The sequence below is a fragment of the Microcebus murinus genome, chromosome 8, assembly GCF_040939455.1.
Source record: "Microcebus murinus isolate Inina chromosome 8, M.murinus_Inina_mat1.0, whole genome shotgun sequence".
Taxonomy (NCBI): Eukaryota; Metazoa; Chordata; class Mammalia; order Primates; family Cheirogaleidae; genus Microcebus; species Microcebus murinus.
The window spans coordinates 33008883-33222709 of NC_134111.1; the positions used below are offsets into that span (position 1 = coordinate 33008883).

Genomic DNA, 213827 nt, shown 5'->3' on the forward strand with positions numbered 1-213827 from the left:
GAGAGGGAATGACTGTCTCGTCACTGAGGCTCTTTGCAGCCTTACAGTTCTGAGTCTGTGGGGGTGGAGATACTTACAAAACTTACCCAGTACCATTGTGCTGACAAAAATGCAGGCACAAGCAGATAGCTGGAAAAATTAGATGAACAGGAAAATTTGAACACTAGATTTTGATGGCCAGTTTTTGAGTTAATTTTGTTGTGATCAACATTTTGAGATGCACACTAAAATGTGATTAATAGAATTCACTTTTAAGTTAATGAGAGTATTTGTGGGATGGAGAGGAAACAAGATTAACCATGAGTTGATAATTTTTGAGGTGGTGGAAGATTCTAGACTTTAGTGTGTGCAGTCGTCCCTTGGTATTGGTGGGAGATTGGTTCCAGGACCCCACTGCCAACCTCGTGGATAGCAAAATTCACAGATGTTCAAGTCTCTAATAAAATGTCTTAGTATTTGTATATGACCTGTGTACATCGTCTTGTACAATTTAAATCGTCTGTGGATTGCTTATAATATCTAATACAATGTAAATGCTATGTAAATATTGTAGCTGTTATACTGTATTTTTTTTTTTTATTTTTTATTCTTCCCAGGAAAAGGCAGTGAGATGTTATACTGTATTGTTTAGGGAATAACAAGAAAAACATCTATTCAGTACAGACACAACTGTCCATTTTTTTTTAATGAATATTTTTGAGATGCACTTGGTTAAATCCATGGACATGGAACGCAAGGATTCAAAGTGACAAATGTATGTTTAAAATTTTCCAAACTTTAAAGAGAAATCTAGGATTAAGAGAAAAAAGTTGTATCTTTTTGTTTTATTTGTAATAGCAACTGCATAGTGTGCTTGGCAGACCCTCAAAGTAAATAGGAAATTAAAAACTAAGCTAGTCCGTTGTAGCTGAGACGGCACATGGTTTTAAGTGTTCCAAAAGTTGGGAGGTGGGGATGGAAGGGAATCCACTGAGCCACGCAGAAGTGGGGAACCTGCCACCTTCTGATTTCAAGATAGTTCTTTTTTAAGCACCAAAGGAGGCAAGAAAAGCTTTATCTTTCTTGCTGCACCTCTTTTAATAAAAGGATTTATTCTGTAAAATTTGGCTTCAGTGGCTTGTCCAACGGTAGTGAGTTATCTCACTTGATTGTTCACAGTTACAAATTTAACTCCTTGTTCTACTACTTCCCCCCTTCTCACTACTGCACTTAACTAGTCTAAAAAAATAAAATTTGGATTCAGTCAAAAGGCCACATGTGGCCTTAAGGCTGCAGGTTTCCCACCCCTGCTGGAGTGAGTGGCAGTCTCTCCCACTATCAGTGCTTAAGCATGGTCTGCGTTTTCTTGGGACTCAAAGACTCCCTAAGGACACCAACTGTCTCTTGTTCATCACTAGAACCCCAGCATCTAGCACAGTGCCTGGCAGACAGGTGCAGCCCTGATTATTCACAAGTATGTGCACTCTCTTCACTAGAGCACTCCCTGTGAGTTTCAGAGACACATTAAAAAGCTTGAGACGGTAGCACTGCTATAGCTCTAAAGTTTACAGGGATGGATCTTGTGCTTTTGGGGAAGTATCCTGTAAACTTTAGCATTAAGCCATTATCGGTGTCTCTCCACCCTTTGCCACATACTGCCAGCCCACCAAATGCAGATGGAAAAGATCTCCCGATCCCATTGCTGTTCCTAAAGCTATAAGGGAAGCCTGCTGAATGCAAGTATGGATAGAGTTTTGAGAATGTCTTCTCTTGTGGATTTTTAACAGGACATTTAAAAAAATTTTAGACACTTTTTATAGTGTTTGTAAAGGATTTGCTTTAATGAATGTTTTTATTGGTTTTTATTGGTTATCTTAAAACCACTAAAAATAAATAATGCTCATTCCATCAGCAGGGTATGTTGCAGAATTATAGATTTTATTAGTTACCAGTTTATCACCAGTTTATATTGACTATCAGCTTTATAATTTCAAAACTGAATTAGAAATTCAAGCATTAGCAATCAGTAAGCAAGGAAAAGGTGAATATCTCTGCCATTTTTCCTTTTATGTGTTTGGCATGTTCAGAATCTCTGTTTTAGTAGAGAAATAATGTTAACCATTTTTATGACAGAGAAAGACTCTGGGTTGATACAGCAATAATATAACATTGTAGAATCTTTTTAAATGTCTATTCCAAAATTAAACTTATTTTAACACCTAAAGGAAGAAGGATGGTACTACCATAAATCATATTGACACCTAATAACCAGAGGCAGCTTGGGAACACGTGCAAGAGTGCAGAGTCTAAACTGAAATATCAATTTCAGGATCTGTAGGTCCTGCACACAGGTGTGATGCTCCAAAATGCCTAAATAGCTTCAACGTAGTTGGCTGGGAGCATGCCGGTCCTGCCAGTCCTCTGCACGGTGCCGTACATCCAGCCTTCGTCAATAGCCTGGACGTTTATGATAGCATCTCCATCTTTGAAGGACACCTCATCGGCATCTGCAGCCATATAGTCGTACATGGCACGGAAGATTTTCTATTCATGAGGATGGAAAAGGGGGAAAAACATATATTGGATTTGCAACAATTAACTCAAAAACACTCAATTGCAAGATCCCTCCTCATGACTTACTCCACAAACCTAAGTTGCACAAAAGAGAATATATAACTATCACCAAGAAAGTAAAAAGAACCCACAAAATAGGAGAAACTATTTGTAAATCATATATATGATAAGGAATTAATAACTGGAATATATAAAGAACTCCTACAACTCAACACCCCCCAAAAAAGGCAACGGATGAATAGATAGTTCTTCAAAGAAGATATACAAATAGCCACCCAATAAGCACATGAAAAGATACTCAACATCTTTAGTCGTGAGGAAAATGCAAATCAAAACCACAATGAGGTCCATTTTGCACATGCCAGAATGGTGGTAAACAAATACAGACAATAACAGGTGTTAGAAAGGATGTGGAAAAATTAGATCTGCCATCAACTGCTGGTAGGAATGTAAAATGGTGCAGCCACTTTGGGCTCAAGTGGTCCTCTTGCCTCACCCTCCCAATTAGCTGGGACTACAGGCGCACACCATGATGCCCAGCTAGTTTTTCTATTTTTAGCTGAGACAGGGTATCACTATTGCTCAGGTTGGTCTTGAACTCCTGACCTCATGCAATCCTCCTGCCTTGGCCTCCCAAAGTGCTAGGATTATGGGTGTGAGCCACCAAGTAGCCTCATGAGTTGTGAACATGATTTGGCTTCCTTTTTCAATATATATTAATAGGGGAGATCTAAGATATGGCATGTGTATGTGTGCGCACTTTCTTTTTTTTTCTTTTTTCCTTTTTTTCTTCAGAGACAGGGTCTCACTCTGTTGCCCAGGCGGGAGTGCAGTGGCACAAACATAACTCACTGCACCCTTGAACTCCTGGGCTCAAGTGATCTTCCTGCCTCAGCCTCCTGATAGTTGGGCCACTATGCCTACCTAATTTTTAAATTGTTTTGTACAGACAGGATCTTGCTATGGTGCCCAGGCTGGGCTCAATCAATTCTCCCACCTCAGCCTTCCAAAGTACTGGAATTACAGGTATGAGCCACTACACCTGGCCTGTATTTACATTTTTTTTTCTTTTTTTGCTATATATATTCTCTTTATTTGAAGGATTACTCAATGAATTTTAATTACATAAAATTTACCAATTTTACATGTACATGTTTTAAAATACATGTCTACTGATTTACATAAAACTACAACCCACATCAAGATATGGCATATTTATTTTACATATGAATGCCATGTTATTTATCACATAAAGGCTCTTGAATGTTACATCCTGTATTGTATGTTTTATACAAAACATTATGTGATATGCTTAGATTCTGTCCAAGAAAAAATGTTGCTCTCTATTTCCATTTCTATGACCTATAGTTTCTATTATCTTTAAATCCTTTTATCCTTTGTTTTATACAAATGTGGTTATCCCAAGTTACCTACTTTTTTACCCAATTTCAATTTTTTAACAGGAATATTTAACCAGTTTATGAATATAATTCATCTGTACATTTTTCAATCTATTATATGCTAATTTTGATGCTTCCTTACTGTTTTCTTTTGCTATTTTCTTGTTTTCTTACCATTTCCTTTGTAATCCAAAAAATTGAAATATATATATATATATATGCTATTTTTGTCCCTAACACTTATTTTAATGTCAAATTTACTTACGTGAACTACTATATGATGCAGTAACTATTGTTTTTCCCCATGCAACATGTACATACTACAAGGTTTTATCTACACTGCCCCCAACTAATATTAACATTATGGAAAACTTGCTACTTTTCCCCCCCTTATAATTAAAAACAAGGGGGAAAAGCCTGTACTGTTTTCCAATTACATTTTTTTTTTTTTTTTTATTTTTTTTTATTTTTTTTTTTTTTTGAGACAGAGTCTCACTTTGTTGCCCAGGCTAGAGTGAGTGCCGTGGCGTCAGCCTGGCTCACAGCAACCTCAATCTCCGGGGCTCAGCGATCCTACTGCCTCAGCCTCCCGAGTAGCTGGGACTACAGGCATGCGCCACCATGCCCGGCTAATTTTTTGTATATATATTTTTAGTTGGCCAATTAATTTATTTCTATTTTTGGTAGAGACGGGGTCTCGCTCAGGCTGGTTTCGAACTCCTGACCTTGAGCAATCCGCCCGCCTCGGCCTCCCAAAGTGCTAGGATTACAGGCGTGAGCCACCGCGCCCGGCCTCCAATTACATTTTGACAGATTACAGTTAGAATGCTTTTATTCTATCTGTCCAGTCTACAGGGACAAAACCCTTTCATTTTACTTACATTTAGCTCAAGAACATGCATATCTTTATCTACAATACTACATGCTAAAAATAAAACAGTATTTACTTGTCCAATATACCAATATATTGAACATCTGGCATGCCTTTTCACAGTTTAAATCTATGTAAACTAAAATTTTAGACCCAGGTTACATTTCTATTTTGTTTTTGTTGTTTTTGAGCCAGATTCTCACGTGGTTGCCCTGGCTAGCGTGCTGTGGCGTTAGCCTTGCTCACAGCAACCTCAAATTCCTGGGCTCAAGCGATCCTTCTGCCTCAGCCTCCCGAGTAGCTGGGACTACAGGCATGTGCCACCATGCCTGGCTAATTTTTTCTATATATTTTTACATGGCAAATTAATTTCTTATTTTTAGTAGAGATAGGGTCTCGCTCTTGCTCAGGCTGGTTTTGAACTCCTGACCTTGAGCGATCTGCCTGCCTTGGCCTCCCAGAGTACTAGGATTACAGGTGTGAGGCACTGTGACTGGCCAACATTTCTATTTTTGTATTTAGTTTTAATACTCTACATATAACAATTTAAACTTAATGTTCCTTAACTAGTTTTAGTGTTTACCATTAATTCTTCCAAACAACTGGCTCCCTACTTGAGTTATTTTAATTCTGGCTCTTTCTTGGCTGCAGTAAATCATAAAGCAAAATTCTCAAGGAAGGTTCTTGGTTGATACACTTTTTTAACCCCTGCATATCTGAGAACGTCTTCCAGTTGTCTTCGTACAGAAATGATAATTTGGCAGGGTATATAAAACTTGGCTGAAAATTATTTTCCCTTAAAACTCTGTAGATATTGTTCCATTGTCTTCTGGTATTTAGAGTTGCAAGAACAAAATCTGAGGTCAGCCTGACTTTTGTCCCTTTATAGGTAACCTGCTTTCTCTGTCTGGATGTTTGCAAAATTTTATCTTTACCCTTGTAATTTAAAAATGTCATCAGGATATGTCTAGGTGTTGCTTTCTTTTCATTACATTTTAAAAAGGTACCCTGTGAGCCGTTTCTACTTGTAGATCTAGTTCATTCTTCAATGCTGGAAAATTTTCTTCAATTAGTTCCTTAATTATTGTTTCAGTTCCATTTGCTTTGTCCTCTGTTTCGGGTAGTCCTATTATGCGTAGATTGTATCTTCTGGACCGGCCCTCTAGATCTCTCGTTTTCTCCTCTCTACTCATCTTAATTTCTTTTCCCCTTTTCTCTGAGTTCTGTGAGACTTCGTCTTGTTTTGCATTTACTTCAGTAATTTGATTTTGTGGCCAATCCAGCCTGCACGTTTCTGTTAACCCTCTCAACTCCCTGATACTTACCAGGCGCTCTGACATTACCCTCTTTATCATCGTGCGTAGGTCTTTAAGAGTCTGTATTATACGAGTCTCGACCCTTTCTACCTCTTCCGTTTGCACCACTACGTCTGTGTCAAGAGGAGGCATTTCTCTATTACTTAGCGGTTCTTTCTTCAGAACTGTAGTGTTACGACCTTTTCAGTACCTCTTCTTATCAATAGGGCCCCAAATCGAAGATTAAAGGAAGACTCCGGAAGCACGGAACGAAATAACTGTCCAGATGCTTCCGGTTACGTCATCTCTGTGCGCCTCACGTCAGGGCGCGTAGCCTTATTGCGGAAGTGGCTCTAGTGCCCGTGTATCCGTTCTTAAAGAATGATTTCAGTGGCACATGTTTAGTTTAAGATCGTGTGAGACCAATGAGCCAAAACCAATGTTTTGCTCTAGTTTTTTTTTTTTAAATCATTGAATAATGGGTTTTTATTGTTTTAGATTTGGTAATGAATGTTTTGTGATTAACGTTAATATGAGATGTATAGTAAAAGAGCATTATATAAAATAGAAGAGTTGGTTAAAAAAAAAGACCAGAATAGCTGTAATTGTTTTTGCACATATCAAAAAATAAGAACGATTTGAGTGAGTTTTTTATTATTTACTTACTCCAGCAGTAGATGGATGAGATGGGATAGAGGATACCGTTGTCTGTTGGGTAGCAACTGAAGATGATCGTTGCTGTGGGAGTTCTGTAGTTTTTGCATGTTTATAAGCTGAAAAGAAAGAGGAAATGGTTTAGAAGAAGAAATCATGGCTAGATATCATTTAGCTGTGTTTAGCAGCTGAGCAGTGTTTTCTTTTTCCCCAACTTAGAAAGAATGATTTGCAAGAAGGGAGGATCTAATAAAATTAATGCAAATGAAGCATCTAACTTTATGTGACCCTCCACAATTCTAGTCTTTTTCTCTTTAAAAGAAAGAATCCAAAAAAAATTGAATTTTTTTTACTCAAAGCATCTGTTTTAACTAACTGTCAGTAAGCTAGCTGGCCGTGACTGCCAAAGTCAGTGCCATCTGCTTGTACCTGATGAGGTTGCAGAGAAGAAGATGCCTCCGTCGCTATAGGTGGAGAGGTGGTGGTCCGAATGCTCAGACTTCTCTTCACCCCCACTGATGCTCAGAGCGCTGGCAGATCGTGACTGGTCTCGGCCCTTTCGCTGAGCTTGGACTGGAAGAGATGTGATTGGGAGAGATGTAGCAGAGGTGAAATTTCTATGGCAGTAATGCCTAACAGTAATGGAATCTCTGTGATTGTTATTTTTCCCCAAGCATAGTTTTAAGTAGTTTTCTGTGAATTAGACCCTCACACCTCTCCTCTTGTATGGTTGTCATCCTGACATTACAGAAGAGAGCCTAAATAAGTAACAGTTAAGTGGCACAGCCAGGTTTCAAATCCAAGAGTCTGGCCGTAACTACCACTCCTTTCCTTTATCCTGCCCATTTTCCTAGCTCACCAAAATGAATAGATAGTAATATTCACATTCAAACTCTATCTCCAAGTTTTCCAGAAAGTCCTCCCTAATTTCCAAATTAATTTAGATACTCTTTCTCTGTATTCCCACAATACTGTGAGCAGACCTTTAAAATTGCGTGGGATTTACTTGTCTCTCTTCATCTGTACACTAGAGTGTAAATCCTTTAAGGTCTGACATTACATATTATTCTACTTTTTACATGCATAGAAGGCATAAAGACATGCAGACTATTTTATTGAATGAATGATTATCCTTGATGCAAGAGAACTCAGAAAGTTCCTAAAGGTCGAATTCATCTTCTTCTCTTTGCCTATGTATTTTATTTTCATTATTGCTCCGATAGAAAGATTTACTAGCTTTTTTTCTTTAGGGGGAAAAAAAAGAAATGACAATAACAGGGCCTGAAGGAGACATACACAGAGGCAATGAAACAAACTCTTTTCCTAACTTGAACTTGTCTAGAAAATGAGTTTGGCCTACTAGTTGAGTTTTTTTTTTTTTTTCCCATGCTGAATGGACAACTCAGAAAATTGAACATCCTGGAGGGAAAGAACTTTGGAGCCTAAAAGTCATTGACTCTAGCCCACTAAATAGTGATGTGTATGCGGTAAGCCTTTTGCAGCATAACACACCATTAATCTTGTGTAAGCTTCGGGATTGAATGTTGTCTTCTGCTGGATCATAGTCAAAAACTGAACCAGGATTAGTACGCCAGACACGTAAACCTGAAAGGGAAACCAATGATCAGAACAGGCATTCTTGGATTTTTCCAATAAATTGAAAATCAAGGCATCAATTTAAACAACCACAGAGGATCAAATCACTCTTATTCAGCTTTGGGTTATGTCTTCTGCTCAGAGGAGAACAAAGATAAGGTGAAAGAAATGTCAGTTTTGCAAGCTATGAGATAAATAGAGGCTTTCTCGCACACTTATTGAAAACAGATTGAGGTCCTTTATGCTTGGAGTTGATGTAGATAATGTCACTTTTGTTCTACTCTCCTCAAAGTTGATTCCCCCCAACCTACTCATGTACCCGGGCTCAATTTACCTGTGATAATTTCCTGATCCTGGTCATTCCGTTTTTGTTCCATTTCTACCACTTTCCTTTGAATACCTCGGTAGTTAATGTCACTGAAGTCCTGCGTGTTCTTCTTTACTCTTTCAGTGATAGGATCCGTCACCACTGGTGTGAAGCACCCCTTGTGTTTCTCAAAGTCCTCATGATACTTTACCTGAAATGTAATGAATTTAATTTATGAAAATATGATGATGTGACCAATTCCCTTTGTACCTGTTCCAGTGGGCTGGTCAACCAATTCTAGAAAATTTCCCGACTCACCGTTGAGATGTGCCGTTGAGTCTCCCTCACTCGTCTCATCTCGGGGGTATCCAACACATAGGCAGCTTTGCCTTGTATTTGTTTCCGGAAGCTATCAGAATAAAGAACCTGATCGAGGAGAGACCGTGAATGAGTACTGGTTATGGTGCTGTCCTAATTCTGAAGCCTCAAAGCCTTTCCAACAGGTGGAGGTTGAAGGAGCTGGAGAGTGAGGCTTGGGCCAGCTGAAAGACCCAGAGAGACACATGGCCAACAGTAGGACAGGCCTGAGGACCAGGAGGGCTCAAAGCAGAAAAGACTCATTTTGACTTTGAAAATGAAACTTTCATTTTCAAAGGCTACTTGAAAACGTTCATTTTCAAAAGATAAAGGGCATCATATAATTTTGAGAGGAAAAGAAAGAAAATGGCCTCTTGGATCTGCTAGAAATTATAACACCAGCACCAGCATATTTGATGGGATTTGGCACCAAATTTGATACTGAAGGGAATTTGAAAGGACCATCTTTTAAAACAAGTGATCGTTTTCTTAGGTTAAGTCCAGATTTCATAAGCCAGTATGCTAACATAGAAATCAAAGTCCTCCAGACATTAAAAACCCAAAACATCAAAGCCAAAGAAGACATCTATTTCAGAGTATTACCAGTTTCATAAAATATCGTAAAGAACAAAAGATTGAGGATGTTAGGAAGTAAATTTGTTATAGTTGGTTATATAAAACTACCTCGAGTAAAGTAAAAGGGGAGAGAAAACATGGGCAATTAACTTGTTATGTTTAGTATGATCATTTGGAATTTAAAAGCATAGTTATGTCAATTTTAGTGTAAATTTTCAGTTGAATAAGAAAATGCATATTTTTATGGTGTTAAAATGTTATTTTCCAAGATATTGCATTTCTCTTTTTAAATTTTAGTGTGTTTTTCAGTTGAATAAGAAAGGCATGTTTTTATGATGTTAAAATGTTATTTTCCAAGATGTTACACTACTCCTTTTTAATCCTAGAAGATACCGAGCTAATGTTTTCCTGGTTGCGCTTAGCTCTCTCCATCTCTGGAGTAACAGGTGTCGGAGTTGCTTTTCTCATATTCTCTTTGTACAATACCTAGGGGAGCCAAAAGAGCATCCAGGCATAAGAGAGCAGAAAATCAGTTCAGTAAAATCATCATTTAGCTGGTGTTATGGCTCAATTATATCACACTCTATAAGGAACACCTCAGGAAGAGAAAGCCATTAAAATGTTACGGTACAAAGCACAAGATTAAGAAAGAAGTAAAAATCAGTGTGAGTTGGTGGGGTTGGGTTGTTGTTTTTAAGTGGACAAGGAAGAATTTTAAAAGAGACACAAAAGTTTTGGAAATATTGTGAGATAAATTAGTGGTATAACCATGTTTGCCAGTCTCGTTACAATTTTAACGATTTATTTTTCCTCTCTGAAATACCGAGCTAAAGTTTTCTTGATTGCGTTTGACTCTTTCCATCTCAGGAGTAAGGGGTGTGGGGGTTGCTTTCCCCAGGTTCTCTTTGTATAACACCTGTGAGATACAAAGTGGTACCCGAAAGTCACTAGGAAGCAATATATACCATTATATATAATGCAATTTGGGGGGAAAAGGCTAGGTTTAATCTATTACTATTATTAGTGAGATCAGCTCTCAAGAAGAAAGCTTAAAAAGTAGCTAATGGCAAAAGTACACGTAGTATGATATTTAGATGCAAATGTAACTGGCATTTTGTTTGTTTTTAGCCTGGGATGGGGTTAGGAGCAGGCCAAACTGCAGGGGTTACTTTGCAAAATGAAAAGCACTTTTGTTTCTCAAGACAATACCGAGCTAATGTTTTCTTGATTGCGTTTGACTCTCTGCATCTCTGGAGTAACAGGGGTGGGGGTGGCTTTCCCCACATTTTCCTTGTACAAAACCTATGCGAGTCCAACGGGTCCAAAAAGCCAAAAAGAAGAAGAAGAAGAAGAAGAAAAAAAGAGTTACAGTTACCAAAAGAGGAAATGGAACGACAGAAAACTTTGGATGACGTTCAGGGTACCCAACCATTTGGGCGATAAGGTTAGATGGAAAGCAGTATGTTTCCAAAGGGAGTTGAGCATAGTTAGAGCAAGACACACATTTGCAGGCTAGGACCCTGCCCTGAAACCCTGGCAGACTGCAAGAGAGAACTGCGGTGTTCCCCAAAGGATGAGAGACCACCATCATTTTATTGCTAGTCTATGAATGTCAAGCCCCTGACAGATAACTGAACAGGCGTTACAGGCACGGGCTTGAATCACACTGAGAAGGCTGAGGCTGCTCCCAACGTAGCAGCTGGTGACAGGACCTTTTTGTAGCACTTAAGCTCTCATAGACATACCGGTAAAATTGTAGGCACTCAGACAAGGCAGAGGGTTTCCCTACTCCTTTTTGCTTATCGTCCTCTGTGCTCTGCCTCTTGCATTAGTTTAGTACAACGTCAAGCTTTATCAGTCAGGAAAAATGTTTTTGGCACGTGTATCACCATTGTGGTAAATCAGTAGGAAACAGGAACAGGAAATAGCATGATAAATCCTCAACCCCCATGTCTCCCCTCAGTGTCATTCTTGGAAACACAGGACATTTAGGAAAGGGCATTCAAAAGGAAGAATTGTTAAGGCGGTGGTTCTCAAACTGGGGTCCCTGGGACAGCAAGGTCATCTGAGAACTTGTTAGCAATGCAAATTCTCTGGCCCTGTACCAGACCTACAGAATAAGAAACTATGGGGGCAGGACAAAGCAATCCCTCTGCCCAAACTTTTCCAGGTGATTGTGATGCTAATGTTCTAGAAGCACTGCGCTCAAGTGTTGGATAAACCTGCAGACAGTGTAAAGGTGGAGGGCCACAAGGCTGTTCACTACTGAAAGCTGAAGTCCCCACACAAACCTCAATCCCCAGGAACGTATAAACATATATAATGTCATAGAGCACAAACTTACTGGAAATGGTTTACTATTTACTATAGTTAGCAGTTAAAGACCATGGTAAAACAAAAGAAAAACAATCATTAAAAAAAAAAATACTGGGAAAACCAAAAACCTGTTCTGGTGACACTTTCTTTTTTAAGTAAATTGACAATCAATTGCCCAAACCACCACTGGATCATAATGTAAATCACTATCCTTGAAGGAGAGGATCAGGGATTATTTTTCCCAAGGTCTCTTTGTCCAAATCTGACAGAGTAAATTAGAACCTGAAGTCATCAACATGAAAACACAACAGGCCAGGTATGGTGGCTTATGCCTGTAATCCTAGCACTCCAGGAGGTGAGCTCAGGTGTTTGAGACCAGCCTGAGCAAGAACCAGACCTCTGTGTCTACTAAAAATAGAAAAAATTAGCCAGTTATGGTGGCGTGTGCCTGTAGCTCCAGCTACGGAGGAGGCTGAAGCAGGATGATCGCTTGAGCCTAGGGGTTTGAGGGCACAGTGAGGTGTGATGACGCCACTGCACTGTAGCCGGGGCGACAAAGCAAGACTCTGCCTCCAAAAAGAAAACACAACAAAATCACTCTTCCAATATTCAAGAAAAAGTACCTCCCCACCCATCCCCACCCAAATTTCAAGAGTACCTAAAACAAAGAGACCTTGGGGGTAGTGGACACAGAGTAAGTTTGGGGACAGTTAAGCAAAAGGATGTTTTATAGGAAAATCTGTTACTTCTGGATATTAGAAGTTTAAATTATGGATTAAAGCAATATCGTTATCATGGGGTTAGGCTCGGAGTAGCCCAAAGGAAAGACGGATCAATGTGGTAAAGAAATTCACAAAATTTAAGTTGTCTCTTAAAAGTAGGATTAATATGTATTATTTTAAATCATGAAAGTAGTTTTTTTGAAATCATTAAAGAAGTAGTTTTTATTTCTTTTCTTGCCAAAGTACCGAGCTAATATTTTCTTGATTGTGTTTGACTCTCTCCATCTCTGGAGTGACAGGTAAAGGGGTTCCCTTGCCCATGTTTTCCTTGTATAACACCTGTGTGACGAGAAAGGATCCAGAAAAAAAAAAAACAACCGTAAGGAACATTCCATTTGTAGGGAGGTTTTTAAGGGTGAGGTCAACTTCCTTGTTACAGAATAACAGTAGTCCAAGGAGACAGAAGTTACAGCTGACAAGATGCCACATACTGTGTGTAACACTTTAATAGAAGCCGTTATTGGGATGGGGACGCTGTCCCCAAGGGAAGCAAGGACCTCAGCTGCCGGGGAAGGGCGGTCAGAGTCACCATGTTAATTTTTTCATTTCTATGAGCACGGTGCCTCCTACACGATCACGTGGGGATTTGAGATTGTTAGAACTCGGTTTGCTGTTATCCACACAAATTAAAGACTCACTACCCTTCTTAAATGTTTATATTAATAAATATCAGATGAAGTGAAAAATCAAAATTAACTATTATAGAAATTAGAAAGTGTATTTCTTTGCTAATATACATTACAAGCAAAGGAAGGGAAGTGGGTAAAAAAAAGAATAAATGTTAAGGATCAGTTTAAGCCTAAGGTCAGGCGGCATCTTTTTTTTTTTTTTCCCCCAAAATACCGAGCTAAGGTTTTCTTGATTGTGTTTGACTCTCTGCATCTCAGGAGTGATGGGGATTGGAATTCCTGTCCCCAGGTTTTCTTTGTATAGTACCTGTGTGATAAGAAAGCATCCAGAACAAAGAAAGAGAACAATCAATGGCTTTTCCTCTGCCTTGGTGCAGTTGGGAGTAGGAGGAGAGGGAAGAAGAGAATGAGTTAGAAGAAGGGAAGCACCAAAGGTTTTAGACTCAACCTGTGTGAGCCTAAAGACATCTTCAAAAACAAAGGAATGCAGGAAAGAGCAGCTAAAACTAAGAAATATGAAAAGAAAGTGTTGTTATCTTTGTTGCTCCTACTCATCTCTGCAGCACTGAGCAATGAAGGGAAAGTTAGTCTTCCCCAGCTTGTTACGAGGAGGGAAAAATATAGAAACAGACAAGAGACAGAAACAAAACGAAGGAAGTTATTTTTGATTTGAAAATGCTATTAATGCATCACGTAAGGATATCTGGGTTTTACAAACACTTTATATATAAAGATACATACATACAAATCTTCTTTTGTTCACTTTCAAAAGAAGTCGAAGTATTTAATTTTTAGCTTGGGTGAACATATTGGGAAGAATTATGTTTAAGGCAAATGGAGAGCAATGACAAGATGCTAAAAAAGGAGAAACTTCAAAATATCTATACAAATTCCAGTAGAGACAGAGAAGGTTAAAATAGGAAATGAGGCCAACAATAGGATCTTTGCACAATAAATTTTTTAAGCTCTAGGTTCAGATCAAATTCGCCAAAGCAGGATAATGTAGATGCTTAGACACTGGGAATGTTATGTTTTTAAAAGCTGGAATATAATATTGGGACACTTTTTAAAATTAAGTCAGATGATTATATTAATATTTAACCAAAACAGGGAAACCAATTCATAGAAAATGGCAGCATTAAGTTGGGAACAACACGAGTCAAATTTTTTTATGGGGTAAGTTGATTAGATTTTTAAAAACCTAGCCATTAATCTTTTTAAGACATTTTTAAAATAAAGGGAAATTTTTTGTAAATACCGAACTAAAGTTTTCTTGATTGTGTTTGACTCTCTCCATCTCTGGAGTGATGGGGATTGGAATCCCTTTTCCAACGTTTTCTTTATACAACACCTGTATGACACAAGAAAGCATCCAGAAAAAACAAGAGCAGTCAAAACAGCCCTTTCATTTATCTTGTAGGGAACCTAGCATGAGACTATAGACATCAAACAGGAAAGACAAATTCACCAGGTCAACCTTTCCATGCAGGTACAGATCTGGATGAGAATATGTTTTATATTTCTTTAGCTGATGTGTCAGTATATTTGATGTTCATCTTTTTCCTCTAAAATTAAATATAAGTGTTTATTTCCTATGTTAGGATTTAAGGGAAAAAATATAAATTATTTACCAGCACTAAAATGTTCAGTGTACTATAGAAAAAAATTATTTTTTAAATTAGATTAGCAAATATTTATTTTCCTTACACAGAATGTTTGTCTTACAGTATAACAGATGTTTAAAACCTCAGACCAAATCTATACAATATAGCAAAATTGGGGTTTTTTTTAATAAGTTCAAGTTGTTAGAGATAGTCAAGTCTAAAAGTTGATATTTTAATACATGGCATTTTTTTTTTTTTTTTTTTTAGACAGAGTCTCGCTTTGTTGTCCAGGCTAGAGTGAGTGCCATGGCGTCAGCCTAGCTCACAGCAACCTCAAACTCCTGGGCTCGAGTGATCCTTCTGCCTCAGCCTCCCGGGTAGCTGGGACTACAGGCATGCGCCACCATGCCCGGCTAATTTTTTTTTTTATATATATATATCAGTTGGCCAATTAATTTCTTTCTATTTATAGTAGAGACGGGGTCTCGCTCTTGCTCAGAGCTGGTTTTGAACTCCTGACCTTGAGCAATCCGCCCGCCTCGGCCTCCCAAGAGCTAGGATTACAGGCGTGAGCCACCGCGCCCGGCCTAATACATGGCATTTTTTTATGTTTATTTTCCACTGTATCTAAAGGGTCTTTGCACCACTGGACAATTTTGCCTAAATGCAACCTACATAAACATGAACATAAATGGTTACTTCAAAAAAACTAGAAGTTGTCCAAGACCATGAAGATCATTAAGGTTTCAAGTAGATACAAACAATAATATACTTATTCTAATATATAAGAAAATAATTTAAAATATTGATGGAAGCCTTTCAATAAAAGGAATAATAAGAATAATAATCCCACAAGGAAAGCAATGAATATAACATTCCAAAAGACATATTAACTTACATTGAAAATATAACAAAATTGAAGGATTGTTAGTGAATAGTAATTAAAAACAAACGAAACAAAAAGACAGTGGGACCAAAGAAAGTTACTGATCTAATTATGTGAAAGAATCAAACGTTTAGAAAATATTTAAACTGACAATTAAAAGTATTTTGGATTAATTCTGTCCCCACCCTCCAAAAAATCCAGCTAAAATTTTCTAATGACATTTGATTCTCCATCTCAGGCATAAATGAACCTAAGATCCTTACATACAAGTTTCACAGACTATTTGTGTATTATAGAGTTTTTCAGCAACAATATTGTTTTTTTTCTTTTTTTAAGAGAGAGTCTCACTTTGTTTGTTGCCCAGGCTAGAGTGCCGTGGCGTTAGCCTAGCTCACAGCAACTTCAAACTCCTGGGCTCAAGCAATCCTACTGCCTAGCTTGCTGAGTAGCTGGAACTATAGGCACGTGCCACCATGCCTGGCTAATTTCATATATATATATATATATATGTATATATATATATTAATTGGCCAATTAATTTCTTTCTGTTTATAGTAGAGACGGGGTCTCACTCTTGCTCAGGCTGGTTTTGAACTCCTGACCTCGAGCAATCCACCTGCCGTGGCCTCCCAGAGTGTTAGGATTACAGGCATGAGCCACCGCGCCTAGCCTCAGCAACAATATTAATAAAAGAGAAAATAACATTAAATATAAACTCATGATCTGATACACGTATTTTAAAAAAGTCAGAAGTCTTCGATTTCTATTCATGAAATAGCTTATTTACAAGTATTAAAATAAGATTGCTTTGGTCCCAATGTTGAGCAATGTTCTTTCTCCATGCTCCTGTTTACTTGAATACAATCTGTGTTTAAGGTAACCCCTGCTACCAAGCAAGAGCCACTGTTTCTACATGTGGCTTGGAATTCAGTATTTTTTCTTAGAACAGCTAACCCAGAAAGATCAAAGTGCTCCAAGTAAATAAGAGCTTCGGTGTTCAGTTTTTCTTTTTTGGAAATCAGTTAACTTCAAAAGACCCAGCAGTAGCATTAAGGTGAAAAGAAAAGGAAAGAAACCAATTAAAAATTTCATGGGACTGTTACAGAAAGTATAAAACATTAGAATCACATGGTGAGTAGGAGATCTGAAAATTAGAAGGATCCAGTTGGTAAGATTAAAAAAAAAGATTTTGTTAAATTGATTATTGTAAAGGGACTAATAGTGCAAAATTTCATTTGAGAGAAATTATTATTTTTTAATATGGAATTAAAGCAGCTTTCTCCCAAATACCGAGCTAAAGTTCTCTTGATTGCGTTTGACTCGCTCGATCTCAGGAGTGACAGGTACGGGAGTCCCCGTGCTCAAGTTCTCTTTGTACAATATCTGTGTGCACAAAACCAATAATCAAATAAGCATGGACCCATCTTTTAAGTAGACTTAACCTTAAAAAGCCTCTAAAAGCACTTTTAGATGTTGTTTTTACGGATGAAGTAAAATAGACCTAAATAACTTTAAAAAATAGAGCAACTGTGTAGGTCACCTTTAGTAACACACAGCATGATGTCTGGTATCTAAGTAGCATCAATATATACACAGCTGTCAGGCCTTCTCTCAAAGACAGAAGGATTAGGCCTTATGAAATGGCATTTAAGTTAATTGAAATTAATATCCATAATGAGTTGTTGGTAACACTAAATTAGAAAACCCAAAGAAAGAAAAAAAAGAGACAGAGAGGGAGAGGTTTGGGGAAATAAAATAAATATTAATAAACATTGAAAGCAGAATATATATCAGCTTTCAATAATCCTGAAAATGTCTCAAAGGAAAGCTACTGGACATTTTGCATGGTATACAAAAAAGTTGCAGAGACAAGTAAGTTTGTATTTGTGAGTTACTCTGAATTGCTGTGTTGTCTTTGAAAGAAAATGTTTAAGAACCACATTCTTTTAAAAAGAGCTGCAAACACGAAGAATACATCAATCAGAACCATAATAAATACATAGTAATAATAAATATAATAAATAATAAATACAAGTAACATTCAAATAAACATTGTCCTTTGGAAGGGGTGTTAGATTTTACTTTTGCCTTGTGCCACACCAGTTAGAAACACCTGCTGTTATTAAAGGAGGATTGGAGGAAGGAAACACCATTATAGGTTTTTAAGGAAAGTGATAAATATCTATGTTTTAGAGAAAACACTGTCAAAATTTCACACCAGAACTAAAGTAAATACTAACTAGGTTTGGGTTGAAAATGAGGTAATATTTGATATCATTATTTTCATTATATGAATTTAGCAATTTTACATTTGTAATGTATTATTATTTTAAATAAAACATAAGGGATTTTTTTTTTGCCCCCTAAGAAATACCAAGCTAAAGTTCTCTTGATTGCCTTTGACTTGCTCGATCTCAAGAGTGACGGGTACGGGGGTCCCCGTGCTCAAGTTCTCTTTGTACAATATCTGTGTGCACAAAACCAATAATCAAATCAGCCTGGACCCATCTTTTAGGCAGACTTAGCCTTTAAAAGGCTCTAGAAGTATTTTGTTGTTGTTGTTTTTATGATGAAGTCAAATCAATATTAATAAATATTGAAAGCTAAATTAGCATTCAATAATCCTGAAAATGTCCCAAAGGCAAGCTAGTGGACATCTTGCATGGTATACAAAAATGTTGCAGAGACAAGTAAGTTGGTATTTGTGAGTTACCCTGAATTGCTGTGTTGTCTTTGAAAGAAAATGTTTAAGAATCACATTCTTTTAAGAAAAGCTACAAACACAAAGAATGCATCAAACAGAACCACAATAAACACAAATAAACATTCAAATTAACACTGTCCTTTGGAAGGGGTGTTAGATTTTACTTTTGCCTTGTGCCACACCAGTTAGAAACACCTGTTGTTATTAAAGGAGGATTGGAGGAAGGAAACACCATTATAGGTTTTTAAGGAAAGTGATAAATATCTATGTTTTAGAGAAAACACTGTCAAAATTTCACACCGGAACTAAAGTAAATACTAATTAGGTTTGGGTTGAAAAGTGAGGTAATATTTGGTATCATTATTTTCATTATATGAATTTAGTAATTTTACATTTGTATGTGTTATTATTTTTAATAAGAATTAAAGGAGTTTTTTTGCCCCCTAAGAAATACCGAGCTAAAGTTCTCTTGATTGCGTTTGACTCGCTCGATCTCAGGAGTGACGGGTACGGGGGTCCCCGTGCTCAAGTTCTCTTTGTACAATATCTGTGTGCACAAAACCAATAATCAAATCAGCCTGGACACATCTTTTAGGTAGACTTAGCCTTAAAAAGGCTCTAAAAGTAATATTTTGTTGTTTTTACGATGAAGTAAAATAGATCCAAGTAACTTTAAGAAATAGAGCAACTGTGTAGATCATCTTTAGTCATAGTGTGATGATGTCTGGTCTCTAGGTAGCATCAATATATACACAGCTATCAGGACTTCTCTCAAAGACAGAAGGATTAGGCCTTACAAAATAGTATTCAATTTAATTGAAATTACTAATAAAATCCATAATAAGTTGTTGTTAACATTAAATTAGAGAACCCAAAGAAAGAAAAAGAGAGAGAGGTTTGGGGGAATAAAATCAATATTAAAAGCGGAATATATATTAGCTTTCAATAATCCTGAAAATGTCTCAAAGGAAAGCTTATTGACATCTTGCATGATATACAAAAAGTTGCTGAGATAAGTAAGTTTGTATTTCTGAGTTACTCTGAATTGCTGTGTTGTCTTTGAAAGAAAATGTTTAAGAACCACATTCTTTTAAGAAGAGCTGCAAACACAAAGAATACATCAAACAGAACCACAATAAATACAAATAACATTCAAATAAACATTGTCCTTTGGAAGGGGTGTTAGATTTTACTTTTGCCTTGTGCCACACCAGTTAGAAACACCTGCTGTTATTAAAAGAGGATTGGAGGAAGGAAACACCATTATAGGTTTTTAAGGAAAGTGATAAATATCTATGTTTTAGAGAAAACATAGTTAAAATTTCACACCGGAACTAAAGTAAATACTAAGTTAGATTTGGGTTGAAAATGAGGTAATATTTGGTATCATTATTTTCATTATATGAATTTAGTAATTTTATATTTGTAATGCGTTATTATTTTGAATAAGAATTAAGGGATTTCCCCCCCTGAGAAATACCGAGCTAAAGTTCTCTTGATTGCGTTTGACTCGCTCCATCTCAGGAGTGACGGGTACGGGGGTCCCCGTGCTCAAGTTCTCTTTGTACAGTATCTGTGTGCACAAAACCAACAATCAAATCAGCCTGGGCCCATCTTTTAGGTAGACTTAGCCTTAAAAAGGCTCTAAAAGTAATTTGTTGTGGTGGTGGTTTTTACAATGAAGTAAAATAAACATAAGGAACTTTAAGAAATGGAGCAACTATAGATCACCTTTAGTCACACACGGTGTGATGTCTGTATCTGAGTAGCATCAATATACATATGGCTGTCAGGGTGCAAGCAGGAATGGCTTGACTTACACAGGCCTTCTCTCAAAGACAGGATTAGGCCTTTTCAGATGGAATTCAATTTAATTGAAATTGAAATCCATAATGAGTTATTGGCAACAATAAATTAGCGAACCCAAAGAAAGAAAAAAGAAAGAGAGACACACAGAGAGAAGTTTGGGGGAAATGAAATAAATGCTAATAGATATTGAAAGCTAAATAAATGTTAGCTTTCAATAATCCTGAAAATGTCTCAAAGGAAAGCTTATTGACATCTTGCATGATATACAAAACAGTTGCTGAGACAAGTAAATTTGTATTTCTGAGTTACTCTGAATTGCTGTGTTGTCTTTGAAAGAAAATGTTTAAGAACCACATTCTTTTAAGAAGAGCTGTAAACACGAAGAATACATCAAACAGAACCACAATAAATACAAATAACATTCAAATAAACATTGTCCTTTTGAAGGGGTGTTAGATTTTACTTTTGCCTTGTGCCACACCAGTTAGAAACACCTGTCGTTATTAAAGGAGGATTGGAGGAAGGAAACACCATTATAGGTTTTTAAGGAAAGTGATAAATATCTATGCTTTAGAGAAAACACAGTTAAAATTTCACACCGGAACTAAAGTAAATACTAAGTTAGATTTGGGTTGAAAATGAGGTAATATTTGGTATCATTATTTTCATTATATGAATTTAGTAATTTTACATTTGTAATGTGTTATTATTTTAAATAAAACATAAGGGATTTTTTTTTTTTTTGCCCCCTAAGAAATACCGAGCTAAAGTTCTCTTGATTGCGTTTGACTCGCTCCATCTCTGGAGTGATAGGTGTTGGGGTTCCTTTCCCCAAATTTTCTTTGTACAAAACCTGTGAGATAGAAGAGAGTACCCAGAAGACATTCAAAACAAGCACAAAGATTAAGGGAGGAAACTGGGGCAGGGGTTGTGTGTGAGGAGGAAGTTTTTTAGTAAATAATATTTAGTAAGGATAATTTTTTTACTGTTTTACTTCATGATTTTAAGGATGAACTCTACAAGGAGTGAAGAAGTACAACAAAAATCACTAAGTTGTAAGATATAATGATGAGGAATCTCGTGTTAATTCTACTTACAGTATTTCAGATCTAAGTGCTCACACTAGTCAGTCACTGAAAATGTTAAAGTATGATCGGAAATGTGAGTCATTTTGTATTAAATTGAGATAATTTTGGTCAGGTAATAATACACACACACACACAGACACACACACAGAATTGTTGTTAAGATGTTACATTTAAAAAAAAAAGGAGGATGGGTTATTGTGGTAAATTTTGTTATGAAAAATAGTTTCTTATTGGATATATTTGTAAATACCGAGCTAAAGTTCTCTTGATTGCGTTTGACTCTCTCAATCTCTGGAGTGACAGTGGTTGGAATGCCTGTTCCCAAGTTTTCTTTGTACATAACCTGTGGAAAATAATTAAAATATCCAAAATGGTAAAATGACCACGAATCCTTTAGATTGTAGCTACCTGTGGGCTATCTGGTAGAAACTCATAGATACAATCTAGCTTTCAAAGGTAAAGCTCAGGGAATAAGGAAAAGAAATTCCAGAAATGTTTAGGTTCTCTTCAAAAATTGTAATTTTACTACTTTGGAAAATCAGTATTCAATTGTGCATTTTCTATAACCAACATTTAGTGCATTCCTAAAACGTATTATATAGTGATAATAAATTTAACAATAAGAAAACTCTGTTTTGTTGCATCTAGTATTAGTGCCTTGAATATAGTAGACCTGTAGTAGATTTGTACTTAATCTTGCTTGGCTTAAATTTTCTCATCAGATGACACATTTGACAGTTGTTGAGAATTTTCTGTTTATTTTGTATTTTCTAATGAACATTCATTCCTAGCTGGCTCTTAGTTTGTAGGTACCCTTGATATAAGGAGACTTAATGAGTTTATTTTTCAGGAAGACCATCTTTTTCTGAAATTTTTGCTGATGATTGCTGGATCAAATGAACTAATGTTTTTGAATGAGGAGACGTCCATATTTTTTAGGAGTAGTATTGAAGGACTATACATTTTAATGAGAAGAGTAAGGAACCTCCACTTTTTGTGCCTCTTGCCTCCTTCCTTCTTAATGTAAAGAACTTTCAGCCTAAAGGAATGAATGAATTCTTTTTAATTCCTCTTGATAGGAGGAAGAAGCACCAGAGAGAGCCAGGGTAGCAATTGGGATGTGGTGTATCTATGGTGAATTAGTGCATAGCATGGGGAGCAATGCAGAAAATCTAGGGGTTTGTGTCACAATTCTTAAAATCACTGACAAGCTAGCAGTAATAGCTTTGTTTTGCTACGAAGCTTTTAGTAATCTTTCAAAATCTACCATTTTGGTAACAAAGTGGCATTTCTTTATCCTTTACCCAGCAAGGAAGCAGAACTGATCAGGGACAACAGGACAAAACAAAATTAGAGAAAGACGAGAAGTTACAATCCAAAGCAACAAAGGAGCCATGGGCTGGAGTATAAACAGGGAGTGAAAAGGGAATGAGATCTAAGTAACATAAGCAACCTGCAAGAGAAATGCCAAGTATCTTTTAGTGGAAATCAAGTTGAGACTCAGTCCTCCACCAACCAGGGGAATCTCTAAATCAAGGTCTTCACCTTTTATTGGCCATAAACTATTTCCCAAACTTCACATAGTATCTTGCTAGTAGCCGGCGACTGCTTAGAGCCTGCTTATGAATAGGAAAGGGGGTGGGGGGCAAAGGTAGGGCTTGCGGTGGGGGGAGCCTGTGGGAATCTGAGATTTCAGGTGTGAGGGGTGCCCTCCCCCCACCATTGTGCACAGGTGCCTGACATTCCTGTTAGAGAACAGACTTAATGTATAATATTCCCTTGTGGATAGATGACAGCCCATACCTTAAACACGTACTACATTTACAAGAGGGAGAGAGCTTAGCATACAGGTCAAGAAATCTTGAAAGTGAGGGGAGACAGCTGCAGAAACTAGGGTGTTCCTGGACATTGGGGAATTCTATCATTCATTTGTATATATAAAACAAAATTACTTTATGTTACCTTTATGTTTATATGCATATGCTCCTTGAGATCATCCCAATAACCTTATTACTACTGCCAGAATAGCTTACTTTGGAAAGTGATGGCATGATGATCAATTTAGAAGCCAAGTCTCTTCGGCTCCTTAAGTGAAGACAGAGGTTTCTTATCCACTTCTGCAACCTGCAGTGCCGCCACCCAGGACTAAGGGAGAATTGACAACATCCCCAAGGCATGGGAAGCTCTTGGTAGGAGGAAGAAGCATGAGGAAGAGCTAGGGGAGTCATTGGGAGGTGGCCAGCCACACAAACGCATGCTGAGAGTATGCGCCACTACCGAGCTAATGTGCTTCTGGGTCTCCTTGACACGTTTCACTTCAGGCAGGTCGGGGATTGGAGTTCCTTGTCCAATTGTTTCCTTATACTTCACCTGCAGATATAAAAATGGGGGGAAAACAGTATTATTACATGTTAGATAGCTATTCTTCCCAGCATCTACGTGCATTTGATGAGTAGCCCCACAATTTTTTAAATCACTGTTGACATAACACAGCTCTATACTTAGTGTGAAGGGGCCACATTTTGATACGGGGTCAGGGGAGGACCATTCCCAGGACAGGGACACTTAGTTTCTCTCTTGTCTTTTTGGGGCAGGGGTGAGGGCCCTTACTTTGACTACAGCATCTTACTTTTCCTGTATACCACAATGGTTTTATGCCCAACAATTCATGTGACTAGAACAGATTCATAAACATGGGTCCAAGGAGGTTGATTCTTTGACTCACATGTTCTAGTTTCTCTCAAGCCTCTCCATTTTTCTTATCTAACTTCTCCCTCAAGGAAGTCTCCATGACAGACACTGTACTGAATAGAGAACCGTAACCACTGGCACGAGCCACGTGGTGGTGGTACACAGGCACCTATCTCAGCAGTGTAGGCTGTTTCCAGGGACAAAGGTTTGGAAGGCAACTCAGAGGTCAAGTGTAAACTGCCCTGTTTCCTCGAAAATAAGACCTACCCATTAAATAAGCCCTAGCAGGATTTCTAAGCATTTGCACAACATAAGCCCTACCCAGAAAATAAGACCCAGTGATGGGCATGGCTACGCTGCGCATCTGCACAACCCATGCATTTTGTTGCAGTGGAGCGGTAAAGAAGACGAGCAGCCCTTCTCATCTGCCCTATGAGAGCTCTATTGCTCGACATGAGAGACTGGGGCCAATGGTTCTAAAGGAAATAGAGTCGCAAGAAATTCAGGATGGAAATCAGGGTTTGGAGAGTTATGATGATGTTCCAGAAGAAGACACGACTTAACTATATTTGAGTCAATGTAGATTGCCGCACCGTACTTAAAAAAAATAATAACACATCCCCTGAATATAAGCCCTACGGTGTCTTCTTGAGGAAAAATAAATATAAGACCCCATCTTATTTTCGGGGAAACACGGTATGAAAGGGGGACAGAAAATACTGGAAGCGAGTCCCCCGAGTCCTTACTGCGCTGATGTGGTCTTGCGTTTGCTTCACTCGCATCATCTCGGGTGTCTTTCCGATCGCCGTTCCTGGTGAGACATCTTCTTTATATAAAACCTGGGCATCCAGAAGCAGGGCAGCGTTACACAGAAGGAAGGGAAAGCCAGCAATCCCTGGAGAAAGGCTAGGGAACATGGCTTCCGTGTAAACAAAGGGCACTGGCCGGTGTTCCCAGGCGAGTGCCTGACGCCTCCCACATCGGTGTCAGAGACCCAAACCGTGTGTGGTAATAATACAGCACGGCTCACTTTCCAGAGCTTGAGATTTCTTTGAAGATTACTGTACCATATTAATACAGGATGAGAAAAACCAGGAAATGCTGATTAACAACAACAACAAAACCCTCCCGTGTGACACACAAAATCCACTGAGGAAAGGCAAAGTCAGTCAGTTATTTGGGGCAGGGATAACAAAAGGAATCAAAATGTCAAAAAGAAATCCATCTTCTCGGAGTAAGACAACACATGTTACCGCCCTGGGATTAAAAAATGTGAAAAGAAAGAAAAGTTACTTGGTTAGCAGATTTAAGTTATTTCCTGTGGTCTCTGGAGAGATGATTTGGGAGTAAAGTATGAGGAATTTTAACAACTAACTGCTAGTATTAACTGAAGAAGTTAGATGTTAATTGTCTATTTCAGTGTGAGGCTAGTATATTTTTAAAGAGGAGACTGGAATTATTAGGTTAGCATTAAATGGAAAATAAATAGTAAATATACCGAGCTGAAATTCTTTTGATTTTCTTTAACACGCAGTATTTCTGGCGTGTCTTGAACAACTGTAATTTTTCCTTTACTGTTTTTAAGGTCACACTGGTATTGGAGCTATGAAGAAAGAGTAAACAGCTTGTTAAGTTTTAAACATAATTTTATTATTCTTTTTAATTGTCCTATATTGTGTAAAGGAAGTTAAAATCCTATATTATTTAATAAAAAAGAGTCTAGCCACAACAATCATGATCCGACAGCCTAATAGAAGTCATTTGATAATAATTTTGTGGATAAACTAATTTTTAAAAACTTATATAAAACTAGTGGTTTTTAAGAAAAGTATCCGTTACATTTAGCTTTGAAAAAGACAGATGTCACAACTAATGGAAGATGGTGATAGTTCATATTCAGTAAAAGGAAACCACTGAACGAAGGGGTTTGGGACATGCTAGCCCCAAAATATGGCACCTTGGCATTTGAGAAAACAGCAGAAGCACAAAGGTTTCTCTGACCTTCTCTCACTGTTTTTCCCTGAAGCAGAAAATAAAATAACTCTCTGACCTTACTCTAAAGTAGGTCATAAGGCCCTCATTCCAGAAAGGTCCTCCTGAGACCCAAAGGAAAGGAGCCAAAGACACAGAAATGCTAAGAAGAATCTGAACAAACAGGACTTGCTAAATTCCCCCAGTTTGTTACCATTAGTTCACACGCCCTTTGTTCAACCATACTTCTGTCCATAAAAATACACAGACTTCCCCTGTTTCTTTGGGTCTTCATTTCTGAAGCCTCCTGTGTCCCATAAAACTTACATTAAATAAATTTGTGTGCTTTTCTCTTGTTAATCTTTTGTTATAGGGGTCTAAGCCATGAACCCTGCAATGGGTGAGGAAAAGAGATTACTCTTCTCCCCGACACCACCAACAAAGAAACATGTGGGTGTCTTTCATGCTGTGATTTGAGATGGAAATATAAGGTGAGCCCAGAGAAGAGTGGAGCACACATTCCCTGAGGCATGGACGGGAGTTATGGAGGCTGCTCGACCACTCCGTGGTGGAGTTAGGCTACTCAAGGATGTGCCCAGAGGCGGCATCCTTCTCGGCCTGCCCAGGTACCAGTGGGCTCTGCCTTGGATGCAGCAAACACTTACAAGGCTGAAGTTCTTTTGGTTCTCCCGGACTCTCTGCATCTCTGGGGTATCCAGAACAGTCTCATAATATGACATGGACTTCTCAGCATCTTCCTTGTACTTTTTCTGGGAATACAATCCAAGAAATAAGGAGGGTGAACGCCACAGGGGTATGAGCCATTGGGACCTAAAATAGCCCTTCTAACTCAGCAGAGGAAAAGTCCTTTGTATTTTCTTGACTGTCCAAGGAGGTTAGGGAGTTGCAAAGCAGAGCCCTCTCAGTCCATGAGCGTTAAACCTTTCCTTACCAGAACTGAGCCCGGGCATTTAGTAGGACTCAGTGTCATGGCAAAGCTGGCAGAGGGTGGCCCTTGCTGGCTGGTCCACATGAGGGAGATCACGGCCAAGGAGGCCCGGAGGGAGATGCCTCCAGTACTCAGTGCTGAGCTGGATGGAGCCACTCAGCCAGACTATTCAACTGGCAGGCGGAGGGAAGCTGGAGGGTTAGGAGCGGAGGACACGGCCTCCTGAAAGCCTTAGCTGGTGACCAGAGATGTTGACTAGAGATGTTCACTGAGCCGTGAGTAGGTACTCAGCAGGCATTTCCAGAACACAGCTCTGGTACTGCAGAAATCAGCCTGACAGGATTGGCGACTTTACTAAATGGACAGACCGTGGCCAGCTGACCAGCCAGGACTGCTCTGAGCCAGCCACCACTTTTACTCGGGCTTCCTCATCCTGCCCTAGCCTTCTGCCAGAGTGCCCACAGGGGCTGCCCTCCTCCCAGACGCCTACCCAGTCAATCCCACCACCAAACCGATCTCCTCTCCTCTCCAGAGCAGAGCACTCACTCCGCTTTAGAGCCCTGTTTTTCTCTTATCACTTATTAGTATGTCCTTTCACTTTTCTCTCCAGCTTTATGTAGCTCCGGTTTCTCCTACTTTTCAGGGAAATGTGGGTATGTAGGGATAAGGGTTGAGGAAACGGACCAGTTGCTTTTGTAATAGAGATAAAACTATCCTGTCTACCTATATCCGTCGAAATTGTATTATATTAATATATGAATTACATTCATAAGCACCGGAAATTTTAATCTTCCCAAAGACAATAAACAAAGAAGCAGTTTCAGTCAATGAGAGATTTTGGCCTAGATGTTGCCTTTCCAACCAGAAGCCAGTAAAAGCCAAGATTTCTTGAAGGAAAAGGCAGTTCACAGGGAACAAATGTTTTGTTCAGGAAAAAGTCACCTGAATGACTCTTAGCTATGCAAAATAAAGGAAAACAGTTCTCATTGTCCTAGGAAAGAACAGCATCAGCCCAAAGAATGTTGGCCTCCCTGACTCCCCCAGGGAACACAACATGGTAGTTTGGGGCCCGTATAATTTTGGTAATTTTTAAAATGTTAATTATTCTTCCCTATTCCTACCCTCCCCCAAATAAAAGGTTGATTTCTTCTATTTGTATATACCTGTTTCCTAATTAAACCACTCTATAGTGATAACTATATTTTTCATGTCCAATTTTATGATATACAACTATATGTTGCCAATAAAGAGTTTGAATCTATGATTCTCCAACCTGATTCATTATTAAGAGATCATTGATCAAAATTAACAATAAACAAAAACAGATTTCCAGAGCCTACCTCAGATTTACTAGCTTCAAAATTCCGGGGTTGGACCAGGGAATCTACACTCCCATGTGTTTATAAAGCACAGCCAGACCAGGTAAACCACTGCTTTGGAACTCATTGATCAGAAGACAAGCAAAAAATTTAATTTGGGGCCACTCAAACAAATTACAGATTCTTGATCATTATTGAAGATTATTAACACAAATGAGTGTCTATCCTGGTGTGTGAAGGACATCTCACTTTTCTTCATCTCTCTATTTGTGGGAAGATGGAGAGTTGTTCACCATGGGAGGAATCATGGTTACAGTATGTGGTTAGTGACACCATCTCAGTCTTGTTAGAGATAGATAATCCAAATGTGGGCTATCTACTTTGTTTCTTTCACATTTGCAAATTTTAGACCCACATTATGAGACTGTACATGTTAAAGCATTGATTCATTACTTATGAGTTATACCATGAAAAAGTTCTTTGGTACCTTAAAGTTCCCGCTTATAATCTCTTTTAACTGTGATACAGAAATCTTAACTCTTACTCAAACTGGCGTCATAGGTCCCTTCTTTTTTATTGTGAAAAACTGTGATTTGAAAGTAAGCCCTATTAATGGAAGGCCTTCTGTTCTTCACAGTTGGGGTCCATGAGTGATAATCTGATGAACGTGCTTACCTGGCTTGAAAGGTTCTTGACTTGTTGGGCATGAATGATCTCTGGAGTATCAACCACAGAAGTGAAATTGGCCTTTTCCATTTCTGCTGATTGCTTATACTTAATCTGTAAAAGGATATCAAATAGTTGGGTAAATGTTTTACAATGTGTAGATCTGTTGGCTTGATTTGATTAACCACTTTGGTATGAGCGTTGACTACAGTCAATGGCCACAGATGAATTCGCACAGCCCAGCGTCGACTTAGCTGACAGCCATGATGTGACTTTCTAATTTTTCATTTATCAAAATAAAATTGTGAACATTTAAAAATAACGTAATAAAAACATATATGTACATGTTACCTATTCTGATTTACATTACAAGTAAAGCTGCCTGTAAAGTAAAACAAGCTTTCAGTGCTTTAAAGGTTTCCTCATGACACAAGAGCAAAACGGATTCGTTGTCAAGGCACAGCACAAACTATCATTCAGACTATGAGTGCGGGCTGTGGGCAGGGTTTCGTGGCCAGCGAGCGCCGTACCGAAGTGGTTAAGAAGTGATCAATATTTTTTTTCCAAGAGGAACTCATTCATTTGACATTCAACAAACATTTCTTCCTATTATGTTTATAGCTTTATACTAAAGAGTGAGACTCATCAAGAAAAGTCGAGTCCTAACTGTTGACAGACTTACCTTCTAGCTGGGTCCAGGGTGAGGGATGGGTAAGAAGAGAAATAATCAACAGATAATGAGGCATGGATTGTTTACATAGGAGCTGGGAGAATGACCAGCAAGCAAAAGACCCACATCAGTTAGCATTAGATACAGTAAGATACCTAAAACTATGTTTTAAACTTAGGGCTTGATGGGAAAGAAAGAACGAACTCCCAAGTTATTCTAAGCGCGGAATTCTTGATGCCGAATGAGGAGTGGATTGACTGAGAGACAAGGCCAGGATGTCAGAGTCTGCCCCAGTTCCAAGCAGCTCCTTGGTTCTCAACTTCTGCCCTTCACTCTGAATGCCCCCAGGTGGCTACAGACTCAGAAAGGCAGATAGAAACAAGCCTGGCAAAGGGTCCCTCATCCTTTCATTGGAATGGATTCCACCAGGCAGATGTTCAAGAAGGCCACTGTATACATTTCATTGTCACTGACAGACAAATAACATGACAGGGGGACAGCATTGTGTCTTTAACATCACGATGACTATCTTGAAAGACTGAGATGGAATTGTAACACTGACCTGACTGGCAATATCAGTAGCGTTCTTGGCCCTCATGAAATCTGGAGTTTCATTGGCCATGGTAGTCAGGCCTCTTCCTTTGACTTCCAGTTCCAGATCTCGCTTATATTCTTTCTATAGTAACGTTAAATAAAAAAAAAAAAGTTACCTAACTTTCACTACTAGGTAGTAAATGTACAGAGTGACCATAAATCCACATAAATAACACGCCACCTCAGTTGTCACAGTGTCTCTTGTTAGCTAAGAAGATATTAATATGGCCAGGCATGGTGGCTCACACCTGTAATCCTAGCACTCTGGGAGGCCGAGGCGGGCAGATCGCTCAAGGTCAGGAGTTCCAGACCAGCCTGAGCAAGAGTGAGACCCCGTCTCTACTAAAAATAGAAAGAAATTAATTGGCCAACTAAAAATATATATACAAAACTTTAGCCGGGCATGGTGGCGCATGCCTGTAGTCCCAGCTACTCGGGAGGCTGAGGCAGAAGGATGGCTTGAGCTCAGGAGTTTGAGGTTCCTGTGAGCTAGGCTGATGCCACAGCACTCTAGCCAGGGCAACAGAGTGATTCTCTGTCTCAAAAAAAGAGAAGAAGATATTAATAGTTCATCCTCACTGTTCCACATGTAGGATGGAGTGGTGTGCACAGAAGCCCACTGTAGGAGTCTGTTCTACACATGTCAGTAAGTCAACAGACAGTCTCCTTTTGAATACATTTAGTATTCTCTACTTAGAAAATTAGAGTATAAATTGTAAATCTGGTTTGGCACATAACTAGTATTAAATGTAGGTGCATACCGCTCCAGTGCCGTGTTTTTATTTCAATGAGTGAGCACACCAACTATGTCAAGGTAAAATAAAATGATATTAGGCAAATAATAGGTTATGATAACCACTATAGAAACATATTGTTACAATATCCACTTATCAGAAATTGAGATATATTTTATTTAATGGTTAATAACCATCTTGGATATGGAATTTGAAAGTCAAAAACTCTTTTTGTCTCTTCTCTGTTTTTGTCTTTTTTTTTTTTTTTTGTAACTGGGCTGGGAGAGAGAAGATGCCCTTTTCATTTTGTGTGGGTGGTCGCTGTGGGCCTACCTCATTGAGGATTTGGGTGGCGTTCTTTGCTCTTAGCATGTCAGGTGTGTCTTCCATTTCAGTGAGACCCTTCCCACGGATGCTTTCCTCTAGATCTTTCCGGTATTCTTTCTATATCACAAAATAAAAGCAACCACACTGATAAGGAAGCCCAGATTGTTCCTCTTAGGTGAAGAGTCAAAAAGCCAGAAAATTAAAAAAAAAAAAACTCTTTCAATTTTTAAACAGCTCACAGTTTAGTAAGTCAAGATATGAATAAAAGCAGTGTATAAGCTTCATCAGTTAATATTAAATAACAACTAAAAAACTAGAAATTAATGGAATGCTAAGGTAAGCACATTTTATTAGGTATTCAATTAAGAAATTAGAAGAATTAACATGGGTAATTGATTAGGTGGTAGCATCAAACAGGTGAACCCAACTTGAAACCCCCAGTTAGGTGATGCTGAAAGTGGTAGAAGGAACACATTAAGGAGGGTCATTAGTGCAATTATTTGGATCAAGAAGGAAAGAAAAGACCAAGTGGGCACTACCTCGCTCGCTATTTTGGTTGCATATTTGACATGTAACAAAGCTGGCGTGACCTCCAAGCCAGTCAGGTTTCTGCCTTTAATGGACTCTTCATAATCCTTCCTATATTCTTTCTAATGTGAGTAGGAAGGAAACACAAGTTAAAAAGGAATCTTTGTTACAATTTATCTCTCAATCCTAGGAAGAAAAGAAAATTACAGTTCGGGGGGGGGAGGGGGGCATGGGCAATATAAGTAACCTCAACATTTGTACTCCCATAATATGCTAAAATAAAATAAAAAATAAAAATAAATAAAATAAATAAAAAAGAAAATTACAGTTCTTTCTACCTATGGTCTCTTTACTCAATCATAATTCTGCTAATGTTCACACATTTGAAACATGTATGATTGTTCTAGAAATACTTTGTCTAGAGCAGATGGCCCCAAGGAAGCTCAGAGGCTGAGAAACTTCGATGGGCCACCCAGTCCTCTGTCTACCTTTTCGGCTGGGGCTGGCCAAGCAGAAGAATGAATGCACCACCAAGAATGTGAATCCACTGTCATCTGTCCTGAAACTTTCCTACGTCTTTCTTAAGGTGACAGAAGATTTTATTTCAGAATTAGAAGTAAGTGACTCAGGGGGAAAAAAAAACTCCAGGAGAAAGAAAGCCTGAAGGCACTGAATGCAAAGTTGGCCTTTTTCATAATCATGACCTATTTTTTTTTAATCACTGAATAGATGAGGCAGATAATGAGACACTGAGAAATCCTGTCATTTTGTTCACACCTATGTCCCCTCCTCAAACCCTAGCCTAGGCTGTCTCACAAAGAAGCCTGGAATAGATGTTGGAATTCCACTTTTGTAATTTTTTAATTTTAATAGAATTTTGAATTTACAGAAAAGTTGCAAGAATAGCATAAGAAATTCCCATAGACCCTTTGATTGTTTGAAACAATTTTAAAGTTTTAATGACCTAGTCTTCTAGACACCAGAAAGCTCCACAAAATGCTACTTTTATTAAAAACCATTTATAGTTGGAGATATGCCCCTGGCAGGAGAGGCAACAGAAATTCCAAATAAGCCTGTTTCCCAATGAAAACTAAGATTTAGAATAAGATTCCATTCTTCTTCACTCTTGGTTAAAAATGGAAAAAAAAATTGTTTCTTAAATGCTTTTGCTTGCAATTCTAAAAATGTGGCACCTTGACTTTTGATTTTCTGGGGTCTTGAATAAATATCTTGATCACTGATGCCCTTTTGTTTGGCTTGGGACATCCTACTAAGAGTACAGCAGCCCCAAGCCAATGGTGCAGAGGGACCTTTACATTCATCAAAGAAAAATTCAAATTATATTGTTAGGAATAATTTGCTATGTTCTAATTTTATGAAAATAGTTGTTGAAATAAAACATACATGGTAAATATCTACTAAGAACATTTTTTTAAATAACTGAATCATAGGATTTATGAAATAGAGAGGATTTTTAGCAATTACATGTTAAAAAGTTCCATCATATACCACTTTTGGATAACAGAAAACTGGATGTGCTTGTGGGCAGAGCTGTGTTCATTACCTTGATGGTATTGTTGTGTGGTATGTTCTTGTAGGACTTACCCCGCTTTGCATCTGCTGAGACTCTTTGGCAGTGAGGTATGTTGGTGTTTCGAAGTCTAACATGGGCTTTCCTCGTTCCTTTTCATACTTTTCTTTGTATTTCACCTGGTGATAAAAAGCCTTGTTAGGAGAGCCCCTGGTCAATTCCTAGACAGAGACCAGTTTCAGGCTAGTGCTCATTAATTGATACATTATGTCCAATTGGGTGGCACCTCACTGCCACTCAAAACAGTTTCAAGGCTGGGCGCCTTGGTTCACACCTGTAATCCTAGCACTCTGGGAGGTTCACACCTGTAATCCAAGCACTCTGGGAGGCTGAGGTGGGAGGATCGCTTGAGCTCAAGAGTTCGAGACCGGCCTGAGCAAGAGCAAGACCCCATCTCTACTAAAAATAGAAAAATTAGCCAGGCATGGTGGCACATGCCTGTAGTCCCAGCTACTCAGGAAGCTGAGGCAGGAGGATCGGTTGAGCCCAGGAGTTTGAGTTTGCTGTGAGCTCTGTTCACACCACTGTACTCTACCCAGAGCAACAGAGCACGACTCTGTCTCAAAAAAACAAAAAACAAACAAAACCAGTTTTCTGTTGTGTTTCAGATCTACTGCCTTTTTGCTATTGTCTGGGGAAGGGCGTGGAGTGGGGGGAATATTGTCTGCAAGGCATAATTAGGATTTGGAATCAATTCAAGGAAAAAAAAAAGAACCACCGACAACAATCAGCTGAGAGAAATGCTGATGCAAGAAAAACGCATGGGAAAAATTGCCCATAGATCAAGTTGGCCACGAGTTTAACACTTTAATAATAGCATTAATCAATATTTCTGACAAAAATCTTCAGTTTTTATTTCATAAGAACTTTTATCAGAGACCTGGGGTCTTGACTGGAGAGATAACACATGCAGCTTCATTTATAAGTGAACACCTCTCTCTGGGTCATAACTGGTCATATAGTTAATGCAGCCAATATCAATTGGTATAAAAATGAAAACTAATTTACATGTTGACTGGCTAGTTTATAAATCTGACATTCTCAAAAGACCTCCAAGGCTGTTTTACAAATCGAAAGTCCTCATCCTCCTAACATGTAATGAGGAATAGGGGGGAGCCATATAAATATTCACATTTCACAGGGGAGACGAGGAAAGACAGAAAGACAAGTGCCCTTTTTCACATAGCACCTAAAGGCAACACTCAGTCTTAGCGCTCTTGGTTGTAACTAGACATTGCAATAGAAGCCTGGGAGCACTTGCTGCTTTACAGACGACATGAGGACACTTCTAGTAATTTAGCCCTCTTGGTTAATGCCCAGCAGGGGACCTAAATAATGCTGAATTTGTGATGTTGGAGGTCATGTGATAGCAAGTTCTTTCCTCTGGGAATCTTCATTTACAGTCATGGGTTGCTTAACGACTGGGATCTGTTGTGACAATGCATTGTTAGGCAATTTCATCATTGTGGGAACATCACAGAGTGCACTTACACACACCGAGGTGGTGCAACCTACTACGTGCCTAGGCTATATAACATCACCTCTAGCTCCAAGGCTGCAAACCTGTGCAGCAAGTTACTGTACTGAACACTGCAGGCAATTGTACCACGATGGTGTGTGTTTGTGTATCTAAACATATCTAAACATAGAAAAGGTATGGTAATAATACAATATAAAAGATAAAGAAACAGTATGCCTGTATAGGGCAGCCCTATTATAATCTTATGAAACCACAGTCATATATGCAGGCTGTCATTGACCAAAACATCATGTGGTGCATGACTGTATTTTACACATTCAGCCACTTCTTAAATTCCCAAAGACTCCTTCAGTGGTAGATCGGATCTTGTCACTTCTCTGCTTGAAATACTCCATATATCATCCATGGAAGTGTTTCCCAACCCAGGACACAAACTCATGGGCCACATCAGGGTTACTGTGAGGGGTTTATCTTCTTTCATAACACAATCTTTATGCTTTCAGCCCCTGTCAGTAACCTGAATTACATATATTGCATATGTATATTTCTACTATATATAGATGCTGTTATAATTTATAACATAAAAAATTGGTTAAAAATGTTTCTAAATTCAAAGTCCCTTATAGCTTTATGCATTTTCTTCAACAATGACTGTTAAGACTATAACTCCTGGCCAGGCGCAGTGGCTCACACCTGTAATCCTAGCACTCCGGGAGGCCGAGGTGGATGGATCTTCTGAGCTCAGGAGTTCGAGACCAGCCTGAGCAAGAGCAAGACCCCATCTCTACTAAAAATAGAAAGAAATAATTGGCCAACTAAAATATATATTAAAAAAAATTAGCCGGGCATGGTGGCGCATGCCTGTAGTCCCAGCTACTCAGGAGGCTGAGGCAGGATTACTTGAGCCCAGGAGTTTGAGGTTGCTGTGAGCTAGGCTGATGCCATAGCACTCTAGCTGGGGCAACAGAGTGAGACTCTGTGTCAAAAAAAAAAAAAAAAAAAGAGTATAGCTCCTATCCTGGAGGGAATCTATGAAATTTCTTTACATTGTACAGAGATGAATGTGCATCAAGGAAAAAGTTGTGCTTGATCAACTTACTATACTCTGTAACTCGGTGGCCTCTTTTAGGTGCAGCTGCTCCAAGTTATCGGGTATCGTGTGGTAGTGGCCTTTACTCTTCTCATAGTTCTTCTTGTACTGGTACTAAGGGAGAGGTGGCAAAAGGGCACATTAGTGCAAAAGCTGCTCAGCACTCCCATTTCTCCCCTTTAGATTAGACATTTGCACGGCAGCATTGTCAAGACCAAACTAAAATTAGCAAGCACTCAATTGGGGATTAAGAAAACATTTTCAAAGATGGAAGATCCAAGTTCAGTATTGTCAGTTATTACCAGATGTAAACAGGTGATGTGGCATATTCAAAGTAGGTGTTATAATTAAAAAGTTAAAGGTGAAAGAAACTATTCCAGATGGTAATTCTATGTCCTTAAAGGGAGAAAGGGGAATGGTTAATTGAAAAAAAAACATTTAGATATTCTAAAAATGTATTTTTATATTCTGAGAGGCATTGTGGTCAACAGAGAATTGGTAGATTAGTGCTGTAATTTGGAAGACTACACTCAAACAAGAGCACATCTTTGTAATAAATCTAGTGTATCAATAGCGCAGAAGAAGATACGTGTGGGCTGAGAGAAAGAATTTAGTTGCAAGATGGGTGAAACAGGCTGCTTCTACAGCAAACAATTGAGCTTACAGAACTGGCAAGTTGGCTGGTATTCAGGACATGGTTCATTATCAAAGATTCCTTCATGTCAGTCACAGGTTTGTGAAGTTTCTTCAGGTCAGCCTTATATTTAACCTACATGGTGAGGAGTGAAAAGGAAATCACATAATTAGGAAATGGAAAACAGCCTAAGGAAATCATAGTTAGATATCTCATCAGGAAACAAATGCTCATTCACAGTAGCCAAAGGTGGAACAGAAAAATGGATAAACAAAATGCAGTGAGCACATATAATGGAATATTATTGAGCCATAAAAAGGAATGAGGTTCTGATATACCCCACAACATGGATGAACCTTGAAAATATTATGCAAAGTGAAATAAGCCACACATGAAAGTACAAATATGATTCCACCCTACATGAAATCTCTAAAATAGGCAAATTCATAGAGACAAAAAGTAGAATAGAGGTTATAGGGGTTGAGGGGAGGAAGGAATAGGGAACTATTGCTTAATGGTTATAGAGTTTCTGTTGGTATGAAAAAGTTTTGGAAATAGTGATGGTAGTTGAAGAACATTGTGAATGTAATTAGTGTTATTGAATTGTACACTTTAAAATAGTTAAAATGGTAAATATCATGTTATATATTTTATTGCAATTTGAAAAACATACCTCACTTGCAAGATTATTAGCATCTTTCATGACTTTGTACAGCTGGCTTTCTTTCGGATTGTATTTTGGTGTCTTGCCCTTCTCTTTGTCGAAATTTTCACGGTATTTTACCTAACAGCAAATACAAACATCCAAATTATTCTTGGACATCAATCAGTTTGGGAACTGAGGAATGGCAGACACATAAATGCCAAAGAATATGCATTACACATAAAGTGATCACATGACTTATTATCTAAACTGGGACATTTTTAAGACTAAAAGGTGGCACTATTATAATAATGGATAATTATGTCAGGACAGCAGGCTATAAAGAATAAGACTGTGTGATACAGTACTGGCTTTGCTCACTTTCATAGTATCCAGAGGTATGAAAAATAATTACTTCTTTCTAATGCAAAACAAAAACAAGTGGAAAAAGCTTCAGATTATATTCAGACAAGCGATCAAATATACTTGTTTTGGAGCATTGCGGCCCTTGAAACTAGCAGATCCAAGAGCATTTTAGGTCTTCTGTAAGAAATTCAAAGAGGGGTTGGAAATGATCAAGAAGGTTGAAAAGTGAGGAATCTGTTAAATTAGGAGAATTTGTTGTTATTTTAAAATAGTACTTTGGCTATATCATTTAAAAGTTTTAAAACTTGGCCAAAATGGTACAACTTCTGAGTTAAAAAATTAGAGTTTGGGGGTTAATGGTCTTAAGTATAATTTCAGACTAGAAGTAAGAAAAAAGTGAGATACTTCAGAATAATAAGAAAAATAAGATTAAATATACTTTTAGACCAGGCACAGTGGCTCATGCCTATAATCCCAGTACTTTGGAAGGCCAAGGCAAGAGGATCACTTGAGTCCAAGAGTTCAAGACCAGCCTAGGCAACATTGCAAGACCTCATCTCTACAAAAACAAACAAACAAAAAATAGCCAAGTGCAAGCATATGCCTGCAGTCATAGCTACTCAGGAGACAGAAGGGAAAGGATCACTTAAGTCTAGGAGTTCAGGGCTGCAGTGAGCTCTAATTGTGCCACTGCACTCCAGCCTAGGTGACAAAGAAGACTCTGTCTCCAAAAAAACCCATATATATACTTTTAGGATACAAAAAAGTCAAAATATGAAAAGGGCTAAATAACCCTGATTTAAAAAATAAGCATAATATCTGGCACTAATAGTTGCTCAATAAATGTGATTTAATTGGACGAAAGGAAGAGATAGCCATTATGCCTAGGTCAAATATCTTAAGAAGATGATTCATTTATAGGAAAATTCAACAGAATAACTGAAAGTGACAGAAACATTTTCTTATTGAAACACAAGCTGATGCCTTTGTCAATAGTATTGTAGGATTAAGTCCAGAAGTAGAATTCCACTGATTATTCATTCTAGGAAGAATGAAAATGAGCTATTTCTAGGTGTTAGCCAATTAAAAGGGCAATCAATAGTTAACTCTCAGAGATATCTAGAGTTTCTGTTATTGATAAGATGAAAGATTCACCCATCCAAAGTTAGCACAGCAGAATCCATTTGCTGGGACATGTCACTCTGTAGACATTTAATGCCAATACCCCCTCATGCTTCCTCACTGTATTTCACTTCTCCACAACTTGGCACAACCAGCAGAACAGACATGAACTGAGACCACTCAAATGCTAAAAACAAGGAAATCTGCCACATCAGAGAAAATGCATTCATAGTGCTGAGACGCCTTCACTTTGAATAGATGCTCAGTGGAAATGCAGACAAAAAACAAGCATGCAGAGCAGATGAGCATGGTGCAGGCACACTGACACGGACACACAAAGGCAGTGCAGATAACACAACATACAGTAATAAAAAACTGAAATGTGGACAAAGGCTACAATGGCTCTTCTCTGAAAGAAATTCATGCTGAAGATAAAGAAATGGAAAGCCTGCTAAGGAAAGTCAGAGGTGGTGAGTTTGTGTCTGGACCCAAAGGCAACTTTTCCTTAGGGATAGAGGAACTCAAGACTAGTGACGCTCCCAAGAGCTATGAAACGCAGAAAAGCAAAGTGAACCAGGTGTGCAGAGCCAGAAGTGGGGAAGAAAAGAAGCAAAAGCCCATCTCAGATGAGAAGAAAATCCACTTCTTTTAGAAGTATGCTAAAAGTCCTTCTTTCTGTTAGAAAAATAACTTGTTTCTGAATAAATATTTATTTAAAGAGCAGCAATTCCATTGATTCCACTTTAGTTTCTTTTTCTTCTGTTTGTTTCAAGTTGACTTAAATTTCCAACTTTTAACTGCAAAAAAGTTATGCCTCCCCTCTCCATAAGAAGGCCCTCAGGCAAATGCGACCCAGCACAACTACTAATATGCATCTGAGTTTAGCATATTTGGCCTTCCTTTTTTAGTAGATCTTAAAACTATTGCATTTTGAAAAGAAAGGACATGTATCAGATTCAGGACTCTGGTAATTCTTAGAATGGTACTGGACAAGGCAGTAATGTAGTAAAACTACATACAGCATTATGGAATTGTGGCATTAAGGGATGGTAAAAAATTTTTTTCTTGTTAACTATGGAAGCCGAGAGGCAAGTGTGTGATGCCACGTATCAGCAAGTGGCATTGCAGGCGTTTATAATCCCAGCAGGTTCAGATACTGGGCCTATTATGGATGCAGTGTAGGAAAGCGATTTTGACTAAATTATTCTTTCCACAGTTTAATTATATTTAGGCATCAAACATCTAATTGATCAGCTCCTTTTCAGGGAATTGAGCTGTATATTGGCGCTTCTACAGACTGAATAGCAGTCCTACGAATTAGAAAAGCTATTAAAAGTTTATTGTGGGCCGGGCGTGGTGGCTCATGCTTGTAATCCTAGCACTCTGGGAAGCCGAGGAGGGCGGATTGCTCGAGGTCAGGAGTTCGAAACCAGACTGAGCAAGAGTGAGACCCCCATCTCTACTATAAAAAATAGAAAGAAATCCATTGGCCAACTAATATATATAGAAAAAAAATTAGCCGGGCATGGTGGCACATGCCTGTAGTCCCAGCTACTCGGGAGGCTGAGGCAGGAGGATTGCTTGTGCCCAGGAGTTTGAGGTTGCTGTGAGCTAGGCTGACGCCACGGCACTCACTCTAGCCTGGGCAGCAAGTGAGACTCTGTCTCTAAAAAAAAAAAAAAAAAGTTTATTGTGTTGATTCATAGTAGGCCTGAACTGAAAGACTATATTGAATATCCCTCTTAAGGTAAATAACTTCAGAAGAAGCAGAAGTTTTCTTTGTGTGGCTGGCGTGAGATTCTCAGTGCTGTTTTTCATTTCATCGTGCAAGCTGATCAGTGTCGGCAACCCACTGTACATTGGGAGGCCATGTCCACGTCCAGTCTACCTTTCCATCCCAAGTAGTATGTTCCAGAGGGAAAGTTTCATGCAGGAAAAGAGGGGTGTGTGCAAAACTACATCCTTCGACAAATTTCCACAGCATTCTACATGTTCCAACACAAAATCAACAGAAAAGAGTGCAGCTTGGTCAGTCTCCTGACCAAGGCGAAGGAGATAGAAGAGAGAATAAGAGGAAGACAGAGATGTTGCCTTGCTGGTCTCAGTCTTACATCGCTGATGAGTACATTAATTTTCTTAAGATGCCTCATCATAGGGGTGTCATAAGACGCGGCGCCGTGCCCTCTCCTTTGGCCTTTGAGGTATTCCGCCTAGAGTACGCAGCAAGACAGCAAAGTCAGAATGGGGACAGCCTACACCTGGCCTGAGCTTTCTTGGGCCAGGGGCCACACCATGAAGCTGTCAATCCCAAGGCCAGCCTTCCACAGGAAGTGAACCCAGGAAGCTGAGCTCATGCGAGGGTCTTGTTAGGTTCCGTCTCCATCCCATAGGATTCACTTAGGATTAGAAGTGGAGCCCCTCCATTTTCAAAAGCAGTGAAATGTTCAAAATATCACCATCAAAGTCATTTCTTTGTCTTTATTTTATTTTTATTTTTAATTTTTTATATTTTTGTGAGACAGAGTCTTACTTTGTTGCCCAGGCTAGAGCGAGTGCCGTGGCCTAGCTCACAGCAACCTCAATCTCCTGGGCTCAAGCAATCCTACTGCCTCAGCCTCCCGAGTAGCTGGGACTACAGCCATGCACCAACCACCATGCCCAGCTAATATTTTCTATATATATTAGTTGGCCAATTAATTTCTTTCTATTTTTAGTAGAGACGGGGTCTCACTCTTGCTCAGGCTGGTTTCGAACTCCTGAGCTCAAACGATCTGCCCGCCTTGGCCTCCCAGAGTGCTAGGATTACAGGTGTGAGCCACCGCACCCAGCCTATTTCTTTGTTTTTAACTTGATAATGGTATGACCTTGGACATTTAAAAACACATTAATGTTTTTTACATTAATAAGTTCTTGTTTCATTTCATGACTCTTAGAGATTTCTCTGTCTTTTTGTTGGTGAGCTTATATCTTGGTTGCAAATGCTTATACAATTCCACTGATTTATAATAAAAATATTGCATAGGAACTTTAAATTCAAAAATTTTTAAAAATCGTATTTGCTTGTTACCAGTCATATTTGCTTGAACCTTTTCTCTTTTCATAATTCTGACTTGTTTTATTACTTGACATTACTACTTTATATCTTCCAAAAGATTAGAATTCCATGTTTGGTATTGTTGAATATCAAGACACATACAACCCCCAAATACATCTCAAACCTATTTCTTCAAAATGATACTTGAGAGAACAAAGAAGAAGAAAGTAGGATCTCTAAATTGGGTGTGAAATAAGATATTCTTGAGTTAAAGTCTCATGGGACCAAACTTGCTCTCTGAAAGATCTGGTGGCAGATTATGGGGTCTCTGAGCTAAAGTCTGAAAACATGTCATAATTTAAGGCGATTCTAGATAATTGAGTCAACAAGGGAAATGAGGTAATGTGGTCATTGCGTTTGGGAAATACATTTCTGAGTCCATCTTCTTCTCAGTCATATGAAATCTGCTAGAATGAGGCATTCTCCCCCCAGCACCTGGTGCATACCTTCATCAAACACTTGTCACACCAAATTGTAATTATTTATCCATGGACAAGTTGTCTGAAGACATCTACTCATCCCTAGACCCTAGCCCAGGCAGTCAATATATGTAGGCTGAATTTTTTCCATCTGGTTGGGTTCTAGAAATTAGAATTTCATGACTCTTGCATGTTAACAAGTCTACCACAGACCCTCAGGTGTAATTCTTATTGCCTGGGGAGAAGGTCCAATAGGCCCTCGTGAGCTGATGTTTTTGTCACATGAAGATATTTAAGCACACAGACACCTAGACAAATACCTGTGAATTAATAACTGGAGAACAAGAAAGGCCTAGACAGGTTGGAGAAGGTCCTCAGCACACTTTCCATGACATAACTTGTCAAAGCTCTGCAGTGCTACTAGAGACCCAGTATCTCTTTTGTTGGTAACGCTGCGCTTTCATTCTGGGAATCACTTCTTCCTGCAAGGTTTTGCAAACCCCCTCACGGTGAGGCTGCTGCTGCCTGCCCATCTGCCTTACCTGGCTGCTCAGCCTGGCTGCCTTTTTGGCCATTTCGATGTCTGGGCGACCGAGCATGCTCAACCCATGGCTGCCCTCCTTTCGGTGCTTGGCTCTGTACTCCACCTGAATCAGACAAAACCAGAATGAGCAGTAGGTGATGGGTGCCTTGCACTACTTGGCAGTGGCCATTGGGGACCAGGAACATTTTAACTACAGCCTTACCTCGCTGGCCTGTTTGGCTGCCTGCGTGGCTTTCTTGATGTCTGGCCTATCGGCCACGGTGGTGTAATGCAGGTTCTCTTTGGCATCTTTTCTGTAAGCGACCTGTTTGGGGAAGAAAAGTTTACTCACTTGACAGATATGCTATCTTTCCAAGAGTCCTCATTAAGTACGAGCAACATTTTTCCTTAAAACCAAATCAATTCCCACCCCGAAATTTTTTAAACTACCAGATAAAGAAATTAGAGTTCCCAGACCCGGGAAAAATAAAAACATGCACCACTTTGGGATCCACTGCTTCAAAGGGGCCCCTGAGAACGTCAAGAGGGGAAAACTCACGTCACTCTGCTTCTTGGCCACATCCAAGGCATGTTTCACCTCTGGTGGCTCCAACATAATGGAGTAGTTGGATTTTCCTTTCTCCTTGACAAACTTCTTTTTGTAATTTGTCTAAACAGAGCCAGAATTATTTATGTGGGCAGAGGAAGTTGGGAACAGAATTAGTTTACTTGAAGAGGTCCATGACTTCCTATTTTGGCATCAGTCTGGGATATAGATCTCTGACCTATATCCTAAGTTCTCCTCGTCCTTTCTGTCCTGGAACCCAACACTAGAACCACCCGGCAATCTTGGGAGAACTGAGTGTAAGCAAATTAAATTCTTACCATTCCTACCTTTTAAAATTATATGGAACCATATGGGACTCATAAAATATAATGTTAAATGTCAGGATTACTACAGCATTATTGGTAAGGAGAGAGTGGGCACAGATTACTGAGGCACAAAGAGGTGATTTGACCTCTCTAAAATTGTTTAGTAGTTTAACGATAGCAGAGGCCACACCGAATCAGCAATGTTTCTTCCTGTTATTGACACTAGGTTAGTAACATCTTATATTGCTAGATCACCTGTCCTGTAGCAAAACTCACAACTGTCATAGTTGCCAGAATGGGAAAGCCAATAAATACTAGATCCTTTTGAAAATGAGAGTTTCAGATTCCCATAAGGGTATTGGTGGTAAGACTGAAGCCGCATGCATAAGGAAAAGGGCAGCTCGCAGTCTTCCTTGGTCATCGGATTCTACAGCAGAGTGGCATTGCTGCTGCCAAGTGTCCTGTGGCTGCGGTCACTTACGTCACTGACATGCTTGGTCACTTCCTTGACATGGACAGTGTCCCGGGTCTCCGGCAGGGTTGTGTAGGAGCCTTGGGCCAAGTGCTTCTTGACATAGTCCTTGTACTTGTTCTGGGGGATCCACAGAGAGCTGGTTAAGGCGTGTGCCCGGGGCATTAGCCCAGGACCGAAGGCAGAGCATATGCGCGCGGGGGTGGGGTGGGGGGGGTGGGTTACCTCGGACACCAGATTGCTGACAGTCTTTGCCAGCAGGATCTGAGGAGTGTCAGGCACAGCATGGCAGCTTCCCCTTTCCTTGATGTGCTTCTCTTTGTATTTCAGCTGTATGGGTAGGGGGGAAAAAGCATTTATTTGGCTCCCCTGGGCATCCTACATATTTTTATGCCCCTGAATCACTAGATTATAGCTGGGAGAACAGCATCATTGACAAAGAAGGAACGCTAAATTCAATAAAAGATCTGATGTTTGGAAATCTTGGGAAATAGTCAAAGGGTGTTTTTCCTTATCTCTTGCAAGTTGTGGTCTTAATAACAATCAAAATGGATTTCATGATGAATCTTTATACAGACTTTAATTCAAAGCCTTCTCAAATATGTCACTGATGCTCTCGTAAACCCTGGGAGGCATTATTATTCCTTCTTTACAGACGAGGAAGCTGTATGTAAAGGAAGAGTATGATCCTGCAGAGAACAAGTGATGACATTTCTGTGTAGAATCCAGTGGGGCTTTCAGAGTCCTAGTTCCCGGGGTGTGAACTACTTGTGCTGGCGGTACAGCACAAATCAAGAACTGTCACCAGGATTTACTGGTGCTTGCACTGCTGCTGTTGTTTGACCCCTGGTGTCTACGGAGGGCAAGGCCATTGTTGCAGGATGCACACCTGAGCCCCAGCAGAAGCAGCTCTCCTCTGTCCTTCCCCGGGTGTCCTTTCCAGACTGTGCCACAGAAGGGGTGACCCTGTGAGAGGTTGGGCATCGTGGGAGGAAGGGGATACTTACATCGCTTTCTATCAAGGTGTTCTTGAGGGCCAGCACCGTGTTTTTATCATCAGTGACAGAAAGCTTGCAACCCTTGAGGAACTCTCGGTCCAGCTTATATTCAAACTGTTAGGGAAGAAAGGCAGAGGAGGCGGGAGAGGGTCGTAGGCTGAGGAGAAAGCTGGGCATTTGCTTAAACCCACAAGGCGTCCTCATACGGGATAACGAGGACCTGCTGCCAGAACGAGGGTTTCTTGATCCCTCATTGCACTCTGGACGCCTCCTTCCCAGCCCAGCTGCCAGGACCTTGCCCTCCCCGTCCCAGTCACCCTCCAGGCCCTGCACAGCCTCACGCAGGACTCTGAGCCACTCGTGTCCTGGCCCAGCCGGGGGACACCAGGCTCCATGGCTGGGTTTGCTTCCCGAGCTTGCCTTTCACTTCTCCAACCCTCCTCCCCTCCTCGGGTCTCAAATGAGCTTGGGTCAACCCCGAGACAGTGGTTATCACGAGTGATCATTTTATTTCTCAGGTCTGTCCTGTCTTACGTCGCTTTGCTGCAGGGAGGACTTGGCGGCCTGGAGGAAGTCCGGTCGGTCGGGGGTCCACTTCCAGTGGGCTTTGTTGGCTTCATACTGCTTCTTGTAGTCCAGCTGTGGTCAACCAGAGAGAAAGGCGTCACTTCCTGCAGCAGGCTGAATTCACAAACACACGTGGCCCAGAGGGACCCTCGCAGGTTAGCACTCCACAAATCATGATTCTTCGTGCAAGAGCGAGCCCCAAGGCAAATTTCTGTACAATGTATGCAGCTACACAGTCGCTCAGAGGTCATCTGTTGGGAACTTTTGGTCCCATAAGAGGAGCTAAAATTGTAAAAGGCCTCCATGTGAAATGATCCTGCAGTCCTCCTCACTCTGCCGATTCAGAGGAATTACCTTCAGAATCAAGTACTGTTAATTCATAACTAAATTCAGGCTTAATTTTTAAAAATTATTAAACACACTTCAGGTATTTATTTTCTGCCAAGCACTTTTCTAAGGGCTTTACAAATTATAAAAATGAATTAAACAAATCAGAAAATTTTATAAAATTAACTTCTCTAATCTTCGTAACAATTGCAAGGAATAGCCAGCTGAGGAACTGCCTAGAGGGGTGAAGTAAGTTGCCCAAAGTGAGACAGCCAGCAAATGGTGGCGCTGGGATTCGAACCCGGGCAGACTGGCTTCAGAGGTACTTGCACGCCTTCTAGGATCTCCGGCCTGGAGAACTGGCTGCCTTGGGCCAAATCTGAGCCACAGAAGTGTGTGTAACTGAATCTGACTGTCCTTGATAGAGACCCTTACTATCAGGCACATTTTTTCCCTTATCCTTTTGCTTTCTCTCTCTCTCTCTCTCTCTCTCTCTCTTCTTATTGAGGCCTAATTTATATACAATACAATGCACATGCTTTTATGTATACTATGTGATGAGTTTTTTTCCCATGTTATTGTGAAATTTTTCAGACACACAAAAGAATTGCCAGAATATTACAGAGAATACCCAGACAACCACCACTTGGATTCTGTAATGCACACTTTGCTACATTTGCTTTATGCCATGTCTATTCTTCTTCTATCCCTTACCCATCCTCAATCCATCCACAGGATGGCTGCAAGCTACCTGGCAGCTCCTACAGGCATTTCAGTTTGCCAGCCCTATAAATATTTGTTTCCTCTGGCACAAGTGGGCACTAGTTGGATAATATTGGCTTCGTTGTACCAGCCATTTTTTATATTTTTAAAGAAGTCGGTGCTCATCTTAATGCAGAATATTTTTCTGTGGTTGGGGCTTTAAGATGCCCCACCCAAAGAAAAGAGTCAGTGCAGGGAATATATGAGTAGGAAGAAGGACTAGATTAACTCCTGAAAGTACCAAATGGCTCAGTGTTTTCTCCTTCAGAAGAAGCAGGCTCTTGAGTTGGGGGCAGGAGGAGAGCACAGGGGAAGAGGATGAGATACGCTGAGGCACCTTCCAAGATGCAACCTTCATTTCAGAATTAAATGTCCCATTTCTCAGCCACCCACCCCGAAGGCTGAGTGGGAGTAACGTGGCAAGGATGAGGCTCTTCCCCATGATTCTCTGGGAGGACCACCTGGCATCATTACTCGTGCTCCTGGGACCTGGCTCTTGCCCCAGACTCACTAGAGCCCAGTCATTTGGAGAGATGTGAAAAGAGGCCATGTGTCCCACAGAAGCTGATAAACCCCCCATCAGGCTTGGGGAAGTTTCTGGAACTTACGTTGGTGTTGACTTTGTAGGCGTCCTTGGCTGCTTTGATATGAACAGCATCTGGCTCAATGGTGCAGTTAGATTTATTTCTTTGGTAAACTTCTTTGTATTTCAGCTGTGGGAGGAAACACAGTGACAAGGTTAATTTTTTATAGCAGCATACGAAGCATTTTAAAAAATAAGAAATTATGCATGACTATAGTACACAATGCTCCTTAAGATGGACTGAAAAAAATCTGCTGTGAAGAAAGGAGGCAGCTTTGCAGGGATGCCCCTTCCTATCTCAGCTCTTCAAACCAGCTCCCCAGGGCACATTGTGGTCGCCAGTGTTGCCATATAACTTATGTCCCCGAGCATGTGTGGAGGGCCAGTTGGATAGCTATCCATGCGTGCTTTCCCCTTCCTAAATCAGAAAATCCTGAGTTCAGAACATCTTGAAAACTGCAGATGGGAGAGAAACCCTCCTCCACCAGCTCACCGGAACAGAATTAGTCTTGCTCTCTTTCTATGTTCCCACAGCTCTGGCTGTTATCATGTCATGTTGTAATTATTTGTTTATCTGCCTATTCTTTCCATTAAGTTAAACCCCTGAAGGGCAAAGATCACATGCCATTCATCGTCTCATTCCTAGTGTCAGGCACATGGAAACTCAGTAAATATTTGATGAATGAATGAACCGATGGATGTCAACACTACTGTGATTGCTGGAGACGCATCTGGCAAGTTTGGGGCTGTGCGGGTTTGGGTGGGAGGGAGAGGCACAGGAAGCCTTAGCTTCTGCAGGCCCAACAGCTGGTTTCTCCCTCCTGGGCCTTCTAGCTTTACCCACTTTCGCTCCTCTTAAATTTCAGGGTCTTGGGGCCCAGTCTGGGTCTTCTCACTGATTATTGGGGAAGGAATCCTAGGTTTTAGTGTGACTAAGGCCAATGTAAACTGTCCTAAGTACACTGGTTAGGAACCAAAGTATGGCTCTAAACTATAGTAGGGTTCACTAAACTGATCATACGAATCACAATTTTCTGGGCTTCACCATAGACTTAGTTTACTAAATTACTAATCAGTATCTGTAGGGGAAAGGCCTGGAAATTAATATTAATTTCTTATCAGTGCCCCAGGATATGTTCAAGCCATGTGGAGAGCCATCTGGGGAAATGCTCAAGGGCTGTGAAGAGGCCACATGGAGGGGTTCCTGTCTATACAGCAGCCGAGCTCCCAGCCCACAGCCACCACCAACTGCTAACCAGGGGATGAGCCACCTGAGATGTCCTGGCCCAGCTGAGCCTCAGCTGTCTGTCAACAGTACATGGAGTAGGACTACCCAGCTGTGCCCGGTCAACTCAGAATCACAGGCAAAATAGATGACTTATTTTAAGCCACTAAGTTTTAGGGTGGTTGTTACATAGGAATGGATCATTGGATTATGGTTTGTTATATCATGTTAGAAAGAGGTCAAGATGAGAGGGACTGCAAACCATCTGGGACTTACATCACTGACTTCATCTTTGACCTTGCGAACGTGCAGCAACATGGGCGTGTCGTGGATGGTGGTGTAGCCTCTGGGTTTGGCCTTGTTGTATTCCAGCTTATAAAGTATCTGCAGGAGATTAAAAAGTAGAAAGACACAACGTCATGCTTCTTAATTGACAATATAAAAATATAAATACAAAGGGTTTTTTTTTCTTTAGAGAATATATAGGAAAGAGAATTCTGTAGATTCAACAGGTGCTTTCATGCTCTCGGCTGAGGTCTCAGTGTTTGCCAGTTTGGTTGAATCAATTCTTCATTGTACTAGAAGAATCCTGTGCAGAACAGGACATTGAGCACCCTTGCCTTCCTCCCACCAACCGGCAGTGGTCTCCCAGACATTGTGACAATCCAAAATGCCCCTCCACATTTGCAAATGCCTCCCGAGTTCGAGAATCTATTCAGTGTTTCTTGTACTTACATCACTGATTTGTTTGTTGACTTTGGTAGTACGCAGGTGTTCTGGAGTGTCCACAACTGAGGTAAATTTGTCCTTTGATTTTTCATAGTTTTTCCTGTATTTGATCTAAATTGTGGAAGAGAGGAATGAGTTAACTCTAAGAAGTCAAATAGAGGGCTTTAAGGAGTCTAATTTTCCTCTTGAAATACCAAAGTGGGAGATAGTGTCATGGTAGCTTTGTCTTTAAATCCTAACTGGAAATGTTTAACATAAATTTGTACTTGATAGCAAAAGTGTAATGGAGTTTTCAGATAACAATAATGATAATTTCCAATGTGTTTTATACACATGGAAACTGAGGCCCCGAGAGGTTACGAGACTGAATCCAGAGAAGGACTAGAACCTTGATCTCTGTCTGACAATGAACTGTTTCACTCACAACATACTGCATTGAGTATGTACAGTCTCTTAAGGTATTTTTCCATATCCAAGATGAAACAGAGATGTAAAATAATGAGTATACACAGTTTGAAGTGTTTATCTTTTTTTGTGTGGGACAGGGTCTCACTCTGTTGTCAGAGCTAGAGTACAGTGGTGTCATCATAGCTCACTGCACCCTCAAACTCCTGGGTTCCAGCATTCCTCCTGCCTCAGCCTCCCGAGCAACTGGGACTATAGGCATAAGCCATCATGTCCAGCTAATTTTTCTATTTTTTTCTTTTTCTTTTCTTTTCTTTTTTTTTTTTTGTAGAGACAGTTTCTTGCTCGTGCTCAGGCTAGTCTCGAACTTCTGGCCTCAAGAAATCTTCCCACCTTGGCCTCCCAAAGTGGTGTTTATCATTTTTTTTAAAATGCATTTGTTTCTATAATTTTCAAGTCAGTTTTTTTTTCATGCACATAAGCTGTTTCAAGCAGGACAGATACAGAGAGCGCAACAAAATTTCATGCACAACTACCTGATGATCATATGAGGACAAAGGAGGAAATTCAGGCAAATGAAATGTTTACAGGGACAGCTTCTCCTCCTCATTTCATGGGTTGATTTGATGACAAACCAAAATGATAAAAACAAGTTGCTAATACAAAAGCTTGATTGAAAACTTTTTGGTCTGGGAAAATGGCATTTTATTAGCATTGCATCTGCTTGTTAACCAATTATCACTGTTTATTGCTTCTTCAAGTTTATCTTTCAGCATGCAATGGCAAGTGTGTGTGTGCTTCCGCTGGCCTTGCAGGAAGGCAATGTTATCAGTGACACTGAGAACAAGTGTGGGTGGGAACAGACAGGCTAGAAATAACCTAGCAAATCAGCATCACACTCAAGAGGCACCATGAATATTTACAACACTCAAAGAGCTGCATGGTAATCCTCATCTCCTCACTAGAGTGGCAGTGATAATTGAACAATGGAAAAATTAGATGAAAACATTAAATATGCGGACCTTTTAAATGCTGTTGAATCTACTTAATATCCTCAACCTCTAAGAAATCTTTTTCTTTCAGGCAAATACTGAAAAGTATAAATTCGTGTTACACCCGTTTGGAAATAATGTTTGTAAAAGTTAGTTCATGTTATTAGGAGTTCCCAAAGAGTCAGATGATGTGCAGATGACGGCTGTCTCATCATCACTCTTGACCACATTCCGAGTTCATGTCTAAGGAAAGAGTATTTATGAAGCCTTGTCATGTGAAACCAGCATGAGAATGGAGCAGGGAGAGGGAATCAATGAAAGCATAAAAGGGAATGCACCCAAGGCTTCTAAACCTCCTTCTTCCCATCCCATCAGACATTACCTGGCTCCACATGTATGTATTGTAGAGGGCAGTCAACATATCTGGACGCAGAATTTCATTACATCCTTGTTTCAGAAGCATCTTGGCACTAGATTTATATTTTCTCTGTCCATGCAAAGAGCAGTGAAGCACAAAAGAGACTTATGAAGACAGAAGAGAACATGGCACTATATCCCACTCACCTCGGAGTGAAGAGATGTAGGCATACACGCTTTATGTACTCATGTATATGCGTGGGTGAAGACACCAAGTACATTTCAATGCCAAGCAGAATGACTACAATACTTGCAATCGATGATGCATATTCCTTTTGAATGGGGAATGATATAGCTAGTCTTGCTTATATTACCACCAAAATTGCTTTATAGGAAAGAAGACAGCTTTAGAATAGAAAAATACAGTAAAAAGTTGTATCTTCTTTCCTTCCATCAAATTTTGTTTGCTTGTTTGTTTTTGGTTTTGCAACTCAATTTGTAGTTTACAGGTGCAACATGCAAACAGGTTCTCCCAAAGAAGAAGGGTAGGAGGACCCAGCTTTTCTTTTCATCTTCACCACAGCACAAGTGAGTACACAGAGCATGGACCGGCACACTCAAATAGCTCACGGGCTCTTTGGGTGGCTAGACAGATACTTTGAAACAGAACAGTCCAATATCATAGGCAGAACCTATGACATCCTTGCAGCAGACGGGACGACATCTCATGAGAAACCCGGAGCACATCCTGCCTGGGCCATCGGCCAGCCCATCACAGTACCTGACTGATCTGGTCGCCTGCGGTCTTAGCCAGCAGATGTCTAGGCTCATCCACTACCAGGTGGTATTTATCTTTCCGCTGCTCATAATCAGCTCTGTATTTTTTCTGCTCAAACATCATATCAAATTATAGCAAGAGTACAACTTCAAGGGTAAGAAACATATCATTTCTAGAAGTGGGCTCCCAAAGCACTCAGGGCAATAGAAACAGGGAAGCAAAGAGAGTCAGTGAAGGAAGATCACCCAGAGAAGGCTGAAACGTGGGTTAGATCTATTTTATACACTGAAATTAGAGTACCTTTTGTCTAAACATTGTCCATCTTTATAGATGATGCCATTAGCAATTTTAGCTTTTATGGCATCTAATACTGTATTTAAAATAAGGTACTGAGAAGCTAACAAGTTTGCTATCTAAGGCTTTGAGAATCCAAAAGCATATCTGATGCTGAAACATTCATGGAGAAATTGTAATAGTCTTTTGATGCTAATTTATTTGATTATAAAAGAGACCTGGAAGTCCTTTGCAAAATAGAAACAAAACATATAAAGACTGTCATCCTAGAAAGCTATTGACAGTGATTCTTCAGAGTTGTCCAGCCTGGAAATCTACTGAAAATGAAATAGATCAAATTAACACATTAACTACCATGTGAGTTGAATTTAACTCATACTAGTTTTGAGTCTGGCACCTGATGAAGCATATGTAACTCACACGTCTCTTCACCTTGGGAGCCACAAGAACTATTTTTCAAGTTGCATATGACTTATGCTCAGAAAACAATAAAAAATAACACATTTTCCATTAAATTAGAAAGGATAGTTTTGTTTTTTGAAGCTTCTATTCTATTTTCTAATAAAATACTGTAGCTCCAAGGAAAGAAATTTTTTCTAGTGTGGCAATGTATTAAAAAATTTGTTAAACAAGTTTTAAAAAGTCATACATGTAAGTAAATATACTATCAGCTACATTTCCACTTTTACATACATTTATCTAACATTTACTAATAGATTCTAATATTTTTAAACTTACATAAATCTATGGAAAATCTGAAAATAGAAAATTAAATAAAATTTTAATTATAAAACTATCCAAATATTATAAAACCATCTAAATGTAAGTAAATTCGTAGCTTGCTTATTTCAGCTATCTCGAGCTAAATTTAACTTAAATTGTTGCAAAGATGGTTACAGGAAAGACTAGGTAAGATAAAAAGAAAAATTTGGGGTACAAATGGATAGCTCTGTGCACCTAGCAATATGGAAGTAACAATGGCAACACATTTGAATGCATGAATCACACTGCCCCTTTGGGGCAAATGTTGTAACCACCGCCATTTTGGGGCCTTCATAGGGGATACTACATTAATCTTGAACTTCTGGGTCTCCCAAATCTACACAACGTTATGCATAAGGAAGTTCAGCTGACAGTCAGCAAAATCTTGTCCTTCCTTGGTCTCGACAGCCATAGGGCTGTGCTGCCCTGTGTTAGTGCAAAGGGGTACTGATGGCCACGGGACCCTCACACCACTCTTCACTTGTTTCATTCATGGTTTGGGCAGAGCCCATCAGATGGTGACATCATAGAGTCTTTCCGAATCTTTATTTTGAATGAATACTTCAAATGGATTTCCTGTCATTCTGTGTTTTGAACTTTAATCAAATAACCATATAGACTTCTTAAAGGAATCGAATAGGCTTAATTGGATCAGTTCATACGTACCTCATTCATCAATTGAGTTGCGTACTTGAAATGCCTGTTGATTGGACAATCAGCAACATACTTGAAATCTGACTTTGTCCTTTCAAATACCTCTTTATACTTATACTAGAGAAAACAGAATGTGGTTACTTGATAGCAGGCTGTAATCATCTTTCAAAATGAGACATACTATTCATCTTATCATATAACTGTGATAATTAATTCATAGAGCCAACAAGTATTTACTGTGTTTACTCTGTCTCCCAAGAATGAAGGGCACATCAGCCTAGGTGTCTTAAAAACTAGCCCAAAAATACATACTAGAAAATACTTCCATGTACTGAATGTCAAATAGATCTATTTTCCATATTAGGCAAAAATATAAATCAATTTATTCTTTGTTTTATATATTATGGTTATTATTTTACTTTGAAGGTAGTTTCACATGCACTTGAAGGCAGCTTTTAGTCCATTAATTTGGATACAGTTTTCCAGTAATTAATCAGACAACCATAATCTTTTAGAGCAGGGGTGGGCTAACTATGACCCATCTGGCCCGCCACCTGTTTTTAAATAGCCCCATGAGCTAAGAATGCTTTTTAAGGGGTTGGAACAAACAAAGAAGACTATGCACTAGAATGAATGTGGCCCACAAAGTCTGAAATATTTACTATGTGGCACTTTCAGAAAAAGTTTGCTGACTCCTATTTTAGAGCTCAAGGGAAGTGAATGGGACTGCTTTAGAAAATTCTGTAAGCAGAAAAATGAGGCCATAAAAACCAAGTGATTTGCTGTGTCACACATTGTGGATTAAAATAACCTCGCCTTATATTTGCTACCATATCAGGTCTAATAGGGTAAATCACCCAGAGACATTAATAGGGAAGAAATTCTGGAAGAGTCAGGAGGAGTTGTACTGAGATGACTTTTCATCAAATCAAATAAATGACTATAGTCAATGAAGTTAGTACTAGAGAAATTTCTAAGGAGAGGGAGCAATTCAGTATGTACTCTGACTATAAGGTCTAGAAGCCAGATAGGGATGGAAATATGTAAGGTCATTTTCTCAGTGCTAATTCTCTCTGTGTGTACAGGTATATGTTGAATGGACTGGCCATTCTTCTTGAGTACAGATACCTTGCTGTAGAGAGTCTTGTTCTTTTCAGCCAGGGTTAAGTCAGGGGTATCATAGGCATAGCAACCAATGCCTTTAAGCCAGGTCAAGTCTTCTTTATATTTTACCTGGGAGAAGAAGAACATCATTGAAGAGTTTTAAGAACCTATCTCCAAATAGCAGTAAGTTAGTATCTGTACAAGTGGAACAAATTTTAGCTCGGACCCATGATGTATATGAAATAATAAAGTACTAAAACATTTAGTTTTAAAAAGTTCACAGTAACACTGATTTCTGCTTATTTTTTGGTGTATTGTTTTATAGTATATAGAAATTTTCATTTTTTATTAATAATTCTAATGAAATCAATGCCAGTTTAATGGGCATGCTTTCCTAGAAAGTATATCGCTAGCTTAGTGGCTATATTTTCATAGAGAGAGCTGAAATTTCTTTCTAAATAAGAATTGTCATGTGTCTTAATTGCTTCATGAAGTTGTTTCTTCAACGGACCAAGGATAGGTTATTTTCTAGATGAAGTATATCACTTCCAGTCCTGTAATATGATAGCATACATTTAGAAGAAAAGTCAGGTTTATAGATTTGAATAAATTTTTCCCTCTCTCTAGTTGAAGTTCACTCATTTAGCAAATGAGTTTTATGGTTTAAAACATCCACACACAAGCTCTAAAATCTAGCCAAGTGTTTCATCAGTTTTTATGTAGCGTTCGACTTTGTAACTCATATGGGGAATGTGAATTCATGTGTGAAAATAGAAGATGTCCGCACTCACATCACTGACTGCGTCAGTGACTGCCCGGTGGTGGAAGTGCTCTGGGCGATCGGGAATGGACCTCCAGATTCCCAGCTGGCTCATGTAGTTCTCCTTGTATTTCACCTGTTAGGGAAGCACAAACACAGCGATACAGTCTTACCCAACACTGATGTCAAAGCGTCTACTTCTCTCTGGAGAATTTTAGAAAAGACAGATGGCTTAAAACAATTTTTTTTTTTTGCAGTGAGTTATAGAGCCCAACGCCAGTAGAAGTACATAGGGACGTACTTTACTGATGTCGTCTGTGACTTTGCGGTGGTAAACAATGTCCAGAGCATCCTTCACAGTGTGGTATTTCCCTTTGGTCTTCTGAAACGTCTCTTTGTAGCGGAGCTGGAAAGAGAAAAGCACGTGGGTTATGGAAACTGCCAAGGTAAATAACTGAGCTCTTCTAAGCTTGAACTTTCTTGAGTTTTCTCTCTTAGGTTTTCCCAAATACATTTAGGGAACTTTAAAAAACTTATTTCAGATCCTAAAAGAGAAAAGGGACATTAGAAAAAACTAATGAAATCCAAAATATGGAGTTTAGTTTTAATAATATCATAACGAATATAATTTAGTTATAATAATAATGTATCAATCTTGGTTCATTGGTTATGACAAATCTACAGTGATATATAGTGTTAAAAATAGGAAAATCTGGGTGTGGGACATGTGAGAACGCTGTACTATCTTTGCCACTGTTGTTCTGTAAATTTAAGACTACTTAAGAAAAAGTTTATTTACACGTAGAACATAAACCAAAAGCTCATTTGTGAGGAGAAAACCGCAAGCATAACCTTACTGAGCCCAAGACATACTAAGGCACATGGGAAGGGGATAAAGATTTAGCTTCTAACTCTTGGCATTAAAATGCTTTCTCCACACTAACCAGTCTTAAAAATTTATTTCATTATAATCTTTATCTTTGTGATATTTCAAGAGAAAACAGCTCTGATGCTAACCTAAGATTCATTTCATCTGCAGAAGATGGGTGCTTCTCTGAGCAGTTTATTTTGAGCCTTAAACAGTTCTCTTCCTTTTGTGTAGCTGAGCAAACACATAAGGAAAGATATCCTTTCTCTGACTTTGTAATTTTCTTTTGTAGGCGGATAATCTCATAAAATCGCTTAGAGCTACTTGTGTGGACAGCCCTAATGCATACACTGAATTTAATGCCAGAAACCCCCTTGTTATACGAAACTATTTGAAAGATTAGGGTTATTGGAATTGGTATTGATAAATCCCCAGGGATAGGGTTGTGCATAATGAGCCCAAGGGCCAATTTCACGGAGTGGCCACCCCTGTAACAGGCAAATTAAGCTTGGTTCAAATTAATATTCAACAGTAACCCTGAAGTGATGACGACAGGGGTGTCACAAGAAGACTAATAACCTCCTAGGGGACAGATTTTGAAGGGAGTACATGACTTTCTCAGCTCATATTTTAGGCACTAACTGGCCATTGCCTCTTTCCAATGAGTAGGCTCCCCTCAGCTCCAAATTTCAGACAAAAGTTTTGGAACTGAGACATTGTTCCAATTTGCTGTATCCTCTCACACTCCTGCTTGGGGCTCACTGCAGTTACCTTAAGATGCCTCGAGATCCTAGTGCTAAGCTGCTAAGCTGAGGGCTGACGGAGGGGGTTGAGCTTCTGGCTGAGTTTAAGTCCCAATGTGCCCTGGGTCGACTAGTTCACATCTTCATTAACAGATACTCTCATGACTGTTACAAGGCAGTCCTATCCTTGAGATCATGTTCTATGGGACATGGAAATCTGTCCCTCCTAATTCTAACTACTGTGTCATGCATCATTCTCATGATCTGTATTTAGGGAATTAAGAGAAGAAAGGGAACAAACATTTCCTGAGTGTCAACTAAGAGCCCAGTGGTGTGCCAGAAACACCACACTCGTTATCTTGTTTAGCTTTATTTAATTATCATGATTCTCATCCTCATTTTCTATATAAGAAAAGAGGCTCAGAAAAATCAGACAAATTATACAGAATCATACAGCAAGCAAGTGACAGCATCACGATTTTAATCTACATCTGGCTGACTCTAAGACCATAATTTTATGGATAAGTAAATTAGTCGTCAAGTATCCCTAGAACATGCTACCACAGAACTACAAGCAAGGGTCATATTTTTGCCCAGGAGAGAATTAAGAATAGGCTTCTGCCATCTCTAAGTTACTTTGTCTGACTGGTACTGTTTGGGCCAGTTGTTTCTTTCTTTAAAAAAAAATTTGTGTTTTTTTTCCTGATCCATGTTGTGGGCCAGGACTTCGAACCATGGATGTGACCGAGATATCTTAATTTTCTCAGGCACTTCAACCTCCGCTCTGCCTGCCACACAGAAGAGGAAAGGAAGCGTGCGTACATCGCTGGCGTTCCAGTAAGCCCTCTTGGCTCTGATGAGGATCGGCGTGTCTGGAACCGGGGTGTACTTGTCCTTCATCTTCTCATATTGAATCTTGTACTTTGTCTAAGAAATACAAAGTGACAAACTTAAGTTCAAGTGCTTCATCCCTCTCAATTCACAACCAAGTCCCAGATCTAGTGGAGGGACACAGGGTATCAGAATCTTTTTTTTTTTTTTTTTTTTTTTTTTTTTTGAGACAGAGTCTCGCTTTGTTGCCCAGGCTAGAGTGAGTGCCGTGGCGTCAGCCTAGCTCACAGCAACCTCAAACTCCTAGGCTCCAGTGATCCTTCTGCCTCAGCCTCCCGAGTAGCTGGGACTACAGGCATGCGCCACCATGCCCGGCTAATTTTTTTTTTATATATATCAGTTGGCCAATTAATTTCTTTCTATTTATAGTAGAGACGGGGTCTCGCTCTTGCTCAGGCTGGTTTTTGAACTCCTGACCTTGAGCAATCCGCCCGCCTCGGCCTCCCAAGAGCTAGGATTACAGGCGTGAGCCACAGCGCCCGGCCTGGTATCAGAATCTTAAAGAATGGCTTTGTCTTCTGTGTTTTGGATGACTCTGAGCACAAGAAGGAACTCTCAGATCAGAGGTAGCAGGCCAAAGTTTTAACAAAGTATTTTTTCTGTAACCTGGTACTTCAGCGCCTAACTCCTATCTTTTTTTTTTTTTTTTTTTTTGAGACAGAGTCTCACTTTGTTGCCCAGGCTAGAGTCAGTGCCATGGCATCAGCCTAGCTCACAGCAACCTCAAACTCCTGGGCTCAAGCAATCCTTCGGCCTCACCCTCCCAAGTAGCTGGGACTACAGGCACATGCCACCATGCCCGGCTAATTTTTTTACTATATATTTTTAGTTGGCCAATTAATTTCTTTCTATTTATAGTAGAGACAAGGTCTCGCTCTTGCTCAGGCTGGTTTTGAACTCCTGACCTTGAGTGATCCGCCTGCCTCGGCCTCCCAGAGTGCTAGGATTACAGGTGTGAGCCACTGCGCCAGGCCCTAACTCCCATCTTACCTCACTGACCATGTCCTTCACGTGTTTGGCGTGCTTCAAGGCTGTGGTCTGGTTTCCAGCGTGGTGATGAGGTCTCTCTTTGGTGGCAAGTTCAACATACAGATACTGAATAATAAGAGAATAGGGTGAGATGTTATAGAGGTAAAGCATTCAGTCTTCGGTATACAGTCCTCTTCATTCATCTCTAACCTTTAAATAAGAGGAGCATGTCTACTTGTTGTCCTGGTTTTTTGTTTGCTTGTTTGTTTTTTGTCATATGTGTTATTGTTCATTTGTTTCTCTCTGTGACTCACATTTGAAAGCACATATACATGCTCTAGTTATCTAATATTCTTACTACCGAGTGTGGTCCCGTCTAAACCCACATGATAAAGAATGTCCAAAGAAGAGTAAGGTTTCCGATAGATCCCTCAACATATTTTCTCCTTGTTTTTGCCTGAATGCATGAAATTTGGTTTCACTACTCTGTGGATGACAGATAGATGATCAAGTAATAATTTTAAATATCAAGTAATTTGAATAATTTTGAATGATCAAGTAATAATTTTCACTACTTGGAATCCACAGACCACGCATGCAATGATGAAAGTTATGTAGCACTTAGAAAAGAATACATCATCTCTTGTTTGAGTAAAACATAACTGTGATTATGACAGCCCAAAAGAAAACTTCTTTTTTCTTCTTCTTCTTTCTTTTTTTTTTTTTGTGTGTGTGTGTTTTGGAGACAAGGTCTCGCTCTGTTGCCCAGCTTGGAGTGCAGTGGTACAATCATAGCTCACTGCAGTTTTGAAATCCTAGGTTCAAGTGATCCTCCCATCTCAACCTCCCGGGTAGCTGGGACTACAGGCGTGTGCCACCACATCTGTATAATTTTTTAATTTTTTGTAGAGATGGGGTCTCACTATGTTGCCCAGGGTAGTCTCAAACTCCTAGCTTGAAGTGATCCTCCTGACTAAGCCTCCTAAAGTGCTGGGATTATAGGCGTGAGCCACTGCACCTGGCCAGAAAACTGATTTTTGAAGTGGAATGTTAATGAACCTGAGGCCACAGCAAGGACAACCAAGTGTGCAAGTCTGCTACTGGCCAGGAGAGGCCAGGCACACATAATCAGCTTGTGATGCCAGCGTGGCAGGTTTAGGCACCTGCGTTAGCAAATGAGTTTACCTGACTCTGAAGCTTTTGCCCTCGCTTGGCTCTTAAAAGATCAGGAGTATCAGGAACCGAAGTGAAGATCGACTTCTGCTTCTTGCCTGCAGCTCGGTACACCAGCTAGACACAAACCAAGTCATCATCATCATTTCTGCTTTATTGGCATATTATGTTCTATGCAGATACCTTTATTGCTTACTCATAGCCAATCTTTTATTTGCCTCCTGGGCCCTCTTTTCCTTTTTTCCCTTGTATCAAAACAAGAAACATTCTCTAGCCTGTCCAGAATTCAAGCCTCCATCTGTGTGCTTGATACCATTCTCAGCTGTCCCTTCTAGAACCCTGTTCTGGCAATTACCCCTTTCCCCTCCATCCCTTCAACCTCTTCTGTTTTTCCAGCACTCTCTCTTCATCTGCAGACAGACTCAAGTCCCTTCATTAAACCTTTTCTAACCTCTAGCTTCCTTCCTTTCTTTCCCATCCAAGCTGCCTATGTGTTTCTTCATTTCCTCTCTTTTAATTAATTTCTCAAGACCATAGTTTGGCCCCACCCAACCATGTCAATGAACTCTCTCTCTCTCATTGAGACTACTGAAAACTGTGATTGTCAAACACAAGAAGAACACTTCTCTTAAGCAAACTGAAACTACTCAGTGTTCCATTTTTTTCAAAACTCCCTTCTCTGGCTTCCATCCCACCCTTCTCCCTGTGTTTCTAGGTGCTCCTCCTCAGCCTCCCACTGTGGTCCTGCACTCCCCCAAGGGCTACAGTTAGTGGGAGTTGAGTTTCACCCTATGTGGTCTCCTTGGGTGTCCCCATCTGCACCCATGGCCAACTATCACTTTGAGATTCACAACTTTCAAATCTCCATATCCAGTGACGTAGATTTTCCACAACTGTCTGAATCTGAGTCATTTATCATGTTCAATGTAGAACTCTTTATATGAACCCCATCTCCAGCCCGAATCTGCTTCTTGTCCTATTTTTCTCTATTTTGCTAAATGACTCCTTGATCTTCCAGTGACCCAGGCCAGAAACTTGGGAAGTCTTCCTAGCTTCCTCCTTCATCCCCTCATTACAATGGTCATGAGGTATAGGCTCCTAACTCTGCGATGTTCCTGAAATCCATCCTTCTAGTCCTTTTCCACCACCATGTTCAGCCTTTTGTATTGTTCATTTCCTACACAGACTTAAGGACCCAAGCACCTTCTCAGTTCCTTGACTGGACTGCTCCTCACGGCTCACCCACCTTCCACAAGTCTGAGAGACAGTTTTCTTAACATTCAGATCTGTCCTGCTTAGAAATAATTCTTCAAGGATTTTTTTTTTTTATAAAGCCCAAGATCACGGATGTAATGCCTACAAGTCTTTACGACCTGGCCCAACCCATGTTCTTAGCTTCATTTTCCAACAATTTTCTATACTCCCCATGTGTCATTTAAATGATTCCCAGTTCCTAGAACTCATTATTGCCATTTTCACATACTGTCCTTCCTGTCTAGAATGTTCTCTCTCTTATCTGCTTGGAAAACTTCTAGAGTCCACACTGTCTTGATTATTCCTGTAAGACCCCATTTATCACATTGACGTCTGTTCCTGATCCCAGACTAGGGTCCCACCAGGTGTAGCAGCCTAGCTCTGCAATCCTTTCATCACTGAGACCTTATGCCAGGGCCCAAAAAATAGTAGTCCCCTAATATATGTTGAGGGAATTTAATGTAATATGGCAAACTAGAAAGAACAAATGGACACCAAATAAATTCTTATCACAGATATAAATACCAGTTGAATAATTAAAATGTAAGAAGTAAATATTATATATGTATATACATATATGTACATGTCAGTTTTTTGTTTTTTTTTTTTTTGAGACAGAGTCTCACTTTGTTGCCCAGGCTAGAGTGAGTGCCGTGGCGTCAGCCTGGCTCACAGCAACCTCAATCTCCGGGGCTCAGCGATCCTACTGCCTCAGCCTCCCAAGTAGCTGGGACTACAGGCATGCGCCACCATGCCCGGCTAATTTTTTTGTATATATATTTTTAGTTGGTCAATTAATTTCTTTCTATTTTTGGTAGAGACAGGGTCTCGCTCAGGCTGGTTTCGAACTCCTGACCTTGAGCAATCCGCCCGCCTCGGCCTCCCAAAGTGCTAGGATTACAGGCGTGAGCCACCGCACCCGGCTATGTCAGTTTTTTAAATTACAAATTATATACAACTGCAAGGTAAAACAAAATGTAGCGCATATGTTTGGGGCACCTTTTTTCTTTCTTTTTTTGGTGTTACTGTTGAAAGGAAGGAGATAAATTAAATGAAAATTTAATGTTTCTTCCAGGCTAAATTTTGAGTAAAGCAAATCAACAAACTCATAGAATCTTATAGTTAAAAGGAAACCAAATAATCCTTTAATACAATTCTCTAGCTTAGGAAATTGGAGTGCTGAAGTTGTATTATATAAGGTCATACAGCTAATCAGAAGTAAATCTGAAACTAACACCCCTATTATTTTATTTTATTTATTTTATATTTTATTTTATTTTTAGAGACAGGGTCTTGCTACACTGCCCCAGGCTTTACTTGAACTCCTGAGCTCAAGTGATCCTCCCACTTCAGCCTCCCAAGTAACTGGGGCTATAGTCACACACCAATATGCCTGCCCTGTCCCATGATATTTCTATAATTCTCCTTGTATTATATTTCCACTGTACTTAGGTACACATTGTTTATGCTTCTTGAGGCAACATCCCTGCTCCCTAGTACTACAAATGTGTATATATATATATATCAAGAGTCTCTACAATTCAAAGACAACTCAGAAGTCAATAACTTGAACTTCTTTACGCCATCAAACCTTTTACTAAGTCAGTGTGTTTCCCAAACTTTCCTGATGCTAAAATCCCTGAAGGTCTTTATCAAAAATAGATTCGTAGGCTTTAACTCAGCCCTTCTGAGCACAGGGGAGCGGCTTGGATCAGCATTTGATCAAGCCCAGCTCCTTCTTACAGAGAGGTAAATGTGGTGGAAACTGCACTACTGAAAAATATCCACCCTTCTTCCCCAGTGCTGATGTGCAACATGCACAGAACCCACTAGGAACTGGAAAGAGGAGACACTAAAGTTTTAGATAATTCTGAACCCAGAAAGCCAAGAGAAGGAAAGGTGTTTCAGAGATATCTTTACTCTGAAACACTATATGTTACTAAATAATTTTTTTATTATTTGTTAGCGGGAGGAGAAGGGTGATATGGTGGTTTTCAACTCTGGCTGCGAGTTAGAATCTCTATGGAGCATCTCAAAGCTCACAGACGCCCAGACACAGAGGATCAGAGTCTGGTGCGGAACTCGGGGTCACAGCCCTCTCAGGGGGAGTTTTAAGTATTCCACAGGTGACTCTCAGACAGAGTGGGGAGGTGCAAGCTCACTGGGATAAAAAGAACATGAGCGTTCCTGTCCGATTGCAAACACCCGTTGAAATAACACAGGGAAGCTTTCGGGAAAGCAGGTGGGCTCAGTGCAGCATTTGATGCAGAGAATGGTGAAAAATTAATCATCCTCTGACTCTGGCTCACTAAGAGCATCGGAAGCTGCATATCCCCTCCACTGAGGGCAATGGTTGGTGTTCTAGGGCACCTTCAAGTCTAAGAGGATAAAGTTCTTCGTCAGCAGCCATCTGAGCTATTCGGAATGACGGGATGGCCTGTGGCCACACTCAGCTGGGTGAAGCCACAGTATGTACAGACTGCTGGCAGAGTGAGAAGGGACAACTGACCCAGGAGAAAAGCAACCAATTACACATGTGGAATGCCCTTACCTTTTGCAAAGCACATTGAGTCACTGGCAAACGTGGGCATGTATTATGGCCAAGACACTATGGGGCACACGTGTAGGTAAGATGGGGTTCAATCTTCACGGAACTGACTGTCTAGGTAACAAGATCAGATCTATACAGAGATAACTGCACTCCACCAGGAGCCTCAGTGCCAGGCAAGCAGATGAAAATGAAAGTAAGTAGTTCGGAATTTACTGGGCGGGCAGTAGAGCAGGGAGCCATTGAAGACTTTTCAAATGGCACTGCCATAATTAGGGCGCCTTGTAGCAGGAATGAAAAGAGAAATAAAATTTCTAAATAAGTTCAGTTTGGAGACTACAACAATAATGTAGGATAAAAGGACTTTCTGATCTATAAAATCATATAAAACCTCTCATCAGCCCTACTCATAGGAAGGGCAAGTATCAATATCTTCATCTTACCAAAAGGGGACAAAATAAGTAAACTGAGGCAAAGTGTGGCCCACAGTGGAGGGCAGAGGGGAAATCTGTTACCAGCTGTAGTGAAAATGAAAAATGATCACTAGAGGAACTAAGCATCTTTTTGAGTAATTCAGTTCGTGCTGGTCAATTTGATTGACTTGTAGTGACAAGTAAACTGCCCTTACCTCACTCAGGTGTGTCTTCAGTTCCTGTACTTTCCTGTATTCTGGAGTGTCAAGCACCACTTTGTATTTGTCTCGCATCTTCCTTGCATTATCAGTGTACAGGTAATTAGACTTAAAAAAAAACAACAAAAATACAAGTTGATTAATCCTTTAAGAATTGCATGTCACATTGTCTTTCAAATGGGTGACACGTGCAAGCTGAGCATGTCTTTCACGTGTCCTAGGTATCTTTCTAGGCAGAAACAAAAACAATTATCATTAAACCAAGCTCATCACATTATATTGCAGGCACAGATCATCTTAAATAGGTCATGACCTGCTCAAGTGGGTTAATGGCAAATTTCCTCTTAAAAGTGGTTGCAGGCTAGGATTCTTTCTGTCCAGCCCCTGGCAGCCTGGGATGGAGTCCCTGGCAGCCGTGCAGAGTAACTACGTGTTGTGAAGACGTGCACTCACCCAGAGCTTCCGCAGGTGCCGGGAGCGGACCATGTCAGGAGTGTCATACAGGAAGCAGCCAAGTCCCTTCAGGACCCGCAAGTCCTCTTTGTATTTAATCTGTGGGGCAGACACAGAAATATAGCTGGTCATGAGCAAATGTAAGTCAGGAATACAAAAGGCAGAGCAGCAACACTTCCGTATTGACCTTTCATTTTGGTTCAACACGTTTACCCTGCACTCTTGGCTTCCTTGCACTCACATAAATCACAGGCTTTTCCATTTCGGTCTCTAACCCCAAGGAGGAATGTGCTTTCCTCCTTTTTGGAGGAGGAAATATCCAAGGAAAAGTTTTAAAAATGGCAGCAGGAAGTTGTATAAGGTGGTAGGAGTAGGGGTGAGCGAGAGGAAAATACCAAACACGACCTACGCCAGAGGCCACTTAGGGAGTAAGAAGGTGGAATGATTCAGTGTCCACCGTAGAGTGATGGTCATTAAACGATCAAGAGTGGTGGCCATTCTTGTCTTCCCCAAGTCCTCTTATCATTGTTTCCACAGCTAGAGAATTGTGGAATCCTACTCCCCCCCCACCTCACCTCCGAGCTGCCTACTTAGTTCAGAAGTTCTCAACGGAAAAGGTTGTTCAAAGATCAGTGGTTGTTTGCAATGCTGAAAGCAAGCCTGCCTCCTGGTAAGACTCCTCCAGAAAGACCCTGCGAGATGCTTACGTCACTGGTGATGTCTCCCACGTAGCGGCAGTGGAGCACTTGGGGTGTGTAGGGCAGGGAGATCATGTGGCCCTGCATCTTGAAGAAGTCTGATTTGTAGATCAACTAAAGGGACAAAAAATACCCAGAGACACACACATTAGAGACCAAATGATCAACGTTCATCCCTGAGCTCCACAGCCTGCCTCTCCTCATACCCACCTCACTGACAGCCTCTTGTGTCTTCTTGACTTGGCGGATTTCAGGTGTGTCAGGAGTTGTATGAATCTTGTCTTTCAGTTTGTGGTACAACTCCCGGTACAGTCTCTGCATTGGAGGAAAAACCATTCCAGGCGTTCAGCAGAGGATGATGAGGGCATCTACTGACTACTTAACAATGAAATATTTTATGTAAAGAACGAAGAGAGGGAATGTACATATAGAAAATGATTGAGATTAGCGAGGGAAAAAAGAAAATAATACTTATTTCATTTAGGTAAAGAATTCTGAGCACAAAGCCTTCCACTTTCTATCAGCAGATGGTTGCAGAGTGGATCAGGTATACAAACCGATAGTTAATGTAGAAAATCAGAGTCATGAGTGAGACTAAAATGCAACCTTATTAAAGATTTTTAAATCCAAATGTCAAAAGAAGGAAATATTTTTCTAAAAGTTTTTTGCATCACAGTCTACGGAACTGAGTCTCTGCAATGGCATTACCAAATACAGAGAAACACTGCCAAGGGAAACCTGTATCAAAATGGTGACAAAAGGACCCTGCTGATGTGTAAGTTCAGAGCTGAAACACAATAAATTCTTAATGCACTTCAAACAAAGCTATGGTCTTTGAAACTCAATGTGTTCCTCAGAGAATAAGCATGCATGGTACCTCGCTGGTGACATTGTTGACTCTCCGGACATGAACAAATGGAACATCTTTGGGGCCAAGTGTATACCCGTTTGCCTTGATGTGTTCATAGACTTCTTTGTACTTGAACTGCAAAAGCAAAGTCAGACTGAGATCAATGATGGGTAAACAAAGAGCAACACTGCATTTCTCAAATAGAAAAGAGATGTCATCTTCATTTGAAAATTGCTCTCTAAGCATTAAGTATAAGGAAAAGTCATTAAGTATAAGGAAAAAAGTCATTAACAAAATTTCAATATTAATCCAAGCCTTGAAATTATTTGTTGGTAATAAAACCAAGTCCGGAAAGGAAACAACCTTGAACAACCTTGCCTATGTGAAATCTATTTTTGTGGGTAGATATGCAAAATGCAAGAAAAATCTATAGTTTTTAGCTTCAGTGTGGCTAGGAAATCAGGAAATACAAAGAAGGAGCAAGAGAAGGCTTTAAAGACTGATGAATGGCTTTGTTAAAGCCTGATTAAAAAATGATGAGTGAGATTATTAAATTTGTGACTGTCTGCTTTGGAAACATTTTCTTGGGCCACAGGTTATTGGGCTAGAGGCTATTGGAGCCTTTTTGGTTAGCAGGTCTGATTCTCAGGACTCTGAAGAGTAGCAAAGAAGGGACAGCTTATTCTTCAACCAGTGGCAGCAGGCCAGAGACACTGGGATGGCCAAAACTTCTCTAGGCTTTGCCCATGGGGTAAATGCATCAAATCCCAATCTAGTACTTTTGCAAAGTGAAGAAGGGTAGTATCAGAGCCAACACTTGGGCAAGCTATAGGTAGTGAGAGCCTATCTACCCCTCTAGCTTTCTATGAACTGGGCACAGAGGATAAGTAGAGAGGTAAGTAGCAGAGCCCACAGCTGGGCAAGAAGTCCTCTTTTCAAAGGAGCACAGTGATGTTATATCTTCTGTGAAACACTGCAGAGGGACGACAATACTATTGCCACACATTAGTAGTGTGTGTGCGAAGTCACATTTCCAGTAAATGGCTTGGGATAGTTCGGGCTGCTTCTGTGCTAAGTAAAGCAGTAGAAGTAGAAACATCATGGTAGCCATGGGCCCTGAGCCAAGGCTCCCACCAACATCCCATGCTAACCCATGGTGCTACCCAGGCACTGCCGAATCGCAGGAGCAGCCAATTCCATAGCACCCTTGGAAAATGTGCTATCTCCCCCGCCTCTTCCCATTGTTAGATCACGTTGAACCTTTAGGGTGTTACTGCAGGGTGAGAATAGGCTATTCATTAAGACTAGCTTCCTCCCACCCCACCTTCAGACCCCCTCTCAACGAGGAGGAGACCACTTACATAACTGCTCATGTATCGGACGTCCTTGGAGTGTTTGAAGTGAGGAGTATCACCTGGAAGCCTATATCCAGTGGGCAGGAAGCGCAGGCTGGTTTTGTACAGATTCTGTCGGAATGAGGAAGAACAGGTTAAATGACATCTGATATCAACATCAACATTTGTTGACCTGAGTTCAACAAATCACACATGGCTCATATTAGGGTTTTGACTAGCCATTCAATACACTCATTGAATTGATGTCAGGAAGAAATTAAATAAATTCTAAGACTCATGAGATGAGTCAGATTACCCCTTATTGTTTTGGGAAAAGAGAACAATAAGTGAAATGGCGTGTGGAAGGTAATTCCTCTAGGCTTCCAAACACATGTGCAGTTGACTGCATGGCATCTAGCAAGAATTTGGGAAATGCAGAGAAGCCAGGCAGCCAAGTGCCACCTCTGTTGTTAACCCTGTCCTCGGGTGATGATATTCAAGCCATCACCAGTCCCTGAGACAGCTTGGTCACCCGGCACATCTTTGTGTTAGCTCTCCTTCCTCCCTTCCAAACACAGTGCCTGGGCATCAGGCTGCACACGCTCACACAGGAGTTTCTGTCTGTGACCTTAAATACTCTGTCTCTCAGGGGAGCTACAGGACTAAGGATCATATTTAAAATATTAAAAACAACATTATTTTTAATATTTAAGGCAGAAAGTAGCATTAAAAGTTGAGACCAAAACAGCACCACTGGGTAACGTAGAATAAGTTAAATATGCAGGTGAGGTGCAGATGCTTTCTCTTCTGAGTTCCGACAGCAATTCCTAGCTTTAGCTTTTATTGTTAGTAGCCATTTATGATTAAATGCCTTGTCTTTGTCTTCTTGATTTTAAGCTTTTTGGAAGCAGGGCAGGCATATTGGCCCTCTTCTTTGTAACTTGTAAATATTGCTCAAAACAAAACAAAACAAAACCCTACCCATTTATTGTTTGTTTAAATGTTCTATGGGAGGATCTTGCCAGCCAAGAAGGACGACAGGCTATGCTCTATTATTGTTTTTGTTTTTTCAGCTCATGTGAATGGAACAGCATTTATGTTTTACAAGGTCAGGCCAAGGGGATGCCCAAGCCAAGGTTGCTTCTATCGAGGCTGATCGCTCCGATTTCTGCGGGGCACTGCCGAGTTCTCACTGCTCACCTCACTCTGGAGCTTGTACGCATGACGGGCCCGGTCCAGATCCACGGTTCTCGTAGTCGGAGCCACTTTGCCTCTGACACTGTGCACGTAGTCGTGGTGGTAGACAACCTGGTGCAGAGAGCGGCCGAGTGAGTCGATTCAGACTGCAGCAGCATTGTTCGAAGCAAAGTGAATGGAAACCCAAATGCCTCTTTTTTTTTTTTTTTTTTTGAGACACAGTCTCACTCTGTTGCCCAGGCTAGAGTGCCGTGGCATCAGCCTAGCTCACAGCAACCTCCAACTCCTGGGCTCAAGCGATCCTCCTGCCTCAGCCTCCCGAGTAGCTGGCACTACAGGCATGTGCCACCATGCCCAGCTAATTTTTTCTATATATATTTTTAGTTGTCTGGCTAATTTCTTTCTATTTTTTTAGTAGAGACGGGGTCTTGCTCTTGCTCAAGCTGGTCTCAAATTCCTGAGCTCGAGCTATCCTCCTGCCTCAGCCTCCCAAAGTGCTAGCATTACAGGCATGAGCCACCATGCCCAGCTCCAAATGCCTCTTTAAAAACCAAAAAAGATAGCCTGCTTCTCTTTGCCTAGAGAACTTTGCCTGATATGTTACTGTGTCTGATCCGATAGGATCAGAGCCAGGGTGTGGACAGCCACACTGAGAGACAGGTGGAAGAGAGACAGCTCAGGCACAAGAGGAGGAAGAGTGGGCATTTTACCACTAAAAGTTCCCAAATAATAAGTCTCAACATTTGAACTCCCTGGTGGGATCAAGTAGTCACTCATCAACCTGTGGAGTTAATAAAGAAAGAACAGCTTTGTGCCTGCCCTGTGCCAGGCGTCACAGTGGGCACTTCACAGACACTTTCCCTTTCACACCCCAGGACGCTGGGGCTCAGACGGGGCAAGTGCTTTTGACAAGCCTCACAGGTCACATGGGGTAGAGCCAGGACTCCCACCCTCATTTCTAAATTCTGAGCCTGCTTGCTTCTTATTCTACCACAGTTGGCTCTAATTTATTAGAAAGCCTAGACAGTGAGAAATAAACTGTTGCTCATGGCACAAGGGTACAAAAAGCAACGTTGGAAGCTCTAAAGCACACGGTATTTCATCGACTCGGGTTCCTTACAACTCCACCCCAGGGAACACCTGAACACATCAGGCTTCAGGAGACAAGAATGGTATCTTGAATCTTGAGTGCTTTCTAAGGCACCCACCAACTGTGCTTTCCCACTTAGAGAAGGCCTGGCCCTGCCCAATCTGTGGTTTGCGCCACTTCTGCTTGAGTGGTGGCCCCTGTCTTTATCGCTGTCCATGGTAACTTGCCCCCGTGAGCACTTACGTCACTTAGCTGTTTCCCGCTTTTGACAGCCTGAACATAAACTGGTGTGTCAGTAACCAACTTGTAGTCGTTTCTCATCTTCTTTCCGTGAGCTTTGTACTTGATCTGCCAGGAGGAAGAAAACAAGCCTATGTTGGACCATTCGCCTGCTGGTTGTCACAGAGTGTTTGGTGGTTGCTTTTTAACTCACGAGGTTTACATTCATCAGCACTTACTCAACAGATCAGGATGCATTTGAGTTTTATAATGATCTGTGTAACCAATGCTTATATAGGGCTTCTAGAGTCTTCTAGGAAGCTTGACAACCACTCTTCCAGGAAAGTTTAAGCTTTCTTACTGAAATCCTTATTACGGTATTTAATTTGGCTGGCAAATCCTCTCTTTACAAAGAGTCCTTGCCTATAGCATCACAAACAAATGACTACAAACCAATGACATTTTCCTAGAATGAGAATCATGTGCTCATTAATATAACCAAAATAGTCCAAAAGGTGGAGAGAAGAGAGCCAAAGGTTCCTTCTCTGCCAGGGGACAATGGCACAGCTGGACTGCATTGTTTACTAGGGATGCCATCAGCACTCGTGACAAGTGACTGCTCTGTTCCTAGCATCCTTCTCCAGCTCAGCCATCCTCAACGTGACTTAACCCACAGCTGGTCTGTGACAATGCCCCTATTTCATGTATCCCTCTCCCCTGGACTCTAGGCTATTTGGAGATGGAAATATACCAAACAGTGAACCAAAACAAGGCAAACTCACATCGTTGCGCAGATCATAAGCGTGTTTGGCATGGAGAATTTCGGGAGTGTCCCAGACGAAGCAACCAATCCCTTTCAGCCAGTTGAGGTCATCCTTGTACACGATCTAGGGGTTTTTGATAGAGGGGATAATGAAAAAAAAATTGATCATAACTTTAACACAAAAAACGGAGGTGCACTCAGGAACCCAGATGACTTTGGGGATGAAAAACAAAAGGCATTACGCAAGGAGGCTGATGGTGCCTTTAAAACACGGGCACAGAGCCCTGCTCACAGGGACAGCTCCAAAATCAAGTCCGACCCACGGATATACAGGAAAGCATTTAAGGCCAGGAAATGGGAGAGTCTGCTGTTCTTCGGGGCAGGTGTGCGGGGCCAGGGCCTGTCACAGGTGATGGGCTTACGTCGCTGATCTGATCCGTGACTTTCCTGACGTGGCTGTTGACTTGCAAGTCGGGGTGGCAGATCCACTCGTGGAGGTGCAGGCGGTAATCAACCTCGCTGACTTTCTTCTGAGTGTCCTTGGCGGTCACCATCTCCACCATGTCTGGCACGATGTGGATTTTCATCTTGTTCTTTTCGTAAACAGATCTGTACAGGCGCTGCGATGTGAAAATTACACGCCAGTTATGCAGGAAGTCGTGCCAAGGCATCGTGGCAACACATGGGAAGTCGGGGTAAGCGACTCACAGCTAGCAGCTGGGGGCACCGTGGGGACCCGCATTTTCTGACATTTTCTACAGATTAATACCAGGGAAAATTTGTTTAAAAAAAGCAGCATGGGCTGATATAACGCTTAGCTTCTTTACATAAGCATAATCAGTGCCGCATGCATTGTTTAATAGAAAATGTTCTGATTTATAACATGTGACTACGTTTCTTGGCTTCTATTTGAAGAAAGGGCTTTGGAATTATAATCACATGACACATTAACTTTTGAAAAATCTAACTCATCTTTTCCTTCCTTCCTTCCTTCCTTCCTTCCTTCCTTCCTTCCTTCCTTCCTTCCTTCCTTCCTTCCTTCCTTCTTTCTTTCTTTCTTTCTTTCTTTCTTTCTTTCTTTCTTTCTTTCTTTCTTTCTTTCTTTCTTTCTTTCTTTTTCTTTCTTCCCTCCTCCTTCCCTCCCTTCCTTCTTTCCTCCTCTTTCCCTCCCTTCCTTTCTCTCTCTCTCCCTTCCTCCCTCCCCCTTCCCCTCCCCTTCCTCCCTCTCTTTCTTTCTCTCTCTTTCTTTCTTTCTTTCTTTCTTTCTTTCTTTCTTTCTTTCTTTCTTTCTTTCTTTCTTTCTTCCTGCCTGCCTGCCTGCCTGCCTGCTTGCTTGCTTGCTTTCTTTCCTTCCTTCCTTCTTTCCTTCTTTCTTTCTTGATGGAGTCTCACTCTGTCTCCTGAGCTAGAATGCCGTGGCATCATCATAGCTCACCGCAACCTCAAACTCCTGGGCTCAAGCAATTCTCCTGCCTCAGTCTCCCAAGTAGCTTGCACTACAGGTATGCGCCATCATGCCCAGCTAATTTTTTTCGATTTTTATTAGAGATAGGGTCTTGCTCTTGTTGAGGCTGGTCTTGAATTCCTGACCTCAAGCAATCCTCCTTTCCCGCCTTGGCCTTCCAGAGTGCTAGGATTACAGGCATGAGCCTGGCCTCCTCATAATGCCTGGCCTCCTCATAATGTTTTGATCAACAACAGATTGTATATACCATGGCAACCCCATAAGATTATTATTATTGTTGTTTTTTGAGGCAGGCTCTGACTCTGTTGCCCAGGTAGAGTGCAGTGGCCAGTGGCGTCATATTTCACTGCAACCTCGAACTCCTGGGCTCAAGTGATCCTTCTGCCTCAGCCTCCAGAGTAGCTGGGACTACAGGTGTGTGCCACTATGTCTTGCTAATTTTTTGTAGAGACAAGGTCTCACTATTGGTCTTGAACTCCTGGCCTCAATCCTCAGGCCTTGGCCTCCCGATGTGCTAGGATTATAGGCATGAGCCACTGCGCCTGGTCCCCGTAAGATTATAACACTTTATTTTTACCATACCTTTTCTTCGTTCAGATATTTTTAGATACACAAACACTTAGCACTGTGTTACGATTGCCTGCAGCATTCAGTACAGTAACAGGATAGCAGCCTAGGAGCAATAGACTGTACCATCTGGCTTAGCTGTGTAGTTGTAGGTGATATCCTCTAGGTTTGTGTAAGCACATTCTATGATGTTCCCACAAAGATGAAATTGCTTAATGACACATCCCTCAGGATGTACCCCTGTCATTGAGCGACGTAGGACTGTACTCACATCAATGTTAAGCTTGCCAACTCGGAGGCACCGCGCTGTGTTCGGATCATCTTCCACACTTCTTGGTAAAGTATAAAGAGCTTTGAACTTTTCATATTCTTCCCGGTATTTGACCTATAGAGAGTAAGTAGAAAGGAAGAAACAAGAGTTCTAGAGAGCAATGGATTTATGGTGTTAAGACAGCACAAGACAGTGGGAAGCACCTGACTCTGAGACCCAGCCAACTTGGGGACACTACTTCTCTGAGCTCATTTCCTCATCCGTACAGAGAGGTTTAGCACTAGCACCTTCCCTGCCTCATCACCAGCCTTCCTGACGTCTGGCTGCATCTAAAAATACTTTGCAACTGCAGAGCACTACAAAATTTTAGTTACTGTTTTTAAAACTCCTATATCCATATCAGTACTTTTTTGAAAGATTACAACTGTGCTCAGGAGTCTCTTTGTTTCTAATAATTGAAAAGGCTGATGCTTAAGAGATACAATTCTTGAATTTTAGTTTCTATCAGGTTTTCAAAAAATAAAGTATAAGCAACTTTTGTGGGAAAACTTTTAGTTCTTAAGCCAAGTTGCCTATTATTTAATGCTCTATGGTTATATGAACAAGGTGATTAGACACAGACTAAGGTTCAATCTCCCAGCACACGGTAATAAAATAACAATTCCCTCACAATTCAGAGATGGGCATATCAATAACAAAGAGGAGTTGAGTACATATTTGTATCAAAATTCAGCAAAGCACTTCAGAGACTGGAGACTAACCAAAATTTCCACCAGAATTTTCCAGTACAGAAAATTCCAGGTTCTTAGGTCTAATCTATTTCTCAGCTTGAAAGATGATAATACCTAAGGTACCCTTTTTTATGAAAAAAAATATTTTTTCTGAAGTAAGGTTGAAATCTTTCTTTAAAAGGATTAATTTCTCTATGCCCCACCTTGTTCCAAAGATAATTTGCCAAGAATCCTGCTTCTATCACTTTTTTCCAAGCTCAAAGTAAAAGCCTCTACTGGGCTTTGTAAATCTTATCCTCAAAACCTCTTTCTCCATGGGAAACATTTGCTTCTCTGAGCTAGTCTTTTTGCAATCTTCCAAATAGAGTAAGGTCTGGGTAAAATCATACATCTTACTTTTTCCTCTAGGTAAAAATTAAATAATTCCCTATATTATCTAATGAAATCTTTTTCTAAACTGTGTATCTCTAAGCCCATTAGAGAGCAGTTAAATTCATTTATTGGGTCACTAAGAATTAAATGAGTAGAATAGAATCAAAATGATCAGAGTGCATTGTCTGCAGTGTAGCAGTCAGTAGTCTTTTGTAGAGACAGGGTCTTGCTATGTTGCTCTGGCTGGTCTCAAACTCCTGGCCTCAAGCAATCTTCCTGCCTCCACCTCCCAAACTGCTGGGATTACAGGCGTAAGCCACTGTATCTGGTCTAACTTACAATTAAATCACTTATTTGGGGATGCTGTAATAACCAATAATAATCAATTATCATACTGGCTTATTTTTGCCCAAAGCTAACATAATTCTATTTTGTGGTGTCTATTTTGTATGATGCATTACTGCGGTCCCCAATCCCTGGGCCACAGACCCATAGCAGTCCACGGCCTGTTAGGAATGGGGCTGCACAGCAGGGAGTGAGTGACAGGCAAGTGAGCAAAGCTACATCTGTATTTACAGCCACTCCCCATTGCACGCATCACCACCTGAGCTCTGCCTCCACCCGCCCCAATCTCAGTCTGTGGAAAAATTGTTTGCCATGAAACCAGTCCCTGGTGCCAAAAAGGTTGGGGACTGCTGGTGGTTTATGTCTTCAGCCCATCCTTGCTTCTGGCTATCACAGAGACTGTCCATCCATGTCACCTGCAGACAGGCAACCTAAAAGGTCACACCCCTGTCCTCCTTACAAGTGAGTGATTCTCATGAAAACCCCTGCACTTGGGAGGAGGCAATGAGCGCACAGACTCCGTGGCGGCTGTGCGTCTGGAATTATTTGCTGGTTGTGCCCGTGGGAGGGCTGGGGGTACTTGCGGGCAGCATGTGACTCGGTCTGCACAGTCCTTAGAGCTGAGAGCGAGGGAGGTAGGGGGAGTGAGAAGGTTGTCGTGTTTGTGCTTTACTTACACGGCTGGCCAGATGTTTCTGGTTCTTGGCGTGTGTCAGGGACAGGGTGCTGGAAGGCAGGATGTAGCTGGTGGCCTTCACTCTATCCCAGGCCTCTTTGTACAGGTTCTGTAGGGGTGAAAAACCTTCTTGTGAATATGGGAAAATGCATTCTAGTAGCTTCCGAGTAGCAGGTTTGCCCACTGTTTCTGTCCTTCTCATACGTTCCCTACCAACCCCCAAAGCTTCTCTTCAATTTGAGGTGTATTTATTCATACATACACGTATTTTATCAGATAAAGTATGAATCTCAAGGTATAAGAAATAAAACTGGAAAAACCTTTTGGGACAGGGAGACTACCCCATTTATTGTGTCATTGTCCTGGAAGGCGAACAAGGTGGCTCACATAAAAGAGGACAAAAACTCAACTCACACTGCTATAAAGATTCTTCAGATTCTTGGTTCTGTCATAATCCACTGTTTCCAGAACTGTTGTATATTTGTCCTTAATCTGATGATAATTTTCCTTATATTTCACCTAGAGACAAAAAAAGAATGGGTCATTTATCCACCTCTGTTGCTTGGAAATACATTAAAGACAAGAAATGGCCTGTCCCTGGAAGAGAAGTACAAGATGACGCACCTCACTGGCATTAATGCCACTTTGAAGAGCAGTCACGTAAACCGGCGTGTCTGTGACCAGATTGTAGTTTTGTAGATTTTCTTTACCTGCTGCTGTGTATTGTAGCTATGGAAGAAGAAAAGAAGTCACTGGAGATGGTCAACTACAGGTCTGTCATCAGCTATAGCTGCTTGTGCCAACTTAGATGTGCCTTTATTTCTTTCTGGGTTTCTGCTTTAATCCTAATAAACAGAATAGTATCATTCTACAGTCCTGCAGACTTTGGATGGCTACTAGAATGAGGTTTCTCTTGATGGAGAATGGGGTCTGGATCGTCCTTGTGTTGCCTTTTCCATGCTTGTATTCTACCCCTGCCAGCGGCCCCTCGATTTCAACATCCCATTAGACTTGCTCTGTGAGAGCTGAACCACGTGCAGGGGAACGTTTCAGATATTTGTTTTCCCCTTTAAAATGTATCTACCTGTGATCAAAGGATGCTTTTGCGTCTTACTCTTTGCAAGTTAACCTGATCAACTAAGGTATAGACGCTTGAGAGTAGTTCACCAGGAAACACCTCCCAGATGACTTTCGGTTATAGATGTGCACTGCCTTAAACTACGCTGGGGAGACTCCCGCTGAGCAGGTTAGTACCAGAGCAGGCCACTAGGGGCGTCTGGCAGGGAAGGGAGGGAGCTTTGTTCTATTAGATCACACACACTGTCACAGCCTGGCCGTCAGCCCACTGACACTACCACGGATTCCCTTGATCCAGAGAGAGCTCGTCCATCCAGCAAGGTGGCTCACCTGACTCTGGAGGTCGTATGATTTCTTGGCATGGAGAATCTGGGGCGTATCCCAGACGTAGCAACCAATGCCTTTCAACCAATTCAAGTCATCTTTATACACATTCTGCAGGAAAGAAAGAGCAATGAAAGGTGACAGGTATTTTTAATTTACAATTGAGCATTTTGATAATTTCCTAGGAGCCCTTGTCTGTGCTTAATGCTTAGAGGACATGGGACGGGCCTCTCACCAGCTGGAGGGTCTTTAGCTCCCTGGCCTAAAGAAGCTCAGGAGGAGAGTGATACCTAAGTCTTAGTCTAGCGTTAAACAGATTAAGTAGTTAACATATGTGTTCTATGGCTCAGAGGGGATTCGTACACCAAAAAGTGGTCACTTGTGCCACTTTGTGTTGAAAAGCAGCAGGGTTTACGAATACAGGGACCACTGGAGTGTGGAGGGGGAGGGGAAGGCTGTGGCTAAGTCAAGCTGCAGAAAGAACATCATACATCACTTAAGATCTCCTGGGCATGCCGGACGCGCATAACATTGGGTTCTTCCGGAAGAGATGTCCACTGGTGAAAGTAGTGTCGATACTCCAGGTCACTGAGGATATACTGGCACTTTTTAGCCAGCACATGGTTCATCATATCATTGGGGATATGAACATTTGCTTTGGTGTCCTCATAGTCTCTTCTGTAGTTCAACTAGAGAATAATATTTTTTAAAGACAAAAGCAAGAAAGGCATTAAAATGTAAATTATTCTGGTCAATCTCTTTTAGAGCCTTGTTTCTGATAAGAGATCAGTACCTCTAGACTAAAGTTAAAAGAAATGATACTTTAGTATATTCTTCTTTGTAAATTCCCCATACATTTATAAGACAGGGCAAATAGTGCCCTTGTTGCTTTCTACTCTTCCCAACACAGAGCCCTCACTGTGTGTTTGCTGGTGGGGGAGGGCAGGGGCGGGAGGAAGCCCATTAGCCCTCAGGTCCACAGGCTAACTGGCGAGGATGGGGAAAATTGTCAGGATGACTCCACGCTATTCCATCCCCCCCAGCTAGTCTTGAACCAAAGGGTGGGTTATATACAGGCAGACAAAACAGCACGCTTATGGTGTGCACAACCCATGTTAAAGTGAACATTTGCTTACCGCGCTCCTCATCTTCTGGAAATCCAAACAGTGAACCACACCAGGGAACTCACTGATCACTTTCCCAGCCAGGTAGTGACCTCTCTGCTTCACATATGTCTCTTTGTATTTAAGCTGTGAAGTGGGTTCAACATTGAGAATCACTGGAGTTTTCTAACCAACCCCTTGCCCCGCAGTAAAGACTCCCAAACTCAGGAAAGAAGGTGGTACTGACCTCGCTGTTCACCAGATCGGCGTGCTTGGCTCCAACAATGGGAATGTAGCGCTCATCCAGGGTGTAGCCATAGGCCTTGGTTCCCTCCCACGCCCCTTTATACAGTATCTGGAAGAAAGAAGTATGCATCAACAAAAGTTTGCATTCAGCTTCTTCCAGATACCCCTAAAAACAACTGGTAAAATTAAGGTAAAACATATATGTTCAGGGCAAGGCTTAAATCTTTATTTAGAGCTGCGTGTCTACCTAGAACAGGGCAGTTGTTTAGTTTATTGCAAATTAAAACTACAGACTCTAGGCATTTTACAACACAGTTGACTACATTTATAATTCTAGTAAAAGTGACAAAAAATTTGCACGTTGGGAGAGAATTGCCAAAGATCGCTTCTCCGTGGGCAGGCAAGCAAGTGTATGTGCGTACACCCCTTCCCGCATCATTTTCCTTTAAATTAGCTGAATTAAGGCCTGGAGGGCAAGACTCTCACTTGCTGGCTGGGGATTCTTGTGCCTGATTGCTGAAGAGGGAACAGCCTTTCCTCTCTTTTCTCTGTTGGTGGTTGCTCAGGACGTGAGCACCCAGAGCACCCAGAGCCCTTCCAGCACTTGTTACATGCAATTGTCTATCTATTTACTTATATGTCTGCTCCTCTCACTTGTCTCATGGAGCTTTAGCCCCTCACTGCCTCCTATAGTTCCTGGAACATCACAGGAGCTCAAAAAATACCAGCCAAATAAATGCTATTTGCCTGGAATAACGTGTTATTTCTAACAAATGAGACTAAATGCGATGACAATAACATGTTGCCTTAAAAGCTCAGCTGTTCATAAAATCAGCCAAGAATATAAATACTGACAAGAGCTTTAATGGAGGAACTAAGTTATTATTACACAAAGAGAACTTACAGTACTGTAGAGTTTTCCCATGTCTTTAGAGTGGGAGATATGTGGCGTGTCTGGAGAAAATGTATACTTGCCCTTGGCTTTATTGAATGTTTCTTTATATTTCACCTAAGGCAAGAAAACAAAACAAAAGCTTTTATTATTATAAATGTATATTTAAATTTTTATAGGATTTACCTAGTAACATAATAATCGATCTACATTTAGAGATTAAAACTAATCAGCTAGTGGAATTTCAGTCCATTTTAGTTAATATAGTAGAACAATTTGGATAGGAATATAGATATCTAAAAGTCAATAGAGTATACCATCTACTAGTGACCTTTACTTTTTTATTTCAAAATATTAAGAGGGTACAAATGTCTTTGTTACATGGATACACTGTATACTGCTGAAATCAGGGCTTTCAGTGTACCTGCCACCAGGACAGTGTTCATTGTACCCCATAGGTAAGTGTTTGCCTCTCACCCCCTCCCGTCTCCCCTTCTTAGTTTCCATGGCCTTTAGGTCTTTTTGTGCCTGTGTGTACCCATCATTTAGTTCCCACTTATTAGCATGTGGTGTTTATTTTTCCATTCCCGAGATACTTCACTTAGGATAGTGGACTCTAGTTCCATCCAAGTTGCTACAAATGACATTATTTCATTACTTTTTATGGCTGAGTAGTACTCCATGGTGCGTGTGTGTGTGTGTGTGTGTGTGTAAATATACAAACACTACATTTTCTCTGTCCACTCATGAATTGATGGGCACTTAGGTTGATTCCATGTCTTTGCAATTATGAATTGTGCTGTATCATTTGTGTAATAGGTACACAAATTTGTGTTACATTTGCTGTAACATTTGTGTCCAGGTATCTTTTTGATAAAATGATTTTTTTTCCTTTGGGTAGATACCCAATAGTGGGATTGCTGGATTGAATGATAGATCTACTTTTAGCTCTTTGAGAGATCTCCATACTGTTTTCCATACAGGTTGTACTAGTTTGCAGTCCCATCGACTTATGAGTGACTTTTAAAACATCCTCTCCAAACATTATCTTATAATTTACCACCTCCTAATTTCTTACAAATGATTATCTAGCATTAAGTTAATCCATTCAATGATAGAGGACTAACTTCCCAAGACTATGTACTTCAGCATATACAGAGCAAACTTACATCACTTTGATTGACAGAGTTGATCTTGGCCAAAACAATCTCTGGAGGATCCACCACACTTGTAAAGTTAGGATAGTTTTCAAGAGCATCTTTCTTATATTTTATCTGCAAAGACACAGAGATGATTAAGACAGGTCTACCCCCACCAGACAGTACCTACCCCCACATGGCAGGTAAGGAGGGCAGGCATTAGATTAGGGGGAGAACGGCCTTTGTGTACCTGATTCACCATCTCCTGGTTCTTAGTAACCCTCACGTGGTCCACAGAATCCAGGGGCATCCAGCCAATGCCTCTCAGCCACTCCAGGTCAGCTTTGTAGATATTCTGAGAGCAGAAAAAGAGATATGACAGAGGTATGAAGGACTCAGACACGGGCTTACAGACTGAAGATTACAAACAATTGTTTTCAGAAGCTTTTTAAGGATTTCTCTCTAGTGGCTATTGTCTCATTCATTCCATTGTGACTTTCCCTGAACCATATTTCTTAAGCCTGTCATACTGTGCATGTGGCACTCTGCTCAGTGCTTTGAGGGGTAAGTATGCAGAGGGAAGTAGGAGTGGAGAAGAGTCATTTACAAATGGAAAGTGGTTGAGTGCTCTGAGAGCAGGACCACTCCAGTGCTACGAGTCCAGGGGATGGGCCTAGCTCCCAGTCTATCCCACACCAAATGAAGAGGAGTGGCTAATCTGATTAAAGCTCCGAAACAGTCATTCTGCTGCAGCAACCAGAGAGGCAGGATGTTCATAATCAACATCCATGCTGCAGGTTGTCTTTGATTGTTTCTTTTTTTTGCAATGATGAAGAGACCCAAGTAGGATTAGCTCTTCTGTGCACCTGAGCAACTTAAGTTGATGTTTCTGTTCCACACTCATGGATGGATGGATGGTGATAGGTAAAGACCTTGATGCAGGCTTTCGAGGGAGGCTTTCTTAGAGAGGTGGCCTATGTCATATTCTCTATTGTAGCTTTACCAAAGCTCTGCATGAGGGGTACTGGACCCTCACACAGCTTAATCAATACTTTGTTTCTCTTTTGCTTTTATTTCTTGTAAACAACTCCTTCATAAATGCCTTGAGGAATGAGAGATTTGGCAAAGCAGGAATAGGACATTCCTAGGTCCTTAACTATGCTGTCAACTGATAATGTCAAAACCTCAACACAATCTCGATCCCCACCCAAGCCAATTATTATTTTAAATCAGGTGATAGTTTTCTTTGTGCATGTGCATGAAGAGTTACTAATGGCAGAAATGGTACAAAAAAAAACAACAAACCAGAGTTTTTTTTAAATCAACTTTGAAAGTTATGGAGAAATATAGTCAGTGGGCAAAGCTGTCAATCCATCACTGTTCCTGATCTTTTTCTATTTCATATTCAACCTCAGTTCCCTTCTGGGAACAAACTAAATATGTATGGCTTTACATATCCGAGCCTGGTGGACTTGGAATGCTGTTTATCATTCTCGGAGTGTACCATACACTTCTAGATAATGAAGAAACAAAAATCACTTACATCGCTCTGTAGGTCGTAGGCCTTTCTTGCTTGAATGACATCATTTTGGTCAGGATGGCACGTCCATTGGTGCAGGTAATTACGGTAATCGATATCACTGACGAGGGTCTGCCCCTGCTTGGCGGCCAAGACTGACACCATATCACCAGGAATGTTGATTTTGGCCTTTGTTTTGTGATAGTCCTCTTTATACAGTCTGTCATTCTGAATCTGGCCTGCATGCTCAAACCAAACCAGTTTAGGATCGTCTCTCATCGTCGGGACACCAACATAGTGACCTTTTTGCTTTACGTGTTCAGCTTTGTATTTCAGCTGGTGGGAAGAAGAACATAGATCTCATCAGCTTTAACAAGCACACACGGCAAAGGGAGTTTGAGCACTTGTTAAGGAATACCAGCAAATTTAGCCTCCCAGCTTTTTGTTTGACACCCCTTCCCCCAAGAACAAATAAACAAATACATTTATTTATTTAAATAAATAAATAAATAAGAAGAAATGCCATTTAAAAATAGAAAAAAATAAGCCCCATATATTTGTTCTCTAATTCTGGCCATATTTTTATTCAAAGGCCTAGATTTTAGAGAGGGCAGAGGATATCAGAAACAGTAAAGAACTCAAATAATGGCTTTTAAAGAAGCCAAAGGGGAAAAAATAGAAGAAGAGGAAGAAGAAAGGCCAAAGCCCATGGGAGAAGGACCAAAAGGGAAGCAAGTACTCCAAACATCCCCAGCCAAGCCAGGTCTGCCAAGCTCAAAAGGAACACCCTGAAGGTGCTGTCTATGCCTTAGGCATAACTAGAATCCTTTATGGGCAAGCCTTGTTTTTGCAAAGTGCACTCGTATCAGGATCAATTACCTCACTCTGAACATCACCGGAGTGATGAGCATGAACAAATGGCACAGCATCCGGAGGCAGAATGTAGCCTGTGGCTTTTTGTTTCTCCCAGCCTTCTTTGTAGAGGTACTAGAAGACAGAGCCACAACACAGGGTTAAAACGAGGAGTCAAAAGGAGGGATAAGCTGTGTGCATAAATCTCCTATAGTTCCATTAAGGTTCTCCATGCCCACACAAAGTACCAGGCATCCAGATAAAACCCATACCTGGTCCAGGATCCGGGCAGCCTCCTGGGCAGCGTGCAGCTGGGGGGTTTCTGTGAGGGTGTAGTTGGATTTGGTGTCATTCCAGTGTTTCCGGTACTTAATCTAAATGGGAGGCAAGAGGGCCAGTTACTTGATGTTAAGAAAGCATCATGTTGTCCAAGCAATTGCTAACAGCAATAATTTCAATGATTAAAATCTGTATCTACGACAGTGACTGGATGTTAGAAAAGCTTTGGAAACAACATCTTCATGATTGTGCAACTTTAAAACAGCCATATACTTACATCATTGAGGATCTCACCACTTTGTTTTGCTGTCACATAATCAACTCTGTCATCCACAGGTGTGAAGTTGAGAGTTTCTATTTTTGTGCGATATTTTTTCTATGGGAAAGAAAATATCTTTTAAGTAGTTGCTATTCCTGGTTGTGTATGAGCTGAAAAAGATACACCAAAGACCTTCTCTACTAGAAGCATAGAATGCCCAGATCTGAATGGCATCTTCTCAGTAATTTGACTTTCTTTTCACATTTTATTTTTTTTTAAACAAATGCGTTGGCTTCTTCTACAGATTTTAAAGTAGCAAGTTTGCTTAGTCCCCAAGGTTATGTAATGTCTCATTAAACACTATATTATGTGCAACATGATACACAGTACATTTTTCCAACTGGACAAACTTCTCCCAAGTGTACTGCTATTGCAGACCAGACGATTTTTCCAATTAAACAAATCCAAGCATCAGTGAGTGTGCTGGATATTATTAATATATTATAGATGTGGTCCCAGCATGTAATACGGACAGTATAGGATTATTGTAGAAAAATATATGTCTGGTTTTTGCAGAAATTAAATGGTTAAAACTGCTAAGATGAAATGACTGCATTTTGGCTCCTGTATTTCTGTTCAGACTGTTGGGAAATGTACTGAATGGCAGGGTAAAATCTTGGAATACCTCGCTGAAGATATCCGCAGCATGTTTGGCGTGATTGACAGAAACGGAATCATTTGGCATCCACCCAATTCCACGCAGCCACTCCAAGTCGGCCTTGTAAACAGCCTGTGAAAACAAGGCCACAATGAATTTAGTGACCTGGGTCGCATGGTCCTCCTATTTAGCCTATCCACTGGGCTGATGAAGAAATACACTACACAAACCGAGGATGACATACTGAAGCAGCCAGGCAGGCAACATAAGAAAATTAATTAGGAGGCCACGTAGGGTGACAAACTGGAGGATATATTTTCTGGTTAAAGGGGGTTAGTCTCAGTTCAGTTCCAGGTTATGCCTGCCAAGGGGTAATGTATGTCCAGAGCTGCCACCTCTGAATTTTCCAGAGAAATGGGAAATCCTAGATTTGTGCACAAAAAATCCCCTTATTTAGAAATCTTGGTGACTTAATTAAAAATTTCTAAACACCGTGTCAATTAAACAAGCATGTCTGTGCCTGCATCCTGTCCATGGACTGCCAGTATTTTACTCAAGATAAGCCTCTATAGCTACCTAAATTCTATAGAAATAATATTTTCACAATAGTTTTCTTTAACCTGATACAATTAAGACCAGACTACACACTATACCGTCTATTTCTTGACACAAAGTTTAGATCCTTCTTGCCTTTGGTGATTTTGATACCATACTATAATCTAACTAATATCAAATTCTTGGCTGAATAGAGATGTGAAATGATGATACAGGGTTTAACGCCGTGAACTTTCTGGGGTTCATGGCACAAGGAGAGAAGCGCTCATCCTAAAAGGCGGCCCACTCACGTCACTCTGCAGCTCGTAGGCTTTCTTGGCCTGAATCACATCGTTCTGGTCGGGCATGCAGGTCCACTGGTGCAGGTAATTGCGGTAATCAACGTTGCTGACCAGCCCCTGGCTTGATTTCGAATGCAGGATGGAAAGCATGTCCGCAGGGCTCTGGATCTTGGACTTCCACTTGGCCCACTGCAGCCGGTACTCGCGTTCGTTCTGGATCTTGCCAGCTATGAGGGCCCACCGGATCTTGTTGTCATCCCTGGCTGTGCGGGTGCCCACGTAGTGTCCCTTCTGCTTCTCGTGGTCAAGCTTGTATTTATACTGGGCATGGAAACACAAAGCAGATGGGTCACAGCACGTCCCCTTTGTGCACCTTGGGCATTTGCTGAAAAAAAAAAAAAAAACCGAGAAGTTAAAAAAAGGGCCACTCACGTCGCTGGCGATCTCCCTGGAGGCCTTGGCAGCCTGGATGGGGATGGCGTCCAGGCGGACGTCACAGCTCGCCTTCACGTCTTCCCAACCCTCGCGGTAAATTTTCTGAAAAGGAGAAAAAGAAGGTATCATTCCACATTCAGATCTACCAACAGTGCCCAGCGCTCAAGTAGAACTAATATCACAGGGGTACAGTTTTGAAGCCCCAGGACTTGAGAGCAGGTAAAGAAAAGAGAATGGGTGAGGATCATCCTGTGCACCCTCGTCCTGGAACGTGAAATGCCGTCTGGTGACCAAAGGTCCGGGCTTGACAAGGCTCCTTTCATTTTCATTTGAATCACAGCCTTCCTGTAGTTGTTCCTGCTTTATAATCTCACCCATAACGTAAAAGAGTTTAGCTTTGTTTTCTCGTGTTGGTGTATTGGTAGCACTAAGTTCAGACTTTTTTTAAAAAAAAAGTTATAATTAAATAATTTCTTTAATTCAATAATTCCATTTATTTATTTATATCTTTCTTGAACTTTCTCTTATTGTGTAGCCAGCCACATAACTGAACTCTTTTGTATTCACTAGTAGACTCGTTTAGTTGATTCTCCTGCATTTTCCAGGCTTAAAATAATTTCTTCTGCAAATAATGATAACTTTGCCTCTTTCTTTCCAACATTTATTTCTTATTCTTACTCTTAGGTAATTACATTTGCATCAGTGAGAAGCTTACTCACATAACCAAGTACTTCCAGCAAGTGTTAAGCAATGATGGTGCTAGTGGGTGTCCTTCTTTTAATCCTCCTGACTTGAATAAGAAGCTTACTTACTGGGCTGGCCTTTGATTTGAAATTTATTTTTTTAGCTGTGACAAGAAAATATTCATGTTCTTTTTTCACTAAGATTTTATTTTTTAAAACTAAGAATGGGTATTGGATTTTGTCAGATGCCTTTATAATTTCATAAAATGAGCACACAGCTTTTCTCTTTTGTCCTATTACATTATTAGGTTTCTGAATATAGACCCCTCTTGGCATTCCTACATAAACCCCAATTTTTTTGTATCATATCATTTGAATGTACTGCTCAATTTGATTTGTTAATATTTTACTCAAGATTTCCCCATTATTATTGATCTACAGCTTTTAATTTGTGAAACTATTTTTTGACAAGTTTGGGTAATTGTGATGGTTTTCCTTATTTTATTAGGCTCCATGGTAATTTGTTTATTTCCTCAAGTTTTGAAAGTATTCTCCTGTGAAACCACTGGGAGACCCTGGCATTTGCAAGGAGGAAGGAAAGTGTTTAATGATCCTCTTAATTCCTAACTATGTGTTTTCTATTTTTTTCCTGGGGTCAATTTTGGTAATTTATAGGATTCTAGAAAATCCTCCATTGATTCAGGTTTTAAAATTAATTCACATGTTTTTGCAAATAATTCTCATAATTATTTTGAGTTTATATGAATCTGTCATTAATTCTCCTTTCTTGTCTGTGTACCTCTTCATTCCTTTTTCATCTTCTTTTGTCCTTATTCAAAAAGGACAAAGAGGGAGATTCCGTCATGTTGACGTTGGCTCTGCAATAACTGGCCTTGCCAGTGACTCAGCCAAGGATCTCCTTTCTCCACTCCTGTCAAGGGCTGATGGCAAGGGGTCTTCCCTGTCCCTCCCCCCAGTCAATCTTCTCCCCCTTGGCTGTGAAGAGTTCCATAGTCATGTAATAGCACCAACGGGTAACTTTCCAAACAAAAGGGAGTCCGCTGTGGTACTTACGTTGCTCACATTAAGAGCGTTTGCTCTAGCAAGATTGATTTCTGGAGTATCCGGCATTATGTGGACTGAGGTTTTATCCTTGTCCCAGACTTCTCTGTACTTTGGCTGTGGAAAGAAACAATAGAAACAAAATTACTTTGCAATTTGTACTTTTGCTAGTTTCAATGCAGAACTTTGAACTTTTCTTTTGGATCTGACCCAAAATCTTTTCATACTAGGGCAAAGATTTCTGGAATCTCATCATGCAAGCTACTCACATTTGATATGAAGTCTGTATTAATACCGTTTATCGATACTTTGTGGTTTTGTTTACAATTAATAAGCAAAACCAAAACAATGCCATCAACATAACTTAATAAAATTATCAAATTATTATTATCCTAGAAATAGATCACCAAGATAATTATTTATCTTATATTTATAGCACCAATTCAATTTTAATAGGAAAAAAACCTGACTTACAATACTAATATTTTCAGCATTGGATTTAGCAAGGACCACTTCAGGTGTGTCAACGATGCTTGAGTACTTGAGATTGACCACAGGTGTCCGATAGACATTGTCACTTAGGATATGCTGGGCATTTTTGACTCTCAACAGTTCCGGAGAGCCTTCAGGCATCCAGCCGATGCCACGCAACCACTCCAAGTCAGCCTTGTAGATGGCCTGACAAACAAAACAAAGTTAAATAGCAGCAGGATTTGGTTTTTCTTGGTGTTTTTGTGTGTGGGAGGATAAAATAAGGAAGTAGTTTTTACGTTATACTTTATCTTCCACAAACAGTAACTAAAACGGAGCACTGGCCCGACACACATAATTCTGCATACACACAGCAGTGTGTCGTCTTGCTTTGTTTTCTGCAGCAGGGCCTCTGAGTCGGGGTGCCCAAGTCCACTCTAAAAGGCAGGGTGATATGGAAGCAGCTCTCCATTTGGGGTTATACATGGAAGATTTTTATTTATTTATTTTTTTTTAGAGACAGAGTCTCTCTCTGTCATCCAGGCTGAAGTGTAGTGGCGTGATCATAGCTCACTGCAGCCTCTAATCCTGGGCTCAAGTGGTGATCTTCCTGCCTCCGTGTCCTGAGTGGCTGGGACGACAGGCATGTGCACCACGCCCAGCTAATTTTTAAATTTTTTGTAGAGATGGGGGTCTCACTATATTGCCCAGGCTGGTCTTAAACTCCTGGGCTCAAGAGATCCTCCTGCCTCGGCTTCCCAAAGTGCTGGGATTACAGGTGTGAGCTGCCAAGCCCCGCCTGATTCTTGAATAATATTTAGGCAGCCACCATACTAGCCAATGTGGATTTTAAAGGAACAACAATGGGCTCTCCAGTAAGTTCTCTACGAAACAGCCAGAATGATCTTGTCAAAGTTCCTAATTCAAATCTGATGTCACAACATTCCCCCATCCTATGGCTTCCCATTTGTCTTAGGGCAAAGATGCAAATCTGTTTTGGTTTGGGGTTTGCACCTGCCCCCTTTGCATATGTGGGTCTTCCGGCAGGAATGCCTCCATGTCCTCCTTGTGGAGCCAACTCCCACTCTCCCTTCATACCCCAACAAAACAGCCCTTTCTCAGAGGAGCTTTACCGACCTCTCTTCATAGCAACACAGAGCACTCTTTCTCAGCCATCTCAGTTTTTAATGACAGTCTTTCATTAACATCTATTTCTTTCTTATCAATGTGAACTCCTTAAAGTCAGGAGCTATGTCTTGCTTTTTCTTCTTCTTCTTTATTCTCCATTGCATCATTAGTGCTTAGCACAATGCCTGGCACATAGTGTGTTTAATCAGTATTTTTAAAAAGATGATTAAGAATTCAATCACTAGTTCCACAATTTTGGACTCCATTGAGTTTTCTAAGACAGTACCTCTCTTTAAATCAGGAGTTGCATGTTCTTAGCTATCCAAACCTGCTTCCCCAAATATAGATACGTAGATAAGCAGATAAAATTGCTCTATCTTAAACACCAGTATACTGGTTAATTTGATTTTTTTATTTTTAATATTTAGAAATGGGATCTTGCTATGTTGCCCAGGCTGGATTCAAGTGGTCTTCCCACCTTAGCCTCTTGAGTAGCTGGGACAACAGGTGTGCACCACTGCACCTGGCTTGTGATGGTTAATTTTAAGTGTCAACTTGACGGGGCATACCAGGTAGCTGGTAAATCATTATTTCTGGGGTATGTCTGTGAGGGTGTTCCTGGAAGAAATTAGACTTCTGGGACTTATACCAGGTTCTCAGGTCTTAAGCCTTGGACTGAGAATTACACCATTGTCCCCCTGGTTCTCAGACCTTGGGACTTGGACTGAGCCACACTACAGGCCCTGGGTCCCCAGCCGGCAGATGGATTGAAATGGGACTTCTCAGCTTCCATAATTGCATAAGTCAATTCCCGTAATAAATCTCCTCTCATAGATCTATGTTTACATCTATGCACATATTCTATTGGTTCTGTTTCTCTGGAGAACCTTGAATAATATAACCAGTTATTCCTTTTATAAAAAGCCATTGTGTTGTTCAGAAAACTGGTATTTTAATAGCTAGTTAATAGGATACAAATGTCAGACTGAAAGTGTAGTAAGAGGAGTGAAAAATGTTGGGAAATTTCTACCTTAATGAAGAATGACATTTTACGTTTTAATGTTTAAAGAAGGGATTCTCAATAAAAATTACCTAAAGATTCCGAAGTTTCCCTTCCTCATTCTTTAAGAAGTTGATTTATAGGCATATCTCAGTGTACTAATGTGGTTCAGATTAATGAAGAGATTATATTTCTCTAGGAACTGTCTTGTATCTACCATTTGGCAATTCATTTCAAGTGATGAGCATTCTTTCCTGTACGAACTCATTCATTATAAGCAAATATCTCTTGAAGCTTAAGGGAAGCAAGTTCACATAATTTTAAGAAGATAGCCATTCTCTACAAGAAATAAAATAACCTTTAGAATCCATCATTTCTAAAATCTTGAATGGGCAGAAAATGTGAGTAAATCTAAAACTGCCTTAGGTAAATTAATGAGACACCGTATTGTGAAGAACACCAAGTTAAAGGAAATGTGGTTTAGAGCTGTGGCCCCCGCCCTCCGGGCTGTGGACCAGTACCGCCTGTGGTCTATCAGGAACTGGGCTGCACAGCACGAGGTGAGCAGCAGGTGGCGAGCTAGCAAAGCTTCATCTGTATTTACAGCTGCTCCCCATCGCTCGCATCATCGCCTGAGCTCTGCCTCCTGTCAGATCAGCAGCGGCATTAGATCCTGCATTATTGTGAGTTGTATAACTATTTCATTATGTATCTCAATGTAATAATAGAAATAATGTGCACAATAATTGTAATGTACTTGAATCATCTTGAAACCAACCCCCTCCCTTATCCACCCTCCTTATCACCCTCCTTATCCACCCTCGGTCTGTAGAAAATTGTCTTTCGTGAAACTGGTCCCTGGTGCCAAAAAGGTTAGGGACTGTTGGTCTATAGCATGCTCTTAACTCTTGAAATTGGTTTCTTTTTTATTGAGACAGGGTCTTGCTCTGTCACCCAGGCTGGAGTGCAGTGGTGTGATTATAGCTCACCACAACCTCAAACTCCGGGGCTCTAGTGATCATCCTGCCTTCACCTCCTGAGTAGCTGGAACTATTAGCACTCATCACTGTGCCGGGCTTGAAATTAATTTTAAGGAAGATAGTGCTGCCCTACTTTAATACATGGTTGAAGGACCATGGCATTCTCGAACTCCTGGCCTCAAGTGATTCTCCCACCCTGGCCTCCCAGAGTGCTAGGATTACAGGCGTGAGCCACTACACCTGGCCTGAGGACCATGGCATTCTTATGTTTAAGAAACTATAAACACTGCACACATCAACAAATCTATACAAAATTCTGATAGCATCTTTACTAATAAACTAAAACCCTTCTGAATAAACTTGGTAATAAGGTAAGCAATTAATAAATTTGATAAAATACGAAAAGTGAAGTGCCTATGTATGGGGAGTTGTGTTTCCCGGAGCATTGGAAGGTGTCATCAGGCAAAACTATGGAGGACTTGCTTCCTGGGGGACACACTTACGTTGCTCTGCAGGTCATAGGCTTTCCGGGCTTGGATTATGTCATTCTGGTCGGGGAAGCAAGACCACTGGTGCAGGTACTGGCGATAGTCCACATTGCTTGCTATGGCCTGGCCTTCTTTGGCAGCGTTGATGGACACCATGTCCACTGGGATGGTGATCTTGGCCTTGTTATCATTGTAGGCCTTTTTGTACAGCCTGTCATTCTGCATCTTCAATACATTTGCAGCCCAAACCAGTTTGGGGTCTTCCTTGGCAGTACGACATCCAATGTAATGTCCTTTCTGTTTCTCATACGTAGTTTTGTACAGGTACTGGTAGATGTGCACAGAAAAAAAAACAGTAGTCTTTCCAAACTCACTTTTTCCAGAGAGCCTACCCAAAATAATTCCATCTCCCCTGGATTACCTTTTGTGGGGAATACTGTTTTTCTTTAAATTTATACTACAACTTTTGCTATATTGGGTTGTCCTCCGTGTCCATGTGCATGAAAATATTGTGAGCCCCTCTCAGGCAAGAACCGCACTTCTGAATTATCTCCCAATATAACCTTGTCCAGTATTCCTGAACTTCAGATGTTTTTCTACAAACAAGTATGACCTGTACTTCATAATACTTTAAATCAAATTAATTCTTTGTTTAAATAAATTTAGTTTTAAATTGTAAACTTATTTTAAAGTTTTATTTAAAAACGTACAATCCTATCTAAATGGAGAAAAATGTTTTCTAGCACGCAGTAAGACAACCATATAACTATTTTAAAAATGTGTGTCCATGTACTGCATAAAATTATCACAGGAACCACCAGTAGTATGCATGCCACACTTTGAGTCACAACAGAATTCTCTGTACTCAAAGAATTAAATCTGTATAAGTGCTTGTAAATTAACTGATGCTGGGAAGATTTTGAAGAGAAATTCAAAATCTGTGCTTGAATATAAGAATTACAGAACCAAGTACAGATGCTAGAGGATCCTCAAATTGTTGTAAGAGTTGTACTTGAACTTGGGATTGTAAAACATACTCACAATGACCTGCATTCTATTTAAATATAATTCCTGCAGAATTAAGTTATCCTCCCTGTGTGTCTACTAGTTAGTGTTTGTGAAGGCTGGGCAAGGAGGAGCTCTTACGTCACTGGCAATGTCCCTGGAAGCCTTGGCATGCTGGATTCCAATGGCATCTGCTCGCAGGTCATAACCGGTCATCTTGACGTCTTCCCAAGCTTGCTGGTAGTGTTTCTGCAAGTGGAGAGTGCAATGCCACAGTCATTCTGAAGAGGGAGCTACTTAGCATTACTGTTGTGTTCAAAAGTAGATATTAGCAGTCACACTAACATTAGTCTCTCCTTAAGATTTATAAAATAAGCTGGTTTCATAATGAACTTGAGTTCCAGGAGATTTTTAATGACATTCAGTAAAGCTCTCTGCCCCCAATTTTTTTTTTGAAGAAGGACATTTAGGAGACAGTAAATCATGTCAAAATCAGGGAAAATTATGTATTGTTTGGCTTCTCATAGGAAAAAGTAATGATGGCCCACTAAAAAGGAGACATCAATATTATTTATACATATATCTATACGTTTTAGGTCATTTTTTTGGAGGAATCATCTAATTTTTCCTTCCAACAAAGATAGAGACACATGTCTCTGTATTATAAACACACACACAGACCCACACAGCTACTTATCATTAGCTTAAAGACTAGGTATAAAAGGAATGGTAAGAAATGCCTTTTGCCAAACTCTCTTTGGAGTGTGTCAGTAAGAGGGCTGGTTATGCAGAGAGCACTTTGACAAACCAATGCACGTGTAGGGTCTCACATTGCTGATCTGTACGGCGTTGATCTTGGACTGCAGCATCAACGGTGTGTCGGCTGGGATGTTCACATTTGCCTTCTCTCTCTCCCAGGCATCCCGATACAACGGCTGGTAAAAATGAAAAACCATGGGGTGGTTGATTCGTAAATAAATCAATTACCACCTGAGCAAAATTATGAACTCATTAAAAACCCTTGAATACATTTATAATGAATAAAATCATCAGTAAATTTTATAGTAAATTAAAACGACTAAAATTATAAGTAAAATTAAAAATTTTAAGTAAAGTTAAATAAATAAATAAAGTAAAATGAAAAGTTCTCTTTGGGGATTCTCTGATGGAAGTGTAAAGATCACATATTGTCTTCATTTGCATTTTTCTTTAAAAGGTGCCAATAGTGACTTCAACAAGAATACATTCATGTGTGATACAGTATACATCTTCAATGAGTCAGAAATATGGTAGTGAAATTGCTCTTTTCCATTTATTCACATCTAATTATCTGGGAAGTCAGTCCAAATTGCAGATAACTGTGATAAATCGCCATTGCTAATCAGAACCTGTTTTTCCTGGCCCAGAGAACTGTCATAATGTCTAATATTGGGGTTGCCCCTGGACTTCTCAACCTATTTTATGATTGACTGGTATTAAAAGGTTGCAATTTTGTGATTATAATATTCAGTGGTGGGCCTGTATTACAAGCCAGATTTTGAAATGTGATCAAAGTACGTATCAGGGTTTGTAGAACATGAAGGTGCCCACCACGTGTGTACTGACCAAAGACTTATCAAAGCAAATAAAATATAGAGACTGCTGATTGACTGACTATATGAAGATCTCTCTGGGTATATGTGTGTTCAACATCCTGATACTGACATTAGCAGTTGAAAGTTCACAGTTAGAAGTCTTTAGATTTCTTCAATTTGTCTGAAACCATCACCAACCCAGCTTACCTCACTGATCTGTACAGCGTTGATCTTTGCCCGGATTACTTCTGGAGTGTCCACGATGCTGGTGAATTTGAGTGCCTCCGGCCTTGTCCGATACAACCTTTCATTCATGAGATTCTGGGCATTCTTCACTCTCATCACTTCCACAGAACCCTCTGGCAACCATCCGATACCCTTTATCCATTCCAGGTCTGCTTTGTACAGGTTCTACATGAAGCAGAGGAACACAAGGGCAGAAGAGTCAAATCAGTTCCCAAGAGCGTGTGCTTGCAAACACATGCCATCTCTATTTAAATTAGCGAGGGGCCAATGTCATGACACTCAAGGACCAACATTAAATGCTAATACTTGGGTGTTATGTCTCTGGCACTGATCTCTGGCAGAAGTTCACAGCATCCTGCAGGAATTGGAACAAAGCTCACAAGTGGCACTTGGTGGAATGACAGATGACAATGGCACATAATTTTGTTTTTATACTACGTTGAGTTTCTACGCTCACCCCTTGAAGTCTGCCATTTATATGTGCCACTGAGAGTAACATCTTTTTTATTTTAGGATTTTAGGATTTTAGAATTTAGGGTTTAGGATTTTAGGAGGAAAAGAGCTTTAGATATATGCATAATTGAGGAAAAAATGCATTCCTATATTTATATCCACCCCCCCCACCCCCATGTCAGGTAAATGTGAAATCCAACATTTCCTTATGCTTACATCTATTTCTGAAATTTAGACACCTGATCCTGCAAAGGTAATGGATCAGAACAGCTGCAACTGAAATTTTCTACCTGGTTACATAGAATAAGAGACTGATTTTCATCTTGGCAAATAAGGTCTTGCTATTACTACTATAAGAAGGAATCTTGTATAACATAGACAATGTTTAGGAAAAACTCTACGACCATGAATTGTACAGAATATGTTAGGTTCTGTTAATATCACCATTTAAATTATGTCTCTAGGGAATGCACTGTGATTAAACACACAAACACACATTTCCCCGGAGTCTAGTGACAGTATACGCACATCGCTCTGCAGGTCATAGGCTTTCTTGGCCTGGATCACATCGTTCTGATCTGGCAGGCATATCCACTGGTGCAGGTAATTGCGATAATCAACGTCGCTAACCAGGACCTGGCATTTCTTGGCTTGAACAATTGACATCATGTCCAATGGCGTGTTGTAAATTCCTTTAGACTTCTCATAAGCTTTCTTGTATTCCCTGTCACTCTGGATCTTGGCAGCATGTATTGACCATACCAACTTGGGGTCATCTTGTAGGCTGCGGAAACCCACGTGGTGGCCCAGTTGTTTGCGGTAACCTTCTTTGTATTTGTACTGAAGTTGTGAAAATCAGATTTAAAAAGACATATGAGGATAATGCATTGAGAGGATTTTTCTTTAAATGATGTCAGAATATTTTCTTTGTCTAAATGTAAATTGACTCAACATTGGCAGTCATACATTTCAGTTCACTTTAAAGAAATTAAATAGGACTATTTTAGGTAGCTTCATAGAGGACATGAGTGAATCAGGAGGGAAATAGTATGGTGAACAAGAGTAATAAAATTATAGCTAATATTTATGGAGTGATTGCTATATGCCAGACACTGAATGCTTTAAGTGTGTTAGGTTGATCCTTATGAAACCACTGAGTTTTGCAGTCAAAAATCATTGAATAGCAGCAATTATTACTGAGTTGATCCTCACAATTCTTTATGAGGTAGATACTATTATTATTGTATCTTTCAGATGAGGAAAATTGGGCACAGTGAGGGTAACTGCCACCACCAACGTCCCCTAGCAGGTACAGCATTAGGTCAAATATTCTTCCAGGAGTCCTGGAGGTACCTCAGGTATGAGAGAGGTCGTATGTGTGGTTTTGGAGACAGACAAGAAAGGTGCATGTTTCAGACACAGAAAGCAAGCTTGTTGGCTTGAATCAGAAGATGACAATAAAAAAGTCTGTGGACAAGAGTTTCCACCTGATGAATGTCTTGGGACTAGAGTAAGATGCTTTCTTTTTCTTTCCTATGTCTGGACAACATAGGCAAGTTTGGACAAAAGGAGGAGAGAGAAAACAGGGAATAAGGCATATACTGTGGACTAGCTGTGGTTATTAAAGGTAAAAATAAGGAAGAAGAAGGAGAAAACAGTGGATACATGAGATAAAAACAGAGAAGACCCAGAGAACGAGAACAAAGTGGCTTAAATATTTGGAGCTTTTTGGAGGCATGAGATGGAGTTGTACTAAAAAAAAAAAAAAAAAAAAAGATTTGGAGCTGGGGTTGGGGTGGGCTTGGCAGGATAATTATTTTGACTGTTACTAAGTTTCAAAATCAGAGTTAAGTAAACTCAAAGGTTACTAAGAGTATTCTATATAAGCCTCCATTATAAAATTTTGGATATAAACCATGATTTCAGTCTTAAGTCTTCTATGAAACTATCATCTGTGATTTATATTTATGGAGAATGTCAGAAATATTTGACCGATAAAATGACATTGTATTGGTTCCTGATTTTTCCCCAAGAATTTCATATAGACTCTTTGTGATATTTTGTTTCTACTTAGAAACACCATCAAAGTTATTTATACATATACCTCACCTATGCTATGCTTAATGTTTTCCATCCCATTTTAATATTTTTACATAGAGAAAGCCTTTAGCACAAGATGAAATGCAATTGTTTGCATGAATTTCAAAAACTCAAAATTCTTGAAAAATAGTCTCTCTATTTGGTCTAGAGTGGAGAAAAACTACAAGAAAATAGAAGGAAGCGTACCTCACTGGCAATGTCTCTGGAGGCTTTGGCTTGCTTGATTTCAATGGCATCTGCTCTTATGTCATAGCCTTTCTGTTTGGCCTCATTCCAGTCTTTTTGGTAGAGTTTCTATTGAGGGAAAGCACAAAATTTGTTTACAAGCATGGAAAACAAATGATTATATTCAAAGTCATCATATATGTAAATCATAAGGCATAATGAAATGTAGACAACAAGAAAAAAGCATGCGTTCCTGAGTTCTTTTGGTTGTTGGCTATTTACTTTGGTTGTTTACTATATACTTTGTGGAGTACAGGATACTTCTGATTAAAAATTTAAAGCTAATTGGTATTAACTGAGTAGCACCTAAGTGGACACATAGGTACTACAGTAATAGGGTATTGGGCAGGTGGGAGGGGGGAGGAGGGTGGGTATATACATACATAATGAGTGAGATGTGCACCATCTGGGGGATGGTCATGATGGAGACTCAGACTTGTGGGGGGAGGGGGGGAAATGGGCATTTACTGAAACCTTAAAATCTGTACCCACATAAAATGCCGAAAAAAAAAAACCACACAAAAAAAGAAGGGAGACATAAAAAAACAATTTAAAGCTAAACATCTAACTCTATTAATGTTTGAATATTTACATTCACTACCCTATGGTATGTATTTGAAAATATCCCACTACACAGTATATGGAAACTAAGAAATCAATGCAGAAGCCAGAAAACCTTCATCAGCATTCTAGAGAAGACCTGAAAAGATTTTTTTCCTAATTCCAGCCTTTGACTTTTCAGATGTTTCTGCTAAAGCGATGTCACATAGATGTCCTGCTGTTTGGATATAATTAAAAGTTGTCTTCTGGCTTTCTTATAGCCCTGAAATGTCAAACAATAAAGTCCTGGATCAATCAGAAGACCTAAGAAGCCAACAGAGACTGTTGGGAGTGAAGGAGGACACCAACGGGATTCAGTATCCCAACACCTGCAATCCAGCAACCCAGCTGCATGTCCAAGTGGATGTTTGAAAGGCAGAATTTCCATTCCTGCTGCACTGGGAATGGTGGCTGAAGAGCAAATGCCTAGCACCAAAAGCCGCAAATGTCCTAAGGTAGGGAATTTGTCCATTATAACACCCTCCCCACGCTGACAGCTATTGCCCCATACTTAAGCCTCTTACATTGCTGATTTGCATGGCATTGATCTGGGCCTGCAGCATGGTCGGGGTATCCGAAGGAATGGTGATGTTGACTTTATCTTTATTCCAGGCATCTTGATACAGTTTCTGTGGAAAGAAGGAAAATAGAAGGAAAATGGCTATCTGAAATATTAAGTTTTAGCGACTGTGCAACCTGGAAAAATGTTTTTCTGTATGTTTGTAATGGTCCGTTTTATGTGTCAACTTGGCTAGGCCACAGCACCCAGATATTTGGTCAAACAGTATTATAGGTGTTTCTGTGAGGTCATTTTTCAGATGAGATTAATATATATGTCAGTAGAGTTTGAATAAAGCAGATGATCTTCCTTAATGGGGGTGGGCCTCATCCAATCAGTCGAAGGCCCCCTGAGCAGGGAGGAATTCTGCCTGCAGACTGTCCTTGGGCTTAAAGTGCAACTCTTCCATGAGTCTCCAGGCTTTTGGCTTACCCCACAGACTCTGGACTTGCCAGCTTACAGTCTCATGAGCCAGTTCCTTAAACTCTCTCTTCTCACTCTCTTTCTCTATATATACACCCACACATAAATACATATACACACATCCAATTGGTTCTGTTTCTCTAGAGAACACAGACTAATACAATGTTATACTATTTATTATGTAACATTATGCTACCTGTCTTCGTACTTAATAGGAGTTAAGTAAATATTTGTTATCCTGTTATCCTAAATTGCCATGGGGTGACATTTTTCACTATAGTGCTTCAAAGGATGTATGTGTGGTAGGGGAAAGGCATGTTGGCACTTGTCAGAGTTCTACTTTGTGTGTGCCCTCACCAAACTACTCAAGAGATGGTTGGTGCTGCTCCAATTACCAAAATTCTTCGAAAAGGAACAGTCTACTGGCTCAGTTTGGGTGGCATCATCTGAAAACAGAAGCCAGCACAAAGAAACCTTGGTAGTCAGAGAGTTCTTACCTCACTTATTTGCAGAGAATTAGCTTTTGCCAGGACAACTTCTGGAGTGTCAACGATGCTAGTGAACGACAAAGCTTCCGGTCGCGTTCTATAGAGCCTTTCATTCACGAGGTCTTGCGCAACCTTCACTCTGTTCATTTCCACGGAGCCTTCCGGCATCCAGCCAATGCCACGCAGCCACTCCAGGTCTGCTTTGTACACGCTCTACAAAGACGTCAGACAAAAATGGCGTTCCAAATGTTAGACACACCCCCTCTCAGTTGAAAAATAAAATATACGGGGTGGAGGGGCTGACAAGCATAGGAGATGGCTCTTCCAAAAAAGTAAGACCTGAGATCCTGACATGATTCAGGGCTTTTAATATTGATGACAGAAGTAATCTGTAAAAACATAATTATTTATACTAGCCATGAATTATAATAAAGAGCAACAATGCTGAATTCCATGATATAATGAATGGATATTTAAAAAAATGATATAATTATAAAATTTTAAAAGGGAAATTTTGTTGAATCTCATTCTATTTTAATCTTGTAATAACTGACCCAAGGCTACACTGTTTAGTGTTTGGATCTAGCACAATAGCGGCAACTATTTTAAGAATATTCAGATGATTTATGTTTGTCTGAAATATATTTTCATTGCCAGACATTACAAATGACATGAAGAAAACAGTTTGGAATCTAGGTCAGGGAATAAAGGACATAACCTCAATGTGGGGCTCTTCCTGTCTATTTTTTTGCTTCCTAAGACATAACTCTTTTTTTTTTTTGAGACAGACTCTCACTTTGTTGCCCAGGCTAGAGTGAGTGCCGTGGCATCAGCCTAGCTCACAGCAACCTCAAACTCCTGGGCTCAAGCAATCCTCCTGCCTCAGCCTCCCGAGTAGCTGGGGCTACAGGCATGTGCCACCATGCCCGGCTAATTTTTTCTATATATATTAGTTGGCCAATTAATTTCTTTGTATTTATAGTAGAGATGGGGTCTTGCTCTTGCTCAGGCTGGTTTCGAACTCCTGACCTTGAGCTATTTGCCCACCTCAGCCTCCCAGAGTGCTAGGATTACAGGCATGAGCCATCTCGTCTGGTCTAATATAACTCTTAAAGAAGGGTTTTGTATTAAACAACGTGAATGGTGCTCCACACCCTTCGCCCCAGGTGTGTGCACGGCATAATCTACGGTCTGTCCACACAGACACTGACCAGACAATTAACAAATCTACAGCCTCCCATTCCCCCTTTCCCAAAGTTCACGTTACATACATCACTCTGCAGTTCATAGGCCTTCTTTGCTTGGATAATGTCGTTTTGATCAGGTAAGCATGTCCAGTGATGCAGGTAATTGCGATAATCAATGTCACTGACCAGAGTCTGACATTTCTTGGCCAGCAAGATGCCTAACATGTCCACTGGGCTAGAGAACTTGGTCTTCCACTTCTGGAATTCCTTTTTGTACTCCCTTTCACTGTGGATCTTCCCTGCATGTATAGCACACATAATCTTGGGATCATCTTCAATGCTCTGGGCTCCAATGTGGTGGCCTTTCTGTTTCTCATATGCTTCCTTGTATTTGTACTAAAATGACAGAAATACAGGTTTAGAAATCCAGTTTTAGAACCATACTCATGCTGACAATTACAGATAGTATGAAATGGACAAGAATTCCATATGACGAACATTTTGGCATCCCTGAACTATTATTTAAAACTACATTTTACACCATCACAAAAATAACTGTAGTATAATCATATCTTTTCATGGGTGGAAATTTTCACGGCAGCAATTCTAACTACAACTCCAAAATGAATTTTTCTTCCCTGTAACACCAAAGGGAAAGGTCTTGGAAGGTAGGAAGTGGGACCAGGGAATACACGTGGAAGCAATTGCAAAGTGTGGTCCACCAACCACAATACGGGTCATTCAGCATTGTGGAGACCAAGGGCAATTAGAAGCAAGGTACTCACATCACTGGCGATGTCCCTGGAGGCCTTGGCACTTTTGATGGAAATAGCATCTGCTCTCAGATCATAGTCCTTCATCTTTGATTCATCCCATCCCTTGGTGTAAAGTTTCTATGCAGACGATAATATACAACAGAAAATAAAAAAAGTGTGTTTTTAGGAGGTTAACAGGCAAATTCCAGAACAGAAGTTGTTAAGGGGGAAAAGCATTTTAATTACTCCTAGAAATGTTAAAACGACAATCAGGAAATCTCTCACCTGGCTGATGTTGGCAGAATTGCTCTTGGCCAGCAAGATTTCTGGGGTATCCGGCATCACGTGGATGGAGGTTTTGTCAGAATCCCAAGCTTCCGTGTATAAATGCTATGATGGGAGGGGGTGGAAGACCTTTCGTTAAAACCAATAATGTTGTGATTATGATCAAATTTAACTCACATTTAACCATAGAACAGCTCCTTTTAAGGCGATTTGGAGGTAAGGAAAGCAAAAGTGTAGTGGGGAGAGTGTAACATAGCAATATTTAAACAGCTGTACAATGGTTTCATAACAAACATGAAGCAGTAATTGGTCTCAATTATTAACTCTTGTCATCCAGTGGATCACAAGCTTACTCACAGGACCCCCAAATTGGAGCTTGATTGTAGAACTATGATACAGTAACAATTCCCAGACTTCAGAGTCAATCTCAAGTTCAAACCCAACTATATTATTTCCAAGCTGTCTTATCTTGAGAAAGGTATATAACTCCTTACATTCCTCATTTCTAAGGGGGAGGGGGTGTTAATCACATTTTTTTCATTGAGTATTTTTGGAAGATTAACCATAACGTATGTAAAATGCCTGAGCCAAAGTAGATACTCAACAATTTTTACGGCATTTCTTATTGTTATTATCATTGTGGTTACTGATGATAGATGTGGTGTAAAAGAACTTTCTGGAACTTTATACCCCAAATGCTGGAATTTGCTTTCTGAGACTCAATTTCATATTCTGCACTGAACACTAACTCCTCCCACCCAAATGATTAGAAGACATCTAGACAGATGTGGAAGAATTCAGGTAAGTTCAAGTCAATCTAAAGTATGCATAGTAAGGGCCTACCCACTGGGTAAAGATTAAACAGATTGACAGAACTCCAGAGGAAAGAAATGATCATCTATCTTGTGTAATAAAACTGAAAGCATCAATGGTAGCTTGCTTTCAAAATTGGACTTCCACAACCTAAGGCGGAAGGGCAAACCGAGCAACCAATTTGAGTGTGTACTGGCCCTGCCATGAAACAGGATGTGCTTCCTAGCCTTTAGAATGAAATGTGAATGGCTTATATTCCTTACCAGATGGACAAAGACACACCAATGGCCTGAGTCTGCTCTGCCTAGGAGAGTGTGCAGGGAAAGGTAAAGCATTTGTGATGTCTGCAGGTCACTGCTAGGAAGGGTGTATGCATTACTCCAGGGAAATCGTCCCAGGCTATGCTTCCACGTGCACACAGAGAATTAGGGGGCGTGGTGTTGAGAAGAGCACACAAAGCCAACTAGAACTTAGGTAGAAGCTCTGTTGCCCATTACACCTCCACTCTCAGGGGACCCCCCCAGGAAATTTCCTACTTTATGAGCCAACTCTGTGGACCATATGACTGTGGCAACAGGAAAAAGCTGGAGGCTCACCTTGCTCATTGTCAGGGCATTATTCTTCGCCAGGACAATTTCCGGGGTGTCTGTAATGCATGTGAATTTTTGCTGGTCTGCAGGCTGGCGGTACTTCCTGTCGCTCAGGATTTCTCCAGCTCTCTTCACCTTCTCGACCTCTATGGAGCCAATGGGAACCCATCCAATGCCTCTCAGCCACTCAAGATCAGCCTTGTAAATAGCCTGAAAATGAAATAATGTCAAGTATTTATAGACATCAGCTAGAGCCTGGTGCCTGATCTTGATTTAACATATACAGATACCGTATACTTCTGGATCTTATTCACCTCAATTTCTGGGACGACCCACAGGATTGCTTTACTTTGGTTTAGAATAGCTAGTTAAATGCCTTGTCCTGAAGGCAGCCAATACTTACTGTTTTAAAGACCCATAAAATCTCTTTAGTAATATCCAATTTCAGTGATACAAAACTCCCTTAAAGAAATTACTGTCTGCTTCCTGAAACAAAGTATTTATTCTCTGATTTGATCACCAGTGTAGTGGCCTATAATGACAGTCGTGTGATATTAAGAAGGGAAGAACATTACTGGTTGACCACATGTTGCATTAATGTGTTTTCTGGGGACAACAAAAATGGCATTGTTTTTTGTATAATTCTATGTACATGTTTCTAAGTCAAAGAGTATTTATCTTTTTACTCTTATTTATCTTATCCTCAGTCCTCTTACTTGTCTTAGAATTCAAGTAAAAAGATACATTTTTTTCTTCTTTCATTTTTCTTCTTTGAATTTAAATAATTGGTTGAAGAAGAATTTTTCTCATAAGGAAGGGTAATAATTCTTTTTATTTTTATGGCTTTGGGAAACTCTTTTTTTCACATTGCCACTACTTTTATCATTCTTCCAAAAGTTACCTTTTAGCTAGAGCTTGATCAAAAGAAGCTGCTATAGCCATGAGGTAGTATTTGAGTTCCCAAAGGACAATCCACTGGCCAAAACAAAAGTGCCTAACATTTCTAGGGAGCTATTGTGTTTAGTTGCTTAGAAAAATTATCTCAATATGTATAATTCGTTCTTAAACTTCCATTCACAAGTTACAATAGATGCTTCCTATGAGTTAAGCAGACACAAAAATCATAATGCAATTGACTCATTTGGAAAATTAGTTTGCTTTAAACCAGGAATTCTTGACCTGGCATCAATGAACTGGGATAGAAAAATATATTTAATAATATCCTTATTTTCATTAACCTCTAACTGAAATATAGCATTTCATTCCATTGTAAGTATAGGCAATGAATTATAGTAGTATTGACACTACATGTGACTTTGTGAGCAATAGAAATCACAAATATTTTTATAACCTATAACAGTTGTTGCAGACATCTTAAACTAATGCTCATCACTTCTTTGAAAATAGTTATTACTCTCATTGCTAGAACTTTTTGTTTAATGCATTAATAAAAAGCATAGCTATTACTACATTACAGATTTTTTAATATTTTCATAATAATACTGCGATATGATTGCTTTCTTTGGAAACTAAATATATGTTTTATTTTATGCATTTCATAACATTATCCTAAGACGGTGTCTGTAGGTTGCACCAGACTGTAGGTTGCACCAAATTCCATGGCATAAAAAAAACCCTTTTACATGCATGGCTGAAGGATATCAGACCAACTCACATCACTCTGCAGGTCATAGGCCTTGCGAGCCTGAATGACGTCGTTCTGATCAGGCAGGCAGGTCCACTCGTGCAGGGGATGCTTGTAGTCTACGTCGCTTACGAGGATCTGACACTTCTTGGCCTGCACCACCGCCAGCATGTCCACTGGGCTGCTGAACTTGGTCTTCCACTTCTCAAAGTTTTTCTTATACTCCCTGTCACTCTGGATCTTGGCCGCATGGATGGACCACAACATCTTAGGATCGTCCTCAATGTTCCGAGCCCCAATGTGGTGGCCAAGCTGTTTGCGGTAGCCTTCCTTGTACTTGTACTGAAAAAAGAGAAAGAGTCTAATGATGAGAATGTCTTATATATATATCACAGTTCATAGATTCACACACATGACTTCTTTTTATTTTCCCCATCACTATCATGAGGGAGAAAGGTGAATAGGAACCTGAACTCTAGAGGGGGTTAAGGGATCTGTCTGAGGTCACATCACAAGTAGGTGGCAGGGCTGAGCCTCGAATGGAATGTTTCTCATTCTGAATGCTTTTCCTCTCTCTGTCCTATACTACTTAATTTATATTTAATTCCTTAACAGGTAAAGGTAAAATGTTTTGTACATTGTAGTAGAGCCTCTACTTAAAGACATGATTACTTTCTCTAAAAGGGTTTGATATTAAGAATTTTTAAGAATATTCCTTTATTATTAGAATTTATAATAAATTCCCTCGTCAAGGATATGTTACATTGAGACAGCATTTATGTGTCACCAGGAAATGACTTCCTTGTTAGCCTGTCAATGTCACTGAGCTTTCACTGTGGGTGAAGCTATCTACTTCTAAAATTCAAGAATAATACATTATGGTCTGTTTTACCATGAGAATATCATGGTGTGGACTTCTACAATAGCAAGAAAAAGTTTTGATAATAGAAGGAATGAAGCATAAGTCCAAGGCACAGGGCCCTTCCAGAAGAAGGAAAGTGTGGATTTGGGTGCTAAACAGGCTTGGTACAGAATGAGGACATGGGACACCTTCAGAAGGTGTTTCTCATGTGAAGAAAAAGAAGAGAGAGAAGAGCAAGCAGGTGCTAAGAAAAGCTTTGCCAACTGTGAAGGCTGTTCTTGCATCCAGTTAGGGGCATCTTGGCAGTGAAAGCCTCACTGATAGTTACTATACAAAGGATGAAACAAAACTCAAAAACATATCTATCATCTAGTCTCTTTTAATGCCAGAGTAAATGGATAGAAGTAGAAGGAAAGAGTTCACATTTTTATTGGCTGATTTCATTTGCTATTAATCTCTTTAATTTCACAAACATCCTAGATCAACTGATGCTCAATTTCTGAGGCTTAAAGATATAAACCCATTTTTAGTGTCTATAAAACACTTAAAAAATAATATGCCTCTGTCTTTGATTAACAAATATAATGGACAGAGAATTTTGTGGTTTTGTGGGGATTTTTCTTTTCTTTTTTGGTCCATTTGCAACTTTGCATATGGGAATTGAGGCAACTACATTTTTGCCAGGAAAAATTCTAAAAGCTGCTATTTGTCAACATCTTTGAGAAAGAAATGCCTTTTCCAAAAACATCAACTTACATCACTTGCAATTTCTCTCGAAGCCTTGGCTGCTTGGATTGGAATGGCATCCAAGCGCAAGTCATAGCCTTCCTTCCTGGACTCTTCCAAAGCAAGTTTATAGAGTTTCTGTAGAAAAGAAAGTCATTATTCATCACTCCATTCATGAAAAATGAAGCTGTTTATTATCACATTTTCTCTGTCCTCATTTAAACTACGAAAACAATCCACAAAGTCAAGTATTCAGGTGGGTTTATAGATGGCTTTGCTTCATAGATGTTCAAGGATTTTAAAGGCACATGTTCTTAACTTTGGGATTTTATTACTTGTAAATTTCAAAAAAAAAAGCTGGAGGGAGATCAACATTTGGCTGCCAAAATTTTATTTTGCCAAACAAGCACATGTAAAAACAACTATTTAATATTGCTGTTATAATAAATATGTGTGTGTGTTTGTGTGTGTGTGTATATATATATATATATATACACACATAGGCCATCTTAATACTAAAGAAGGAGAAAGAATAAGGACAGTACTTAAAATTGAATATATTTGATTTTATAATATTAAAAACTCAATGTATTGTGCTCATTTTTTCTCATTTTGCTGCGGGCTGTCATCTCAGACCATGATCAATCTGTGGACCTGGATTTCGGAATCACTGCCCTTATGAAAATGTTGGTCCTGACTAAGATGATGAGAAAAATGCTTGCAAGTAACATGAAATGACAACTAGAGCACACTGAAGCAGTAAAACAATGCAGGGCTTAATAACTCACTGGGTTCCAATCCAGCACCTGCTTACTAAATAGTTGTTGAATAAAATAATGGCTTGATGTCCACACTGATCTGTTGGGGAAGGCTTTAAACATATACTTCCTATTGGGATATTTATTTGTAAACTTCCCATTACCTGACAGCCTGTTAATAATGAAAGGCTGGCCTACTTTGTGGACCTACCACAATACCCCCAAATTGAATCAAATGAGAACCATCTCTTTTACTGACTGTGTTAGTTTTGAATATGTACATAAATCGGTCAAAAAATATTGCACTATACAGTTAATACAGTTCATTTTGCCTTTCTGTTCATTACAAGGGCAACGGTTTACTTACATCGCTGTATTGTATTCGGTTGAGTTTGGCTAACATGATTTCCGGTGTATCAGGCATGACATGAATTGTTTTCTTGTCATTGTCCCAGGCTTCAGTATATAAGCGCTTTAAAAAAAAAGAGAGAGAAAAATTATTTTGGTGTTCACATACATTTTTCTTTGGATTATGTGCCAGTTCAGCTCTTTTGCATACAAAGTAGAAATAAAGTTATGAAAGCTGCATATATTCCTACCTTTGTTTCTTATTAAAATTCTTTAAAGAATTTAGTTCTTTAAACTGTTAAAGAATTTAACAGTTATAGAAAGTATAATTGGATTGCAGTATTTAAAATAATGTCTATGAAATAATTATGGCACATAGTATTTTTAACATCAGTTTAATATTTTGAAGTACCACTAAGTAACTATGGTATTATACTGGAAAAATCATTTTAAAAGATACCATGAATCTTATAGCAACCTTTAAGTGTAATCATGTCAGAATTTTTACCTCTTTCTATGGTAACTTCTGACATCTACCCCAGTGAGGATGGAAGACTCACCTTATTCATGTTTATAGCATTACTTTTCGCCAGCACCTGCTCCGGAGTGTCAGTTATACAGGTAAATTTCATTGTGTCTGGCCGCTGACGGTAGATATTGTCACTCAGTATCTCTGCAGCTCTCTTGGCTCTAACAACTTCCACAGAACCAATTGGAACCCAGCCAATGCCTCTCATCCATTCAAGGTCTGACTTGTACAAATTCTGCAGATCAACAGAAAAAAAACACATTTATTAATTAGTATTTCAGATTCATAGCCACCAAATGGGTCATACTAGAGAAATACAAAAGTATTGATGAATAGATGAAGCTCCCAGCGTAGTTAATCACTCACTCACAAATATTATTGAACCCTGGGTATATTGTTTTTCCTGAGCATTTTTTTGGAACAGAGGAGTGTGAACCAAGAATAATGAAATATTTTTTTTATTTTTAAAGTAAAAGACATAGTCTTGCCCTTAAGAATATTACAAGATTAATCCAGCTAAATGCTTCGAGTAAAAAAAAATAGAATATTACAAGATTAAGGAGCAGTGCTTCTTTAGCTTTGGGAAATGTGCTCTACTAGCTCCAAATAAAACCACACACTCAGACCAATGATGTGTGACTATCACAGTCACAAAAACTCTTACTATTGTTTCTGTCTTCACAAATCACAAAGTATCAAGTATGTAAAGGAAACGTGGTGTTGTGGAGATAATATATTAGATATTTCCTAATCATTTTATTTTACCCTCAATAGGATACGCTGTTAGTATCAGATGATTGGATTTTTTTTTTTTTTTTGAGACAGGGTCTTGCTCTGTCTCCCAGGCTAAAGTGCAGTGGCATCATAATAGCTCACTGCAACCTCAAATTTCTGGGCTCCAACAATCCTCCTGCCTTAGCCTCCTGAGTAGCTGGGACTACAGGCATGCTCCATCATGCCCATTTTTTTTCTAATTTTTGTAGAGACAAGGTCTCACTCTTGCTCAGGCTGGTCTCGAACTCCTAACCTCAAGCAATCCTCTCACCTCAGCCTCCTGAGTGCTAGGATTACAGCCATGAGCAACCATGCCTGGCCAGATGATTATTTTTAAAAAACACAGGAAAGCCTTAAACTTTTTCTGTCAGTGAATATAAAATGTAAATGTTTGTTTAAATAATTTAGTATAATATACTTTTCTTCCCACTTTTTGCATACTACCCTCTGCCACACACATGCATTTCCATCTCTTTAGCCACAAGTTTGTAGTGATATATTTTTGAGGGTTAAGTTTCATCTGATTCAGATGCAGGAAGCCTGAATCACTAGCAAGACTTATACCTGTATAGAATTGATAATATTTACTTTATTTTCTTTTGGAGAACAAAACAAATCATAAAACAAATTGTAGTTTTCCAATGGGAAACTCCATTTAGATATTCAGTTGTACAGTGTTGGAAATATACACACAAATTCCAATCCACTGGCACTAGTCAAAACCCACGGACAGATGTCAGGTCTGCTTTTAACATGCAGAGCCAGCACCGAGGATACTCACATCGCTCTGCAGGTCATAAGCTTTCCGCGCCTGAATGACGTCGTTCTGGTCGGGCAGGCACATCCATTCATGGAGAGGATGTCTGTAGTCCACATCGCTGACCAAGGTCTGACATTTCTTGGCCAAAACGATGCCAAGCATGTCCACCGGGCTGCTGTACCTCGTCTTGTATTTCTCAAATTCTTTCTTGTACTCACGGTCACTCTGCACTTTGGCGATGTGGAGGGACCACATTATCTTGGGGTCATCATGGACTGCTCGGGCGCCAATGTGGTGACCCAGCTGTTTACGATAAGCTTCTTTGTATTTGTACTGGAAGAGAGAACCCAGTAAATTAGGAGGAGGCGCCAATGGCCATTCCCTTTGGTTCTTTCTGTGGTGACGCTTTCTATGAACTCTTTAAGACAACAGGGGAACTCCATGAAACGTACTGCTTGGGATGCTACACGTTGGGGTGTTGTGCTCATTGGCACATCTCTACAGAAGAATACCACAATGATTCCTTTATATATGCTAGGGAATTATATGTTGGCAAAAAGTGATAAAAAGTGAACATTGAAAGGAAGAGCCCAATTACGGTGACAAACCATGACTTGTCTCAGAAGTCTGTCATGTGAGAAAACCCACTCAATAAGAACACACCTGGGGTGTGCCTCATTAAAATTTTTTTTCCAGGGCAGTTCGAGAAATAATTTCCTTCACAAAGAATTGGGGAAGAGTAGTTTTAAAATGACAATTTCCGTTGTTTAATGGGTATAGAGGTTTCAGTTTTGCAAAATGATAAAATTCTGGAAATCTGTTGCACAATGTGAATACACTGAACACTACAGAACTGTATACTTGAAAATGGTTAAGACAGTGAATTTTATATTTTGTATTTTTATCACAACTTAAACATTTTAAAAACCCATAAAAGTGGGCAATTTTAGTCCTCTTGGATTAAATTTTAAGATGTCTAAGAATCTGATGTCTTCCTGTTTAGTAAAGAAATATTGATTCTGTGGACCCCATAGCGAGGAGACTTTTAGGTGTTTTGCTGACCTATGTTCTCTTCAAGTCATGGGAGGAGAGAACCCAGTTAAGCCTGCTTCTTTTCTGGCATCTTTGCCTTGAGTGTATCCCAAAGAGAACTCACAAGGTTTTGTAAGTAGCTCAGCATATATATCTGTCTAACTTTAATCAAGACATTCACTCCTATTAAGCAAAGACCAAAGACAAGAGTCAAAGGAACTGTTTAAAACATTCCAGCCTAGGCTTTGCCACTATGATGCTTGTGATCTTGGGCAAGTTCTCCATTGTCTCAAGCCTCAGTTTATTTGCATGTGCGATGAAGTTAAGATGGATGATGACTAAAGGGACTTCCAGCTGCATGCCCCCCATGCCTGTGGCTGGCTTGTTGGTAACAAATGTTAGGACTCGATCAGCTCTTACATCACTGGCAATATCCCGGGAGGCCTTGGCAGCCACAATGGGAATGGCGTCACTTCTCAAGTCATAGCCCTCTTTCTTGGCTTCTTCCATGGCCTGGCGGTAGAGACTCTGAGGAAAGAAGTAGCAGCTTTTAGATACGGAACCACATTCCCTCTGAAAATGTATTTTTGTCAAAGGAAGGCTATTTTTGGATGCAAAACTGCACTAGTATGTTCAGCCTTAAGTTAAAAAGATTCCTTCTTTTACTTTCTATTTATCCAAACTATTTACTTAAATGGAAATTTCACATCCACCAAGTTTTATTTTTAATTTTTAATTATTTTAATTTTACTATTCTCTTTTCTCTTTTTTTTTGTTCTAATAGACTTTATTCTAATAGACTGAAGACATTCACCAAGTTTTAACATCAGAACTTCCCTTTGCACAGATGCTTATAGACTTTATACATTGTATTAATAGCTCTAAATGTGTTTAGATTGCTCAGCACTTGCTTTTTTCATGAAACAGCTAAGAAATGTTGACTTATTTAGCTCTATATTTGAATTAGGAACAATTTTACGAGTAGAGAATAAGATATATAATAATAATACCACTATGAGCATGTGTCCATAATCAAATAGTGCTGAACAAAGAATGAACTACTATTTCTGAATTTCTCTGTTAATATTGATTTGCTTCCTGTTTATTCATTTTCGCAGCCACTAGAAATTGTTAGAAGACACTGGTATAGCAGGTATCAAAGATTTATGAGTCAAAAGCACAAAACTGATAAAATTCTATTTATTAATTTTTTATGTGAATTGAGAAAACACCACCACTATTTAGCCTCTGTAGCAGGACACATGTGTGCAGGTGTTCCACGGGAGAATAGTTTGAGAACCATTCATTAAACAAATCATCTCTACTAATAGTCTTTAGCCTTTTATGTTCATGAACCACTTATAGGAATTTTACCAATTCTGTATCCTCTTAAAACAAAATAAATTTTAAAATAATTGCTAATATTGGTGTTCAATATCAAAACAAAATAAATATACGATAATTTTTAAACATAAACAGTTAAATGTATTGGATCTCTTAATGAGATCTTGGAATTATAGGAGCTCATGGTGCTTTGATTCAGAAAGTTTTGATAGTCACTAAGGAATTAAATTATTTGGCAGAGATTTTTGTTTGTTTGTTTTAATACTCTCAGGCATACGTCATGGTAACTACTGGGGTATGTATCACTTTTTCTTTTCCTTCTTTTTAAAAATAAAATACATAATCATACTTAGTCAAATATTTTAATGTATGCTTTAATATTTAAAAGTATATATTTTCCAGGTTTTGAAAAATTTCAAACCTACAGAAAAGTTATAAGAATGGTACAATGAACACCCAAATATCCAATTTATTAACATTTTTGCAATATTTATTTTCTCTCTTTCTTTCTCTTTATATATGTATGTATGGGGGGATATATTTCCTTTTTTCTTCTCATTATTCTCAACTGTTAAACCGATTACAAGAAAATTGTACAAATCATGTCCTTCATCCCTAAATGCTTTATCATGTACCACCTAAGAATGAAGAGATTTTTTTACATAACCACAATATATTTATCAAATTCAGGAAATTTAATATTAATACAATATTATTATCCAATACTATTCTCTTTTATTGTTTCATATACAATGAATACTCAAATTTCACCAACTGTCCCAATAATGTCCTTTATAGCAATGTTGTTTTTCTATTTAGAATTCAATTCAAGAGAATGAGTGGCATTTAGTTGTCTAGTTTCTTTTCACACCTTTAAACGGTGCCTTTCTTGTTTTAAAGTGAAAGAAGAGTACGAAGGAAGTGAAACATCACTTAAACTTCCGGGGCCTTCTCAGGCAGATAATTTAGAAGAGTATATGTATGGAAATTGAAGCTATGTTAACTGATTTGTTTAAAATGATCCATGCCAGAGTACCCCTTGGAAAGCTTTTGTGTAACTTCAAGGGGTACTAAGGTTTGAAGGCAGCTCATCTCTATACCCAAATACAGAGACATGGCTCTTAAATCAGTCTATAAGTGAATAATTTAATCTTTAATTTCAACTTCCCCCTTTTCTCCATTATATTTATTGAATTGGTTAAAGCAGACAATACCAGTAGGTAGTTCTGGAAAAGAATTTAGAAATAACTTATGGTTTTAAGGAAAAACAACAATGATCTACAATTTTATAGGGCTTTTTCTTTCTACTTTATCTTGTTCAGTATGCTTTTCACCATTGGGGCAATGTAAAGACAAAATCTTAAATGTAAGGAAAATTCTCAAAAAGTGCAGCACAAATAATTGCTTTAATTTTATGTCCCAGTCTCAAATTAGATTGAATTAAGAATATTGAAATAGCACCTGGATTTTAAATATGATACAGAGGCACTTAATTTTTCAATGACGTATGAGTCCTAGAGGCATATTATTGTATGTTTATAAAGTAGATTCTGAGATGTATCAGTTTGTGTCCTTTCAAGATGAGATTTTATAAGAAAAAGCTAAAGTAAAAATAATAATAAATTTAAATTTAATATCTCTAGATAAAATCCAGTGGCTATTTGTTTTTCTTAAAAATTTCCAGAAATTTTTCTTTTGAAACTGGAGAATCAAATACTTCATCTATTATTTTTTTGAAGAATAAATTCTCAATTTTTTAATATATATATTGTAAGTTGGAAAAAATGTGCTTGAATCATCTCATGGCTTCAGGCCAAACAAATAGAGTGCTTTAATCCTTCCAACATTTGAAAAAGATGCAGTGCTTCAAAGAAGAGCACACTTTTGGCTATCATCAAGTCTACATTTTAAAGCTTATTACCCAAGAGAACTAGAATGGGTAAATGAGAATTTGAAAGAAAAAATAAGATGCATTTGTTTTGTTTTGTTTTACATTCATGGAGTGAAATATGGAATAAAGTACCATTGGCAGTGGCTTGATAACAAATTCAAGTGGCCCATTCTGAAATCTAATCTTCAGATGACAGTTCTTAAGGAATTAGTAGGATCATGCAATTTTGAAGAAAGTAAATCCAGATGAAAATTTTAGAATTAAGAAATAGCTCAATTTCCTCTCAGCAGTCTGGAAAAAACACCCAACAACCTCAACTTTCCTAATATAAACAAACGGGAGAAGTTGAAGAGCTTCATCACAATCTGGGGTGGAAACTAACTTTATCTGCCTTGTGTAGGGCAAACCTCCCAGGAGAATCTAATCCAACTGAGAAACTGTGGCCAAGAGAAAATTGCTCATTCCAAAGTGACTGAAGCCAAGGCCAATCAAATATTTATGATCAGGCTTGTCCTTTGGTCTGATTTATAATCGTGGAGAAAGCAAAAATCACATCCTCCTCATTTTACTTGTCATGGTTATTTGATATAAGTGTGCCTCTTCTTTAGGGCTACATTATTATAGGCAAATGTAATTAATATGGGTAAAATAATACATTTGGTCCAGTCGAAAATGAGTACTTAAATTTTCCAGCATTCTCAAACTAAAGAAAACTCTGCCCTCCTTTTTTTTTTTTTTTTAAATGAAGACACATACACATGGAGAAAAATTAGTATTCTTCTGAAATCAACCATGTAAATTCTTGACTTTGGCAAGAGCGATTGAGCAAGAAGCTATTTATGCAGCAGTATTTCTGGACTGCAAAGATATGCGACAAATTTAGTGAGGCTGGAAATAGTTTATAAAAGAATGAATTTTATTGTCCTCAGGCCATTTTGAAATAAGTTGAATTTAAGAATTCTTATTTTAGTTCTTGTAAATAAACTTCAAATTATTTTGAGCATATTAAATAAATCTAATTTTCATGGTGACTTGAGTATAAAGGGAAGAAGTTAAAGTTTATTAAGCAACTATGTTGAACCAAGCCCCATACTGGGCATGTTATATTTTGGACCCCCCTTAAGTCTTCATAAAAATTCATCTCATCAAGATGGGCACTTTTAATCCATTTTACAGATGAAATAATTGAAGAAAACAAACTTGCAGAAAAAATTTTGAAGCAAGTAATAATTTGACAAATAGCAATAATTATTTTTAATTCAAATTATGATATGTTTCAGCCATTAATAGTTAATTTTAAGAAGTTCTTTTCCCTTACTGATAAGGAGATGTTTTTGTGCTTATCTACTCATCAATCTTTCCATCTACCTATTTTTAAAGTAAAATAATATGTATATTCAAGGTAGGGTAATGGGCATTGAAAAACCAAAACTAAGCTAATTGGCCTACACGAAGATTAACTCCATAATTCTGACAGTTCTACATCAGCAAAAATCAATGTGACCAGATCAAAGAAATAAAACAAATGGCCTTACCACACTATAATTTATCTTATTTTGTCTTGCCAACGTAATTTCAGGTGTATCAGGCATTATATGGACTTGGGTCTTGTCTTTGTCCCAGGCTTCTGTGTATAAGCGCTGTGAAGGATAAAAAAGTTAATGAAGTTAGAAAAACAGTTGTAAACAGGAGTTTTCAATTAAGAAATCATGACAGTGTTGAAAGCCAGCCTCCTTGCTATCTGCACTGGGTGCTGTGCACTAACACTCTTTCCAACCTCTTTGATTTTTATAGGGTAGCTAAATATAAATGTATATTAAGCTATGAAAAGAAAAAATATATCTGTAGTATGTGTGTGTGTGTATAATCAAATACAGGCACATGCACACACGTGTGTGTGTTTGGTAGCCAGGTGACCCCCACATTAATTAAATTAAAAGCAAGTATTTCCCAAGCATATATATGCATGCATATCTGTACTACCACTATATTAACAAATCAACCCATGTTTTGTTTATTTGATGTTGTTTGTTGTTAGCTTGTTTATTAACTGCAAATGTACCTGCCTATGCCATCTCTAGATCTCTTTCTGATAAATGTTACGGAGATTTGCATCTTACTTGTTTGTTCTATGCTAACCTAAATATGTACCCAGCAAGAAAGAAACCTTGATACCAAACCATGTATGACTAATTCTTATATGCTTCAAACAATTTGAACCCCAAATAGCTGTCCTATTCTTAACTCTGGCTATTTCACGAGAGATGTCAAAGCAGAAATGCTCCCATACGCCTTTGAAACCCTTATGTAACAGAATAGAGAACTCAACCACATTGGATAGCAATTTAATTGGATAAAACAAAAAAGGCTAACTTAATTAGGCATAGGTATTCCAAATGACATACAGCTACGTTTTACTTTCCCGCAAATTTGGATGTCACCTTGTTCATGGTGATGGCGTTGTTCTTGGCCAGCACCTGTTCCAAGGAATCAGTTACACTAGTAAATTTCAGCTTGTCTGGGGGCTGGCGGTAGATGGCATCGCTCAGGATTTCTGCAGCTCTCTTGCACTTGACATCATCCACGGACCCAATGGGGACCCAGCCAATGCCTCTCAGCCACTGGAGATCAGACTTATAAAGGTTCTGGTGAGATCAAACACAAAAGCAAGTGTTACTGAAGTTGTTTCGACAGTTGATTTAAAAAATGGAAAAGCAAAGCACTGAAAAGTTTGGACAATCAAACTTCATGTCTGTGTCTTTTAAAATATGAAGGCCAAATTGGATGGAGTCTCATAGTATTATGTTCTTTCTCTCTAAAAGAGGCAAAGGGGCAGAGGGACCTAAAAAAATGAGGAGCAGAGAGAAGAAATGTCATCCCTTCAGAGGGTTTTATCTAATCCAAGACCACTGTCTATGTGTTACGGTCATGAGCATGGTTTCCACAGACCTCTAGTACTTACATCGCTCTGAAGGTCATAGGCCTGCCGGGCGTGGATCACGTCATTCTGGTCGGGCAGGCACGTCCACTGGTGCAGGTAGTTCTTGTAGTCCACGTCACTGACTAAGGTCTGGCACTTCTTGGCCAGCACCACGCCCAGCATGTCCACTGGGCTGCTGAACTTGGTCTTCCACTTCTCGAAGTCCTTCTTGTACTCCCTGTCACTCTGGATCTTGGCCACGTGCATGGACCACATCATCTTGGGATCATCTTTGATGTCCCTGGCTCCAATGTGGTGGCCAAGCTGCTTGCGGTAACCATCTTTGTATTTGTACTGAAAACAAAAAGTTCATTTCAGAAATAAAAATGAGTAGAAAGAGTTAAAGTCTCATTAATTGAAAACTTTATTTGAAAATTGATAATTCATGCAGAGGAATGAAATCATCTGAGTATTGGCTTATCTCCTCATCCTAAACTCTAATTAGACTTCACAGCTGTAGTCTACTGGAAAGTAGTCTAACGGAAAGTCTGAGCATCTAACAGGAAGTCTAAGGGTCTAACAGCATTAGTCTAATGGGCATATTCTAATGGGAAGATGGGCCAAACTACAAAGTCCTGTGGTTTGCACACATTAAGTTCCTGGAAATAAAGGGAGCAACCCTTTTCCGAAGATCAACCGCCTTTTTTTCATATTGGGCTGGTGAAATCCCTAACCGAGAAATCTTACATCTGATTTTGAGAATGCTATTCCTGAGTCCACAGATACAATTTCACACCCCCCCCACCAAACCACCCATTACTTCCCACCCTAAATCTGGCTCTGCAGACTCTCACTGGGTCACTTGACCCCCTGAGTTGAGTTGGGTTATGTTTTCACCCCTGCAAGCCCTGCTCTGTCGGACATCAAATTTGGCCGAGGTTTGTCTGGGATTCCTCAAGTGAGAAAATGGACTCTACACCTACAAAAAAGCGATTTGTGGGTGGTGACGGTCGGTCAGGGCTGCCTCTGGATGTTTTCTCTCTACTTTAGGCAACAACAGCACACACATCCCGACATATGTTTACAGAAGTCTGACTTCTCCACCAGAGGACTCACTTCTCTCAAGAGATCACAGAAAGAGAAACCAGGCTCACCAACGTGTTGTTTTTGGTTGTTTGCCTTTGCCTTTCTATTTTCATTTCAAAAAGAACTCAACAGGAAGTATTTAAGGTAATTTTTCAAAGAAAGAGTTGGCAAAAATACAGACCAAGCTTGAGGAAAAGTAGATTTTCCTAGACTTGGCTATACCAGCTGATGCTTAACTGGTACATGTAACCAAGTTTTTTTTTTTTTTTAAAAAAAACTCTTCTGGCATTGTTTTTATTTCTGCGAGGTTCCATGCTCAAAATGTGGAGATGAATTTCTCATAATTGTGGATATAAAAAACTGTAGAATCAAATTCAATTTCATACTGAAGTTTAGGACACTCCCTCCCCTATGGGACCTGGATGCCAAAGTCTTTCAGAGTTAAAAAAATATGAGTTTTTTCAGGCCGGTAGCGGTGGCTCACGCCTGTAATCCTAGCACTCTGGGAGCCTGAGGAAGCAGGATCGCTCAAGGTCAGGAGTTCGAAACCAGCCTGAGTGAGAGAGAGACCCCGTCTCTACTAAAAATAAGAAATTAATTTGCCATCTAAAAATATATAGAAAAAATTAGCTGGGCATCATGGTACATGCCTGCAGTCCCAGCTACTCGGGAGGCTGAGGCAGAAGGATTGCTTGAGCCCAGGAGTTGGAGGTTGCTGTGAGCTAGGCTGACACCACGGCACTCACTCTAGCCCGGGCAACAGAGTGAGACTCTATCTCAAAAAAAAAAAAAAAAAAAGAGTTTTTTCAAATGAAAACATTTCTTTGATTTAGAAAAATAAGTCAGGAAATGTGCTCTCACTGGCGCCCGAATGCTTCTTCCTGTTGTAATAATCATTTTGCCTGCTCACCCTATCTGTCCACGTAGATATCTGGGGTGTTGCTACTCACGTCACTGATGATGTCCCTGGAGGCCTTGGCCGCCACGATGGGGATGGCGTCGCTTCGCAAATCATAGCCTTTCTTCTTTGCTTCTTCGTTGGCGAGTTTGTACAGGCTCTATAGGGAGAAAGTAAAAAATTAAGGCAAAAGTTTTGGCAGTTTTGGAGATTATCAAGAGAGGTACACCATATAATTTAAAAAAACGATAGAAACTGGAAACAATCTAAGTTTCTGACAATGGTGGAAAGCAAATATATTATATCTTACCAAAAAATACTGCATAGCATTAGAAACAAATGAGATATGGCAATGAATATTAACATAAACAGATACATTAATCTATTGTATATCACTATAGATGAATGTCACACATAGATTTGTTTACATGATATACACATCAACATAGATTAACATAACCTAGTAATACAGATTGATGAACAAAAAGCATCAATCCACACTTACTGCTCAATGAAAAAAACGACAGAACAGCATCTTTGATATTATTACTCATTTATATAGAGAAATACATACACACTTTTATTCTTTTTTATGACTTAAAAATTTTATGACAATCATGTAACATTTTATAATATTTAAAAAATAAATACTAAAGTGTAACTTAAAATACAGTTAATTTCACTGTAATCACAACTTTAAGATTCTAAATTCTGGTTGCATCATATTAGTATAACATGTGTCCGTAAAATTACGTTTTAAATTTTTTTATAAAACCAGCAATCAATGTTTTTGATGGAGAACAGTTCTTCCCCATGCCTGAGGTTTTCTTTCTATAAAAGAAGCTCAATTATTTTGACAGTGACCTTTCTCTGCCACTCTCCTTTATCTCAGCCCTGGAAGGGTCAGTGAATTACTGACTACCTAATTGGTAGGGGTGGCATTAGCGGGCATGCTCTGCCCAGCTCTTCCCTTCCCCCCTCTAGGATCCAGCCTCCTGCCTGCCTCAGTTTCTCTGCACCCTAACCAGGGCCTCTCTGCTGGTGGGTGGACTGGTCACCTGTTCCAAAGAAGCCCAGGCCTAGGTGAGGAAACCTAATTCTGATGTTCAGTTAGCAGGCTCATCTGGCTGTCATACAAATGTGTCCTTTAACTTAACTTTAGAAGTAAAAAACAAATGCGAGATTTGGACTTCTCTTTCTACTCCTTTGTTTTATTTCTTAATTTTATTCAGGACCCAGGTAGGGAAGAGGTACACATTACTACAGGCCTCTTTAGTAAAGGTAACAGGTTTAGCAAATAAAAATATAGCATACCCAGCTGAACCTGAATTTCATATAATCAACAAATAATAGTTTAATATAAATAATGGTTCAGTATCTTATCTGACAATCCTATCCCTTGGAAATGCCAAAAATACTACTCAGTTCCACTGACTCACACTAGAAATGGCCACAAACTGAAAGGACAGTGTAACTTCGGTTTGCCTGTGGAATCCTATAAAATATGATATTGGATCCGGAGATGAAAAGTTGGATGGGCTGAGTGTGTATATGAAAGAGCTACATCCACCATGACAGCTGAGGCCCAAGAATCTCCACAAAACTAAGTGCTGAAAAACAAATAACAACAACCAAGTAACTATAGCACCACAGCATTTTGCTCCTACCTCACTGTAGTTGATTTTGTTCTGCCTTGCCAACATAATCTCTGGTGTATCAGGCATTATATGAATCTGAGTCTTGTCTTTGTCCCAGGCCTCTGTGTATAAACGCTATAAAAGAAGAGAAGATGTTGATCAAAAGCCATTTGAAATCGGAACTACAAAAAGTCAAATTATATAATAAAATAAGGTTCATATTGACCTAATTAGGAAAAATAAGCCAGACTTGGATACAAGGTATTCTATTGGAAGTTTAAGTCTTATTGCTAGTTATCAAGATTGAAACTGAGAAGAATAGAAATTATTTAGAGGATTTCCAATATGTAATTTAACAGGTAAATGTGAATCCAAGTCTTTATGGATAATTTTGACCCCATCGGTCATTAAAATATAATAATATCTTTGGGCATCTTGGAAAAGCTTGAGGCCGCTGGGGATCACCTTGTTCATGGTGATGGCATTGTTCTTGGCCAGAACCTGTTCCAGGGAATCAGTTACACTAGTAAATTTCAGCTTATCTGGGGGCTGGCGGTAGATGGCATCGCTCAGGATTTCTGCAGCTCTCTTGCACTTGACATCATCCACGGACCCAATGGGGACCCAGCCAATGCCCTTCAGCCACTGGAGATCTGACTTGTAAATATTCTGAGAAGAGGAAAAAGGCAGAAACTCCTCATCAAGATGAAAAGATTTAGGGTCAAGATGCAAATGGAATCCATAATAAAGTGCAAGTCTATTTTCTTTTTATAGAAAGCAAGCTCACTGTATTAGGCAAACTGAAAGAGAAACTATGTTCAAAAACGACCCAGAAATGTCTCCTAGCCATATAAAAAGTTATCAAATAAAGTTCCAGATTCTTAGGAGAGGAATGATATCCACTGATACCCTCTGTCAGTTGGTTGAGTGAATATTATCGTTATTACAACGTGCCCGGGCAGAAGAATGCAAACTCACAAACAGAGAAACCACACACGTCCAACAACAGGCTATCAGTAAATCAATTGTAGGCCTAGCCAGATGAAACACTCTGTAGCTATTAAAAGCCTCATTTTTAAAGAATATTGATGACATATAGAAATGTCATTAGTAGAAATATTAAATGAAAAAGTAGCATATGAAACAACATGAGTAGATAAATTATGGGACTAGGAGTGGGCTTTTCTAGTGGTTGGATCATGTTGATTATTATTGCATTCCATATTTTTTTCTTATATTTCAAAATATCTGTAATGCTCTTTTTTTTTTTTTTTTTTTTTTGGAGACAGAGTCTTGCTGTGTTGCCCGGGCTAGAGTGCTGTGGTGTCAGCCTAGCTCACAGTAACCTCAAACTCCTGGGCTCAAGCAATCTTCCTGCCTCAGGCTCCCGAGTAGCTGGGACTACAAGGCATGCGCCACCATGCCCAGCTGATTTTTTTCTATATATTTTTAGTTGACCAATTAATTTCTTTCTACTTTTAGTAGAGGTGGGGTCTCGCTCTTGCTCAGGCTGGTCTCGAACTCCTGAGCTCAAACGATCTGCCCATCTCAGCCTCCCAGAGTGCTAGGATTACAGGCGTGAGCCACCATGCCTGGCCTTGTAATGCTCTTTAAAAAAAAAAAAAAGAAAGAAAGAAAGAAAGAGAAATTAAAATATAATAATGATGTAGAACCTCTGAAGCCCCTAGGAGGACCCTCAACAGCTGTCACTCTGTCCGTGATTCAGGCCAGTAAATGACCATTTCATTAGTCCAGGGCCCCAGGTCCTTCCCTAGCAAGTTCTCAGGTTGGAAGCACAGACTCTTTTTCAGAATTATCTTGCCATGTCTTTATTCTCACCTTAATTCATATTTTTTTTTGCTAAAGATTTTTATATACTCATTAAGTATTCATAACTACTTCACAACCATGGTATTGGACCTTTGCTTAGCATGTCGGAAAAATTTCACCTGTAACAGCAACTAAGTGGAAAATAAAAACTGGTATTTTGCAGTCTAGACAAAAAGCTTGTTGGAATTGCCCTGTACTGACAAGTTATTGCCCCTAAATAACAATAGCAAGAAAGAAAACAGTAACATTTTATACTTTCGGAGTGCTTTTTAACCTTCGAATACTTCCCATATTATGAAGGCCATACCGCAGAGTGAGGAAGGCAATCTAGAGAAGGTACCCAACAAACAGACAGATGGCAAGCAGTCTGTTAATGCTGTCACTCTATGGGTGACATCAACTTTTTTTAACTCCTTTTGCTTTGCAGGCAGAGCCTTTCTTTTTGAAGAGAATTGCAAAACACAGAGTTCTGTATGTTGAAAGCTACAGAACAGACGTGGGAGTTTTGTCAGGTGGGCTGTAAGTTTCTAGGAACAGCTGATTAATGAATAATTATTATAAATTAGTTTTATTCTCCAAAGCTCTCTAGTGCTTTAATTCCTTTAAATGTTTATAAAATATATCATGCAGGAAATGTGCTTCTCACACCCAGATTTGAGATAGTGCAGTTGTTTCCCATTGGTACTAAGTTCCACGTGGCCCTTCCATAAAGAAAGCCACAGGCAGAGAAGTATCTGAGTTGCTCATGGACACAGCAACTCCTTTAATTTCATAAGAATAGCATTTAGCGTTGTAGTAGGCATTAGCATTCTAATAATTATAAACTCACTTGTTTTGTAAGGAAACCAAAAACAAATTCCAAAGTAACTTCTTTTTAAAATAAAAATATGCCTTTTTCCCTTAAAAGAATACAAGAAAATGTCTCCCTCTAGTGGACCCTGAATTCTAACATAACTTCATTCCAGTTTTGTTTTAATTAGGATCAAGTCCACCTTATACATTTTTATTTTAAATTATGAACCCTATCAATGTATTTATAACAAAGCAATAAAACTGCACTCTGATTCAAATCTTATTCGCTGGTCAGTAAATCTTAACTAGAGTAGGCCAATGGATTGCATGTAAAAGATAACTTTCACATGGTCTGAATCATTTCTACACACAGCTCCTTTAAAGACGCTGCACTCACATCGCTCTGAAGGTCATAGGCCTGCCGGGCGTGGATCACGTCATTCTGGTCGGGCAGGCACGTCCACTGGTGCAGGTAGTTCTTGTAGTCCACGTCACTGACTAAGGTCTGGCACTTCTTGGCCAGCACCACGCCCAGCATGTCCACGGGGCTGCTGAACTTGGTCTTCCACTTCTCGAAGTCCTTCTTGTACTCCCGGTCACTCTGGATCTTGGCCGCATGCATGGACCACATCATCTTGGGGTCATCATGAATGTCCCTGGCTCCAATGTGGTGGCCAAGCTGCTTGCGGTAACCATCTTTATATTTGTACTGAAATGAAAATGCACACATCAGGTTTTTATTATAAACTCTTGGAGACCACAAGTCTATACAAAACCATCTTGCTTATATCATAGTTCACTTGACTTTTGTTAATAAGGACCAACTCAAGCCAGTAGCCTGGCCTTTATCCTGGAAGCCTGTCAAGGTAGTAAAATAGATAAAATTCATATAATTGTAGTATATATGCAAAATCACCGATAGCCTGGTGATAAGGAACAGTTCTGGAAACAGTAAGCACACACCATTCTGCTTGGGGAAGGTAACCTGTGGAAGTCAGGGAGAGGCCATTTGAACAGGGAAGCTGGAGAATTGTATCCTATATATAAAAGCATATCAGGAAAGGGATGCATTTGGTGGTATTGTGTATTTAATAAGCAGTAAAATGAGTGACTGGCTCCTACAAGCATGATGTACTCTATGTCAAGAACTACCTGTAGTAGCAACAGAGGAGAATTCATTATTTCCTATTGGATTCATGCACAGTGGCAGAGGCAAATTTTTGGCATCATTTTGAAAACTCACTATGCTAGTAAAGCTATTGCAGCATCCCAACTGGTCAGAGCATGCTCCTAATAAGGCCATGGGTTCTAGCCTCACATGGGCCAACAACATTTTTATTATTCACGTCCAGTGACTTGATTCTGGAATCTAAGCCAATTATCCAAAAATACATTCTTCTAGTCTCAAAGACGACTGCCTGAGAAAGTATAGGTGAATCAGCAGGAGGCAATATGGTACAGTGGAAAAGAATGAGGCTGTCTGGAGTCTCAACTCCACCACCCACTAAGAGTTTAATTTAGGTAAGTTGCTTAAATAATCTACAAAATGAGGATAATGATGAAATCTACATCTCAGGGTCATTATGAAGAATAAAGGAGATAATGCATGTAAAGCTCTTAGCACAGAGTTCTCAATACTTCTTGGTAATTATTGTTTCATTATTTATTATTATTGGCATAAGTCCGTTTGCTGGGAGGGTGCAATATAAAGTGAGTCACTAACATGATATTCCAACATAAAGGACAACATATTACATATTACTATAATCTTGAATAGTGGGCCTTGATTTTCACAGCAGTATTCTGTTCCTCAAGAATCACTAAGGATGGGGAAAAGATGATAGTTTTTTTACTCTGGGAAGTACGTGCTACATGGCCAAGAGCTATTGATAAAGGCGTGTGCTTGGGTCAGCAGCCACCTCTAGCACCAATCAGCTACCTTCCTTTTGTAATCTTGCAAGGTTGAATTGCAATAGCAAGTGTCCTATGCATTTTTAAATATTGTATATTAAAATGCTACACAAAGCCGGGCCCTGATTCTCATTGGGAGAACTTAAGTTTACGAGTTACACTTTCTGTATGCTTTTTTACATGCATAACGATAACTTTTATATTAGCATCTCCAGGCCTGCAGCTGCACTCTAACAGTCACACATGAATGAATCTTTCTCTATTCTCAGTAGACCAGTTTTCACCAAAGATGCTGTATCCTACAGGTTACAAACCCCTTTTACGAGCATCATGTTTTCATTTTCCCCAAAACTAGGCTTTTGAAAATTCCCACACAAATACATCAGGATATATTTTCAAAGGTCCAGGAAAGTTCTTTTTCAAGATTTAGTTTGGTGAAAATGTCACAGCAGACTGATCACATACTCAGAAGAGAACTGACAACTCACGTCACTGATGATGTCCCTGGAGGCCTTGGCCGCCACTATTGGGATGGCGTCGCTTCGCAAATCATAGCCTTTCTTCTTTGCTTCTTCATTGGCAAGTTTGTAAAGACTCTAAATTGGGGCAAAAAACAAAAATCAGTTAGGTGTTGACATTCATATCTAAAAACTGATTGAGAACTGAAATAATTCACTAAGTTCTCCAGAGATAATGCCTACAATAATCTTACTTCTGAAAGTTCTAAGCCTTCTGCATGTTTGCTAAAGTGAAGACTTAAAAATGATGCCTATGGAGACCACTGCACCTTTATTTTTCACTGTAAAGCTTATGTTGAATTAACTAGATGTACATATTAAATATTGTTTTAAAATTTTTAGTTAAAACAATGAATCGGGTTTGAAAATTACTGGAAAAAATTAAGATGAAACTCACAGGTCTAAGGTGGCAAAATGTGGATAGAAGACAAAGACCTGATGAACTACTGACCATCGCAATGAATTCAGTTCACGTTTATTCTGCACTGCCTATGGACTGTGACTGTGTGAGGTACTTGGGAATCAAAGATGAGGTTGAGACCTCTTTCAACTTAAGGTTCCTGGGAGAACTGATGGAAAGATTGAAAACCCGTGGAACCGACGGCTGACAAGTCAAACCACGTTATTAAGGAAGAGCTCCAGGAAGGAGTCATTTACTCTGACTTAGAGGATCAGGGAAGTCCTTGCAGATGGGGTGACCTTTGAGTTGGACCTTGAGTGATGAGCAGGGTTTCAGTAGATGTCAAAGGCTGAGGAAATCACACGCGTCAAGGCATAGGGCGGTGGAAGGACAGGGGTATTGAAGGAAGTGGGGTGAGGCCCCAGCGACACGTGGCAGGAGAGGACTGAGGAGAGTCTGGAGTCGGACACCTGATTTTAAGATAAGAAGTTGGTGCTTCGTTCTACAGAATATAGGGAACCAACACAAACGTTCTCTTCTTCTCCACATCAGAGGGGAATGCCGTTGGGCACGTCCTGGTTTCTGAGCTTTTCCAAAGAGACAGACTTGAGAAATTCCAGAAATGCCAAGTGGCTAGACGCAGGGGTCTCTTTGTCTCCTGAAATTTCTGCACATACAACACATGCTTTCTAGGAACAACAATATAGGACCTATACTACAGGTTTAGCTAAAAATTCAATCCTTTCTGATTTGACACAAGGACTTGATGCTTTTAGTTTTTGGTGACAATTGAGAGCTACTTCTTACATAAGCACTAAAATTGCAGTATCACCACAAAAATGAAATTACTTAAGATGGTGGCAATCCTATCTAAATTCTCTAGATGATATTCCACAGAAGAGCGATATTCTGTTGATCTATTCTGCCAAAGCAACAATATTTTCCTTGCTGGTGGCACAAAGCTGGGTAACTAATACTCTGCAGACAGAATCTTAGATTCACAAAAATCTCCACAGGCTTAAACACACAGGTTCAGTCTAAGAAGAAGAAATTGCATAGAGATAAATGTCAATCTTTGAACTGAGATAAATGACCAAATGCCTAAATGCAGGATAAAGGAAACGTAGCTTTAACCTACATAAGATATCTGTGAGTTTCAGTGGATCCCAAGGTCTGTGTGCACCAGCAGTGACAGCTGCCAATGTGCCCAGGGAGCACAGGGTATAAAAATGGAAGTCAAATGTCCAGAAGAGAAAATATGATAATCGACTATATCCTACACCAGTCAGTCCTCACTCACAGTATTTTGTTCAGTTCTGAGAGTCACGTTATACCAGGGATGTCACGTGAGGAAGGCCCCGGAACGTGGATTAGAAAGAGAACTGGGGTGCAGGTGGCAGAGAAGGCTCCTTCTCTGGGGTGGGCACAGATCTGTTCTGCATGGCTTCCAAGGGCTATGTGGATTTGCAGAGAGAAGTGTTGTGACTCAATACATAGGAAGCCTTTTCTAATAATACATTTTCCAAAACAAATGGCCTGATCTATGAGATAAATTCCTTGTCACTGAGACTTCTTAAGCAAAGGCAGTCCAGCAACCCATTGCACGGGGGAGGCGAATTTCTGTACTGGATCAAGGCTGACCTCTCTGCCTAAGCATCTGTGTTTCTGGGATGAGGGCACGTGGCCCTATGCTCACTGAAAGTGAAAAGGAAATGGGCTTGCTAACATATGCACAGAGCAGGAGTCTCTCTCTCTCTCTCTCTCTCTCTCTCTCTCTCTCTCTCTCTCTCTCTCTCTCACTGTTACTTGGTGGTACTGTGATTTTAGTCCTTGACTATAATCTTATACACTAAAAATTTTAAATTTTGTCCCTAAACTATAATTTAGGAACAATATACAGAAAATATGTTTACTAGAGCTATGCTTTAGCATAAGGGGGAAGATACATGTATATTTGGTCTACTGCAAATTTCCTAACTTTAAAAATTAATAAAATAATATGGTCTATATAATTTTATGGTTACTGCTTAAATCATTAGTTCTTGTAATTTGTACTTCCCAAGCGATTATTCATATTACTTAAAGTTTAATATTTATGAGAAATGCAAGAGTTGTTATTCACATGAAGCTAGAAAAAAAGATTCTTTATAAAGCTGCCGTTTGGTATTATATCACAATGGAACAGATCAATTGAAATAAGAAATAGCATGCAAATATCAAAGAATTAGCATCTGCTCTCACCTCACTGTAGTTGATTTTGTTCATTCTTGCCAGCATAATTTCTGGTGTGTCTGGCATTATGTGGACCTGAGTCTTGTCTTTGTCCCAGGCTTCTGTGTATAAACGCTATCAAAGAAAATACATGCATTCATCAGGAAAAAAGTTCCATGTATAATTAATAGGAATTTCAGAGTCACAAAAACTGTGTAACCAAAAAAAACAAATGGTGATTTTTTTTTTTTGAGACAGAGTCTCACTCTGTTGCCCATGCTAGTGTGCCATGGAATCAGACCAGGTCACAGCAACCTCAAACTCCTGGGCTCAAGCAATCCTCCTGCCTTAGCCTTCCAAGTGGCTGGGACTTCAGGTGCATGCCAACACGCTGTGCCACCATGCCCAGCTAATTTTTTCTATTTTTAGTAGAGATGGGGTCTCACTCCTATTCAGGCTGTTCTCAAACTCCTGAACTCAAATGATCCTCCCCCCTCAGCTCCTAGCACTCAGATCCCAGAGTGGAACAGTACAGGCGTGAGCCACTGTACTGACACAAATGATGATTTTTTTACACATCATGTATTTTATTCACATCTTTAAGTAATTAGTTCATGGTGGAACAGATATTTATAAGTGCCTTTTGATAATCTGAAATGTATGTTAATTAAAAGGAAAGTGAGAATAAGAATCTTTTAGGCAAAGACTATTTTTCTATAAAAATATGCCATTATATCAAAACCATGAAACAGTAACTGCAGTAATTATCAGAATATAAATGACATATATAAAGTAGATGATAAATAGACAGATGGTAGATGCCTTTTGTTGCTCAGTGCTCTCTTTTCCTGATAATGCATCTTTTTCATTGATTTAGTTTAGGTGCCCCCATCTTGCTTTTCTGAAATTTGAAGCCTCACCTTGTTCATAGTGATGGCATTATTCTTGGCCAACACTTGTTCCAGAGAATCAGTCACGCTGGTAAATTTGAATTGGTCTGGAGGCTGGCGATAGATTTTATCACTCAAAATTTCAGTTGCCCTTTTGCATTTTTCCACATCCAAAGAGCCAATGGGCACCCAGCCGACGCCTCTCAGCCACTGGAGATCTGACTTGTACATATTCTGTTGACACAAATAGTCAATAAATACTTATTCCTGCATTGGAAATGCATTTTCGTCTGAAGGGTATGAAATCAAGTAAAAGTACTCTCTAAAATATAGTCTGGTGGACAGGCAGAGCATTAGACAATATTCCATTTTGGTCTGGAGGGTTAAAGAATTAACAATCCCAAAAAAGGAAGGCATGCTGTTCTCCACTTGCAGGGGCTGGTGGGCTTGGTGCTACCTATTGTGATCTCCTCCAAAGGGAGTTAATTCACTGATTTCCCAGATTTCCATGTGTTTATGATCCTCAGTACTCACATCACTCTGGAGGTCATAGGCCTGCCGGGCGTGGATCACGTCATTCTGGTCGGGCAGGCACGTCCACTGGTGCAGGTAGTTCTTGTAGTCCACGTCACTGACCAGGGCCTGACATTTCTTGGCCAGGACCACTCCCAGCATGTCCACTGGGCTGCTGTACTTGGTCTTCCACTTCTCAAAGTCCTTCTTGTACTCCCTGTCACTCTGGATCTTGGCCACGTGCATGGACCACATCATCTTGGGATCGTCATGGATGGCTCGGGCACCAATGTGGTGGCCAAGCTGCTTGCGATAACCTTCTTTGTACTTGAACTAGAAGAAGGAAAAGACTGATAGTCACCTGTTTGAACTTTTGGTAAAAAGCAATTACTAGGTCTAAATTTTCCTCTTCATAAAAAAATAATGACTTTCCCCAAATATATAAATTATATACAACGTATGCATCTTATAAACCATTTGGAAAATAAATAAAATATACAATATATATCCCCCAAAAGAAAATAAAATTTAATACACGATTCTGCCACTCAGAGTTAATTTTTTATGGTGCATGTGTATGGGGAGAATAAAATTAGGAATCATACTATATATGGGTTTGTGCCTGTTCTTTTCAGTTATTATATAAGCATTTCTCTATGTCAAATATTCTTCATAAGTATGATTTATAATGGCAGCAGGCATTTCATTCTATGGGTGTCCATTAATATATTTCATTCTTTTCTGCTTTTCAAATATTTATTTTTAAATTATAATGATTAATTTCCATATTTTGCAAATAAAGGAAAAATATATTTTTGACTTCATGGACAAAAGAAATGGAAGAATAAAATTGGTAGAAATACTTTTAAAGAAAGCCAATATCCACAGCCAATCACTGGATACAGAGATAAACATGATCCACATAGATGGTTGAACTTTGAATAATGTTCCTATTCACACAGCCTTTGTAGATTCCTTGGTTTATAGAGCATAAGTTGGGTTTTGAAGGAACCCTGCAATGAGTCTGATTGTATATAAGAAATATACCAGAGGGTATGGGTGGGTGGGGGGTGAGAGAAGAAAAACTATTACTACATATCAGGTATAATAAACACTACTCAGGTGACAGGTGTACTGAAACCCAACCACTACCACTACACAATTAATCTATGTAACAAAAAAAAAATCACTTGTACCTCCAAATCTATCAAAGTATAAAAAAAGAAATACATCATTGGAAAAGCCAAAAAAATTATCTGAGCTATTGCTGAGTATCCAATGCTTTGCTCAGCAACAAAGGGATATTTTGAAATGCATGTCCCCGTGGACTCAATCATGGCTTGAATTTGGCCTTTGTGTTGGGAATTTCATTACCATTATTTTAAGTCATTTACTGAAAAAATAAACTGTTAGCAACAGCTTTACCCTAATAGCTTACTTGCTCCACTATAAATCAAGGAGAGAGAAAAAAAATCTTTGGGCCAGCACTAAGGCAAAGAATTTTCTGGTTGTACTTACTTCACTGGCAATGTCTCTGGAAGCCTTGGCTGCCTTGATAGGAATGGCATCTAGCCGCATATCATAGCCTTTCTTCCTGGCTTCTTCTAGGCCAAGTTTATATAGTTTCTAAAACAGATACACGCAGTCATAAATTGGATTTACAAATGCATTGTAAGGAAAATATATCATGCACCGTGAATATTCATGAATATTGCTTACCTCGCTGTAATTTATTTGGTTTTGTTTAGCTAGTACAACTTCAGGGGTGTCTGGCATAATGTGAATCGTGGTTTTATCTTTATCCCAAGCTTCTGTATAGAGGCGCTAAGAAAAATAAAAAGATATCACTAGTACAGGCTGGTAATGAATAGACGAACACATGAAAGTAGTCTGATTCTTATTGAGAATAAAGAAATTCTGCTCTGTGAGTTGGTATTTGTGACACTTTCAGGTCTAGATGTCTCTTGTCAGTAAGAAGCACAATGCCTACTTAAAACCACATTAATATCAAACAAAAGAATGGAATGTAATTTTTTGATAGAAACAGATTTTAGTGTTTTCAAAAAAAAATTAATACCCCCCTCAAACAAAGGACTTACATGATTCATGGTAATAGCATTGTTTTTTGCCAAAACCATCGGTATGGAATCCATAAGGCTGGAAAACTTGAACTTATCTGGGTGCTGACGGTAAACATGGTCACTCAAGATCTGGGTGGCTCTTTTGTTTTTCTCATCCTCTAGAGAACCACTGGGCAACCAGCCAATGCCTCTTAGCCACTGCAGGTCAGACTTGTACAAATTCTGCAATTGCAAGTGATAAACCACTAAATGTAAGCATATGTCCTTAAAGAAATAAATGTTCATACTATATATATAATATATTTTAATACTTGAATATTGAGAAATTTTTAAAAATTTGGTAGGAATAATAAATCAACAAAATATATGTAGATCAGAAGTAAATTTTGTAAAACATTTGAAACAGATGCACATTGCCTAGATCAACAATCTAGAGACCTCCACCAAAGCAATGGGGTCTTTTCTGGCTCGCTGTTTGTGGAATTATGGTGCCTCTACATGTTGGCGTGACTCGCTAGCGCTTGGACATTTGTCCAGGGAAGGGGAGCTCAGTTGTGTAAATTCAACCCCCTCGCTATAAGAGGACTTTCCTACTGAAGAAAGCAGACATAATGTTTTGTTGGACAAAGAAAAACCTTAGACTCACATCGCTCTGAAGGTCATAGGCTTGCCGGGCATGGATCACATCATTCTGGTCGGGCAGGCACGTCCACTGGTGCAGGTAGTTCTTGTAGTCCACGTCACTGACTAAGGTCTGGCACTTCTTGGCCAGCACCACGCCCAGCATGTCCACTGGACTGCTGAACTTGGTCTTCCACTTCTCAAAGTCCTTCTTGTACTCCCGGTCACTCTGGATCTTGGCCACGTGCATGGACCACATCATTTTGGGGTCGTCTTTGATGTCCCTGGCTCCAATGTGGTGGCCAAGCTGCTTTCGAAAGCCTTCTTTGTACTTGTACTAAAGAAAAAAAAAATGCCTCTTATTCCTTTCAAGATTAACCTGTGTTGCCAACTTTATGGCAAGTTACAAAGCACATTAACTCTAAATATTCTACTAAGCCTAGAGAGTTTTTCAGTAAGAACGATTAAAGGCTAAATTCAACTACAAATTCCATATATAATAAGTGCATCCTTGATCTTATCCGCATTCCACACTGTATGTCTAGCATCATTTTGCTCTGTTTCAATGCTACCCCTTAGATTTTGTTCAATTTAAAATTAAATTGAGACTGCTTTGAAGAGATAAATTGCAATCACATCAATATCAACAGAGGATAAAGGCTTACTTCGCTGGCAATTTCCCGGGAGGCTTTCGCTGCTTTGATGGGTATGGCATCAACAGGAAGATCGTAACCTTTTTTCTTCAGCTCCTCATAACCCATTCGGTAGAGTTTCTGTTAAGAAATGAAGAAATCACTTTGGGAAAAACTGTTCTCCATAGACAAAGGCAGCATAATGAATTCAATGTGCTAAATAGTTTAAGTGTCCGTGAGAATGGTATCTATGCTCCAGAATACTCAAATGTAATTGGAAATTACATTGATTGCTAATGATCCTGTTTTGAACTTTAAAGCTCTTCAATTACCCAGATTAAAATTAAATGTCAGCTCTTCCCAAATACTGTTATACATTGCTTAAGGACTGCGATGTGTTCTGAGAAATGCATTCTTAGCTGATTTCATCACTGTGTGAACATAATAGAGTGTACTTACACAAACCTAGATGGGATAGTCTACTGCACACCTAGGCTATATGCTATAGCCTATTGCTCCTAGGCTACAAACCTGCACAGCTTGTTACTGCACTGAATACTGCAGGCAATTGTAACACAATGGTAAGTATTTGTGTATCTAAACATAGAAAAGGTACAGTAAAAATATGGTATTATAATCTTATGAGACTACTTTTGTATACATGAATAGTCATTGGCTGAAATGTTGTTATGTGGTGCATGACTGTTCTTGCGAGAATCAGGCAGTATTAAATTGATAGAAAAATGAAATGAAATATTATTTAGGTGCAGTTTTCCAACTAACATTGAAGGTTTTGTTAGTTTTTATTAGAAAAGAGCAATGCCTTTCCATATAACCCTTCTTGTGGGGAAAAAATCACACCTCAGGGGCTATTTCTTCCGTGTAGTTAATGCATTGTGAAATAGTGTCTGTCTCACAAATAACGAATAAAAAGTCTTAAGTGAAATAATTTGTTTCTTCAGATTTGTGACATAATAAAATACTTGAGAATATAATTTAAATTCACTTTTATCCAGACACCAGATTATTTAAAATGCCTATTGATGTTGGACTTGTGTTTATAATTTAGTCCTTCATGGCATTTTACTTTAATTAATACATTCTCTAATGTTAAAGTCGTTCTATCAGAGTTTAGAATTTGCTTTTAAAACATTTAATTTTTATATCTATCCATTTCAGGAGTTTATGCTATGATGGAAATAAAAATAAAAGTGAAATTCTCCTGCATGGTTTTGTATGTTTCCTCATCCAAAATTTCATTGAGTATCTGCTATATGTCAGGTAGAATGCTGGGTAAGCAACTGCAGATTCAATCAGAATTGTCTCTGCCTGAAAGGATTGCCTGGTCCACATTGGGGAGAGTGACAGAAACCATTACATTATGATGATATGTGTAATAATAGACTGCAAGGAACAGAGACTGTGGCTTCCAACATGGCCTGAGATGAGGACTGCCAACATTGTGATGTTCAATCTGAAGACCATTAAATAAGAAATCTAAGTCACATGTAGTTTATTAATTAAAATGATTCAGGGATTCAAAAGAACTTCCAAACAACTTCACTGACTCAGAAGCAATTAAAGTGAGCACTCTGAAAACACATGCCAAATTTGGAAACTTACATCACTTGTGTTGATTAAGTTTGCTTTAGCCAGAACAATGTCAGGTGTGTCAGGCATGATGTGGATCTGAGTCTTGTCCTTGTCCCAAGCTTCTCTATAAAGTCTCTAAAATGAGAGAGAAGAACTTTTCAGTGGTGTTGTTAGATTAGTGAATGACATAGTTGACTTCAAAAAGAATTACTGAATTCATCTGAATTAAACATTATACGGAATTAGTAACATAAACAGACAACATAAGAAGAAAATAGAAGCAATCTTTCTTGACTTATCTGGGACATAATTGCCTTTCAAAATACAGATTAGGGCTTATCTTTCCAAAGTTAAGATAATCCTGCGTGTAAGAAACCAACCCAGGTGTTTGGGTTGCCAACATCATCAAATGGAACAGAGTTCTCCATCTATGGGTTGTAAAGTCCCCCTAATATTTAATTAGGATATAGTCCTGGCCTTCTTAAAAGATGACTTATTGAAAGTATGCCTAGAAATTAAGCAGTCTCATTTCCTATGTGGCTTACTATTTATTGCAATACCTCATGATTATTTTGGAAGATTAGGATTTGAAAATTTATCAAAATCTCTTGGATATCCCAGAGCCATCCTTATGTCTATCTTCAACAAATGACAAAGGTACCCAAATGAAAATCTCACTGATTTACTAAAACTGGGAGATGAAAATCTGATGAAAACCATAATATTTCTACACTGTCAGAAAATATTACAGCCAGATAATTTAACAATTACAAAGGATAAAACGGTTACTTGTTAGTGAAGGAACATGACAATATCATTTTAACCAAGTGATCAAAGTTAAAATTATCAATAGTGGGACAAATTGATATTCTGTGCCTCTTGATATGAGATACTGAGGAAGACATGTGTGAAATCCTGCTAAAAAAACATAATCTGGGCCGGGCGCGGTGGCTCACGCCTGTAATCCTAGCTCTCTGGGAGGCCAAGGCAGGCGTATTGCTTGAGGTCAGGAGTTCGATGCCAGCCTGAGCAAAAGCGAGACCCCGTCTCTACTATAAATAGAAAGAAATTAATTGGCCAACTGATATATATTGAAAAAATTAGCCAGGCATGGTGGCACATGCCTGTAGTCCCAGCTACTCGGGAGGCTGAGGCAGTAGGATTGCTTGAGCCCAGGAGTTTGAGGTTGCTGTGAGCTAGGCTGACGCCATGGCAATGACTCTAGCCTGGGCAACAAAGTGAGACTCTGTCTCAAAAAAAAAAAAGACATAATATGAATCTAATCATAAGGGCACACTAGAAAACCCACACTGAAGGAGATTCTACAAAATAATTAGCCTATACTCTTGACAAATATCAAGGACTTGGAAGACAAAGAAATAGTAAGAAACAAGTGTAAAGTAAAGAGACTAAAGACATGGCAAGTAATGCAATGTGTGGTCTTGGATTAAATCCTGGATGAAAGAAAATTATTTTCTTTTGCTATAAAGGACATTAGTGATAAAATCAAATAAATTCGATCAACTAGTATTGTAGACTAGTGGACTAGTCAAAATTAAATTTGTGATTATGATCGTTGCACTGTGATTATGTAAAAGAATGTTTTATTTTCAGGAAATATACACTGAAATATTTAGGGGTAGGGGGGACCATGAAGCAGCTTACTTTCTCATATAGATATATGGATGTAGACATAAATATGAAAGAGAGAAAAAACACAGAGAAAGAAAGAGGAAAGATAGAGAAAGCAAATGTGACAACATATTTACATTTAGGAAATCTGGGTGAAGGTGTGTATGTGTGTATGTGTGTATGTACATACATATGAATTATATGTACCATTTTTTTAATTTTTCTGTATGCCTGAAATTATTTCAATATAAAAATTTGAAAAATCTCATTGATTTCTTGGACTTATTAATTTTTCTTTGAAGCATACAATGTGAGATGTGTGGGGTTGGCACTTTTTTTTCCTGAACATGATTATTACAGTGCATATAACTCAGAGAAGCTGATTAAGACCTTCAGGACCAAAACAAAGCAAGGCTGGTTAATCTCCTTATACATTTATACCAGTTCTGCACTAACTTTTCTAATTAAGTAACACCAGAGTTTCTCAACCTTATAACTATTGAATTTTTTTTTTTTTTGAGACAGAGTCTCACACTGTTGCCTAGGCTAAAGTGCCATAGCATCAGCCTAGCTCACAGCAACGTCAAACTCCTGGGCTCAAGAGATCCTCCTGCCTCAGCCTCCCAAGTAGCTGAGACTACAGGCATGAGCCATCATGCCTGGCTAATTTTTTTCTATTTTTGGTAAAGACGGGGTCTTGTTCTTGCTCAGGCTGGTCTCGAACTCCTGACCTCAAACAATCCACCAGCCTTGGCCTCCCAGAGTGCTAAGATTATAGGCATGGGCCACCTCGCCCAGCCTAACTATTGATATTGTACACTGGGTTCCTGGTTGTGGAGGGCTGCCCTGTGCCTTGTGAGAAATTTGGTAGTGTCCCTGGCTTCTCCCTACTAGATGCCAATAGCATGTCACCCCCAAGTTGTGAAAGCTAAAAATGTTTCTAGATGTTGCTAAATGTCCCCAGTGGGACAAAACTGTCCCTGGTGGAGAACCACTAAGCTACACCATTTCTTCAATGGCATGTAGCACTTTCACGCTATGGAACACAGAGAAAATGCTAATATTATTTGCACTGGGCTAGATATATCGGTCTATTCAAAAGGAGAGACAGCAGGCTCAAGGACCCCGAGTGGCCCAGGTTCTGCCTAGCTGTCCTGAGGCCTGAGTGGATCAATATCTCAGCATTCCTGAAATTAGAGCACTGTTGGAGAATTCTGTCCTGGGGCATTGACGTTGATAAACTTTATGACCTATGGCTTCTCTCTTGGTCACCTTATTAGTTCATAGCTTTTTCTCTCCTGTTTCATGGTGAGAAAAGAAACTTGGATTCTAAGAAAGGGGACATATTAATATTTTGCACAAATGTCTTGCCTTAGTCTGTTGGATTCAAACTGCCATCATAAAAACAATAAAAGAACAAACGAATACTTAAACATTCATAATGAAGCTGACAGGTCAGTATTTACTATACACTCTGGAAATGTATAGTAAATGTTTTCAAAAGTTCTGTGGGGAGTTGGTAGGGAAGAGAGCAGCTACAATTTTCTGATACTCACTATAAGCTGATTATGGGCTTATATATTATTTTAAAACCTCCCTATATATGATATATTAAATATATAGCATATTACATATGGTATATATATTTAGATCTTCCTAAGACCCAGATGATAAGACTAATGTATATCTATTTAAACTTTCTTACCAGCTCCAGAATCTCACTGTTCATAATTCAACTTTCTGTAATGTTCAGGGTTAGGCTTTTAGCAGAACAGTGATGAGTAATCTTTTCCTTCTTTGCATAGAATTACTCCACACTACTATCTTTCATTTACTTTATTCAATAAATATTTATTAAGCACCTACTATGTGCTAGACACTGGTGTCAGTGCTGAAAAAAAAAGTTGAATATGGAATGTATATTTGTTGACTGTGACATAGAATTATCAAGTTATTTTGATTCAGTTACACTAAATGCATTATAATCATTTAGTAGCAAATACACTCTTTATAACATACCCACCATGCCTGTGTAAGTTGCTCAGAATCTTTCCCCTCATACACTGTGCCCTAACCAAAAAATTTGGAGCTTTCATGCCCTCAAGTTTCAAAGAAAGAATGTTCAATAGTTTTATTATTACATCCTCGTTAAATAAAAATGAAATAAAATAAGCTTTGGGTGACAACAATCAACATTAACCTATTTTTACATGATTCAATGTAGGATAGTTGATAATTCAAATAAAGCAACTCTATAGAAACCATTATGCTGTGCCGTGTGATGCAATGCTTTGCTATTCTACTCACAAACTCAGTAAATGTTATTGAGCCACTACCAGGTAGCAGGCACTATAATATATTTTATTCATTTCCAAAAGTTACTCACATCACTCCTGTTTTTGGCATTGGTCTTTGCCAGAACTATGTCCATGGCGTCAGGAATGCTGGTGAACTTGTTTTTGTCTGGAGGCTGACGATATTTCTTCTCACTGATGATTTCTGAAGCCCGCTTATTTTTTTCTGCCTCCAAAGAACCCAGGGGACTCCATCCTATGCCTCTCAGCCACTCAAGGTCAGACTTATACAAATTCTGTGAAAAGACAGAGCAAGCCATCAAAATCCCATTCTCCCCTGGGCCCTTGACTCAAGTGATTGGCTGCATTACAAACAGATGCACATTAGATTTTCAACAATAACTCCTCTTTCCAGTTTCTGCATCTCTACGACTAAATGGCTACCCATATGAAATACAAAGTAATACGTAAGATATGGAATTCAACAGAAACTGACCTCACTTTGTAGTTCATAAACTTTTTTAGCTTGAATAACATCATTCTGGTCGGGTAGGCATGTCCACTGGTGTAAGTAGTTCTTGTAGTCTACGTCACTGACCAACGCCTGACACTTCTTGGCCAGCACCACTCCCAACATGTCCACAGGGCTGGAGAACTTGGTTTTCCACTTCTCAAAGTCCTTCTTGTATTCTCTTTCACTCTGCATTTTGGCTACATTCATGGACAACACAAGCTTCGGGTCATCTTGAAGACTCCGGAATCCAATATGGTGGCCAAGTTGCTTTCGGTAGCCTTGTTTGTATTTAAACTGAAATCAGAGGAAACACAGTTCTTTATTAACATAAATAAAGGCTAAGTTAAATTCATTTTGCTTTGTTTTCATGTTTATTTTCCAAAACTGAAATGAGAGAAGGTATGTCTATGATAACTTAGTAAGAAATGTTTACTTACTTAAATGAGTAAGCTTTGTTTAAGTGAAGGCTTCCAAAAAAATAAACAAAAACAAAAAACTGAATGTAGTAGAATATCAAGGGAGTTTATAATGAGAAATCAATTCCAGCTAGAGGCACAAATATATGCTTAGACCTCTATACAACTCATCCATGTATCAAAAAACCACTTGTACCACTAAATCTACTGACATTAAAAAAAGAGAAATATATGCTTAGATATGCTGGACATTGTGTATGGTGACTTTAGGGTAGCATTTAATAAAGCTTTTGTGATATTTTTATGAAAATGATATCCTTATGGGAAAATATATGGGCTGAATGACAGAAAAATTAGGAAGATACATGACTCAGTAAACAGACATAATAGTGTAGAATTATTTATTAAACAGCAGAATTCTTAGTGGTTTGCCATATGGTTATGTCATATACCCTTGTCCTGTTTGGGATCTACATCTTGCATGTGCAGTAGTTTAAAATAGCTACGTATGTTAGATTAGAAAGAAAATTCCACAAAAGCTCAACATATTACCAAATGGGTGGAAATGACTTTCCACAGTTTAAGAGAGTAAAAATAAAATCCAGTATTTAAATTCAATTGAGAAAAATTACATTAGTACTGGATGACAATGACAATAGTGATAATAATGAGTATAATAATAGCATTTATTTGATGTTAGGTGCTGAACACATATTATACCTCACAGAAGTGGGTTCTATACTCTCATGAGATCCAGCTTCATGGTTATTTATATATAAATACTCAGGGGTTTAAGTGGACTATAACCTCAATATAAGCAATCTGATAAAATTGCTTATAATAAAGTAGTGCTGTAGATTCTGTATGAGGAATGGGTAAGCTCATTCACTCTGGCCTGACCTCCTGTGTCAAGAAAATAACACTAAATTTTGAGGCGCTCTATTTTGAGAAGAGTTTTGAAAAAATAGGATGAATCACAAATATAGAATGATGAGTATAAGACTAAAACCAAAGGAGTACAAAATAAGAAACTTAAAATGTTTGAAGAGGATGTCAAGTGGAAGGGCAAATAAGCCACTTCACGAAGTTGAACGGAGACCTAGAGCTGATTGGTAAAATATTTAGATAAAATATCCTTTATTTAAGTAAAATATCTACTTTATTTAGATAAAATATCCACAGGCTGTTGGGATAGAGAGAAGGTAAGACACTGAGAGGGAGATTAGATTAAATAAATGTTATGTTATCTTCTAAGTTCTATGATTCCAATTTATTAAAGTAAGTACTCATAAAAATAGTTCTAATTTTGGGGGATTTTATAAATATAAGAACATTTGAAATGGAGAGGAGATACAATCTTTATAATGGTGGTGAAGTCCACTTATAGTTAATTTAATTTTAGAGTAAGATTTCAAAATGTTCTAACTAATGGGTCCACATGAAAGGAAATTAGGTACTATCAAATGTTGGGGTGTTAGGAAATTACTGATCCTTTTTCTTCAATTGTTAAACTATCTTTGGCATACAACACTAAATCAAAATGAGTTTATTTTCTGGGGAACATTCAAGCATCATTATTGCCTTAGGTTTATCACCTCATTAACTCATTTTAATGAAGGATTGACCTATAAGCCAGAGAGTAATAATATATCATCAAATTAACTTTCCACCATTTCTGGAATGCCACAAATTAATTGAGCGAGATAGAATCTTCCCTTATATTCTTAGAATTTATTGTTAGATTCTGTCTTTAGGCACTCTTTCTCTCTGTACTTGATTTGTTTATCTGGCCATTTGAATTTGTTCTAAAATAGACAAGCAGAAAACAGGAAAATTATTTTCAGGCAAAGTAGAGGAAAACTGAAATCTCTGGTTTCTCTGTAATATCCCACAATATAGCATCTTAGTATAATGGATCATCTTAGAGGTCCTCTGGCCCAACCTCTACTCACGAAGTGAAGTTCCTTTTGATATTCGAAGGGTGAGAAAGAAGAGTGAATTCTGGGTACACCAAGAGGGTAAGAGAAAATGAAGGGAACATTACATCTTGAAAGGTAAAGCCTATCTATAAAAATAGTTACCAACATTAAGTTACCTGATTCAGATAAAAATATATCCTTTTAGAAGTCAAACTAGTACTTACATCGCTAACAATGTCTCTGGAAGCTTTGGCCAGCTGTACGGAAATTGCATCGACTGGGAGATCATAGCCTTTCTTCAAAGCTTCTTCCCATCCAAGTTTATAGAGTTTCTGAAATTTAAAGAAATTCTTTAGCATTATTCTGTCTATATAAAAAACCCCAATAGATTACTTAGCAAAAGTTTACGCGGAGAGTGGGTATCAGATTCGAATGTCATCTACCTTATCTTTAAAAAGATATGGATAAAAACAAAATGAGATGTTTAAGAGTAGAAGAAGTACTGACTCAGTATCATATGACCTGGCTTTAATTTTTTTGGCTCTAAGACTCCCTGGGGGTACATCTGAGCACAGCCTCTACTGTTCAGAAACAATATGGCCACATCAGGTATATCAGATAGCCTTTCTGCTGTTATGTATAGTCTGGGCTCACTATTTTGAACACAGATATTAAGATAATTGATAACAAAAATAAAATCTGGTCACAAAATTTTAATTATCTAAGAGGCAAAAGTAATAGATGATAAAATGCCTTTCATAAGTAGTAATAAACGAGTTAAATCTTCCTTAGTCAAATCCATTGAATGGATGTATGAGTGTTAAAACCATTAAAATAAAATAGTTAATAGTCACCCAGTACTTTCTATGTGCCAGGCACTGCGCTGAGAACCTCACATGGAATTTCTCATTTTGTCCTCATGGCACTCCAATGTCATAGGCATTTTTATGGTCCCACTTTTAGGGATGAGGAAACTGAGATTTAGATAGGTAAGCGATTTGCCCAATATCATACAACTCATTAATAGCAAAGCTAAAACTCATCCCAGGTCTGTTTGATGCAATATTTATTTACTTATCTTATTTATTAGAGATGGGGGCAGTCTCCCTATATTGCCCAAGCTGGACCCGCACTCCTGGGCTCTAGGGATCCTCTTGCCTCAGCCTCCCGAGTAGCTGGGACTTCAGATGCGTGCTACTGCATCCTGTTATTTGATGCAACTTTTTTCAACAATTATTTATGGATTTCCTACTTTGTACCAAGCACAATGAGTACAGAGAGAAACAAAACAAAGTACCTGCCTCCATGGGGCATACGGCTGTAGCTGAAGCCCTTGCTCTTAACCACCGGGTTTTGCAACATCCCTGGGTTAACCAGTGAGTCATTCATGATCACTGCTTCAGCATTCTATCAGTTATTCACTCTTATATCTTTCTGGAAGTTTAATAAGTTTCAAGGCACAACTTAAAGGCAATTTTTATGTAGCTTTACCTGACTATACAGTGTTTGATTCTGCTTGGCTTGTAAAATATCTGGTGTGTCAGGCATCACATGAATCTTGGTCTTGTCTTTATTCCAATCAACAGTGTATAAATACTAGGAAGTGAAAAAAATAAGACATACAAACTTGAATAAATGCTTAGGACAAACAGGAAAGAAAAAAATATATATATATAATACTTGAATGTACTTAATTTTAAGTCGTAAATAGTAACTAAAGTAGCATATAATTCAGAAAAGACACTAAAAGCAAACTCAGATTTTTAAAAATAATCTTTTCAGGATTTTCTATCTTCTAGAATGGATTAAAAGTACTTAAGATATAATAATTAAAAATATAAATAATTTCTAACCCAATTAGAAGAGCAAGAGAAGAAAAAGCAACAGGTGGGAAGGAGAAGAAAATGGTGTAGGGAGATGATCTAGAACTGTTTGCCACTGCCTAGGAGTGGTGGACCCGACTTAAATTTCCCAAACCAGAAGCAGAGCCTGCTAGCGTTTGGTCACTTGGGAGCTGTGTAGAATGGCAAGTGCTCTCTCTACCTTGTTCATGGTGTGTGCATTCTGCTTGGCGAGCACCATGTCCATGGAATCAGACAGCTTCTTAAACTCGAAGTTGCTGGGGTGCTGGCGGTATTTCTGATCGCTGGCGTACTCAGTTGCTTTCCTGGCCTTCTCCACTTCTAGGGAGCCGGCTGGACTCCACCCAAGCCCTTTGTACCATTCGTTGTAGTCTTGCTTATACTCATTCTATAAAGAGAAGAAGCACATTCTACTTTATTTTATCAATTTAGGTGCAAAAGTATGGCAGGTAAGACTCTATTTCTCTTTCCACACTGGGATTCCATTTGCACCATGCAAACAGAAGAGAGCCTTACATCGCTCTGTATGTGATTCATATTCCTGCTCAGCTCGAGGCTCATGGCATCCGGGAGGAGGATGTATTTGTGGATCAGGTGCTTGTAGTTAGTGTTGGTGATGTTGGCTTGGGCGTCCTTGGCGGCCGTGACGCTGAGCATGTCGGCAGGGGTGTGGTAGCTGGTCTTCGTCTTCTCGTAGTTTTTCTTGTACTCCCGGTCAGATTGCATTTTAGCCACTTCCATGGAATGGACTAACTTGGGATCATCCTTAAGGCTGCGGAAACCAACCATTTTCCCCCTCTCCTTTTCATAGTTGTATTTGTATTTATACTGCGAAGAAAACATAAACATGTATACACAGCAATTCCTTTGACTAAAAATCATTTTAGTGTTAATATTCTGTATTCCATAAAAAGTAATATCTGTATAGAGCTCTACAGTTCACAAAACGTGTTTTCCACGGTTACCTACGTGATGTGATACTCACAACTATACCTCGTCAGGTGGATAGCAAAGTTCTGATTACTGCCCCCATTTGACAGATGAGTAAGCTGAGACCCAGAGAGGTGAGTGACTTGCTAAGGTCACTAAGGATTAGAACACAGATCGTGTGATGAGGCACCACACTGAGTCATGCACATACTGTGTTGTTCATGCTAAAGAGGCCTTTAGTAGATAATAAGAACACAAAAAAATGATAGAAAAAGGCAGAATGTTCTAAGAATTTTAATGCTGCCCCAAGAAAGCATCCAGCCAGTCGTTTACTGATGAGAACAGTTTCAGTTATGAGGTACACAGTATGATTTTAGAGTGGCTTTGTATTTGTGGAGCTCCTTTTCTTTTAAGAATCTCTAAACTGCTAGAATGGGGAAGAAATTTTACTATTGATCATCCCAACTCCTACAGAGGGGGGATCATGGTGCATGGAAAGCTTCCTACTCTGCCTGTCTCCTTGTGGGGTGGAGTGTACACGTTAGGGCACAGGAGCTGGGAGAGCCAAGTTCCTGTGGCGGAGTAGAGGGAGAAGAATCTGGAGTTCTCAGATAATGAGAAGGCATGGGATGGGATGGATAGGTGGGGAAGATGAAGAGCAGAGACAGAAGAGGAGAAAGAAATTAAAGCTGGGGAAGGAAGGGGTGCCCAACAAAAGAGTGCTCTGAAATGTGCTTTCCACCCAAGGACCCCCGAGTCATTAAATGCTCCCTGTGAGTGGATTTGTTGTGGAAACGACCAAATGAAAGAATTGAGTTTCACCAGGTGATGGGTTACAACAGTGATGTACTGGGACACTAGCTTTCTGGGGCGTAAAAAAGCCCTAATTGGTAGCGTTTGCCAATTTCTGTGGTGAAAAGACTCCCGCCATCCCTGATGTCAGGCTACCAGTGGCTTAACAACTGGTTTGCAAAATTCCTAATTATTTAACTATCGGCTGTCATGAGCCCCAACGACCAGCACCCCAGCACACCACTGCATGTGACATCCGGTTAGGAAGTCAGATCTGAAGAAGCAGCAGGCAAGAATAACATCAGCCTTTCACCAGGAAAACTCAGTGCCTCCGCTTTTGGCAGAGCGCCTCTGGGTGTCAGATGCCCTGCTGGAGAGCGTGCCCTTCCCAGATGGCCACATCCAAGGACTCATCAAAGTGGGGGTACAAAGGTCCGGCCATTTCAGCTCAACCCAGGACACTTCTAACAGGCAACACTTGAGAGCCCTCCGTGGGATTGGCCGAGGGTTTGTGGGGTTTGGGATTTGTCTAAGCTATAGCCTTAGTGACAGAGGTCCAAGGAATATGCACCTAGCTCTCATGAGTCAGGGACATCCATGATGATCATAATGTGGTTAGCAATCGGTTCTTTCCGAAATACCAGAGAAAACACAAAGGCATGCACATACTGTGTTGTTCATGCTAAAGAGGCCTTTAGTAGATAATAAGAACACAAAAAATGATAGAAAAAGGCAGAATGTTCTAAGCATTTTAAAGCTGCCCCAAGAAAGCATCCAGCCAGTTGTTTACTGATGAGAACAGGTTCAGTTATGAGGTACACAGTATGATTTTAGAGTGGCTTTGTATTTGTGGAGCTCCTTTTCTTTTAAGAATCTCTAAACTGCTAGAATGGGGAAGATAATAAGTATTCACAGAGCAGAGTGACGCACACTTTCCCCCCTATTTTATCCACTCGATGTTTCTAGAACGTCAGCCCTTATGATTTCGGTCAACTGGAAACGCCCAGCCAGGTGACCGCTTTGCTGTGGACTCACATCGCTTGCGATATCTCTCGAGGCCTTGGCAGCTTTGATGGGAATTGCGTCACTTGGGAGATCGTAGCCTTTCTTTCTAGACTCTTCCAGAGAAAGTTTGTAGAGTTTCTGTAAAGAGAGGCAGGGGGAAAAAAATAGTTTTTTTGGTTTTTCTTTTTCCAAATAGGAAAGCCTGGGTATATTTTAGAAGAGTAAACTAGCACTGTGGCATCTTTTGCATTTTTGAGCAGAATGCTTCATGGGTGGTTCAGTGGCTGAATGTTCTCGCAAGTAACAAAAATGCGTTTGAAAGAAAATCTTCTGTAAAATCAAACATTTTCATTAAACTATTAATACCAAAAAAAGTAAAAATTACTTTGATATGCTTATATCAAAAGAAAACTGCACTGTTTTACGTTCAGCACTTTTATGTATATAATTATGTGGATTCCATAGTCAAAGAAAAAAGAAGTCTTGGCTATTCCAAATCCCTGTGGAATTCAAAAACAAGAAGAGAAAAAACAGGTAAGATTAGAGGATTTCCTAGCAACTATGGATAGGATAAGAAAGGAAATGAAATAAAACATCAATGCATTTATTCTCTAATCCATGTTGCACATTCCTCGTTATGGGGCTTGCCCCAAATTCTTCAAAATGTTTATCTTCCTATTCCATTTAACCCCTTCTTTAGAACCATCTCTAAAGCTTGGTGGAGGGGCTCTCTAAAAACGAGGTCTGGAGACTCTAGCTTCCTTTTTCTCTTCTCCTGGCCGCCAAGCCCTTCTCTTCCTGCCAAATCTCTTGGTTTGACAAGCAGTGCCTGCACCTGGAACCAAATTCAACCCCCTTTCAAATTCCTAACTGCTTGGCCCAACCCTATCCACAGGTCCACTCCACATCTGCGTAAAGCAAGGTTAGAGAGAGAAAGAGTCTCATTTGTGGATTTCCACTATTGTTTTTAAAACATCCACTCTCATAATTGAGAGACGTTAATTAATTAATTTGTTTTTACTGGTTCAAATCAGCTGGAAAGAAAGATGACAATGGGCGAATTATACTTACATCACTCATATTAATTGCATTTGCCTTTGCCAGAATAATCTCGGGGATATCGGGCATGATGTGGACTTTGGTCTTATCAGCCTCCCATGCTTGTTTATAGAGGTGCTAGAAGAAAAAAAGTGCAAGTTAGTGTTTAAAATCTTAAAAGGAACTCACTTAGTCCATATACATCATTGTACATATATATGCCAATATTTTATGTATTTTTATTAGCTAGGTTTTTACAAAATTTTTTAAATGGAAAAGTTGTTCATTCAAACTACAGTGGAGAGGATGTAAGATGGAAAGTAAAAGTGCCCTTTCTCTTATCTTACAGACTGGAGACAGCAGCTCCTTCCTAAAATTTTCTTATGCGTATTAAAATATGCATATAGTCCTTTTCTATACAAATGAGGTCATGTAATACATAATGTTCTATATCTTGCTTTATTACTTAATGATACAGGTTAGACATCTTTGAACCTTCTTATAGTAATTCACTTCATTCATTTAAAGAGCTGCATAGTATTTCCTCAGGAGGTATAATACAATTGATTTAACTACTTCTCTGTTGATGGATATTTAATTTGTGGTATCTACTCTTTTTCTATTGTTAATACTAGAAATAATGTCATGATCTTTGTGGGGACATGGAGATGCACCACCCAGACACTCATTCAAGGAAGGACTTAGGCTTCTGGCAGAGCGCCTCCAGCTACCAGAGGCCTTGCTCAAGAGCATGCTCTTCCCAGATGGCCATATCCAGTGATTTGTCAAAGTGGGGGTACAAAGGTCTGGCCATCTGGGCTCAACACAGGACACTTCTAACAGGCCACACTTGAGAGCCCTCCGTGGTATTGGCCAAGGCTTTGTGGGGCCTGCATCACAATTCAACTTCTCCTCCTGCCCAGCCCTTTCTCCCAGGGTACTGATCTCTGAATACCCTGCACCCCAAATTCTATCTCAGTATCTCCTTTCAGAAACTCTAAACTTCAAAAAATATTATTTTGTGTGTGTATGTATGTATACCTTTGCACACATTTATGAGGATTTCTGTAATGAATACCTGAATTTTTAATTTTAACAAATACTAACAAATTAAAAGTTTGCATTAATATCAACGTCCTTATTGATACTGTATATAACACAATTTTTTACTCTTTGCAAATCTGAGAGGTGTAAAATGCTATCTCTTTGTTTTAGCCAGACTTAATTAAAATAAGAATATCTTTCTTCTACACTAGGAGTTGGTAAATTTTTTCTGTAAAGGGCCAGATAGTAAATATTTTAGGCTTTGGGGGCTATAATCTGCTGTCATTAACTACCCAACTCTGCTGTTGTCATGCAAAAGCTGTATGGACAATATGCAAATGAATAGCTGTGGCTGCATTACAATAAAACTGTATTTACAAAACAAACAGTAGTTTCCTGACTCGAGTTTTAGACGAGCACTACCCAACAAAACTTTCTGCAATGATGGAAATGTTCTGCACAATCCAATATAGTAGCCCCTAGCCGTGTAGGGCTGTTGAGTATTTGAAATGTGGCTAACGTGAATGAGGAACTGAATTATTAATATTTAATTTAATTAATGTAAATACAAATTGGCATATGTGGCTAGTGGTTATAGTATTGAAAAGTGCAATTCCAGTGGAAAGAGTAGTGGCTAGTCATCAGGATCTCTGTTCTATTCCAGACCCAGCCTTTAATATGCTCTGTGTTCTTAGGGGAGGCGCTTTGCCTCTCTGGGCTATACTTGCCCCAACTCTACAATAAGGGATTCAACTTAACAATCACCAAGAGCTCTAAATGCCAGAATTTGCTATTTCTGTGATTCTTCTCTTGGCATCGTTATCCTGAAATGTCATTAACATTGACAAAATGAAAGTATCTAATATTTTAAAAATAAATATATCCTCATGGTAGCTTAGATTCTAAATCTTAAAAGAGGCACTGAGATTTGTGCCTTGTCTTTTAGGCAGGTCCCTTTCAAGGAAGTTGATCTTCTTGACAAGTCAGTCCATTTTCTATAGACTTGAGGAGGTTTACTCTGCAGCTTAGCATAGCGTAACAGCTCTCTCTTTCTAGTGCAACTAGGACCATTATTTTCTGCAACTGTTTCATGTTAAGGTCCAAATACGTTTTTCTTCTCTTTTGTTAATCAAAGGCATTTCTAATTGTGATCCACGGTATAACAAGTGGTGCTAAAAGTATTTCATCATTTTAGGTATCCAAGACTGATTTGCTTGGGGGTCTTGATACCTTATGGTAAATAAATGTAAAAATACAGTAAGCCTTTTCTAAAGGCTAGAATAATTAATGAACCAAAGAAATACTGATGCAGAACAATTACTCTCATAATTGCGCAAGAAAGGTCCTGGTTTGAAATGCTGCTACTACCACATAATCTAGTTTCCTTTGAGCCCATCAAAGGAGCTGGGAAGCAAGGGTGGGCTGCAATACTAGCTGTCATCAGGCAATCTGCCGATTCAGCGTCATGAACTTCTGCTCAAACGCACCTTAGACGAACTGGATTCATTTGCAAGATACGTATGAGGAGAAAGGGTCCCTATATTTTTGGTTATGTCAGTGAGCTAGGATGGTTCATTAAACAGTTGGTGGGGAGGGGCACTAATTAGGAATAATTCCTGTTTTCAACCACAAGACTCCTTTTCAAAGTAAACCTCAAGTGTGATGCCCTATATCTATGTCAGCAAAACCTGAAGATTATGTCAGATATAGCTAGATTCTCTCTGATGCACATGAAACACTCCGTTATTGAAGGACTTACATCATCCATAATTTTCTTATTATTTTGGGCCAAAACCATGTTCATCGAGTCCATCAACGTGGAATACTTCAAAGTGTCTGGGTGCTGGCGGTACTTCTTTTCACTAATAATCTCCATGGCCTTCTTGTTTTTCTCAGCTTCCAGGGAGCCCAGAGGGAGCCATCCGATGCCCTTCATGAAGTCAGCGTAGTCAGCTTTGTACTGATTCTGCAAAAGGGAAAAATGATGAGGAGGAGAGATCAAAACTGTACCATGGCTGCTTTCATGAGGGCCCTTAGGTACCTCCTTGGTGATGAATAGCTCAGCTTTTGCTTTCCCAGAAAGAAATGCAGGCTTAGTGTGGTCTGCTTTGGGTTTGTAGTTTAAATTCACTTCCTCCAGCCACAAAGGGACTGAATTCTTGGCTCTATACCCTCTCTACCTTCCCTATATTCATTCCAAAAGCTACTGCAGTCATCTCCTCCTCAACGTTTCATAGGCAATTGCAAGTTAGAAGTAGTAGAAGGAAAGCTGATTGGGAGTGAAGGACTGGTGCTAGCAGGTCCTCTGATTTCTCAAACTCCTGAGCTCAAGTGATCCTCCCGCCTCGGCCTCCCAGAGTGCTAGGATTTGCAGGAATGAGCCACCACACCCGGCCTAGGTCCTCTGATTTCTTACTTTCCCATTTATTCCTCAATCAAGAGCCTATTATGCTTTTGACCCTCTTTGCTAGACATATTTCCTTCAATATATTCCTTCTGAAACCAAATTTCCTTCGCTATTGCTGAATTCAGAACCCAACAATGCTCAAACAACTATAGCAGAAAATAAAACGTCAGTTTCTAGAATTGATCTCCTTTTGTTAAAAGAAATAAATTCCATTGAGGCTGACAAGTAAAAGTCCTCATTGGAAAATTGCACCTGAATTTCTTTCAGGATTCTCAAAATGTCATTACTTATGGTCACCCATGATTTGCTTATTATCCAGAGTAAACACTCTGCAAATGTTGTGGCTTTCACGTACATCACTTTGAATCTGCATCATATTTTTGGCCAGTTCAAAGCTCATGGCATCAGGAAGCATGTTGTAGGTATGGATCACGTTCCTGTAATTGGCGTTGGTGGCCACTTCCTGAGACTTCTTGGCTGCCACCACACTGAACATGTCCACCGGGGTGTGGAAGGACGTCTTGGATTTCTCATATGCCTTCTTGTATTCCCGGTCTGACTGCATCTTGGCCACCTGCATGAAGTGCACCAGCTTGGGGTCGTCTTCCAGGCTCCGGAAGCCGATGTGTTTCCCTTTGGCTTGTTCATAGGCTTGCTTGTATTTGTACTGTGGACAGAGAAGAAACCACGGTGATGACAATGGTGAAAGGAGAACAAAAGATCATTCATTAGGTGACAGTAGCTTTGTCATAGGTGAAAGGTGTTAGAGCCACTCTAAAATTAGACACAGAGGAGCTTGTGAGGGGCAGGGAGCAAAGTCTTTACTTCAAATTTCCTTCCAGACTTAAGTCCACGGAAAGAAAACGAGCTCAGAGTTCATCAAAAACATGGGTAAATAAGTTGATTTAGGGGGATTTAGAAAGCAGATTTTCCCACTCAGCAGTCTAAGCAACAGAAAGGGCTGCAGGCGTGATTTCTCATGGAGCGTCTTTAAATTCATGAAAGAGCCTGGTCCTGGGTCTCACGGGTAAAATATGTAGATTGCATCCTAACGTTTGCTTAGAATTGTGTACAAATGATGTGAATACTCTAAAAGCAACTTATCTTAGCAAGACTCAGTCACTTTTTACATTAAATAATGAGCCAATGAGAGGGTACTTGGATTGGGTGAGGGAGGTGGCTTGTGTGGTACACGGGAGGATGTTCCCACCAACCCCGAATGGTGCTGGCCGAGGCTCCTGAATAGCCCCAGGCTGGGTGCACCTGCTGTATTCGCTCAGCCCCAAGAAGGCCCCGTGGAAGCACTTACGTCACTGGCAATGTCTCTAGAGGACTTTGCAGCCTTTATTGAGATGGCATCAGGCCTCAGGTCATATCCTTTCTTCTTTTCTTCCTCCCAGCCAGATTTGTACAATTTCTAAACAACAAAATAGAACAACAGCAGCATCTTGTGATTCGGGTGAGAATGGGGACCGTGACTTCGAAGCGGGTGGCGGGTTGAAGATAGACATTCCGTAAGTGTGAGTTCCCTTCAACCTTTGCCCCCACTTCTGTTGCTGCTACGCTACTTACGTCACTCATGGTGATTTGGTTTACTCTGGAGAGTAAAATATCCGGAGTATCAGGCATGACGTGAATGCTGGTCTTGTCTTTGTTCCATTTTTCCGTGTAGCGTCTCTGCAACAGAAAGGCGTGATCACACAGGAGGACACGTTTGCCATAGAGCTGGCAAAAGGAAGACATTTGCATCTCCCTGGCAGAAGAGGTCAAATCTGATATTGGAAAATGTATGAAATAGCAAGAAGATGGGCCGAGGAAACTGGATATGCAACAGAAAAAGAAATCATCAAATAAAACAACCCTCGTCTATTTGGAAGCACCAAATGCCATCTTGCCCGCACTGCAAAACCACGTGGGGTTCCGTGGCTCCAGCACGACTTTAGCATGGTGTTGAGAGGCAACCTGAGGGTCAGTGCTAGAGAATGTTCTCTAGACACGGTGAAAGCTACCACCACCACCACGACCATCAGAAAGATAAGAAAACAGAAGACGATAATGTGGGTATGGCCAGGCTCAATAGCATCAGCACCTTGAGTGCTCTCTGGCTGAGGCTGGCAAATGAGTTCTCACCTTATCCATATTCAGTTTGTTACTTTTGTTCAGTGCCTGTTCCATCGTGTCCATGGCATACGTGAACTTCAGCTTCTCGGGGTGCTGGCGATACTTCTTCTCGCTGAGAATCTCTCCCGCTTTCTTTGCCTTCTCCACCTCCAGGGACTCTATGGGGACCCAGCCAATCCCTTTCATCCAATTGGTGAAGTCGGATTTGTATAGATTCTTTACAACAAAAAAGAAATTTCATTTCAGAAAGAGCCAGGGCTTGGATTTCTTTGCCTACAGGATGTCCTCATTATCAAAAAGAAAAGGGAGGGAGGAGAGAATAACCTGTTTTCTACTCCTTATGGATTTTTTGGAAAAAAAATTAATTATAAAAGTAATTCATTCACGGTGGTTTGGGGAAGGAAATCCTGACCTAACAATTCCTTTTAAAAATTAACATTTTTTGAGGAAAAGAAATGAAAAATTAACAGAATTTCACACTGAAAGGGTTATTATAATATTTACATATGTCACCTATTTGAGCCTCTTAATTTTTTGGAGAATACATCATATGTTGGGGCTAAGATCCAAAGTTTCAAATATATGTATAATAATAACAACAAAGCTGCATATAATTCAAATGAATGTAATCCTAAAACTCCAAGTTTTGAAGGAGACCCTTAACTACAGTGAGTGCAGCCAGGTTGAGGATGGAGTAAGTGGTTAAGTGGTTCTTGGTTTTCCTTCCCACCCACTAGAAACGGATGACTGACTCCACGCAGACAGCCTGGTGATGGGTAGGTACATACATCGCTCTGAATCTGCATGGCATTCCTCGAGTGTTCCACGGTCAAGGCGTCGGGAAGGAGAGTGTAGTGGTGGAACGGTTGTCTGTAGTTGGTATTGGTAACAACCTCCTGAGATTTCTTTGCAGTCGTCACACTGACCATATCCAAAGGTGTGTGGTACCTGGTCTTGCTGGCTTCGTAGCCCTTTTTGTACTCACGATCCGATTGCATTTTGGCCACATTCGTGTAGTGTACCAGTTTAGGGTCATCCTGAAGACTGAGAAATCCAATGTGCTTGCCTTTGGCTTTCTCGTGGGCCTCCTTATATTTGTACTGTTGGAAATGAAGGGAAGACAGAAGTTTGATAGGGTAGGAGTTTGATATAAACTTAGTGTATGTAAAAATTAAGCAAAAGCCAAATTCAGACTTAATCTAGGTAACATCTAACTTTTTTTTAGTACTTTTAAATAAACAACTAGCAAAATATTTTTAATGGATGGTCTTGAGATCTGCTCTAGAAATAATGAAGAACAGAATAATTTGTAGTTTATGTCTACCTTGTGCATAAGTAAGTTCTTTGAATATGCTCAAAGGTTCCTGAAGAGTTTTGTTTACTAAGCATTTAATGTATTTTTTATTATCTTTTCGTTATTATGACTAGATTTCCACAAACTCCAATACAAATTAGTGTATTGTACTTGAAATAAGTGCGTTTTTACCCTGTCAAGGTATTTATTATATCAACTCATATAGAAAATATAATTAATTTGGAAAAAAGTAATTAATTAATTAACTGAAATCCTGTTATTTAATCTATAGTTCTTCCTGGTTTTCCATATTTTATTAAATTCTTTTTTTGTGGAAATTATCTAAATGAAACACTGTATTCTTTTAAAATACTTGGAAACTTTTTTGATTTAGTGATATTTTAGTATACCAAAACTTTTTTGCTTGATAAAATTCAAATAAAAGGGAGGTTTTAAGTTCATGACAATAATACTAATGAAAATTCTAAATATTTCTTAGTTTAAAAACACAGAATTTTCTTCTTTGTAACAATTAAGTTTTTAAAGATATTTTATGTGAAGCAATATAAAAATCATTAACATTTAGATTTTAAGAAATACTTTGATATTATAATTTCTTTACTTGCTTTTTCATATAGTTCATACAGTCTCATATATCAGGTATAGACTTTAAAAATATGCAGAGACCAGTGTTTAGTACTTTCAAATTAGACTTACATCGCTAGCAATGTTCCTTGAACTTTTTGCGGCAACAATTGGAATGGCATCTGGTCTCAAATCATAGCCCTTAGCAATGGTTTTCTTCCAGTCTGCTTTATAATGAGCCTTCAAAAAAAAGATTATTTTATTAGTTGATATCATTAAAGGAGAAATAAAATAGGATGCCAGTTTCTTATAAAACATGTTATAATATATCCCTTTCTATTAAGAGAATCCACAACATTAGAATTATTAGTTCATCTTTTATGTATCTATCAGATTTTATTAAAAAGCATCAGTAAACTATATATATACAGTATAAGCTCAACTGACCAAAAAATGTATATGTTTGCATAACAAAGCAAGGAAAGGTAATGCTTTGAATGTGGGATAACAGAAGTTTTTTCATTTATTTTTTCATAATTTTCTGTATGTTCCAACTTTCCTATGATAAGCACATGATACTTTTGAAAAAAGTTGTTTTGTAATGAAGTATTTCAAACTTGTAGAAAGGTATGGATACCAAAATTTAAAAATTCAACTGTAGTACCATCCAGCTTTAATTTATCTTAATGCTTACATATTACTTATAGAATTAGAAAAAAAATTCAAATGAACCAAAAGCACAGAAATGTATACTCGGAGACAAAATGGAGCCTAAAATCATTGCAGAGAATGACTAAAGCATATTTTTGTTTGTTTGTTTTTTATAGACAGGGTCTCACTCTGTTGCCGTTGGTAGAGTGCAGTGGTGTGATCATAGCTAACTGCAAACTCAAACTCCTGAGCTCAAGCAATCCTCCTGCCTCAGCCTCTCAAGTAGCTGTGACTACAGGTGTGGGCCAGCACACTTGGCTAATTTTTCTATTTTGTATAGAGATAGGTTCTTGCTATGCTGTCCAATCTGGTCTTGAACTCCTGGCCTCAAGTAATCCTCTTGCCTCAGCCTCCCATAGTGCTGGGATTACAGGCATGAGACACTGTGCCTGACCTTGATTGTGTTTTTAAATTGGAATTTACCCACTTTGTTAAAAAAAAATAAACAATTCATAATAGTGCATTTAAACATTGCCACCAATTAGGTGTCCAGACTACCCAAGAGGGGCTAGTTATATACAAAAAGAGAGTTTCTAAAGAAAATTAAACATGTTTGGAAATTCTAAATAAATAATTGAAACAAAAATCATACAAATACTTATGCTTACTATGAACTATACAATTCTATATTTTCCAATATTGTGTATCTCGTTTTGTTCTTTTTTTTTAATGGAGCACAACTTACTTGACTGATTTTACAACCCAATAATGAGTCATAGCCCATAGATTGGAAAAGACTTCATTAACCAAAATTCTATGGTGGCCTCTAGTGTTATGTTGTATGATGAGGGTCCAACTGGAGACCCAAAGGCTATATACACTCAGTTTGCTACTCCCAAAATTCTCAATGCAGGAGTTACACAGAACTGGAAGGCAAAGGCCCAGGTAAGCAATATCAGACTGGCCCCAGGCCAAATACTCACATCACTCATGTTGAGGGCGTTGACCTTGGCTTGAATAAACTGAGGCAATTCAGGGTCTATAGTGTACTTGTGCTTCAGTTTCTCCCCCTCCACCTTGTAGTTCAACTGAAACAAAGGAGGCAGCGTGTAAATGCTATTAGCTGATGTAATGTGAGTTTCCTCGAGTACATGCTCCTTTCAAAAGGAAGGCTAGCATTTGTGTTCTCCATGTACAAGGCCAATGCCTGCCCTACACCATCGCGGGGAGGGGACTCTAGCAGACATATTCATGTCTTCATTCCACCAATATTTATGGAACAGCACTGAGGGCCAGGCAGGGCGGTGGGTTCTGTGTTAAGAGTGGCGAGGCAGACCTGTGCTCTTGGAGCACACAGTCCAGTAGAGGAGACAGACAATGAACACGCAAACTACAAACTATCGCTAGAATTTGTGATGTGTTGTCAGTAGATAACTATAGCAACGAAACAAGGATGGTCAGTAAAGGCTGTCTATGGAGGCAGCATTTATGCTCAAACTTGGAGAACGGAGGGGAGTCTGGGCGGAAGAAAAGCATTCAGGGCCCCGAGGCTGAAAATGGCTTGGCCGCCTTGAGGAACTGAAAACAGCCCAAGTCACAGGGCTGGAACGTGCCCGGCAGGGCCAGGAGGATTAGACAGAGGAGACAGCAGGGCCACAGAGAGGAGGACCTTTCCAGCCAAGTTAACGACTTTACATTCAAGGAGAAATTCCTAAGAGGTTTTACATGAAAGGGGGACATGATTTAGGACAGTCTCTCTGGTTGTTGTTTGAGACCCCAGGCAGGGAGCTCAGATAACAGGTCACCGCAGCTACCCAGGTGAGAGAGATGGAAGCTGGAACTAGGGTTGGTGGTGGTTAAGAGACAGAAGCACTCCAGCAAGTTGGCTGAGAGATAGCAGGAAGCTGACCTGGCAGATATACTAGACGCGGGAGTTCACAGGAGGAGATGCTAATGGTGACTTGGTAACTGCCAAGTTTCTGGCTCGAGTAACCAGGTAGATGTTGATGGCGTTTATTGGGATGGGGAAGACTTAACATAGCGATTGCACAGTTTTCCTAGCTAACCAGAAAAACACAAGGAGAAGTGATGCCTCGCTCAGTGCAAAAGAAATGGAAAGAATCTGATCCACTTATTACCCCTAAAATAGAATTAATCCTTAAACATCCATGGTAATGTGGGGACAGGGACTACCCCGAGAAATGAAATCCACGGATAACCCTCAAATCCGAGGCAAGCAAAGCATTCCAAAATCTGGGGCTAAATACACACAAAGTCTTCCTGTCTTTGCTTTTTACTTACCTCTCTCTAGGAGGCATTTTAAGAGAACTCTGAAATTACCGAATCATGTGAGATTGAGCATTGCAATTAGCCTCAGACTGAAAGGATAAGAATCCAGATAGACATGGTCTCAGAATGAGACCCCAGGTGGCTTCAAACAGTTTATCTCCTCTCCAGAGGCCTCATTCTAAGATTGCCTCTCAGAACAGGGGCCATTAGGCAAGGGGATTGGGACATTGTGCCTCTTGCTATACAGCTAGGTAGACCTCCTGCAACTGGGCAATAGACAGCTTGTTTTGCAATTCAGAGAGTTGCAGATGATAATTGCAATAATGTCATTTCATATGTATGAGGGGCAGTCTGCTCATGAATAAGCACGGACTCTCTACGTGTACAAAAGAAAGCAAATTTGAAACACCCCCCTTTTCTCCCTCCCTTTTTCCCCTGTGTGCAAGTTCCTAGTTGTTTCCAAAGTAAAACCTCTCCCTTATACCTCTGAAAGGAGTTTATTTGCTAACATAGATGCATCCTCACATATTGCATTAAAAAGGATTGGTGGAGTGGCTCAGACACAGGGGCGGGGGTTATTTATGGATGAACTCTTTTGAAGGGAAACCACTTACATCACTTAGCTGCTTTGTGTTCTGCTGAGCCAAAACCATGCCCATGGAGTCAGGCACACTGGTGAACTTGATGGTATCAGGGTGCTGTCGATACTTCTTCTCGTTTAGTGCATCACCTGCTTTCTTGACCTTCTCAACCTCCAAAGAACCAATAGGGATCCATCCGATGCCCTTGAAGAAGTTATTGTACTCGTCCTTGTATACATTCTGTAAAACAATAAGCTCATATGAGGAGATATCCTGGCGAATATTCAAAGACGTTTCTGGGACCTGCAATTCTATCCAAGGGAAATGAATATCACTCTTCAGCATGCTCATGTCTAACTATGTCTGTCTCGGAGCTTATTACCTGAAACCTGAGTAATAAGAAAAAGCAGTTCTGTCATTAGGGTTTATTGTACAACACAGAAGGGAATCTAGGTCACATATTTCCATGGGTACTGCTAAAAAAAAACTTTGTCACTTTTGACAATAAATTGGTAGTCTTTCAATAATGGTTGTTTATTCTAAAATGGATTTTTCAAATACCTTACAAATTGTATTGTATTGTAAAGCCTAATAAAATAGAAATGATCATCCTTTAGAGTGGATTATATAACACAGAAAGGAATCTAGGTCACATATTTCCATGGTACTGCTAAAAAAATATTTTGTCACTTTTGACAATAAATTGGGCTTTCCTTTTGATTTCACTGAAGACTCCAAAACTGAATTTCACCCATTCTGTCCACCTAGGCTATTCCTGATCTCAGCTGGGGAGAGATATTTTCACTGAGCACCAGTAAATGAATACCGCTTCTTCCCTTTACAGAGGACAATTCTTCCAGAAATCTGGCTCCTGCAGAAGGAAATGCCCTGAATGTTAAACACCTCCCTGTGCAGCTCTCCATGAATCATGCTGCAAGCACAAAGCCTTCCAGTTCATTTTAGATGACTCATTATATAGATTTACATGGATGACAATGTGACCTTGAGTTAAAAAAAAAAAAGAAGCCTTTCCTGAATTCAGAAAGAATAAAGAATTCTCCTATTTTGCATTATACACCTGTCACCATTGAAGCAGGCCCACCAGAAGCACCTTTTTCCTCTTGCTGAGAATCAAGGTGGCTTACATAGTTAGTAGAACATGGTTTTATCTTTCATCCATATGCTAATAGAGACAATGTCAATAATTATGCTGTAACCACAGAAAGCCAGCAATAATATCTTCCATGCCTTTGGTAGTCTTTCAATATGGTAGTTTATTCTAAAGTATATTTTTCGAATATTATTTTTATTGAGAGTCTCACTCTGTTGCCCGAGCTAGAGTGCCGTGGCATCAGCCTAGCTCACAGCAACCTCAAACTCCTGGGCTCAAGTGATCCTTCTGCCTCAGCCTCACGAGTAGCTGGGACTACAGGCATGTGCCACCATGCCCGGCTAATTTTTTCTATATATATTAGTTGGCCAATTAATTTCTTTGTATTTCTTAGTAGAGATGGGGCTTGGTTTCAAACTCCTGACCTTGAGTGATCCTTCCACCTCGGCCTCCCAGAGTGCTAGGATTACAGGCATGAGCCATCCCGCCAGGCCTCAAATATCTTACTGTATTATAAAGTCTAATAAAATAGAGAGAAATGATCATCCTTTCAGCACAAACGTCTGTGGGTCTGTTACGTTACGCATACTTACATCACTCTGAATTTGATTCACATTCCTCGTATGCTCGAGACTCAGGGCGTCAGGTAGGTATGTGTAATGATGTAGCGGCTGTTTGTAATTGACATTGGTGGCAACATCCTGGGCCATCTTGGCAGCTGTGATGCTAACCATGTCCCCGGGGGTATGGTAGCTGGTTTTGGTGTTCTCATAGTTCTTCTTGTATTCACGATCGGATTGCAGCTTCGCCACATTCATATAGTGGACCAGCTTGGGATCATCCTGGAGGCTTCTAAAGCCCACATGCTTTCCCTTTGACTTCTCATAAGCTTCCTTGTATTTATACTGCGGAGACAGAATTTGGTTAGCAAAGTCCTAGGCATTGATAACATTAGTGCAGCAATTATATTCACACAAAGATGCGCTCAGAACATTGCGGCTTTCTGAAAAGTGTGCAAAAACGTGCAAACCACACCCACCTCCGGGACGTTCAGAGTCCAAAACATTTATTTCCAATGCTGTCGGAGTTTCAAGGGAGTGTCATGATAAATTCAAGACCAGTTTCTTGGTTTTTGCTATGACTCCTACAGATCATTTGCATATAGAACTTTATCTAAAACCAACTGAATTTTCACACCTAATATGAGCTTGAAACATTCCAAATATAAGATCGATATCTCTTGGTTTCACAAGGATGTGAGTTTTCCTAATCTAACACATTATTTCACAACATGGATGTGAGTACGAGCTATGCAGGTAGCTGGGCCTTCACCCATCCCATTTATCAGCACCCCTTCCCCAAGCTCAGTGCTGAGGCAGCTGCAAATGAATTGAGGAGCTACAGGAAGGGCAGGAACTGCCATGGCGTTTTCCCATTAATAAAAACCTAACTGTAAAAGTTCTGCTGTCCAAGATCTCTCATAGATGGGGTCATTGATGGGATAAATATTGAGATATTGAGCTATCCTATAATAGGTCAAAACCTCAATTTTTATGCAAGAGGATTCAAATACACCTAAACACTACAGACTCAGCTCCTGCAATTTAATCATCAATTCATAAACAAGGGCTTATCAGGAAAAATGATTATCAAGTAATTTCTAGGTATGTTAAAAAAAAAAAAAAGCACTGTGCAAGTGCCAAAAAAAAAGGGAGAAGGATAAGGGATAAATTTATACTTTAGACCTTCACTTTCTACTTAAACTAAAAATACGTTTCATAGTGATGTGTATTGTGTGCAAACCTCCGAGGAAGACATTTTTGGAACCATCCCCGCAAGGAAAGTTATAGAGTTTTACAACCTGTCTTCTACGTGATCTATACATCTGATTGGTTTATTTCTTCTCTTTTCTCAAACCAAGATTGTAGCCCCTGGGACAGTATGTGACAGTGAACTCTGCAGGGCATGTGTGCTTTTTAAAAAAAATTTTTTTTTCGAAGATGGGAAGAAGTAGAAGTGCATATTTTTCTGTTATAGATGAAATGGGCATCGATTCACATGAATCAAAATCATACCCTAAAAAAGTGGGCTTCTCCCTATGTGGTTTATAAAAACTGCACATTTTATATAACATCTTTCAATCCTCTGAATACAATTATAACGCAGGCAGTCATTTGGATTTAACGTGTTAGTGTCAGTCAGGGTGTTCCCACTGAAAATAAATGTGGGCTGTCAGGGAAATGTCTCAGCGAAGGTAATTTGGGCTATGAATCAGAGGAGAAAGCCACTGTCAGATTTATGACAGCGTCACCAAGTGGGGTCAATCGAAAAGAATCACAAAAAAAATGTTCAAAAAGTTACAGGTTTTCAAAACAATATTTTGTGGAGTATTTTAATGCCATGAATTCAACATATTGCTTTTAATAAGGTACCAATCTAAAGAACACATTTGATTACTTTTTAAAAAGGCAGTCACCTAAATTTCGCCTAAGATTTTTACTCACGTCGCTGGCAATGTTTCTTGAGGCCTTGGCCGCGGCGATGGGAATAGCGTCACCCAGCACGTTGTTGCCCTTGGCTATCAAGTCATGCCAGTCTCGTTTGTAACAGACCTGGATGGAAACGCAAAACAGGATGTCAGCGTCTGCGCCTTAATCAGCTGAAGTGATTCCTCAGCTGCCGGGTTTGTTTTGTTCTTTTCCAGATATACATTAAAGGAGTCCCCTCTGGCACGTACGGGTTTAGGAAGTCACATTAGCAAAGTGTCACACTCTGTGGGTAGCATGAAATTATTGGACTCCGTACTCACGCTGCATCCAAATTGGTTTTGGTGTGTACTGAAGCAGGATATTGAAAAACTGCAGTGGACCCAGAGAGAAGTAATAAAGGCTCTGGAGACCATGCTAGGCAAGGACCAACTAGAGAAAATGAAATTACTCAGTCTTATGAAACGAAGGTCAAGAGAAGACCCGGTGGTCAGCATTAGAAATTTTAGGGTTGTTGTAAAAAAAAAAAAAAAAAGGATTTCACTTATTCTTATTTTTCTGAAGGATAATAATCCTCCCTATGTGCAAAACTAGGAAAACTAAATAGTGGTTTTGGAGGACTAGTTGGTGGGTTCTAGGTTAAGAAGAATATTACATACTTTAGAGTTGTCCTGCATTTGAAAGGGCCAAGAGAGGAAGAACCATCATGATGGGATACACTTTGGTTGGGGCTATGTGGGAAAGTGACCTAAATAGTTATCAAGGCACCATCTACTCTAAAATTCTATTATTTTATTGTCAGATCTGGATTTCATACCCCACCAAAGACCCTACTTACATCACTGATATTGTAAGCATTGCATTTGGCCTGGAGGAACTGAGGAAGATCAGGACTCATAGTGTATTTGTGTTTCACATCTTCTCCTTTAGCTTTGTATAGGATCTGCAATAAAATGCATTACACATAGTGCAAAAAGGAAACTCTATTCATTGCATGCTTTAAACAGTTATTCCTAGCACAATTCCCCACTGTTTTCTGTTGTGAAAAATCATGCTAAGTATTTTTCTCCTGAAAACCAAAAGAAAACAAAACAGAACAAAAACCCAAGCATCTTTTTATCTTTAGGAAGATCCCAAAACTCTGTGTATTAAAACTGAGAGAAAAAATATCCTTGAAAAAATGAAAATCTTTGACTGCCAGACATCAATGGAAAATAAATTCAACTATGAAACCCTAACATCAATGACAGAATTCACTAAAGCCAGGTAAGTTTATTCTTTGCCAGTGGAGTTAATAACTCTTAAAGTTTGGTTAGTCTTTTGTTTTTCTTTTTCATTTTTGGTTTTTTATCCCTAGAGAGAAAATAGTCATTAGAATGAGTCTTTCACTTCTGCTAAAAACTTTCCAATCATAATTGTATCAGTGAAAGCGTATAATAATTTCCTGATAATATGTGGGTTCTTATACACAAATCCAGTACACTTAAAAGGTTTACCACTTCCTATCTACCCTGTATTGTTATTTTAAAGAATTACATACACTTTTCACTGAAAGACATAAAAGTATATGATGTAGGAATCTTACTATATCCTCCTCTTGGTAATAGAAATAGATTGCTTAATTCCTAAAACTGGAACCAGAATGACAAGTAGATTTTCAATCTCTTAATTGCCGTGTATCATATACACCCCCATTTCCTAGGCATGTCTATGTAAATATCATATGTAAGCCGGTATATATGTACCAAAAATAAAATCTGAATGGCTGATAGCTAAATAATTTCTTCTAGGAACCCAAGAATTAGCTTAATTCCTCACTGCCTTTATTAACAATATCTAAGCATTCACAGAATCCTTCTTTCCCACTGCTACTGCCTTAGTTTAAGTCCAACTAAGTCTTTCCTGGGATTTCTTTTTTTTTTTTTTTTTTTTGAGACAGAGTCTCACTTTTGTTGCCCAGGCTAGAGTGAGTGCCATGGCATCAGCCTAGCTCACAGCAACCTCAACCTCCTGGGCTCAAGCGATCCTCCTGCCTCAGCCTCCCAAGTAGCTGGGACTACAGGCACGCACCACCATGCACGGCTAATTTTTTTGTATATATACTTTTAGTTGGTCAATTAATTTCTTTCTATTTTTAGTAGAGACGGGGTCTTGCTCAGGCTGGTTTCGAACTCCCGACCTCGAGCAATCCGCCCGCCTCAGCCTCCCAGAGTGCTAGGATTACAGGCGTGAGCCACCACGCCCGGCCCTTTCCTGGGATTTCTATTGCAGCCTTTCGTGATAATTCATTTTCATGCCTCCAACCTCCCCCCTCTGCAAAGTCTCCGAAATTTTTGCCAAAGTTATCTTTTAAAACACAGGCCTGATAATGCAACCACGTGGATTATAATCTTCAATATCTCCCATTTCTTACCCCATAATATCCAGACTCTAAAAAATAGCATACAAGACCCTCATTGAACAGGTTACAGTCTTAAACTCTTCACTGTCCTTCCCTTCATTCCCTCTTGACTGTTCCATCATTTCTTTTGCCGGAATGCACCCTTCCCTTATTTGTCAGGGAAACTCCTTATATTTACCTAACACATCCCTCTCCTGCAGCATTCGTCCCTCTGTATGGCAGTGCTCTCTTTGTATCCACATCTTTGTCTTATACGCTTGTCCTATATTCTTGTGAATTCCTATAGACCACCCATCCTCATCTCTCTCATCTTTATACCATCAGCACATAATACAGTGCCTGACACATGGTAGGTGTTCAAAGAGCATTCATTAAATGAATTAACAAGTGAGTGATTTGGATGTCTCTTTAACTTTTCTATATACCAAACTTTCCTTTAGAAACTTTGATTTAGCCAGAGCATAGACACTGTTCCTGGACAGGCAGGCCAGCAATACTAATCTCCACCAAGACGTAAGTTAAAAGTCTCTAGAATGATTGTGTATGCTGAATTCTTAGGAGCAAAAACATACTTTCATGTGTATTACTTCTCTGTATTAATATTTTATACAGGAAAAGCAAATACAAGCAACTCAATATAGAATTGAATACAATGAGTGTGCCACAGAAAAGTGTCTGGGACTGAAGCTTAAATTCTGTGTGTGTGTGTGTGTGTGTGTGTGTGTGTGTGTGTGTGTGTGAGAGAGAGAGAGAGAGTGTATGTGTGTGTTTGCACTCCTAGAATAGAACTTTTCTCATCATGTCAGATTTATCCAATAACACAGTATTTCAATGGCAGTCAAAAAGGAAAAAGATTTTAAAAGGAATGTGAAATGCCAGATAGAAGTAAAAGAAAACGTTAATGCCCAAACTAAAAATAATTCTAATTGTGCTTTTTAATTTAAGAAACAATAAACTTAAAGTGAACAGATATTGGCCCCAGAGAGTAAAAATGTTGAACCAATCAATATTTACTTTTCCAAAAAGCTTCCCTCTGTCTCCTCTTTCCTCTCCCTTTCCTTGTACTCACATCACTGACTTGCTGGGTGTTCTGTTTTGCCTGGACCATAACCGGGGAGTCCACGATGCTGGTAAATTTGAGGGTGTCTGGATGTTGCCGGTACTTCTTTTCATTCAGGGCATCACCCGCCTTCTTCACTTTTTCTACGTCGAGACTGCCAATGGGGATCCAGCCGATGCCTTTCATCCAGGTGTTGTAGTCTTCCTTGTAGGCGTTCTGCAGATGGGAGAAGAGAGGGGTGAGGGCCAGGCAGCGGTTCCTTGCATGGCAGGCTCTGAACTTACAGGGGGATTTTCTTGTGGAGTGAATGTCACTTACATCACTCTGTATGTGCATCATGTTTTTAGACAACTCCAGGTCCATGGCATCGGGGAGGTAGGTGTAATGATGGAGAGAATGCTTATAGTTGACATTGCTGGCAACATCCTGGGCTTTCTTAGCCGCCACGACGTTGAACATATCATGGGGCGTATTGTACTTGGTCTTGGTCTTCTCATAGTCTTTTTTATATTCCCGGTCCGATTGTATCTTGGCCACATTCATGTAATGAACCAGTTTAGGATCATCTTGGATACTTTGGAAGCCAACCATTTTCCCTTTACCTTTTTCATAATCTTTTTTGTACTGAACCTATTGGAAACAAAGGTGGGCATAATTTAAAATGTCATTTTGAAGGTTTTACAGAACAATGAGGCCATAATTTAAAGTAATTGAACTTCCCACAAATTACTGTATTTCCATAACCAAACCATTAGCTATTCAACTGTATATACTTTGAAGTGCAGCCTATTAAAATAAAAATGTTATTTATAACCCATTAGATTGTCGGTAGCTGCTTCTGCCCACCCAAGAGAGGTTGAGATGGGGGTGTTACCATAATTCATATCAGTGACAATATAAATCTCTGTATTGTTCCTTTTCACTTAGACACCGGTAGAGAATGAAAAGGTAAATATTTCACAATCTCTGCCAATTATATTGTGCTGCTTGAGCCCTAGGTAGCTGGCCATTTGATTAGTGATGGAAATTTAGTATAACAGTAGTGGTAGAATTTTAGTAACAGTAGTAGAATTTTAATGAATCCTTGGGTATTCGAAGGGAGACCCAGAGCCAGGAGTGGGTAACCATTAATTGGCTCTGAATTACAAAGTGAGGGGGACTGAGCTTCCCTGGGGAGGCCAGAAGAGGACCCTGGGACGCTGAGATGTGGGGGAACGAACGTTTGTGGTAAGTCGGGTGTCGGAAGGCAAGCACCCACAGAGAAAGGGTGTCAGTGAGAAATTCTGGGTGGGAGGGCTTTTCAGGGCAAGGACATTTGTTATTCAATTGTAACTTATTTACATTGATGCAAGGTAAACCTCATTTCAAACTGTCAGTCAAGTTGTGCTTGGGATGAGGGAAATCAAAAGGAAGGGGCTGTGTTTGTGTCATGCAGAGCAGAAAGAGAAGAAGATGCACAAGAGAGCCTGGTGAGCACAAAAACAAAAAACAAAAAAACAACAACAAAAAAAACAACCCATCATGTCCAGACTGGTCGCTGGAGGGAAATGCAAACCTCAGAGCATTTTCAGAAACCCAGAGGGTATTGGGAGTCATTCCACTTCCTATAGGACAACAGGTGGGGAACTGAGCCAATTTTATTTAAATCTCAAAGAGCAAAGTGACTTCAGCTCACATCTGGGTTAAAGTAAAATAGGATAAAGAATAATTTTCTTAGGTTAAAAAACGTTGATCTCATAGAAGTAAGAAGTAGAACAGGATACTAGAGGCTGGGAAGGGAGATAGGGAGAGATTTGTAAAAGGGTACAAAGTTACAGCTAGATAGGCAGAGTGAGCTCTACCTAGTGTTCTATACCACTGTAGCATGACTATAGTTAACAATAAAATATTATACAGTTTCCATAGCTAGAAAGAGGACACTGAATGCTCCCAACACAAAGAAATGATAAACGTTTGCGATGATGGATATGCTAATTACTCGGATCTGATCACTGTACATTAACATGTGTCACATCACTATGTACCCCATAAATATGTACCATTATTACATGTCAATTTTTAAAAATTAAAAATTGAAACAAAAAATAAGATTTTTAACTTTAATGGAACCTAATGACTATTAGGGGCTTTGAATCTTGGGGCCAATTCACCAGTCTATAGAAGTAATGAAGGAAAAAATAGAGGCAAGGGAAACAGGGAAATCATATCAATTAAGAAAGTTTTGAAATAAAATTTCACCATCAGGAGGCTATTATGACTTAAATGGTAAGTCATTTTAGAGAGGAGAATTTTAAATTAGGGGGATTTGTTAGAACCGATCAGTAGAAAGTTACATAAATCCTTTCCTCCAAGAATATTCAGATCTATTTAGGGAAATTTCCTTCCTGAATAGTTTTCATCCAGACTTGCTTCCAGCTGGGGATAGCACACATGACAACTTTTGGGTAACAGGCAAACCCCAAGTCCACCTGCCCACATTCTCTCGTCACACACGCGTGACCACGACTGGACTCACATCGCTTGCTGCCTGCCTGGCAGCTTTGGCAGCTCTGATGGGAATCGCATCAGTTCTCAGGTCATATCCCTTCTTGCTCAAGTCTTTCAGGTCTGCTTTGTACATATTCTGAAAGAAAAATGTCATTTGAATATCACTCAGAGACCACGCTAGTATAATAAAGGCTGGACCCGCACATCAGCCCGTGAGCGCACACACGCACCTCGCTGATGTTGTAGGCGTTAACTTTAGCCTGGATGAACTGGGGCAGGTCTGCCGGCATGTTGTATTTGTGAATAATTTCCTCTCCTTTGGCTTTGTAAGCAATCTGGGGGAGAAAAAAAATGCATAAACAAATAAATAGAAACGTTTAATGACACTGGAAGATAATTTCAAAGTTGATCATATTGAACAGAGGTGGTTTAAGGGACTCTGTGCATGTCCCCATGTTACATGCAAGTATCTGTAGGCATTCAAGGTCAATCATGCAGTTGCATAGGGTCCTGCCTTAGTGATGGCTCAGTCTTGCAAGATCCCTTGGTACTGTCTAGGAACCTCTGGGTCTAGGTAGAGGCACCTGGTGGAAATCAGCCCAGGGAGCTGATCCAATGAAAATGTTAACTTGCAGACGCTTTCCTGAGCACAGGAAAGGCTAATAAGGTGGAATACACCAAACACCTACATTATACCATGTTTCCCTGAAAATAAGACAGGGTCTTATATTTAGTTTTCCTCAAGAAGATACCCTAGGGCTTATTGTCAGGGGATGTGTTATTATTATTATTTTTTAAGTACGGTACAACAATCTACATTTATTCAAATATAGCTAAGTTGTCTTCTTCTGGAACATCATCATAACTCTCCAAACCCCGAATTCTATCTTGAATTTCTTGCAACTCTATTTCCTTTAAAACCATTGGCCCCAATCTCTCATGTCGAGCAACAGAGCTCTCATGGGGCAGATGAGAAGGGCTGCTCATCTTCTTTACCGCTCCGCAACCAAATGCATGGGTTGTGCAGATCCGCTGAGTAGCCACGCCCATCACTAGGTCTTATTTTTAGGGTAGGGCTTATATTGCCCAAATGCTTACAAATCCTGCTAGGGCTTATTTTCTGGGTGGGTCTTATTTTCGGGGAAACACGGTACCTCGTGGGCAGTTAAAGGGATTTGGGTGGTTTTGATTATGTATGATTCTTGTTTTAGCTCTGACTTAAAATATGACTCCTCCATTTGATATAGTGCCAATATACATTCTTTCTGGTATTTCCTAGAAATAGGCTTGTAGTTTTTCTTGATGGTAAAAGAAACACCTTTTGCCTTTTCCTTAGAAAGCAATGTCAAATGGCTAAAAGAACAGTTAGCACAATATACGTTGCTCTAAAGACATGAATTACATGTGCTTTATTAAAGTACAGCTGGGGGGTTATACAGTTGCTCATATAATTGAAGTTCTTTGGATTACATAACTGCAGGTGATCAGTACACTTGAGATACAAATTTATTTGTATTAATATTAGTTAACGCTTATTAAAATACAAATAGGATTAACACTTACATCGCTCCTCTGGGCCTGGTTAATTTTAGACTGCACTATAATTGGAGCGTCTTCAATTGAGGTAAACTTGAGTGTATCTGGATGTTGGCGATATTTTTTCTGTTTGGCGAATCAACAAGAGAAAAAACAATCATATTATTTTTCACCAAAGGTTAACATTTCAAAATTCTTGAAATTTATTTTAGAGGGACAAGGAGGATTTTTCCTGATTTTAAAATGTGAAAGTACCGGATTCTTGATTGGTTTGATTAATACAATACAAAGATGAATGTTTAAAAATCAGTTTAATTTTGGATGGGTTGGAACAGTACAGACACACACAGTTTGCAGTAATCAGACAGACTCCTCTCAATTTCTTGCCTATGACACCAAAGAAGGTACTCTCAGCTAAGCAGAATCCAGAAACATCACAGAGTTTTCCAAAGGCTTAAAAGAAAAGCAAGCAAGGAGATTTGGAGTGTCCTTGCATGACACTAACACGTTCTCAGGAATGTCATTTTTCCTGTTACTCTATCAACAACTGGCATAAAGGAGCTCCACAGTTGAGCGAGGAGGAATTGAGCAAGTAGGGCAACAGCTAGGGATTATTAATAAGACAGGCAGGACATTGGCTTTTGAGACTTAATGTGGTCATTGCATGGTTATCACTAACGCACTGAAGAGGCACAGAGGAGTGGACCTTGGGGAGGTGTTCCAACTGGGAGCTGGCACCTGCCAGCTGCCCTTGTCCCTATATTCTCCTCTGTTTATTTTCCCAGCCCTCTTCCTTTGTGCTTATTATCCTACTTCTGCATCTACAGCAACGTTGCTCTTTCAACTTCAGACTTCTGAAAACCACCAACCCAAAAGAACGTTTTCTGAAAGACCTCTCAGCAGACAAAATGGTTTTTCACCAAAAAAACAAACAAAAGCAGCAAACAAGAACGACAAAATCTTGAATGCAGGAGACAACCTTCATTCAGTTCCTCTGTCCTTTCTATATAGTCTGTCCTCCTTGATGATGTATTCTCCTGGCAACAGCGAGAATTTTCAGCTGTTGACAGAGGAGGGACAGATAACCTTGCTGCTTTACGAGCCTCAAGATCATCACTGCTTTCTCTTAGACTGGATGATAATTTATATACTACTTCAAAGTCATCCAGAATATGATATGGGGTATAATTCTTCAAAGAAGATTTCTATAACAGCTGAATTATTCAAATCACCCCAAATTGGAAACAATCCACATGTCTACCAACTGGCAAAGAGTAATAAAAATGTGGTACGTGTATATCCACACAAAGAATGACTACTCAGTAATAAAAAGGAATGAATTATACAAGCACATGCAGAAATGTGGATGAGCCTCTGAAACATTATGCCAAGTGAGAGAAGCCAGATACAAAAGAAATTTCTAGAAAAGGTAAATCTTTAGATACAGAATGCAAATCAGTGGTTGCTGGGCCTGAAAGTGAGAGCAGGGATTTTTTTGAGGAAACTTTTCGAGGTGCTAGCAGCTCAAATTTTTAAAATCCAATTGCAGCGATCACTACACAATGATAAGGATTTATTTAAACGTGTCAAGGTAACACAGGTGAATTTTATGGTATGCAAATTGGACCTCGATAAAGTTGTTAAAAATATTTCTGGCGTGAATGGCTAACATAAATGATTTTGGTAATATAATGGTTTGTACTTGTCTACCTGGATAATTCGTGCATGTAAGTTCTTTTCCTCAGCAAAAGAGACTAGAGAACGGACCAGTCAAGGAGGCACTGGTGTTGAGCAGGTCTGGGGAGTGGAGAGGAGGGGATGGGCAAATGCACACTTAATGGGTGCAGTGCACCCATTAATGGGGATGGACACGCTTGTAGCTCTGACTTGGGTGGTGCAAAGGCAATGAATATATGTAACCTAAACTTTAATATATGTAACCTAAACTTAAACCGTAAAATTTTGAAATAAAAAAAAAAAGGAGGCACTTCCCATTGACTTTGAGGGTTTTAACACAACATATTTACAACTCTCCCTCGGACACACCCGGTGGCTCTACCTCATTAAGGATGTCTGAGGCCCGCTTCACCTTCTCCATCTCTAAGGACCCGAAAGGCACCCAGCCACAGCCTTTCATCCAGCTGTTGTAGTCGGCTTTGTAGTCAACCTAAAACACCAAGAGGAAGGTTACATTTCTCTGCTCAGTGTCATCCTTATTACACAAAATCACTACCATTTTACCCAAAATGATGTTTTTGTGATTTCTGACCAACTCCCAGACATTAAGCTTGTTTTATACATTTCTGTGGTGATAGATCTCAACAGCCCTTAGGATTTTGCTTTTCTTATAACTGGCATGTATTTCATTTCATCCTTATTTCCAACTTAATGGAAGTACGTGGACCTCTAATTCCAATCTGGAAAATGCTCGATTCAAAGCTGCATTTCAAAGAATAAAGGAAATTGTTCTATTTAGATCATCAAATGTGAGGTGTTTGCTCCCTGGAACTCTAACTATTACGTTTCTATGGTCAAGTTAGAACTACAGGCTACATGGAAGGGAGATAATTTTGTCCATTTTTTTATTACAAGACTTGATACTAATTATTTATACTAAATGTTTGCACACATGGCCCTTCCTGTGTACTAGTCAACTTTGGAGTGTCTCTACGTTGCCTGATAAAACACTTTAAAATAGTTGCACTCCTTAATTTGCTTAAGGGAGCAGTTACTATTTGGAATCGTTCCTATGCGAGGGACAGTTACTCAATGATATTAAAATAATTAGCTTCTCTTACTGTCTAACAACAGATGATACCTATAACTTATGCCCTAGATACAAAATTCAAATTGTTGTTCTTTAGTGTGGGCCTTTTAACTAGAATGAAAAATCAAGAAAGCAATTGGATCCTGCCCTTGAGAGGCTCACAGTCTATTTGGGGTGAAGAAACCCAGCAAAATTAAACAAATAACAAGTAGGATAACAATGCATAAAATAAAATTGTTAGTGGTGAGAATGTGAAATTGTGTAGCCAGTATGGAAGACAGTATGGGTGGTCCCTCAAAAAATTACAAATAGAACTACCATGTGATCCAACAATTCAACTTCTGGGTATACACCCAAAAGCAGGATCTCAAAGAGACATTTATACCCAAGTTCATAGCACCATTGTTCAAAATAGCTAAAAGGCTGAAGCAACTCAAATGTCCACCAACAGTGAATGGATAAACAAAATGTGGTGCATATACATACAAAGGAATATTATTCAGCCTTTAAAAAGAAGGGAAATTCTGACACATGCTGCAACATGGATGAAACTTGAGGACATCATGCTAAGTGAAATAAGCCAGTCACAAGATGACAAATATTGCATGATTTCACATATATGAGCTATATAAACAAGTGAAACTCATAGAAACAAAAAGTAGAGTGGCAGTTGCCACATGCTAGGGAAAGAAGGAAAATGGGAGTTGTCATTTAATGAATATAGAGTTTCAGTTTTGGATGACGAAAAAGTTCTGGAGATAGGCTGAACAATAATGTATATATACATAACACGCTTGAACTGTACTCTCAAAAATGGTAAAGATGGTAAATTTGTTATGTGTATTTCACCACATTCAAAATAATAGAATTGTTAGGATAAAGTATTGAGTTGGGTAGCTCAGACAAATTAATTTGCCTAAAAGATTTTTGATCTGCGGGAAAGAAAAAACCCAGTTATTATAAAAAACTGATGTTGTAAATGATATATTTTCTTTTTAGACAAAATAGCTACCTAAGTAAAAAAATCATCGATAATGATGAATGTGATGATTATAATAATGGTGATGATGATAATAGTGAATGTTTATTGAGCACTCACCAGGGCCCGGCACCACGCTAAGTATTTTCCATGCATTTAAATCCTCCAAACAATATTTTTTGTTTTATGTCCATTTTACAGAGGAGGACTCCAGACTGTGCAAGGTTGGTAACTTTTCCACAGGGAAATAGTAATGGAGTGCACGCCAGACCCAGGTCTCACTAACCCTGAAGTCTTACAGAACAAGGCTCATTTTCCCATCACACACTTGCTTACATACAGAGGACAATGCAGACACCTCTGAGAAGCGCCGAGACCCCACTCAATTTAGAAATCCTTTTCAGTTTCCACCTTCGGAAGAGGGACTCGAGAAAACCTGGTCACTCACGTCACTCTGCAGTGCATAAGCCTTCTTGGCGAGGTCCACGTTGATGCTATCCGGGGGGTAGCTGTAACTGTGTAAGATGTTCTTATAGTCCACATCGCTGGCAATCGCCTGAGATTTCTTAGCCTGAGTGACTTGGAGCATATCAAGAGGTGCCGTGTAGACAGTTTTGGACTTTTCATAGTCTTTTCGATATTCACGCTGTGAGTAGGAAATTAGCATTTATTACCACAAATTCTCCCACCATGAATTTCCAGAAAAGCATAGAGATCTCTCATAAACAATAAATACAAGTCATGGAAACAGATCCAAACATGTGATTAGTTATTTTGCCCCCAAATTTGTTCGAAGGTTACACACGATTGAACTCCCCACCTCCATCCTCAGAAAATCACACGTAGATCTTCCCAAATCAAAAAGCAACTGTCAGAGACTCACAGCAGACATGAGAATGGGCTACAGATTCTGCTTCCACTGAGAATTTTTTTACAAAACAGTATTTCTCAAGGACCACTAACAAGTGTTATTTCTATTAATGTAACCTAATCTTTGAAGAGTTTTTTAATAAAGAAGCATTTTTTTAAAATGAATGCCAATCACATGACAATATGATTTTATACAATGACTACTGCATATAGAGGGGCTGTAGACTTAAATTGTTGGCTGTATAGAATCATTTAAAAATGGATAGTTGCTGATTTTTCAACCTATTATATTCTTGACAGTAGATAAGCCCCACTGAGAATCCCAAAGGTTTTCTTCATATCAAGTTTAATTTTGTTAACAATTTAAAAGAGGCTTCAGATTGCAGCAGTTAAAAGACCTCAAAGGAGGAAAGTTTGTGAAAATAAGCCATTAAAGTAACCTTGGCCCTTATGCACAGCGTTCTCATAAACCAAATGTCCTGACTGGGCCTCAAGAGATACCTTCATTGGCTGGTTTTCTGCAATGGTTGGACAAGGTGCTAATTAGGTGAAATTCCCAGCTTCATCATTTCCACTCACCAATTACCTTAGCAGACAGAAACATCCTGACCCACTGTCTTTAGAAAAATTCTAAACTCATCCTATCTCCCCATAATCACATACATGTTAAAGACAGGACCTGAGTTAGCAAGTACAGATACGCATTACAAATCTTCTGTAGCAATTCCTTTCGCGTATGATCCACCTTTCAGCTTTCATAGGGAAATTGATCTTTCTTCTTATATTTTGTGAATAATCACTTTCACTGAATACAGTTTTCACTTAATTATAAAGCCTAGACTATGGTTTATAAAAGTAAAATGTTTGATAGGGGCTGGGCGCGGTGGCTCACGCCTGTAATCCTAGCTCTCTGGGAGGCCGAGGCGGGCGGATTGCTCAAGGTCAGGAGTTCGAAACCAGCCTGAGCAAGAGCGAGACCCCCGTCTCTACTATAAATAGAAAGAAACTAATTGGCCAACTAATATATAAAGAAAAAATTAGCCGGGCCTGGTGGCGCATGCCTGTAGTCCCAGCTACTCAGGAGGCTGAGGCAGGAGGATCACCTGAGCCCAGGAGCTTGAGGTTGCTGTGAGCTAGGCTGATGGCCATGGCACTCACTCTAGCCTGGGCAACAAAGCAAGACTCTGTCTCAAAAAAAAAAAAAAAAAAAAAAAAAAAAGTTTGATAGGGAACTTTCCCAACTTTCTGATAGGGAACATTGAAAAACTTGTTTTTATTAGGAATAAATTGATAAAGCAATGTTGCAATAGCAGTTGGTGTGTGGAAGTGGTTTTGACAAAGTTGTTTTTACTCTTTTGTTTATGTTCACACCAGCTCACACATCCCAGCACATATATAAAATGTTGTCAAACATCCAAATGGCTTTAAAAGATTCTTTTTAAAAAGCTACACATGTTCTATACCTGCAGCTTAGTGTTTTTGCCTGGATATTATAAGAGAATGATTCATTTACTGCCTCTTTTGGTCACCAACATCAATCAATTAACAAACTTTTGTTGAACAATTATGTGCCTACTGTTGGGGTCTGTGATAAATTCTGATAGGTTGTGTGATATATAAGTGCTATCTATTGATATAATTCAGTGTGAAGTTACTAGAGAAAATTACTGAATTGGATGTTTTAAAGTGCTGAGTGACTAGAAAGTAAATGCAAAATGAGTTAAAGAGGTTAGATCATTATATAAATGCATGGTTAACATTAAATGATACAAACACCCTTCTCTTTCATCATGAAGAACTAATATCTGCAAGATATGTTGAATATTCTTACCACTCTTAAGGGATTCTCTAAACATTTTTTAAAACACAGAATATACTGTAATTTGCAATAGTAAATGTTTGCCTCTCTGTAATAGAATTATTTTTTTAAAGACAGAGTCTCACTCCATCGCCCTGTGCTAGAGTGCAGTGGCATCATCATAGCTCACAGCAACCTCAAACTCCTGAGCTCAAGGGATCCTCTTGCCTCAGTCTCCTGAGTAGCTGGTATTACAGGTGTGCACCAGGATGTCTGGCTAATTTTTCTATTTTTAGAGAGAGGGGGTCTCGCTTTTGCTCAGGCTGGTTTCAAACTCCTGAGCTCAAGCAATCTTCCTGCTTCGACATCCCAAAGTGCTAGGATTACAGGTGTGAGCCACTGTGCCCAGCCAGTAATAAGGATTTTAACTGGAAAATGATACATGACCCATAAACAAGACTTAGGGAAGCCATGAGTTCCCTGAAATTCAGGCAAAACGCATGAAAAAAAATGTTTATTTTCTAGATAGACAGTTCAATTCTTTTATCAGATTCTCAAACAGACCTATAATCAATAGAGTATTTTTCTAGGATCTAGACCAACACTAATTACTAAAGTCAATAAAGTGCAATGATATTAATAGCTATATTAAGATTTTTTAAATTTGTGATTCACGAATTTCTTCCAAAGTATAGTTCTAAAATTATCATTTACAAAACATTTTTTCAATTAGAAGAAAAGATGAAAACATCTGGTGATGTTTTCCAAAAGGTTTTGAGAACTACAAGCAATATTCTGTTAAACATTGATGGATACATTTTTCAAAGTGAAATGGAACATTAATTACAAATCAGTCATTTCTCTCCTTAAATGTGAGAGGTGCAAGAATCTGAGGCACCATTCTAAAGTTCTTGATAGAAGATTTTTGGGAATAAGCTAGAGCCATGTGTGTGAAAATCCTTTTACACAACCCTACCCTTGGGCATGTTAACAGGGAAGACACCTCAAAAACAAGACAGATTTGTAGAGACACTCACATCGCTCTGGTTTTTGGCTGTCTTCAAGGAGTGCAGCATCTTGGGATCGTCCTCAATGCTGAGGGCTCCAATCATCTTCCCTTTGTTTTTCTCATAGTCTTTCTTGTACATCACCTGCAAAGACATCACATGTGCCAGGTCCCACTCACCAGGAAAAGTCGTCCTTGAGGACGCCCTGCCCAGGTCCCCAGGCCACACTCACGTCACTGGCGTTCCTGCTGTTGGCTTTGGCTGCCAGCAGGGGGATGGCGTCCACTTTAATGTCGAACTTCTTGGCTTTGCTCTTCTCCCAGTCTTCCTTGTAAATATTCTGGACAGGAGAAATTCAGCACAAGAATTAAAAGAACAACATTGAACACAGATTAATCCAGTGAAAATAGAAAAAACAGATTGAGAGTGTGTGTATATAGACTTATTTCACCTATAAATACCATATTTACCAAATGGTAGCACAACGATTGATTTATCTGTCCTCCACTTTCTTTCTCCCTATCACTAAATAAGCATAATATACTCTTTTTAATGTTCTGTGAACTTTCTAAAGACTCTGCTATCCTGGTATGTAAAAGGATAATATAAAATGGCAACCACCTGGAGAAGGTGAGATGTGACATCTACATGAGAGAGATCTTGTACAGCTCTAGGGATGGATGGGTAATTGAGACAATGCCAACAATAAGAGACTGTGGAGAGTGAAATCTGACAGCTAAGTAAGTCTTAAGAGCATTTGGCCTTAAAAGCTCCACTTATATTCTGACATCAATCTCAATAGTTGTTTATTTATATAATTTCTAATCCTATCTTTTTAAGTGCCTATAACATTTTCTCTCTCTCTCTCTCTTTTTTTTTTTTTTTTTTTTTTTTTTGAGACAGAGTCTTGCTTTGTTGCCCAGGCTAGAGTGAGTGCCGTGGCGTCAGCCTAGCTCACAGCAACCTCAAACTCCTGGGCTCGAGCGATCCTTCTGCCTCAGCCTCCCTGGTAGCTGGGACTACAGGCATGTGCCACCATGCCCGGCTAATTTTTTATATATATATCAGTTGGCCAATTGATTTCTTTCTATTTATAGTAGAGACGGGGTCTCGCTCTTGCTCAGGCTGGTTTTGAACTCCTGACCTTGAGCAATCCGCCCGCCTCGGCCTCCCAAGAGCTAGGATTACAGGCGTGAGCCACAGCGCCCGGCCTTCTTTTTTTTTTTTTGAGACAGAGTCTCACTCTGTTGCCTGGGCTAGAGTGTCATTGCCTCAGCCTAGCTCACAGCAACCTCAAACTCCTGGGCTCAAGCAATCCTTCTGCCTCAGCCTCCTGAGTAGCTGGGACTATAGGCATGTGCCATCGTGCCCAGCTAATTTTTTTTCCTATATATTTTTAGTTGTCCAATTAATTTCTTTCTAATTTTAGTAGAGACGGGGTCTCACTCTTATTCAGGCTGGTCTCGAACTCCTGAGCTCAAACGATCCACCCGCCTCGGCCTCCCAGAGAACATTTTCTCTTTTCATGCGCACCAAACATAGGCTCCTGTGGCTTTGGTACTTACGTCACTCAGATTATAAGCATTGACTCTGTGTTGGATAAACTCTGGAGCATCTGCCGGGACATGGCACTTGAACTTCTCACCTTCATGTTTCGCTTTGTAATTCAGCTGAAAAATAGTGAAGGATATTCAAACAGTTCAGGGCAGGAACTTCCTTGAATTAATGTAGGACAGTGTATATCACTAAGGCATTAGTGTTTCTTTTAGAAAAAAGCCTCAGAGATAGTCAATCCAGTCAAAGTGGATCAGAAATATCACTCCCTATTTTAGGGATTGTGGTACAGTAGTGCCCCTTTATCCTCAGGGGTACATTCCACAATCCCCGGTGGATGCTTGAAGCCATGGGTAGCATTGAACCCTATATCTACTGTTTTTTTCTATACATGTGTACCTATGAGAAAGTTTAATTTATAAATTAGGCACAGTAAGAGATTAACAATAATATCTAATAATAAGATAGAACGATTACCATAATAAAGGTTATGCGAATGTGGTCTCTCTCTGTGTCTCTCAAAATATCTTATTGCACTGTGCTCACCCTTCTTCTTTTCATAAAAGAAGGGAAATAGGGGGATGGCGTAAGATTTCATCCCACTAAGAACAGCACACAATTTAAAACTTATGAATGGTTTCTTTCTGGAATTTTCCATTCAATATTTTCAGACCATGGTTGACCTCAAGTAACTGACACTGCAGAAAGCAAAACTGTGAATAAGGAGCTACTATATATATTTTTTTTTTTTTTTTTTGAGACAGAGTCTCGCTTTGTTGCCCAGGCTACAGGCTTGAGTGAGTGCCGTGGCGTCAGCCTAGCTCACAGCAACCTCAAACTCCTGGGCTCAAGTAATCCTGCTGCCTCAGCTTCCCGAGTAGCTGGGACTACAGGCATGCGCCACCATGCCCAGCCAATTTTTTCTATATATTTTTAGTTGTCCAGCAGCTTGCTGAATTCAGCTGGGTCAAGGTTGTTAGTGTTTAGCTGTTCTTCACTGGGACACAAAATGTTAACATTCTAGGAAAATGGCATGTGAACTAATATGACTTCTGTGTTATGCTGATGCCATTCCCCTCTTTACTGATCACATATAAGCTAATTTGTGTTACTAAGAGACATTGTATAGTAGGACAAGCTGTATCTTTCATTTTCCCTATCCTGAGAAAGGTGTGCTACTTCAGGACTTAGCTGTGTTAGCGCCTTGCTACTGAAAGCGTGGTCCACTAATCACAGCAGCAGCACCACGTAGGAGCTTATTAGAAAGTCAGAATATGGAGGCCCCTCCGGATCTACTGACTCAGAATCTGCACTTTAAGAGGGTCAGCAGGTGACCACATGAATGTGGATGTCTGAGAAGCACTGCTGCTCTTCCCCTGAACTTGGCATGGCTGTATCATCCCTGCCTTCGAGCTTCCTTGATCGCCCAATTTAATGCCCATGCAATCCCTCTCTCTGACATCATCCCGTTTTAACTCTGTAGCATCATTCTATATTCGTTTTCTTATCATTGTCTGATGTCGTTCTTGTTCCTGTGCTCTTGTGTTTGTTGGCAAACTGAAGAATGGGAAATGCTTGCCTTGTTACCTACTCAAATGGATACTTTTGTTGTCACTCTTTATTTTAATTGGCATGAAGTTTTAGTGTGCATGTGACAGATCCTAATGAATAAGTGAGATATTCCCATTAAAAATCAATGAGTTATTGAAGAAATAGTCGTTATTTTTATTATTGTCTAACACTATTTTCATCAGGCTACAATTCAACCTAGCAGCTTCGTTTGCATTTTATTAAACAAATCTTGAAAAATGACATTATTGGGATGGTAGATGAGTCTATGAAGATTAAGCATGTAAATTAAGCAAAGCACTGTGGGTCACCACATTTGCATAAATCAATGCACTTACATCACTAAGCTGTTTCGTGTTGAGCTGGGCTTGCAACAGGACAGGACTATCAGTGACTGCCGTGAACTTGGTCTTATCTGGATGAACTTTGTAGGTATGCTAGAAAAGAAGATGCTCTTTAGTGAAATTTTATGGTGTATTTTATATCTTTATATTCTTATTTATATACACACTAACATACAAAAAGTTTCCAGGCAAAAATATAGCTTGTTTTGTTCCTGAAAACTTGGTTGATACATTCTCACTTTCTTTCTCTCTCTCTTTCTTTCCTTTCTTTCCTCCAGCCCCTTCTCTTCCTCACTCCTGAAGTTGCCTCTGGTCTGCCTGCTGCAACTCAGCAACCAGATTAACCTTCCACTGCTGAAGCCTTGCCATGGCTCTCCCCTGAACTTGGTATTCAGCCTGAACTGTACCTCGGCTTATGAGCCCTGCAGACACCAACCCTCCTTCCTCTCCTACCACCTCTTGCTACTCCCCTCTCTCCCCACACATTTCAGCCACCTCATCCTTTCAACTCCTTAAATGCTGAGCTTGTTCTCGCCTCAGGCTGCTCTTCCTGCTGCCCTTTCCTTGACCCGGAATGGCTGGACATTCCCGTCCTAGCCCTTCCCCGGTCACCCAAACTGAAGTGCCCATCCAGTCACTCTCTCTCACATCGTCCTGTTTTAATTCCTCCTATATTCATTTTCTTATCATTGCCTGATATCTTTCTTGTTTCTGTGCTCTCTTTCTGGGTGTATTGTTTGTCTCTCCACTCCAGTGGAAGCCGTTCAAGGCAGCCCACTTACTCCCTATTCTTTCCCAGTGCCAAGGATAGTGCCTGGCGTGTGCTAGCACCCATGCAAATGTGTTGAAGGACACCCATCTCTCACAAACCTGCATGTCCTCCTTTTACTCCAAGTTCATGTATATGCAAACTAATGGGAATAAAGATTCATAAAAGCTGAAATTATTTTGCAACAGACAGATCTCTTTGTAGTAATTGTCATGTTTCTCAATTCTATCCCCCCCCCCCGCAAAATTTAAAATTGAATATCTCCTGCTAGCAACTAGATGTTAGCATTTAAACTCCTGCTAAATTTACCACTAGATGTCACAAGAATCCCAAACCCAATTTCAAGAATTCAGGGCAGCATGACTTACATCTTTACACTGGTCTAGCTTCTTGATTGCTTCGTATTCTTGTGTTATAGTCTGAGGGAAATAGCACTTCGCTTTATCTTCTTCATATTCTGCTTTGTAACTTTTCTGTCATGAGAAAAAAACAAAGAGAGACCATGATTGTCACTGCTCCCAGACAATGTCACTGTGAGGCATGAACCATTGTCTTCAAACTTACGTCGCTGTTTTGAGCTGAAACTTTCATACAGTGTGTGTAATACGGGTCCTCAAAACTGCCTACATAATGTCCCAAGATATTCTTTTCATACGAATCCTTATATTTAGCCTGAGAAAGAAAACACACATAAGTGAAGTGAACAGTTACTTGTTGAACAGTAGGAAAGTCTTTGCAACCCCAGGGGTGGGTGTGGTCTTTCACACCTCACTGAAGTTCTTCAGCAGAGTGTCAAGTTGGTATCTGGGGGTCTCGCAGTAGTTCATGCTCCTTGCTTTTGTCTTCTCATAGTTTTCCTTGTACAATCTCTGTCAAAGGGAAAAGAAAATTATACGAAGAAAATAAAAGAAAATTATAACTCATGGAATAAAAGCCTATCATACCATGACTCTCCTTTAACCAAAGGGGCAAACTTTGTATTTTCTTAGCATCCGTTTTCCATAAAGCAAACAGCAGAATGGATGTGGTAGAGGCTCATGTTCTGTATAATCTCATAAACTAATATTTTTTTAGATTGAATAAATTACAGCACACCAATTCTGTGATTTAAGCAAATTTTTTGTCTTAAAATAATTCTTGCCATTTGAATGTGTTTGAAGGAAAGTGAATTTTTTTTTTTTTTAAGGAAAATGAATTGGGTGCAAAATGAAGCATAAGCTGTAAGGTGGACCTTAAACACCTAGGCATAGTCCTAGAAAAGTACTCAGTTTAGTACTTGGTGAAAATACATTTTACAATATCTCTGGAAGTTGGCTTTTATCATTAATGCCTAACATTTTTCTTTATAGTACTAATAATACATGAAGAGGTTTTTGTTTCATTTTATGTATTATATATTTCTTCACTTTCTTTTTTACTTCTCTCATATAGAAATCCAAAAATGGACTCAATAAAGACAAGAATACTTGTAAATATATGGACAGATAGGCAGTATTTCTTTTGGGGGGGCTAGGAATTAGAAAAGCATTCCTGTGAAGAGTTTTATTTTATTTTTAAATAAATAGTCTAAGGTCTTTAAAATAAGAGCAATATTTTATAAGATTCTTAAAATATTTCACTTTGGAGCTTATGCTTCATCTAGTTTTTCCTACGTTATTTGTCTTTAAACTGGTTTTCTCACTTCCCACTTTTTATTTTCTGAATATGTTTTTGTAAACTACCTCAACCAGTTCAGGACATTAAATGAATACATACTTGCACCTATTCATATACTTATACATACTGAGATATGGATCTCATTTCTAGGACAAACAATAAAGAAAATGATATTGCTAATACATTTTTTTTCTTCTAGTAAAACAGAGGACATTAAGGAGACTAAGCCCACTGTTGCAATATTCACTGGCATCTCAAAGTACAGAGACATCAACAAGAATGAAGAAGTTCACCTTCCTTTACCACCTGGGTAAAGGTTTCACGTTTGATTTGTCATCCTGAATCTGAGGTGTCAGTTAGGCTAACATCCTAGCCAGGTTATATACTGAACAGCAAGTGTGTCCACATTTGAAAAATGACACAGATTTGCAGAGACACTCACATCACTCTGGTTTCTGGCTGTCTTCAAGGAGTGCAGCATCTTGGGATCGTCCTCAATGCTGAGGGCTCCAATCATCTTCCCTTTGTTTTTCTCATAGTCTTTCTTGTACATCACCTGCAAAGACATCACACGTGCCAGGTCCCACTCACCAGGAAACTTCATCCTTGAGGACGCCCTGCCCAGGTCCCCAGGCCACACTCACGTCACTGGCGTTCCTGCTGTTGGCTTTGGCTGCCAGCAGGGGGATGGCGTCCACTTTAATGTCGAACTTCTTGGCTTTGCTCTTCTCCCAGTCTTCCTTGTAAATATTCTGGACAGGAGAAATTTGAGCAAAGGAATTGGCAAAAGTGATAATGCATGTCATCACCTTAGAGACTAAAAAGGTAACTAAATATCTTGTCTTAACATAACATAAACAGGTCCTTTTCAATGTCCAGGAAATCATGCATATTTTAGATAATTCTCCTCAAGCTGGACCTTCTAATTCTCCAAGATCAGGCTTCTCTACTCTCTATTAGAATCTTTCATCAAATGAACTTAATTCTAGTTATCATACTAATATTTGATTTCTAACATTGAATATTTTATAGAATGGCGCAAATATTCTATACTTAACATACTTTCATGATATAAAGGCATTACTTTCATTTGATCTCTGAGGCTATTTTGTGAGTCAATATAATACTCATTAATATTGGATAATCTTGGTATTCATTTATAGAATTGTTGAAGAAATTGAGATCCCCAAGGGTAATTTGACTTTTCTATAAAATTAAGTTTGAAAAATGAAAGATAGTAATGGATAGCTGGCCTTCTGCCCTTTAAATACTCTATATCTTCATTAGTGCAAGTTCTCTTACATATAGAAATAAGTATCATTTCCATGAAATAAGGAACATTATAAGCCTGGGGAATAAATGAAATAAAATTGTATGTAAAAAATCAGGTCCTGAAAAAAAATGAATTATAGTACAATAAAAATGAATATATGGCTAAAAGATTCAGATTTGCAATTAAGCCTACATGAATGGTGCTATTTTGAGGGATAGATAAAACATATTAAGATTATCTAATTGTATGAAGCTACTTGTAAGATTGCTGCACACATTTTATAAGGTGAATTCAAAGTTATATTGGCAGAGACATGGGAACATGATACAAATGTTAATTGTTCTTCCCATTTTAGCATTAAAATATTCACTGAATAGCAATGAACCAATTAAAAAATAAAAGCATAAGTTGTCAATATATCACAAGGTACAGCATGAAAGGGACTTACATCACTCAGGTTATAGGCATTGACTTTGTGCTGGATAAAAGCAGGAGTATCAGGGGGTATATGGCACTTGAACTTTTCACTCTCGTGTTTTGCTTTGTAATTTAGCTGACAGAGAGAGAGAGAATATTAGTTCAGAAGAAGAATTGTTCCAAAATACAAAACCTCTTATGCGGCACATTTTGTAAAGCAACTGACAAAATTGTTAAGATCAAAAGAGACACTGACAGCTTGAGGAGGTCACTTGTATTATTGAACCTTTGTGCTGGACACCTGTCACCATGGTAGGACACCTGTCACCATGGTAGGACCCTAATGGTATAAGGTGGCTCTTTCGTACACCCTCCAGTATAGCCCAGTTGGCCCTGTAGATTCTGAAAGAGACATGGCCCTGTCTTGCTTTTCATCGTCAGTGCTCCCCTACTGGAGAACTTTTCGTAACAAATCTGGTACGTGTCCACTCACACACCTCATGGCTGTTGATTCTCAAATTGAAGCCTTCATTTCTAGCCATTGATCTACTGAGGTTACTTTTATTCTTTACTTTACTTATTTAGGTTACTTTATTCTTTCTGTTCAATGCAAGTTTGGAAATCCATACTTAACACTTATATGGGAAAACTTGTCTCAAAGACTCCATTTTCCAGAAATGTGTATTTGGGAGAGAGAAACGCAGGTACTGAATACCTGCTCTGGGCCAGGGTGTGTGCTATGCATGTGTCTCCCTTCGCTTAATCTTCAGACCAGCCATAAATTATAAAAGGGAGTTAAATATGAGGCAGAGAGAGGTTAAATCATTTGGCCACTCAGAACTTACATGACAGAGCTGGAATTTGAATGTGATTTTGTCTGACTCTAGAATTCACGTTCTTACCAATGCTTTCAGCTACATTAGTTTCCTTCACAGAATCATTTTACTATAATGCTATCTGCCTAAGATGAAGGCAAGGAACTAGGAAAATATTTTAGGTGATTACAAATATATACAAGTTAAACTTGCTAAAACTTAGCCTCTTTAAAAATAAATGTGACAAGTCATTGGATTTTGTGTATAGAGTTATGAAATGTCCTCCCTCATAATTGGATTTCCTGGCTAATTTAGAGGAACTTACATCGCTCAGTTGTTTGGAATTGACTTGGGCTTGCAACAGAACTGGAGAGTCGGTTACTTGGGTGAATTTCGTCTTATCAGGATGAACTTTGTAGGTGTGCTGTGAGGAGACAAGGAGTCTGTTTAGCACTGCCATCTGTCAGACGCAAGGTGGCCTGTGGGCCAAGAACCCCATTCCCCCAAGGAAAAGAATCTTGTAGTTAATAAAACATTTATTGTTTTTTTTCCTAACTAGACTGCAGTTTCTCTGAGCGGTGCTCTTACAGCTCAATGAGAAATTTTCTTATCTCTTCAAATTCCTGATAACTCTCCTTTGGGAAGTCAAGCTACAATTAACTGTTGCAACAGAGGGATGCCAACAAGGGAAAATAGCACGAAATGTAGGTTTTGTTTCTTATAATTCCTATGCTTCCGTTTATTTGTAAAAGTGTAAAAATTGTAAACATATCTTGAGCACTAGATGCTATGGAGGGCAGTGATATTCAAAGTTCAGACAACAGACTTACGTCTTTACACTGGTCTAGTTTCTTGATTGCTTCATATTCCTGAGTGATGGTCTGGGGGAAGAAGCCTTTGCCCTTGTCTTCTTCATATTCTGCTTTGTAGTTTTTCTATGAGGAAAAGAAATCAGACGTGAGGATGCAACCATTGCATTTATGGCCCCAAAATGTATTTGGAAAATCAAACAATTGTCTTGGAACTCACATCACTGTTTTGAGCTGTGACTTTCATGCAGTGTGAATGATACGGATCCTCAAAGCTGCCTACATAATGTCCCAAAATATTCTTTAAGTAGGAATCTTTATATTTAGTCTGAAAGACAAAACATAACTCATTTATTAATTGGTGAAATGATGGGTCTCTTTTTTTTAACAGAGGAATGACGGTGAGACTGCTTACGTCACTACTGAAGTTCTGTAGAACTGTATCAAGCTTGAATTTGGGGGTCTCGCAGTAATTCATGCTCTTTGCCTTCGTCTTTTCATAGTTTTCCTTGTATAGTTTCTGTCAAAGGAAAAAATCAGTTAAAGTAGATTCTTGTCACTCCCACGCTGATTATAACACTCGTATTTTCCAACACTAAACAAAAGAAGAAGAAAAGCTATCGGCTGTCAACTGTCTTAAAAACTGACAACCTAACATGGGTGTCATGAATCATAAGACTTTTCTATTAGCAGTTATTGTAAAGCCTAAGTTTGCCATTTTCTCAAAAAATTAAGAAGCCAATGTGCCACCTCTGACCAAGCCTTTAGTTGCAGAGATTCTTGTGTATCCAGAATTGCTGCCTTCTCTGTCTCTCAGCTCACATGCTCTTCCCTCACTGATTGAGCCAGAACAAACATGGAGATTTTGAGCAACAGCAAATCATTTATTTTATTTTTTTTCAAACAAAAACTTCATGAAAATGTTAATATAGGTTGAGAAATATATACTCTTTGTCTTCCTCCTTGTACCAAGGGAAAAAATGTCTAATTATACAATTAAAAATAAAGTATACACAAGAACTCAAGCCATGAGCTATTATGAACTCTTCTTCTCTGCTAGGATTTATCTTTAGCTTGAGCAAACTATTGGTTTTAAATATACAACGGATACAGCAGATCATGGTTACTTTTTCATTTGGTGTTTTCAAAATGTAAATGACATTATTCGTTTTTAATATTTGTATATTTCTGTCTTTATCAACACAGTAAATTTAAACCTAGGCTTTTATATGTCTGATAAAGATGCTTTTCTTTTAGAAAGCAGAGTGCTTGGCATTGATTTCCCAGCAGAGCTGTTTGGACAGACCATTACACCTTCTCGCCTGGCACTTCACCCCACCTATCTCGTCCACACATTTCCTACGGAGCTGACTTAATTCAAGGGACAAGGAAAAGACAGCTAACCCACTCAAACAGCTACATAAAATCCTCAAATATTGGGAAAGCTTAATACAAACCTAACCATAAGAGAAAGACTCAAGTGATTCTGTCTCTTACTCTCTCTCTCTGTGCATGCACACACACACACACACACACACACACACACACACACACACACATATTGGTCTCAGGCTGACAGTCTTTTAATACCAGGCCCAGTCTCATTTATCTAATTTATTTCCAATCTAATGGCTTAGCCAGGCTCTCAACGAATCCACAAGTAGAAATTCCTGAGAGGACTTAGGGAAGTATCTTTCAAGTTCTTTGTCTGCAAATGATGGTTTCTCAGGCCAAGATCTATCTTTAAATGTCTCCGTCTGCCGCTGTCAAAATCAAAACACACCTACAATGTGCTTTTTTGCCCATAGGGAGGTCCAGGTACCTGGAGCTTATGAGCAAATGAGGAATTCTCTGCCCATCGAACTAAACCCATGGCTCACCCACGTCATATTGAGAGTCACTCATGCTTTCTTGTGTTTACATGGTTCCAATGAAACTGCCACTCCATAACCTAAAGTATTTGCAAAGTTATATATGCATTCAATCATTACAGAAGGAGAAAAGTTTCATCTCTCTTGCAGCTAAGGCCTAAAAAACACTTTCGACAAGAATAAACTTACATCACTTAGGGCATTTCCTGCCACCTTCAGCTGCTTGAGCAGTGGGTTCTCTGTAGCAGGAAGTACATTATAATCTGCTTTCCCTTTATTCTTTTCATAGTCTTCTTTGTATTTTACCTGTAGGAGTGAAATAAAGTGATAAAATAACTCTACAGGTTATTTTTGTCCTTGTCTCTATTATGGATATTATGACATAGTTCACAAATCAATTTTCTCTCTAGAAAAAAAGGCAGCTTGACATTTTACCAACAAAATACTCATAGTAACTCATAACAGCAGTTGAAAAACTGCATAAATTTCCAGGATGCATTTTCTTCCCATTCATTTATTCATTCAAAGTTATCCACAGGGTGTCGATTGTGAGCCTAGCTCTGGGACAGATACAAGAAAGAGTAACACCTGGTCCCTGCCCTCAGAGAGAGAGAGAGAGATACATAAGTAACAGGAAAGAAAAAGATACAAAGTAATGACAGTTCACCATGTCTCAGATACCTGCTGTTGCAGAGCCTTTACTTAGCTCTTAACCCCCAGCTGCCTTATCTCTGGACACATTTTTAAAGAAAGGAAGCTAGAAGCACCCCCAACCACCCTTGCACGCCTCACCTGTGCCTGTGTAGAGCACACACACCTTTACTGTAGGAGCAAGAGGAAGAGGAGGGAGCTGGGCTGGGATGAATGGGGGCAGCCCCACTTTCTCCTTCTGCCTTTCCAACTTTGCACCTTTAGTCCCTGCTATGGCAGAAGCAGTAATTTGGAGGGGGGTGGGGTTACCCACAGGGATTAGAACAAGAAACTGATTCTGGTTCTGACCATAAGCCCCCGTGTGAGCCATTTATACAGGCAACATAACTGCAGAAGTTCAAGGAATCCTAGATAAATCCAACATTGAAGGACTACAGAAAACAAAGCCAATCGGCTTGCTATGCAAGGGCAGGAGATACACAGTTGAAACACAGATGCTCCAACCCTGCAGCCCACACAGAGGACCACAGGGGATACTCCATGGGAATGGAAGACATGAATAATCTTTCTACCTTATAGAATTGTATATTGCCTTGAAAAATGAAAATGACCAGAAGGGAAATACACAAACCCTACTATCCCCCTACCTGCATCTGGGATGGGCAGCCTTCTCCCCTGTCACATGGATAAACTGTCAGTGAATGTGGCAAAGCCATCCCCTCCTCTTAAGCACCAGATCTCTTCCCCTTTCACCTGCTCAAGGACATTGCCCCAGCCATTCTTCCTTCTCCAACATTACCAAATCTTCCTGCTCTGCTGGATTTTTTCCGTCAGTATAGAAACATGGCATTTTTGTTACCTAACTTAAAAAAATCTCTCTTCCCCACCTTTCATCAGCTACTACCAATTTTCTTCTTTTCTTACCAGAAAATATTTAATACTTTGAAAGAGTTAAATATACTTGTGTCTTCAATTTCTCTCTTCTCATGCACATGAACCTTCTCCAAACGGACCCAACCAAGTTGCTCTTGTTAAGGTCACCAGAGAGCAGACATCAGTACATCCATTTCAGAAACATTTGACAACTCCTTTCTCCCTTGACTTGCTTCCCAAGACACTGTGCTCTCCTAACTTTGCTCCTACCCCATCTTGCTGATACATTCATATGGAAGGGTTCCAGGGTTCAGTTCTTGGCATTTTCTATCTGTACTCACTCCCTTGATGCTCTAGTGCCATGACATTTAATACTCTCTGCATGCCCATGACTCCCAAATTTATACAGCTTTCCCACATGTCTCCCTGACATTTCAGACCCATATCATCAACTGACCACCAACATTTCCGCTTGGATGTCTAAAAGGCATCTCTAATCTAACATGTCTGAAAATGAGCTTCTGTTTCTCCTCCAAAAAAATTACCCACTCCTTCCGCCACCTTCCCTATCTCAATAAAGGGAAACCCCATTCATTGAACTGCTCAGATCAAAACCTTTCTTTTATACCCCACATCCAATCCATCAGCAAATTGAGTCAACTCTTTTTTCAAAAATACTTCTCATCAGCTGCCCTGTTACCCTCCTGGTACAAAATACCACTGTCTTGCACCTGGACACTGTAATAGCCTTCCAAGTGATGTAATCCTGGTTTCTCTCCTCTAGTAGGGCCCAGGCCAGGATTAGAACCAAGTGTGGTTGGCTTCAAAGTTTATGCTCTTCTTAGCAACCATCTGCTTTCGAATGCCAAGGAGTCAGACTATTCACCAAAGTCACTCTGTAGAACATACGAAGATATCCTTGGATTTATGAACCTTGTCTGTGACCAAGTTTTTCCTTAGTGAGTGGGAAAATAAAAAAAGTAATCATAGTGTTGAGTGTGAAAGTGCCCATTTTTGTAGAAGGCTGCCAATTGTCTTTTCCTGGGGAAAGAAGTCTTGCTACCTGAGATTACAGCCTTTCTACTTCTGGATAACAAAAGGCCCTTTACTCTATGAAATACTGATGATAGTACTTAGGTATTGTTACTGTCCATACATGACAAAATAAAAAAATCTGAGTAGCCCTATTATAATTCCAAAGTACTTTTTTTGTTGTTGTTCTTGTTTTAATTCTACTCTTTTTCAAATGCCTGGGATCCATTAGTCTCAACCTTGGTAATTCCCCCAAGGACAATCCACCTTTTCCATTTTCATTACATACCGTGTTTCCCCGAAAATAAGACCTACCCATAAAATAAGCCCTAGCAGGATTTCTAAGCATTTGCCCAATAGAAGCCCCACCCCTAAAATAAGACCTAATGATGGGCGTGGCTACGCAGCGCATCTGCACAACCCATGCATTTCATCGCGGAGCGGTAAAGAAGATGAGCAGCCCTTCTCATCTGCCCCATGAGAGCTCTATTGCCTGACATGAGAGATTGAGGCCAATGGTTCTAAAGGAAATAGAGTCATAAGAAATTCAGGATGGAATTCAGGCTTTGGAGAGTTATGACGATGTTCCAGAAGAAGACAACTTAACTATATTTGAACCAATGTAGATTGCTGCACCGTACTTAAAAAAAATAACACATCCCCTGACAGTAAGCCCTAGGGTGTCTTCTTGAGGAAAAATAAATATAAGACCCTGTCTTATATTCAGGGAAACATGGTACAAGATCCAGAGTTATAAGAAATTCACCCCCACTCAAACAATTAAGGTAAAGGCAACACTTCCTTCATACCTTGCTAGCTGCCACTCCAGCTTGTTTATTCACTTTGTACTCTGGTGTTTCAGTCTGCATGAAGTAGATCTGGTCTTTCATGTTCTCGAAATCTTCCTGGTATTTCCTCTGCAAGACATTAAACATACTTGAGGACTACTGTGAAAAGACACTGTGCAAGGGTTTACATGGGAAGACACAGGGATTTGGAGAAGCTACCCAAAACCACACTCCTTTGGGTGTAGGCAGATTAGAATACAATTAGAGAACGTGGTACCATTGCAAAAATGGGTAGCAATTTAACAGAGATTTAGAACAATTAGAATAGGCTGAAAGTATAATTAGAAAGGCTTTTCTTGGCCACCAAGAAAGACCTTTTGAAGGCTAGGAGCAGAGAACTTAAGAAAAAGGAAAAACAATAATTAGACTTATGATTTCCAGTGAGAAGAAACTATATATTTTGAAAATGTACAGCTTGGTTCCCCAGGCAAAGCACAAATTAAAGGAGTCCCTTGTACTAACTACACTTTGCAGTCAGTGACAGGGTCTTGCCAGGCTGCTTTTATGAAAATTGAGGTAGAAATAATTAGGAATTTGGCCAAAATAATATTTCTCAAAGGAAATGAGAGTTTGTGAAATTTCTTTCTTAAACGGATCTCCACACCAGGTCTTGTCCCTGAGAAGAGGGGCCTCACATGTTCTGGGCCCACTCTAGGCACAGCAGGTGGTGAGAAGTCATTAAAGAAAGGGGTCCCCCTCCCAGGATGTCAGCAGCCCCTTCCTACTTACTGAGCTTATGTTATCAGCATTCATTTTGGCGTTCGCCATTTCAAAGCAAGGTGTCTCACTCCATTTGCCTTTGACTTTATTTTCGTAGTCTTCTTTGTATTTTTGCTAGGAAAAGAAAAGAAAAGAGAATAAGACAAGCACAACCCAGGAGTTGACAAATAAGACAACAAATTATGTAAGAATGATTAACTTTAAAAAATATCTTGAGCAGGCCATTCTTAGGTCCTTAATAGACATCTTCAAAAAATCTTCCAGTGCAGTGTCAATTTACTCAACAAGAAAGTTGGATGAGGGTGAATAGAGAGAGATTTCCATGCCAAATGAACTTAGCCATTAATCGCTAAGCTTTACCCAAACCCCTAGTTATCTAGAAAGCAGCAATCACAATAAAATTTGGTTTGGAGGCTAATAAATAAGACCCTCTAGTATAGACTTAAAGATATTTCATAGGAACTGGAAAATAATTTAAAAATTGAACTACTGCTTCATCTTGCTCCCAAATACCACCCACCCCAACTCCAGGCTGTAAACTCCTTGAAGAGAGGTGTTATGTCTTCTTCATTTTCATATCCTCAGAATCTAACACAAAATGCAGCATGCAGATGTTACCTCATAAATGTTTGTTTAAGTACACACACTAAACTGAACTGAGACCATGATACAGGATATTGAACTCCCTTGGCCTAGGTGTTCTTGGAATGGAATTCACCTAGCCAACCCCAAACCTGAGCCCATCAACCAGAACCCTAGCTGAGTTAGAACAATTTTTCCTCCGTGGCTTATCGAAATGTGTTAAACACATAACAGTAAACATAAACACATAACTATGTAGACATAAACAATGGGTCTCAAGGTGTTTGTATGTTTATACTCCAAAATACCCTTCAAGGAAAAAGAAAGAGGTTTTCTGGTAGACCTTGAGCAGAATAAGAACTAAAGGTGAGTGAGGGACATAGCCAATGACTTAGAGTTCAAGGAAGCCCAGCCCTCTTTGAAATGCTCTTTTTCCTTTTTCTCAAAAAGTTAATATGCAAATTAATAGTCAAGTGACTGTTATAGCTATAAATTTTAGAGCCCTGGGCCTGAGTTCAGAAACTGTGGGCCCAAGACTCAACTCCATCATTACAAAGGTATGATTTAGCCTCTCTAAGTTTCAGTGATGTCAGCCACAAGTGCTGGCAATAATATTTACACAGGGGACTGCTGGTGGTTTAATAAGATTACATACCAAAGAGTGCTTTGTAAACTTCACAGTGTTAAGCAAATGTTGGGTTTAATAATTGTAAAAATAATTATCATCATCATCATTATCATTACAGACAGAAACTCTGCAAAAAAGAAATTTGTACATGTCAGGGGAGGACAATTCTTCCATGGAAATCTTTGCTGAGATAAGGTTTGCATTATATTGCCAATTAATTTATCTACCCTCTTCTTTTGAAGCTTTAAAGAATTGAAGTCAATAAAATTGATTTTGAGATTTGCTAAGGCTGTCTATAGAAGTGTGTCTAATCTTTTTGGGAAACAGACCTCTTCAGGAATCTGACAAGCTATAAAATGTCCACAAATACTTAAAGCTTCAGAGTTTCTTGATGTACACATACCTCAGGTTGAGATTTCCTGACCTATAATTATTTTTAGAGGAAGCTGCCTTTCCTCCCACTTGCTGTCAAAGGAGGAAAACTCTAGGATTGGGAAGGGGCAACTGAGCCTGACGCATACCAAAGAGAACTTTGTAATATAATTTAAAGTCGAGAAGGCAGCAGATATTCTTAAGGATGTCCAAACATTGGGCTGTTACAGAAATAGGTGTCACATATGTAGATTTGCTGAGGAAAACGGAGTAGGAAATTCTCGCAGTGAGAGATAGATGTCTGATTTTTTTTAAAGAGATTAAAACAATATGCAAAACAAGAGTGTAAGACCACCCAAGACCCACATCCAAAGTCCTTTCTCCCTTCTTAACGTTCACGAACCACAACTCGATATTTCCTACTACCCAGCAGCCGACAGAGGTCAGGGGAAAGATGGACCTCTCACAATCCACTCCTGAGTGCTACGGGGTCTGGGAAGATGTTTGCTGCACAGGACGAGGCTGGAGCTTGTTAACTACTGAGGAAGTTATGGATTTCCCTCTCATTTGTGGGTAGGAGAGAAGCAGAAAGGACAAACTGCAAGAGGAGTGAGAGGAAGAGAGAGGGAGATGTCCCAGTGGGACCCTCTCCGCCAGCCAGGGGGTCACATTTTGCAGGTCTGGCAGTATAAGGAAACATGTTACCTATATCAGGGGTCCAGCCTCCAACTGTCCCCCAACCCTAACCCCAAGGGTTTCCCCCTAATGCTTCTCTCCAGCTGTGTTGTGTTTGGAGTTGACCAATGGAAATCTTGAGGAAAGAATCAAGTTAAGTTTTTCTTGAATTTTTTGGTTTATTTATCAGAGAAAAGTACATGGAGTCAATTACAAGCTCGGGGACACTGTCTCTGGTAAGTTATAGTAAGATTACTTCCCTGAACTGTGGTCCCTTCTGCCTGGAGGCAGATGAGGGGCTTCCATTGGGCCACAAACCAGGCACCTAATGTGTTATGTAAACACAGGGATTCATTTTCTGCTTTCCTCGCTTGCATCTGTAGTTTTTCTGCAGTTATCAAATGAAAAAATATGAAGCCACTTAATCACCCTTCTCTTTTTTTCTGTGAGTAGCTAAATAATGGGACTCCTGATGGCTCCATTCATAGAAAAGGTATCCTTTCAGAATGAACATAAAGGGTCCCAACTGGTATTTTTATTGCCCACAGTGGGCCCAGGGCTACCTTCTTGTCTCAGTTGAATCTCTTCTGGTGAAATCAATGGGAGTCTCCCTAATCCTACATGGTAGAAGAGTTTTCATGGTTTCAGAAGATCAGAGCCTGGCATTTTCATGCTGTGCAACAATATGTCATTGAAAAAAAAATTTTTTTAATTCTAAATTCCAGTTGGATATCAACCAGAAACTCCAACCTGAAATCTTATGTTTTTCCTACTGTGAATCTGGAAGGGAGTGGAGAAAAGGCACAGAGACACTAGAGGGACTTCCCAAAGCTGCATTCAGGACCCCACTTTCGGCTGATCACGGTGTGCACTGTTTCCTCACCTGCAGTGCCTGCTCATAGGAACAACTCTGCCCACCCATCTATGTTAGAGCCACAAAACGCAGCTGAGCCAGGAGGCACTGCTGGCACATAGCTGATGGCTTTGGCCAAAGACCAAGGTGACAAAATTAATTCTGACAAGTATATAGCAAAGAAGGCTGGTAAACAGAATGCAACATTAATATAATCATTGCAGATATGTGATCATTACTATCTGAACTGAAAGCTGTAAGACAAAGGATGGATTTGGGAGACACAGTTCCAAAAGAAAATGCTGAGTTCAAATGCATGAGCATGAGAAGATAAAAGAGATTTTTTAAAAAATCTGTCTTGGAGAGAAAAAAGAGCTGCTGCTGAAACATGGGTCAAAGCTGCTTGGGAGTGGGGAAGAATTTAAGAGAAGGGTAGACAGTCCCACAGATAAATCACTCTCGGTTTGTTGTTGGATGGACTTCTAACTATCATGAGCATTGCTCGCCAGCATGACTTATTTTGGATGCATAGTAGTCATTAGGAACTTTGAAATCCAGGTAAGACTGAGATGAATGATGTCACCATGGCCAAATCTGGTGACCTTCATCCACAGTCACCCTCCCCTTTAGCTCATATTATTATTCCACAAGGGCAAACCCAGGTCTGGCAATGCTTTCAAAGTACCCAGCACTGTCCCCTGACCTAACTAGAGTGGTGCAGTACAAGGGACATATAATACAAGTCATCCTAGTAGCCATTTTTTTTTAATGTAAAATGAAACAGGTGGGAAATGAACTTTACTAATGTATTTCACTTAACTCAGTAGAATACAAAATATTAACATTCCAACAAGTAATCAATGCAAAAATAATGAGCTATTTTTCACATTTTTTTTCATATTAAGTATTCAGGATCCAGTATACATGTCTCACATATAGGACTCTGAATGTTGTGGGATGAACTTTGTGTCACCCTCAAATTCATATGTAGAAGCCCTCACCCTCAGTGTGATGGTAGTTAGAGGTGGGCAGTAGTTAGGTTTAGAAGAGGTCATGAAGGTGGGGGATCTCCATGATGGGATTAGTGTCCTTGTAAGAAGAGGAAGAGACCAGAGCTCCCCTTGTGTCTCCACTATGTGAGGACACAACGAAAAGGTGGCTGTCTGCAAACTAGGAAGGGGGGCCCTCACCAGAAAGTGAGTGTTTGATCTTGGACTTCCAGCCTCCAGAACTGTGAGAAATAAATGTCAGTTGTTTAAGCCACCCTGCCTGTGGTAGGTACTTTTTTAGAGAAGCGTAAGCTCACTGATATACTCAGTTTGTACTTGTCACATTTCAAGTGCTCACTAGTCATGTGTGGCTAGTCACTATGATACTGAAGAGAACAGCTCTAAGCTGTCTGGCAAGTCTAAATCGCTGGAGAGAATGATTATAGAGGACTAACAAAGTGATTTTTTAAAAATCACTTTTAAGTACCTATACTGCATACTCAAATAAGGTAAAGGATATCTTTTAAAATACTCTTTAAATAAAAATTGAAAAATAGATTACTTTTTCTTACTAAATGACCACTTGAAAACACCTTTTTATTTTTTCTTCCAAAAAGATAAATTGTCCTTCTCCCCTATCTTATTTACAATGTCCACACTTTCAGTAGACTATCTCTTTATGCGCAGTTCTAAAATTAATTTCTGCTTAGCCCTGGGCAATATTTCAGGTTGGCGGGATTTCTATTACTGAAATTTTATTATACTTACTAGATCCCTTATCCAAATAGCCCCTGGTTACACAGTTAGGCAATGTACAATATCAGATGCTAAAAATCATCACCAGATAGATGTATCATCCATATCTTTTCTTCCTTTTCCTCTGCTAGACAAATGTTTTCCCTAATAAATACTTAAACAAGATAGAAATCTTGAAATTCCATCAAAATTCAAGCAGACAACCAAACTGAGACTCAGCTCCAGAGAGGGCAAAGAAAGGTATTTAAAAGCAGCAAAATCCCAGGAGAAAGTGGCCTGGTTTAGACCAATGTAAAATAGGAATTTAACATGGGCATTTTCATCAGTTGAACATCTGTCTCTCTGCATTCCTTGACAGGGCTGCATTCCTCAGAGCTAGTTTACCAGTCTAAATATAGGCAGACTAAGCCGTTTGCTAGGGCTTTAAAAGTTACTCGGTGCACTGCCCACTGCTGTCAGTTAAACTCTGTCTGGGAGCCACTCGTGCTTTCTGAATTGTCCAAGTCTGACTGACAGTATCCAGCTATATGAGGTCTTCACATTGAATTAAACCAGATTCTCATGCAAGGGTGTGGTTAACTTGCCTACTCTGTTAGTAGAACTCTTAGAAGTAAGAATGTCAAGTGACATTAAGACATAAGTTCTGTTTTCAAAAGGTAGCTTTCACATTTTTTAATTACCGAGTCATCAAGCTGGCTATACATTCATTAACAGAGTTCGTGATGTTCATGGGTGTATTGCTTTTGCTGTAGAGATTTTGGGGGTCATATGTAAAAATACTCTTAGTGTTTATGTTCTGTCTTTAGGTTTGCCTTTAGTTACTTTTTCTGACGGCTGAAATGATTAGGCAGGGCTTTGAAGGGAGACAATGTCCCAGCTCTGTTTGCTTACCTTGCTCACTTGTCTGGTTACTTTCTTGGCAAATTCTATCTCTGGAGGATCGGCCAGAGGTGTGAACTGAGTTTGCTGTTCAGCGAGACCTTTTTTGTAGGCAACCTGAAAAAATAAGACAGGGGTGCTCATGAGCCACAGAAAATTATTTATGTCCCATGTCTCATTTGTTGGCATTTTTGAAAAACACTGTATTTTCATCTTTATTTGAAGTCTTAAATTTTAAGACTTCAAAAATATACCACGTGACCATAATTTATCTTCATAGATGTGACATGCCCTTGCTCTCAGTCTTACTAGTGATTTCTAATTCTTTGAATTTTCCCTCCTCTGCACGACTCATAGCCCTAGACCTATTTCCTCCCATACATTTCCATACCATGAGTTGTAATAGCAATTATTCTTTTAACCAGTATCCTTGACTCCCGATCTCTCGTCTTTTTTTCACACCCATTTAACAAACCCTCAGCTTTGGATCAACTCAACCATCTACTTCCTCTGTTTCTTATACCCAGGATGCTGAATGCTACTGAAGAAAAAACACACAACTCTATGAATTGAGCAGTGATAACACGGTAAATATAGTTAAATGGGATGCAGGAAGAAGTACCAGGCAGGGAGCTTCTGAACCCAAGCACTTTGCCTAAAGTCTACATGCCTACCCAGTGGTATGTTCTGAGAACAACAGCCTGCTTAGGGCTCTGTGCCCAATACACTGTGGCTTCAATTGTCCATTTGCCTTCGATGAAGCTTGAACATCCCATGCTGTGTCTCTGGTTGGTTCCTTCTCCCAGTGGCTAGTATAAAACTCAACACTGTCCTTAAGTCCCCAATTAACTCCATCTTACTTTCAGCTTCCTCGTCTATAGAGTGAAGAGAGGGCAAGCACCTGTCTCACTCCTGCCCATGCTCACTCCTGCTACGCCCGCCCCTCGCAGAACAAGGCTCCCACACCAGGTGCCATCCCCTCTGGCACCTCTTTTATACCCAGTTCAATCAGTTGTTCCTTCTCCTTCCCATAGCTTACACCTCTCCCTCTTCATTAGCCCCTTCCCTGAACCCTATAAAAGGCCTCCATCTATCACCTTCAAATAAATACAGTATCCATAACTCATACATCCACTTCATTCCTGCTCTCATTTCTTTCTTCATTACTGACTCCTCTGGCTTTTTCTTCCACCCATTGTGACCCCTGCCTCCCACAATGCAGAACTCTTCTCGGGTCCCCAGACACATGAAGCCCTCAAATGCCTCAGGACCTCACACACGCTACACTTCCTCTCCTCCTCTGTCTGCAAGTTGCTGCTCCCTCTTCACGGCTCAGGACAGGCACGATGCCCCCTCCGGACCCCTCCCTGACTCCTGAAGCAGATGCGATGAACTTCTCCTGGGGTCTCACTCAGGTGGGCCCTTATCTTCTTAAAAGGAGTTACTAGATGACACTGCAACTGGTTGTTCACATGTTTGTCCCTCCTTGGACTGTGAATCTGGCGTGGCAGAGGATGTGTCCACTCATTGGGAACCCTGTGGCCTGCACAGTACCAGACTAGAGCGAGGGACCAATGATTCATTTCTGAACGTGTGTCTGATACACTGAGGCCCCAGCGGTAGTCTGAAAAGGAAAATTATCCTCCCTGCTCTTCCGCTACACAAATTCTACAGACTACTTTTCCTTCCATGTGGCAGAATTCTTATTTATAAAGTAAAGAAGTTGGATCATTCCAAGGTCCCAATCATCTTCATACTTTGACCAAATCTAACTATATTTTACCCTAATAATATTTACCCAGCATCTATAACAAAAGCTTTCATGAACATTAAATCAATTGGAATACAAAAGATTTAAAAATGTGTTTGTATAAATTCCGCTGTTTAACTTCTTGTAAGTAAAGACTTTATTTTAGGCGTAGGGCAACTTGATTTTCCATGGCTGGCTAAGTCCTTAGGGAGAAAGCAACATTCGAACAGGACAAATGCTTATTAAGTATGACATCCTGTCAAGAACTTTCAGAGAAATCAGATCTAGAAGCCCTAATTTCTCAGGAACCTTGTTCAGAATTCTGTCTAGTTAAAATTCTGTACTCTGGATCAGCCTAAAGATTCTCTTAGCGTGTGCAAAGTATTAATAGTTAGTCTCTACTTAGCCAATAAGGGAAACATGCTAAGGTTAAGAGGGACGCAGGAAGAAAGTACAGGAGAGGGAGAGAGAACCTCTAAACCCAAGTCCTTAGCCAGAAATCTACATGTCTATCCAGTGGTATGTTCTGTGAACAACAGCTGGCTTAGGGTCTTATGCCCGGTAAGCATAGAAGTTCATGGTGCTGACTACAGTATTAATAGGCATGGCAGTAATCTGATACTGAGTGCATACTTGGTCTGCAATAAAAATAAAAGCTATGCCTTAACTGCCAGGTCCTTCTGAGGAAAGGTGGGGAAGGTTCCACAGCATTATTGTATATTCTTCTTCATTATGTCTTCCACTGTCATAGCTCAAAAGTCATGGCCAACATTTCAAAGTCCACAGCACTAGCATGGCATGGAGGCAACTCTTTCTCCTTCCATTTTATGGATAAAGGGAGACAGTGGGCGATTAAGTGTCTTCTTGGAAACCTCTCGCAGGGCCTACATGACATGGCATTTTCTGGTCCCCCTTCAACTTCTCTGTTTGTTCCCTCATCCTTTTGCTGGTTCCTTTCCAGATGCCCTAAGTGTGGATGTCCTCCCAAGCTCTGCCCTTGGCCATGCACTCTTCTGCTTCTCTCGTACCTTTTCCTGTCTTCAGTTATCACATTTGTTCTGATGACTCTCAAATATTCATTTTTGTCCTGATCTCACAGCTGTGCAATGGTACCAAATTTCTAATTTATCCATAGGATGCTTTAATCTGTATGTTGCGTCCATTATCTCAACTCTGTTTCTCTCGCCATTAATGCATCTTCACCAGCTGAGCCACTATTTGTTCAGACTACTGGTCTATGGTCAGAAACTCCTCTATGGCTTCTTTCTCTCCTTCATCTCTGATGTTCAATGTCATTAATACTTGTTACCTTCAGACTCCTTTCTTCCTCTCCTTTGCCCCCATCATGCTTCTGATCCATTTAAATGACTGATCTCATTTTCAAGTTCCAGCCTCTGCATTTTTGGAAATGCCCTGCAAACAAGGCACCCACGCCATTCACTTCCTTTGTCCCCTAAAACTCCAGATTCAACATCACCTCTGTCCCTTTTTCAAGGGCTCCCTCAACTTTAAATGCCTTTCTTCTTCATCCCCTGCCATGCCCTCAGGATCACCACCTCCACGTGGCCTTCTCTGATTACTCACACAGGTCCTATCTTTCTCACAGCAAGAATTAGACTGTTGGGCTTTGTTTTGATCTTAAATTTTTGCTTGTTGTTTAATATATGACACTTTTGTTTTGCCAGCCTGATTACAAATTCTCAGAAGAAAGGATGAAAACTTCTTGGAGTAGTTTTCTAACCTGCCAGGTATGGACTTTCATAATGGACTTCCAATAAGTAACTGTTGATCACTTGATAAAGACCACACAACAATATCAGGAATCCATGAGATACAGAACTGAAAAGCTAATCTTGAAAGCAAGAGGTACCCACACCCTAAAAATTACCATGTACTAGATGACTTCAAAATTTTGTTATGCCTTCTCTATTTCCTAACATACTTATGGAAGGATAGGAATGTATCTGTGCCATATTTTAACCACATTACATGGAAAGTGGGATAGAAAATATGCACGCTAAACTTGCAGATAATATTGAATGAGTGGCAACAAAAATTAAACCTAAAAGGTAGAGACACCATCAATGAGTCTGTATAATTTTGGTTCAGGAGAAGATGGGGCCCTAGGATCCTTTGGAAGTAATCCTAATCAGTCTCAACTAGCTAGTTAAATCTGGCTGAGTAGAAGAGATTCTAGGGGTCCAGCTGACAATTGTATGTCAAATAATTTGTCATTTTATAAAATAGAGTTCTGCTAAAGACTAGAGCAGTGGTCTGGATTTTCAATATGACCTCTGGGAAATTCAAGAGTCAAGCAATAAAGTACCTCAAAACAAAGGGAAGTACTAAACCCAAGTGAGGCTCTCTGCTGCCACCGCTGGTTTCAAACCTGAGGACTCTATCAGGCCTTTTCAGTTCCTCTAATATACCATATTCAATGTCTAGGATATTAAAATTCTGGCAAATGGGACTATTGATTTTTTGCTAACTCTGAAATATCCTCTATGTGCACTGATGGCAAGAGCTCTTTGTGAGATAACTACTCAAACACGAGGCTACCAGTCAGGACGCCCATGCAGAAAAAGGGAGCTGCACCCGAATTCAAGCTTGGCGATTAGGATAGCAAGGCAGAAACCTTTGACAACATTGTTTATTTAATAGATTTGGAAAGGTATCTGTGATTCCAATAGTTTTTTTTTTTTCTTAATGTCACTCTATTGTCACAGAACTACTTCAGTCAGAGCCAACGGGAAAGAAGGATTCATGCTATAGTGGGAAGAATATTGGGATCACAGATCTGAGCTGTATCACTAACTATCTATGCAACCTTAGACTCAGGGTCATCACCTACAAGAAGAGGGAATTAGACTAAATTATATTTAACATGAAGTATAAATTATATCTAATTTAAATTAGACATCATAAATTATATCGATTCTAGGTGTGCTCTTATGCCATATGGCATTTAGTCTTTTCCAAAGAACAATCGCAGTGAACATCTGGCCAGAAGTTGTAATTCAAGCTTTCCCAACTCCGCACACCTAAGTGGTGCAAAGCACGCTTCACTTACATCACTGAGAGCTTTCTGGGCTTGGGCAACCCTCCTCAGTTCCGGGCTGTCGTTGTAGGGGTAAAACAAACTTTTGTCTGCTTCCCAGTCTTCAGTGTAGAGTTTCTAAATCAGAAAAGAGTGAAAAGTTATGAGAAGGTGCGATCACGCATACACGAAATACATAATGTTGAATTTCATCCATCAATGGCATAAAGAACCAAGGGCAAGGTGAGAGCAAAGGTAAGTGAAATCCACAGATAACCTCCCCCTTTCCATCCAATCCAAGTCATTTTTATTAATAGCGTGACCTGCTTCTCCTGGCAGGTCTTAGTTTCAGAGTGGCAGATGTGCCTGATTTTGTTTCCTCTCTTCTCTGGGACTTTACCTGCCTCCTGCAACAAGTGCTACTGCAGTTACACTTGTAACCAGGAAGCACTTCACATAGAGTCCGTCACAACATAAACCTCTAATGAGAGGAACGGCCAGGGGTATCCCAAGGGTAGCACAGGGTCTACAGAAAAAATTTAAACTATCCCTTTGTGGATCTCTCAGCTGCATCTTCTCGGGTGCATCTTCCTTTCCCCCAGATATTCCCCGCCCTCATCTTGCACAGAAGTACTCTCTCCACCACCCTGCCCAGGAGACTCCCTCACAGTTCCTTTTGCCAAGCTCCACCGCTACGGTCCCCTATGTCCCAAAGCTACTCACGAAAAGCTTGGGGAACTGCATTCCAGATCATCAAGTGTCACTCTAAAGTCCATGGTGGGGTGACATAGGAAGATAGACGTGCGATGAAGCAGAAGCCCTTACCTTACTGAACATGGCTGTGTTCTTAACGGCCTGGACAAGTTCAGGGGCATCAGGGGGAAGCAGGTACTTATCCTTGGTGTCTTCCCAGTTCTGCTTGTATAAAACCTAGACAGAAAAAGCAGAGGATCTGCGGCTCGATGATTCACCCAAGAGCATGAGGACTTAGCAAAGGGAGAGCTGCCAAGGGGTCCTCACACAAAGGCTCCCCAGTGTGTTTTACTAGGAAAACATTGACCATGTTGATGTCCTGCAATACTTTTCCTGCAGTAGTAAGCTTTTGTTTGAAAATTTTAATTTTTTTTAACTAAATCATGATTCTAATTCCTTATAGATTTCTTTTTTTTTTGTTTTTTTTTTTTCAGATGAACCTCATATGAATAAAATATTTAATGGTAATTATTGAATGAACTTCAAAATTCAAAACCTCGAGAAGGGTTGTGACAAGAAGACATTTCCCCCCTAAGGAAAGTATTACAAGAACCACATTCATTAGTATTTCCCTACTGAGTCAAAATATATTGATATTCTCCTCAAAAGACAGAGTTCTGAAAAACAGAAGTATACTTATTCTTTATGAAAATATAATAAAACCTTTTAAACAATGAAGTCAGTTGCACCTAATTTACATACAAATTTGCCCTTGCTTAAAATTCCATTATCAAGTCCACGAAAGTGCTTGGACGTTTTGATTGAAGAACTGCATTTGTAGAAGTGACTCCAGGGATCTTATCAATTTTGTCATTTACCCATTTCTATAAGTGTTGACTGATCTCTCACACTCAGCTTTCTACTGCAAAATGACTAGCATAGCGGTTCCAAATCATGCATCTTTGATTACTGGGAGGCCACTGATTTATTAAAACATGTGTAAAAATCCATATGCAGCCAAACATTGTCTCTAGTAATTCCCTATAGATTTCTTTCAAAGGTTGCAACCGATCAGTCATTGACTCAATTTGGCAGGCATACGTGTTTCTTTTGATTTGTATGGTATTTTAAAATGTTTTTAATTAGTTGCCTACATTTGAAATTTGGAAATTCTTCATGAAAATTTAGCTCCTCAACTTCTTTAGAAAAATAAATAAGAGATTCTGGTGACAATCTGTGCAGTGACTGCCTGGAGCTGAGCCACAGTTGCCTCTTTGGGCAGGGCATGGACCCTTCACTCCACCCTTAGCTCTTACAAGCCACTTCAGTCATCTGTGCAGCCTCCTTGATATATGTGGGCATTGGATTCACACTGCCCGTGGCCTGGTGTGCAGGACCGGGCCCATCCAGTCTTCTCCTCTAAGACAACTCGAAGGTACTACACATGCTATGGAGTAATCCAGCCGACAATACCATGGCCTTACCTTGCTGACTTGCTGCGACACTTTCTTTGCATGTTCAATATCTTTTGCTTTTTCGTCTACGTGACAGATAGTTTTAGCAACATCGCCATCCATTCGATACTTAACCTGCAGAAATAATGCACAATTAGAGTTCAGAACAGGCATAAACATGTGAGCGTATTAAAGAATATCTTACAACCAAAGAGCATTAACTTAACGACTCTTTATGTGCATCGCAAAGGAAAGTTCCTGCATTTTAGCTAGAAAACCGTGATCATCAAAGATCCACAGAAAACCTGCACGTCCGTGTTCCTGGCTGAGTTTCCACCTGCTGCTCCTTGGCCTCGCTGTGCTCCAACATGGAGGACCACAGTGGGTTGCAGTTTCCACCTCACAGTCTTCTCTTAAGCTAACTTGCTAAGCCAAGCTTTTAGAAGTCTCTTTGGGTTCTCATTGACAGCAATATAATCTCCAGCCAATGCTTTTTCTAGATTTCTGGACTAGCTCATATTAATTCAACTCCTAATTCTCATTACACGTATTTAGATCCCATTACACGTATTTACACAATCCCCAGTGGTGGGCATGTTTTTGAAGTATCTCTCTCCTTTCTTTCAGCAGTGCAGCCCACCTCACTGAGTTGATCTTGTACTTTCTTGATTCTGCGAAGTTCTGGGGTATCGGTTGTGCTGGCGTATGGCTGTCCTTTTGCTTTCTCAAACTTCTCCTTGTATTTATTCTGAAAAGAATGTCAGAAATTAGCCTAAAACCTGACAAGACAGCAGCAGAAGTTTCAGGCAACATATGCATGCCTATCTGATTTTAAAAAATCCTCCAAGTTATAACAATTATCGATTGTAATAGCTTTCTTTTTATCCCTTACCCTGACTCTCAGCAAAAACTAAAATAGATTTAATTGTTCTTCCTAAACATGGTAGGATCCTGGAAGCAGTACAAATTTATTACAGACTATTGTCTTGGAAATGCCCTAAAATGATTCTCTCAATGGTTTTTATTTTTTTGTCTGAATGCACATATAAAAAGCCTGAACCTCAATTATTTTAGAAAATAAATGAAGAAATTGAGTTAAGTCTGAAAAGATTTGATTGCTAATACAATGCAAAAAATTTTAATTCAGAAGTTGCAGTGGTTTGGATAGCTGAGACATTAGCTGAATTAATGGAAAGTCTGAATGATAGAGTATTTTGTAAAGAAATGCAATTTTATTGTTTCTGCTAACTACACAATGGATTCTTGCTTTAATAATAATGTGCATAATTATCATTACAAATGCTTTAAGAGTACTCTTGAGTGAAGTAGTCAACTATCTAAATTATACTATTGACTTAGTTACTAACCACTTTAAAAATATTATAGACCTTTGCCAACATTCTGATTAGCATATCAGAAATTCTAGCTTCATAGCATCTGAATTAATGCGATTTTATGGCAATAAATTGACTCAAAACATTTTCTATCTTTGATGAATACTGCAGCAATAAAGGAGGAAAGAAAACTTTGTTTTTAGAAACCTAAGTCTTAGATCATTCAAGGCTCTGAACTGCAAATATACCAAATAGTCTCCAGGAGTTAATACTTAACTAAAAGTGAATATTTATTGACCAACCACAACAGGATGCTTTTGACACAAAATTTAGTCCTACATAATCCAGTGTTCCCCTGAGCTACCTTTCCTTTTTCTAAGCCTCCAGAGGACACACAATCAAGCCACCCAGCAAGACTTCAACCTAACGTGGACAATCAATAAATTAGGTCTGTTGAAATGGGTCTAAATCTGCTGGCAATCAGTGTACCTTATAGACTATTCATGTGTATTTAAGGACTAGGGGCCATCAAGTGCAAGGATTCTCAACCCAGGCTGCACATTAGAATCACATGGGCAGTTTTTAAAAATCTTTGTGCACAGGTCTCAACCTCAGACCAATTAAACTAGAGTGGCCTGAGCATCAGTAGTTTTAAGGCTCCTGGGGGTTCCAATGTGCAGCCATGGTTAATAACCACTGTTCTAAGGCAGAGTCACACAATTCAATTTCAAATGAGTTCTTAGCCTGATCTTGGTTTTCTAAACTACATGTTCTTCTTCACCATACACCTCTTAGAGACCTTTTTATATACTGTCACCTAGTCTACTTAAAGGCTATTTTGCTCATAGTTTAAATATATGTTATGTAGTTTCCTTAAACAGACCTCAATTAAATTTATATTTCTGATTTCATCTTTCTAACTAATAGTGATTAAACACCACTAAATGCTTTATAATTGCCTTATAATGTTTATTTTGCAGAAATAATCTCATTGATTTTAATAAGAATACTTTCTCTGATGCTATAATATTACAAATGAGTTGCATAAAAGGAAGATTCAAGAGTCACAAGAGCTTATATTTTTGCAAAATAAGTTTTTGATTCATACAAGATTGAGAAACAAAATCCAGCCAGCATGCAAAACAGAGTTGATTGAGATCAGTAATTTCTCAACAATAAAACAGGGTTAGTAGAAGTTGTTTGAAACTTACTGGGCTAAAAAGATCCTGCATTTTCTGACTGTGTGCAATGTAGGGGGTCATGAACTTTGAAGGGTCCACTTTCTTCCGGATGACCCTCTTCCTCTCCACTGGCTTTGCCGGTTCTGGCTGTGCCAGGGCTGGTCTGGAAGTTGCTGGTTGCTCATAGTCAGATGTACTAGTAGTCGTAGTTTCATAGTATTCTGTTATTGTCTGAAAAGTTAACATGTAGTACAACATTGTGATGAAAATAATCTTGATATATATTATTCTAACTCCAATTCACATTCCTGATGTTACTTCTCCATATCTAAAATTGGCCAAACCACGCACTCTATCCATATGAAGGCACATTATTTTACATAAATCAGAATGGTGATCGGTAGAGATGGTATGGAGTTAAAAGGTTACGCCTTATGAATTTACAACATCACCTTAAAATTGCATTTGCAGAAAGACACTCAAATACTTCAAGGTAAGATTAAAATCAGAAATAAAAAATTCTTAAACATTTGAAAATATTCTTAAGTTGTCTAGGTAAAGTAAAAAGCAAACTTGAGATTGGGAAACAAAAGGTTAAGACAATCAAATGAAGCTCAAATTCTTGACTTTAACTTTTAAGTGACTAAGAGAAAAATGGTTGCTTGTTCTGCAGGCAATTGAGGCTTTCTCCACGGTAGAAAGAGACAAAGAATAATGCACTGTTAAAAAAATGAATCACATCAGTGTTATAAGAGATTACCATTCTCTTGGCTTAATCCATTAATTAACATGAACTGGAGTGCCATTTGCACTAATAAATGCTTAGGTGGACAGGAATAATGATGACAACATAATGGGTTAATTATCCTCAGAACAGTCCTATCTATGTACTGGGAGGGAAATTACAACACGCTATAGTGGAAGAAGCTAAGACTCAAAGTTTGGGTCTAGTCCAAGGTTAAAAATACTGTATATAAGGAAAGAAGATAAGGATCCCAAGTCTTCAATCCATCTCACAGTATCGTTTTCTTCACATCTAATATCATCAGTACCAAAGGAAGAGCTCTAGCATCCATTATGCAAAGAGAACCTAGTAAGGGAACTGTACATTCACGAGCACTCCTCGTAGTGTCGTCAGATCATTACTAATAGGCTGCTTTCTGCCAATTAGCGCTAATGCATAATGGACTGTGAGAAACTAACCAAGTTACAGCATCTACAGACGTTAGTTTTCCTGCGGTCACAGGCTCTCTGAGCAGGCTTCACAGTGAACCACCTGTATGGCTGTTTGTCATGCTCGAAGAGAAACAGCTCCATGCACAAAATGAAGCATGAGAGAGGTAGTTCACCTTGGGGGGGGGGGGGAGTTCCAACTTGGAATATTTATGGGAATGGTTTTCTCAGAATTCCCAACGTGCTAAAATCTGAGTAACATTTCAATGCATCATCAGGAACCAAGCCTTGGGGGGACCGTCCCTGGCGGCAGAGATGGTGGCCTATGAGTTACAACTCTGCACAGTGAAAACTGCTGGTCTCTATGCCAATCACAAGGCCAAGGCCCAGGCCATCCCTCTTGCTGCAGTCAGAGAGTGATGATGACCACTGACACTAACCAAATTTGCACCATCTACACGAAAAATACCGCAGGAGCAATGGGAAACAATCCCCAGCCTGCCTGAGTACATTGAATAGCAAAACGGTGACATAACCTGTCAAACAGGTAACATTTTGTGCTTTAACCACCAACTTCAGGGCCCAGGTGGGGTGAAGGGCCTTCTCTCGGATAATCTCCTTCGCCATCTTTGTGGCCTTGGGAGTCTGAGACAGGAGAAGGCTCTTCCTGCTTTAATGAGAATGTAGCTCATGCGTGTGTGGACGGGGCCTTACCTCTCCTGGCACCTCTTCGTAAATTGTCTCTTCTGTGTAGTACTGCAAACAGAGCACAGAGGCATCGTCATGAGAACCAAGAGCAGAAGTCACCTCTCCCTTGCCCCAGCTGAACCACTTAGGTGACTTCGCTAGCTGAGCTGGTTTGGAATATCTGCGGGGAGGGAGTAAGTGAGGGAGCCTGTTCAGACTTTGAAACCCCATTTCCCTTTATGATACTTCAGGAAAGCTGAAGGGAATGCCCTAAGATTGGACGCAGAGATGCAGAGGGATGAGAAAAGTGTCTGAGGCTGGTTTGTAATGAGGGGAAGCCATTGTACAGGGACAGGTAAAATTTTTTCTTATGATCCCCGAGATAGAATTTGCTGAAAACAGAAAACAATAATAAAAGATCCTGAGTGTGGGGGCTGGGAAGAAGAACTGTGATAAAACTCACTGTTTACTAACTAACAATAAGACACAACTGAAAACGGAGTGTGAATAAATTTCGAGATGGAATGTATCATGGAAACAGTAAGACCCCAAACCATATACATATCTCAGTGATTCCTACACCCTCCCGATTACTTAGTAATAAGTGTTTCTTCTGGAGTAATGGGTCAGTCCTTTTTCAATAACAGCATGATGGTTCTAAACCAGGTGCTAAGATGACTGTTGGCACATGCCAAGGGAAGGAAGGAACCAGGGGAAGATTCCTCATTGCGAAATGTGGGAAAGGGAGGCTGCCATGGCCACTGGTGGCCCTGAGGTGCCTGTAGACTGGATATGAAACCGAGCCTACTTTTGTTCTGCTTATGACATCACCAGCAATAAATAGATGCAGATAGGAACTGGCTGACATTTGCTTTCAGATGTGTAAGGAGAGAGGAATCCTGCCCCCAGCCTCACCCAGCTCTGCGGGGTGAACAGAAGGAAAGGCTTCTGTAGGTCAAGCCACACAGGGATAGGGAAAGGGATAAAATGAAACACGGGGTTCATTTTCTCAGTCAACAAAATCTGTGACACTTTTTGCTTCATTTTTCTTATCACTGGCACCAAAACATGTACAGTACATGAGGGGAGGGGAAAACCATCGCCAAATTATTTAACTGTTGTCCATAGGTCACTTGCTGTATCTCACCTTGAGGAATAATTGTATAAAACTTGTCTAATGTCTTTTGTTCTTGTGCATTTTTTTTTGTTCTTGTGCTATTTTTTTAATTTAAAATCTAATTCTGTTTGTGTGTCCTTATACATAGCGACAGTAATTGCAAGCTGTCCCAGGACAGAGAGTTGCTCTTTCACAGTTGTGACTTCAGCACACGAGAAACACCATTTGGACACTTCAGGAAATATTGTTTGACGCTGATGCCGCATGGAGCCATTCCTCTGTCCACACAAAACATAAGTGGCTCGAGAAGAAATATTGAACTAAAATGAAAGATTCATAACTACTTTGGATTTTCTCAGCATCCAAGTAAAAGCAGCTCTTTGGCAGCTATCCAATTTTACCTTTGCTGCACTCTCACCATTGGTAAATATATCTTAGAATTAAGCTTGTAAAAAAGGCAACATTATTCAAGTGGTTGGCATTAACTTATATGCCAAATCTCACTTTTTTTTTTAGATCTGTGCCACTAATTAGATAGTACATCCTTGCTTCTTTCTCTTTCTTTCCAAGTTTGAGTAGAGAGTGACAGTAAAATTTTATTTCAGATGTCCAAGATCCCTAGGAGATATATTTTTAAAGCTAGCTCCTCTCTATTTTCTGAACTCTTCCCTAACCATTTTTGCAAATCTGCTACAATCCCATTCTCATGATCCCTTGGGAGATCAAAGAGACCTCAGTTCAACACTCTCTGGCAGGCACTCTATTAGTTTATCTCCTGCTAGTCAGACTCAGAAGCAGTAATAAGAACAAAATGGCAAGGATGGGACACCTAAAAATAGCCCCCTGCATTTTTTATGACATCTAGTTAAATCAATCAAGTCTAGCACTAAGGAAAATTTCCAGTGGCAAATGAATACAATTATCTTAAGAAAGACAAGGATATTTAAGTTGAAGCCTAAAAAGTATTCCTGGTATTAGCATCATACGGAAGACAATTTAATTTATAGTGTTAGCATTTGATAGTGATTATTCTGACCCTTGGGGACATAAGTAAAATGCATACTAGTGATAATATTGAGCATGAAAGATGTGGCCAGAGAGGTTGAATGTTGCAGTGTATGAGATTCATTCTGGGTTTTTTTCTTTTCATATTCTTCAGTAATAAAAGCGATTTTATTCATAGAATAAAATAAAATTTCCTTCATCTAAATATAGACTGGTCACTAAAGTAATTTCCAAAGACAAATTTTGGCACTGTAATCTGGAATTTGGTTCTGGGCAGATCTTTTAGTTAATGTCAGTCTTTATTAAAAAACAGAGATTTTCAAAACTGCCTCCAAGTACCTTAGGTACTTGGAAATATTCATATGTTTAGATCATCATCATTAATTGGTAATTATTAAGCACATTCAGATTCATGGCAATGTATTTATATGGATTATAGTTCCAAGCCCTTATATTTTATTTCTAGAATGTGAAGCTAAAGGTAAGAGCTGGTGACAAAAAACCATAACATGATAAAAACACAAGGATTAAATATCAAATTAACAATTAATAACTTTGTAAAATGTGTCAGATGTCCCCCAATAAGTCAAAGGTAATCTTTCCAGATACCTACTATGAACTTTGTTCTTACTCAAAATTCAAAAGCAAAAGCTGGTCTTGTTCCCCTGGGGAAAGATAATGGAGTCAGTGGAAAAGTGTGACTCCAACTGTCACTTGTGACCTTTATGAATTTATTTATATGTGTGTGTGTCCATGAACATGGGTGCACATATATATATAAAATTTCATACATGCATATAATCTCATATGTATGATTATTCCCAATATTTATCTCATATTGTCCTATCTATAACCAACTTGTTGAAGCGATGAATAAGGAGTAACTTTTTTTTCTCTGTGGCTATGCAGACACTAAGAAACAGACTTCAGTTTTCAGACCTTTCTCTTCGTTGCCTCTGTCTCTTTGATCATAGGAGAAGAAAGTAGTTTTAGAAGACAAATTAAAATCCACTTTTACCCCAGTCTTTGTTGTTTTTTTGTTTTTTTTGAGAGTTTAAAGAAAAGCAAAAGTGGCAAACAGTGATATTTCCTTTCAATTCTAAATCCCACATAATTATAGTGAAGCTGAACGCAAGATATTCCTTTCTTATGCTTTAATGATGACTCTTTGTGAAGTTATAATAGACAATGTATTTTTCGAATGATTAACTCACCTACCCGGCTTTGATTGTCACTACACAAAATATGTGGCTGTCGATTTGTCTTTATCTTACCTCCACCACCTCCTCATATTCTTCGTCATCTGCCATTTTCCCGGAGTAGTAGCGGCACCTACAAACTTTTCATATTCCGCACAAAGGAAAATGCATTAGAATCTAACCCCAGGACAGACATTATCTGATTACATTATAAAAATAGAATTTAAAACTAATCTATGCTACATATTTGGTTATTTTTGCAGGGTAAAGGAGAGAAGACATTTAGAATACAGGTCTAAACAACAGAGGCTTCCAATTTCTTTCTCCTTATGCCCTCCGTAACATGTTAGCTATTGCTACTTCTACATGATCAATTCAGTTAAAGTTGTAAAAGGAAATTGAGGTAAGGAAGTGAGTTTGGACTCTAGGAACAGAGAATTTAAATTTTCAAACCTTTGGATAAAAAAGCATTTTCAAGCAAAACGTTTAGTGAAAGGAAGGTCAGCTTTCAGCTGGAATTTTCCCCATAGCACCAAAATTCTAAGAGGGCTGACTTACTTTTCTATACTGCTCTAACCCACCATCTGCAGTATATCCCTATGCTTTAAATGAGAATATGTAAAACCATATACAGTCGATAGATTTTAAAAGAAAAATAGAAACCTCAAGGCAATGGGGTTATTCTCTTCCCGAACACCATTGGCTTAAACGGGTTTTCTCTTTTGTTTCTGTAGCTCCTGTTCAAACCTGAAAAATAACAAAGTTTAAAGCATTGGTTGAAATACATATAAAATTGTAGGTCTCTGGCCTAAGCTTCTAATTCAGGAAATAACGAAAGGATCTCTCAGGGCCTTTTCTGTTTGACACCAGAGAGTGGGACTCTCGATACAAGTGGATGATGACTCGGAGCAGCTGTCCCTGGGCCCAGAGATGTTTGCCATGTAAACCAACACCCCGCAGTGGCTGGTTTTGTTAAGCTAGCGAAACTGCCACTCCTTCTGAGGCAAATGGAGTCCAGTGGAATGGGATAAATATAGGAACGTAGAACATAGATCTTTTTCCATACTAATATATTTAGGGGGAAAAAGAATCAAAGGCAAAACATGAAAAAAATTTTGTTAGACAAGAAAGCCAACTCAGTCAAGCAATAAATGGGTTAGTGTAGGAATTGACCCTAATCACATACTCTACATATTAATAGGGACTTAGTGAGCTAATGGGGGTTACAGACGTCCCTAGCCACATTTCTGCCACTAATTTCCCCATTTATGACCCCAAACCTTGAAAAATACTTCAAGGGAAGTTGTGGAACATCTCCCGAAAAAACATTACAGAAAAAGCCATAAACTGGCCTTACCTTCAGTCTATCAAATAAATTTCCTCAGCAGCAAAGCCTCTCCCAACTCTCCCCTCCTGAGAACCCCAGGCAAGAGCCAGCGTGGTGCCTGGGCTCCGAATTATCATGTGGCAAGAGCAGCCAATCAGATCTTGAGTTGCTCAAATTTCAGAAGCTAAATATACTGAGTGATCTTCTGAAAACCACCTGTTCATCAATTCCACTAAAGGATAAAGGGTAACAAATTGCTTGCCTAGAACTATTCAAATGTAATGGAATTCTACCTAACTTCCAGCCTATAGGATTCAAATTTAGGTTTAATTTCTTAGGTACTGCAGCCCCGTTCAATACCATATTCATGAAAAAAAAAATTTAGGAGAAAATAAGCATGACTTTGAGAGGTTTTCACTTTTCCATAACTGCTGTCTGTGTGTTGTATGTCCAATTTTCACAGAGATAAACATGCTCACCCTCAAAAGATTCACCAGCTGAGTTACCGGTGTTAATGTGAGAGCAATTGAGGAATATGATGCAGAAACCGTCAAGTTGGCAAAAGCAATGTTTAAAAATGTGATGCGTGAAGTTATAGGTGGAAATATTTGACGGTGACATTAGAAAAGATATCCATAGGGTGTAATTAGAAAGATTAGGCCCCATCATTTTTCTGTTACTAACCCAGGAGGGGTTGCCAAAAATCACATTCATTACCTCTCCCTCCCTAGGTGAGGCTAGCTGCTAGGGATACAGAGCCTCTCTTGTTCATAACTGAGTTACTGATTTCCTGTTAACTCAGCTGACTCCTGGCTCCTAGAAGCAAAGTGTGAATGCAGACACAAACGGGTTCAATTTCCGAACAGGGAGCACAGATAAAATGGAAATCAGTAGATGACTAGGAAAAAATAATGCTGTATTAGGTAAATCCAAGTATAAGACATTTACTTTGTATTATACAAATTATATAACAATTTTCTTACAACTTGCCTAATGTCCTTCACTCTTACACTTTCTTTGCTCCTGAACTGTGTTTTTCTTTTTTATTTGAAATCCAGTTCTTCTGTATATCTGTATGTCCTTACAGATAGCGATGAATCATAAGCTCTTACAAAACAGAGAATTGCTCTTTTTCTGGATTGCTCCTGTACCGAAGGAAAAACTCTGTGAGTCACCTATACCTTGGTATGGATTTGAGACTAAACATATTGTAATAGTTCTTTTTAAGTTAAATGTTAGAAAATAATCTCATATTTCGAACATATGTACCTCTCTCCCTTCCATGATTCATATGGAGGTAGATAAAATTTAACATAATTTTACCATATAACTAATTAGACCTGTTCATCTCGTATGTTCTCATAGGTCTTATGACAAGGGATATTTATATGATATGAGATCATTTACTTGGTAGCTGCAAACTGGAAGAATTGTGACTTACTATTCATGACATACTATAAAAGATGTTATTAAATTGAAAAATAATAATACAGGCCCATTTTTTTTTAAAGCACAAGAGTACGAGATTATATAAA

At 39.5% G+C, this 213827-nt stretch overlaps 1 protein-coding gene across 16 annotated transcripts; it reads right to left on the bottom strand.

Moving 5' to 3' along the window:
- Positions 1–1896: 1896 nt before the first annotated feature.
- NEB (nebulin) lies at positions 1897–212430 on the bottom strand. Of its 16 annotated transcripts, XM_076005537.1 has the most exons (167): positions 212323–212430; positions 211629–211712; positions 211041–211105; positions 207672–207713; positions 205815–206015; positions 203910–204017; positions 203300–203404; positions 201948–202052; positions 201156–201260; positions 196348–196452; positions 190611–190715; positions 189843–189950; positions 186667–186783; positions 185022–185126; positions 184827–184934; positions 184628–184732; positions 184123–184221; positions 183014–183118; positions 181937–182044; positions 181735–181848; positions 180404–180505; positions 180201–180308; positions 180005–180109; positions 178862–178960; positions 176966–177070; positions 175633–175740; positions 175431–175544; positions 172174–172371; positions 170039–170146; positions 168007–168105; positions 166674–166778; positions 166472–166579; positions 164275–164586; positions 163966–164172; positions 161334–161438; positions 160514–160621; positions 158603–158914; positions 156932–157138; positions 155012–155116; positions 153510–153617; positions 152287–152598; positions 151508–151714; positions 150950–151054; positions 150687–150794; positions 149733–150044; positions 148730–148936; positions 145960–146064; positions 144919–145026; positions 142678–142989; positions 142343–142549; positions 141791–141895; positions 140524–140631; positions 137947–138258; positions 137543–137746; positions 133555–133659; positions 131965–132072; positions 131325–131636; positions 130697–130900; positions 130317–130421; positions 130116–130223; positions 128619–128930; positions 128115–128318; positions 127225–127329; positions 124554–124661; positions 122552–122863; positions 119998–120201; positions 119563–119667; positions 117948–118055; positions 115954–116265; positions 115433–115636; positions 114527–114631; positions 110177–110284; positions 108746–109057; positions 107222–107425; positions 106681–106785; positions 105586–105693; positions 103998–104309; positions 102329–102532; positions 100920–101024; positions 100665–100772; positions 99964–100275; positions 98702–98905; positions 97747–97851; positions 96584–96691; positions 94826–95137; positions 93806–94009; positions 92855–92959; positions 92166–92273; positions 91035–91346; positions 87427–87630; positions 86965–87069; positions 85205–85309; positions 84782–85093; positions 83964–84068; positions 83297–83395; positions 83013–83114; positions 82768–82875; positions 81913–82224; positions 80620–80724; positions 80400–80504; positions 79243–79347; positions 78340–78447; positions 78126–78239; positions 77481–77678; positions 76996–77100; positions 76213–76317; positions 76003–76107; positions 75590–75697; positions 73465–73578; positions 71584–71781; positions 71181–71285; positions 70423–70527; positions 69093–69200; positions 67920–68024; positions 66586–66693; positions 65919–66023; positions 65718–65822; positions 65011–65109; positions 64555–64665; positions 60137–60241; positions 58973–59077; positions 57914–58018; positions 55782–55886; positions 55512–55616; positions 54745–54849; positions 53629–53733; positions 51910–52014; positions 51154–51258; positions 49381–49485; positions 48922–49029; positions 47446–47550; positions 45716–45820; positions 45191–45295; positions 44409–44513; positions 44193–44303; positions 43398–43508; positions 43062–43163; positions 42858–42962; positions 37345–37455; positions 36702–36806; positions 36047–36151; positions 33482–33586; positions 31888–31998; positions 31355–31465; positions 30256–30369; positions 29033–29137; positions 26755–26859; positions 25617–25721; positions 24865–24957; positions 23705–23797; positions 21678–21770; positions 21100–21192; positions 20011–20103; positions 18985–19077; positions 17117–17209; positions 14595–14687; positions 13551–13643; positions 12894–12986; positions 10819–10911; positions 10433–10525; positions 10003–10095; positions 8995–9102; positions 8704–8887; positions 8286–8378; positions 7203–7346; positions 6786–6892; positions 1897–2523 (listed from the first exon to the last, which is right to left on the bottom strand). In XM_076005537.1, exons 3-167 carry the CDS (start codon positions 211074–211076, stop codon positions 2350–2352), a joined length of 22749 nt encoding a protein of 7582 aa, XP_075861652.1. In that variant the 5' UTR covers positions 211077–211105; positions 211629–211712; positions 212323–212430; the 3' UTR covers positions 1897–2349. The 16 variants fall into 16 exon arrangements, with proteins under 16 accessions (XP_075861652.1, XP_075861637.1, XP_075861638.1 ...); XM_076005522.1 differs by lacking the exons at positions 13551–13643; positions 14595–14687; positions 17117–17209; ... (1 more) ...; positions 20011–20103; positions 51910–52014; XM_076005523.1 differs by lacking the exons at positions 13551–13643; positions 14595–14687; positions 17117–17209; ... (1 more) ...; positions 20011–20103; positions 51154–51258.
- Positions 212431–213827: the final 1397 nt, after the last annotated feature.

Coding starts and splice junctions, on each gene's coding strand:
- NEB (XM_076005537.1), bottom strand. CDS start 211,076: ATGGCAGATGACGAAGAATATGAGGAGGTGGTGGAG. Junction 83,115..83,296: donor GTGGTGAGATCCTCAATGAT/GTAAGTATATGG, acceptor CCTCCCATTTAG/ATTAAGTACCGGAAACACTG. Junction 49,030..49,380: donor TCAACAAACAAATCAGTGAT/GTAAGTACAAGA, acceptor AATCTCCTGCAG/ATACTTTATAAGCTGGAATA.